Genomic DNA, 288,358 nt, shown 5'->3' with positions numbered 1-288,358 from the left:
TTGAAGACAAGACAATTGAAATGAATCATGTCGAAGAGCAGAAAGAAAAACCTATTATTAAAAGTGAAAATAGCCTGTGAGGCCTCTGGGACACCATCAGGCATATATATTCACGTTACATCTGTAGAAGAAGAAAGAGAGAAAGGTGTGCACCTTTAATATTGCCTCTGCAATGTTAAAAGAAATAATGACAGAAAACTTCCCAATTTTAGAAAAAGGCATGCATATACATTCAAGAAGCCCAGAAAACCACTACATAGGATAAACTTGGAGAAAAATACTGTCACATACTGACCAAGCTGTTGAATACAAGAACAAAGAAAGAGTTCTGAAAGCTGCAAGAGAAAAACAACGTGTTATGTACAAGGGAATCTCAATTACATTAAGTGACAATTTCTCATCAAAAACATGGAGATAAGAAGTATATCTGTACACTGTTGAAGTTGTTAACAAATCAAATATGAGTGTTATATATTTAGGATATTAAATTTTAACTGCACAGTAACCTTAAGGAAAATAAATGAAAAATAATATCCAGAAAGAAATAAGAAGAGACTAAATAGGGTACAATAAAAAATGAAATAAACATGAAAGTATGCATTAATAGAAGAATCGAGTGACAAAAGAGATATAAACTAACAAAGACTAAGTAGCAAAATGGCAAAAGAAAGTCTTGCATTACCAGTAGTGACTTTAAATGTAAGTGGATTCAACTCTCCAGTCAAAAGGCAGAGACTGGCAGAACAGGGGTGGGGTGCAGGTAGCATGACCCAACTATATGCTGTTTGCAAGGGACTCATATTACATTAAATGACATAAATAGGTTGAAAGTGAAAGGATGGGAAAAAATATACCATGCAAGCAGTAACCAAAGGAGAGCTAGAATATTATACTAATATCAGATAAAATAGATTTTAAGTTAAAATTTTTAAGAAGGACAAAGATAGACATTATAGACTGATAAAGGGTCAATTTTACCAAAAGACATAATTATAAATCTATATGCACATAACAGAAAAGCCCCCAGATATATGAAGCAAATACTAACAGATTTGATGGGAGAAATTGATGGTACCACATGAATAGTAGGAAGCTTTAATACACCACTTTCAATAATGGATAGAACATCTAGACAGAGATCAATAAAGAAATACAAGTCTTAAACAATATTCTGTATCAACTAGACCTAATAGAAATATATAGAACACTTCACCTAATAGCAAGTGAATACACATTTTTCTTGTGTGCGCTTGGAACATTCTCCAAGATAGACCATATCCTGGATTAGAAAACAAATCTCAATAAATTAAAAAATATTGAAATCAGACAACATACCTTCTCTGACCACAAAGGAGTGAAGCTAGAAACCAATAACAGGGAAAGAAATGGAAAATACACAAATATGTGGAAATTAGACAATGTAATCTTAAACAACAAATGGGTTAAAGAAATTACACGGGAAATTAGGAAATATCTTGAGGCAATTGGAAGTGACAATAGAACACACCAAAACTTATGGGATGCAGCAAAGACAGTGCTGAGAGGGAAATTTCTAATTCTCAATGTTTACATTAAAAAAGAAGAAAGATATTGTAACCATGTCAAGAATGTTTGTATGTTTGTTGTTTATAATAAAAAAAAAAAGTAAAAAAAGAAGAAAGATTTCAAATCAGAGAAAAACCTAAAAACTGGAAGAGGTAGGGAAAAAAAAGCAAATTAAACCCAAAGTGAGTGGAAGGAAGGAAATAACAAAGATTAAGCAGAGATAAATAAAATAGAGAATTAAAAAGTAATAGAGCTGAAAAAAAAGCAATAAAACTAAACTTACCTATAATTATGCCTAAGAGTTACTTCCAGAAGACCTCTTTTGTTGCTCAGATATGGCCTCTCTCTCTCTAAGACCAATTCTGCAAGAAAGATCATTACCCTTCCCCTTAGGTGGGACATGACATCCACGGGTGAGAGTGTCCCTGGCAACCTAGACATGACTCCCATGGATGAGCCTGGCCCTGTACCGTGGGATTGATAATGCCTTCCTGACCAAAAGGGGGAAAAGAATGTAACAAAAGAAGGTATCAGTGGCTGAGAGTTCAAATCAGAGTCAAGAGGCTATTCCAGAAGTTACTTTTATGCAAGTTTCAGCTAAATATTGCTATTTACCATGGTGTGTCAACCCCCAACCAAAACCATCCTATCAACCCTTAGGGTTTTCACTGAGATTCTACAAAAGTTTCATGTATGAGGTTACTTTCCAGAAACCTACCACCTCCAGATGGGTTCTTAGGCCAGATAAATCCTGAAACCCAGGAGGGACAGCCTCTCCAAGAACATCAACTAGTTCCATCCCCCTATCTCATATATTCAACACGCTGTCCAACATAAAAAGTTAGAATGGGCATAGCCCAAATACCCCTAAAGATTGGGAGAAGGATCAAAGGAGAAGGAGGAGTTATAACAGAGAAGATAGGATTTAACAAATGAGTATGACTCCTGAATCATTATATAGATATTTCTTTTAGTCTCCAGTGTCTTGGAACAATTAGAAGGGAAAACCTAGAACTGTGGAACAGTAACTCATACCAAACTCTGAAATCTGTTCTATAACTACTTGTTACAATATACTTTGAAAATCATTGCCTTTTTGTATATATGTTATATTTCACAATTAAAAAAAATGTTTTAAAAAAAGCAACAGAGAAAACAACCCAAAATTTGGTTCTTTAAAAAGAGCAATAAAATTGACAAACCTTTAGCTACACTGATGAAGAAAAAAACAAAGAGGAAAAGTTATTTCAGAAGTGAAAAGCAGGATATTACTACTGACCCCACTGAAACAAAAAGGACTATGAGAGGATACTATGAACAACTGTATGCCAGCACATTAGATAATCTAAATGAAATGGACAAATTCCTAGAAACACACAAACTACCTTCACTGACTCAAAAAGAAATATAAAATCTCAACAAATAGCAAGTAAAGATATTGAATCAGTAATCAAAAACCTCCAAAAGAAAATAAAGCCCAGGACCCAATGGCTTCATGGGGGACTTTTTATCAACCATCCCAAGAAGAATTAAAATAATCCTGCTCAAATGCTCCCAACATCACCCTCAAATCAAAGCCAGATAAAGATGCCACAAGAAAAGAAAATTACACGCCAATATCTCTAATGAATTTAGATGCAAAAATTGCAAACAAAATACCTACAAATCGAATCCAACAGCGCATCAAAAGGATCATACACCATGATTAAGTGGGATTTATCTGAGGTATATAAAGGTGATTCAACATAAGAAAATCAACTAATGTAGTGTATCACACACACAAAATAAAGGAAAACAACTACATCATCATCTCAATTGATGCAGAAAAGACATTTGACAAAATTCAGCATCTTTTCTTGATAAAAATACTAGAAAAGTAGGATAAGAAGGGAATGACCTCAGCATGATAAAAGGCATACATGAAAAATCCACAATTAAAATCATACTCAATGGTGAATGACTGAAAGCCTCCCCTCTAGGATCTGTAATAAAACAGGGGTGCCCGTTGTCACCACTGTCACTCAACTTGAAATTCTAGCCGAGCAATTAGGCAAGTAAAAGAAATTAAAAAAACAAATGAATTTAGCAAAGTGGTGAAAGTACAAGATCAACACACAAAAATCAGTTGTATTTCTATACACAAGTAACAAGCAAGCTGAAGAGAAAATTAAAAAAAAAATTCTATTTACAGTAGCAGCTAAAAGACCAAATATCTAGGAATAAATTTCACCAAGGATACAAAAGACTTATATACAGAAAACTACAAAACATTGCTAAAAGAAATCAAAGTCCTAAATAAATGGAATACATTCTGTGTTCATGGATTATAAGGCTAAATATCATGAATATGTCAATTCTAACCCCCAAAATTTACAGATTCAATGCAATCCCAATCAAAATTCCAACAGCCTACTTTGCAGAAATGGAAAAGTCAATTATTAAATTTATTTGGCTTATAAGGGTTTCAAATAGACAAAAGCATCTTGAAAAAGAAGAATGAAATTGGAGGACTCACATTTCCTGACTTTACGTGCCAATTTGACTTAAAAGCCAATGTAAAGCATAATACAAACCTACAGCGGTCAAAACAGCGCGATAGTGGTACAAGTATAGATATATCAACCTATGGAATCAAATTGAGAGCTCAGAAACAGACCCTCACACCTATGGCCAGTTGATTTTTGACAAGACTGTCAAGTCCACTCAACTGGGAAAAAATAGTCGCTTCAACAAATGGTGCTGGGAGAACTGGATATCCATATGCAAAAGAATGAAAGAGGACCCTTACCTTGCACCATATAGAAAACTTAACTCAAAACAGATCAAAGATGTAAATATAAGATCCAGAACTATAAATCTCCCAGTAGAAAATGTAAGGAAGCATCTTCAGGATCTTCTGTTAGGCATTGGTTTCTTGGACTTTACACCCAAAGCACAGGCAATGAAAGAAAAAAATAGATAAATGGGACTTCCTTAAAATTAAAAACTTCTGCACGTCAAAGGACTTTGTCACAAAAGGGAAAAGATAGCCTACTCAATAGGGGAAAATATTTGGAAAGCACATATCTGTAAAGAATTTAATAACCAGAATATATAAAGAAATCCTACAACTCAACACCAAAAACTGAACAACCCAATTTAAAAATGGGCAAAAGACCTGAATAAACGTTTCTCCAAAGAGGATATACAAATGGCTAAAGAAGCACATGAAAAGATGTTCAACAGCACTATTAGGGAAATGCAAATGAAAACCACAATGAGATATCATTTTACACTCACCAGAATAGCCACTATCAAAAAAAAAATTACAAGTGTTAGAAAGGATGTGGAGAAATAGGAACACTAACTCATTGCAGGTGGGAATGTAAAATGGTGCAGCTGCTGAGGAAGACAGTTTGGCAGTGCCTCAGGAAACTAAATCTAGAATTACCACATGACCCAGCAATCCTGCTACTAGGTATATACACAGAAGAATTGAAAGCAGGATTTGTATAGATATTTGGACACTAATGTTTATAGCAGCACTATTCTCAATTGCCAAAAGACAGAACCAACCAGTGTCCATACACCAATGAATGTATCAACAAAATGAGGTATACACTTACAATGGAATATTATTCAACCATATAAAGAAATGAAGTCCTGATGCATATGACAGCATGGATGAACCTTGAGAACATAATACTGAATGAAATAAGCCAGACGCAAAAGTGCAAATATTATATAATCTCACAGATATGAAATAATTAGAATAAGCAAATTCATAGAGTCAGAACCTAGAGTGTAGGTTACCAGGGTATGGGGTAGGGCTAAGGAGTAGGGAGTTAAGGCTTAAAATATACAGAGTTTCTATTTAGGATGATAGAAAAGTTCTGGTAGTGGATAGTGGCTATGGTAGCACATCATTATGAACATAAGGAACTGCACTGAATTATATATTTGGATTGGATAAAAAGGGAAATGTTCAGTTGTATATATGGTACTAGAATAACCTTTTTTAAAAAATGCATGGAACTGCACAACACAATGAGTCAAATGCTAAGTCAAACGACAGACTACATTTTATAGTAAAATTTTTAAAATATGCTTTCATTAATTGTAACAAATGTACCACACCAATGCAAAGTGTTAATAATAGAGCGGTATATGTGGGAACACTGTAATTTATGCATGATTTTTCAGTAAACCCACAAATTCCCTAAGAAAAAAGAAAAAACAAGTCATACAGGCCAGGTAAAAGCCTTGGTGTCCTATATGTCTAGAATGGGAGGTTGGACACGTTGCTGTGTTGGTTTGATCACAGGTACACGGTCATTTGAAAGGAATTTGCTATATCTAAGACCACTTGAAAGGAAATGAGCAGAATGGGAAGGGGTCTGGAAGCCACTCAATTCAGTTCAACAATACTTGTGGAGCACATATTCCTTTCAAGAGATGAGTGAGAATCCCAGCCCCTAGAGAGTTTAAAGTAAGAAAAACAATTGGGGGAAATCAGTGGGGGGCTTAGCTTGGACAGAAGATTTGGACAAGCTGTGCTAATGCTTTCCATGTACTTCTTATCTTGCCAAATAACTCTCCATGGTTTCTAAGTTGCCACCAATTAGAAAATTCAGAGCCATCTTTGATACTTTCCTTCAATCTTCATGTGCAATCAATCACCAGAACTATCTATTCTGCTTTCATAACGTCTCTTTAAGCCCTTCACTCTTACTCCTAACTGGCACTCTTACTTCAGACCATCATAGTATCTCTTGGACTTTTGCAATAGATTCCTGACCTGGCCTCCAGCCTCCAGTTTCTCCCTTCATCCACTAGAGCATGTTCCGAAGCAGTGCCAGAAAAATCTTGCCAACATGCAAATGTGACCATGTTGCTGCCTGACTTGCAACTCTTTGTTAGCTCCCTGTCACTTCCAGATCAAACACTAAACTATTTGGCACCTATGGTCTTTGATGATCTGGTCCTAGCCTGACTCGTGGCCTCACTGCAAGTCGTCCCCGTTCTCATCTTTAGACTTCCTCCATCTTGTACAACTTGTCCATTTCCATTTATGCCAAGTTGTCTTACATATCTGGGCCTTTGCCCTTGCACTTCTTCTAGGCCATGAGTAAGGTGAGTGTGCTTTTGCACAGTCCTGAGAATAAGTGCCTCTTTAAATTTTGTACCCCAGGTGCCTCACTTACCTCACTCCTGCCCTGTTCTCTTCTCTGCATGCTGTATTCACCTTTTCTTCATCCAGCAAGTCCTGACCATTTTTTAGGTTTCTGCTCAAGATATGCCTCCTCCAGGAATCCACCCAAACTTTCCTAGGCGCTCAGAGACATTTTCATTGGTCACATGGAAATTGTCACCATTTCCCTAATGAGGAAGAATTGCAAAATGAAGAGCAGGAGAACACAATGTATTGTTTGTAGGAATATAATCCTACCTAAATTCATTATTTACTGTACCTAGTTCTGTTTCCATCATGTGAGCTTAGTCATCTGCAGTTAATCCTTTTGTTTTTATGAAGCCCTAAGTTAAAGAACCCTTTCTTTAGACATTCTTGTGAAAGAGAGCCATTTGACTTGGGTGAACCCCAACCGAAAATTAAACACAAGATCCTAGAGCCCAGAGTGGACAGTCCAGGCTGCTCCCGCCTGGATATCCTGCATATTAATAGCAAATAGTTACAGAATGCTTTCTGCATGCCAGAAGCACTTCTAAGTACATCATAATATTAACTCATTATTCCTCTCCACAACCCTGTGTGGAGGAGTGCTGTTATTACCATCCCATTTTGCAGGTGAGAAAGCTGAGGCTCTCAGCTTATAAATGGCAGAGCTGAAATTCAAACCCAGGGTGTCTGGCTCTGAAGTCTGTGCTCTTGGCCAGCAGATTGTACTACCTCTCATGTTACATGTGCCGAGCAGCAAAATTGCCTAGAACCCAACCTGTCCATGAGGCGGAGGTGCTTTGCTCACTTCCATCAGCTGAGGACCTTAACATCCCTGTGAAAAAGCAAATGCCATTTTACAGAACTATTATCTCCTGGGATCAAATCAATTGATCAAATTAACCACTGAGTCAGCAAGGCTCCAGGACTTGAAACAATGACAGGTAAATTTAAATGGAAGACCTAGACTGTGTAAAGAGTGGAAGGGCCATTTCTCTGACCGATTGAGTTTGCATACCTCTGCCTAGCCAAGGTTAGTACATGAGGGTATTGGGTGCTTATAAGTAGGTACAAGGAATAATTCTAAGTTCTTTTGTATCTAGCATGTATCTAACATTCAAAACTGTCTGTCAATTGGATTTGTAGTTATGTCTTCATAAGCCCAGCCAATGGTTTCATTCTTCAATTGCACTGTGATCTGTCCAGTATGCAGGAAAAAAACCTGGGAAACCCAATTCTAGGCTCCCAGCTTGGAAGATAGCCAAAAGATCTTAGGCAACATCAACCAAAGTAATATAAGAATATTGTGAGTGTTTGAAAATAATTTATAATCGTATTGCATCTTGTTACTATAATCCCCAAGTCCTTATCTTGGCCTAAATTTTGACAAATTCATCCATTAGCCTTTGATCAATGTGGGTCCAACTGGAAACTGTATAAAACAAGGCCAAAAGGTGTTAGTTCCTATCTAAGATCACCACCTTTCTCAGTGACTTGCTCATCAATGTGGTCAGCTCTGCCTTGCCCCCACTTTGTGCTCTGGACAAGTGCTTAGACCCATAGAACCTGCCTGACCCTTTCCCATGGCTGACCCATTTGGGTTTGGCCTCTTGCTTGCCTCCTGCATCTTGTTATCACTTCCATTACAGTCCTTTGTTCCCAATCTTGGCTCATCCTGGCCATTCCTATCTCATCACCTGTGTTGGTTATCTATTGCTGCATAACAAATTTCTTAAATGCTTTAGTGGTTTGAAACAATAAAAACACTAATAATCTCATACTGGTTCTAAGGGGCAGGAATCTGGATGCAGATTAGCTGGATGGCTTCAGCTCTGGGTCTCTCATAAGGTTACAATCTAGCTATCAGCTGGGGCTGCAGTTATTTAGGGCTTGTCTGGGCTGGAAAGTCTGCTTTCATGCTCCTTCAGGTGGCTGTCGGCAGACTGTCATGGGGGCCTCTCCATAGGGTTGCTTAACATGGCAGCTGGCTTCCCCCAGAGCAAGTAATGTAAGAGAATGGAAGTCCACGGTGGAAGCCTTGGGCTTTTATAACCTAATCTTGGAAGTGAGATATCATCATTTCTGCTGTATTCTATTGATCACAAAGATCAAACTTGGTCCACGTGGGAAGGGATTGTGCAAGGTTGTAAATCCCAGGGAACAGAGGTCTTTATGGCCGTCTTGGAGACTGGACACCACATCATGCATACCAGAATGAGTGCATCTAAATTATACTTTTCTTCCAAAGTATCACCTTGGTTTTTTCAGGCTGGTCACCAAGCCTTGTAAAGTCTGTAAACTGTTTTCTCCTACTTTTAGGCGTTGGAACAAAAATGTTTTCCCATTCCTCATTCCGTGAAGATGCATCTAGTGCCCACTTTGTGCCAGGCCCTATGCCAAATGTCATCTTACCTCACTGAGAGACTAGAGAGGGTCTACTTTGCTTTTTTTGTTGTTACTTTTCTGTTTATTTCTTCTCTGCTTTTATTGAAAGAGTTAAAAAAAAAAAAAAAAGAAACTTCAAACTCAGGCGGATAAAATGAATTTAAGGTTTTCAGAAAGCTATGTGGCTAGTGCTCACTAACATTTATTAAGCACCAACAGTACGTCAGGAACTGTACCAAACACTTTGCAGATAATGCAGCATTTGCTCTCCACCCATATCCTTGTTAACTCCCTCATACAGATGGTGACACTGGGCCTTAGAACACTGAATGAAGAGCTTGAGCCCCTAGTCAGGCTCTGAGCAGTCTGTCCTGGCTCAGAAAGACCAACAAGGGGAAGAAACCATCGGACCGGCAGCAGCTTCTGGAAAAAGCCAGAAGGGAATGACTCACGTGTGGATGTTGGGGTAGAGGTGGGGTGTCCCTGACAACCCTGAGGACTCAGAAGAGAAAGAAACGAACTCTAATGAAAGAGGGCGTTAATTCAAAACCATTCTTTTTCCAAGTTTACTCTGAAAGTTGAGCTTTTTTTTCTGTTATTTGTTATTATTTCAATAACTAATCTACATTCTAGTTGTTTTAGTCAGCACATCCTATTTATAGGGAAAAAGGAAATGGGATTTTGCAGCTTATTTTAGATTACAGGAGAACTTCCCTGATCAGATTCACGAAAACTGCATGACAGGGGGGAGCATGAAAGTGAGATAAGTCTCTTTATATCTGGGACAAGTAAAGTTAAATTCACCATGTGTAACAGGTCTTGAGATACTGACATACACCCTTTTTCCTATAGCTACTATTCACCACCAAGGGGTGCTCTCTGGGTGGGCAAGTTCTTAGGTTAGAGACAACCCCAAAGCATATTTTCTCCCAAATAAGGCAGTAGGGCTCTAGCCCCCATGAGAATATTTAAAACAATTCTGGAACTATTTATGTTTTCAGCCATCACCACTTTCTGACATAATAGCATCCATAAATTTACTACACAGTATAGAATAATGAATTTGTCCTAAACACAATCTTCTAGGATGGCCCCTGGTTGGTGTGTTTCAGGATTGAACACATTGTGCTTACTACATTCAGGCTTCCTCTGGTCATCTTGGACTTCTGACATAGCTCTCAGTCCTGATTTTCCAGACTGGAGTTGAATGCTTATGGTTCTTTATGTGGCAGCTGCTCCCTTTCCCCATCTCATCCTCTCGAATCATTCATTTGCTCTCCTCAGAATATGGCCCAGCTCCATCGTCAGTCAGCCCCTGAGCTCCATCTATTTGCCTAGAAATTGATAAGTACACCCCAGGCCCAGCCCAGGTTCAATCTGAGCCTCCACACTGAGCTTTAGGTGCTGCATTTAGCAGTATTGGTGCTAGTTCATCACTCCATAGCCAAGACACCCCATGACCTGCCATGACAGTGTCTCTGTTGGCAAATTTCTCATCAAAGTCTGTGATTTTTTTCAGAGAATCATTGTTTTCATTTACACTAAAAACCCAAATGCCTGTTAGCTTTAAGGGTTTGTTTTTTGTTTTTTGTTTTTTGTTTTTTTTTTGCATCTGTGTGTGTTGCTTTTTCTTTGTTTTTATTTTTGTTTATTGTTGTCTTTTATCTTGTCATTAATAGCCTCTTTCTGCTTTGCCAGGGAACAGAATTCAGATGTGAGATCTTGGGGCATGTGAATCATTGCTCCCAATTCTTCTTGCCTTCCATGTGTTAGAATTATACATCAACAGCCTCTGCTGTATGACTTTGCAATACCTGCCACTAAAGTAGGTGGCACATTCTTCCTCACCCCATTAGCATTAGGATTGGTCCTTTGACTTGCTTTAGCCAATGGATCATAGGCAGAAGTAGCATTGAGTGACTCCTGGGCAGGAGCTTCAAGAAACATTATTTCCTCTTGAATTCTTGCACTCCTATGATCTGTCAGAAGCAGAGCTTCTCTTGGGTACCCAATTTAAAGCTGAGCTCCATTACAAGCATATATGGAGCAGCTCTAAACCCCACCCACAGACTGAAACAGAGCTACCTCATCCAATCCACAGACACACTGAATTATTTGCCAATGAGTTTTTTGAGGTGATTTGTTACACAGCATTATTTCAGCAATAGCTCACTAATACAAATCAGTTCACTTAACCTGCCTGGGTCTTTGTTTCCTCACCTGTAGAATGAGGCCATTGGATTATAATCAATGGTACTTAATCTTTTTTCTACCTCTACATAAAACTGAGGCTATGACATATAACTGTCAGTAACAGAAATGAAACATACAAAAGTCAAATATTGCAAAGCACTAAACAAAGAGAAGGATTGGAAAATGTTTATTAAATTTAGGAACTAGGGGATTATTGGTGGACTTGGAGAGAGTTGTTTCAGTGGAGAATAGGGCAGAAGGCCCAGCGCAGGGTTGAAGGGTAAATAGGAGGTGAGGAAGGAAACAAGTTTGACACCTCTTCAAACCACTTGGTTGGGAAAGGAATAGTGGACAGAATGACACCTGGAATGGAACATACAGTCAAAGATGTAGTTTGTTAGGTTAGTTGATTGGTTGATTGACTGGCTTACTTGTTTGTTTTAAGATGGAAGGGAACTGAACCTGCAAAAGAAAATGTTATAGTCGAGGGGTGGTGTAGTTGAGGGCTTAGACGAGGGTGAACAGAAAACAAAAAGTCTGGTCTATAGAAGAGACTAGACTTCGCAGGATTTATTTACTGATTTGATATGCATCATTTACTCTTCAAATTCTCAAGCCCAAGGACAAGGTAAGCGTCAACCAATGAAACAAGGACCAAATGAAAAATAGAATTGCACTGTTACTGTTTAAATCAGAGGGTGAATATAAATTTTGTTACGGGAAAATTTGAAAACTTTCTGGAGAGCAAACTGGGATTAAAACTTGATTTATAGGCCACTTTTCAAGGAATAGATTTTCTTTAATTTTTAAGCACCTACAACTAAGAGGTAAAAAGTTGCCACCATTAGATTAATAATAATATATGTGGATATGAGGTTTGCCATTCACAAAATGTTAAAACTCCCTTTCAAGGAGACAGAGAGAAGATAACTATCTCCACTTTACTATCTGGAAACTGAAAATCAAAGAGGTAGATGATATCTCTGACCTTCTTGGGGGGAAAAAAAACCCTACATTTCAATTGCCTGTCTTCCCTATCATTTCTAAACCTGCTGCATTCTGATTTTTGTCCCCACCACATTTCTGGTGGCCATCTCTAACATCACCAGAGACATTTTCAGTTGCTAGATTCAATACGCCTTTTTCTAACCTCATATGACTTGTTCAAGATCAAAAGTCGAATAATAGTATAAGTCCAGGATGACTCAAAATAAGGCCACTTGTCTGAAGTCCAGTTCTCTTTACTTTTCTCTTCAATACATTCCTGAAGATCATATGAAAAATAAGAATGGTGTTTTTTAAAAACTAAGCTAAAAACTAGATCTATCTGCCTAGATCTACACAATTATTATTAAGTATAATTGTCCAGTCCCCAGATAATAATAATGACTAACAGCTATTGAATGCTAACTGTTCCAGGTACTGCCACAAGTCCATTATGTGTTTTAGCTCACATAAATATGCTATTTATGTGTATGCTCTCGATATGCTATAGACAAATACTATTGCATCTCTTATTTTACAGGTGGGGAAAATGAGACCCAGAGTCCTTTCATAGTTTGCCTAAGGCCAGAAGGCTAACCAGGATTTGAACCCAGCTAATTTGGCTCCGAAGGCCAAGCTCTGAACCATTATACAGTGGGGAAAAGCAGCCAATAATGAAGTGTAGTGTATTTTTAGAAGCAGAGTTGATGAACTGACACCGCAAAAGTACTTGCTTATAGTTTATTTTCCTAAATGGGTTCAACAGTCACCTTTGCACTATTATTTTCTTTGGCAATCCTTTCCTTCATAAATAGTCCAGAGATGAACTTCAACCCACATCCTTGCCCTGGTCTGAATTAGAAAAACAAAATCTTTTTTTTTAAATCCAGAGTCCGATTCAATAAAAGTTTGGGTTATATAACAAGTGGAGGTGGGAGCTGGTCACAGTGGCATACAGCCAGAAATGGAAATTTTCTGTGATAATATTCATAGCAACAAACAGCAGCTAAATGTATCCAGTATCTATATATGTGAAGCAAACGCCATGCAAAATCCTCTACCTTATCTCTTTTACTTCAGTTTGGCTCAACAAATTGTTGAGGGCCAATTACCCAATATAAATTTATTAAGACCAGCAGGTACCATGATAGATACTAAAAGTCAAAGCCAATTAAGACCCAATCCTGTCTTCAGGGAGCTCACCTTTTACTGGGGGAAACAGGTAAGTGATAAAGAGAGAGATGGTTCCAGATGTGGGAGCAGGAGCACAGGGGATGCAGAAGAGGCTTCTCACCTAAATAAAGGAGGAAGGGCATCCCAGTAGAAGAAAAGAAAATGCCAAAGGGATGGTGATGGTAAGCAGCATGGTTTATGGAAGGAACTGTGAACATAAGATAGCAAAGTTCCAGGTAAAAAGCATTGAGAGATGCTACTGCAGAGGATATGGGACCAGGTCAGAGAGAGTGTTGGGTGCCAAGGAAGCCAGGAAGACCTAGCTCCCCACATGGGGAGAGGCTGTGGAAGGGCTTTATGCAGTGAGTGGTAAGCTTCTGGTGGGTTATTCTGACTACAGAGTTGAAGAACCAATTTGAGAGGTGAAAGACAGGAGGCAGGGAAACCAGTTGGGAGGATATTTCTAGGAAAGGGATGATTCCGAAGTCCTGAACGACAGCAGTGGGCGAGACGATAGAGATGAGGGCAAGGAGATTGACTCCCAGAGAGTTGGCCTGGGTGGCTGGTGGATAATGTGACATATCAAGAGAATCAAGTGCTGTCAGCTCTCTCTCACCAATGACACACTAGCAAGAATTCAATGACTTGTCTGAACTCACCCAGTGGAAAAGTGGTATCTGTCCCTAAACTGTAAAGGCCTGGCTCATTTCCACAATGCCACACTTCTCTTGAAAACCCCCCAATTACCTCCCTCTAAGTCCCTTATATTATGAAATGATGCACCTGATTTTAGCCATTCTCTGTGTACAATTAGAATTAAAAATCTTAAACGTGTAACTGGCCACATTTCCTTTTTAGTGCTTTACAGCCTGGGGTCCCCATATGCCTACCAATCTTTAAGGTAGGAAAGGGGTACAGGAGATATTTTCAACATTTCAAAGAGTCTAATGTAAATTGTGCATTTACTGGCAATAAGATTGTGCAGCTAAAATGTCAAGTTTCTTTGCTTTGGAGTGGAATTATAACTTCATATGGCAGCGCTGGTTATCATGTGGATCAGCTGTTCTCATTGACAGTGCTTCCAATGAGCTCATTTTTGAATAATTAAAATGAGAAAATAAACCAATCAATCATTACTTAAATATACTTTGTTATTTGGACAATAGAACTTGGGACCTATGAGGAAACTAATATAAACAAGGAATATTAATGAAGAGTTTAGAAACCCTTGCTTAAAACTGTGGGGATTAGTGCTCAATAGACCTGTGAAGGAGGAAGTGTTTGTACCTCCCACCTCATCCACCCCTACGCACACCATTGTCAGGATACTCCCTCAGACATGGAGTGCTTCTGCAACCCCAAAATCCATATCCTCAAAATAACCCTATCCTGCTTTCTATCCCATCCCTCTTTTTGCATCAGAGTCTGGCTTTTTAATATCTAATGTGATAATTACCTTATTTATATGAATTCATGGGGATTCTATTTACTGCACATTGATAAGGAAGAATGAGCACATAGCCTGAAAAACTTTCAGTATGCAATGAGTGTGTGAACTAAGAAGTTACATTTACTCTTTCGATAAGCCATGTGCGAGGCACTTTGTTAGGCCCTTGAGAGCATGATGCCACTAGTGATCTTACCTGCCACTACACACACACGTTATAACAGTAATCATTTGGAAGCAGTGCCCCTATCTCAGTTGCCTGAGGCATGATTATGATCATTAGTATTTATTGGACAGCTACTATGTACCAGGAAGGCAATCATTAGCTAAGAGTCAGCCGCTGCCCTCAGGAGCTTATAGTCAGGCTAGAAAGACAGGAGACATGGACAAAAAAATGGAGTAATATAGTAATTGTCCAGATGAAGTGATGGAGACAGAAAGTGCTACTAGGACTCACCGAGGGCTAACCTGGTCAAGGAGACCTTCATGGAAGAATGGTATTTAGATAAGGCTTTGAAAGATGGGTAAGATTTTGTTAAACAGAAAAGGGAAGCACAGTCTGTGCAAAGGGTAGAGAGACAAACATGCATGTTTTGTGCAGGTAGGAGGGAAATGACGTGGGAAGAATTTTAGGGCACCTGTCAGGTCAGAATGTGGCATCAGCCTCTGTCTTGGGTGCATAGGGCTGGCTATCTCCAGGGTGTCTATGTGTTATGTTCTGGAAACAGGGTTTTGGTTCAAACCACTATTGATAGAGGTTGGCTTTGTCTTCTGGCCGTCTCTGACTCCATTTTCCCAGATTTCTTAGAGGAAAAGAGGGCTATCCTCTTTTTTTGGACTGTCATTCAGGAATTGGCTGTGTGCTGAGGCAAAACCTAAAAAGCATCCCTTTACAGGGACACTTGAGGTTTAGGGTGGCTCCACAGTGTGGCTCAACAGCACATGCTGCATGGAAGCTGGGAGACAGCTGAGCAAGCCAAGGACTCCGGGGGATCTCTGAAACAGCCAACAACCCCCCCCCCCCCCTCCATTAGAATGTCGTGAAAATTTACTTATTTCTGATAAACTAGGAAGCACCAGCCAAACAACAACATAAGTATCTGCCCCTTCTCTCCGCATGTTCCCATGTCCATGTACACATTATCCCTGCAAGCTGGAACAAGTCGCTGGAACGCTGCTGAAGTTATGAAGATGGGGCGCTTACCCTCAATGACAAATGATAACCCACTAGATTTGTTATGATTATGGCATTTGGTAGGAAAGGGATGATTCATTAGCTTTGTTTCTGGAAGAGCCTCTGTCCATCCAGGAAATACAGTACACATACTCAAGTAACTCAATGAGTGAGGCACAAACATAAATCTGATGATTTTCTTTGTTTTAGACCCAACGAGATTCTTCTTTCCTCTCTGCCCAAAGAGTAGATGCTGCCAGAAGCCAAAATTCCTTACTAGATAAGAGAAAGTATGACCATCAGTATTAAGATTATTGCTGTGTTTTCTTTAAAAAACAAAACAAAACCAATGCATATTTCCAATGAGGGTAGCCCTTAAACAGAATTCTCAGGCTTTCAGAACTGATTCGTAAGCCTCCTGAGCACACAGTAACAAGCCTTACTGTTATAAGTACAATCACACTTAGTTTTCTATTGAAAATAATATTATCCAGTTTAATAATCTATTTGCCAACATTTGGGCTGTTAAAAAAAAATCAATTCATTCTCTATACAAATTAAGATTGATTGCTTTGAGAGGTTTCAGAAGACTGCATCTAGACACCAAAGACCATCCCAAAGAAAAGTTTTAAGAATGTGTTTTCCAATAATGGCATATCTGCAATAGCAGTTTAGCCTATCAGGAAAATGCCTTTGAAGGTCATAAAATTCATTTGGATGTATAAGTTCTGGCATGTGTGCTAAAATCCTTCACGTTCCTTTATAGTCACACTTCGTACTCTCATTCTGGAAAATCAATAAAGTGAGGGTAACAACAGAGATACTGTGTATAACTACTTAAAGAGAGAAAACAAAAAAAAGGTAATATTCTGTGAAAATGGTCCTCAAGAAAGTGCAGACTTAGTTTTTGTAAGCAAGCTCAATTTTATCTTTGAGCTCATCACTGAATTATTAAACCCAAGTATCCATCATATCCTAGACAAAGATAAAAAAAAATAAAAAAGGGAAATGGCATGCATTCTTCTCTAGATGCTCTGGAACATTGGAAATTATCCATGGTCTTTAAAGAATATTTCTAAAATGTGTATATTATTCATACTCTTAATATTTTTTCCCACCAAGTATTACAAAGCTCTTATGTTACCTTTGCCTGAGATTCTTTCCTGCCTAAAATTTTATCCCTCCTCTTTTCTTCCAAGTCATTTCTTCTCTGCATTTCAAGAACCTACCCTAGACCCATCTGTTTCCCAAAGCTATGGGAACTCCTGGAGAAGCAGGAGTCATGCACAAAGCTTCAATAAGGCTCCAAAGCTGCTTCCTGTGAATATTTCCAGACTCCCTGGGACACTCAGCTCAATAGAGACTGCCACTGAGGATGATTGGGACATCTAGGGAAAAGAAAGAGCATAGCTAATGCTTCACTTGTGTTTTATCACCAATGGCAGTTAGGTTCAACACCAACTTGCCCATGCTAAGAGTATGTCTTAGTTTGCAAAGGTAGTTATAACAAAATACTTCAAACTGGTTGGCTGAAACAACAGAAATTCATTGGTTCCCCATTTGGAAACAGGAAGCCCCAAATTAAGGTATTGGTAGGATTTGCCCTCTCAAAGGTCTATTGTGTTCTGATGGTAGCTTGCTGACAATCAATCTCTGCCTCCATCTGACTCCTTCTGCCTCTTCCTCTGATTTTTGCTTCTGTGTTAAAATTTCCTTTGCTTACAAAATGACTCCAGTTGTACTGGATTAAGGCCCACCTGATTCAATTTGGCCTCATTCAAATAAGGTCTTCAGAGATCCCATTTATATATGATTCCATATCTGCAGGACCAGGGGGTTAAAGCAGGAATATATCTATGTGGAGGATATAATACAATCTACCACAGAGCATTCATAAATGTAGAAGTCAATGAGCCCACATATTTAGAAGGCACTCTGGTGGCCATCTGCTCCAACTGCCCACACACCACACAAGGCGTGCCCTTGTAACATTCCGGACAAATGGCCATAGCCTTCACTTCAATGATCTTCTTGAGGGACACTTACAATCTCCTGAGGCTACCCTCTCTGCCATTGTGGATAGCTAGGGTCATTTGTTTACTTTGATGTAGAACTGCAGCAGGCTTCTCTGGGATCTCTACTCATCAGCCCTACTTTTCCCCTTTAGACTTCACTTAATGTCATGAAGTAAACAAGAGATCAACCCCTGGAGCCACAGAGCTTATGATGGCGTAATTTTAATGTTTTGTTCCACTGTTTAGTTGCATCCCCATTTTCACCAAGCCGGGCTGTTGCCTTACCACCAATGTACAAAAACATCTTTTATAGGGAACTGTCCCAGCCATTTTCAAGCCTGTCTTGATTGCCTTTCCCCACTGTGACCATTTGCAGCATTACTTAATCCAACAAGTTTGGGGAACACTGGGTTAAATAAAGAAAAACAGTGTCTTTACTTCAGAACCTTTCAGGGCCTTTGATATGCAATAAATCTCCAGGAAGGACCTAACTTATGCTTAATTTCCCAAACATTTTTAGTAACATATTTTGGGAAATGGTGGCCAAACTGACATCAAAATGCAAATATTCCTCTTTCTGAAGCTGGATACCCCTTCTCATTTACCTCTGATTGTACCAGGAAATATCCAGTTGGCTCTTTTGTTCTGACATGCTCAAGATTTCTCACCTTGGTTCCCCATATTCCATCCCAGTGGTTTACTTTAGTCTAGGACTAGATGGGGATCTAGATTCAGAATCAAGATCTCCCATATGTAAAGCAAGCTCTTTGAAAAATCAACTTCTGAGGACAGTGATGGACTTTTCTGTTATAATCTTAAATCTTAATAATCACTGATCTCATTTTAATTTAACCTGGTCTTATAATGAAACTTGATCAGAACACTAACTCACTGTGACTTCTATTTCAGTGTCCAACTAATTTGGACCTCTTCCACCTTCCCAAGACAACTCTTCTCAGTTCAACCATATCCATATAGCTACCCACTTAGACCGTTTAGAGCCATCAGAGGCTAGAATTAGCCTTTAGTTAACATTTATTTGAAACCAACTATGTTCCAGGCATTGTGAGAGAAAAAGGCTTGATGAAAGATACAGTAAAAGTAGCACAGAAAGGGGGCTAATGAGTGTACCAGGGAGATGGAAAGACTTCCCTGAAAAGATGCCCCTGAGCTTAGTGCTGAAAGAAAGACAGGAGGTAGGACATTTCTAGAAAAGACACTAGCAAGGGCAAAAATAGTGAAGAGTGTAAATGACCCAGTCACAGAATTGCAAATCGTTTAATAGACCATAGCCCAGGATGTGGGGGGTAGTGAGGGGAAATGGGTTGCCGAGGGAGTCAGGAGCCAAATCCAAGTCCTGTGTGCTAGGCTGAGCAATGTGCACTTCTTAACTTCTCCACATTAAATCAAATGCTCTTAGGGCATTTATGCCATGAACAGGTTTCTGGAATGTAATGACATATGAGAGTTACCCCTTAGCCCTTTAAGAAGTTACAAGCTGGTTAAAGAGTAAGAAATCATCTTGGTGTTCCTCATAATCTAACTTCTCAGAGTTAAGGCTCTCTGTTCCAGTCTTATCTGGCCCAATAAATGGCAGGCATAACTGTTAAGGGAAGGGCTAATCTCTGTAAACTTTAGGACACCTCACTCTCCACAATTTCTCTTTAGGTTCAAAGTGGCAGTGAGTGTTTCTACACTCTTCTGCTCTCCTTAGGTGTAAGTGCTTTCAGTGAACTTAAAGATCTCCTTTCTCTTCCAGTGGGAATGGAGCAGGAGAGAGCTCTTGCCTTATTCAGGATGCCTGTTCCTTATTGGTTCCCTAGAGTCTTGCTTCAAATAGAAAAGTTGAGAGCTCAAGGATGGTAATATTTTGAGCCTAGATCAGGGGATGGGCCCAAGAGCACCAGAACCATTAACTGTCAACACTCTATCCCATTGCCTTCTCCTCTTCAACATTATCCTTTCCAGATGTTGAGCTCAATCCTACAACCTCCATATCTCCAGCTGTCTTGGGTTCCTGATCCAGGTCTCCTGTTCCCTAACTATGTACCAGGACCTCACACCTGCCTGGCACACATTAAGAGATCACTAAATATTTTTTTGAGTAACAGATGGAAGTCAGCTCTCGCTTTCTATTTACCACCTCTGCTTCACGTTTCTATATTAATTCCTGTGTCTTTGAACCAAGTTATTAATATGGCCCTGAGAATAAATTACCAGTGCACAGCTGCTTTGTTTAATGGTATAGTGTTGCTATACATTGATTGTACACATTCAGTCACAGCAGCTTATCAGTCAGGACACACACCCCTTTCCATGACAAGATAGCAATATTAATATGTGCAACTCACTCATTCATTCACCAAATATTTATTGAGGCCATCCTGTATGCCAGGTACTGAGCTGGGAGTCAAGAATACAGATATGAAAAGAAACACAGACGTAGGAAAGTTGTTATGGGTTGAATTGTGTCCTCCAGAAAGATCTAACCTAATCAAGTCCTACCCTTCAGTCCTGGGAATGTGACCTTATTTGGAAATAGGGTCTTTGAAAATGTGATTAGTTAAAATGAGGCCAAACTGGATTAGGGTGACCCTTACTCCAATACAACTGGTATCCTTAGAAGAAGAGGGAAATTTGGACGCAAGGACACACGTACATGGGGAGAACACCATGTGAATACAGAAGCAGAGATTGGAGTGATGCTTCTACAAACCAAGGAAAACCAAGGTTTGCTGGAAAACACCAAAAGCTAGAAAAGTAGAAGGAAGATTCTCCCCTACAGGTTTCAAAAAAGCATATCCCTACTGACACCTTGATTTTGGATGTTTAGGCTCCAGAACTGTGAGACAATAAATTTCTGTTGTTTTAAGCCTCCTAAGTTTGTGGTACTTTGTTTGGGCAGGCCTAGGAAATTAATGCAAGTGTATACTATAAACACTGATGTTATGAGACCACCTGGAGAAACACACTTTGAGAACCACAGCCAGAGTAGAGCTATTAATGAGAAATTAAATATGAATAAGCATATTAATAAGAAATGTAAAATAAATACAAAGCACTGAAAACTCATCTTCCTTTCCCTTTGGGTCACATAGATGATAGCTAATCAACTACATGTTAGGTGCTATGCCCTGCATACCTCTGAGCATAGACAGAGGTTGAAATGGGATTACTTGGGGGAGAGGGGTGGCTACCACTTGACACTGGTTTTGCCTGTACGTGGTTTCAATGAGAGATCAGCTAAACTCAGATAGAAAAGTTCAAAAGATAATTAAACCAGCTAAAAAGCAAAACAGCACTGGGACTGAAGCTGGGTTTCAGAGCCAATTTCCAAGAAGTAATTTCATCATCACAGAACATCAAACATGAATTCCACTTTCAGCTACGCAAATTCCAAATGAATAACACCTTACATTTGCATAATGCTTGATGCTTTTCAAAGTGCTCTCCCAGTTATTAATCTAGAGGAGGTTTTATTACCACTGGAAACATAAATTGAAATTCTGTCCGAACTTGAGTTCTCCGTTATTTTTTTCCACTTTTCCCTCAAAAACCAGAGCCACCTAAATCCAGGTGCTTTTTATTGAGTGGGCAGCTCTTAATAAGCTTAACTGATAGGGAGAGTATGCACAAATGGCACATATTGTGGACCCTTCAATCTATAGAAACCACAGAGTCATGCTTTGGAAAACTTCCCATTGAATTAACAAAGCCACAGGGGAGTGTCTCTTAGTTCAATTTCTGAGACCCTTTCAGGGCCTCAGACTTTGTGGGAACTGCATGAGCTATGTATATACAAATCCATTCCCTTCTACCAAATGTTAGGAAATTAGTTGTACCACTTTGTCTTTAAACCTACAAAAATCCCTGTCAATGACTTCCCGCAAAACAGCCCATGATTTCCAGACAGCTCCTATGTCTTTTTTGCTTTTAATGTAATATGAACCAAGATGCTAAATTTGCTGTAAATCCAACATGGGGAGAGGATCTTAGAAAAATGAGGTGAGAAGATATGACAGGGTATGAGGAAATACTTCTACTAAAGCTTAAAGCCTTTCCAATTTGTTTCTTTTTCCATCTCTTTCAAACTTAATTATGTGCAGCATTCTCAGTCACTGAATCACAAGCCTTTCCTGACACCTCAATCTCATACATTTTAGCAAAAGATTAACCTGGCTGTTTGCTTTTAATTCTGAAGCTGTGTTAATACTCAACTCCCTCTAGATTAGAAAAGAAGAAAAACACACTCCCACATACACCACCATGGCACCAGCAAGGTTCCAGGGTTGCTGTTTCTGACATTGTCACAATCCCTACTTAATTGGAATTTGCTGGTTGCACTTACCATTTCAGGAGGGCCAAGAGAACCACTGACAGGGCCACAGTCACCATGGGGCAGTTCACTTCCAATTTTAGAAACCCCAAGGCTTCCATTATTCCTCCGAGGCCTTAGTAAGGTGTACTCCAGAAGGAAGAGTGAGGCTGATCCCCCTGCCTTTAAAGGAACCACAATTTACAGATGGTAGAAGAAATAGGCAACCAAGAGGACATCATACCAAGAGGGCTCCAAAAATGTGCTCTTTCTCAGAGTGTTTCCTTATAAAGAGGAAGGAAGAGGAGGGCAAAACAAAGGGTTTCGGTGTAAGGCAATGAATCAGCAACTTTATCATCTTGATGACTATACTGTCAATAAACATTTATATTAACTCTCTCAGGAAGCAACTGCAAAATTGGCCCCATATTTGCTGAGAAACAAAATAGTTACAAACACCAACTTCTACTCTGACAAGCATTCCTCAAAAAAAAAAAGACTGCCTCCATACACACACCAAAAAAATTTCTTTTCATTCATTCAGGAGACTCTGAATGTCCCCCTAAATTTGGTGCCAGACATTGGTGGATGCAGAGTGCTGGCTGCATGGAAGAGATCCTTCCCACAAAGTTCATTAGTCCCTGAGGTCTAATGACCCCCCCTTAGGTCAGCCGGGTCCTTCCTAACCGGTGGTTAGAATAGACCAAAGATCTTGCCTCAGGTCAATGCTCTGCTCATGAATTGCAGGACTTCTTAAATGTCTAAAAGCATATCCATAGGCTCCTGTATGGGTCCTTTTTTCTAGCTCTGAGCATATCTGACTAAAGTAGACTGAATCATTTATTCCTTGTTAGTCAGCTAATCACTTATTAGTAATGGGAGGGTGTCACTCCCTATAACATTCATCCATTAATTCAACATATCCTGGGGGCCAGGCTTTGAACTGAGCCCTGGGTATATAGTGCTGGGAAAACAGATATGATCCCTGACCCAGGAGAATTTACCTGGGGGAGAGATGGACAATAAACAGAAAATAAATAAGAAATTATGAGCTGAAAAGGGGCGTGAAAGTCAAGAGCACAGGACTGTGATTGAGAATAACTGGGATGGCCCATTAAGAGTGTGGTGAGGGAAGTCTGTGCTGAGGGAAGCTTTATGCTGAGACTTTAAGGTTGAGGAATAGTTCATTATGTAAAGAACCAGAGGCAAAGCCTTGGGGACTAGGGGTGGGGGGAGGGCGACAGATGAAATGTTTAAAGTGGGATTGAGCTCAACATGCTGTGGTAATTACTAAGAGACCAGGACAGCTGGAAGCCAGTGGGCCAGCTTGTGGAGAAAACTGGAAGAGAATGGAACATCAGCAGAGACCAAACAATGTCCAGCCACAGTGAGAAGTTTGGGTTTCATTTTATGTACCATTTAAGGGTTTCAATATGTCATATTCATCTTTGTTAGAAATTGCTCTGACTGCAAGTAAATAATTCATTGGAAGGGAGCAAGAGGAAAATCAGGAAGCCCACTTGAAGGACAACCGCAGTCATCCTAGCCAGAGGTGAAGATGCGTGAGCTAGAGTAGGAATGGAAGGCAGAAAGAAGTAGATGGATTTGAAATATCTCTAGAGGGGGAGGTAGAATCTTTAGAATGTACAGGTGGATTGGGTGTGAAGGATAGGGAAAAGGGGAAATGAGTCTAACCCCTAGGCCCCTGAGGGGCTACAGTCATGTGGTGGTACCATTTACTGAGATGGGGAAGGCTGAGGGAGAGAGTAGGGTACTGGTGGGAAAGTCTAGAGTTCCATTTTGGTCTCATAAAGATTGAGATGCCTATGAGGCATCTGAGTGAAGTTGAAGATATAAATAATCAACAATAATAATACCAATTATCAAGAACTTACTATGTGCTAGTTATTATTCTAAAAGCTTTCGAATATGTTTACTCCTAGAATCCACATAAACAACACTGTGAGGTAAAGTTTATTTTTAATACCATTTTACAGAAGAAACTGAAGCACTGGCAATCTGACCCCAAAGTCCATCCTCTTACTCAAAAGATTATATTCCATCATGGAAGTCACCAACACACAGGTAGGTGGTATTTAAACCTAGAAGAATGAATGAGCTACAGCCAGAAATAAGATAGTGAACCATGCAAAGCAGGTCTGAGTGCTTTCCTCTTTCCTTTGGCCATTTGCCCTGCCTCCCTGTTTTGCATTCTTATTCAAAGTGCTCTCCAACTGCAGAATCCCATCTGGATCCAAATGCCCCTGGTCTAGCCCAGCCCTTTCAGACTTCCCCTTTCCTCATTATATTTTACCTCTCCTTTGTCCTGTTCCATCAGTAACCTAGAGATGTTGAAGGACCATATATCCCCTCACAAAAGAGAGCTGTGTTTTAGCAGGTTCACCTGGAACACTATGACCTCCATCAAAGGAACCACTGCGTGGTGATGTTGGATGAGAGTATGGAGCTGAGTAGGGAACTCCGGCACAGATGTCCACACATCCAGAGAGTTGGAAGGGACCCCAGATATTATTTTAGTCTGGTGTGTGTATGAGAAAGATACTCAGAAAAAAAACTGGATTCTAAGGATTGTAAGGTGAAATAAACGTGAGAAATGCTAGTGTAAACATCCACAAGCATGCTTCTTTATTGCAAAACTGCTCAGATACTCTAACCCACTTAATGTGCATTGTGGATCTCCAACAGTGGAATGGAAAGAGTAGCATCTCCCAGTGTACTTGACCACAAAACCTTCCTTAAGAAATATTAAAAGATATAGCCCCTATATAGTGTCCTAAGGAATAGGCTTTGACAAATGTCAGCCGAGATCAACCCTTACTTACAGAAGAAGAAATTGATCCCTAGAAAGAGCAAATGTCTTGTACAAAGGCCCATAGCTGTTTAGTTGTAGCACCTAGATCTCTGATTTTCTTCCCAGGCTCCTCATCTAGAACTTTTATTCCACGGACTTGCCATCCATGCACCTGGCAGAGGTCCCTCCAAGTTCCTGAAGATGACTTAGAATGTTGGTGGCCAGATCAGAGATGCCTAACTTTCTTGAGGGGACATTGAATTTACTTAACTCATTTTTCCACCTAATATTTTTTAAGCCCCTCTCATACAATATATGATTTCTCAACACCATAAATGCAGTGAAGAGATTATCACACCCTTTCTATATCACACTCAGAACCAAGATAATACTTAGTGAATTGTGGATAGTAAATTAGTCAAGATGGAGTGGAGGGGTCAAATACTAGAGATATCCAGGACTTGCTTTGGGAGAGTAACATGATTAAGGGAGTATTACAATTTTAATGTTCATGACACAATTCAAGGACACTCTGGCCAAGATTTTTCCAGGATGAAGGACAGACTATTACCATATTAGGCTTTTAACTCTCCTTTGGATCTTTTTCTTTTAATAATACATCTATTAAAAAACACTCAACTAACAGAACTGTATTGGAAGTGAAAATATACTATAATCCCAGATCCCAGCAATAAATTCTGCTAACAAATTAGTATATATCCTCCCAATGTCTTTTTCTATGCATATACAAAGCGCAGATATATTTTTAGCTTTTATGAAACCAAGATTCTACAATCCATACCATTGTGCAACTAACCTTTTTAACTTACTCTGTCACAAACATCTTTCCACGTTCCTATCTGTGGTGGTACTCATCTTCTTATTTGCTACTTAAGATTCACTGTCTGGATTGTTGTAATTCATTTATCCACTCCTCTCTTGAATTGATATTTGAATTGTTTCCACATTTTCCTAACTATGAACAAGCCTGCAGTGAACAACCTTGTACAAATTATCACGCCGTTGTGTGAGAATGTCCAAAGCTACGTTCTTAGAAATGGAACTGCTGAGCCAAAAGGTGTGCATTTCAAAAACACTGATAGGTGGTAGCCTCCATACAGGGGATATTGATTTTCCCCCCCTCAAGCTGTATATGAAAGTGCCCATTAACCCTTCTTGGTAAACCACCTCTCAGAACTTCTCCCTGCAGTCTCAACCCACTCCGAGCCTATGTTGTGGTGTTTTTTGCTTTTTGTTTTTTTTCTCTCCTATATCCAGGCAGTCTCCGCTCCCAGAGTTGAGTCAACTGTTTTGACTTAAGTCTTATGTTTCTTTTTGAAGCTTTCACTCCATTAATTCTGTGGTATTTCCTTCATGTTCCCTATGTTTAAAAACCGTCTGTGCAGATGTCCTAGCAGTGCCTTCCTTTCCTGCCGAAGGGTCCCAGCTGGTCTACTCTAAGCTCAATGCCTCTGACAATGTTTGAGGCCGAGGCTGGAAGAGGTAGCATCAGGGTAGGTTCTCTTTGCCATAAAGGACCAGGAGTAAAGGGACAATGGTCGCCCCTCAGCACCATAGAAGTGTAAAGAACTTTTGCATGTATCTCGTTTCAACCTCAGAGCAACCCCAGAGAGTGAGTGACAGTTTTCATTCCTGGATTGAGAGATGCAGGAGGTGGGACTCAGGGAGATTACAAGACTGTCCAGAATCATAGAATTAATAAACTCTAGAGGCCAGGTTCAAGTCCAGATCTCCTGGCTTTCAGCCCAGTGTTTTCTTCCAATAAATCTAAAGTCACATCTTGGTTCAAAATATTTGTAATTCACCAAGCTATATCATGGTTGTGATATGGTTTATTCTTGTATTTGTATCTTGTATTTTGACCCTCTGGGGTGCTGCAAAGGTAAGGATGATGGAGGGGCAGTGTGTGCCTATGGGCTGCTTTACCTCCTTGCAGAGGACATCAGGCCCCTTTGGAAGGCTGCAAATCTCAGATATCTTTTGGAACTTCTGTCTGATTTCTGAAGTCAGGTTGAAAAGGCTCACCCATTCCTTCATTCCTTCAGTCAACAAACATTTATTGAATGATAAGCACCAGGAACAGAATCTCAACATCTAACACCCAGCTCTAACCACCAAGGCACTCACCTTCCAAGATAGGAAACTAGATGTGTAAACACACGGAATGCTATCAGTGTTATAGATGCTATGGCACCAATCTGTACAGGGCCCAGCAGGGAGGGAATTAGGATGACATGAGATTGGTAAAAGTTTTAAAACAAACAATGCCTGAACTAGACTGGACAGATGAATTCAGCAGGCCAACGAAAGGAAGACAGATGTACTTAGCAGAGGGAGCACAGCTAATGCTTTCTCAAAGGCATCAGAGCTGGGGAGACACACAGACGGGAGATGGAAGGGGAACTGGGGTTGGGAGACACACAGAGGACAGATTGGGCTAGGTCATCCGTGCCATGCCAAGGAGTTTACTCATTATTCTAGGGACAGTGAGGAGCCACAGGAGGACCTAAAATTTGACAGCAACATGATCAGATTTCTCAGGGAGCTTGCTGGCTGGTATTTTAGTTTTCTAGGGCTGCCAAAACAAACTACCACAATCTAGGTGGCTTAACAATAGAAATTTATTGTCTCACGGTTCTGGAGGCTACCAGTCCAAAAAATCAAAGAGTCAAACCTATAGAGAAGAACCCCTTCTTGCCTCATCCTGGCTTCCAGTGATTTGTCAGAAGTCCTTGGTGTTCTTGACTGGCAGCAGCACCATTTCAACCTCTGCCTACATCTTCACACGGCCCTTTCCCCTCCATCTGTGTGTCCACATTTCCCTTTTTTCTCAAAGGACACCAATTATATTGGGTTAGGGCCTACCTTAATCCAGTTAGGCCTCATCTTAACTAATTACCTCTTCAAAGACCCTATTTCCAAATAAGATTACTTTCTTGGGGCTGGATGTTAAGACTTGAACATATCTTTTTGGGGGTGGCACAATTCAACCCATAACAAATGGGTTATACCCAAGGTGGAGAGAGCACACAGGAGGCAGGCAGCTGTGGTGATCTAGGCAGAGGACGATGGTCTAAATAAGAGAGGAGACATGGAAATGGGGAGAAGAACACTGGTTTCTGAGATTACTGGGGAGGCAGACTCAATTTGGCCACTGATTGAGTGCGGAGGTGAAGGAGAGGGAATAATTGAGAATGACTCCCAAATGTCTGGCTATATTTTTGAGCTCGGTGTTGTTGTGCCCCTAGTAAGAGCTCAGAGGAAGGAACAGTTCTCGGGAGGTTCTTGTGGCTTCAATGTTGAGCATGCTGAGCATGAGGCCCCTGGTGGCCACACAAGTAAAGACGCTCAGGGGTAACTGGGTGTGTAGGGACCAAAGGTCAGGAGAGAAATTTGAAGTAAGGAAGCAGTTTTAGTTTAGAAAGTCATCTGCATATAATGGGGAGAAGCCATATGGATAAAGTTGGCCACAGGGAACAGGTAGAGTGTTGAAAAGTGAGCTGCGGAACGAATGCTAACAAGGGCAGTGCTGCAGGAGAGGAATGGTCAGAAAAATAGCAAGAAAACCAGCAGAGAGACCACACTTTTGTGGTTAAGGACATAGCTTTTTATTTTTAGATGACCTGGTGTTTTAGTTTGCCAGGCTGCTATAACAAATACCATGCAATGCGTTGGCTTAACAACAGTTTATTGACTTGTGGTTTAGAAGGCGAGAAGTAAGTGCAAAATGAAGGCTTCTGCAAGACCTTTCTCCCAGAAATTTGTAGCGCTCTTGAGCTGGCTTACTGAAGTCCTTGGGGCTCCTTGGCTTCCATCTCTGCCTCCCATCACATGGCAATCTGTCTCTCCTTATGTCTGCTCTTCCAGTTTCCACTGACTTCTGGCTTCTGGTTCCCCTAAATAAGGTCTCCAGTTATATAAAAAAAAGACTCATCCTGATTCAGTTGACCATACCTTAACTCATAATACCATCTTCAGAAAGTCCTATTTACAAATGGGTTCAACCCCACAGGAACATAGATTAACATTAAGATCATGCCTTTTATTGGAGGGGGAGGTGGTACGTAATTCCATCTACCACACCTGGGTATCAATCTTGTCGCTTCAGTTCTCTAGTTTGGATGATCTTGGAAAGTTACTTAACCTCTTCAAGCTTCAGTTTCTTATCTGTAAAGTGGGGGAAATAGTATTTAGAGGTTTGTTGTGATGAAAATGAGGCACCCCATGTAGTCAGCTTAGCAGAACTCAGGCACATAGTAAGCACTAGCTATACGTGGTCTGTTCCTGTTTTTACTGAAGCCACAGGAGAAAAGTTGTAAGAAGCAGAAAATGACCAAAGGTGTTCAATGGTACAGAAGGGTCAAGTGAAGTGGTCACCAAAGAGTCCTTGGATCTGGCAATGCAATAATTATGGACACCCCCAGAATGGCTTTGGTGGAGTGGTATGTGTAGAGAACAGAACTAGAGAAAAGGAGACTTGGAAAGGGCTGATTCAACTTCCCCCTGCCTCTCTTTGGCCTCTTGGCTGAGACGTGGGAGAAGACAGGTTTGCACTGGTAGCAGAGAATTCCCAGGTGCCATTATTTGTGGGACCCATGTGAAGGAAGAACACCTCCTGCATTAGGAGACTTGTGGGAGACGGCTGCCATCTGGGTGCATTTCCCCTGCCCGTGATAAGGGCAGAGCTCTCACTTCTCTCCAAGGTTGCCATGGAGATATGGATGGGTTCATAAACAGCTTTAAGGTCTATGTCAAATCTTGATTTTGTATTGGTTGTGAGGGCAGGAACCATATTTTATATATCACTGTACCACCACACTGCCTGTCACATTGGGATCGCATCCACTCAGCTTTAATTAACATCCACATGCTGATCACTCCCAAATCTATTCTCCCCAGCCCAGTTCTCACTCCTGAATTTCAGACCAATGTATTCAAATGCCTGCTGGTCCTCCCCTCACAGATATCCCGCAGCTGCCACAAATTCAAAATATCTAAAACCAGACTCATCGTCACAGTCTCCTTCCTCCATTAACCATTTCGTTCCCTTCCCATGTTTCCTATCTCAGTAAATCATACCTCTCTCCACTTGGCTCCCAAGTAAGAAACTTGGGCTCATCCTTGACTCTTCTTTCTCTGTCACCTCTCCACCCCAAAATCCAGTTAGTTTCCAAGCCCTGCCAGTTCCTCTTACTAAGTATCTCTCAGATTTGGTCACAACTCTCTTTCCTTCCTCCCTCCCTCCCTTCCTTCCTTCCCTCTTTCCTTCCTTCTTTCTCTCCTTCCTTTCCTTCTTTCTTCCCACTTCCTTTCATTGGCTCAACAGATTTACATACTGTTCTAGGCAATGGGAATGCACTGGTGCAAGCTCACAGAGCTTATATCTAGAGAGGGATCCACCCAGATCTCAGCTCCATGATCTGTCACTAGATTGCAAGAGACTCCTAATTTACCTCCCTACCTCCCATTAATTCATTCAACAATTATTTACTAAGTTTGTATTAGGGTGCCTGGTACTGTGCTAGATTTGCCTGAAGAATGAAAAGAAGACCCACAGGGCTTGAGGTCCAGAGCAAGAGGAAATGTAGGACTGAACAATGGAGGTGAGATAGTGGCGCCCAGAACATTCAGGACTTGGTGGACCATCTGCAAAATGTACTGTTTCCAGGCAGGCCACGGTGGCTCAGTGGAAGAGTTCTCACCTGCCATGCCAGAGACCCGGGTTCGATTCCCAGTGCCTGCCCATGCAAAAAAACAAACAAACAAAAAAACTCTTTCCTTCCAAAAAGAAAGGGAAACCTTTTGAAGAACTTTAAGCGTGATGCTATTTAGTCTGGCTGTATCCCATCTGGTTTTATTATTAAAATGAGTATGGGGCATCAGATGATGGTCTAACATCCATCCCATCAACAACATTCAGGCACCCAGACACACAGAGGGGAACTGAAGCAGTGCTACCATTCAGACCTAGGCTGTATGTTTCATCAGAAGGCAGGAGACAGAGTTGTCAAACACAGACTGCTCTTGATATTGTTAATCTTACATGGCCCATCCTTCCTAGAGCCTTCACATTTCAGCCTCTTTATCAATTTATGTCACCCATGATCTCAGCTTGTCAGATGTTAGCATTTTCTAAATTGTCATCAGATCTTTCTCTGCTGAATATGGCTACATTGATAATTAAGCTTAGTTCTGCTCGTGAACATGTAGAGTCAGCAGATGGTTTGACTGCCTTAAGGCAAGTCTTGGGGCTTTCAGGCAAGTTGGTGCCTGGAACAGTCATTTTTCACTTCCTGGTCACCCGGGCTGGGGTGGGCATTTTTTGAGACAGACTCCATGCCCAGAAAGCAGAATTGACTCCACAGTGTTTGACAGCAGCCTCCTGATGGTGTTCAAGCAAATTCTTGAACTTCTTAACACTAGGGAGTTCCAATACCGAAGAACTAGGGGCACTGCAACATATGTGCTGCACCCACTAATGGGAAACCTGAAACAGAAGATAAGCAAAATTCTTGGCAGCAGCTGCCTCCAAGGAAATATGTCAGCAGGTAGCAGGACCCCAATTGCCAGAATAGCAAAATAAAAATAAGAGTGGAGGCTTGGTGGGGAAGAATGGATAGAACAGGTGATGTAACAAGGCTAAAAAACTGTAGACATTCATTTCTCGCTTACATAAGTCCTGATGTGGGTTCAGTGGACAGCCTCTCATGCAGTGATATAGGGTCTCAGGCTCCTTCCATCTTGTGACACTGCCATCCCCTAGAACCTTGGATATCTCTGCCAGATTGTCTGTAACCGTTTGGCAAATAGAAAAAAAGAAAAGTGGACTAGGTGAAGAAGGTTTTTACAGGACAGCCCTAGAATGGCCAAGACTCAGACTCCTGCCCACTAATTGCAAAGGGAAATGGAGTCTTCTCAGGAGGAAAAGGAAAAATGTTTGACAAGTACATAGCATTCCTGACACAGCTAAGTTTCCATCCTGGTTATGTTTTTAATTCAAGGACTGCTGATAAGGAAATAAAGCTTGGTTCAGCCATTAGAACAGGTGACAACTTAGGCCCCCCAAAAAGCCAAAGTCCAGTAGTTAGTTCAGTGATCAGAGATAAAGAGGTACTAGCCTTTAGGATGATGAGATTCAGATAGCTGATCCAGTTTTTGCCAACCCTCTTCCCAGGAGGCTGGAGAACTCCTGCAGAACATAGCTGGGGTTCTGCTCCGGATTTACTGCCAGGAGCTTGACCTCAGCTCCCTGAAACCATCTGGACCCATTCTGATCTGATATTCATCTTCACCCACCCAAAAGGACCCTCTTCAGCTGGGGTACCTACTTGAATCAAGCTTCAATTCACCACAGTCCAAGAACAATATCAAAAGTATATACTCTATCTGGAGAAGTCAATCTTGTGCCTTGCACATTTTGTCTTTACTGGTCCTAGCTCCCTCCCCAGATGTACAGGTCTGAATACTACAGAGATCCTGTCATGTCCTGAACTCACCTGACATCCTATATCTTAACCCTCCTCTATTAGGTTAGGCACCTCCTCATGCATTTTCAGGATTTAGAGTAGATGACCCTTCCAGGAGATCTTAAGGATGATTAGTGGTTCCTCTGCATGCTACCACAACAGCCCTAGTCTACACTATTGAAGTTGCTGACCAAATTGTATGTCTTCAATCTAGATGTAAGCATTTTGAGAATGGGGACTGCATCTTGTTCAACACTGTATCCCCAGTGCATGCATGCTTGGCACTCAGTAGGTGTTCATTAAATGTTTGTTGAATGAATGAATGAATGCACTTCTGCCTGTATTTCAGGTAGGTGCCACCAGATGGCAATAGTGCGCTTTGTTAAGAAAGGTAGGTGGTAACGCTCTATGAACTCCTGAAATAAATGGTTTGTTTCCATGATCAGAACACTTGGTTAATTTTCTATAAAACATATCGGTTTATTGAAATAACCACAAAATCTCAAACCAGATTTTCTAAGAAAGATAAAATGAAATACCATAAGGAAAGAAAGAGATACAAAGAAAGCACCATTGAGGTAGTTCTTGGTACCATTTTCCCAACAATCTCAACATCCGGCTATTTAACTCTAAGTCTCCAGTGTGCTGGGATCCATTAAAACCCCAAGCATTTAAAGTTTCTGAAGCTGTCCTGGCCTGACACCCTGGTAGCTGCCTGTACCTGTTCCCAGTTTACTGGCTCCAATTTTACTTGCTTATCTTATCAGGGTTGTACCAGTTGGGCTGGAGAGGAGGACTCAAGAAGAAGGCGAGTGAGATAAGGTTGCAGCAGTAGGGAGGGGCCAGCTGGGGGAGGCCTCAGGATACCAAGCTGAGTGTGGACTTTAGCCTACAGACAAGAGGAGTTACTGAAAAACCTTCAGGTGGTGCGTGCACGTGGGCAGGCATATGCTTGTGTGTGTGCGCGTGCACGTGTGAGAAAGGGGGTTGGGATGGGGGAGGGGCCTATACCAAAGGATGTTGAGAAAGACAGATGAGGGAAGGCAGGAAGGTGCTGAAGTCTAGGAAGTAGGACTGAGGCATAAGAGGAGAGCAGAGAAAATGGGCAATGGACATGAGTGGACTCAGGAGGTATTCCTAAGGTAGAACAACTGGAGGATTTGGTGACTGATAGGGAAGCAGGTGATAAGGGGGGAGCCTAGGAAGGAGCCCCAACAGTGGAGTAAACCTTGACTTGGCACACATTAGAAAAAGCATGCCTTCCCAGGTACGCTTGACTTCTACCTGCCTGAAAATTGTCTTGCGTCCCATAAACATCTAACCACATCACCCCAAGGTATTTACCCTGGCTACAGTTGAGTAAAAAATATGGATAAAATATAAGTAAATAATAGGGAGAACAAAGGTTAAAATAAATTGAGTAGATTGAAATACTAGCGGTCAGAGAGACGGTGGGGTAAGAGTTTTTTCTTTTTTCTTTTTCATTTATTTTGCCAGAGAGATGCAAATGTTAAAAACAATGACATGGTCATGAATACAGAACTATATGATGATATTGTGAGCCATTGATTGTACACCATGTATAGAATGTTTGTATGTTGAGAATATTTGTATGTTTGTTTGTTAATGTTTACAATTAAAATATTTTTCAAAAATCTAAAAAAAAAAACAAAAAAATGGTGCCCTGGCTGATCTGATCTGCCCACAGCAGTCCTGCAAGGAAGACTCCAACGTCCCAAGCCTGGGTGAGTGAGTCAGAGAGGGTAGTAAGGAGGGTACTACTAGGAGAAATAGGGAAGGGAGAGGGAGAGGTCCTCTTAGGAGGAGCACTCAGAATCACCTGGAGAGTTTGTAAAACCAGAAATTGCTGGGCACCATGGTCAGAGTTTCTGATTCAGTAGGTCTGGGCTAGGGTCAGTAAACGTGCTTTGAGAACAGATTCCCAGGTGGTGATGATGCTGCCGGTCAGGTTTTCAAGGCAGAGCTTTTCAACCCCAGCTTGCAGTAGAAGCAATTGGGAGGTTTTGTAACAATTCTAAGATTGGAGCCCTACCCAGACCAGCAGAATCAGAATCCAGGTGAAAGAATCTCAACCTAGAGTATGGCTTCCCACCTACACATTAGATTCCAGACAGTGGCCCTGGGGGACCCCTCAGGTCTGAAGAAGCTGCTGTACTGGAGCTGCTCTGTAATAGCAAATTCTTTGGTTTCTCTTTGTTCCGTTTCCCCTGATTCTGTCCCTAACACCTCTCCTGTTTTCTCAGGAGAGGCCCCAGTTTCCCACCTTTTCAGGAGTGCAAACTGGCCAGAATTTTCCAATGCTCCTTTAGTATCAAAGTGAACTGTTCCAAACTTGGTTCCTTCACAGTGAGCACATACTGCTTTATTTACTCTAGCTGCTATTGCAGAAATACCTAATTTGGTAGAAGTGGCATGCCCACCTCTACAAGCCCTTCTCCTATGAGAAGTCCTCCCTCCCCAGCCCTGGACTCACCCCGTGTGCTCTATCACCATCCAACTATTTGTGGTTGGAATCTGTGTTATCTTCCAGCAGGATTACTGACGGTTCTGCAGGAGCTAAGAGAAGAGTGTGCCCCTTCTCTCAATATGTTGGTGGAAATATGAGGTAGCATAAGGTGTGTGTGGGATGGAAGTAAATATGGGTCTGAAATACCACATAATTACATAATAGAGAGGTATTGCCAAGGTAAATTAATAAGAAAACAGTTGGGTGATGTTTGCCAACAAAATCAGTTTAGGGTGTGTTATTAGCTGTTTTTGCTTTGTCAAATGTATCATAGATTAGAATTATACATTTCCGAAGAGGCAACTTCTTAATGAAATTGAGAAATTATTCTGTCTGCTTGGTCAGGTTATATAGACATTAGGAAAATTGCCAAGTTAAAGCCAGGGAGCTACGTGGGGAGTTTCTCTGCCCACTGTCTGCTTTGCTGAACACCTCCCATCTGTTTGTCTATCTCTCTCTCCCTCTCTCCTATCTGCCCTAGCCCTTCCAGCTGCCCTGTTCCCTATGCTTCTCTCATGGTGTTAGAACAGCAAGGCCAGTGTTCACATTTCAAACTCAGTGGTCTAAATTCACAATCTCTTAAAGCAAAATCCTTGCATGGAAAATTTAAATTCAAATCATATTCATAACCAGTATCATGTAGACACCTTTCCTTCTCCCAAGTTTTGTGTAGTTGCTTGAACCAATTTGGATTTTAGTAAGCACTTAGGATCATAGCTGAGGTCAGAGGGGCCAACATGTTTCACCCATTGAGCAAGCACCTGTAGAGCACCTACGTGCTCCAAAGAGGGAGCAGGGGATGAAACGAGTGCCCTGTGCTCAGGAAGCTTGTGGCCCAGTTGCCCAAGACACCATACTCAAGTCAGGATCACAAGATGCAAAGACTCCAGGTCAAGTGCAAGGACGCCAAGTCAGTACCAAGAATGACAAGCTTTGGAAAAATCTGCATATCAAGGAGAGACTTTAGACATCTAGTCCAGTCTCCTACCATCATAGCATCTTGAACACCTAGTCCCCTGGTCTCTGCTAGAATTGTTTCAATTCTGGGGAGCTCAGGTCCTCTTAAAGTACCACTTCTCTTGTTATCCAGCTCCAGTGAGGTTCTGCATTGAATTTTCCAAGGCTCTAATTCTGTAAGGCCCTAAAGTGCTCTCATCTGCACTTCAGTGGAGCCATATTCTCTTATCTTGTCCTAGGACTCCCACATCTGTTCTTTCATCTGGTAGTGACAACCCTCCCATGATTTAGGCAGGGCCATTGTGAGTGCCCACTTGACAAGGGCACTTACACTTAGGCTCAGACAGTTTCACTGAACTCAGGTTGCTCAACTCCTGACCCAATGCTATCCTCATTACACAGCACTGCCATTAGTTTAAGAGTAGTCCAGAATCCATCTTTTTAAATTGGAAATGTATCATCCCAGCTAATCGTCCCAATGAATCAGACTGAGAAAGTGTGAGAGCTGAAACTCTTTGCTACAGACTTCCAACTCCTGTGAAGAACAAACCAAATGCCTGAACCATGGGTTAGGTCCATCTGTAGTGAGCTATGGGTCAACAGGAAGATTACCCTTAGGCAGAGATATCAGGCTCAAAGGCTACTTGTTTCTACTTAGATTCTTCCTATAGTGAAGGGATGACACCCAGGAGAGGGAAAAGTAAAGGTGGTGCTGCAGGAAGCAGAATCATAAGCCACATAAGCAATCCAAAGGAAACACCAATCCAAAGGGGCCAAAGAGAGAGATGAAAAGGAGATCCACAACAACAGATTGACAGCAAAGACTTTTGCTCTTGGGGAGTAGAGAGGATACGGAACCTCAGAGGCCCCCATTTAACCTTCATCTCATGCATTGTGGCTGCTTTGGAGACAGGATCCCAAATGTCATAAGTATGATTTATACCTTCTTTTCTCAGAAGAAGGTATATGTTCTTTGTATGTCTGTCATCACTGAACCTAATATTTATTAACATTCAAAACAGTTATAAATGGGTAGATGGAAACACTAGTGGTCAATGAGAGTAAGGAGTAAGGAGTATGGTATTGTGAGCTTTATCTTTTTTTTTTTATTATTTCTTTTTCTGGAGTGATGCAAATGTTCTAAAAATGATCATGGTGATGAATATATTACTGTGTGATGACAGTGTGAGCTGTTGATTGTACACCATGTATGGAATGTTTGTATGTTAAGAATGTTCGTATTTGTAAATTCTTTTGATTTGTCAATTAAAAAAATTTTCAAAAATTACATTAAATTAAAAAAAACAGTTATAAAGAAGATCTGGACAATTCGTAGTGTTAGAGGTCTAGAGTCCCTGACACAGGTAAGGTGGCTCCAATTAAAATAGTTGTGTGAGATTCAGGGACCCAATGCGAAGTTTGGGGACAGTTTGGGTGACCAAAGTACATAAATCTATGGAAGCTGTTATTCAAAAGAAGCAGGATATAAAATGACCAGAAATTTGGACAAATCTGAGGAGCACTGAACTATTTTTACATCTCAAACACCTTTCAGGAAACTACAAGCAATCTACGGAACAATAATTTTTCCTCTGCCCCTTGACCAGAACCATATTTTCTTGGCCAGTGGACAGCTAGTCCCTCTGTGATAGTGTAGAACGACTTACACACAAAGGAAATTTATAAGCTGCCTCTGAGGTAAGCTGTGGTGAGCAAACATGTTCCAAAAGGATATCGTTGACTCAAAGCTGGAAGGTCACAGGATCACTGCAAAACTAAAGGACTGGAGATGAAAGGCCCTGCCATCCCCAAAATGTTCCTCTCCCACTAGTCCTCAAACAGGTGCGTCATCAGAGGTTTAGCCAAGTAACCCAGCAGGTCCTCTGCAGTCATTCAAAGCACTTGGAGTGAGGGAGAGTGAGTGTCCATTTCTCATGGAAAGCTGATTAAGTGCCAGGTTATCAATGCAGGAAAACTGGGGTTCTCCATCCTTTCCCAAAAATCAGGCCCCAGTCCTACATACTCATTTTGAAACCAGTCTCAAAGCAGAGTCCTGTCTTTATTTAGACCTCATCCACCAATTGCAACAAAGGCAAGAGGCATGTTTTGCATACAAGCCTGGAGAATGAGGGAAATGTTCTTCCTCATGTTTGTCTGAACTTCCCCAAATCTAGAATGAGCATGTTTTCCTTTTGTAATAGGAAAATGGTTCAGGAAAAAACTTTTGGTTTGGGCTGCAGGCATTCAATATGAGAATTATTGACCATTTAAGGTGTTTGCTTTCTTTATCTCAGTCTCACTGAGGAGCTCACCCCAACAGTTTGTATTTGTGCTGGTCCAGTTAATATCATTGCTCCATGTTTATGCATATTTAGTTAGTAGGAATTCAGCCTTGGCCACAAAGTGTAGAACATTTCAACCTAATCTTCTTTGCATTGGCAGGAACTTCCATCTAGTGTTTTATGACCCACTGGAAAAAGAGACCTCTTTTAATATTCCCATATGCTTCTGTTTTTCAAAGATTGCAAGTAGAAATAAACTTAAGACATTGAATTGCCACCTGTGGAAGACTATTCTCTTGCATGAATTACAGTTGTGCCAAGGCCAACAGTTGAGAGCTCTGAATTGGGAGGCTGGAAAATATCAATGCCAGGATTTACCACCATTACCATATCTCAACCACCTGCCCCAGGCACATTCATAAAGTTTATGAAATGTAATTGCTCAAAGGGTACAGGCCAGGAAGTACAGGGTTGAACTCTTCCACCTGGCCAGAGATACTGTCATGTGGCCCAAGTAAGGCTTTGCTAATTTTAACAGAGGTATTTCTCATTCACAAAGGAATTTTCCATGCCTTCTAAAGCATTAACTCCTGCTTTAAAATGTTCAGAAAATATCTCTCACCAAAAGTCAGTTGCTAATGCCATCTTTAGAGTGGTTCTTGTCTGAGTGAAAAAGTCCTTTTAGGTTTTTCTTGTTTTCCTTCTTTATTCAGAAGTTAGCTAAGTCTGTAGACAATGTCATTTGCTTTTCTTCCCGAAGTAAGTTCCCTTGCATCCTTTTCCAAGAGACCCAGTCATGCCGCAGAATAGTTCCTAGTCCCAAATCAAATGCAGACGCAATCAGTCCTCCTAAGCAATATATTTTCAGACAGGCAGAGAGCCTGCTCTTGCCGTTTCGTCCTTATCCAACAGGAATCATTTTACATTCAAACTAATTGTGAGGCACATCTTTCTTTTGAAACATCTAGTGAGAACAGCTTACCACTCTTACCCATACCACGCCATGAATCTTAGACTCTTGGGAAACATCTGTTCACCACAGATGTGACCCATTATCCTATGTGACAAAGACTGTATGAGAAGAGTATATATAAATGTGTACCCATCATAGGCAAGAAATAATGCTATCCTGTAGAAGGGGATTTTTAAGACTTCTTTCAAATTTGACTTACTTGAATTCAAATTAAATTCAAGTGATCTGTCTCTTGATTTGGCTTTTCAGGCTGATGTGTGTGTGTAGATGGAATCTTAAAGACATCAAACTTTTCTTTACGGATAGACTAAAATCTACTTAGGTTTCAGAAACACATTAATTCCTATGAGAAATGGACCCAAACTAAATGGTGTATGTATAACAGTGTTTGTTTTTTGCTATGTTATGATTTGCTTTTAAATATTTATTTGTGAAATATAAATCCTGCTAAGATTGAAGTCTGCTCTGAAGAAGTGACTGCTGCTTTGCTGTTGCTTAATGGAAATGTTGAATCTCTTTGAAAAACAAAAAGATTCAGTTATGTAAACAAGTCATCTAAGTAGAGTATAAAATAACAATTCTGGAGAGTTCACTGCTACCATTCTCAGTTGGCTGGAGATAAAGTTCTGTAGACATACAGTAAATTAGATGCTTTAAGATAATCTATACAGTTAATTAGCTACAAAAAAATATATATGAGTGATTCTGAAAATGCCTAGAAATTGGGGTCTATGTTGTTAATGGCAAGCATTCAGTTGAAAAAATGGGAAAAAAATCTTTAGTACATTTACAGATTCATTTCCATTGATCCATCCCCATGGCTAATATAGCACCTGTAACATAATAGATGCCCAATCACTGCTCTGTTCAGTCCAACAAATAACTCCTCCCAGTAGACTTTTCTGATTTTCTGTGAATCAGAATGATGGTTTAGCATGTGAATTTTCATTCAGTCAAAAAGACTAGGTTCGGGGATAGAGGACTGCAAGCCATCAAACGTACAACTGCCCTAAGTGATCACTTTCCGGCGAATGCATCCCATAAACACAGCCAGTGTGAGGCCTGGTGGCCATGAGGATGGTGACACCATGCCGGGGACTAGTTGGGGGAGCACACCTCTTCCTGCCTTGAATAAACATGGGTAAACTATTCACACTTACAAACTCTCTATTCCATTTGGTCAGCTAATTCAATCAGCAAGTATCTGTTTATTGAGGCCTGAAACACAGTTCCATCATACAGCCGAGAATCCTTCCCAAAGAGATTGGGAGTGGAGATGGTAGAGGGAAAAACGATGCCAATAGGGAAGGCATTGTCCATATTTAAGGAATAATTCACTGAGTGTCTAGTATGCACCAGGCACCATACTGGGGTTACAAAGATGAATGAGACACAGTTCCTGTCCTCAAGAATCTCATGGAATAGGAGGGGATACAGGAGCATAAATAGATCATTGCTATGCAGTAAGAACAATGATGCAGAAAGAAGAGGGGCACCTTCCCAGCATGAACAGAGCTGATTCAGAAGAAGAATAAGTGTTGACCAAGTGTCAGTGGAAAGGAGGGACTACTGGGTAGTGGGATTAGAGGTACACTGGAGCTGGACCAACTATTAAAGGCTCAGGAATCCTGCAAACTAGTCGTTAAACATAGCCATTATTAAAAATTAAATTTTATAATCTTACAATTAAATTATATTTTAAAAGAGAATAAATACTAAAAAAAGTATCACTCCCTAATTATTTTGCTCAGGAATAAATATGTTCTTGATGGTTTTTTAGGTTTCTTGTATCTCTATGGTGGAAATACTGTGTAATGGTGAGCATCTTTTCCCAACTTCACGTTCAATGATAGTTGAATTACTAGTTTGCAATTGGTCATTGTGGGAGCATTTACACAAGTCAGCAAATGCTACAGATCAGGGATTTCTCCCCATAGGAACTTTATTGGGGTGGAGAGGGGGAGAGGAGGGTGTAGGAGGTGGAAAAAGCCACATAAAAGAAATGCAGGGAAAGCCATTCAGAAAACTAGGAACAGAATGTAGTAGGAAGTAGGGATAGATGAGGCCAGTAAGGTCGGGAGAAACCTAGTCTTAAATGACTTTCAGGCCACATTGAGGAGCTGGAGCTGAAGGTTTTGAAGGACTCAGGTAGGGATGTGAGACTTCCTTGGAGGTGTAGAGGACTGTTGGACTGGAGAGCGGCAGAACTAGAAGCAGGAGGAGGAGTCAAGGAAGACTCCCAGGTGGTTTAGGCATAAGAAGGAGGCACATGCTGCGAGTAAAGTTGAGTAGTGTAGCTTTTCCCATGTTGAGTTTGAGGTGTTTGGTCTACAAGACCAGAAATATCCTCAGACATTGCCATTTAAGAGATGTTTCAGTGGCATCTGGGCTGGGGCCATGGACCGGGCACCAGTGGCAAATGGATAAGAGCGAACCCTTTAGAATGTGTGAGACTGGAAAGAACCCCAGGCTGACTTTGAAGCAAAGGAGAAAAGTAAGCTGCAGACAGATGTAAAGGAGTATATGAGGAGACATCAGGATAATCTCTTAGGAAAATGAGGTATAATGGAAGACAAAGGAGAAGATTGATTCAAGAAACAAGAGAGAGAAAGAATGAGGAAGGAAGGAACGGAAAGGAGTAAAGGAGTTTGCATAGAGACGGGGGCGGGGGGGGGGTGCAGAGAGAGAGAGGAGAGGAACCCAGACATTCAATCCTCAGCCCTCAGAAACCACTGAAAGGACCAAAAAATAAAATAAAATAGGGTCATTCCTGCTAGGCATGCATTCTACATATTAAGGCAAGGGGGAACCAGACTGAAGGAAAACCCAAAAATGATGTTTGATAGGAAGTAAGTGGAACAGATCTCGGCAGACCCTCCAGTTTCTGGACCTGAGAGATGGTGGCACAGAGAAGCCACACAGAAGCAGAGAGCACTCCTTCCACCCCCAGGGAAGAAAGAGGCATAAATGAAGAAAATATACAGAAGGGAGGCAATATAGAAATGAAGAACGTGTACTCTGGAGCCAGACTCTGCAGGTTGAATCCTGGGTCCTCTAATCGTTTGCTTGGAGAATTTACTTAACTGAGGCTCAGTTTCCTCATCTGTAAAAATGGAGATAATGATACTATGGACCTCATAGGGTTATTGTGGGGATCAAATAAGAAAATACATACAGAAGCTCAAAACAAGGCTTGATGCATAGTTAGAGCAATTGATGATGATGATGATGATGATTCTGTTAGCCTGAGCTCCCTCCTCTAACCTGTTAGGCTGTTGGATCACATAACTGGCCTCGGTCCATCCTCCAGACAAAGATTTTAAAAAGTGATTCTAATAGATTTGAAGTATACTGTGGGAAATCTGTTTGCATTACCTTTTGTGAATGCAGGGTCAGCACAGATCTTTTCTCATCCCAAGATAAATTAACAGAAAAAAGGATTTCATGTGACCTATGAAACAATTCTTTAATTAATAATAAGAGAACAAGATTTAGACATATTCTAGTGACACTGCTAATTGTTGAGGGGAATATGCAGCAATAACATAAAAGGATCAATGCAAAGGAAACAGCATTTTCTTTAAAAGAACATTCATGGGAAAATGTGTTTTGTCCCTGTTTGGGAAGAATTCATCTTGCAAAGGTATTGATTTTCCCAAATTGCCTGATAAATTTAATGTAATTCCAAATAAAACACCATTGGAATTATTTTTGAAACATTAGAAAATTGTTTCTGACCTTAATTTGGAGTCATAGAAACACTTGATGGAGAGAAGTTGAATGCAGGGAAAGAATAACATAGGAGCCAGGATATACAGTTAGGTAGAAACTATTCTTTGACAGGTTTGGATAAGGGAGGGAAGAGAGATTGGATTGAGTTAAGCGAGGGTTTTTAAGACTGAAGGAAACAAAAAAATTAAACCATCAATGAGAAAAGACTGAAAATTTAGGATAGTCAGGATCACAGTTGGAGAGAGTATCAGAGGAGGCAAAAGGGGCTGCTAGAAGGACATGGATATCCTGAGATAAAAGGGAGGGTGTCTCATCCTCGGAGCCTGTAGTCATCAAGAAGTAATAATAATAAAATTGTAATTACTGTATATTGGGTATTGTGCTAGGAGCTAGGTTAACAAGGTAGAGATAGTTCTGATCCTCTTGGAAGCCAGAGTCCAGTGGGGAGACAGACAAACAAAATTATTCAAACTGCGATAAAAGATATGAAGGAAATAAACATGAAATAAAAATAATGGTGGGAAATGGGAATAACACTATTTAGAAATGTCCAGAAGGGTATCTCTGAAGATATGATATCTAAGCCAAGACCCAAGAATTGAGAAGGAGCCTGTGGGTCAAAAAGCAGGGAGAACAGTGGTCAATAAATGCCTGGGTCAGAGAGCCTGCAGTGGGGAAAAGTGTGGTGAAACCAGTGTGGCCAGTAAATTACGGACTGGGGGCGGTAGGCAGGACACAGGCCATGCAGGACCTTGGAAGGGAGGCAAGGATTTTGGATTTTATATTAAGTGCAATAAGAAGCCTTAAGGGGATGGCAAGATCTAATCTGCATTTTAAAGAATTACTTCCTGGCAGTTGATGGTAGAATAGATTAGAGGGGCTAGGGGAAAACAGAGATAAGATTATTGTAGGAGTCCCTACAGGAGTGGGTGTCCATGACCTGAATTAGAGGGGTAGACAGCTAAATACTTGAGAGGTAAAATATGCAGGACTTGATGATCAGATCATTTGAGAGCAAGAGAGAAATACAAGGTAATCCGGTGGCTTGGAAGCCGGAGGTGGAAATTTCCCACTGGAAAAGGAGCTATGGTTGGGGAGTGATGGGAAATTAGCAGATAAAGCTTGATGAGGAGTTGGCCAGGGAATGTCACAGAAATCACAGGGCCGAGGGGGAGGCAAATGAAATCAACATACAAGGAAGTTAGTGGAGGATGAGGGTGCTGCTAAAATAGAGGATGTGACAAGGAGCCAATAAATGCAAACCTGTGAAAATGGTGAGGAAGAAACTAAGAGACGTTTTGAATAAAAATTTGGCAGTAAATGGAGATAAAGAAGAGAGATGGATCAGAGGTAAGCTTGGTGGAAGATAATGCCCGTGTCTGAGAAAAGAGCAGGTGAAGAGATAAGGCTAGTTCTGATAATGTTTTAAAATTAGGACACGGCTCCCAAAGAGAAATGTGCAGCAGACAACTGTTACAAAATCGGAACTGAGCTCTGAGGTCCAGCTTTGTTAGCAAACAGGCTGTATACTAGGTGATTGAGGGTGGTTCTTTATTTCACACATGGATTTGCAATCTTTGAAAAATGAGAATACAGCACCATACATTTAACACTGAAACTACAGTTAAGAGTCAGACCATACTCAGCAGAATTACTCTTTATTTGAAAATTTGTAAGTTTCCTTTAGGATCTTGTCATGCTTCAGGGTCATCATAAAGAACATGAATTATCATTGGTATGACACAGTTTTATTTAAAACAAAATTACTGTGGTTTTGGAACAAGAAGTTTATCTTCTTTCTCTGAAATATGAAATGTACAAAGCCACTGATTTCCAGTATAGAAGGTTTCTATTCTCACCCCTCTCAAAATTTACAGAGATTGTTTTTTTTTTCAGTGTTAGGACAACAGACTAACATTTTGTTTTCTGCCTTTGCTTGTCCCCACGTATCTCGGAAGCCATATGGTGGGCAGCTAATAATGCGGTTTGCAGAACAACATACCTGGCTCCCTCTGTTCACAGCTCCATTGAGACTTGACTCCACCCACTCAGAGTCTCCCTGTCCTCTCCCTGTTTACCTCCCTCTCTGACCATCTCCTCCCCACTCCAGGAGCCCCCTCTCCTCCCATTTGCTTCCATTTCTTGCCTCCCTTCCCTTCATTACTCTCTTCTCTTCTTGCTTCACCAACTTCTTTCTTTCTGTTCTTGCTTGCTTTTCTTCTTTCTCAGTTTGTCTGTTTCCTTTATCTTCTCCCCTACAGAGCTCATAGATTCAGAACGGCACTTGCTGGAATCTCATTGTCTGAGCATTGACTGCCCTCCCTGACTTCTGTCTGTTAAAAAAAAAATTCTTGTCATCTGAGCTTCGTGACTGCCTGGATTCTAGATAAACTAAGGTTTATTGTGTGTACACAATGGCAACCCCAGGCTATGCACTTTGAATGCATATCATGAGTGTTCAAATAAGAAGGATTTAGGCAAGTGTCTCTTTGTTTTATTTGGAAAAAATATATATATTTTTTATTATTATTAAAGAAGATAACAAATGGAATCAAATGAATGCTTTGTGTGACCAGATCAGTGCTTGGGGTGAAAGGGTGGTTATTGTGAGGGCAGAATGACCCTTTTTGGGGGGCTCAAATACTGTAACCTCATTTGCACATGGACACAGGGGAGTTTAGAGCCCCCCACTTAACACCTGTGAGCCATCATTCACCCTGACTCTTTACTTAACTGTGCCCTCCCTCTTCCCGTTCTTTTCCCACGCCTCCAAATCCAAAAGAGTAAACAGGAAGGGCTGATGAGAATTGGAAGACTTGTTTCAGATAAGAGATGTTGGTAGAGTAGGGAGGAAAAAAAAGAGTAAAAATGACTTTTTTTTTCACATCTCATAATGAAGCACTTTCTACACAACCAACATGGTTGTGTTAATATATCTGTTAAGATGGACAGAATGATAAGACAATGGAATCAATTCAGCCAATTTTATAACCAAACAAGATCAATGTGGGGCAAATGGCTTAACACTACGGCCCAAATCCCTGCAGGACCTCAGTATAATCAACTCAGGCCCAATGGCAGGGAGAGGTCACCTGGCTCAGTCACCCCTAACTATGCCCTTTCAGAGTGGAAAACAAGGCACTGAATTTGGCCCCATGATTAACTAAGCTGATTTTCTGAGGCTCCAAATACTCATTTTGTTCCAGGTAGTCATGGCTTTTTCCAAAGCTTCTGTTAAAAATACAAAAATGGGCCAAGAAGAAAGAACTATTTTAAATAAAAACAATGTGTATTGGGCTTTCTTTCTATTTATGTATAAGACTCATTAACTATATTTTGATGGATTTTTTTCACATTAAAATTTGTGGGTTAAAAGCTAAATCTCTCTTTTTTTTAAACATTCATTTGAAGTTTAGTGTTCTTATTTTATATATATATATATATTTTTGTATGCTGTATGGCAGGGTCACATTTCATTCTTTTTCATATGAGTATCCCATTATTGCAGCACCATTTGTTGAATTCTTGTTTGTTTGGTTTGTTTCTTTGTTTTTTGGGAAGTGCATGGACCGGGAATCAAACCCAGGTCTCCCGTGTGGCAGATGAGAATTCTACCTCTGAACTACCCTTGCATCCCCAAAGCTAAATCTTTTTTGACATCAGGATTATACTGAATTTATGCATAAGAACATATCTTACTAATTCAGTTAGCTCATTTAAAAATCCTGAATATTGTGTCTACATGATGTAAAGCAGCAAGCTTAACTAAGTTTAACATCAATGACACAACCTTTGCAAACCTAAAATATGTGCATCGCAATCAGGAGTTGCAAAGCCTTGATCTCAGTAGTCATTAGAGGCTACAGTCAAAATTTGAAACTCTTAGTATTTTTTATTAAATACCACTTATGTGCTCTACATTCTACCAAGTTCTATGAGGGGTAGCAAAAAATTCTAAAAGCTTTAAACTCAGATCAGTCTAATTATGAAGAGAAGACCTCTATGTTAGACCAAATAATATAAAAGTATATTGTAAAACATTGAAGTATGTGGTTTGAACGAAACCCATATGATCTAGAAAAGCAATATTTCAAGGGAACATGAATCTTCTGAAATTAGACACTTTTTGTGTGTGTATATATATATATGTATATATCTATATATCTCCAAGGTTCAGGGCATTCATCAAATTCTCAAATGAATATATTATATGCATGTCCAAAATGTTAAAAACACTGCTATAGAAATGCAAAGAATTATCAGTTGTGTTTACACCTGGAACAGAGCTCATGAAAGCTGTAAGGCTTGATCTGAAAATTGAAGTGTTGGTAGATCTAGTTAGGTAAACAGAAGCAGCAAACATCATGAGTAAAGGTATGAAAGCTAGAGATGCGGCTAAGAAATAAAGAGGAAGAAGAGATTTACTTGAGAAAGAGATGAGAAGTAAGGTCTTCTAGGAAGGGGAAGTCCTTCAAAGTCTAGCAGATATTTAATTTCCAATTATAACTTACAAGGACCCATGGGACAAGGTGTCCTGTTTACCCCAAAGAAAAGTGTCCCATGCCAACTGTGCAGTGGCATGGTTGTGTGAGCACACACACACACACATTAAGTAAGCTGCATCTTTTTTAGACATGCAACTTCCTGGTTCTCTTTGCCACTTCTTTCTGGGGAAATTCCTTCATAAACAGGTTTTGGTTTAGGAAGTCAATATAAAACTAAACTCTGATCAGGAAAGGCAGAAAAGGAGAGAGGGAGAAGATGGGGGAGTGATTACTTTTTGCTAGTCAGGTTCATCTAAGTGCTCTGAAAAGCTTGGCTCATTTAAACCTTTGTGCCGTGGGTGAGAAAATGCCCCGCCAACTGTAAAGCACCTTGTACATGTTCCTGTTATAATGCTGTTCTATCTCATGTGAAATATGCTTCCTGTTCTAGTTTGCCAGAGCTGCCAAAATGCTTATACCATGAAATGGGTTGACTTTTAACAGGGGGAATGCATTAGCTTACAAGCTTAGTTTCAAGGATGAGAAAAATGTCCAAATCAAGGCATAATCAAGTGATGCTTTCTCCCCAAAAAGTGGCTGCTGGCAATCCTGGATACTCTGTCTCATGGTAAGGCACGTGAAGTGTCTGCTGGTTTCTCCCATCTATTCGTGGTTTCATTGCTTCAGCTTCTTGCTTCCCTGGCTTTCTCTCTGTATGGATTTCATTCTCTCATAAAGGACTCCATAAAAGGACAAAGATCCACCCTGGGCCACACCTTAGCTGAAGTAACCTAATCAAAAGATCCTACTTACAATAGGTTTACACCCACAGGTATGGATTAGTTTTAAGAACATGATTTTCTGAGGTATATAGAGTTTCAAACCAACATACTTCCTTCCCCTCTCTGCTTTTCTAAATCAAATCCATCCTTACAGGTGTGTCTCAAAATTAAAGCTTTCCTTGACTATTTCAGCAGACTGATTTTTCCATCCATTAAAAGTCAATAGAGGGTGGGCCACAGTGGATCAGCAGGCAGAGTTCTTGCCTGCCATGCCAGAGACCAGGGTTCAATTCCTGGTGCCTGCCCATACAAAAAAAAAAAGGAAACAAAAAAATCAATAGAACTTATAAAAATCTTTCATTTGGCCCAGTGTCATATCCTGCCCTCATATTATTTGTACGTTTTTTTAATCTGTGTTTCTGCCCAGCTTTTTACAAGGTTGCAAGACAAAGGTATCCATTGGTGTATGCCAAGCACTTAAACATTATATTGCACATAGTAGATGCTCAATAAATATTTTTAAATGAATTTATGTCTAATGGGATTCCTGAAGGAACCCACTTTTTCCCACAAAGTTTCAGTGTATGGTATTCACATAGTAGATAGTCATTCAATTACATATCTAGAAATTAGTGATTTGATCTGAACATCATGTCTATTTATCCACAAATTAGGCAGGCTGCAGAAGAACAATTCTCATGATCTTTCTTTATATGAGCCAGGTAATGTCACATCAAGAATTTGTTTTCTTTTTTATTCCCTCTACCATTTTGCCCTATTGATGTTCTTTTATTGGAGGTGCAAATGATATCAAATGATGCTTATAACTAAAAAGAGTGCATTTTTCAAGATGTCCCTTTTGGAACAGAGAGTGAGAGGAACCTGTTTTCTGCTCCCTCATTCATCCATCACAGCAGAGTTGACTTAGGAGCCAAAGACCTGGCTAATAAGAGCAAGCTCAGTCTCCTTTGGTTGTATAAAAGACAAGGCATCTGATTTTCTCACTGCCCACTGCTAAGGAACACATCGCTGGTGGGTGAAGCTGACTGGGTAACCATCCACTTGTCTTTGCTTCACGTGATTACTGAAGAACCACTTATATAACTTCAGAGAGAATATAAGACTAGAGTGGGTGGTAATGCAAGCCAGAAAACAAGCTACCAAACAGAACATGAGTGACGCTGGCTAGCTCTCTTGGCCTTTTAGGGACTGTATTTTGGAAGCAACCCTGTGAAGCAAAGGATCTAGGGGGACAGCCTTTCCTTTGGATAACTCTAGCCATTTATGCAAGAGTTATCTGGATCTGGTGAGCTGATCCATTTTAACCAAGCCACAGACTAGCTTTGGTATTTTTTTCCAAATCATAATATTAATTTAATATTAACGCAATATGAGAGACATATCCCTCTAGGATATAAATAAATATTATAATTTGGAAAAAATCCCAATATTATGATTTGGAAAAACCCTTCCAGAATATATTTAATTTAAAAATCCAAATATTCAGGTCGAGGGCACTTATTTATCTTCTAGTATACACAAAACTGAGAAATTGAATTTCTAATGAGGAGATAGTTTTCCAAGCATGGGATCAGTGTCCTGAAGTGTATTTTCTATGGGGTATAGCAGAGCCTGATACACACAATAGCTCTACTCTACTTTGGAAAATACCATCTGAAGGGAAAAACTATTAATGCTTCTCTGATACAGAATCCTTCTCCTTTGGACAGTGTGGAGACACAAAGACACGTTCTTCCTCTTTATTTCTTTTTTCTACATTCCATGGGATTTTCCATTTACATATGTCATTATAAAATGCTCCTTTGTTTAAATATTTTTAAATTATACTTTGAATTTTATTACATCCAAAAGTTCATGTGTAATCATTATAAGAAATGAAAAAAATAAAAACCCTCCAAAAACACTTAAAAAAAAAGTCAGTAATTTGACATCTCTGCATGGTCTCCATTCCCAGCCCTTATGGGAAATGATGTGGAGACCTTGGGGGTTGTGTCCCTCTGCACCTTTTAACAGAACTGTACCAACATGCAAGCACAGATAGGCATGTTCTATTTCCTTTACAAATATGGATTTATACAATGCACCTTATTCTGAAATGTACTCTTCTCACTTAAAAATACACCATGGACACCCCTCACTAGGCAAGCAGATATAATTCAGACTTACTATTTTTAGTAGTTGCATCATATTCCATGGTATGGATGGAGATACACCATGCCCTACTTCACGTCAATTCTAGTCTTTGGCCATTATAAATAGTGAAGCATTAAACTCTCCTGTGCCTAAACTGTTAGATATTAATGGGTTAGGGTTTTTTTGTTTCTATAAGCTAGATTTCTCAAAGTGGATTTTCAAGGTACTTTCAAAAGAGATGGTTGTTCCGGATTTATAAGCTATTTATCAGAAATTAAAGTGAATTTTTTGACATCTGCTGATGATACAAAGATAGGTATCTTGCTTTTAACTGAAAAATGTATCTCCTTATCATATGATGGAGCTATTAAACAAATCCATGGTGTGTAGAAAAAATAACTACAGCCATGGTGGGAGAAAAACCCTGGTTTACGTGCTTCACTCTTTTGATACAATCTGAAAATGTTTGAGCTGGCCTAGTCCAGAGGGCATATAATAAATATTTGTTGGATGTTCACTAGATAAAGGTTATCTGGTTCAAGTTTCTCATTTCACAGATAGAGAAACTGAGGCCCAGAATGTTAAATGAGGCATACTTGGAAAGAGCCTGAGTGGGCTAGATTGTAAAGAGAGATTTGGGAGCTTGGAGTTGGGGAGAAGAGAACTTTGGGGCTAGCTGTCATATACATAGGACATAGGATATAGGTAAAATGGAAGATGGAGAAAAAGATTCATAGAGATTTTCTGCACATTAAGACTATAATTATTTGAACTTTCTTGAGAGACTGTAGCTAGGGTTTAAATGTCTTATTTTAATTATTTTTTGGATGAGACCCAGTGCCCACTGGCAGTTCAACAGTGACCGAGATTATGGCATGTGTCCACCAAAACCAGTTTCTTCTTCCTCTTGGATACGCAGCGACCCATTACCTAATCTTCCTTGTGGTTAAAGGCAGCCACGTGACTGAGTTTTGGCCAGTGGGATGTGGATGGAAGTCAGTAACACCACTTGTAGGCCTGACCCATAAAAATCTCTCCTGGGTGGTAATTCTGTCTTCCTTTCTGTTGGCTGGAAGCAAAGGACTCTGGGCTTCCCAACCCCAGCTGGGAGAAGCCTGAGTCCCTGAATCACCACATGGAAGGCCACCTGGACTGTTACAAGAGTGAGAAATAAACTTTAGTTGTCTAGACCACTGTTGGAGTTTATCTGCTATAACAGCTTGTGTTAAATTAACCAAGGGAATGGCTTCCATTATATTAGTGGTTTTTTTTGATGAATAACCAGATACAACATGTAGAAACTACACCAATGAATAGTGCAATTGGCTTGTTACACATTCTTCTAATAGCCATTAATTCATACATGTTTAATATGGAATCCTAACCCACCAAACTTATGTATCAGAATGAATACATAGGCGCAAGGAAAAAAAAAACTGTCTGATATTGAAATGTTTACTGACAACTATGTGACTTAACTTAGGTTGATCACAGTCACTTGACTTTTTTCCTCCAAGAGTTTAAGGAGTCATTTTTCTTTTTCAGTACTATCCTTTTGTCAAATGTCCTTGCCTGATCACTTAAACTATATAGGTTTGCCTTTCTATTAGGAGCAGAAATTTTCTGAATAATTATTTCAGTTTTTCTTGCCTTTAAGACAGGGAAAAGAAAGAGTGGATAGAGAACAGTTTTGGGAGCGGAATAAAGGAGAATAAAAGGGAATTAGCAGGACTTGGATTGTTCCAATTTTCAAAAATTGTAAAATAATATTAGTTGGAGGAAGAGGAGAAAAAGGAGAACAAGGAATGTTTCATTCAAATGCGAAAACCAAAGCATCTTCATTTCTAATTTCATTTTAAGCTGAAGCAATGCTGACTTTATAGCTAAAGCAAATTATTTAGTAAGTCTGAGAACTTCTTGCAACAATTTGGTGTAGAAAGCTTGCCACGTGGTCCCAGGTATGTGGGATAAACAGAAGACTTTGGTATTTCATCCATGGGCCTAATTATGCTGTTCAGATCACATAGCAGTTAGGGCTCAGTGTGGGTTGATGGGAGAATTGACCTAGAACTACATGTACAGACCTAAATATACTCTGGGAAAAAATAAACTTATAGGATACAGTAAGTTAAGGCCATAATAAAAAGACCATCAACTCCTAGCCATCAGGTCAGACATTTCCCTAATAAAGTGATCGAATATATTAAAAGTATATGTATTTTCTATAATTTCTCAAAGTATTACAAAAAAGGCAAAAATGTGAATATTTATGTCTGGTAAGGTGCTAACCAGAAGGAAATGACACACTGTCATGCCATGGATTCCATTGTAGCAAACAGGTGGGCGTCACAGACATGGCACTGGGGAAGGGGGTATTATCTTGTTTTTTTTGGGGGGGGGTGTTCTTTTTTATTTTTGTTTTTATTCTTTTTCTTTTTTTTTGGAGTAGTGAAAATGCTTAAAAACCAACTGTAATGATGAATGCACAGCTATATGCTACTGTGAACCACTGATCATACACTTTGAATGATTATATGGTTTGTGAACATATAATATTTATCAATAAGATTGCATTGAAAAATAGAACAGTGAACTAGGAGATAAAATCAAAGGTATAAGGAACAAAAATTATAAAAATTAACAATTAAGGATAGCAGTAGAAAAGTTAACAGTAGTATAAGAGCCCTAGAAAGAGAAAAATTGTTACTTAAAGAAATATTTGTTTATAGAACATGGGGGCCACAAACAAAAGATCATGGTTAGATTGGTATTGATTTCCTATCCTGTTCTCCAATAAAATTAAACAAGGATCCTTGAAGAAATGGCTGATTTGGGGTCTGGTGCAGGAAACAGACAAGGTAAGCCTGGGATATCTTGTAGTTTCATAAAGTGAGGAAATACTTAAGAAAAATAGATAAATAAACAACCACAATAATGGGATATGTCAGAAGGGCACAGGAGCTTCCTATAGCCAAAAGTGGAACAAAATGTAGTATAAATATCCATGAGTCCATACTCATAGAAACAATCTAACAAACAAAATAAATGAGGAAGAGTCAAATCGGTGTAGAAGAATTCCAAATAATTTATGTAGATACTCTGTCTTCAAGGAAGTGTATTGCACAACTTCCATACTCAAAAGTGTTAAATGTAGAAAGTGAGGTGGTAATTTTAGAGTGGAGAAATCTGGCAAACATGACCTCAGCAGGTTGCTCAAGATTAACATCCACATACCCTTGATGTGTGATCAGAATAGCACTGCTCACCTGTCGGTCTTCCAAAACACCCATAACCCCAGCTTAATGGACCACTCCTTCTCAAAACTGTCATAGCCAAGGGGAGCACAAAGAGACAGTACAACTAAATGTAATATGGTGTTTTCATTTACCTTGGTGTCACATAGGTCTATTGGACATCTGAGATTCTGATGAAGGCAGATTTCTCACTCAGGTCAGGGAACTTGAAAACTCCATGTGAAGACTGCCTGCCTGTCACTGTTTCCTCTCTTCAGGAGACCAAGGATGACCTCCTTTCAAATCATCCAGGGATTGCATCTGCCCCAAATTCATAGTGGTCCCTCACACACGTCTGGAGCTCTGTGGGGAGATCCAGCCCGGGCAGAGACTATAGCGGAAAGGGTACTACATCTTGCTTTTGGAAGCAGTTTATAAGCTGGCTACTCACCCTGGAAATATTCCACTTCTTTCTCTCTACCAACTTGGACTCTAAGTGTTCCTTCTTTCAAACCAAATGTCCAAATGGATTAATCACAAGGCTCCATGACTCCTAAAACTTTCCAGTCTAAGCCACCATGTCCACTGCCAGAGCTTCTTCCTAAATTATCATTTCCATAGCATTGCTCTTTTTTTTTCTGATTTATTTATTTAAATAATTTTATTGTAAACAATGAACAAACATACAAACATTCTTGACATGGTTACAATCAATGATTCACAATACCATCACATAGTTGTGTATTCATCATCATTATCATTTTTTTTAACATTTGCTTCTCTCCAGCAAAAGAAAGAAAAAAGAAAAAACTCATACATGCCATACCCCTTACCACTCCCTTTCACTGACCACTAGTCAGTAGAATTTCAATCTACTCAATTTATTTCAACCTTTGTTCCCCTATTATTTGTTTATTTCTTATCTATATTTTTTACTCATCTGTCCATACCACAGATAAAAAGAGCTTCAGACATAAGGTTTTCACAATCACAGTCACATTGCGAAAGCTGTATCATTATACAATAGCTTTCAAGACACATAGCTACTGGAACATAGCTCTACAGTTTCAGGTACTTCCCCCTAGCCACTATAATATACCATAAACTAAAAAGGGATATCTGTACAATGTGTAAGAATAACCTCTAGGATAACCTCTCAACTCTGTTTGAAATCTCTCAGCCACTGACACCTTATTTCGTCTATTTCTCTCTTCCCCCTTTTGGTGGGGAAGGTTTTCTCAGTCCGTTGATGCTGAGTCCCAGCTCATTTTAGGATTTCTGTCCCACATTGCTAGGGAGGTTTACATCTATGTAGAGAGGGGGAGGGCAGTGAGTTTGCTTGCCATGTGGACTAAGAGAGAGAGAGGCCACATCTGAGCAACACAAAAGGTTCTCTGGGGGTGATTCTTAGACCTAATTTTAAGTAGTCTTAGCCTATCCTTTGTACGGATAAGTTTCATAGTGACAAACTCCAAGATTGAGGGTTCGGCCTATTGATTTGGTTGTCCCCACTGCTTGCAAGAATATCAAGAATTCTTCCAATGGGGAAGTTGAATTTTTCCCCTTTTCTCCCCATTCCCCCAAGGGGACTTTGCTAATACTTCTTTATTCACCGTTCAAATCACTCTGGGGTTTATTGGTTCATCACCCTACCCTGGACAAACCTACAAAATCTCATGTCCTGTTAGCATTGCTCTTTTGACCCCAAATATTCAGTGTTTCTCCATTGCTTGTTGAAGTAAATTCTAACATCTCTGCTTAGCACCAAAGGCCTTCCCCAATCTAGGCTCCATCTAATTGTCTAAATGTATTTTGTACTCATTATTGTCTAGCATCTGCCCCTATTGTGAGAAGGACAATCTCTTTATGATCAACTGATGTTCCATGTTCATTTCTTCACTCCCAGTCCCAAACCTTTCCTCCAAGCCTTTCCTCTTCCCCTCAGCAAGTCCAGCCCTAACACTGCCTTGGGCAGAGTCTTCATTCCCAAGATGTCCTCCACATGGTGTCTGGTTTCCTTCCTTGAAGTCCAAGAGTATGAGTGTCACAGTGGCTTCATAAGCATGTGACCTGTGCAGTCACACAGGCCCCAGCACTTGGTTGAATGCTCAGATGTACGCCATCTTTAAATTCTTAATAATTTTAGAACAAGAGACCCTCATTTTCATTTTGCACAGGGCTCCACAAATTCTGTAGCTGGTCCTGTGGGTGGGTACGATTCATGTGGACCACTATAGCATATGGCCTTGTGATATTCAATTAAAATACAGACAAAACTTTAACATACATAGAGCACTTTAAGCATATAGAGCCATTTTACACGTCACCTCATTTAAACCACCCAAAAGAGCTGTGGAGTAAAGATTGTTTGTTCCCAGCAGCAGTTTATTGGTCTTTCATCTTTCTTAGCATTTGACCATAGCCAATAAGCCAAAAAGTGATTTCAATAATTTTTCCATCAATTTCAAATAGTTTCTGGTTTTAATTTCTTGTTCCTATTTTTCAGCTATTTTTGCTCAGCAATGCTTATAATAATGAGTTCAGAAGGGCAAAAATGTTCAACAAGGCTATTGGGGCTAGAACCCCCACTCTCCCCCCACCCCACGCTATTAGTCATTAAGTCCTCCAGATTCCAACTCCAGAAGGTCTCTTGAAACCAGTCATTTCTCTTAACCTCTGCCATCACCGTGGCCCAGACCTCCCTTGCCCTTTGCCTCTGAATCTTCACCCCTCTGATCTATTTCTGCTCTGCAACTAATAAGGGTTTTCAAAAACCTTTATCTGATCTGGTCACTTCCTGACTCCTTATTATCTCTGGCTAAATCTCAATTATTTGATGGGGTTTAGAAGGGCTTACATGGCATGGCCCCATTTACCTCCCTGATTTCTGTCCCACTTTCTCTTTACTCTTTTTCTTGTCAGCCTCTCACTCATCTCTAATGCTCCAGGCAGAGGAATTCCCCTCAGTTATGTGCCTCTTTCTCTATTCCTCCACTCAGACAAGAACACTCCCATTCCCTTCTCTTCCTTCAAGGTTTAGCTTCATATCACTTCCTTCAAGTTCCTCCCCATACTGTGTTAAAATTATCACTTAGGGAACATCCATTGTCCTCTCTTCTCTATGGTCCACCAAAGAAAACCCTGAAATCGCCAGCCCTGAAATTTACTGCCCTGCTCCCTTCCTCCAACTCCCCAAAATAAGGCAAGAGGTTAAGTTGATAGACATGATAAAATCCTGAGAAGCCCAGGAGAAGGAAATAAAGTCTATGGGTGGAATGAAAGGAGATGTAATAATTCTTGATACACTAGAATTTGGATCCTTTTAGTATTGTCCTAGAAATGCAAAAGACTAATGAAATTATTCTGAAATTACTTGTAGCTAAAGGACTGTACTTCTTGACTGTGATAATGAGCTAAGCCTGAACTTCATAGGTCTAAGGATTTCAAACACTACATTCTACAGCATCTGTCCTTTGCCCATTAGAGTACTTATCACACCATGTGGTTATTGAATGTTTACTTGTTTCTCCCTCCACCTGACCACGCTTATATAGCAAAGTGCTAGGCACAAAGTGGCCTCCCTAATAACTGACTTATGAACAAATGAATGACATAAAAAAAATAAGTCACAGAGACATTAAGGGACTTCCTGTGGTCAGGTAGCGAGTATGATGTAGAGGCAGAAACTGAGCCTCGGATCACCTCATTCCAATGGCCATGCCCTCGCCCACTGCCTAGTAGCTTATGAGCTCTTGGAGCATAGGGTCTGTCTTGGCACAATTGTATTCACAGTAAAAACTTGTTGAATGAATATCTTGAATGAAAGAGAAATGAAGAAAGGACAATAAAAGAGAAAGGAAAGGAGAGAGATTGTAAACTTGGAAGACAGAGGATAAAAAGTAGGGAATGAAGAGAGGAGGAAAGGAAATAAGAGAGAAGGAAATTCAACTCCTGACACCCTTCTGACACTCAGAAGCTGGTGCATTATGGCCTTATTCATGCAATCAATACTTATTAAGCCTCTGTTAGGTGCTGGGTACCATTCTAGACACATGGGATACATCACTGAGCAAAATAGATGAAGACCCCTGGACACTGTGGAACTTAATTCTAATAGGGAGAGTCAGACAACAAAAACAAACTTAAAAAATAATTAAACATATGGTGTTAGATGATTAAAACTATGCAAAAATAACAGAAGAGGAAAAGGGTAAGAATCCTTTTCCTGGAGTCCCAGACCCACAAGGGGTGGATGGATAGAATTCAGAGGGTCTGGATGAAGGTGGTGTGAGAAATGAATGACACGTTTCTTTTCATTAACCTTGAACTTTCATATACGATTGGAGGTAACCAATCACAGCATTAATAGTGTGTCTGTAACTTTGTTCCCAATTAAAATCACAGGTATTTTCATATCATGCAATGTTTGTTGCTGGTATGTTGAAATATTGCTTATACTTATCACTACTTTGTGGTTATTAGATCTTCTGTGAGTCTTGTTATTTAATGTCTCAAAGAATCATATATTTAGTAACTGTATCTTTATATATGAATTTCTTTTGTAACTTTATATATTTTACTTAATTCATTTTAAAACATTCTGAGAAGGGGTCCCAAAGCTCCACCAGACTCTCAAAGGAATCCAAAGAATTATAAGAGGTAAGAATCATGGGTAAGAGAAACAGCAATCCCAGTGGACAGTTTAGGTGGGGAAACAGATTGCAATTTTAAACAGGGTAAGCAGGGTAGGTCCTACGTACAATGCCCCATTGGACCCAAGTTTCTAGCATATGTTCTCTTCAACTGTCCCCAGTCAGCTGCCCGAAGCCCAGGCACCCAGCAGCTCCATTCGTTATTTACTGGCCTATTTCACTGACAAAGTACTCTGACCCCTTCTTTATGGTCACCATCTTCCCCTTCAGTGGCTATGTTACACAGGATTTAATATTCAGAGGTTTTGAATCAATGAAATACTGTCAAAAAGGACACATGGGAATTCCAGAATATAAAAAAAAAATCTTACTTTTTTGTTGTTGTTCTGCCTTTATTTAAACATCCTACTCAACCAGACAAACTAGCTTGAATCAGCCAGGAAGTGTATGTCTCCTAAAGAAAAGATAAACAAATCAGCAGCTTCTGAATGCTGATTAAGTATATCATGTAGGAGAAATAGAACGTGAGCTGATGATATTGTCATATTCTAAAAGAAATTCTTTTAAAAAATCAAATACATCTCATTCATACAGTGAAATGCTCAGAATTCCATAACAAAATAGGCTCTGTTTTTCAAAAAAGTTATACTCTGAGGCTGTTGAAATGCATAGAGAGATAGAATATACACACATATGGACTGATAAAACACTATCAGGAAGTCACAAAATTAAATTCTTCTTATATTAAGATGCTTTTAGCTGCAAGTTATGGAATTCCCAGCTAGTCATGGCCAATTACAAACATCTCTGCTCTCACTTAATAAGAAGGATGGAAGTCAATAGTTCCAAGCTTAGTTCATCTCAAAGATGTCAGGATTCTTCTTTGGTACCTGACTCTCTAAGCAATAACTCAAAGCATCTCATCCTTCCATGATGTACCTGAAGTAGCAGAAGAGGGCCTTCTCCTCCAGTGGAACTCTTTTTTATCAGAAAGGAAAAGCTTTCCAAGAATGTCCAAATTTTATCTTTAATCTCATTGGCTAGAACTGGGTCACATGCCCATCAATGATAACATAATTAGCTTGTCTCAGTTGATTTAGACCAATCAGGAGTCACACTCTGGGACCACTACATTGCTGCCCAAAAGAAATCAGAGTTCTGTAACTGATGAAGAAGGGGCAATGGCTGATGAGTAAGTGACCAAATCTGTCTACACATAGAATGAAACTCTTCAGAATTCCATGACAAAAGAACTCTGGTTTAAAAGTAAAATTAAACTTTAAAGCTATTTGAAGTAAAAGATCTATCTACAAACCTAGGCTAAAATAAATGCAGATAACTTCAAAACCAAATTCTTTCTTGTTTCCTATCACTTAAACTTTTAAATTACTACCACCCTTCAAAGACTGCTTGGAAATGTACCCTTTCTCCCTGATTCAATACACATTTATTAAGCACCTCCTCCACATCAGGCACAAGTTGCACCTGTGCATGCCATCTTTCCTATCTTTCACATGCACAATATCTACTGATGAGTTAGATACTCTTATCACACTCTACCCTTGAGAAAATCAAGATGCAAAAAGGCTAAATAACTTCTCCACTCACCCAGATAGAAATGACACAGGCAAGATTTGTACCTAAATGTCCTGCTGCTCAGCCTTTGTTCCACTATGCCTACATTGTGAAAGGTAAGGCATTAAAACAAAACAAAACTCTAATACTAGATAGAAAAAAAACTGTGTGCAGCAAAAATGAAGGAACATGTGCTTTGAGGGGACCAAAGGACAGGCCACTTCTGGGGATGAGGTTGGGGAGAATAAAGAAGGCTTCATAAAGGAAACAGCACTTGAACTGTGTCTTAAGAGATAGGGAAGGTATAGGTATAAAAAGCAGAATTAAGAGCATTCCTGGCAGAGGGGCTAGGACTTCAAAGACAAAGATGTGCAGCTTATTCTTAGGAGGTATGAGAAGCAAGAATGGGAAGTGAGAGTGGAAAGGTAACTTTGGGCAGATCACGAAGGGATTTGAATGCCAGGATAAGGTGATTAGGGTTTATTCTCCAGTACAGTTCTTCAGGTAGGCTATTTTGACAACAATGCATTACGTGAATTAAAGACGAAAGAGAGACTAGACATAGCAGTCCAAGTGAGAGGTAGGGAGAACCAGGGTATTGGCAATAGAGAAGACTGAGAGGTTGGTGAAACCTATCATGAACAAAAACAATAGGACATGGCCATTGACCAGTGATAACGAAGCTGAAGTATCATACCGAAAGAGGGGAGGATGGTAGTTCTTTAACGGAAGCTGTTTTGGGAGGAGATGAATTCCATTGGGTAGAGGCATCTAGAAGGCAAAAGGAAATGCAAGACCAGAGCTAAGGAGACCTGGTCAATACAAATATCATCTTCATCAAAATGGAGATAAGCATGCAAGAGAAAGAAGACAGGAGAAGTTAGACAAATTCATGCCATCAAGGACGAGGAGGAGAAAACCCACATTGCCCTCTGAATGACTGGGTCCCTCTAAATGATTGTCTCACTTCTGAGTTCTGTACTCAATTCTCTTAGCTTCTCATTCCATGCCAGTGATTGATGTACTTCACTGGATAAATGTATTTCCTACAGAGTAAATTTAAAATGCAGTTTCCTAGGCACCACACTCAGACATTCCTTAATCAGTAGGTTTGGGGTGGGACCCAAGGAATCTGCATCTTTAGCAAGCCCCTTTGGAGTTTCGATGGAGGTGACTCAAGGACTAGACTTTGAGAAACACCATCATGTAACCTATCCCTGTGTGATCACACCCCCTCCTACAGATTAACCTCTCCATTACATACTGATGACTCAAAACGACCCATATCTTCCATTAAAAACTCTTGGATGAGCTCCAGTCCTATACACCCACCTGGCAACTGAACATCTCTATCTGAATATCAGCATGTTCAAAATTGGACTCATTTTCGCACCACACCTGGTGCATATAGAATAAAATCCAAGTTTCTCAGCTTGGTATTCAAGACCCTGCCTGTATTTCCATTCTCGTCTCTGATCATTGTCTCAGTCTTGCTCTTCCTAGTTAGAAATATGTTGCCTTCCTGCAGATACTGAACATTCATGTCCTTTTACTTGCTGTCCCGCTACGGGAATTCACACTGCATAGATGTGCCATCTCCTTCCCACACATCCCCAACACACTCCTTGTCTTTTGCCCTTCTGTGCTACCTTTGACTAAGTGTATCTTCTATTGCTGTGTTCATTTAGTATGGTGCTGTTTATTTAGCTGTTCTCCTCTGAACATGAACCCCTGGAAAACAGTAACAGGGACTTATTTGTAAAGTCCAAGCTCCTGCTACAGAATCAAGCACAGAGTAAACGGTTATTGGACTTTTGATGAAGTGCATTACTTGGTGGGAAAAAAAAGAGAGAGAGAGAGAGAGAGAAAAAGACCAGAACCATTGAAGGAAAACTAAAAAAGTAGATTGTTATAAAAAGCCAAGAGAGATGAGTGATTCAAGAAGGAAGAGGTGATTAACAGTGTTTAATTGATATTTGCTTGGGGATCAAGTAGGGGAGGAACTTTAAAAAGGCCTGGATTTAGCATATAAGGTTACTGCAACCTTAGTGTATAGAGTCAGGTTTAACAGCCTTTTCCATGGACAGTCAACCCTCCATCCGGGGTTTGCCACATAGAGGCAAGCTCTTTCACGTTGGTGGGAGGAAACCTTATGATACACACTTTACAAACAGTGTGGAAATGTGTAGGCTCACTGATTAATCACTGCACCTAGCTTAACTTGGTTTATAACCATTAGTTTTTTAAAAGAACTCTCTTCTTCCCAATTTCTACTTCCAAACTAACAGTTTCTCACTTGGATTCCACAATTAATCTGCCTAGTTTGTCCAAATTCAGCCTGGACCACATACCAGGCAAAAAAGAAAAAAAGCTATTACCCATCTCCCAGTCTCCACTACAAAAATTTCTCTGCAGGGCTGGGTTGTTTCTCTAAAGTGTTTCTTCCATGCAAGTACTTCTTACTGTGACATTCCCTATCACCTCCAACCAAATTGATAAGCATTCAGTTCCCCTTTGGCCTCAACTTCCTTGCTTTCTCCCTCAGGCAGGCTCATTCTTTGGTTCCCTACTTTTGGGATGATTAGCTCATTCCTCTGCTCTCCTGTTTTATTTCCAACTCAGATGAACGTCACTGTGCCTTTTCTCTGGCATTACAGCTCCTTTTACATTTTTAGGTTGATTGCAGTTTTTGCCATAACTCCTCGCTGCCAAGGGCACTTATAGCATCTCTTTGCTTTTTCTGTACTGTCTGATCATTTTTCCTTCTAGGAGCAGAAGCAGGAGCAGAAGCAGAAAATGAATGATGTTTCCCTATTCCCTGAGTCTTCCCAGTGTAATTTCTCCAAACTTTCTATTTCCAAGCCTCACTCTTGTTCTTAAAGCCGTGGTGCCTATTTTTTCCTAATTTAAATGTAGTGTTTATTCTTTCAAATCCTCTGTGATGTCTTGTCACTGAACCTTTTGGTTAAACAACAGTCTATTATAAAATATATCATTTAAACCTATCAAAGTTTTAAAGCAGAAATACGAAATAATTTCTACTTTTAAAATTTTTATTTTAAATATATAACAAATTTTTTTCATTTTAAACATTTTTAAGTGTACAGCTCAGTGATATTAATTATATTCACAATGTTATATAACCATTACCAATCACTCCAGAAGGAAACTTTGTATCCATTAAGCAATAACCCCCACTTCCCTCTCTCCCTAGTCCCTGGTACCCTCAAATCTACATTTTTTTGGGGGGGGGGAGTATTTTAAAATATTTATTGTGGTAACTTATATACGACCTAAAATTTCCTATTTTAACCACCTTCATGGATACAATTCAGTGGTACTAATTACAGTCACAACGCTGTGCTACCATCAATGTCATCCAATACCAAAAACTTTTCCATCTCCCCAAACAGAAATTCTATACCAATTAGGTATTTTCTCTCTGTTTCCCAGCCCCACCCCAGACCCTGAAAACTTGTATATTCTGATTTTTTCATATCAGTGAGATTATACACCATTTTTCCTTTTGTGTCTGGCATATTTCATTCCATGTGCTATCTTTGAGGTTCATCCATGTTGTCACATGTGTCAGAACTTCATTCCTTTTTTGTAGCTGAATAATATTCCATGGTAAGTATATACCACATTTTGTTTATCCATTCATCTGCTGATGAACACTTGGGTTATTTAGAATAATGTTGCTATGAACATTGCAATACAAATAATGAAGAGATTTCTTAAAAATGACTGATACAAATATGTCTATATTTTGACTTAAGGAACAGAAAACAAAAAGAGAGTAATGGAGAGCAAGACAAAAATAAAGAATGAGTGGAAGAGAGAGAAAAATACAGAGAAAAAAGAAAATGAGACAGATTCGTTGTCAAAAATAGGAAGGGAAATAGAGACATAGAGCAAGAGACCAAAAGAGTGGTATGTTCTTGAACGAGAGATCCTGAGACAAAGCACCCTGCACTGTGCCCCCACCACTCCCCCCATCCCCAGTGCCTGTTACATCTGCCAGAGACAGAACCACAGGCTCAGATGCAGAAGTAAAGACCTGTCAGAAAATGAGAGCAATGCATACGAAGTCAGAATAAGATACGACCTGCACAGACATCACTCTATGAACCCCCAAGACATGCACACCTGCATATATACCCCCCAAAAGTTCATATTTCCATCTTGTGGTTTGAAGATACTGTGATAGTATGCACTTTCACAACTATAGGCAAAAATGAAGAAAAGACCTTTTGTTACTTGTCCTGTAAGCAACATGAATGTGAAACAAGGGCCAAAGCTCTTCCACACTTACTCTTAACCCATGAGAAAGATCTCACTGACAGCATTTTGTAGATGGGCAAAAATTTAAAAGAAGTGTCTGGTGTCAATGTGTACTAGATCCTTTCCACTTCTACTGCACATATTATAGCTTCTCCAAGCACTCTGAAATTATTTGGCTTCCCAGAGTTCCATGTACCAGAAAAAAATCTGATTTCTTAAATGAGTCAATATTTGTAAAGTATTTAGAACACTTAGTGCTAATGTGTTTATTAAATAAATAAAATGTTATCTCCCTCCAAAGGTGATAGCTCCTTGGACCAATCATTTTTCCCCACCTCCATGTCTGGTCATGCTCTCTGACCTCTCTGGAGCCTGCCCACCCCTCCTCACTCACCCCTATAAAAATGCTGTACATTCTTTAAAGCTGAATTTAAGAACCTCCATTTCTCCCCAAATTAGCCTTACCTAATGTAACCATGCTACTAAGTCCAATGGATTATTTCCTGTTTTTACCTTACATGACCTTTCAGTAGTCCATGGCACTCTTGACCACTTTTCTCCCTGTAAATGTTCTTTGCCTTGGGTTGTTCTCCTACTTCTCTGCCATCTCCTTCTCTGCATGAAGTTCTTTTTCCTTTTCCCAAACTTCACTGCTGGTGCTTCTCAAGGTTCTATCCCAGACCCTGTCCTCTTCCTACTCTTTCCCTTTCCTGCAGGGACGTGTCATTACTAGGTTTATATCTTGCTCACACTGGAGCTACTGGAAGGAAGAGAGACAAGCAGTATACTCAGTCAACAATTCATTAAATAAAAAGTTAAATTTTTTTAATTAACATTATTTTGTCTATAGGTGTTTTATTTTTTAAAAGCTGTCGGAATGCAATATACCTGAAACGGAATGGCTTTTTAATAAAGGGAATTTAATAAGTTGCAAGTTTACAATTCTAAGGCTGTGAAAATGTCCAAATTAAGGCAAGGATAAAAATGTCTAAACTAAAGCATTCAGGTAAAGATATCTTGGGTCAAGAAGGCCAATGACATTTGGGGTTTCTCTTCCAGCTGGAAAGGCACATGCTAGCTTTCTCTTCAGGCTTTTTCAATGACTTCCCTGGGGGCATTTTCCTTATGCATCTCCAAAGGTCTCTATCTGTGTGGGCTCTGTTGGTTCCGAAATGGTTCCCACTTAAAGGACCACCACCTTGAATGGGTAGAAACACATCTCCATGGAAACCATCTAACCAGAAGTTAGCACCCACAATTGGGTGGGTCACATCTCCATGCAAACAATTAAAAAGATCCCACCCAGCAATACTGAATGAGGATTAATACTGAATGGCTTTTCTGGGGGTACATAATAGCTTCAAAATGGCGCAATAAGATACTAAGTATGTTAGCTCAACTGAATGTTTTGTCACTGAATTTTTGCATCACCCAAATACAGCTTTAGTTACCATGGTCTGAAGTGGAGGTGGTCATCTATCTGGATGGCTCCATCTTTTTCCTCTTTTCCTTGGCCAAGGTGGCCCCCTTTCCATGGGACCAACTCAAACTGTTTGAGGCCACCTCCAAAGTGTTTTAGTTGATACAAGTGGTCTCTTTTCATTTTAATTCACCTTTTGTGGGAGGTAAATTCCAGAGAGTGAGACAGCCTAGAATAACTTATACCTAGACAGCCTCTGGGATTGAATTAGAGCTAATTACTAAACTCTTAGAGTGCAAGCCCTGAGCTAAAGGGCATTCAAATAATTTGCCATAGACCTTACCTCAAGGAGCTGCCCATCCAGTTGTGGTGACAGGGCATTTAAATAGAAGAGGAGAGTTAGTCTGTCTCTGAGGCCAAAGGAGTCTGTCTCAGGCATGAAATTTTTGTAAGTATAGGGGGAGAAGAGATAAAAATCAGCTGTGTTGGTCACAGGAAGAGTTTCATAATGATAATAACCACCTCCTATTGAATCCCCGATATGTGCCATTACTCTATACCCCTAGCTCCAATTTAATTCTACCTTATAGGCGGTGGTAAGGACTATAGGAAATAATATATACCAGGTTCTTAGTTTTGTACTTAGCACAAATGAGCCTTCAATAAATGTCAGCTATCACTCATTCAACAGATTCTTGTGCAGCATTTACCATGTGCCAGGACATGTGCTAATTGCTGAGGATATAATGCCAAGCAGAAACAACAATGTTTCTGCCCCTGCTGAGCCTACATTCTGGAGATGCACTGTCCAATATGGTTGCCACTAGCCACATGTGGCAGTTGAAATTAAAATTAAAAATTCAGATCCTCAAGTAACTTCACAGTGAAATTACTGTGTCACTACTGTATGTGCAGAAGAAGGGAAACGTGACATTTGTGAATTCAGTATTGATAGAGCTTATGAATGATATAAAAACAAATAGCCACCCCTCCCAAATTCAGATCCTTAGTTAATATAAGCTATATTTCAAGGGCTGAAAAACACAAGTGGCAACACTTCCATCATCATAGTAAGTTCTATTGGACAGTATTAGAAAAGGGCAGACAGGTAATAATCGATTACATACCTGTATGACCTTTAGCCATACCTATAGAGATTTATAGGTATGAAAGAAGAACATTATTACTATTATTATTCTCATTATAATTGAGATGCATAAACTGAGGCTCAAAGAGGTTAAGCAATCTGACCAAGTTCATACAAATACTTATTGGAAGAGCTGGGTTCTGAATTTGTCTCACAGCCATGCCACCTCAGGCTATTTTGTGGAGGAAATGAACCAGAAGTATGTAGAATCTGGTTAAAGAGAGAAGCTGGAGAAGGCATCCCTGGTGGGAAAGTGGCAGCTTGGGCAAAGGGGCAAAGGCCTAAAGGCACAGAAAGGCATGGCTGGTTAGAGGACCAAGGAAAACCAATCTGGTGAGGATGGAAGAGACTTGCTGAACTCACATGCTTGGAAAGGTAAGTCAGGGCCTGCCTACCCTGATTAGAAGGCCAATGAGCTAGAAAACTCAGCTCTACATGTAGTGGTTGAATCCTTGAAGGATGATAAGCAGGAGGATGACATAGTGAGAACAGTGTGACAGTGAAAGGTGACAGTACTTAGGACAAATTGGAATAAGGCTGAAGTTAGGGGACCAGTTAAGGACAGCAGAAGGGTGAGAAAGAAGGAATGAATGAAATGTGTGAGGCAGAGAAAACTGGAGTAGGAGCCAAGAGACCCAGATGCTCATTCTAAATCTGGGATCTAATATTATGTGACATTGGGCAATACACTTTATTTCTCTGGGTCTCATTTATTCAAATCTAAAGGGGTAGGGCTAGATTAGATGTACTTGGAATTACCCCCCTCTTTTTTTTTTTTTTTAAGTATTTTTACTGAGAAATCTTTACAATCAGTCCATTCACAGCATACAATCAATGGCTTACAATGTCATCATATAATTGTGTATTATATTGCACACAATCATTTTTAGAACATTTGCATCACTTCAGAAAAAGAAAGAAAAATCTCATACATCCCATATCCCTTACCCCTCCCTCTCACTGACCACTAGTATTGCAATCTACTCAGTTGTTTTTTACCCATTATCTCCCGCTGTTATTTATCTATTTATTTTTCCTTATTTTTTTTCACACATCTCTCCATACCCTGGATATAAGGAGCATCAGACACAAGGTTTCCACAATCACATGATCACATTGTAAAAGCTAAATAGTTATACAATGTTCTTCAACAATCAAGGCTACTAGAAAACAGTTCAACAGTTTCAGGTACTTCCCTCTAGCCACTCCAAAGAACTACAAACTAAAAAAGGATATTTATATAATGCATAAGAATAACCTCCAGAATAACCTCTCGACTCTGTTTGAAATCTCTCAGCCACTGAAACTTTATTTTGTTTCATTTCTCTCTTTCTTCTTTTGGTCAGAAAGGCTTTCTCAATCCCATGATGCCAGGTCCCGGCTTATCCGGGGAATTCTATCCCATGTTGCCAGGGATATTTACACCCCTGGGAGTCCTGCCCCACATGGGGTTGGGGAGTAGGGCAGTGAGTTCACCTGCCGAGTTGGCATAGAGAGAAAGAGAGGCCACATCTGAGCAACAAAAGAAGTTCTCTGGGGGTTAACTCAGACATAATTATAAGTAGGCTTAGCTTCTCCTTTGCAGGAATAAGTTTCATAGGGTCGAACCCCAAGATTGAGAGCTCAGCCTATTGAATTGGTTGTCCCTACTATTTGCAAGAATATCAGGAATTTCCCAGGTGGGGAAGTTGAATATATCCTCCTTTCTCTCCAGTCCACCAGGGGACTTTGCAAATACTTTTTTTATTCTCTGTCCAAATTTCTATGGGATATATCGGGGCATCACACTAACCTGTACAAACCAACAAGATTTCACGCACTTTCAAGATTTCATGTAATTATGATGTTCAGATACACTGACCATACAAGTTAATTAGATAGTGTGCTACCAAAAATATAAATTTTGCACCAAATAAACATCTCTTTCTTTGGTCTCTCACAGAAATTGAAGTTTTAAGATATTGTTCTAGTTTGCTAGCTGCTGGAATGCAATATACCAGAAACAGAATGGCTTTTAAAAAGGGGAATTTAATGAGTTGCTAGTTTACAGTTCTAAGGCCGAGAAAACGTTCCAATTAAAACAAGTCTAAAGAAATGTCCAATCAAAGGCATCTAGGGAAAGATACCTTGGTTCAAGAAGGCCGATGAAGTTCAGGGTTTCTCTCTCAAGTGAGAAGGCACATGGCGAACACAGTCAGGGCTTCTCTCTCAGCTGGAAGGGCACATGGTGAACACGGCGTCATCTACTAGCTTTCTCTCCTGGCTTCCTATTTCATGAAGCTCCCCGGGAGGTGTCTTCCTTCTTCATCTCCAAAAGTCGCTGGCTGGTGGACTCTCTGCTTTGTAGTGTTGCTCTCTCCTAATCTCGCTGAATCTCATTCTCCAAAATATTTCCTCTTTTATAGGACTCCAATAAACCAATCAGGATCCACCCAAATGGGTGGAGATATGTTGTCCCCTAATCCAGTTTAAAAACTATTCTTGACTAAATCACATCAACCAGGGAGATGATCTCATTAGTTTCAAACATACAGCACTGAGTAGAGATTATTCTACCTTTATGAAATGGGATTTATGTTAAAACATGGCTTTTCTTAGGGGGCATACTTCCTTTCAAACCAGCACAGATACAGACCCTGTATTCTGAATTACCTTAGTCCTATCCTGATCAGCCTCATTCATATCTCTAGTTGAAGTATGATCACTTTTTCAACTTTTTTTAACAGTTGCTGTATGGGGCAATGCTGACGTTCATAGCTTCAGAGCTCTGATTCTGAGTCTCAGGTATCACGCAAATACCTGAAGTTCCAGGGAAAGACCAGGTTATACACAAATAACTCAGCACCTCAGAATTTAGAATTAACAGTTACAACTCCAGAACAGATGTGACTGCTGTAAGAGCTTACAATCTAGGAACCTTTACAATAGGCCTTTACCTGATAACCTATGCTTTCGATATCACTTCTCCGAGTTTGTATATTACAGTTAGTCCATATGCGTGAGACATGATAATATTTGTCTCTTTGTTTCTGACATTTCATTCAACACACTGTCCTCAAGATTTATTCACCTAGTTGCATGCTCACAACTTCATTCCTTCTTGCAGCCACTCAGTAGTCTGTTATATGTATATACCACAGTTCCCCCTCCATTCCTCAGTCGATGTACCCTTAGGCCACCTCCATCCATTGCAAATCACCAACACAGCTGCTGCCTTAAACATCCAGATGCAAATGTCCATTCGTGTCCCCACTGTCAGTTTCTCCCAGTATACACCTAGCAACGGGGTTGCAGGATCGTATGGCAACCCCACCTTTCAGCCTCCTGTGGAGCCACCTGATTGCCCTACAGAGGGGCTGCACCATTTTGCTTCCCTATCAACAGTGAATAGGTACTTCTCTCTCTCTCCATTTTCTCCAGCACTCGTATCTTTCCATTCATTTTCGTTTTATTCATTTATTTTTCCTCTGTTCATTTTTAAACAACTTGATTCACACATCATATTATCCAACCTAAGTAAAAAAATCAACGGTTCCCAGTATAATCACATAGCCACACCTTCACCACCACAATCTACATGAGGACATTTTCTTCTCTTCTGCAAAGAATCCCATACTTTTCCCTTATATTCCCCTCTTATTGACATTTAGCTTTGGTATATTGCCTTTGTTACATTCAATGGAAGCATATTACAATGTTACTGCTAACTATAGACCCTAGTTGGCATTGACTGTATTTTTTCCTGTATACCATCCCATTTTCAACACCTTGCAAGGCTGACATTCATTTGTTCTCCTTCATGGAAAAACATTCTTGTATTTGTACACTTACTCACTACCATTGTCCACTCAAGCCACCCTAAGTTATAACGCCTCAGTCTTTATCCTCTATCTGTCCTTCCGGTGTCATATGCATCCCCAGCCCTCCTCCGTCCCCCATACTCACACTTAGCTTCATTCAGTGTACTTCTACTAATGTGCTACCATCAGATAGTATTGTGTTCTCCATTTCTGGATCTTTGCAATCAGTCCTATTGAACATTCTGTATTCCTTCAGCACCAAATGCTCTATCTCTACTCTCTTTGTATCTCCTGATAACCTGTGTTCCTAACTTTAGCTCTCAAAGTTCAGTCATTAATGTTAGTTCATATTGGAGAGACCGTACAGTATTTGTTGTTTTGTTTCTTTTTTTGGGGGGGGGGGAGCGAGGCTGCAGAGCCCGGGGCAGAGGGCCCGCCTCTCACCCCTGTGCCACGCAGAACCCTGTTGTTTTGTTTCTGGCTAATTTTCTTCAGCATAATGTCCTCAAGGTTCATCCACATTGCTGCATGCTTCATGACTTTATTCTGTCTTACAGCTGCGTAATATTCCATCATATGTATATACCACAGCTTGTTTAGCCATTCGTCCATTGATGGACATTTGGGCTGTTTCCATCTATTGGCAATCGTGAATAATGCTGCAATAAACATCCGTGTGCAAATGTCCATTTGTGCCCTTGCCTTCAGTTCCTCTGAATATATACCTAGTAATGGGATTGCCGGATCATATGGCAATTCTACACTTAGCTTCAGAGGTCTCTTTTAGCAATTGAAGGTTATGACATTCTGCATATGTTAATGACATTAGACCAGGAGAAGCAGTAGGAAGTGTAGCTATTAAATGTGGAGAGAGCTGAGTCAAATGTCATCCTGAGAGTAACATGAATGATGTATCACTATCAAAAGCACACAAGTGTGTGAAAGGGTGGGGCTTTTATGGGGAGAGGGCAGGGGGCAGCAACCAGTTATGGACGTTGGAAAGGATAAGAGGGAGAGGAAAAATAATAGGTTTGCTTTTAAGAAAGTTGTAAAATACTAGAGATTATTATTTTACACCTCCCCCAAAGTACTTTAGAACTTTTTTGGCCCATGTCCTACTATAGGACACACAATTTACTTTATGGTTCTGTATATGTAACTTAAAGAAAAGGTTTATGAAAAATAGTTATCCTTATCAAGGGCAATTATTTTTTAATATTTTCTATTCTATTTCATTTCTATTTTTTAAAGCTGGGTTGCCATCCTTTGAATTTACTTTACAATGTATAATTGTGTCACAGTCCACAGTTTTAAAAAACGCTGCCTGAAAGGAGACCCAACTCTTCTTAAGTCGGAGGTAATGGCGAGGCACCCTATCGAAACATTCGGAAGAGAGCTGGAGAAGTGAACCCGGAGAGGGCTTCGAGCTGGGGGAGAGTTTTGAGAATGTTTCGTTGAAGTCCTGATCGGAGTGTTGGGGAAAAAAAAAACCTTCAGGTGATGGAGGACACTGCAGACATTCGGTGCGGAAACCAGATTCCCGCAACCCGGAGTGTTGGAGTGTTGCATTTCTTCAACCAGCACGGAAACGCTTCTGTGTCTACAACCTCATTTAGATTTCAAAAGCTCGTCCACTCATTTTCTCTCAGAGGATGGTGTGCGCCTGTTTCTTCTTTCATTCATTCCACACGTATCTCAACCAGCGCTAACCAGGTGCGAGATGGGCGAGACACTTTGCCAGCCGGTGGTCTCTTTCTAGTCTATTCTCTCCTCCCCGCCCCACTACACACACACACACACACACACACACACACACACACACACCCAAAGTTCTGGTTGCTACATTTGCGGACCATTTCTGATTGAACTGTGTGCATGCCTTGCCCAGACAGGACCCCTCCTTCGCTGCCTTTCATCTCCGCTCAGCGCCCCCCCGCACCTCACCTCCGCCCGCGCGCGGGTCCTCGGACGCCCTCCCGCGGGCCGTCCCCTCGCGCCCCCGCCCGGCTGCTGCCCTTCGGCTCGGCCGTCCCCGCCTCCCATCCGTGCCATCGGCGCTCGATTGCGCGCGGACTCGCTTTGGCTTTTCCCGGCTCGCTCGCTCTCAGCCCGCGTCTCCCCCGCCTCCTCCTCCGGCTCCTCCCGCTCCTCCTCCCGTGCAACTTTTGCCGAAGCCCCCACACACAGCCATGCTGAGCTGAGCTCCGGCCGGGGACTGGCCGCGCGCTGCCCGCCCCGGCACCCGCCCCACCGCGGACCCGCACGGGGGCCGCGGCAGCTCGGCCCTCGGCCTCGGCCGCCCTCCCCGGCCGCCCGCCCGCCCGAGCCCCTCGGTGCAGGGCCCGGACCGCGGCGGCGGCGGCGGCGGCGGCGGCGGCGGCGGCGGCGCGCCTGCCCGGCCCCCTCCCCCGGCGCCGGCCAAGTGAGGCGGTGATGCGGGCGCTGGCGGCCTCGGCTGCGCGGAGAGCGGAGACACAGGCTCAAGATGGCAGATTCCGACTGAGTCTGGGGGGGCTGAGATCGCGCTTCGGTTTCCCTTCTCCGTTGCCATGAATCACGGACATCCCGGCCCCGATGGCCCCCGTGTACGAAGGTAAGGGGCGCCCCCACCCCGCCCGGCTCCCGCCCGCGGGCGGTCCTGGCCCCGCGGACCCCGCTCGCCGAGAGCCGCCCCGGCCGGCCGCGGCCCCCGCAGCTTTGTTCTGCCCGCGGCCCCGAGCCGGGCAGCCCCCGGCCCGCAGCCCCCGGCTGCGCCCAGCCTCCAACTCCCCCACCCCTCGGGTTTTAAAAGGCTCCCGACCCCTACCCGAGCCCCCTCCCTTGCCCAGAAAATGACCAGGATCCGAAATTTAACAAGATCCTATTTCCAGGGTGGGGAAAGAGAATGGGTGGGGGGGTAGGACTGGTGAGGAGTGGGAGGGTGGGCTACTGCCCAAAGAAAAGAGATGGGGAGGGGGCGCGTCTGGGAAAAGACAGATTCATGACTGTGCTGTTTATTTATTTGTAATAAATAAAGGTGATGCGGTTTAGCTTTAATCTCCCCTCAAAAGAAAATTACCTTTAGAATGATCTCCTTTCTACTTCTCTGACCTCACGGCTCCCCTTTCCTTTTCTGTCCGCTCCCACCCTACACTCCTTTATTCTTCGCGAGCCTCTCATTTTTTGGGGTGGGGGGAGTCTGTTGAATCGGAATTTATGGGGTTGGGTGGTGAAAGGGGGTAGAGATGAAGTCCATTTCAGACCTAGCCAGAACAATGAAATAGGCTACAATCTCCCTGCATTAGCGTGTGTGAGGGAAAATGTAGTTTAGATTTTCAAGTCGGGTAGGTGGTGAAGACGTTTTTCTTAATCAGACTGGATAAACCTGCATTGTGCACCTTCTCCTGGCGTTGGGTCATTTTTCTTATTTGACTGTCTTTAGTAAGAAAGGGAAGAACACAAGGCAAAAGCGCTACATTTCTCCTACTCTCTTTGGTTTCTCTTCAGTCAGTTCTGTCAGCTTCCAGCCAGAAATCCGACCAGAATCAACTAAGTTTTTACACTTCGATGTGTTTTTTGTATGTGCTTGTAGTAAGATGATTTTTAAACCAAAGTGTGCTTGATTTTTTCCATTTCCTCGGGAAAATGTTTTTCTTATGAAATCACTGAAATAGCAGCCTTTTCATACTTTTAGCGTTGGTCCACCTGGCTTTCTTTTGGTTTTGTTCGGATATTCTGTGGATGAAAGAGCAAATGAGAGAGGAAAAGGTTTGTATGAAACAGAGAGGAGGGGCAAGAAGAGGAGATTTTAATCCTTCTATAAATCCGGAGAACAGTTAGACAGGGAACGCATTAATAGTTTTTATCTCTGTTATGAGAGGCTGATTAAAAAAAAAACTTATCTTAAAAGAAAATCTGTTATTAGTTTCAGGACTCCAAATGAATTAGGTTTCTGGATGGAATAAAGTTACCAGTCAGGCCCCAGATAACAAGGCTGTAAATAACCTATGGACTGTAAATATTTTTTTTCAGTCTCTCGTAGAAACAAAGGGGCTGTTTAGAAGGCAACAGAGAGATGTTATTCCAGGGGCTTTCCTCTTTGATTCTGAAGAACACAAGGTCCATTTAAACCGTTGGACAAAACAAAACGAAATTTCTGATCACTCTACCACACAAAATAGAACATGCCGGTGGTTAAGTGAACATTCTAGGAGAACCCATGTCGGGCATTCATTGTTCATCTGTATCTGTGGGAAGGGGCTACAGTCAATGCTTCCACTGTCTGGAGTGTTAAAATGAAACAATTTTCTCTTTATTAAGTACCTCCTTGAGACTCCCTCTGCTGGACACTCCGGATGAGCATTAGAGAAGGAACTTGGCATTGAATTCAGAACTATAGTAAACGGCTGCTTTCCTTTTTACAAGGGGCTGAGTATGTGGGTTGGGATGTATTTTGTCAACTTCATAGAAAGCCATCTTGGGAACTGCTTGTTCTCCTCCTGTTCCTTTCGTTCTAAATCCATATGGGATGTTAGCCATACCCCCACGGCTAAGACTTGGCACTCCTGTTCTTACTGCATTGTTCTTTTAGTGCATCTTACCAGATAAAGCACTATTCATGTGCAGGGTGTTATGGTTTCAGAATAATAATGGACCTCAAAGGTCTCATAAGCTCACTGTTTTTATTTGCGAGGTTTCCTTCTCTGACTAGTAGTGTTTTTATAGGCCTGTGTGGTCATTTATTTTAACCCTGGGTTTTCCTGTATCTTGTCTCTCTGTACTCTTAATTACTCTTACATTCTGTACCTTTTTAGTCCCCAAGAGTTTCTCTGTGCATCTTTATAATTCTTTTGCTAGTTTCCTTCCTCACCCATCCTCAAGCAGCCCAGCATCACTCAGCCAGAAATGCATGCCTGGATCTTTCTGAAAGAGACTCTTGGTCACGCAGCAAGTCTCTAAAACAGACAAGTGACCTCTATAATCAAGGATTATATTGCTAGAACCTACATTCACTTACTCTGTTGAGTGCTTCCAAGACTCTAATCGTGGGAGTTGACCTCCTTTCTCCCTCCTTGGTGACATCCGCTGGATTCAGTGAACATGATTTTATCATATCCCAATCAGAACACATTTATTCCTTGTGTGTGTCCTACATGAGCAGGGCTTTTCTTGTGGAATACTCTGAGAAAGGGGATTTCGAATGGGTTTGGAGCCACAAAACAGCGAAGATGGGGTTCTCAGGGACAATATGACAGGTGAGACTTTTCATTTGGAAGTCAGAAGTATATTTCATTTAAACGGGACGCAGTTACACTAGGTTAGAATAATGGGTGAAGGCCTGAATTGGTGCATATCTCACAGAAGTGCTGTTTTTGCAACAAGGTGCATTTGAGAATACAAATGAATGGCTGGCAAAGTGTAATCAGTCTTCCAGGATTTGCTTTAAGAGTAGATTTTATATATAGCATATTAGTTCTCAGTGCTGGTACTGATTAAGTTAAACTTCTTTTAAAAAGATTTTTTTTTAGAAGGTTAAACATTCGCTTTGCATTTGTGTTTACTCCATCAACTTGCTTAGCCAGGCTTTTTCCAATATGTAGTGCAAAGGCCAACCACAAAGGTCTAAATTTCCATGGGTTCTGAGTTAGGGGAGCCCAAATCCAAGTCAATTATGTTTACTGTACCTGAGATGTAGTATGTCAATTAGTATTGGCTTACATCAACGAATACTTTCACAGTTAGACTTTCAAAGTCTGTAATGCTGAAATCATCCTCAGTGGGACCTGAAGACTCCTACCAAGAAATGATATCTGAATCATCTTCTGTTAGAAGAATTTGATGACACATGTTCAAAAATATCCTCTTCTGTTTATGTGTTATATTTTTAAAATGAGTAAGCATAAATATTTTTTCCCTTTTCATCACATTTGGGTAGTGAAGTAAGACTCATTAATTTTAACCTTGATTTCAGACAGTATGGTATGATGCTTGAATCAGAGAAACCTGAGTTTAAATCTAACTATAATGATATTACTTAACTTCTCTGAGCTTTATTTTTTTTAAAGCCCTATTAGAGAAAGTCAGAACTCCATTAGAAAGTATATGTAAAGTACCTGACCACAGTAGGCATTTTTCTCAATACATGTTAAATCTCTCTATCTTCTGAGCTGTTCACGGGCATGAGGACTCTAGGCGAAGAGTAAGCCACAAATAATAGCAACATTTCAATTATTCTCCTTTTCCAGTTTGGGCACCAGCAACAATAGCCCCCCTAAAGCTACAGAAGAAAGGATCTTCTTTTATGCCCTCTGTGACCTTTCCAGATTCTTTATTCCCATTGAGCTTACTATGCTGGTTTCGGGTAGAGAATTTGTCTTCTATAGTGGCACTTTATTCTGCCACTTTAAAAATACAGAAGTAAACTGTTAGAGAGGTCTCCGGGGCTTCAGCTGTGCACTTCCGGCAAAGTGTCCCAGCATAACCTTTGCCCTGAACCAGGACCTGTTTCCTAAACAAGGCGGCAGGCTGGGATATGGGGTGCCCAGAGATTGCTCAGGAAGGGTCTCTTCCAAGGGACGCCACCCACTCAGCCACACACTAGGGTCTAGCACATCATGCATTAAACATAATTTTTCCTGGAAATGCAAATTTAGTGCTTTATGTAAGTTTCAGCTGCTCATATTCTTCATTTCTCTCTTCCTTCTTCCCATAGAGACGAGTCTTGGGGAACCACCTTTGAGATTTGGTGGAACCTACAAAATAGCAATGATCAGAAGGGTATGATACCTGAACATTTTTTATTGTTCTCTGAACACATGATTTACTGGTGCTTTCTGGGAGTCTTATGCTGAAGAGCTAAGTCCTCAGGGTTGCTATAAATGGCAGGATTGAGAATAAGGCCAGCAGATCTTATTTAACAACTAATATGTGAACTTGAAAGGCAAGAACTCGTAACAGTTTCATTACATATGGCAGTATCCTCTTGGAGGGGGGCATGGTGGCGGACCTTAAAAACCTAAGTTGTAGGAAGATTTTTCTTTTTTCTCTGAGAGAAGCCGAAATATTTGAAGTTCATAGCAATAATTACAGCCACCACTTAGATAGCACCTGCTATTTGCTGTGCCCTGATCTATACCCTTCACCCACATTAACTCACCTGTCCTCCTCACAGACCCACAAGGCAGATACTGTTACCCCTGTTTTACAGACAGGATACACCTTTAATGTATTCTTTCAGCAAACATTTATGTAGGGTCTGCTGTGTGCCAGGCTGTTGTGGAAGGTTCTGGATTTGACGAAATGACGAAAACTTGGTTCCTATCCTTAAGGAGTTGAGCGTAGGGGGTAGCAGGTAAAAGAACCAAATATGGACTCAGTGGACCATGGATCTAACCCAAGATGGAATGCTTTTTTCCCCCACCAGTGGCAATTCTTTAATTTTTATATGCTTTTGCTTTCTTATGGTATAAAGGGAAGGCTTCATTTCTGTATTTTCTCTGAAGTATTTTCTTTATTTGGAATCAAAAAAGTATTTCTGAATGTAGTAAATAGGCATTACAAATTTTCTTAGAAGTTTTTTTTGATATTACCATCTTTAATTTCCTGAAGATTCTGTTGTCCTTTTTCATTACTTAAACCTAACATCCTTGTAAATGCAGCCATATTTCTAATTTTCACATGTTGCTCTGAGACTTTTTTGTTTTCCGGAGTCAGTTTAAAGGCTCTATTGCATATGAATTCTCGTCTCCCGGCATGAGTGTGGGAGAATGAGTTCCTGGCCTCGCTGCCTGGCTGAGACTTGTGTTGCAGGTGGTTTCCTGGTAGGATAAGGATCATGTAGTCATTCCGTAGCTTTCAGGGATCCTTACCCGGAACCATTAGGGAGTTATAGAAGAAAAAAAATCCCTGGCTCTTCCTTTCAGAAATGCAGAGCCTCAGAGGAGGAGAGAGAACCTTGGGAGAGATATAGCTCACGCTGTTCCTTCAGGAAGGTGAATGTCAGTGACTTGAAAATTGTCAGCTCAAAAAAAAAAAAAAAAAAAATTCCAGGAAGGGCAACACCAGAAACCCCCTCAGTGACCAATTCCAATTTTCTGTCATCCTGATTGTCAAGAAATTCCTGGGCCTGGCTGAGCTCTCTCCATGCTGCCATTCAAACCCATTTTCTTTTCTTGGTTCCTTTCTCTAAACCTTTCATATACTTGAAGGTAATAACTTTGCCTCTTTAGCTTTTTCCTCAGAGAGCCTGTTTTGCATCCTTAAAAGCATCTCCTCTCTCCTAGGAACTCTCTGTAGTTTCCTCACATTAAAAAAAAAACAAAAAGCGGTGGTGATGAGAACTGAATACACTTCTTTAATAATGGTCTCGTTAGTGCAGCGATACAAGAAGGACTCCGTGGCTCTTGCATCATTGTGAACCCCTAGAGGGCAAGAACCATATCTGATTCGTCTTTGTTTCCCCCACAGTATCCGTGCCATTCCTTAAACCATGTAGGTGCTTCATAAATATTTGTTGAATTGACTGTGCCTTTTAATATATCTAAGTAATAACTTACTTTACAGCAGTCCTGGGTTTGTGACTCATATTTAGCTTGTCTTCACCTCAGTTTCATGTCTTTATTTTTCTTGTACTCGAGTCTAGCCATTCCTTACCCCAACAATGTCATCTTGTGCTCTACTCTCTTGATCGCTTTCCATTTCACCCCTCGATGCCCAAATCTTTAGAAAAAAACTCAATTGTCTTCTCTGGATCTGACAGACAGAATGCAGAGGACTTAGAAGTTCAGCTACTTTGGAAGGAAGAGAGAGAGCCCAGAAGAATCTTGATGATTCAGTGTAATATCGATTTATACAGGTTTAGAAAGGATAGTCTGTCAAATTCTTTACAGATTCTGAGTCAGCTAAAGCCATACCTGTTTTTCCTGGTTCTCTATGGCAAGTAAGCTGGTTGTTTATGAGAGTGATTGCAAGTCATTTTCAGAGGGTATCCCTGTCTGGTTTAAAGCCAGTGGAAAAAAACAAAGACATGAACAACGTCATTTAAACTGGTGTATTTTTTGATGGATGACTGCCATTAGAAAGTAAGTTAGAGAAGTAGTTGCAAAAAAAAAAAAAAAAAAAAAAACAGCAAACTTTTAAAACTGCAAAGTAATTTTGTGGTTTTTCAGCCACTTATTTCTGAACAGATTTGTAACGTTTTAGCAACTCTTGCCTAATTTTTTTGCCATAGTAGGTTCTGATTAAATAAATGCCTACAAGTTTAAGAGAATCAAGATTGATGGACTCTTCTGCATGTGCTAATGCTATAGACTTTACAAAAACCTTTATTGTCACAAAAAGAATGCAGTCTAATACATGAGTAGACAAGGGCATTTCCCCCCAGTTTGTCCTGTCCATCCACAGTGAAACATCATTGTAGAACCTTCCATAACCTTGAATAGAAAAGCACTTTTTGATCTACACAATTACTGATTGTGTCCTGAAGAAATAGGGTTTGCTTTTATACTTTCACCATTTTTTTCCATACCAGTATTTCTGCATTGATTTAATCTATGAAACTGTTATTCACAGTATAACAAGGGCTCATCGTAAAAAAAAGTGATCCATCATGCCAGTTCTGTGTTTAAAGAAACAGAAAGTTAAGTGATATTTGTATCTGGAATCCTGTGAAAGGTCACATGGTAGGGAGATTTAGAAAACTCTGGTTTGTTGCTGGTTGTGGAAGTGTGTTCTTTTGTTATTTAATTTTCTTTTCTCTAATGAAGAATGTATAGGCTTTCCAGTGAGTGCTGATAAAACCTAAATGCAAGTTTTTGAAATTATGCAGATAGGCAGCCTGTTGAACTCTTGAGGACTGTGCAACTGAATTCACTCAGCAGAATCCAAACTGATAGCAGCGAGCTCTTCTTGTAGGACAGTAAATTTCACGGGAACCCTCAACAGGGAGATGTGTGTGTGTGTGCACGTATACTTAGTTTTATCCCCTGAACCATTTACATCTGCAGCTATAGCACAATATGATTATTGTTATTCATTAAGTATGACCTGCACCATCAGGAAAAGATTAATTGATGTTCATTATGTTCTGTTAACTGAGACTGGTAGGTTCTCTAATGTATTACAGAAATGTTTCCATTAGAAAATGGTTAAAATAAAGAAGCTCTTTCATTTGATTATGCCATGATTTACTCCAAAAAGTATGTAAGACAGCTTAAAGGGTTAAGTTTCTGGTAGAGGGGAAATTAATTTATGTAGATCAAGTCTGTGGATCATTTTATTTCCAAGGATGCCGGATAGATGAGCTATTCCTATATAAAAGAGACAAATAACAGAAACAGTCAAAACTCTTGTCCTGGCTTAACAAGGTGAATAAGCAAGAGTGCATAATGGAATTCATTTGCAAAGTAATTTTGCTTGGCTGGAGTGGTAAGCACAAAATAGACTAGCAGATGAGATCCATAAGTGTTTGGGATCAGTTGTTGAAAGGTTTAAAAGGGGTTCTATTTCAAGAGACATTTTATGGTGTGGAGAAAGGGACCAATATAATCAAAATGATACTTGAACAAGGTAATTTTTACTGGCCGGTGTATAATAGAAAGGAGTGAGACAGCCAGCGGGTGAGCCGTGCTGGTTCGCTGTGGAGAGCTGCAAAGGACTGAGCACTGTGGAGTTGCCATGGCCCTGTTGTTGGGGTCGTGGAGGAGAATGAGTGTAAAGCACGTACCAGTGTGCCCAACCCAGGGGTTTAGTAAATATTTGTTCCTTTTCACTTCCCTCCCTATGTCTTGGGACAGTGGTCTAGAATCAGGAAAACCTGCTGGTGTTTATTCTGTTGTTGTTTTTAAAGCATCTCTTCTTTTCCTAGGCCTGTTCAACATTTCCAAGGATCTCATTTAGGTCCCAGTACAACCCTGGTGAGCTCTGCAGGCATTAGTGGCGACATCTGACACATGAGGAAGCTGAGGCCTGGAGCAGTGAAGAGGCCCCCCCACAGCCTGATGGAGAGAGTTGGGGATAGAGCCAGGACTTCTGTGCCCCGAGCCAGGGTGCAGGAGTGTGCATGCATCAGTAAATCCCCAGATCGCAGAGGAGGGCTTCCCTGGGCTGCCTCAGCCAGACAGAGCTCTAGGCATAAATGGTTAAGGCGAGGCTGTGAGAACCACTTCAGTTTCCCCCCACACCTGCCAGGGAGCGACCCTGTTACAGTTCTCCAGGGCCCCTTGTGACCCACCCTGAGCCCATCCCAGATGGAGTATTTCTCCCTTTTCCAAGGAAAGCAAGGCCACAATGCCCTCAGTGTTTAGATTCTTCTGTTAAGAAGTTGTTCCTTAAGTTCCCTTGAGAAAATTTACAACTTGTCGCCATGAGCTGCTTACTAACAACAACAAAAAATCACAAGACAGAAACCAGTACAATTGTGATGAGTTTCACACAGAACCCCAAAGCACTTTTAAGTCATTAAGCGGGTTAAAAAAAAAAAAAAGCAAAACCAACTAATTTCCCAAGAAACAGTTTAGAGTCATTCTTTCTCACTGACATGACCAAAACTTGAGATCCACCTCTGTTTTCAGGCAGGACATTTTGACCCTAAATATTATCCTGCTACTGTACTTTCAGTCTTTTGGTGCTCTGGCCCTGCCTAGTATTCACTTCATTTGAGATGAGTAACCTTTAAAAGTATTTGAGCACACAGACGTTCACACTAATAAAAGCACAAATGAAGGGAATGGCCTGCCTTGACGTTTTTGGGTCCTGGGGCAAGAGGACAAAATGAAGGACCCCAGCCTATGACCTACCCCAGTTCTTTTCCCACCCTGGTTTGTGTGTTCAAGCTATGACCACTCCCCACTTCCCCTTGAACCTAGGGGTGCCTCTTGGCCCTCTCCTGGGGTCTGTGTATGTAAGCAAGACCCTGGGGACCATGCCTGGGAGGATATAGTTGGGAAGGGGCCCTAGAGGCCTTTTGGACAGGGACTCCTGGGGTCCCAGGGATTCAGAATATGGTCAGGTAGTGGGGGTGAAGGAGGAGGGTAAAGTTCAGCCTGTGGATAGGCACAGCCCCTTGGCCCTAAGACTCATCTCACCTTGGGGAGGAGTGTTGTAGAGGTACAGGGACCAGGGCTGGAGTCCCTGCTGCCCTGTTCTGAGGACAGTGTTAATAAGGGGACATGTTGCTTCAAAAACTTGGGCAACAAAACAACTTGAAATTGTTTCCTGCTTATACAAGTAATAGCCGGCGATTGCTTCACCGAGTACTCAGATCTCCTTTCTTTCCCTTCTCACCCTTGATCTTGTACATATGGTTGCTCCATAGAGCATATTTGATGAAACTGACCGATTTCCTGTTGTCAAGGTAGCTTATTGAGCAGTATATTCTTCTCACTGATGGGACTTCACAGAGAAACCTGCAAATCTGTTTTTCGGTTTTGCCTCTTGCAGCCTTTGACATATACAACCTGTCCCTCTGGTGTCCGTCCTTGATGGCATCTTTCCACCACCTCTTTGCTTCCACCCACTTATTATTGCCCATGAATCTACCTGCCAAGCCAGGCCCCTTTTCCTACCTGTTTATTCTTTTGACTTTATCTGTGTGTGTGTGCATGTCTTTGCTGTGTTAAACTGAAGATGTGAGAATCTGTGTGGCAGTATGTGAGGGACTCTCTTTTCAGTATATTTGTATAAGGGAATGTTTTGGGAAAGTAGTTCTCTAGCTTTTGCAAGCGCCCAAGTCATCTGGAGGGCTTGTTAAAACACAGATTGCTGCCCCACCCCCCTTCTCACCCTGTCCCTATCCCTAGTTTCTGATCAGTAAATCTGGGGGTGGGGCTTGAGAATTTGAACTTCTAATTGAGAGCCACTGATCTGGAAGAAATGCATTCAGAATGAAAATCAGTAAATGTTTTCAATCAGATGGTAGTTGTTTTGATTAAAGCTTTTCTTTGTCATGTGAGAGTCAAGAGACCTGGTATTAGCATTATTTGCAGCTCTACTGCTTTTTGTGTCCATGATTTTTGATGCCATAGGACATTATGCAGATCCAGCCTCCAGCCTTCTTGCCTCTGACTCTAGGCCCTGTCCTCTTTGGGTCTGGGGGGTAAGTGCTGAAGCAACTTCTCTAGTACTTCCAGAGTTGGCCAGTCTATAGTACTCTAGTTTGACACTGGGGTCTCAGAATAGATTGGGCAGATAGAATTTTCACAATAATAATATATTAGTTAACTAACATTTTAGAGTCGTATTGTTTTCTCCATTTACAGAAGAGGAAATTGAGGCTTAGAAATACTAAATAACTTATCCAAAACCTCATAACCAATAATTGGGAGAGCCGGGACTTAACCCTAGTATATGCTCTTGTCTTGACCAGTGAACTCCCCTGCTACTCATGGGTGCATACAACATACGATAAGGAGGTGCAGAGTTAACTCCAATTAGAAGGGTCTGGGACCCTTCTTGGAGAAGAAGCAGCTAAGCTGGAGACTCAAGGTACTAGCATTACTGTCTCAAACCACAGATTCCCCAAGGCGTTGCTGTCCCACTTGCTTCGTCTTTATCAAACAGGATTAAATAAGGTAGGGAATGTTAAACACTAAGTCCATTCACTGGCACAAAGGAGATGTATAGTAGCTAAGCCAAGGGCCCTTTGAGCAGCAAAATAGATAAAATATCTCAGAATGATCTTGCAGAGACATATCTATAACATCTAAGAAAACATTTTTTATGAAAAGATGATAACTTATTGAGTCCTTGCTGTTGCCTCTTCTGTTTTAAGGTTTTACATGTATTAGGGCATTGAATCCTTGTAGTAATACTACAAGGTGGGGTCTGCTACCATATCAGAGGCATCAGGAAGGTTAAGTGATTTGCTCATGATGAAGCAGCATCTAAGTGCAAAGCTGCTATTGAAATAGCCCAGGCAGTCTGAATCTAGAGCTTGTACCCCTCCGTGGTTACCAGGCTATATCAAGGTGATATAGTCTTCTCAGTCCTTCCTAAACAGGAGAATAAAATCTGTAAATATACCAGTTCTTACCCAAATGTGGATGCTCTTTGTTTCAATCAAACTGAAGAAGTATTTTAAAATTTGAGAAACTCATGTGTTGGTTTCCTTGAAAGATAAGTTGGTGGGCATAGAATAGTCAGTTCTAAAAGATGAGATTAATGAAGGAGCTAGCTCTACCATATGTTGAATCATAAGACTTCAAATTTGGCACAAAATTTGGCAGACCCATAAATGCGACAGAACACATGAAACAGATTTAGGTTGTGTTGTCTATGAACATTTAATAGATAGTGGAGGCACCATGAAGCAGTGGGGAAAGAAAGCATGATTAGACAAATGGGAGTGGACAATATGATAGTAATTTGAAAAATCTCATGGGTCTTATCACCTCACATCATTATACCAACATAAATTCTAGGTGATTAAGAAGTTACATTCAACAGAATCTAATGAGCACATTCAGAATGCCAGAGTCTGTTTTAGGTCCTGGGTGTTTAGCCATGAAGAAAAAAGAGAAGAACCTCTGCCTGAAGGAGCTTAGATTTTAGCAGATAAAGGGAAATAATCCACAGGAAAAAAATCTCGAAGAAAATAGAGTGCATATTTATTACACCTCTGTAGAGATTGAAATTTCTAAGCTTAGAATCTGGTAGAAGAAATCACAAAGGAAAATATCAGTAGTTTTGTCAGTGTAAACATTCCCCAAATGTTAAGGTTATTTCCAGTTTAACTCTAATGAATTATTCCTCAGTGTTCTTCAATATAGCTTTAACGTTTTTCTGAAATGTAGGATAGGTTTTCCAAAGCAGAATCAAGACAGGTCGAGTGAAATGAGCATTTATTGGGTTCCAGATATATACCAACTGTGCCAGTTTATAACTGTTTTATACCCGAGAAAAGCCATGCTCTTTAATCCTCATTCAATATTATTGGGTGAAATCCCTTGACTAAGTTGTTTCCATGGAAATATGATCCACCAATTGTGGGTGGGACCTTTTTTTTTTTTTAACTTTTTAAAATGTATAATATAACATATATACAAAGCAAAGAAAGAAAAAACGCAATAGTTTTCAAAGCCCTCTTCAGCAGGTAGTTACAGGACAGATCTCAGAGTTTGTCATGGGCTACCATTCCATCCTCTCAGATTTTTCCTCCTAGCTACTCTAGAATATAGGAGGTTAAAAGGAATACATTTTTTTTTTATCATCATAACTGACTTTTTTCTTTTTTTTGTGAAAAATAACATATATACAAAAAATCTATAAATTTCAAAGCACAGCACAACAATTAGTTGTAGAACAGATTTTAGAGTTCGGTATGAGTTACAATTCCACAATTTTAGGTTTTTACTTCCAGCTGCTCTAAGAATGTATACACACTCTTAGAGACTAAAAGAAATATCAATTTAATGATTCAGCAATCATATTCGTTTGTTAAACCCTACCTTCTCTGTGTAACTCTATCATCACCTTTCATCTTTCTGTCCCACTCTTTAAGGGTATTTGGGCTATGGCCATTCTAAATTTTTCATGTTGGAAGGGGCTGTCAGTAATATGGGGTAGGAATGTGGAACTAGTTGATATCCTGGAGAGGCTGGGCCCTCTAGGTTTCAGGACTTATCTGGACCAGGGACCATCTGGAGGTTGTAGGTTTCTGGAAAGTTACCCTAGTACATGGAATCTTTGTAGAATCTTATATGTTGCCCTAGGTGTTCTTTAGAAGTTATGATAGGCAGTAATCTCTAACTGAAGCTTACGTAAGAGTGACCTCCAGAGTAACCTCTTGACTCTATTTGCACTCTCTCAGCCACTGATACTTTATTGTAGTTAATGTCGTTCCCTCTTTTGGTCAGTATGGAATTGTTGATCCCATGGTGCCAGGGCCTGATTCATCCCTGAGAGTCATCTCCCACACCGCCAGGGAGTCTTTCACCCCTGGATATCAGGTCAGGTGGGGCCTTTTGATTAGGTGTTTTCCATGGAGATGTGTATCTGCTCATTCAAGCCGGGTCATTTACTAGAGTCCTTTAAGAGGGAACCATTTTGGAAAAAGTTTCAGAGCTGATACAGACCTTTTGGAGACCTTTGGAGATGCACAAGGAAAATGCCCTCAGGGAAGACTTCAAAAAGAGAAGTCAGGAGAGAAGCATGTGCCTTCCTAGCTGACTGAGGAACCATGTGCCTGTGTCTTCCCAGCTGACAAAGAAATCCCCCGAATATCATCTGTTCTTTCTTCACTCAAGGTATCTTTCCCTGGATTCCTTAGTTAGGACATTTTTACAGCCCTAGGACTGTAAACTTGCAATTTAATAAATTCCCATTTTAAAAGCCTTTCTGTTTCTTGTATATTGTGTTCTGGAAACATTAGCAAATTAATGTACAACCACATAAATTTCCTTCGCAAGGTATTTTTATGTTAAACAGATCAAACTGCCTAGGTAAAGATTTAAATTTATCCACCCGTTGGTTCAGGAAATAATGGGGATCCTTGGGATTCTCAGGCCTGGAGCCTTTTTCTTCTCATTCTACTCTCCTCTCCTTGGATGATGCATCATTCCCAAGCTTTCAACATCTTCTCTATAAGCCAGTGATTCTCAGGGTTATGTCTTTACTTCCTTTTTGAGCTTCACTGTCATATAGACAACAATCTACTTGACATCTCTGTGTGGATATTTCACAGGCATCTGAAATTTAATGTGTCCAAAGAGAAAATCTTGGTCAACGTCCTGAAATATACTCTTCTTCCAGAATTCTTTATTTCCACAAATGATGTCCTTCTCCTACCCAGTAGTTCATAACAGCAACCTGGGAATGAGCCCTGAGTTTGGTTTACTCTCACATTTGAACCCTCATCAGATTTTACTGATTTTGCTTCCCATCCGTATCTTGAACCTGTCCGTTTCTCTCTCCACTGCCATCTCCTAGTCCAGGGATTGGAAAACTTTTCTCCAGAGGGCCAGATGGTAAATATTTTAGGTTTTGTGGGCCATATGGTCTCTGTTGCTTCTATTCAACTCTGCTGTTATAGTATGAAAGGAGTCATAGACAATACTTAAATGAATGGACATAGCTGTGTTCCACTAAAACTTTATTTAAAAAATACAGGCTTTGGGCTGAATTTGGCCCTCAAGCTATAGCCTGCCAACTTGTGTAGCCAACTCTAACCCACCATTGCATCTCATCTGGATTGGTTTCCTAACTTGTCTCCCCACTTCCATTCTTGACCCTTTCCAGCCTGTTTCCTATAGTGATATTAAATGTAAATTAGATCTCATCACTGTCCTATTGCTTTTCATTATACATCAAATGAAGTCCAGCATCTTGATTAACATGACTTAACAACGTGGTCCTTGCTTATTTCTCCAGTTTCATTTTATACCAGTGTTCTGCTCTCTGACACATCCTGGCCCTTTCAGTTCTGTGACTGTTCATGGCTGTTTCCTGCTTCTGTCCCCTTATATGCAGACCTCCCCCTGCTTGGAGCGCTTGTTGGCCTGAGCAGCCTGGCTGACTCCACAGTCACAGCTGAAGGGTCACTTCCACCAAAGGACCTTTTCTGTCCCCCCGGTTTAAATTAGATGCTCCTCTTATGATTCTGCAGAGCATCCTGTTCTTTTCCTTCATAACAGTTATAGTTTTCAGGTACCTATCTGTTTGGGTGTATTTGTTTTCCGCCTGCCCTCCTCCCCCATTAGAGGGCCAGCTCCTTGAGGATATAGGAATGGATCTGTGTTGTTTTTGTGTTGTTATAGACACTCCCTAAAACTTGTTAAATCAGTGAATGTATACAACATAATTTTGTTCATACAGATTTTTTTTATGAAGCCACAATATGGAGACCTGAAGAAGTTGCCCCTTTGGAGTGTACAGTATATCTTCTGAAGTTGGGAGTCATGAATAAATAGAAAAGTCACCCTGATAAGTGACTTTGTAAATGGGACTTTGTAGACTGAAGGTGATTCTAAGATAATAAGCTCTGCCAACATTTATTTTGAGTGCAGTATTTTCTCCCCGGGACTTGAGCTCTATATTAAATCTTGTTAGTTTCCCTTTTCTCCTGAAGCTAGCATACAGGGAAGCGGGGTGAAGTATATACTTGAGAAGACTTTTCAGCACCCCTTAAAATGTTTTTCTTTGCTCTGATTTCTTCTCTTTAACCATTACCCATATCTTAACTGGTATTAGGTTTTTTCCTACTGCATTGACAGAGTCTGGGGGAAATAGTGAAATTCCAACTTGGAGATTGTTCCTAAGCCACACCAAGAATCATGCCATGTAATAGACAGGCCACTCAGCATGTCTTAGAAAGATAATATGTCATTGTTTGGGTGACCTTTTGTAGATAAGCTGTCGTGAAATTTAAATTTTTATTTAACTTCTTATTTTTTAAGAAGTGTTGTTGTAGAAACACCCCTTGTGTATTACAGAAGATTAGAAAATACAGACAAGCATAACATATACACACGCCTCCCCCTTATTCTCACTAGTCAAGAGATTACCACTGTTACACCTTTTATGTCTTTTTCTGTGCATATATATGTACAAATGCATTTTTTTACAATGATATTTGTCATCTGTTTGTATCTGTTTTTTTCTGTTGACAGTTTCCAACCTTGTGTTTCATTAATATCTTGTCCATATTTAAATTTCCGTAATTGGCCCACAAATGTTATTTAAAGATAGTTTGTTGAAATCAGTACTAATTGAGGGATGTGCATTGCATCTGGTTGCAACTTCCTTATAGTCTCAATCTAGCAGTCTTTTTATTGAAGAAATAGGCCAATTACCAGGAGGATCTCTTACCTTCTAGATTTATAATTTGCTTCCTTATTGTAGTGCTTAGCTTATTCCTCTATCCCCTGTATTTCTTATATATAAAGGCTTGATGGATTCACGTTCACTGGATTTGGCTAGAATACACTAGAGATCATTCTGTATTATTCACTCTGTATTACTAAAAAAAACACATTCATCTAGGGCGGTGCAACCGTGGCTCAGTGGCAAAACTCTCGCTTGCCATGCTGGAGACCCGGGTTTGATTACCAGAGCCTGCCCATGCCAAACAACAACAAAAAACATAGTGGCCACTATTACGGATGCTAAAATTGACCCCTGGATTAGGATTGCGACAGTTTGAGCCCTCCATCAACCGGTTACATTTTCCCCTGAGATCACAAAGTGATCTCTGCGATGTAACTTTGGCACCACATAGACCATTTACTTAATGGTTTTAGTGCCAAATGATAATTCTTGCCTGAATCCTTACCTTCATTAAATTTTGTGATATGATGTTTCCTAGTTCTTTCATTTCTTCTGTAAAGTAGAACATCATCTCGTCAGTTGGGGCTTGTCTGATTACCCTGAAATATAGTTCCTACTGGAAAAGCAAGATATTTGGTAATGCTTTCCCTTGAATTATTAATTTTCAAAGTAGGGAGTTATTTAATAGCCATTTCAAGTGGTGACAAATGAGTTTTTCCATCTTTTTCTTTTTTATCATTCTATACTCATAGATTTTTCTTGATTTAATCATTCATCTTTTTGATGCTTGCAGTGTTTCAGCTTTAGGCACAGCTAGCTCCTGTGCCCCTTTGAGAGGACCTCAATAATCTTGAAAAGCTTCCTTGCTTCATGGCACAAGATGCCCCTGGCTCATCTTGTATGTTTCTTACCTCAGTCTTGGAATTAATGGTATTGGGCAGTGGAATTAGAGATTGATATCTGGGCCTTTGGGGTGGCCATTGCTACAGGTATGACTTGTTTCTAGGGTATACCAATGGACTGAGCTATAAAATATATATATATATATTTTTTAATTAAGAGATCAGATTGACAATTTCAATTTAGATTTAACATTCCTGTGCTTTCCATTAGTTTCCTCAATTTTGTCGTTGTAACTCCTTTCTCTGAACCAGAAGTCTTTGTTTCTTCTTTGACCTAAATATAAAGAATATGGTTTCAAGATACCAGTATTTATCTTACAGCAAACATTGAAACCACAGAGGGCAGTTTGACACATCTTTGTAATTTTTGTTTTTGTCTTTAGAATACATTTCACTAAGGATGTATAGTCAAAATATATGTTCTGAAGTCCTCAGAAATAAATTCTTCCTTAACTTGACTGTGGCCAATTTGACATAAGGTTAGGTTCATATCTTTCTGTTTCTTTTCAGTTTTAAGAAATTTTTAATTTAGTCTTTTTAAATAGGTAAGGCATTTACATGATTGAAAGGTCAGAACTATATAGATAGTAAGTAGGAATATGGGAGTTCCTTAATTATTCTCTCTACATTTCTGTATGTTTGAAAATGTTGTATACACACATACATACATATATATATAGTCTACATTTTAGCTTTTATCTTAACAGTATACTGTGAAACTCTCTTCATATTAGTACATAGAGATTTTTTTTTATGGCTACAAAGTTTTCCATTTTGTTGGTGTATCACAGTTTATGAAACAGCATTGTGATTTTGAATTGCAGCCAAACCTCTGCTGTTACAGACCATCTGCAGTGGGTAACCATGTCATTTCATACTTGTGCAAGTTCATCTGGGGTATAGAACGCTAGAAGTAGGATTGTCTGGTCAAAGGACAGCTGTAATATATATATATATATATATTTTTTTTTTTTTTTAAATATTGACAAATTGCCCCCTGTAGGGTTTGTGCCATATTTCACTAACAAGTAAGATATAAAAGTGCTTATTTTCCTAGAGTCTTACCAACAGAATCAGTTGTCAAATTTTTGGATTTTTGCTGGTGAGAAACATTATTTCATTGTAGTTTTAATTACTGTTTCTCTTAATATAATTGAGGTTAATGTCTTCATTTGTTAAAATGTCATTTTATATTTCTTTTTATGTGAACTGTGTTTTGAACGTTAAACAGCTTCCTGCTATGTTGCTGACCTTTTTCTTCTTTATTTGTAAGAACTCTGTGTATATTGTGCGTGACATGAGTGGCAAGTATTTTTTCCCATTTGGCCATGTGTGTTTTGATTTGTTCTGGTAGTATCTTTTACCCCTTTGAAGTCCATTAATTTTATATAATCAAATTTATCTCTTTCTTTTGTGGCTTCTATAGTAAGAGTCAGGATTAGAAAGACTTTTCCTATTTCCGGTTTTTACAGTTCCTTCCTTGAAATTTCATTTTTCCCCTTGGTTCATTTGGTGTTTATACTAGGTGATATTCTGAGGTTTGGATCCCCTATTCAATTGTCCTAACACCATTTATGTAAAAAGCTAATCTTTTTTGCATAGTATGATGTCTGCTTTACTTTATACTAAACTCCTCTATGTTTTTAGGCCTATTTCTGGACTCGATATTGTTCCATTAGTCGGTCTATCCATGTGCCAGTATTACACTGTTTTAGTTGTTGAGGTTTACATGATCTTTTCATATCCAAAAGAACTAATTCTCCCTCATTGCTCTTCCTTTTCATAGTTTTCCTGGCTATTCTCTTTGTTTTTCCACATGAACTTAAGAAGCAACATGACTGATTCTAGAAAAAGACCTATTGGAATTTTCATTGAGATCACATTAAATTTATAAATTACTTGGGGGAATTAATAACTTTACAAAATTGAGTCTTTCTGTGTGTTCTTTGTGTGTATACTTTAATAATGTTTTAAGTTTTCCATATTTAGGTATTATACATCTCAAGCTTATTTTTATAAATATGGTCCTTCATTATTATCTTCTAATTGGTTGTCTTTATTCCTGAAGTCTGTTGATTTCTCAGTGTTTTTGAAACATTTGACAGTTTTGGCATTATCTTGAGACAGTTCATATAATTCACCCATTTTAAGTTACAGTTCAGTGACTGTTGGTATATTCTCAGGATTTTGCAAATTTCACCACTATCTAATTTTAGAACATTTTCATCATCCCAAAAAGAAACTCTGTACTCATTAACAGTCATTCTCCATTCCCACCCTTCCCCCATCCCCTGGAAACCACTAATCTGTTTTTTGTCTCTATGGATTTGCCTTTTGTGGACATTTCATATAAATGTAATCATACAAAATGTGGTCTTTTGCAGCTGGCTCCTTTCACTTAGCATGATGCTTTCAAGGCCATCCATGTTGTATCAGTACTTCATTTTGCCGGTCTTTTGACTTAAGTTATCCATGTGGGTGTGAAGTGGTTTTGATTTTGCTGATTTCTATATGTATTTAGTTCCCTTTGCCACTTACTTCAGCAAAATTTCATGAGGGCAGAGACTAGGTTTTCAATTCCCAATTCCCAGTGCCTACCATAGAACTTGGCAAGTATTTAGTACTCAATAAATGTTTTTTGAGTGATTGGATTTATCATATTTAGGCCATTTGTATTTCTTTTAATTGTGACTTGGCACATATTAATTTTTTTTCCTATGCAAAACATAATTAGAGGGTCAGTTATTTTAATTTTTTAGAGTCATGTGTTACATCCAAAAGCCCAGTAAAAACAATTCTGTATTATGTATATTTGTGATGACCAGCATTACTTTTTCTTACATTAGAATGAATGACTGAGAGATGTTGGAACATATATATTTATATGTTATTGTATTATATATATATTATATAATATATATATGTTATATATATTATATATTATATCATTGTTATGGACCTGGGAAAAGAAAAGGAATTTTTGCATGAGATAGACCAACTCATATATGTTAAGTAAGTCCCGAGTTTACAAAGGGACTTTGTTAGAAATTTCAGAAATTTCATTTGTAAGGTGGCTATTTGAACCCAGAACACTTGCTTTAATAATAGAAAAAAATAATGTCAATTAAGACTAGAGTCTCAAGCAAACCTTAAAAAAATTTTAGAAGACATAGCTGAAATGCATGTATTTTATAGGAAAGGGGAAATAATTAAAGGCGAGAAAAATAATGTTGAATAAGAAATTATTTCTCTTTAGTGTCAGTATCTGAAGGAAGATATTTGAATTATAGATACAGATGAGATTGTGTGTGTGTGTGTGTGTGTGTGTGTGTGTGTGTGTGTGTGTGTAGGAGACTTTTGGACACTGTCCAAGAATATACAGGTTGACAGTTCTGGATTTTTATTTTGCCCCCATTTCATTTCAAAATATATGATTTATAACATGAGCATTACCCTTATATTTCTGTTAGACATAGAGAAGAGAAAAAAAACATTAATTCATTCATTTTTTCATTAGTTGACCAACACAGATTGATTTCCCTGAAGTTTCTAAGCCTGAGAGATGAGGAAAGTAAACATGATTCAAAAGGACATCATTTGAAAAAATTGAATGAATGGAAAAATGAAAAAAATTAAAAAAAAAAAAAGACTTGCATTTGCTGTAAGAAAAGTTTGCCTGAAAGGAATTAATTGAGGAATGAGCTGTATGAGATAAAAGCAATGTCTGAAGGCAGATGGATTTTAAAAGGGTATACTGCTAGTAAAGTCCCTAAGGATTGAGTATCAGAACAGAAAAATCATCCAACAAATATTATTTTTCAGACTTTTTAGTGGAGATCTTTATGCCCTTATGGTTGTTAGCAACATGTGTATCATCCATTCTGTAATCAGAGAACCATAGACTTGCTGTGTGATCGTCAAAAAGTCGTAACACCTCTCTGTTTTCTCTTTTGTGAAATTAGAGTATTGGACACTTCTGGCTTTGTAAATCCATTGTCTTCTCTCCTTGCTGACTTTTTCAGTTTCCCTTCCCACTTCCCCAAGAGGCTGCTGGGTGCTAGAGGAAGTTTTTATGGGGTCCTCCATGGATGTGTAAAGATGATGAGAAAGAAGATACTCCAGGCCCTTAGTGCCTTGTTTTACTGGTTTCACAAACCTGTTATTTATTATGTGGAATTTAATTTCTAGAGATTTTCAGATTGACCTTTGTGAGAGGGGAGTAGCTATGGATTTGATTACCATACCCCTTACTACCCCCCTCACCCCACCCCCACACGTGGATCTGTATGTATGTGTGTGTATGTATATTCTGAGCCGACTTTTGGTGGAACCAACTTTCTTGCCCCATACACAGGCCCTTTCCTCCCAGTTGTTTCAGTCCTGATTTGATAGAATGTGTCTGAAGTTTGTAGTTCTAGCTGTTTTCCTCATCGCCTCCACAAAAAAGGTCCTGATATACCCATAGATGTTACACCCATGCAAAATAAAGCTTCATTTGGGTGTTTCCTTGACCCAAAACTAGATGACAGCCTTTACTGAGCTTTTACCATTTGTGCTCTTTCTCTTAGGGGAGACTGAGACAAAATAACTATTGTTCCCAGAATGGGACTGAAAATAAAGGGCAAGGGCCTGGGCACAGCATCCCTTATTTCTGGCCCTTCTAGTTTAGGCCTGTTTAGCAGCTTTCTCCCCAACTTTCTAAGGGTGTCTCTCAGGGAGAAGTGAATTTTGAGACAACCAAGGCTCTATCCTAAATTGGAACAAATAGGAGCCTGGGGCCTCCAGCTTTTTTCCCTTTTCTCGCCTGGCTCCGGTGTGGCGCCTGCTTTGAAGTCAGGTGGGAGCCCAGCAGGCAGGGCTCATGCCCTCATGCTCTTGGTGTTATTCAGTGCAACCTTTAGTCTAGGAAAACTGCCAGTCTTCATTTCCAAGAATCATATCTCCCTAAATGGGGCAATCTGCCTTAAATGCCTTCTCAACTGGCGCCTTCCCCATCTCACAATTGGCATGATTAAAGGGACAGGTTCACCTTTTTTAACTGCTTATACTGTACTAGATTGGGATGGGTGGCTGCGTGCCCTGCTGGAGTGTGTGTGTGTGTGTGTGTGTGTGTGTGTGCACGCACAGTACACAGAGACCTCATCCTTCAACCTCAAAGAGGTGGTTCCAGAAGATTTGAGAGTCATACCGTGTGCATAATCTTTACTTTTGCATTTTCCCTACTATACTCAACCTAAAAAAAAATTTTTTTTTTAATTTAAAAAGTGAGCTCACAACTATGATGTACAAGGCTTTTTGTATCTTGCTGGGGAAAAAAAATGTGCTGAGCTGAGAGATAATCTTTTCACTGTATGCTCTTAACTCATGATATTTGATATCCTTTTCTACCATTTCCCCCTTTCTCCTATTTTACTCCTACTCCCAGGTGTGTTCCGTGGTATTTGTCATTCATCCTTAGAGAGTTGGTGCTGATCTCAGTGAACAGTGTGTCATATGGGAAATCTTCGTGCTTTCTCATCCTCCCTTGATTTCCAGTTCAGCTGGCAAGGTAGCCCCTTTGATCGAGCTACTTGGGAACCTGGATTTTTATTGCCTGCCACTCAGCTTAAACTGGAGGCTTCTCTAAAGATGAGTCTGTTATTGTTGCTCCCCTGTGTTCATGAAGGCAGCCACCCTTTCCTATCACTTTACTCTCAGAAGTCAGTCTTTTAGGAGCATTTGTGGCCCACTATGTTTTGTAAAGCTTGAGCTAGGTGGGCCAGCACAAAACAGAGCAGACATGTGACCATGACCTTCCAAATCACCTCGAAGAGGGACAAATGAGCCTTGGGACAAAGGTACAGCTCTGCCTTTCCAAGCACAGGTAGAACCCGCTGTCTTGTGGGGCGAGCCCTGGGAGTGATTTCCAAATAGTGGGGCGAATCTGTGCTCATTCCTGCCTTATCACCTCACTCCCCTTTGTGATTCAGTGTGCACAAGTTCAGCCCCTTATGATGTTGGACCTGTGCTGGAAGTTCTGGAATTTTCAGCCTGGAAAGTCTGGTTAAAGAAAGCCCCTCATGTTTCATCAGGGCAGGTGCTGTCCGTGCTCCATGTGCTTCAGCATAGTTTATTGTCTTTGCTTTTTCCTGCTGAGAATACAGTGGTAGCTCTTTGATAAAATGTGGGTCAGTTAGAAATAAGATTTGCTTTACAGGATTTGACTTTGGAGAATACATGTCCTCAAAAGCACGGGTACTGGGGAAACTTTGGATGTGGTTGTCCTAACTCCAGAAAGTTAGCTTTGGACATTTTCATGAAGATTTTGATTTCTCAAACAGTTCAGAGTGGAGGTGGATGAGATTTGGTGTAGAGAGGGAAATGGTGCATGTGGAAGTGAGAAAATCACATGCAAACACTTTGAGTACCAAGAGGGCATGGGATAAACTTTGCACAGCCAGAGGAGGGCATGCAGAGTCTGGCAGTTGGGAACTGCTACTAGAATATATAAGAACATTATTTTTTTCTGCTGTACACAAGGTAGCTTAGAGAATTGCGAAGAACTGTGATACATTAAATTTTGGATGTCTCTGGGGTACCTGTGTCGGTGTCCTATAGACAGCAAAAAGGTTGAAAACTTAGGGCTGTTAATGTAGATGTGACTGACATCTAGAGGGCAGTGGAAGCCGGGAGACCCCACCAGCAGCTTGGACTTCAGTCACTGTTCAACCAAAAGAAGAGAAAGCGTAGAGGAATTGGGGGGAAGCAATGGAGAACAATTAAAATTGCTTCCAGGTGTGTGTGTGCATGTATGTCAGTGTATCTCTAAGAGAAAAGGTAGTTAGAAAAGGCAAGGCTGTTTGTGACCTGTATGCAATTGCAACTAAATATCAAAGACATTTAACTAGTCCAGATAGCATACAAAGTATGCTTTTGAAACTGCATAGTAAGCTTTTCTGCTTTCCTTCCTTCCTTCCTTCCTTCCTTCCTTCCTTCCTTCCTTCCTTCCTTCCTTCCTTCCTTCCTTCCTTCCTTCCTTCCTTCCTTCCTCCCTCCCTCCCTCCCTCCCTCCCTCCCTCCCTCCCTCCCTCCCTCCCTCCCTCCCTCCCTCCCTCCCTCCCTCCCTCCCTCCCTCCCTCCCTCCCTCCCTCCCTCCCTCCCTCCCTTCCTTCCTTCCTTCCTTCCTTCCTTCCTCCTTCCTTCCCTTCCCTTTCATTGTGTTCTTTGGTGGATGAGCAAGGGCTATCTGTATGTAGTGGGGTGGGGGTGGGGGTGGGGGTAAATCTTTAAATAGAAATTTCTCAAGTATTTATCAAGGATTAACCTTTAGCCCTCCTTTGGTTCAAGGGAGAATGTTGAGATCTGTATTTTTGAGGAGTGTTAAGAAGAGTGTTCCAGTTGTTATGGGATCCACCTTTCCCAGTCCCTTTGTCATTTCTCATTTATGATTACAGCATCTCCAAGTTTATGCTGGTAAAAGTATGTGTACTTGGCCCATCAGAAGTTCACGCTTGTCCATCCATCCACCCATCTAAACAATTCGTCAAACAAGGCAGTCTTCCTAGAGACCTGACATTTCTCTCTTCTCCTTACAGACCAGAACTGTGCATCTCATTAATTACCAATTCCCACCCAGACACTAGGAGTCATTAGCCTAGACTAGTCAGGATTGGCTTCTGAGTAACCGGGGGGGGGGGGGGGCAAACAAAAGCTGGTTGCATGTAGGAGGTGATAGCTGAACCAAATCAAGACTCTGTCAGAGAAAGAAGAGACACTGGCTGTTGGAACTGCCACTCGTACTGTCCGCTTCAACATGTTTATTTCTTTACTTCTTTCTCCGTGTAATATTTTTAAACTAGAGTATTCTGTAAATTTGGCTAAGTTTACTATGGTAATTATTTTAATTGAGTTTTATTTGATTAATTATTTATACCTCACCTTGTTCAACCAACTGATTTCTTTTACAGTGTAAACACATATACATTGTAATAAACAATAAGAGCAAAAAGAATTTAAGAGCTGGATTAGGAAAATACCAAGAAATACAGATGTTCAAAGCCAGCCGGGAAAAGAAGCACAGATACGAAGACAGTGAGGCCCTTACGTTGCTACCTAGCTAAGCCTCACATCGTCTCTGAGCTTCTAAGCATCAAAGAGAAGAGGGAAATGTGGTCACTTACATAATTCTTGCTGACAGAGAAGGAAGATGTACCAGGTCCTTAAGAAGTGAAGTTTTTTCGTTGCTCTTAACTTTAAACTAAATTTTGCATGTGAATTTTTATCTAGGAAACAGTGATATCATGAACAGGGTTCAACATCCACAGCAAATGAGAAGCTGGATCCATACAGCTTTCTCTTGCAGAGAACCTCATTGGAAGCTCAAGGAATAAAATCAGAATGCAACCAATGAATACAATTTTCTAGAAAGCCAAAGTAACACATCTAATTACTAAGCCTTCTAGTGGTGGAATTTGATGCGAGACTAGAACTCTAAACATCCCATGGAATTGCCAGTCTGTATGTCCATCAAAGTCTTCATAATTTACTTTTCTAACTGTTCACACACACAAGCACACACACATACACACACACACACACACACACACAAACACACAAGTACAGTGTAAGAGGTTGTTTGACACCCTAATTCCAGGGCCTACCATGCTGCTGGTCTCGTTCACTGATGAAGGCTTTAGAAATCGACCCAGTGAGATTGACATCTTTCATAGAAATCATGGCCTCTATTTGAAATGCTCACAGAGGAGATGTCTATTTTTGTAAATGGGATAATTGGGTGGAAAATCGGGCTAATATCTGTCTTTATTTAACACCTCCAAGGAATGAAACCTAACTGTTAAAACCATGGGGCCATAACCAAGAAACCACCGTCTACCCAGGGGCAGTGTAATCTGTATACAGTCCTGTGTACTTACAAAGAATGTGAAAGTCAGGATATTCCATTCCTGATCATTGTCTCAAGTATGAAATACAGGGTGAGAATAAGCAGATAAGCAGAGGCAGGTCAGTAGGGGAGAAGGGAGAGTTGTGAGTGACTGTAAGAGGTTTTGGAAGAGGGTTTTAGGAAATATCAAATGAGATGATAATTGTGTTTAAAAGAAGAGTTATTCTAAATGACTGTTGGTGATCTTCTTTCCTTGTGAACATTTTAGGAATGGTCAGTGCCAGCACAAGATGGATTGCTGGACAGTGCACACAGTACCAGAGAAGGGAAGAAAAAGGAATGAGCATTTATAGAGCTCTTGCTGTGTACCAGCCGCTTTGTCACCTATTTCCCTCATTTGTAAATGGTATTGTTAAGAGCATGTTTTTGCAGTTAGAGACACCAGGCTCAGAACTGGAAATCTTAGTTTCCTCTGTCAAAGAATGAACATAATGATGGTACTTGACTCCACAGACTTGGGGGTGGGGGGTGCCATGAATACATTGTCAGTATTCAGTAAATGTTAGTTATTACAATGAGGGTCACCAGGTCTTTCTTAACATAATGTGGGGTAGATCTCATCCTCCCCGTTTTACAGATGGCTGAATCCAGGGTTAAGGAGATTAATTCGCTTATCCAAGATCTTTCCTCTAGTGTCAAAGCCAGAATTCAAACCTAGTGTTTTTAAGCACTAAAGCCTGTTGGTTTTCTCTATCCCATTCTCCTTGAGTTTGTAGGTAACTCATATCTTATAACTTAAATGTGTGGGCAGTGACTCAAAGTGCCTTTCTAGGTGCCCTGTACAGGTCGGTGGATGGCTTTTTCTCTGTTCTTTGTGACCGCATTTGATAAGCTAGGGCACTGGTGATTTGTATGATGACAGTGATACTTGCTTGGGGAGTCAAATAGTAGTGGGTAGCATTAGGTTCAGGAGTCTGGGTCAGGAGAGACTGTTTTCATTTGGTTTTGTCCTACTTGCCTGCCTAGACATCATACCTATAAAGTATGCCCTTCAGTTAGGCTACATGAACTAGAAGGATCTTTTAGCAATATATAAATATATACGGTTTAACATTTATTATTGTAAAATATAACATATATACAAAACAATAAATTTCAAAGTACATTGTATCAAGTTGTTATAGAACATATGTCAGAGTTTGGTATGGGTTACAGATCCACAAATTCAGGTATTTCCTCCTAGCTGATCCAAGATACTGGAGACTGAAAGAAATATCAATATAATGATTCAGCAATCATACTCGTTTGTTAAATCCTGTCTTCTCTGTTATAACTCCTCCTTTTCCTTTGATCTTTCTCCCAATCTTTAGGGGTATTTGGGCTCTGCCCATTCTAACTTTTTCATTTTGGGAAGGGATGTCAACAGTATAGGATAAGGGGATGGAACTAGTGGATGTCCTTTTGAGAGGTTGTTGCCTCTGGGTTTCAGGACTTCTCTGACCTAGGAATCATCTGGAGTTTGTGGGTTTCTGGAAAGTAATTGTACTGAGTGAAACTTTTGTAAACTCTCAGATAGAGCCCTAGTGTTCTTTAGGGTTAGCAGGAATGGTGTTGGTTGGGGTTTGGCAAGTCGTCAGCAATATATAAATATATACCGTTTAACATTTTTTATTGTAAAATATAACATATTGTATTTTATTATTTTGTGACTTTGGCCTTATGCTCATCTGTCAAACTCCAGTTTTTGTTTTTGAACCTTGTTAAATATAGTAGAATGGGCTTGAAATGACTCAATGTATGATGAAAATAGCCTTATGTGGTATAAGCTTCTGCCTAGGTCACCACCTGCTTCCACAAAGCCGTGTAGCCAGTAATTTCTCACAGACTTTTCATATTAATAGAATAATGAAAGACAGATGCTGTGTCAGGAGAGGAACTTTTTCTTTGAGGCTTTGGGAGCCCATGGAAGAATAGTGATTCAAACTCCAAAAAAGAAACAAGAGTCATTCATAGACTTTGGTTAAAGCTTCCATTGGAGAGTGAGATCTTGGCTGCAGGGCTAAGGGTTCAGGAAGGAGAAAGAAGAGAAGCAGCACAGATGAGCAGACCAGCGTCTGAAGAATGCCAGTGTTTGTTGTATGAGGGACATTGCTCTGAGGTGACCTAAAAGCATTGCGCTTTTTAGGGAAACCAATTTGTCTATTAAGGTTGGACAAGACCATAGGATGACATTTTTTAAAATGTTAGGCACCTCCAAGTTTAAATTTCATCATCTAGAACAGCTCTGTCTAATAGACCTTTCTGAACTGAGAATAATGTTCAATATCTACATTCTCCAGTGTGGTAGCCCATGTGGCTGTTAAGCACTTGAAATGTGGCAGGTGTGATTGAAAAACTAAATTTCTCATTTCCCTTCATTAAATTAATTTAAATAGCCACTTATGGCCAACAGCTACTCTGTTGTACAGAACAGATCTAGAATGTAAGGACAGCAGTGGAGAAAACTCAGGCTGCCCGGATTTCTAGTGATGCTTGTGGAATATTGCAGTCAGCGGGTCACCCTGGTTTACAGGTAGCCTTGGTATGTATGGTCTTGCCCTCAGGTGTGGGGTCTGTGATAGCAGAAATGTGAAGGACAAGCAGAATTTCCTTGATGTGTTACTAATAAAGATGCTTAATAAAAGGCTTTGCAGTTCCTTCTCTGAGCCCAAATTATCTCAGAATTGTTAGTACTCTTAGAGATGGGACACATTAGCCAACATGAGCGGAGAGGTGGGGGAGCTGGGTCTGTGGGTATAATTGGACTGAGACGTTTATTTTCAGGCTATGATGCTTATTTTCAGGCACCCAGTGTATCTTGAGGGGCCTCTAGTCCCAGTGTTAGAATGGGGAGGCTGACCAAATTCAGATCATCTTCTCTGAAGGTTGGAGGGTCTCCCTCAAAGTCTTCTTGTACAAGATGTGTTGTATGTAGTTGCCCAATAAACTCAGGTAGACCTGAGTCTCCCCACTGCTTTTTATGATTGCCACCAACCTTCTGCGTTGATTATTCTACATAAAATGTGTGACCAGAGATGCTGCCTTGGAGAGAGTGGGGGGCATTTCCGAATCTAAAACAGAACCCCAACCGAGCATTATCAGATGCAGTTTCACATTGAAAAACAACGAGTCACCGTGAATGCTCTGGTCAATCCTAGACAAATGACTGTTGTCATTGTACCACCACAGCTTTGGCTTGGTGCCCAGTATAATTTAAAAATTGCTTCTTTTTCAGGCTCTACTTAGTTATCATTTTGATTTCACAGAGATATAAACGGTTCATCAATTCTCCTAATTTTCCTAAGCCCTGAGACAAATGAGGGGTGTTCATGCAGAGATGCTTTATGTCTGAATGCTGCCTGCCTCTCCTGTTGCCCACTTCACTTGGGCAGACAGACTCAGTAAACAGGGGAATGGTGCTGAAGGGAGGAAGGAGCAGAGTTGCCTGATAGAACAGTAAGATAGGAGCATGCTCAGCTAGGAGGCAGGTGGTTTAGTTTGAGCAGAAGTTATCAAGAAAAAAAGAGGTTGGGGGAAACCTTCCTGCCAGTCTTCAGCACTTCTGTAGCTTGTTCTTTTGTGAATGGCCTCCTGCTTGAAGACTTGAGGAATAGCAGTAAGTAGAAATACTAATAATAGCTAATGCTTATATAGATGGTACTTATAATGTACCAAGCACTGTTCTGAGCTTAATACTTTACATATATTAGCCCACTTAAGCACAAGCTTTCTGTTCTCCAAGAGCTTATAAACTGGTTGCAGACAAAATTTAAATAAAGCAACAAAGCGTAGCAGGAGATGCAAGAGAGCAAATGTGCACACCTTTGGATAGGCATTGTGGATTCCACAGGAGGTCAGAGGAAAGAGAAAATCCAAAATGAGCAGGGATGCTTCATGTGATCTGGTTTTTGAAGGATGGGGCTGATTTGGTCGAGTGGCGAGGCCAGCCAAGGTTGTTCCAGGCCGGTGTGCACAAGGCAACGGTTGGTGGACGGTGGGTATATGTACGAATTACAGGACTCTGTTTTTTTCATTTGAATGTAATTATTTCCCTGTAGTAGCCATCAGCAGATGGAGAGTTCAGAGGATGACACTGAAATAATGAATAATTTGCCGATGCAGTCAGCAGCCCCGGTGCCTCAGCATGCCTTTCTGTTCCAACTGAATACATGCAAAGAGTGGTTCACAACCCCATCTGCTCTACTCTTCCTGGCTCCATCTTTTATTTAATAACCTCTCTAAGACCTGCTCACAGGAGGTCATCTATCTCCCCTTTCTCTCTTTTTCTCTATTTGAATAGCCTTGGCTGCTACTTGCTATGAAGGACTTAGCTAGTAGTAGGTAGGATTGACCTCTCAATTCAGTGAACACTTATTGGGGCTCTAGGAAAATAGCAGTGAGCAGGCAAAGAAGGAGGTGGGTTCCAGACATCGTGTAGATAAGGAACAGGAGCCATTAGGACTCAGCAACTGCCTGGGAGTGAGGGGAGGGGGAAAAGATGTGAAAGGTCAGCCAGGGTATTTAGCTCTAGTCACCGGGAGGATAGTGATGATATTAACAGGAGACAGGGGCACCAAAGGAGGAGTAGGTTTTAAGTTTGAAAACCTGGCAGGACATCCCTGTGGCGACATTTAGCAGGCATTAAAAAAGACTAACATAGAGCAACCCCAACTTAGAGTACTCGAGGCTCCACAGGTATAATGCCAATTCATTTAGCTTCAACTCTCTTTCCTTTCCCTTCTCAAGTGGCTTCCATAGAGTCACTTTAGATTGGGGAAGAGGAGGGTGGGGAGGGAGAGGAAAGTTTCTTCTTCTGTCTCTCTAGCCTTTATCCTCACACATGAATGCTAAATCCAGAACTCCCTGTTCCTGCCAGAAGTTCAAAAGCTCCAAGGGAGCCTTGGAATAGTTGCACCCTGGTGGGACTTTTCAGAGTACTCCTGGGCTTGGAAGAGAAATTTCAGGGTAACTGCAGAATAAGGCGAGCTGTAACAGGTTTGAATTATATTCTAGATGTGAGCTGGGGGGTGTTTTAAAGTTGGTGGATACCTGTTGACCTGCATGCTCCGACTAGGTGAACTCCATCTACCTTTGGATTCTTAACTAATTGCAGTGCACAATACATCAGCTTATCTTTTGTAAAATGAGAGGATTCAGTGTCCCCACTGCCTTGCAGCATTAGCTTGGCTGGTCAGTTCACTGCCTTGGTATTTAGCCACATGTAAAATGATTTGGTGAGGTGCCTTTTAATGGGACGTCCCAACACTAGCATTTTATGTCAGTCAGTGATTCTTTGACCAGGGAATAGTATTTTTTCCATAGGAACAGTTCTTCAGTGACGGGTGAGAAGCAGCGTGGTAAGATAAGCAGTGTATAGCCTTTGTGGTCAGGGACCTGAATTTAAATGCTCACTCTATCCCGTGCTAGCTGTGAGATTCCTGGCAGTTAGCTGTACTTTGTCAAATCCTCAAGTTTCTTCATCTATAAAACATGCATTTCAGATACATTGGGTGATAATATGCATTAAGCTTCTACCACTGTGCCTGTTTTTTATTTTTTAAACAGCTTTGTTAAGGTATAATTCACATACCACAAAGTTCACCCCTTTAAGTATATGATTTCAGTAGTTTTTAGTATAATCTCTGTTGTGCATTGACCACCTCTATCTAATTCCAGTTTATTTTTCTCACCCCCAAAAGAAATTCTATGCCCATTAGCAGTCAGTTCCCATTTTCCCCTCCCCATAGTCCCTGGAAACTACTAATCTACTTTCTGTCTCTACGGATTTGCCTATTCTAGACATTTCGTATATCATAGAATATATGGCCTTTTGTGTTTGGCTTCTTTCACTTAGCATGTTTTCAAGGTTCAGCCACGTTGTAGCATGTATCAATAACTTCATTCCTTTTCATTGTCAAATAAATTCTGTCGTGTGGACGTATCAGATTTTGTTTATCCATTTATCACCTGATGGGCATTCAGGTTGTTTCCACTTTTTGACTGTTATGAATATTTCTGCTGACAACTTTCATGTACAAATTTCTGTGTGGACACATGTTTTCAGTTCTCTTGGTATCTCATTTTGATTTTTGTTTCCCTAATGACTAATGATAATGAACATCTTTTCATGGGCTTATTGGCCATTTGTATATCTTCTTTGGAATGATATCTATTCAGATCCTTTGCCCAGATTTTAATTGGGTTGTCTTTTTATTATTGAGTTGTAAGAGTTCTTTATATATTCTGGATACTGTGCCTGGTTTTTAAATGGCTTGTAATCCTTGTTCGTTCTTCTCACAGCAGTTTATAATCTTTTAGGTAACCTCTGAAACTAATTGTCCAAACACTGAGCCCTCAGTGTCCTGAGCTTTAAAGTGCTGCCTATGTCTTGTCCAGAACCCTGAGCCATTCTGATCCTGGAGCCCAAATTTGGAACCAGAACAGCAAGGGATAGCTAAGGTCTAGAAATGAATCTGGCTGAATCTGTGGGGGCAGTGGCTATTTCTAACTTCCAGCTGTTTTCAGATGACATGAAGAACATAGGGGGTAATTGTACAGCAGTTTTTTGTTTGTTTATTTGTTTGCTACTGCTGTACCCGGGTGTCCTTCCTCCTGGGGCTGAGGACATCTGGTTATTGGGGCTGGAGATCACAAGGAGATAATATCAGAATGTTGGCTTCTTTCCCCAGTGCCACTGCCAAGATGAGTAATGTATTTCTGAAGAAGGATCTGGCAATTTTAAGTCATATATAAAAATATCCTAGGGAAAATCATGGGTCTCTTTTAAAGAGAAGGACATTTTTTTTTTTTATGGGGAACCTCTGAAGCTACTTAGACTCTGGCCCCGGAAATTATTCTCTATTCTGTGTCCCAGAGACACGTTTTGTGCTTTGCTGCCCCTTTGCATCTTCTTTCTCCATCCTTCAACCTGACATGTACAACCTTCCCCTTTTTGCAGATTCAAATCCAAGCCATCCCTCAAGGCCCACAGCTAGGTCTTCCACCCCTCCAGGAAGCCTCTCGGGTTCTCTAGAGTTAGGGCCCTTTCCTACGTGCCAAAGGAAGAAGGTGCTTGCAAAGAAGTGAAATCTCTGGTAGTACAGCCTGGACCATCCCCCAGAGAGGAATCTCTGCCAATTCGTGAACCTACGGAGCCACAGATCTGACTTAAGATCTGGCCTTTCCTTAGACTTGGATTTGAAGGGTTGTGGCAGTTACTGGTTCCTCATCTTAAGTGAGTCAAGACAGTTAAAAATATCTTTAATGCCCTGGAAATTTGCTTTGGAGGACAGAGCCAACCTATTTGCATTTGGATAATGCTTGCTTATTTATTTATTTTTGTGTTTATTATTATTATTAAAGAAGTTGTAGGTTTGCAGAAAAGTCATGCATAATATACAGAGTTCCCATGTACCGCTCTATTATTAACTCCTTTAACCACATTCAGATGTATATACATATGAATATACCACATTTTGTTTATCCTTTCATCTGTTTATAGGCACTTGAATTCTGTCCATCTTTTGGCAATTGTGAATAATGCCATTATGAACATCAGTGTGCAATTATCTGTTTGACTCTCTGCTTTCAGCTCTTTTGTGTATATATTTAGTGGAGGGATTGCTGGGTCATAAGGTAGTTCTCTACTTAGCTTTCTGAGGAACTGCCACACTGTCTTCCATAGTGGCTGCACTATTTTATATTGCCACCAGCAATGAATGTGTATTCCTATTTCCCCACATCCTCTCCAACACTTCTAATTTTCTCTTTTTTTAATAGCAGCCATTTCAATGGATCTGAAATAGGATCTCATAATGTTGTGATTGTTGCTGTTTTCACAATCACACTGTCACATTGTAAAAGCTATATAGTTATACAAACATCTTCAAAAATCAAGGGTACTGGAATGCAGTTCAGCAGTTTCAGGTACTTTCCCCCAGCCATTCCAGTACACCATGAACTAAAAAGGATTAACTATATAATGCGTAAGAATAACCTCCAGACAACCAAAGAAACAGGCTGAGTCCCAAATCTTGGGGTTTGTTCATCTGAAACTTAACCCCACAAAGGATAGGTCATGCCTACTTAAAATTAGGCCTAAGAGTCACCCCCAAGAGAACCTCTTTTCTTGCTCAGATGTGGTCTCTCTCTCCAGCCAACACAACGAGCAAACTCACTGCCCTCCCCCTGTCTACGTGGGACATGACTCCCACATGTGTGGACCTTCCTGGGGATGTGGGACAGAAATCCTGGAATGAACTGGGACTCGGCATCAAGAGATTGAGAAAACCTTCTCGACCAAAAGGGAGAAGAGTGAAATGAGACAAAATAAAGTGTCAGTGGCTGAGAGATTCCAAACAGAGTCGAGAGGTTATCCTGGAGGTTATTCTTATGCATTAAATAGATAACACCTTGTTAGTCAAGATGTAATGGAGAGGCTGGAGGAAATTGCCTGAAAATGTAGAGCTGTGTTCCAGTAGCCATGTTTCCTGAAGGTGATTGTATAATGATACAGCTTTTACAATGTGACTGTGTGATTGTGAAAACCTTGTGTCTGATGCTCCTTTTATCTACCTTATCAACAGGTGAGTAAAATATATGGAATAAAAATAAATAATAGGGGGAACAAATGTTAAAATAAATTTAGATTGAGCTGCTAGTGATCAATGAAAGGGAGGAGTAAGGGGTATGGTATGTATGAATTTTTTTCTGTTGTCTCTTTATTTCTTTTTCTGAATTGATGCAAATGTTCTAAGAAATGATCATGATGATGAATATGCAACTATGATGATATTGTGAATTACTGATTATATATGTAGAATGGAATGATCATATGTTAAGAATGTTTGTGTTTGTTGTTATATATTTTTTTAAAATTTAAAAATTAAGAAAATAGAAGAGAAAAGAAATAACCTCCGTATACCTTCTTGACTCTGAAATCTCTCAGCCACTGAAACTTTATTTTGTCTCAATTCTCTCTTCCCCCTTTTGGTCAAGATGCCTTTCTCAATCCCATGATCCCAGGTCCCAGTTAATCCTGGGATTTCTGTCCCATGTTGCCAGGGAGATTTATACCCCTGGGGGCATGACCCACATAGCGGGGAGGACAGTGAGTTTACCTGTCAAGTTGGTTTAGAGAGAGAGGCTATATTTGAACAACAAAAGAAGTTCTCTTTTGACTCTTTGATAATCGTGACTCTTAGGCATAATTATCAGCAGGCCTAGCTTCTTCTTTGCAGGAATAAGTTTCATAGGGGTGAACCCCAAGATTGAGGGCTCAGCCTATTGAATTGTTTGTCCCCACTGCTTTGTGGGAATATCAGGAATTTCCCAGGTGGGGAAGCTTAATATTTCCTCTTTTCTCCCCAGTCCCCCAAGAGGACTTTGTAAATAATTTTTTGTTTTCTGCCCAGAAAACTCTGGAATGTATTGGGGCATCACACTAACCTGTACAAACCAACAAGATCTCACACCTTATTCAAGATTCCATGTAATTATGCCATTCAAATAAACTGACCAGACAAGTTACATTAGATAATGCACCACCCAAAATACAAATTTTGTATAAAATACAAAAAATTGAAAAAATTTCTCACACAGAAATTGAAGTTTTAAAATATGGACTGTATCATCCTTCACTCTGTATTCTGATTTGTCTTTATCCAAATTAGCTTCATTCATATCTCCAGTTGAAGTCTGATTACCTTTTCAACTTTTTAAACAGTTCCTGTATAAGGTAGTGACTTTCATAGATTCGGAACTCTAACTCAGAGTCTCAAATGTCGCAAATACCCGAAGTTTCAGGAAACTATTGTGTTATACACAAATAGCTCAGTATCACAGAATTTAGAAACATCGTTAACAACTCCTGAATAGATGTGACTGCTCTAAGAGCTTACAATCTAGAAACCTTTACAATAGGCCCCAATCTGATAACCCAGGCTCTCGACTTCAGTTCTCCGAGTTCATGTATTATAGTTAGTCCATATGAGAGTAAGCCGTGATAGTATTTGTCTTTTTGTTTCTGACATTTCATTCAGCATACGGTCCTCAAGATTCATTCACCTAGTTGCATGTATCACAACTTCATTCCTTCTTGGGGCTGCTGAATTCGTCCATTGTATGTATACACCAAGTTCCCCTTCCTTCCCTCAGTATAGTACCCTTGGGCCACCTCCATGCATTGTGAAATGCCAACACTGCCATGGATGATACTTATTTATTTTAAAAGGTAGGAGGGTACCTCTAGATCTGTGAGTCCTTTATAGGAAAGACTGTCTACACTGAAACTGTTTCTGACTCCTTTTGCTTCTTTACTTGGTTATCATTTTCTGATTTCATAGAAAACATATTCTATCAGAAAATGTGCTGTTTTATTGGAAGAATGAAGAAATCAGAAAATTATTCATTACTAGAGCTAAAAGAGTCCTTGGGTATTATCTAGTTCAATATTTTCCAAACTTTTATCCTCACAAAAAAGCACCAGTCCCATTGGATGCTTTGTGTGGGAAAAAAAAGTGTTTTCCTTTGATAAATAAATTTAGATCCCACCACATATTATGTAGCCCTCTTGGAGATTCACAGTGTGCATTGGTATATTAAAGGTTTGGAGAAGTCCTGCATTAAAAAAAAACAACTTAAGTTGATTTAGCCTAGTATTTTGTAAAACTATCTTGAGTTCGCTTTTTTTGTTTGTTGTTTTCTTTTTGCATAATAGCTATTAACAACTCTTAAGACACTGGGCACTATTTGGGAAACATTTCCTACTTTACGGGTGAGGAAACCTGTATTAGTTTGCTGAAGCTGCTGGAATGCAATATACCAGAAAAGGAATGGCTTTTATAAAGGGAATTTAATGAGTTACAAATTTACAGTTCTAAGGCCAGAAAAATGACTAAACTATAAGGCATCCAGGAAAAGATACCTTGGCTTAAGGATGTCTTCTCTGGGAAGGTATGTGGCTGTGTCTGCTAAAACTTGTTCCTGGTTCATTGCTTCCAGCTTCTGATGCCAGTGGTTTCCTCTCTAAGCATCTGTGGGCCTTCACTTAGTTCCTCCAGGACACAACTCTGCCATCTGGCTTACTTAGTATTCAATATGGAAGGCACATGGCAATGTCTGCTGGGCTCTACCCATGTCTAGGCATCTTTTCTCTCTGTTGGTACTCCAGGCATCTCCAAATGTCTGTGTCTCTGTCAGATCTGAAGCAACTGTTCTCCAAGCATCTGCCTCTGAGGTTTCTCCAATGTGTTTCCCCTTTTAAAGGGCTCTAGTAAACTAATCAAGACCCGCCTTGAATGGGTGGAGTCACATCTCCATCTAATCAAAAGATCACACCTGCAATTGGACATGTCACCTCTCAGTGGAGATAATCTAATCAAAAGTTTCTGCCCTACAGTATTGAATCAGGATTAAAAGAAATGACTGCCCCCACAAGATCAGTTCAGGATTAAAATCCAGTTTTTCTGCAAATGGTATCTAAGCTAGTGTTTAATACTTCGAATTTAAGAACTTAGCTATCTGCATATGTAGATCTTTTTCTTTGTTGCCTTAATTTTAAATTGGTTTATGAAACTTACTGTGCAAGCACAGGCTTTACAATGATTATATGAATACTTTATTTAAATATGCCTGTGTTTGAGCTAACTAAGGTATTCCTAGTTGGTGATTCTTCCGCGTGTATTGTTTGTCTTCTTAAATTAAAAAAAAGAATTTTTTTATTTGTGGCTTTTCTGGGGTACATACTAGTTTCAAGTTGGCACAAAATCTAAGCCCAGAAATATTAAATGATTTGCTTAAAGTCAGCACAAAGCCGTATTTGAAATCACATTATTAAACTCCTACTCTGTTGTTCTTTTTATAAATAGTAACCATATCATACTTAAATAAGGGTATATTATTTTAATAATGCTGTCATCTATATAATTAATGAAAAATGTTTCCTGGTTCTGTCGTTTTACTAGTTTATGACCTTAGGCAAGTAAGTCTGTTAGTCTCTATGAGTCTTTTTCTTTAATAAAATGAAGGTAACAATGACAACCTCAAAGAACTTTTGCGAGGGTTAGATGAGATAGTGTAGATACAGTTTAAAAATGTGTTCATACCTTTCTTTCCTCAGACTGTTTTCATCATACAGTGCTGGGCTCTGTTATCTGTGATTTTAAAATGCTAAACATATCACAGACACCAAGAAAATAATAATGATCATAGTAGATATTTATTGAATGGCGAATGAAAGAATGAAAACACGTGAGATACAGATAATTACAGAAATCAGAATTATACTAAATTGCTAAATATTCATAGAATTGGAGAAAACCTGAAGGAGGGAGAGGCTAGAAGGTGTACTGGGGCAAGGTGGACAGCCCTGCAAATGACAGGATCTCAAGCCACCTGCCTTCCCTCTCTACATCTCAACAACCTAAACATTTTTTTATTAAATAGGTACCCTTTTGCCTATAGATTATGGCTTATTGAAAAAGCAGAATAATGCCAGTTCTGGCAACAAAACTTGTCTCAAGGTAAGAAAGGTGAAGGAGAAGTGAAACATTACAAGAATGTGGGGTAATGCACTAAAGGCATGGGGTTCCGAATGATAGAAGGGACCCAAGCAGCTCAACGGAATGACTAATGAAGCTGTGTGTTTCCCCAGGATAGACAGGTGAAAGAAAAGTGCTAAGCTACTTTGAAGAGATCTGAATACAGAGGAGCAAACCGTTGCAAGACTTTTCCTTTTCTTTTATTTGCAGAAATCTTTCTTACTTCACCATCCCATCACCCCAACCTCAAGACTTGCTTGCATAGCTTTGGAATTTGTACTTATGCCTAGGAATTTAGTCCAGTGCCCTAACGTGAAACAAGGGCATTTGTTTATTGCCAACTTGGAGGGGACACATGCCTAAAACTGTGTCACCGTTTGCATCAGTGATGGCCTGGCTTCTTCCCTTGGCTTCAGCCCATGTGTGCACGGCCGTATTCCTCACTCTGGAATATATCAGGTCTAACAGGCATACAGGTCCCAAAGGACCAGTCTCTTTGATCTTCCCTGTTTAATTGCTCTCTGGATTTCTCATGGCCCTCATCCTCTCCAGGTTTTATCTCTGCCAGTTTCTCGGCAGGCATTTTTAGGAGTACAATCTGTGGTTGATAGTAAATAACTCTATCTGAGGCTTTGACCAATAACACAGACAGCTTTGCCATAATGAGGGGACAGTTAGAGAGAGTGCCAGTTTGCATCCCGCTGCAGCTGCGCTTTGCACAGAGAACCACTTCATCTGGAAACCAAGCCCGCGTTGTGCCAGCCCTTGTCTGCCATGCCAGGTGCCAGGCTTATTTCTCTGGGATGAAACAAGGCTAAGCATGCTTGCTGGCACCAGGCGAGTCACAGCTTCTCTAATTTATTTACCTCAAATCAAACAAACCCTGACTCCTGCTTTGAATTTAGACTATGGTATTTCACAAAATGACAGAAGGGCAGCCATTTTTATAGAATTGCCTTCTGGGGGCTTTGACTGGAACCACTGCAAGGCGTGACTTTTGGGGACCTCAGGAGGCCACTTTAGAGAACAGTCTGATAGTTCCTCAAAAGGTTAAGCATAGAGTTACTGCATGACCCAGCAGTTCCACTCCAAGGTATATATACATGAGAAATGAAAACATATGTCCACACAGAAACTTGTATCCACGTTCATAGAAGCATTGCATATAATAGACAAGAATTGGGAACAGTTGGAATGTACATCAGCTGATGAATGGATAAACAAAAGTGGCATATCCATACAGTGGAATATCATTTGGCAATAAAAAGAAATGAAGTATTAATATATGCTACAACATGGATGAACCTTGAAAACATTATGCTTAGTGAAAGAAGCCAGACACGAAAGGACAAATATTGTGATTCCGTTTATATGAAATGTTGAGAACAGACAAATTCATAGAAATGATAAGTAGATTAATGGTTGACAGGGGTTGGGGAGGGAACAGGAGGAATGATTGCTGGTGGCTATGGGATTTATTTTTGGAGTGATAAGAATGTTTTAGCATTAGATAGCCGTGATGGTTAACAACTCTGAATGTACTAAAAGCCACTGAATTGTCCACTTTAAAAAAGATGACTTTTATGGCATGTGAATTCCATCTCAACAAAGCTGATATATATGTATATATATTTAAAGCTTCCCTGAACTTGCTGTTGCAGTCAAGTCCTTTTTGGACATATGTAGGCTAGGGGGCAACTGAAAAGAGGTGGAAAGGTACATATTAGGACAGGCTAAGGGTTGATCCTGCACGAAGAGGTGGGTTTGAAAGAGCTGGGCTTTCGGAGGCATGTGTGTGCTCTGTGGGATGTTTTTTCCATATTTTAGAATGTCTTTAAATCTTAGTTCTAACTTCTTACTTACAAATTCAAGGTACATCCTGTAGGTTTCAATGATTAATGAATAAAGGTTCATCCTCGTCCGTTTTTTGAAACATTTTATTTGGAAATAATTTCAAACTTCCTGAAAAGTTGCAAAAATAAAAATAAGACAAAGAGTATCTCCAAATCCCTGTACCCAGATTCACGTCTTATCTTTTTACTTCATTTGGTTTATTTCATTTGCCTGCATGTTTTTTTGTGAATGAACCGAGGGTAAATTATAAGCACTATGCTTTTTTATTCTTGTGCTGCCCATTTTGATGACCACTGGAAGTAGCTATTTAAATTAATATTAAGTTCAGTTCCTCAGTTATACTAGTGTCATTTTCAAGTGTTCAATAGCCACTGTTTTGGATGGCATGGATCACAGAGGTCTATTGGAAAGTGACGCTGTACCCTAAATACCTGTGTATTTCCTGAGACTAAGGTGTTCTCTTATGTAAACACAGTGTAATAGTCAAATTAGAGAATTTAACACTGATACAGTACTTTTATCTAACTCACAGTTTGTATTCCAGTGTTGTCAGTTGACCCAATGATGTTGTCATTCCTTTTTTTAAAAAATATTTTTATTGAGAAATCTGCACACACATACATTCCAGGCATGTTGTACAATCAGTAGCTCACAATATCATCACATAGTTGTGTATTCACCAGCATGATCATTTTTAGAACATTTGCATGACCCCAGAAAAAGAAATAAAAAGGAAAAAAAAAAAAACTCATACACCCCATACCACCTGTCCCTCCTTCTCATTGACCTGTGTTCAGTCTACCCAATTACAATCTAGATAGTATTTCAATCTACCCAATTTATTTTACCACTTATCCCCCCTATTATTTATTTATTTTTAATCCATATTTTTTCCTCATCTGTCCATACCCTGGATAAAAGGAGCGTCAGACACAAGATTTTCACAATTACATGATCATATTGTAAAAGTCATACTGTTATACAGTTGTCTTCAAAAATCAAGGCTACTGGAACACAGCTCAACAGTTTCAGGTACTTCCATCCAGCCACTCTAATACACCCTAAATTAAAAGAGGATATCTATATAATACATAAGGTAACCTCTTGACTCTGAAATCTCTCAGCCACTGAAACTTTATTTTGTCTCATTCTCTCTTCCCCATTTTGGTCAAGAAGGCTTTCTCAGTCCCATGATGCCAGGCCCCAGCTCATCCCAGGAATTCTGTGCCATGTTGCCAGGGAGATTTATACCTCTAGGAGTCATGTCCCATGTAGGGGGAGGATCTCATTCCTTTTTGAATGTAGGTCTCCTCTCTTCTTTGTGAGCTTACCTCTGCTTGGTTTATGTTAGGAAGAGTATATGGAATTAAGGCTTTGTTTATTTCTTGAGTTGAAGGTGTTGCTTTATTATATGACCCTTCTGCCTACATACTTGAATCTTTTTTCTAACTCATGTGCACATGGATTAGGTCTGGGGCCTGGTGCCCAGATTGCATTTCCATGGCTCAGAGTTGTTTTAGTGTCTTTGTCACTGGTTTGATAACTCAAGGTATAGCTTCCTCTGTCTCCTTCGGTACTGACCGTTGGTCTCTGAACAGGTCTGGCCCTGCTCTTAAATCAGCAAGAAGGATTTCCTTTGTGTAAAAGGAAATTGGCCTCCCCACCAACAGCACTTTTTTTCTTTTTTCTGATAACTTTTCCCAAATTGTAGCTTGGAACTAAAGCTTATGCTGCTCCTCATTTGTTGTCTGTTTTATGGCTGAATCGTGATCCTGTAGCTCTTAGTGGCTTCTTGTGACCCAGTACCAGTGGTGCACAGAGAAGCACCCTGCCCTAACTGGAGGCCAGGTGTGCAGGGCCCTGGTGATTTTCAACCATGGTTTCTGTGAAGCAGTGGAAGGGGTGGGGGCACAGGTGTGAGTACGTTGACAGTGGCTTCTACTTTTGAACTAACTGGTGTTAGAGTTTATCTTCCAGGGAATTCCTGGTGATTTAATGGGACTTTATCATCAGAGAACTGTACCCTTATAGCATGTGTTCAGGAAAACAGACCTCTGGGTTGCTGACTTCACTTGCATAGGGGTTTTCTTCCCCTCTAGTCATTCTCAGCATTTGTGGGAGTAAAAGGTAGGAAACAAAAAAAATCAACAGGCTTATTCTTTCATCCTTTCTTATATTTCCATCTGCCCCTTAGAATTTATTCTCATACCTTCTCCCACCTTTTGTTTTGATTCAGCAGTTCTTGGAATTGAAGAATATTTAGCAAGGGAAGAGTTACAGAAGGACTCAGTAGGAATCCTATATGAGCCATATAGTTTGCGCCAAGAAAGAAAAGAAAAATGGACTCATGCAGAGACAGTGGAAATGGAGCTGATAGCTTCATTTTATGCTTAACTAAAAACGAATGGAATGGGCTTGGCTGGCAGGGTCAGAATCATAAAGGCGAGCAGCTGAGAGCTGTGTGGGTCAAGACAGGATGGAGTTTCTGCCCTTCACCACCGTTTGAGAACTGATATAGAGAGGACTTTCTGTGCTGCGTCTGCTAGGCTCATTTGGAGGAAGTAAACTGAGTGTATTAGATGCTGGTGAAAGAAGCGCAGAGCTTGCTTGAGCTGCATCCAGCCATCAGAAGGAAAACGAAAATTATCACATTCTCCATTCATATCCCAAGTGTTACCGGAGGGATCCTAATTGACTAAATTGTTTTGATTGACCCACGTCTTTCTACAGAGGATAGGTCCTCCTTTACTCTACCACCCCCAGCCCAGGGATTCCTCTACTGAGTTAAGTTTTTATAATATCTGATCTTGTAATCCCAGCTTCGACTAGAGGGTATCATCACAAGACAGGAGCTCACAGAGCCAGTCTATGAGCTGACTTAGTTTTAGATCAGCTCAATCCTTGGAAAGATGTTCACTGAGAATTGGGGCTGGAGGGGATCTTTGGCAGGAGTGTGTGCTGTCCACTGTCTGCAGAAGAGCGGCTGCCACGCAAGCTCCCTGTTCAGGTCAGTGGGGCCACTGCCCACCATGCCTGGCCTGTTTCCTTTCTGTGTGGAGCACAGCACCAGCTTTCTCCTCCTAGTCACCCATGCCCACTGCTTCCACTCAGTCTTGGATTCTTTTCTTTGCCCTCTCTTTCACCCCTGTCAGTTGCCCAATTCTATCAAGTGTCTGCTGTACATGGCCTTTATGTATTTTCCCAAGGACACCAGTTTTCTTCATTCAGGTTCTTACCACTTTACAGATGTACGTCTGAGTCAGCTGGTCCGTGGTAGAGTCACAGCCTCCAGTCTTTTGTCACTTTAGCCCATTTTCCATTCTGCAAATAGACTAATCCCCTCCTCCCCTCTCAAACATACCCTGCTGTTCCACAGTACCTACAGGATAAAACTGAGATCTGGCACTAAAGAGCCTTTTACACCCCAACTCCAGCACACCTTTTCAAACTCATGTGTCACTCTTTCCTCTCCAGGAGACTTGGCTGTAGTTAGACATTTTCATTCTTCCTTGGGTTCCCTTTGGTTGAGTTCTGTTCTTTTTTAACTTTTTTATTGTATAGTATAACATATATAAAAAGCAAAGAAATAAAAAAGCAATTGTTTTCAAAGCACTCTTCAACAGGTAGTCACAGGATAGATCCCAGAGTTCGTCATACACTACCATATGATCCTCTCAGATTTTTCCTTCTAGCTACTCCAGAATGTAGGAGCCTAGTTTAGTATAAATATTTTTTCCTTTTTTTTTTTTTTTTTTTTTTTTTTGCATGGAGCACTGGACCTGGGAATCGAGCCCGGGTCTCCAGCATGGCAGGTGAGAATTCTGCCTGCTGAGCCTCCATGGCCGGCACCTTTTTAAATATTTTTTTTTTTTATCATTGCAATCAACTTATTTTTTTCTTTTTTGTGAAAAATAACATATATACAAAAAAGCAATATATTTCAAAGCACAGCACCACAATTTGTTGTAGAAAATATTTCAGAGTTTGACATGGGTTACAATTCCATAATTTTAAGTTTTTACTTCTAGCTGCTCTAAGATACTGGAGACTAAAAGATATCAATTTAATGATTCAACAATCATATTCACTTGTTAAATCCTATCTTTTCTGATAACTCCACTATCACCTTTGATCTTTCCATCCTTTTCTTTATGGGTGTATGGGCTATGGCCATTCTAAATTTTTCATGTTGGAAGGGACTGTCACTAATATGGGGTAGGGAGATGGAACTATCTGATGGTCTAGAGAGGCTGGGTCCTCTAGATTTCAGGTCTTGGCTGGTTCCAGAAACCCATCTTGAGGTTATAGGTTTTGCTCTCTTATTTCTGTATTGTGCTTTGTATTGTATGAGTATACTACCCCAGGACCTCTGGGAATCTTAAATAAAAATTGATCTTATCTGTTCCCTAGCCTGAATTGTTTAGAGAGAGAGAGAGAATTGTAGATCTCAGAGAGTCTAGGTATCCACATACAAGGGCATTTCCCCTAAGTCAGAATGTTCTTTCTGGGGTCCTAGTAGGAGATCAGAAGCACAGATTTTGAGCAAAAAACTTGAACAAAATGCACTATGTACTTTTAAGGGTATCTGTAAATTAAGAAAGCATTGTCTGCTCTAAGAGATATTTTTCTCTAAAGAACATAAATCAGGCACCTAGAATCGAATACCCTCCTTCGCTCTTAACAGTGAAAAATTTCAGCCTCTTATTTATAGGCTTCACTAAGACCAACACCACTTTTCATTATAATACCATCCCTCTTTATTTTGCTATGTTTAATATAGTTCCCAAGTTTATCAATATTCTTGTTTATTACCTCTTAAGTCAAGCATTTTGGAGTCACAAATAAGATGGCATTTGAAATGCTGGATTCTGTAATTTTTGAGGATTTCTTCTTTTAGGACTACAAATCTATATTCATAAATTAGCCTCGGTACCACGTAACACCCCTACTAGAGAAGTAGGGGTGTTATGCACTTGACAGATGCTTGTGCTTCAATTCTAGGAACCTCAATCTAAAATCCCATGTAAATAAGGGACCCAGAATAGTGTTTGCTTGCCCATTAATGAATCAGTGGTTCCCTGAGTGTATATGCAATGCTATTTTTAAACCCATTGGTGACTTCAGTGATAAACAGGGTACAAAATGTGCCTTGCCAAGCTTGTGAACGTCCCATGAGTGATATGCATGGTTATTATGATGTCAAAACCTGAATATTCTTTATCAAGAACATAACCATTGCATCATGGAACACAGGAATGCAACTGGAGGGGTGGAGTATGCTTTGAAAAGTCACTTTTTTCTCCCAGTAGGGCACTTAAGTGAGTATTTAGAGGTGCCAAACACCCGTGGTCAATTTAAAGAGTATCTTCGCATCTTTTATTCACCAGAAAGTCATCTTCTCAAAGTTTCCAAACCAAATGAAACATTTGTGATTGATAGTCCTATGCCTTCTACTTATTCAGAAAAGTTAATATATCGTGATTTGTTTGTACACATTTGAAATCACTGATAATTGTGAGGTCCAGGGCCTTCATTTTACACATCAACTCCAGGAAACATTTTCACAAAGCATGGCAATGATGTTAAAGTGTGAAAGATAGGGATTGAACTATGTTAGAATTTTTTAAGTTGTCTTTAGAAATGTGTGCTCTGGTTTCTTCTTTCTTTTTCCTTTTTTTTTGGTGCTGTGTTTTGAAGCATGCCAAGCATCAAAATATTACACTTATTAATTTTTATTTACAAATGCTTTATACCCATTAAGCAAAAACTCCACCTGTTCCCTCCCCCCATTCCTTGGCCACTTCAAATCTACTTTCTCTGCAAATTTGCTGTTTCTAAATATCTCACATAAGTGACATCATTAAATACTTGTCTTTTATATGCCTTGCTTATTTTACTCAGTTTATTGTTTTCAGGGTTCATCCATATATAGCATGTCAGAACATCATTCATTTTTTGGCCAAATAATACTCCATTTTGTGTATGTACCAAATTTTGTTTACCCATTCACTTGGATTGGATTTTTTCCAAATTTTGGATAAGCTTGGTGTTTATCCAAACACTTGAATTGTTTCTACCTGTTGGCATTGCAGATAATGCTGTTATGAACATCGGTCTACAAGTATCTGTTTGAGACCCTGTTTTCATATACATTGGGTAGAGATCTAGGAGTGGAATTGCCAGGTCACATGGTAATTCTGTACTTCACTTTTTGAGAAAGCGCTAATTGCTTTCCACAGTGACTTTCCATTTTTACATTCCCACCAGTAAAGCACTAGCATTCCACTTTCATGCCATCCTTTCCAACACTTATTTTCCATTTTTAAACATAACCATCCTTATAGGTGTGCAGTGGTATCTTATTATGGTTTTGGTTTGCATTTCCCTAATGGCTAATGATGTTGAGCATCTTTCATGTACCATTAACCGTTTATATATCCTTTGGAAAAATGTCTGTTCAAGTCATTTGCCTGTTTTTAAATTGTATTGTTTGTCTTTTTTGTTGTAAAAATTCTTTAAGTACTTTATATTCTGGATATTTAACCCTTATCTGATATATAGTTTGCAATCTTTATAACTACCTTGAACCTCAATACAGATTCATTGGGGATGACTGCTGTTTCAGTTCACTAGAGCTGCTGCAATATAGCAGAAATGGATTGGCTTTTTCAATGGGGATTTATTAGGTACAAGTTATAATTCTAAGGCCATGGAAATGTCCAAATTAAGGCATCAGCAAGATACTTTCACTGAAGAAAGAGTGATGGCATCTGGGATCCCTCTGACACATGGGAAGGTAGCTGCTATTCCTTTGCTCCCTGGTTCCGTTGCTTTTAGATTCCATGTGTCCTTGCTTGCTTTACCAGGGACACCTCTCTGAGGTCTCTGTGTTCTTCAGGTCTACTGTTAGCATCTTCACAGTGTTTCTCTTTGCGTCCTTCACTTGGTTTCATCTCTCTGCTCTCTGTGAGCTCTCTTGAAGGACTCCAGCAAGGAGATTAAGACCACTTTGATGGGTGGTTCAGTGGTAGAATGCTCGCCTGCCATGCAGGAGACCAGGGTTCGATTCCCAGCCCATGCACCCCCCCAAAACAGACCCACTCTCCATGGAAACAGTCTAATCAAACAGTCCTACCACAACACGTCAGTCCTCACAAGAATGGATTAAAAGAACATAGTCTATTTTGGGGTACATAACAGATTTAAACCAACATAATCGCATTAAGATTTAAACCAACACAAATTAACTATATTAAGGGATATTACAGCACTAGTTAGGATGGGCTAAGTTATATTGCTACAATAAACAACCCCCATGTCTCAGGGACTTAAAACAGCAAAGGTATGCTTCATACTAATGCCTCATGTCCATCTTGGGACAGCTTGGACTCTCTATCTGTTATCCTCACCTAGTTCCCAGGCTAAGGAGCTTCTGCTTCCTGGATCATCTCTGGTTATTGTAGCAAGGGAAAGAGAATATGCAGATTATACACTGGGTCTGAAAAGCTTCTGCCCAGAAATGACACTTCCCACTCACTTTTTATTGGCCAAGACTAATGGTATGGCTAAGACTAACTCTAAGTTACTTGGCTTGGGTTACCTGAGTTATAGTAGTGGTTTTCAAATTGAAAGTCTCTCAAGATAATCTATTGAGATAGTGGTTTTCAAATTGAAAGTCTCTCAAGATAATCTCTTGGGATATAGATGAAAATATCAAAATCTCCATAGTTTATCTAGTCCTTTTTCACTTTCTATTTTTTTGTGTTTTAGTAAACATATTAGTAAAATAGAATATGTATAACTTATTTTTAAGTACTACAAATATTAGAAGTGTTCATTTTTTACTAAATGCTCAATCAAAAAATGTAGATTTTTATTTATACAATAAACATAAATCTGCAATAAGCATATTACATAGAAAATGGGTCCTGATTATGACCAAGGATAGTACTTTTGATTAAAGTGTTACGTGGAAAAGAAATGCACATGTTCTTAAGGCAAATTTGATAAAAATGCAGATAGTGCATCCAAATTTTCCAAAACCCTTGAAATTTCCCTGACAGTCTCATCAGAATCTTTGGAGGTTGCTTTCTTCCTATCTAAATCAGTCTTTCCTCAAGGAACAGCATTTGAAATAAATGTGAAGTGAACTCTTGTCCCATTTCATTGTTTTTCTGTTCCCTTTGTCCGTTCATTCCAAAATAGCTTACTGAATACCTTTTATTTGCCGGGCATTGCACTAAGTACAGCAAGCATTCCTTGTCATTGCAAATAGACAGTGTGCTGCTGACAGCATGTGTTGGGTGGGCCTTGGTAAATTAGCAGGCAGGCCTCCCTCGTTTTTTTTCACTAAATAGTTATTTAGGACTTATTATGTTCCTGACACTAGTTTCAGTCCTTTATATCTATGAACTCATTTAATCCTCACAAGGACCCTCTGTGATCTATTGCTGTTCCCATTTTATAGATGAGAAAGTTGAGGCACAAAGAAATTAAGTAACTTGCCAAAATCACCCATTTAGCAAGTGGTAGAGCTGGGATTTGACTCGGTGATTGGGGACTCAGAAACAATCTTAAAATGATCCTTTGGAATACAGAACATTATTGAATTGGAGAGAGCCTATGTCACTAAATGCCATCCTATCTGTTCTCAAGCAGGACATATGAGAGTGTCTGACGTCTCAGCTGTGCTCTAGCAGGAAAGAGCCCCACTGCAAGTAGCAGTGTAACCAGAGAGTGGGCACCTCCCCCAGTACTGTGACCCAGCTCTGTGGCATATGATTGGGTAATAGCAACACCAAGGCTGGTTTGATGACAGTGACTCATAGTATAAAAATGTCCTTGCAACAAACCAAAGAACAGACTTTAATTTGCACAGCTCAGAGTGGGCTATACTGGTGGCACATTAGTTTTTTCAGGGATGCCGGTACAAACTGATTTTAGTATTCACTAAATATACAAACTCCTACCTTAATATTGTAAATAATACCACATTGTGTTTTTACCACGCCTTTTAGTTTACAAAGCACTTTACATCATTACTTCATTATTCTGAGTATGCTCTCAATACAGTTTCACTTGCTTTCTATTTTTTCACTTTTCTCTTATCTTTTATTTCATTTTTCTTTTTCTCCTCCCCTGCCTTATTCTTTCCCAGCATTTCTGCTTATTTTTTTCCCCCACGTCTCTAGCTTTTCTTCCTTTTATCTTTTTCCGTCACTTCCTCTTTCCTTTACCTAGTGGAGCTTGAGCTTCCTCTGCCTTTCCCAAAGTAACCTCTAATTGAGTTTAGTCAGATGTCATTTAAAGGCAACTGAGAGTAACGAAGATATTCTCCAGAGATCAAAGGCGTTGTAATGGAGAGCTATTGTTGTAAACAGCAGTTGCCGTTGAAATCAAGCAAGAACATATTAGTGTATTTTAAGAAGAGGATGAAATGAAATCCTAAACGGAACACAGGGGAAAGGGTTGTATGCATTTCACGTCATAGGCACCATTGTGTCTGTATAAAGTTTTCTTTGCTGTTAGCCTAGGAGAGAGATGCTCAAAGAAATACATAAACATGAGTACAAAAGGCAGCAAACAGGTGTTATGCTGAGAGCAAAACACAGATGGCTGTCCTTTGTCCTGGTTTTTTTTGTGTAATGCACCAAGGAGTTGAGGTTTAGAAAGGGCAGGTTTGAGGAGATGCTGTCCTGTGACACCTTAACTATTGATGTAGCTAGTGAGGGCAGATTAGGCTTTCACATGCTTCCCTTAGATATTTTGTTTTGAAGTCAAACACTGATCAAGATGAACAAATATATTTGCATAAAGAGAAGAGATGTTTAGCTCCTGGCAGGAACTAAAATGTGGGAGTGAAGCCGAGGATGCTTCTACTGCTTTTCAACCGAGATGCCACCAGTATGTGGTGTAAGGCTGGGAGGGCAATCTGCCATTTGGCCGCTCTGACTTTGCGATTGTATAAATACTTTATCATAGCTTGAGTAGGAGACAAGTTTTGTTTTGTTTTGTTTTTCCAATGACATACGTCCTGAATTATATTGAAGAGTAACAGAATTTACATAATTTTTGATATTAAAGAGAATTGGCAGTGGCCTGGTAATAAGAGCACCAAAATGGTTAAGAATAAATAGGTTTCCGTTTTGATTCTGAGCCTGTCATATATTTCAGAATTCAAAAAGACAAGCTAGTTGTGGATTAGGCCTGGAATGGGTAAGAGTAAGGTAAGCAAAAGACATAATTTTGCTTTACTGATAGAGTAACAGAAATTTAGTGATAAATTCTTTTTTGCATTATATAGGGGGGAAAAAGCCTACCAGATTTTCAATCTTGATTTTGACTTTATAGAACATTTCTTTAGGATGTAAAGATTCAACCTGAGGCTTACTCGTCCTGAAGAGTCAGTGGTGTTTTAAAAACCAGAATGTGTATGTGTGTGGTGGGGGTGGGGTGTATATCGGTGTCAGGGAGTGGCCTGGAGACTCAGGGACGGTGCTTTTGTAAAGACTTGTGGCTCAAACACCTGAAAATTAGAACTGTCGAGACTTTTACCATCCTTGCTTTGAACATTTCAGGGACATAGGGAGCAGCCTTCTAGGTTTTTGAAAAATGTATGTTTAAATGGAATTAATCTGGGTTAAAGTTAGAAGCATAGCTGGTTTTGTTTTTATAGTTTGTAGATGTTTGCCTTTTTCTTCCCACCAAGTGTGCTTAAGGGTTCTCTTTCTGAGATCCTCAGTTGAAAAGAAAACACAGAATTGAAAAATGTAACAATTTGTCCAGGATTTGAATTAAAAAGACAGTCAGCGTAGACAGCAGGTGAGCGTTAGGGTGCATATGAGGAGAGACTGATCTGAGGTTCTTCATTAACCTCATAACTTCATAACCCTTAACTGCTCCATGTCTAGCTCACAACTGATTTGTATTTTTGAGCTTTCTCAGACGTTTCTGAAATAGAAATGCTTGGCATGCTCAGAATCAGAACTGGAAACATAGTTTATTCTTTACCATTATGTTGTTCTTATTACCATGCCACTGCCAACTCTCTTTCAAAGTGACTACAGTTATTCCTTGATTCTGATGCACAGAGATATATTCCGGCCTTTGCCAGAAGCACTGTAACTTAATGCAGAATTGAATTTAAAATGATCACCTTGCTTTTGCTTATTTCCACTTATAATAATATTTGATTAATTGAAATGCACTGTAGGTCCTTTAAGGCACGATATAGGAACAGCATATAATGCAATGTCTTACCTCCAAGAAGGGAAAAATGAAGAAAGTTCTTTTGGAAGGTCAAAACGATTTTCCCTGCAAAAATTATTCATTAGTAAATTGCCATTGGTTTTCTTAAACTAAGTCTAGAATTATTTTTAAAATTAAGGTTCTTAATGAAACTGTTGTTCTGAAAAGGATTCTTTGAGTCGCTTTTATAATATATTTGGTTTTCTCATACTGATCCCACCAATTTCCTGGAGAAAGAAACTGAAAAGCACGTGAATCTAATCAGTATAAATATGCGTGTATTTCAGTATCATCCTTTATACTTCACCAGCATTGGAATGGTTTGCTAATTTTCAGGTTGCTTATGACCATTTGGTAACATGGCTTGCAGATAATCAGTTTATCGACTTCATGGACTCCCTCAGTGGTAAAGAAGGCCTGGGTCACTGTGGTAGTTAGATTCAGTTGTCAGCTTGGCCAGGTGAAGGTGCCTAGTTCTGTTGCTGTGGATATGAGCCAGTGGTATGTGAACCTCATCTGTTGTTGCTCATTGCATCTGCAGTCGGCTAGGAGGCGTGCTTGCTGTAATGAATGGTGTTTGATTTAATTGTCTGGTGCTTAAATGAGAGAGCTCAACATAGCACAGCCCAAGCAGCACAGCATACCTCATCTCAGCACCTGCAGCTCAGCCCAGGTCTTTGGAGATGCAGAAAGGAATCACCCGGGGAAAGTTGTTGGAACCCAGAGGCCTGGAGAGAACGCCAGCAGAGATCATCCTGTGCCTTCCCACATAAGAAAGAACCTCAGTTGAAAGTTAGCTGCCTTTCCTCTGAAGAACTAACGAAATAAATCCCCCTTTATTAAAAGCCAGTCCATCTCTGATGTGTTGCATTCCAGCAACTAGCAAACTAGAACAGTCACCCATAATGATTTATGGCTTAGTCCGAGGCAACATGTTAAAGTTACAGAAAGGTGAACTTGAGAGTAGCTTTAAGTTATTTAAGGCAAGATTAGCAACTCTCAGAGAGAAGTGAGGTTAAACATGGAGAGGGGCTGATTTTAACAAACCATGGAGCCAGTAGGTAGATAGATTTGTGGAGAATTTGCAAGTGGTAGGAAAAGGATAGTTTTTTTTTCTTCAGTTAAAGAAAAACACAGCTTATGGTAGAGTTTGCAGATTCAAGGAAAATGACGTAAAAGATTTTGAAGGTTCTGAAGAAAATTACGTTTCTTGGAAAAGCAAGGAGCATAACATGATGTGTTTGGTCCTCTTCTCAGGAGAGCACCCCTCCTTTCTCTTCTCCTGACCCTGTGGAAAAAGAGAGCTATTGGCCTATTCCTAGCCAGCCCCAATAGCTCTTTCTGTTTTCATTCCACTGGATCAATTCCTTAATTGTGCTTATCGTAGTCTATCCTTGACTTTTCTCTGACTCATACTTTCCTCCTCTTACTATTTGACAACTGCTGTGCCCCCAAGGATTACTTTATTTGCCATCTGCTCCACTTTCAACACCATTTCTCCTGGGAAACAGCTTTACTCACATGGGTTCCATTTTCATCTAGGTGGTGATGACAGCCTGGAGGTCAGAATCTCCAGCTCTGACCTCTTAACCCATTCTGCTATCCTGTTTTTTTTCTTAATACTTATAGAACATTTCCTCTTTGTTGTTACTAATGCCTAAAATGAAATCTATCCAAAGGACAGCCCTTCTAGCTAGACTCTGCTCTTAAAATAGTCAGCACCATACCTCTCTTAGTCTTTTTGGGAAGTTAACCTTTGATTTCAGTCTTTTTTCCTTTTTTGATATCTCATTCTCTCCTGCTAACCTTCATTAGCAGTATTTTTGGCTATGTCTGTCTGTCTGTCTTTGGCCTTATGCATGAACTGGGTTCATTTTCCGTTTTCTTTTCAAGATGGTACATGTTCGTTCAAAATTCAGCCCAGCAGATGGGTACTAGATGTGCTGATTGTCAATGACCAGCAGCAGCTCCTGGTACTTTAACTTTAGCAATTTAAGCAATGCCTTTCCTCACAGTTTCAGTATGAATAACTGAACACGATTTAGCTATCCTGTCAACTTGTAATCCAACTTGTTGAGAATTGATTCCGTTATTCCCCCCCACCCCTACCTCAAGTTAAATGCTTTAACGCACATTCCTGTTTTCCTTGTCACCAACCATGGAACCATGGTGGCCCAGAAATATTTGATTCCTCTCTCCTTTGCCTTTACATCTCATCTGTCAGTGTGTCTTGTCTTTTCTTTTCTGCAAAGCCTTATGTTTCTGCTACTTCCTTTCTATTTTCTCAGGCAGTTCCTTAGTCCAGATCCTCATTGCCTCACCCCTGGACTGCTGTGACCTGCCCAAAGCCCCTTAGTCCAGATCTTCTTACTCAAGACCAGTGCTCTGTCCACTGAGCCACTATGCAGCAGATAAGTGAAGTTTACCTCTTTAAAGAGGTACATTTATTTTATTCTAATGCTCTTGAATGGCTCTAATTCTCAAGTGTATAATATCCCTCCTTGTTAGAGGACAAAGAAATCACAGATGTCTTAGGACCATTGCTAGGGGTGTGCATTACTTTACCAGGGGGTGTATAGGTGGGTGTGCCCCATAGTTTAGAGCTGTCTCCTCTCACATATCTGCTTCCATTTTTCCTTTGGCTGTTATTGTACCTCTCTCCTTGTTTGATTCTTCTAATCTGAAAACCTAAGGAGTAAAGAAGCCCAGCTCATAGCATGAATGTGGAAATTAGGCAGACCTTAATTCACATCCCAACCTTGCTACCTACTTGCATAGTGACCTTGCAGAATTACTTCATCTCCCTAAACTCCATTTGTTCATCTGTAAAACAGGGAAAATGTACCTTACCTTACAATTGTGGGTTATCCACACATTGAGAGCAACCTCAACAATGATAATCCTCCTACAGTTTATTTTTCATTATGTATGAGGTAAGAATCAATAAGACAGAGAGAGGACTAAAGGAGTAGAATGAGTGGCTTTAGTGGTAGGGTTTCCCCCATAGCTTTTTTGACTATTTAGAAATTAGTTGTGAAAGATAGAAGTTATTAGTAGATGCCATTCTGGATAAGTATGGTGGTGGACAGTGTATAATGCTGGTTATTTATTGGTTTAACGTTTGTTGATACCAGTACTCCTATGCCAATGCTTTGTGTCCAAGCAAAGCCAAAGCTTCCTGAAGGCAGACCCCATAGTATGTGATGATTCCCTAATCTGCTCTACTGGCAGATTGATTTATTTACATCCTGTAGCAAAATCTGGAACACTGCCCTTCTGTCTTTCAGAAGACCCTCATATTTCTAATCCCAGCCCAAATTTTAGCTCCTCTGTAAATCCTTGCTTAACTACAACCCCTAGTGATTCCTGTCTCTGAATATCTATGGCATTTACTTTGGCAGCTTCCTTATTTTGCTTAAAATTGCCAGTTGTCCTTTTTGTTTGCAATGAACTTGGAAACCCCATGAGGTCTTAAGCTCCTTTAGGGCATTGACTGTGTCTTACTGTATTTGTGTGTTCTGTTATGCCCATAGGGTCTTGTTTTATATAACTGACATTTAATGCAGATTTGATGATTGATTTTATTTGAAAAATTTTTTTCAAATTTTTTTTCAATTGCTTAGTGCTGCAATCAGTAGTATTGTAATTGTCATTATTGACAAAAAAAAATTCTTTAGCGCTTTGTGGATGATCCTAAACTGCTCTGGTGAAATATACTATACATTTACCATTACACAACTAGTGGACAGACATTGATTAAAATGAATATTAAAACTCCATAGACATTTTACATGCACCATTTGGAGATTTTATCATTTAGCAATGGGCTCACCTAAAACTATCTTCATACTGCTTGTGAAATGTAAATTTGGTAAGCCTGATAGTTATTAAAATTTTTTTTAGTATTTCAGTGAAGAAATTTTTCTGATGTTTTCAACCCGTGGAGGCGTCATATTATCATGTTACACAAGGTTATGAAGGATTATACAAATAACTCTTTTCTAGATGCTTAAAAGTTTCGCTGTTAACATAATTAATACTACTGAATACTATTCTTAAAAATGGTCCAAAATGGGAAATTTTGAGTAGTATATATGTTACTATAGTAAAATTTTTAAACTGTTCATTCAGATGTATGTTTCTAACGTTTTTGACATTTGAAACAAAACTATTCCTTTAATATTCTATAATTTATTGTATCTTATGTGCATAATGTGATATATGACAGGTATGGCATTCTGTTAAGTTTGGGGAATTTTTAATCATTCCTTTGAGTTCTCAGTTACAAAAAAATCTGCAGCTTCTATCGACTATTCATTATTCAGTAGAAGTATATTCTTATGGACTTGAAGGAAGTGGAAAAGTTGGTAACTTGTAAAATAAGATGTTCCTGACTCTGTTCTCTTTAATTACGTAACTGGATTCTGAGTGGTAATCTATTTCACATCTTCCAAAACAAAATCAAACCTTATATACTGATAAAAATGGTGTTGCTGTTTGTTGTGCCTTCTCACGAGCTTTGATAAAACTCAGTAAGGTTCTGAGCTAAATAATTCTTGGATAAAACTGAGTTTTTTTGTTTTGTTTTGTTTTAATCATAATTGAACCCTCACTCATCCCTGTAGTTTCACCAGAGTCTGATCTTCCAGTAGATAATTTTGGGGTGGTGAAATGGAACGGAAATGTTCTCAGATGTGAAGCAACTTTTCAGTTCATCTACTTGTGAAATATGAAGTTATTAAGAAACTAAGCATATAAGTGGGAAAAATGCACTAAATGAGCCAATTTTCTAACATGTCATTAAAAGAAAAATCTTAATGAGTTTAGACCTCAACAAGACCATGAAGATTTTTATTTACTCTTTTTCAAGGTAGAAAAATTATTCTTAACCCTTGAAAGGTGAATTTCTCATTAAATCTTTAAGACACATTCGAACATCTGGAGTCAGGGTCTGATTTTTCCACTTATCAAATAAACCTGAACCTATAACTTGGCTTCCTGGTTTTCAGACTAGAACCCTTGTGAGAATGAAAGGGAGAATGGGTGCTCTTATTAATTGAATTGGCACAACAGGGATAATTTAGGACTATCTCAGAAAAGTTGGAATGTATGCTTAACTTGTACATAAAACATCTGGCTCAGAGTCTGGTAAGTACTAGTTGCTCAAGATTTTAAGACCTGGAGAATATGAAGGTGTTTTGAGAATCCTAAGGAATAGGGGTTGGAATCAAGTATGATGGAATTTTATGGACATAAATGGTCTCTATGATAAAGGAAAGAAGCCAAATGATTTTAAAATAAAGTATTTTGAAATGCAGACTTACATGCATTTTTTTTAATGCAAAATGAGCATTTGAATAAAGTAGCTGAAGAAGGGGCCATTGCCTTCAGTGCCTTTAGCATACAGGCTAATCAAAATGTACCTTAAATAACCAGATAACCTGGATTTGTTTGAGTATGAAAGAGACAGTCTATAGTATTTGTGGTAATAAGGAATGACTTCTTACAAATTATGAACTTTAATTCTGCTAACTATAGGATATATATTAATGTCAGTTTCACAGGAGGCATTTTTCATTAGTCATAGGCAATCAAGGATATTTTGCGGACAATTGTGTGATAAAAGTTGTCTTAAATTTTAATAAATTTCTTTTAAATGTTTTTCTTGATCACTTCTGTAACATCCACAAAAACTTGCATCTGTCACCTTAAAAAGCCCCAGTGCATATTTGATATTAAATGTTTATGATTTTGACGTGTTTATGAGATAGAGTATATATTTTAATAGAGATATTGCCTTTTACAGTCTTCAGTTCTGGAATTAGCAACTTTCTGTGCTTTCAAAGTGAATAAAAAATGTGACCATTATCTTGGTAAACTACTTAGATTTTTGTGGAAAGTTTTGAGTCAGGTCACCCTTCTAGAGAGCAGGTGTGATTATTGTAGATTTATCCTACAGTGATTTCCTAGGCCCTTTAAAGTTCTCCCCATGGGCTTAAAATCTACCATGAGAGTTGTTTCATAATAGCCTCCCCAGTCTCCCAACTAAGAAGGGGCAAAATCCACTTTCTCTTATTAGAGACAAATAGGAAGGACAGACAAGGCTTAAAAAACAATTGAGATTTTGCACAGGGTTGAGCTGAAATATCCATTTCAATCCCTGCATTTTCTGTAAAGAACATTCACAAAGAGGGGAGAATCCTTGAAGAAGACAACAGTCAGTACCCTCAGCCCCCTCCCCAGCCTCCCAGCTTTAGGGATCTAAATATATATAGTGAAACAATTGAACAAAATGATGGCATTAGACATTCATTGTGCTATTACCCCACAGAATCCTTCAACAACTAGTAAAAACTGGCAAGGCCATCTTCCTCAAAAATCCGGAAAACAGTGAAAGGATTACACTTATTAGGCAAGTGCTGAATCAAGAAAACACAACTTTGAAAACAGTAGGCAAAGTACATGGTGCCCTTGCTACCTCCTCCCTCCACCCCCTTCCCAGTGTGGTGTGGAGCCAGCCCGTGTTCCATTGTAGGTCCCCTTGGACCAGTTCTGGAGGGAGCATAGTGACCCCTATCACATGCTCGGATGCCTGTATGTCCTGCCTGGCTGTTGAGTGGCAACCTGAAACACTGAACCAAGAAACACATCTTGAGTTTGCCCTCAAAACTTGCTCTGCAGGCAGAAACAGCTTGCCATAGCTAAAGCAGTATAAGAAACAATTATAACAGAGCAGCCTGGGGTTAAGGATTACATGCTTTAAGTCATATGATAGAGTACCTATAAGTGAAAGAAAGTCTCTTTCATAGAGAGTAGAGGGGACATTTGAATTCCTGTACATGGGAGAATTCTCAAGTCCATAAGCAAGCACAAGCTCAGGACAAGGCCACAGGCTCAGGAAAGACAGAAGAGGATGCTGTATTTCACATTCACTGCAGGCTGGTCTTGGTAGGAGAATGAAACTGAATGAGAACACCAGTTATGCAGAGTCAGTTTTCAAAGACTGTGGAAAGTATTTTTTGCATTTGTTTGTTTGTGTTAGCTCTTGGCACACAAGGATATCTCTGTCATATCACTACTGGATATATACGTAAGTAACAGGAAGCAAAGGGACTAAATCCCAGAATTAGCAGTTGAAACTATTAAAATGTACTGTTAAAGTGTGCAATACTGCAAGACAAAACAAAGAAACAGGAAATGATGGCCCAAAGAAACAAGATAAAAATCCAGAAACTATCAAGAAAGAAGACCAGAATTTGGACATATTGGACAAAGATTTTTAAAAAAATGATCCTCAGTATGCTCAAGGCAAAAAAGGAAAACAAAGAAAGAACTAAAAGATACAGGAAAACTAGGAATGAGTAATGGGAATCTCAATAAATAAATAGAAAATTTTAAAAGGAACCAAACAGAAACACTGTAGTTGAAGACCACAGAAGCCAACATGAAAAATTTTGTAGAATTGCATATTGGAACCGGCAGAAGAAGGAACCAGTCAAAGCAAAAGAAAAGACAATTGAAATTATTCAGGCTGTGAAGCAGAAAAAAAAAGAATTTTACAAAATGAACAGAACCTAAGAAACCTATGGGACACCATTAAACATACTAACATATATATTAATGGAAGTCTTAGAGGGAAATGAAAAATGGAAAGGGCAGAAGGAATATTCAAAGAAATCATGTCAGAAAAATTCCCCAATTTAATGAAAGACATGAATATGCACATTCAAGATACCCATTGACTGCCGAACGGGGATAAGCTCAAAGAAAATAATACCCAGACACATAGTAGTCAAACTGTCAAATGCCAAACAAAGGAGAAGTTTCTTAAAGCTATAAGAGAAAAGCAATGTGCTATGTACAAGAGAGCCCCTATAAGATTAAGTTCTGATTTCTCAGCAGAAACTATGGCATTAAGAAAGGAGTGGGAAGAAATATTTAAAGTGCTAAAAAAAAGACAAAACAATTGCAAAGCAAGAATTTTACATCCAGCAAGTTTGTCTTTCAAAAATGAGAAAACAAGGTTAAGGCATTCCTAGGTAAACTAAAGCTGAGGGAGTTTGTCACTACTAGATCTGTCCAACATGCAATTCTAAATGGAATTCGTCAGACTGAAAAGAAGGACACCAGGCAGTGGGTCAAAAAAATAAAGACTGGGGTGGGCCACGGTGGCTCAACAGGTAAGAATGCTTGCCTGCCATGCCCAAGGACCCGGGTTCGATTCCCGGTGCCTGCCCATGTAAAAAAATAAAAATAAAAATAAATAAAGACTGGGCGGGCCATGGTGGCTCAGTGGCAGAGTTCTTGCCTGCCATACCAGGGACCCAGGTTTGATTCCTGGTGCCTGCCCATGAAAAAAATAGTAATAATAATAATAAATAAAGACCAAAAATAAATGAATAAATAAATACCTCCAGTAAAGGTAACCGTATAGATAATTATAAATGCCAGTAATACTGTATTGTATTTTTTGATATGTAATGTCACTTTTTACTTGTTACAAGTATAAAATGCAAATACATAAAATAGTAATGATGAATCTATGGCTTTGGATATATAATGTATAAAGTTGTAATTTGTAGCAAGTACAACAAAAAAGGTGGGGGATGGAAGGATATAGGAACAGTGTATCTGTATACTTTTAAAGTTAAATTGGTATCAAAACAAACATGATTGCTATAGATTTAGGGTGTTAAGTTTTAGCCCCATGGTGACCATAAAGAAAATACATGAAAAATATATCCAGAAAGAATGAGAAGGGACTCAAATTGGTACAGTATAAAAAGTCAGGTAAATATCAAAGTAGGCATTACTGGAAGAATTGAGGGGTAAAAAATATATAAGGCTTACAAAGACCAAATAACAAAATGCAGAAGAAAGTCCTGCGTTATCAGTAGTTTCTTTAACATAAATGGGTTAAATTCTCCAATCAAAAGGCAGAGTTTTGCAGAATGGAAAAAAAATACAACTCAACTATATCTTATATAGAAGACATTCACCTTAAATTCAAAGACACAGGTAGGTTGAAAGCAAAAGGATGGAAAAAATATATCATGCAAACAGTAACCCAAAGAGAGCTGAGGTTGTTATACTAATACAGATAAAATAGACCTTAATCCACCAACTCTTGTGAGAAACAAAGGTCACTATATACTGATAAAGGGGTCAATTCAACAAGAAAATATAACTATTATCAGTATGGTACACCTATTGGTCGAGCCACAAAACACATGAAGCAATACTGGCAGAGTTGAAGGGGGAAATAGTCAGTTCTACATTAATAGTAGGAGACTTCAGTATATTGCTTTAAAAAATGTAAAGAACATTTTGGCAGAAGATCAATAAGGAAGTAGAAGGCTTGGAACAATAGTATAAACTAACTAAACTTTAACAGACATATATAGAATATATAACCCAACAACAGCAGAATATACTTTCTTCTCTAGTGCATATAGGTCATTCTCCAGGATAGACCATATGTTAGGTCACAAAGCAGATCTCATTAAATTAAAAAATGCTGCAGGCGTACAGTGCATCTTCTCCAATCACAATGTAGTAAAGCTAGATATCAGTAACCAAGGAAGAAGGGAAAAATTCACAAATATGTGGAAATTAACCAACCAGTGGGTCAAAGAAGAAATTATGAGGGAAATTAGGGAATATCTTTAGGTGAATGGAATTGAACACATAACATACCAGAATGTATGGGATGCAGCAAAAGCAGTGCTAAGAGGAAAATTTATATCGCCAAATGTTTGCACTAGAAAAGAAAAAAGATATCAAATCAGAAACATAACTTCACAACTGAGGATCTAGAAAAAGAAGAGAAAACTAAATTCAGAGCAAGCAGAAGGAAGGAAATGAAGATTAGAACAGAGATAAATTAAATAGAGAATAAAAAAACAAAATAGAATCAAAGTTGGTTCTTTGAAAAGAGCAATAAAATTGACAAAACTTTAGTTACACTGACAGAAAAAAAGAGAGATGACACAAACACCTAAAATCAAAATCGAAAGAGGGGCCATTACTGAAATTAAAAAGGATTATAAAAAGATACTATGAACAACTGTATGCCAACAAACTAGATTACCTAAATGAAATAAACAAATTCCTAGAACCCATAAACTACAGGGATTCAAGAAGAAATTGGGAAAATCTTTATACTCCAGTAACTCCCAACAAAGTCATCAAAAACCTCCCAGCAAAGAAAAGCCCACAACTAGATGGCTTCACTGGTGAATTTTACCAACACTTCAAGAAGAGTTAATACCATCCTGGCTTCAACTCTTCCAAAAAATTGAAGAGTAAGGGACACACCCTAACTTGTTCTATGAACTGCAAACAACATACCAAAGACCTAATACCAAAGCCGGATAAAGATACCACAATAAAAGAAAGTTATGGACCAGTATCCCATATGAATATAGTTATAAAACCCTCAAGAACACAGCAAACCAAATCCAACAGCACATTAAAACAGTTAGATGAAAAAATGGCAGAGGCACCTGCGCTGGCCCTAGCCTCAGAGCAGCCATGATGGAAGGCCTGGACGACGGCCCCGACTTCCTCTCCAAGGAGGACTGCGGATTCCTCCTCCAGAACAACTACTAAATAACCAGAAACAGTGCAGAACAGCTCCCGGGGCCACGGCAGGGATCAGACACACAGTGTACCCCAGTCTGGATTGGCTGGTCCGGCTGCGAGAATCCGCTGCGGTGAGCTCCCCAAGCGGCGCACGCTTCCGCGGGCCGCGGCGGCTGGTGGCTGGCGCCCCTCTCTCCCTCCTTCCCGGACGGGCTGGCAGTCTCGGAGAGGCGAGTTTCCGAAGCCACGGCGGCTGGCGGCCGACACCCCTCCCTTGCAGGTGGCTTCCCTGACTGGCTACGAGTCTCGGAGAGGCGAGTTTCCCAGGCCACGGTGGCTGGCGACCGGTGCCCCTCCCCCACATGCAGCTTCCCGGTCCAGCGGCTGGTCTCGGATCGTGAGTTTCCCAAGCTGCGGCTGGCGACCTGTGCCCCTCCCCCACAGGCGGCTACCCGGAGGGAAAGGAAAGAGTCTCCAAACAGTAGCGGGAACTGAGCCCAACCAAACACCAATAGTGGCGTTAATGGACAAATTCTGACTACTAGAAGTAGGCCCCCAGCTCAGGTGAAACTGATTAAGGCAGAAGTCACCTATTGGGCTAACTGAAAAAGAGGAAAGGGGGCAAAACAGAGCCTTCTGCGGCTGTTTCTACAGAGGCTCGGTTGCCTCTGGGCTCAGCTGCCTCTGGGCTCAGCGCCGGGATTACACAAGGTGCAACTGCCCCAAACACAGAAACAGGCTGCTTTCAGGGCTCTCTACCACATGAACCTTCCCCACGGGAGGGGTGAAACGCAACTCAGGTGGAGTCCCTCTCTCAGGGAACTCATATCCCAGGACTTCACAATTTGAAGCCATTAAAACCAGCCTACAACCTTTCCTCTGCCTCCACCACACACCCAGCAGGGAGAGCCCTTCAAAGTTAAAGGAGCCACAACATCTTTTGCTGGTGGGACCCACAGACAGACAAGCGCCACATACTGGGCAGGATAAGAAAAACAGAGCCCAGAGGACTTCACAGGAAAGTCTTTCAACCTGCTGGGTCTCATACTCAGGGAAATCTGATTAAATGTCCAGACGCCAGCAAAAAATAACAAATCACACCAGGAAAATTGAAGATATGGCCCAGTCAGAGGAACAAACCGATAGTTCAAATGAGATACAGGAGCTGAGACAACTAATTCTGAATATACGAACAGAAATGGAAAACCTCTTCAAAAACCAAATCAATAAATTGAGGGAGGACATGAAGAAGGCATGGGATGAACAAAAAGAAGAAATGGAAAGTCTGAAAAAACAAATCACAGAACTTATGGGAATGAAAGATACAGTAGAAGAGATGAAAAAAAAAATGGAAACCTACAATGGTAGATTTCAAGAGACAGAGGTTAGAATTAGTGAACTGGAGGATGGAACATCTGAAATCCAAAAAGAAACAGAAACTATAGGGAAAAGAATGGAAAAATTTGAGCAGGGGCTCAGGGAATTGAATGATAATATAAAGTGCACAAATATACGTGTTGTGGGTGTCCCAGAAGGAGAAGAGAAGGGAAAAGGAGGAGAAAAACTAATGGAAGAAATTATCACTGAAAATTTCCCAACTCTTATGAAAGACCTAAAATTACAGATCCAAGAAGTTCAGCGCACCCCAAAGAGAATAGATCCAAATAGGCGTTCTCCAAGACACTTACTAGTTAGAATGTCAGAGGTCAAAGAGAAAGAGAGGATCTTGAAAGCAGCAAGAGAAAAGCAATCCATCACATACAAGGGAAACCCAATAAGACTATGTGTAGATTTCTCAGCAGAAACCATGGAAGCTAGAAGACAGTGGGATGATATATTTAAATTACTAAAAGAGAAAAACTGCCAACCAAGACTTCTATATCCAGCAAAATTGTCCTTCAAAAATGAGGGAGAAATTAAAACATTTTCAGACAAAAAGTCACTGAAAGAATTTGTGACCAAGAGACCAGCTCTGCAAGAAATACTAAAGGGAGCACTAGAGACAGATACAAAAAGACAGAAGAGAGAGGTGTGGAGAAGAGTGTAGAAAGAAGGAAAATTAGATATGATATATATAATACAAAAGGCAAAATGATAGAGGAAAGTATTACCCAAACAGTAATAACACTAAATGTTAATGGACTGAATTCCCCAATCAAAAGGCATAGACTGGCAGAATGGATTAAAAAACAGGATCCTTCTATATGCTGTCTACAGGAAACACATCTTAGATCCAAAGATAAACATAGGTTGAAAGTGAAAGGTTGGGAAAAGATACTTCATGCAAATAACAACCAGAAAAGAGCAGGAGTAGCTATACTAATATCCCACAAATTAGACTTCAAATGTAAAACAGTTAAAAGAGACAAAGAAGGATACTATCTACTAATAGAAGGAACAATTAAACAAGAAGACATAAAAATCATAAATATTTACGCACCGAACCAGAATGCCCCAAAATATGTGAGGAATACACTGCAAATACTGAAAAGGGAAATAGACACATGTACCATAATAGTTGGAGACTTCAATTCCCCACTCTCATCAATGGACAGAACATCTAGACAGAAGATCAATAAAGAAATAGAGAATTAGAATATTACAATAAATGAGCTAGATTTAACAGACATTTATAGGACATTACATCCCACAACAGCAGGATACACCTTTTTCTCAAGTGCTCATGGATCATTCTCAAAGATAGACCATATGCTGGGTCACAAAGCAAGTTTCAACAAATTTAAAAAGATTGAAATCATACACAACACTTTCTCAGATCATAAAGGAATGAAGTTGGAAATCAATAATAGACAGAGTGCCAGAAAATTCACAAATACGTGGAGGCTCAACAACACACTCTTAAACAACCAGTGGGTCAAGGAAGAAATTACAAGAGAAATTAGTAAATATTTCGAGGCGAATGAAAATGAAAACACAACATATCAAAACCTATGGGACGCAGCAAAGGCAGTGCTAAGAGGGAAATTTATTGCCCTAAATGCCTATATCAAAAAAGAAGAAAGGGCAAAAATTCGGGAATTAACTGTCCACGTGGAAGAACTGGAGAAAGAACAGCAAACTAACCCCAAAGCAAGCAAAAGGAAAGAAATAACAAAGATTAGAGCAGAAATAAATGAAATTGAGAACATGAAAATAATAGAGAAAATCAATAAGACCAGAAGTTGGTTCTCTGAGAAAATCAATAAGATTGATGGGCCCTTAGCAAGATTGACAAAAAGAAGAAGAGAGAGGACGCAAATAAAACAGTTATACATCATGATCAAGGGATTTATCCCAGTTATTTAAGGGTGGTTCAACATAAGAAAATCAATTAATATAACACACCACATTAATAGAATGAAGAGGAGAAAAAAACTACATGATCATCTTAATTGATGCAGAAAAGGCATATGACAAAATCTAGCCTCGAAACACTTAGAAAACTAGGGAAAGAAGGAAATTTCCTCAGTGTGATAAAGTGCGTATGAAAAAACTCACAGCTAACATTGTATTCTATGGTGAAAGACTGCAAGCTTTCCCAGGAACCAGACAAGGATGCCTACTGTCAATCACTGCTATTCAAAATTGCATGGGAAGTTCTAGCCAGAGCATTTGGATAAGAGAAAGGAATAAATGGCATCCAAATTGGAAAAGAAAAAGTAAATGCTCCCCTATTTACAGTTGATATGATCGTATATATAGCAAATTCTGAAAAATACACAACAAAGCTACCAGAGCTAATAAAGGAATTCAGTGAAATGGCAGGGTACAAAATCAGCATAGAAAAATCAGTAAATATAATGGGGAAAGGTTGTAGGCTCGATTCATTGAGAGGTAAATTAATTAGGAAGATTTATTCTAGAAAAATGCCCCCAAGGAGAAATGTTTGGAAATAAGTTTAGTTGTTGTTGTATGATTATTGTAAGATTAAGCTATATAAACATCAGCTGTGTTTTATTCTTTATAAAGACATCTTAGGAATTTTAAAAATTAATTTTAAAAACCTTCGAAGATTTTATTTCCCAGAGCAAAATGGCTCTGCCACAAAATATAGGTAATAAAGCTGTAGTAGGAATTGTGTCCATTTCTTGGAATCATGGCTGTTGACCTTGTAAAGGAACAGCAGTGGCCACTTGAGGCCAGGCCAGAGTCTGAAGCAGCCGGTAGTGGAAAGGGCATTTCTAACCATGTAAATCTCCTTTCTGATTCTGGATGTGCGTTACCAGAGGCAGCCAGTGAAGATCTCCACACTTTTATGACCCTTGGCTGCCATCCCAAAACCAACTTATAAGCCACCCTTTCCCCCTCTGTAAAATTCCACTCTGTACCCTTGCCATTTCACCATGATCTTGGAACAGTGAAAATCAAGAACTTTTCCTCTATGTACAGTCAGCATATTTTCTTCTAATACTTCCCACAAGTACTTGAAGATCTAGGGGTAAGAGGCAAGATGGATCCTGAAGGATGAAGAAAATGCATATTTTGCTTTGCCTCTACAGTAGATAATTTTTTTTTTTTACATTTTGTATTGTGAAATATAACATACATACAAAACAATGAATTTCAAAGTACATTTTAATGAGTAATTATTGGATAGATTTCAAAGTTTGGTGTGGGTTATAGTTCCACAATTTAAGGTTTTTCCTTCTAGCTGTCCCAAGACACTGAAGACCTAAAAGAAATATTAATATAATGATTGAGTAGTCATACTCATTTGTTAAATCCTGACTTCTCTGTTATAACTCCTCCTTCTCCTTTGATCCTTCTCCCAGTCTTTAGGGATATTTGGGTTACACCAATTCTAATATTTTGCATATTAAAAAGGGATGTCAACAATATGGGATGGCGCATGGAACTGGTTGATGTTCTTGGAGAGCTGGCCGCTCTGGATTTCAGGACTTACCTGGCCTAGGAACCATCTGAAGGTTCTAGGTTTCTGAAGAGTAAACTTAGTGCATGCAACTTTTGTAGGCTCTCAGATAGTGCCCTAGATATTCTTTAGGGTCAACAGGAGTGATATTGGTTGGGGGTTGGCAAATGAAGGAAATTTACGATATCTAGCTGAAGCTTGCATAAGAATAGTCTCCAAAATAGTCTCTTGACTCTATTTGAACTCTCTTAGCCACTGATACCTTATTTTGTTACATTTCTTTTCCCTCTTTTGGTGCCAGGGCCAAACTCATCCCTGGGAGCTATGTCCTACATTGCCAGGGAGACTCACTCCCCTGGACATCATGTCCCATGTAGGGGGTTGAGTAATGATTTTACTTGCAGAGTTGGGTTTAAGAGAGTGAGACGCACATCTGAGCAGCAAAAGAGGTTCTCTGGAAGTAACTCTTAAGCATCATTATAGGTAGGCCTAGCTTCTCTGCTACAGAAGTGAGTTTCATAAGAGCAAGCCTCAGGATCAAGGGTGTGACCTATTAACTTGGGAATCCCTAGTATTTGAGAGCGTTGCAGGTTTTTAAGGTAGGAAAGTTTTAAAGTTCCATATTTTTAGTCAGTGGATAAGTTTTTGAAAGGTAAGAAATTGGTAATTTATATAAGATGATACAGATATTTAATACTGATGAATATAGAGTAACAGTTTTCTTTGTGTTGTTATAGAATTATGGGGAGGTTGATTTTTATGCAGAGAGCAGTGGGAAGGAACAGATAAAGTATACATTCTGAATAAGTCAGCCAAAATAGTCTTATGAGGCAGAAGAATGCATGCAGAAGTGAACTCATACTATACAGGTTGGAGTTGAGGATCCAGAAAAGAAGGGATTCCCCTGGTGCCATGGGATTAGGGCACAGGTGGGTTTTAAGCAGGTTTTGGGTGGTAGACAAGCTGGGAGTACTTTTGGGAAGTCAGAGTACATCCAGGCTGAAATGCAGCTAGCACACAACTGTTGACTGCAAGACAAGAACTGCCTAGTTTCCGCCTTGGTTTAAGATATTAGTCTTGGTTGGAGTGGATAAGTCTTGGTAGTATATATGAATTCTATAGAGTGAGGCCAGTTTCCATCAGTGCATGTGACTGGTGATTGCTCCATTCTTTCCTGGAGGCCTAGCCAACTAGAATACTTTATTCTATCAACTGAATACCTACTACATATAATAACCATGGTTTAATACTGGGGAAAACACAGAGAAGTATGAAGTATAAACAGTAGCTCTCACCCTTAGAATACAGCCTAATTATAAAAACATGACCTAAACATTTAAAAAGTTAAACAGCCCAATGATAAATAATTCAGTTCAGCAATACAAGAAATTTTACAAGGCAGAAGCACAATTTGCAGCCAAATGGATTGTACATGTGATATGTGCCATAGGAATGGAGAACTGGGTTGGAAAAGTCTAGTAAGAGGGATCTGAATTGCTAGGCTTTGGACAAGTTGAGAGAAGTGTTGAAGGCATATCAGATGGCGAATGATTTAAGACTGTAGAGGTGGGAAGTTTAAAAGACATTCTAGAAACAGTGATAGACCAACTTAGAGTTGAGGGTTCATGCAGATGATAGATGGAAATGAAGATAAGGTAAGTTGGGATCAAAATGTGAAGGCGTTAATGTAGTTAATTTAGTCTCTAGGGAGACAGAATGGACAGGAGATATCTATTAAAAAGTATTTGACCACTCTGGGTGTTCTAGTTTGCTAGCTGCCGGAATGCAACACACCAGAAATGGATTGGCTTTTAATAAAAGGGGATTTATTTTGTTAGTTCTTCAGAGGAAAGGCAGCTGACTTTCCACTGAGGTTCTTTCTTATGCGGGAAGGCACAGGGTGGTCTCTGCATCTCCAAAGGCCTAGGCTGAGCTGCGAGTGCTGAGATGAGGTATGCTGAGCTGCTTAGACTGTGCTACATTGTGGTCTCTTATTTAAGCACCAGCCAATTAAGTCAAACGTAATTCATTGCAGCAGGTCTGCCTCCTAGCTGACTGCAGATGTAATTAGCAACAGATGAGGTTCACGTACCATTGGCTCAAGGCCACAGCAACAGAAATAGGTGCCTTCACCTGGCCAAGTTGACAACTGAATCTAACTACCACATGTCTACTCCTTGTCAATTTGGCAACTACACACATCACCTTAAAGAATATTAAGGTGCAAAAAAAAATCCTCTTCCGGCTACGGACCTGTGAATCTCAAAACAAGTTGTGTGGTGCCACTATGCAAAGGAGGATATTCACAGAATACAGGTTTTCATTTCCATAGGGAGAAATTGGAAGAACACAGATGTAAAACCTGCAGGGCAAACACTGTCAGATTTCGAAGTCTGAGAGTCATTCATCCTCCAGCTTTAGAAAGTGGCAGACCCACCCTTTCTGAGGGCCTATGCAGTGGCCCGCCTCTTTCCAAATCAACCTTGGGGGACATTGAGGAGACTACCTCTGGGCTCCACTCTCTCCAGGCATCAGGGCCACCCCTGGGCTCTCTGCCATTTCCGGGGCACACTCTCAACCCCTCCATGTGGTGGCAGCCAGGCTCTCCCCGTCCCCCAAGGAGCGTGCTACACCTTTTCCAAGGCCTAAGGCTGCACAACTCTTCCACTGCAATGAGAGGGAGACTCATTCTCGCCCTTCAGGGTAAACTCACCCTCTCCATGTATATGGGTGGGTCCACTCTCCTGGCCAAGGTTTCTTGGCTTTAGACCCAAGCTTCCATGGTTCTTACTCTGCAAACTCCAATCTCTCCCTTTTGTGTCCTCCTTTGTCAAGATTGGCAGTGGTTCCATTTACACCAACAGTCTCTTCAAGCACTCCAGGACTTCTCCATCATTCTCTTTCACTTCCTCCAAAATCTTCGCCTTAGCCATCCAAAACACTGTTCCAACATATCTGGTATTTGCAAACCGCAGCAGCACCCCACTCTCCAGTACATCTGTTCTAGTTTGCTAGCTGCTGGAATGTAACACACCAAAGACAGATTGGCTTTTAATAAAAGGGGATTTATTTTATTAGTTCTTCAGAGGAAAGCCAGCTAACTTTCCACTGAGGTTCTTTCTAATGTGGGACGGGACAGGATGGTCTCTGCTGGCCTTCTCTCCAGGCCTCTGGGTTCCAACAACTTTCCCTGGGGTGATTCCTTTCTGTACTCCAAAGGCCTGGTCTGAGCTGCGAGTGCTGAGATGAAGTATGCTGAGCTGCTTCAGCTGTACTACGTTGTGCTCTCTCATTTAAGCACCAGCCAATTAAGTCAAACGTCATTCACTGCAGCAGGCACACCTCCTAGCTGACTTCAGATGTAAATCAGCAACAGATGAGGTTCACATGCCATTGGCTCATGTCCACAGCAGCAGAACTAGGTGCCTTCACCTGGCCAAGTTGACAAGTGAATCTAACTACCACAGTGGGAATGCACAAAACCAATTTCTATAGGCAGGCCATATGTGAGCTGGTGAGTTGGCAACAACGATGATGCTCTTCAGTGAATTCCCCAGGAGAGGCTGGCTGGCCGAAGTAGAGATGAAAGTTCTCTCTTCTGGCTGCTGAAGTCATGACCTCTCCTTTAAACTATTCAACTAATTGGAGTAAATCAACTATTTGGAGTATTCAACTAATTGGAGTAAATTCAGCCAATTGAATTTTCTCATTGCGGAGGACACTCCCCTTAATTGATCATAGATGTGATCAGCCATGGATGCAATCAACTGACTGATGGTTTAAGTCCACAGAATGTCCTTGCAGTAATGGTTAGACTGGTGCTTGCTTGATCAGACGACCAGGCACCATCACCTGGCCAAGTTGACACATGAACCTAACCATCACAGGAATCTTCAACCTTATGTTTTAGAGACTGGGGAGACGTTGAAAGTTTCTGGATGGAAGAGTAATATGCTTACAGATGTTTTAGGAAGATTAATTTGGTGACAAAACATAGGGAAATTAGAAAGATAAGAATGTATCGGTAGAACAGATATCTATATTTGCATTAATCCTACTAGAAAGTGGTAAATGCATCACCTATGAAAGTGGCAGCAAGAATAGAATGAAGAGATGGATGCAAGAGATATTTTGGAAGAAGGAGAAATTAACAAGATTTATCACCTTGTCCATGGAGACAAAGAAGAATCAAAGGTAGAGGGTGCAAGGGTAGTTCAGTGGTAGCATTCTCACCTGCCACGCGGGAGACCCAGGTTCAATCCTCAGTCCATACTCTTCCCCAATACAAACAAGCAAAACAAACAAAGAGGGCAGGCCACAGTGGCTGAGTTGGCAGTGTTCTCCGCCTGCCATGCTGGAGACCTGGGTTCAATTCTCAGTGCCTGCCCATGTAAAAAGTAAGCAAACAAACAAAATGATGCTGCAATAACAGGACACTCACATGGAAAAATAATGAAATGTTACCCTGCTATACAGCATACAAAAAAAGAAGAAGAAGAATCAAGGGTAAATTCAGTGTTTTAGAATCAGGAGACCAGAAGAATATTTTAGGACAGAAATGGGGATATTAGGATGGAGGTTGAGATGACTAGATTTTGGGGTAAGGTAAGGAGTCCAGCTTTGGAAGATTTTGTTTGATATTGTAGGAGGAGGCAGAAATGTACATATAAGAGAGAGAACTGGCCTGTGATAAACATGTGAGAGTCACCTGCATAGAGGTGACAGTTGAAACTGTCTGATTGGATGGTATCTTCCAGAGGGTACAGAGAGTCAGAACGTTGAAAGTGCCAGCATTTTAATAGAGGAAGAGGAAAAGGAACCACCCACAGCACACAGTGTACAATCAGATAAGGAGGAGGAGGTTACAGAGTCATATAAGCCTAGATGAGGGATGAAGAAGGAAGTCGTGGTCAGCAGTATCAGATGTTGCTGAGAGGCCAAGGAGAACAGGGACTTAAAAAAGGCCATTGAATTAGGCAATTAGGAAGTCATCTATCTTTAAGAATGGGGTGAGGGTGGGGCTGATTAAGGAATCAGCATCAAAGAAAAGAGCATAAACCATTGACCAGAAGTAAGAAGAAGGAAAGAATTAAGAGGGTAGAAAGTATGGTTGTTAACTCCTCTCACATTAGTAGGTCCTAAATATGAGATTTTATGAAAGTGTCTCACACAGCTGTGGGGATGCACAAGTCCCAATTCTGTAGGGCAGGCCATGAGCTGACAACAACAGTAAAGATGTTCAGTGATTTCCATAGGAGAGCCTGGCTGGCGCATGGACCTACTAAGGACTTAGATCCATTTAGCAGGGAGAAATTGAAACTTCTAAGAGAAAGAGAAGACAGTGGAGGAAGGAGGATTGGAGAAGAAATGGGGGAAGATGGAGCAAGAGAATAGGTGGACCTTCTGGTGTTGTAAAGGAGAGAATTTCCTCTGAGACTAGAGAGATGGAAGAGAAGTTGAGGCATGGATGTAGATTAAGGAATGTTTCAAAATGAAGAGAATACGGGTGGAAAGCATGGCTCCTGACCTCGGGCTTCTGGACAAAGTGGAAGGAGAGCCACCTGCTGAAAGAATGGGCTAGAGTATTGGGTGACAGGTTGAAAAGAAAAGTGTTAAATAACCACTATAGGCTATGCTAGGGGGATCAGAGAGAAGTGAATATCAAGATGGATAAGCACCAGCAGTAGCATCTCTAATTGATAGAAACCCCACTATCCTTGGCCTTCTATAAGAATGTTGTTGACAGCAGCTTAGAATATAGACAGTATTTGCTTCTTCTTTTACCTTTAAGAACTCTGTCTTCACCTGTCACTTTATTGTTTTTCCTTAGTACATTTTCTATGAATTTTTCTTTGTTTCCAGCATCACCATAATTATAAATTGTATAACTATTCAAGAGTTACAGTCTTAACAGATTTCTGTGGTTATTTGAATTGTGGATGAGATATTAGTGTGAAATAATAGTACTTTCTAGAGAAATGTATTGATATGAATTTAGGGAAAAAAAGGTGCATGAACATAGCCCGTAAAGTGTGCTACCCACTCCCTCTAAAAAAAGGGCTGAAATAATATTTTAGGCTATTGCCTTGGTTTCCTATCTGCTAAAACAAAAAAACATGCGATCAATTGGTTTAGCAATAGGACTTTATTGGCTCACAGTTTCAGAGCTAGAAGCCTTGCTTCTTCCTGGGGTCCGTATCTTCTGGCTGGCTGGTGGTCTTTGGGATTCCTTACTCTTCTGTCACATGGCACTGCACATGGCCATGCCCTCTCCTTTCTCTTCTGGGTTCCATTGACTTCCAGCTTCTTTCTACTCCCATGGCTTCTCCTTCTGTGTTCGATTCCCTTTGTATGTAAGGACTTCAGCCATATTAGATGAAGGCCCAGTCTCATTCAGGTTGGGCATACCTTGGTTAATAACATCTGCAGACATCCTGTTTACAAATGAGTTCACACCCACAGGACCAGGGATTGGGAACTGAATGTGCCTTTTATGGGGGGCATAATTCCATCCCTAACAGCTATCTAATTCAAAAAGTCATACAAACTGCTGATCCACACAATCCTACAGAATTCATTTAAGATGACAGGGGATAAGTATGATATGTCTAGAAGCCACTGAATCATGAGGAAACATATTTTCTCAAAAGAGTAAAACTGCCAGTGGTGGTCTGTAACAAGGCTGGGCTGAGGGATGCCTAAGTACATCCTAGTTAACAGGGCCAGCTGGCATAGGCTTCAGTCTTAGTAGGATGCAACCTAGTGAGAATGGAGGAAGAATCAGTTTCTATTATAAACTAATATTTATCAGGAATAAATGATCAACTGAGTCATGATATTCTAATTCTGCCTCTGAATCTTGGTTTTATTATGAAATTCTCCCATCTTAATGGTGATCAGGGAGGGATTCCTGGCACCACTTGGTCCCACATACTGAGTGACCAGAATATGCTTCTGGATAGAAGCATATAGGTTCACTTTTCCAATCTTGTTTTTAAGTGGGAGGAAAATGTACTTTATGGCCCACTCAGGCCACTCACTAATCAGAACTGAAATGGAGCTGCTGAATTTAATTATGCCACAGAGACGTGAAAAATGTTTATTTTTCCTCTTTCCTTTCAGGTATGGCCTCACATGTGCAAGTTTTCTCCCCTCATACCCTTCAATCAAGTGCCTTCTGTAGTGTGAAGAAACTGAAAGTAGAGCCGAGTTCCAACTGGGACATGACTGGGTACGGCTCCCACAGCAAAGTCTATAGCCAGAGCAAGAACATACCACCTTCTCAGCCAGCCACCACAACCGTCAGCACCTCCTTGCCGATCCCAAACCCAAGCCTACCTTACGAGCAGACCATCATCTTCCCAGGAAGCACCGGGCACATAGTCGTAACATCAGCAAGTAGCACTTCTGTCACTGGGCAAGTCCTTGGTGGACCACATAACCTAATGCGTCGAAGCACTGTGAGCCTTCTTGATACCTACCAAAAATGTGGACTCAAGCGTAAGAGTGAGGAGATTGAGAACACAAGCAGCGTGCAGATCATCGAAGAGCATCCACCCATGATTCAGAATAATGCAAGCGGGGCCACTGTAGCCACTGCCACCACATCGACTGCCACCTCCAAAAACAGTGGCTCCAACAGTGAAGGTGATTATCAGCTAGTCCAGCATGAGGTGCTGTGCTCCATGACCAACACTTATGAAGTTTTAGAGTTTCTGGGCCGAGGGACATTTGGGCAAGTGGTCAAGTGCTGGAAACGGGGCACCAATGAAATTGTGGCCATCAAGATCCTGAAGAACCACCCGTCATATGCCCGACAAGGTCAGATTGAAGTGAGCATCCTGGCCCGGCTGAGCACAGAGAGTGCTGATGATTACAACTTTGTCAGGGCCTATGAGTGCTTCCAGCACAAGAATCATACGTGCTTGGTCTTTGAGATGTTGGAGCAGAACCTCTATGACTTTTTGAAGCAGAACAAGTTTAGCCCCTTGCCCCTCAAATATATTCGTCCAGTCCTCCAGCAGGTAGCTACAGCCCTGATGAAACTAAAAAGCCTCGGTCTTATCCACGCTGACCTCAAACCAGAAAACATCATGCTGGTAGATCCATCTAGACAACCATACAGAGTAAAGGTCATCGACTTTGGTTCAGCCAGTCATGTGTCAAAGGCTGTGTGTTCCACCTACTTGCAGTCCAGATATTACAGGTAAGGCCTTTTGCACCAAAACAGTTAGGAGATGCTGAAGGCCTGTTGGCATTCTCAGTGAATGTGCAGTAGCATTCACTATAGAGGAGATAAATGTAAGCCTACAGTTACTGCCCTGAAATTATTTTGATTTAGTTGGGAAATTAGGACATGTGCACATTCAAATGACAATTAGAAGCCATATAAATATGGAGCCAAGTAAGATTCTTAGAATAAATGTTCAGAGTTGGAGATCATGAGAATTGGGGTGAAAATTAGAGGCATACCGAGGAAGTCATGTTTTCATGGAGGAATAGGATCCAGTGGGTAGAGGAGAGGAAATACACGTGACTGAGGTAACATTACTGGGAATGTGTGAGACTTGTGCAGGAGACAGGCAGGACTGCAGCCTGACCACAACAGAGAATTGGGGAGTAGTGAGAGATGTTGATTGAATGGATAGGTTGGAACCATGCTATTGAATGTCTTCCACACCAGGCTGAAGAGTTGGAACCACATTCTTAAACACTGAACAAATACTGGGGAATTTTGAACAGTAAAGGATGATAGGAAGAAAGTGCATATTTAAAGAGATGAGTTTTATATCCATGCAAAAGATGGATGGAAGAAGTGAGTAACTGTAGTCTAGGAGGCCAATTAGCTTGCTCCTTTAATGAGATAAAGGTCAAGTTTTGAGTGAGTATGATGGAAGAATTATTTGATAGAAAAATGTGTTCACTCATTGAAAAAACATGTATTATGCTTCCAACCCATGCCAGGCCCGGTGTTAAGTACAGGAATCTAGCCAGGGTAGGATAAACAAGGCTCTTGCCTTTGTGAAGTCTTGGCATCCTGGTTCTCAGTCCTGGCTACACATTACAATGACCTGGGGAACTTTACAAAATAATCTTATTTGGGACCCAGTCAACACAAACTGAATCACAATCTCCAGGGGTGGGCTCCAGTGAGAACTTACAGAAATTTTTTATGATGAAATATATATGATAAAATTTGCCACTTTAATCATTTAAAGTATACAGACCAGTGGCATCCATTACATTCACGGTATTATACGACCATCCCCCAGCAAGAGTGTTTTTTCACAGTGTGCAGCCAGGATTGAGAACTGATGCTCTGGTGGAACAGGGGATAAGAGAAAACCTGAGGTTGATGTTTGATTTCTTCGCTCACCAGCTGTGTTGACTTGGGCAAAGTGCTTCATTTCTCCAAGCCCATTTCCTCAATTGGGGAAATGCTTTCTCGGCTTGGTGGGGTTATTGGAATGATGGAATGCTCAAATCCAGTCATACTGGAATGATGGAATGTTCAAATTCAGGGATATAGCTTAAGGGCTTTGCACAGTGTCCAGCATATGGTAGACACACAGTTAACTGGTGGTTAGAGATGGAAAGCAAGAGAGGGAGATTTTGTGGAAATAGAGATGGGTTGTGTTTGGGGTACTGTTAAACAGTCCAGTGAAAATGGAAGTTGCAAGAAACTGAAAAAACACCTGTCAAGAGCGCTGAGACACAGTTAAGATGTTAACAGGTAGACAGTAGAACCAGAGTCCTGGGATCTTCTGCCATGACACTCCTGATCTTGGGTGTGTTTTCTCCACACTTCCTTCATTGTCACCAGGCGTCCCTGACTGCTTACGGTTCCTGAGACCAGCCTTGCTGGCTTTCCCTCTGGACCTCCTGCTGCCTCCCCATGCCACCGTTGCTAACCTCAGTCCCTTCAAGTCTCTCATAGCAGTGCTCCTCCATCCCCTCCCGCAGGCAGGCAGCCCTTCTCAGCAAATTAACTCACATCCTCCTTCCTTGGGGCTCTCTGGTCACACAGCACCAGTCCCCAAGTCCCCTCTCCACCTTCCTCCTTATCTCCTTTCATCTTTTGTCTCCCGACTCAGACAAGGAGGGTTCAAGCTCCCCGATCCCAGTCTGTGCTGTTTCTCACACCCTTTCCTCTCCCCCACTTTACTGGAATTTCTTGAACTTGACCAACTCTTTCATAGCCTCTTAAATTTGACCTTCTCCAGCAATTCCTTTCTCACTAAATTCAGATACACACACATTTTCCCCCATCTCAGCAAGGGCCTTCACTTGCCTTTTCTTTTGTTGCCAGTCTTATTGAGAGACTGATCTACTCCTGTTGCCTTAGTTTTAGCTCTCCACATACTTTCTTCTTAAGCCTTTGCAATCTGGTATCTGTCCCTGCTGTGCTAAAGGAGCTGCACACCTGGCTGTGGAGTCAAGTGTTTCCCATCAGAGCTAAGTGGAGGAGGGGAGATGAGTCCATTGTCGAAGGTGACCTCTGTCCAGGAGGGTGTGCTTGGATGGGAAGGGAGGAAAGGGAGTGATCTGAGGAGCTCTGTGTCCCAGAAGCAGGAGGTCAAAGCAAAAGGAGTGGGGGCTGGGTTGGGCACTCAGTTCATTGAGGCCAAGCTGGTGCAGGGAGGGCACATACTCTCTTTAGAAAGCATCTGGCACACCTTTGAAAGTGAGCTCTGCCTGTGTCAGGTCATCATGGATTAACTGCCCATCCAAGAAATATTTGGTGCTCTCCGGTCACAAGAAGTGGGAAGCTGCTGTTGTGTGATATTTAGGTTTGCAAATTCAGCACACAAAAGGCTATTTCTTCCTAGGTCTTGGTCTGAAATTAGGGTGAACTGCAGAAAAGTCAGGGGCTCCTTGGCCTTTATTTTTATTATTCTTTTATTCTGAGTCACTGAATAGTTAACGGTTGTATTAATGTTTACTAAAAATTGAGCATGATGACTTGTAAAAAGACTTTCAAAAGTGATATTTAAAAGTTAGTGAATACTTAGAGCAGGTTTAATTTGGAATTCTTAAACTCTTCTGGATTCTCACCTGTGTTCAGGTAACACTCACCACCCTCCCCCTGCAGACCAACTCTGCAGTCTTACTTTGCTTTCCTGTCTGCCCCTGCTGCCAAGAGGTTGCGGTCACATACCGTGCATCCTAGCTCAGCTGGAAAGTCTGTGTGTGGCAGTAGAAGTTTGCCTGTGGAAGCTGGGAGGAAGATCTGACCCCTTTAACTGTACTTCTAATAATCCTTTCCTTATCAACCTCTCCTGATAAAATTGAGCCTTTTAAAAAACACTTTGAAGGTTTGTTTTCTGACAGTCCCAAGGCCTTCCTTAGCTCCATTCTCTCAGTCTTTGACTTCATGAAAGGGGCAGTCACACTTGGCCCCAGCACCCCAATTTCCCTCCAAAGGCCCCTTCCTTAGGTATGATATTACCCCCTTTTCTTTAGCTCTAAGTGACCATTGCCTAAATTCTGAGCAAGATAACCTCTTCCCCTCTTTGTGGTAGCTTTGCCCAAAAAGCTAAGTGTCCCTCAGGTACTCCTGGTGGCCTCCCTGCCACTGAGCAGGGCTCCCTATTTTCAAGGGCACAGTTAACATGAAGTCCAGTCCAGCATTTCAAGAATCAATTCTAAATTGATGCTTCATTTCTGAATTAGTCAGTGGTCTGTTTCTGCCCTAGGCCTCATCTGAACCCTGGAGTGGTTTGCCACCATTTAGGTGGATCCAAGTTTTTGAGTAGAGTCTTCAGCTTTTTGTATCCTTTAGTCCTAGCTGTGTAGAACAGCCCACTCCAGGCCACATTTAGCAAGTTGGTTTTCTTGGTTGCTTCACCACTTATCAGGGAAGGGAAGAAAGCTCTTTAACAATTGTACATTAATAAGGCCCACGTGAGAGAAGGAAGAAGTTTTCAGCTACATCTTGGGAGAAGGTCGCTCACTGTGTTTGAGTAAAGAGGGATAGGAAAGTCATCATATGTTATGAATTCCACCTCTGGCAGGGCCTGGCAGTTTGGCCTTTGTCCTGCATTGTCCACTTCCCAATGGAGTTCCTATATCTGAGCTGGGCATGATCTGTGGATGACACCTCATTCTCACAGAGGAGGGCACTTCCGTGTCCTCCTTTGTTTTAATGGGAGTGTGCAATGTGTCTCAGCCCATGCCTTCCCGGCCTGGTGATGTGCAGACAGTATTGTATAAGGAGATGTTCCTGTGTGTGAGGACCTGGAAAAGTAGGTGATGTCATGGGAAAAGAAACATATTCCCCAACTGTTAGGCATTTACTTGGCCAGGGTTTGGGGGCATATCATAGTTAGTATTCTGTGAGCAAGTCTTTGTGTGTTTTTCAGGAAACAAAGCCTGCTCTTTTCAGTTTTTTTAAGTCTGATGTTTGGATAGCCCCTTCCAACTGGAAGGTCAGCTGCACAGTTACACTGTCAATTACAGTGGTTTTCTTACATTATTGTGCATAAGAATCATCTGGAGAGCTTGTTAAGAACACAGATTTCTGCCAGGGTCCTGCCCCAGACCGACTGCGCCCAAATCCCCTGGAGAGTGGCCCTGGAGAAAGTCTCCACCCTCTGCCCCAGAGTCCACCTCAGGGAATTCAAAGTGAGCATACATCAGTGGTCTTAGGGCTACTCAGTGGAAACGCTGTTCCTGGGGAGAAGGGATTTCCTTAATGGTATCACCTTTCAGTTATTCACACCCAAAGGAATGGAATTGCGGGTAATCCCGTTTACTCGTTTACTCGTATTACTTCACCTTTGAAGCCCCTGCTGTGTCCTTATGTAATGATGGCAGTTATTTTTTAAAAAAACATGCTTTTGGAGAAAGCAGTAAATTGGTCTGGGGTATTTCCACTAGTAGCATGACTAGCAAACCAAAAAACAAAGCCAAACGTTAAATCTGCTGTCAGAAAGAAAGGACATTCCAGTCAGGCAAAGGATAGTCAATGACTAAAGTGACTAGATTTTGTTGTTCCTGTTTGTGCTCAAGGCTATCCAAAAATATCTGATCTACCCTGAATTTGAGACACTTAGGACCATTATTAGAATCAGTTTTCATAAAAAATTGCCAGCAATGTGTATTTTTTCAGAATGATCTGACCTTTTTGGTCTGTTTCCTTTGGTTACAGAGCCTATCTTTTGAAGTCGTTATGTCATAGTTGTTCTGGATGTGGGTGGAAATTAATTTTAATTTAGTTCAATTCATCAAACATTGGATACACCTACTGTGTGTCCGATCCTGTGATAAACTGAAGGGTGCAGAAGGTAAGGCATGATCTCTGCTCTTAGGAATTGGTAGTCCCTTTGAGGAAATAAGACAGAAAAGACACAAACTGCTTACAGTGTAATTCTGATGCTTTGATATTGCAAATATTTGATTTTTCACTAGATATTTATTGAGACAATGGACCAGACTCTAGGAAAACAATGAGTGAAGCCAGTTCAAGAAATTCACAATTAATGAAAGATGTCACAAGAGGATTAATTAGGGATGGTTTATAGAGTCAGAGCTAAATTGAAGGAGCATTGAGGTAGATTTTCAAGGAAAGAGAGAGAGATGAGGGGCAGTCTGGGGGCCATGAGGGTTGGCATCTCAGTGATCGATAAGGGAGATTGGAATGGAGAGATGAGGGAATGGCAGTGTGATTGGAGGGAGTTGAAGGCACAACATGTTGGAAAGTAGTGGTTAGGTGAGTGCAGTGTGACAATGAGGAGCTTTGAGTGCAGGCTGGAGGGGCTTGGATAGGATCCAAATGCCGCTTTGGGAGTCTTTGTAAATTCTTGAACAAAGAAGCAATGTAATGAAGTTAATGATGGTCTAAATCAATTGGATTGGCAAAAATAATAATAATAAAGGTTGGGGCCGGGAGGGAGGTTTTCCAGACGCTAAAAGACAGTTGTAGTTATTCAGGAATAAAGTCAAGAGGCCCTAGATTGTGAAAGGGGATTTTTTCCTCCAGTGTGAATATGGGCATTTTTAATGCTTTTAACTTTTCTGATACTTTGATGGCAGAATTGACCTAGAGGAAATAGTGTCTTTGTTTGCTTGCTTTTGTTTAGTGATTTTGTTCTTAGGCACAAATCTGAATCTCTGGTCTCTTCAGAATATTGTTTTAAATCCCACCACTGCTATAAAATAACAAGCTCTGTTTAGAGAATTAAGCGACGTTAGCTCCAGTCCTGGCCCTGTCACCAGCTAACTGTATTTCACTGACTCATTAGTAGAATGTCAACTGTGAGCCATCCACACTCCTTCATCCCATTATGTCCAGGGCCTGTGTTTATGAGACAGTTGGCCAGGGTTGATAGCTCTGTCTGTGACCAGGGGACAGTTTTCTCTCATGTAGGTTGACCTTGACCTAATTAGTCCAAACCGGGGATTCTGTAATCTCTTTACCATCAGCAGAGAACAGGGCATATTCCAAATGCCATACTCCAGGCTGAAAATACAATCCAAAAGCATAAATAGCTCCAAAAATTGCATAGCTTGTCCAGATTATGAAATGTAGAAAGCGATTAGAAGTTAGGTTTGATTGAAAAGGAGCTCTGGAAACAATTGCATTACAATGGTTACCTCTTTAATCTGTCTTTTACTACTAACAGAAACAACAGAAAAAGGGGCTAGTGCACACTAGAGGATATTAAATGAAAATTCAACCCACTGACAATCTCAGTTATAAACATGTGAAAGCTTTTAGGGTTGCAGCCACTTTTTGGTGGAGAAGGAATCAATAAGTTATCTGGGCTGTTAGATTATCCTCAATTTTCCCTATTTGTCTGTAGGACTTTGAGCTGTAAAGTGAAGTAATTTGGAATTAAAATTTTCCTTAGTGTAAAATAATTGAAATGGGATGCTCTATATGTATTCGAGTGTATCTCTGCCCAGTCAGAGAGAATTTGGTTACAGAACCTATCTTTTTGTTTCATAGTTGTTCTAAATGGGAGTGGGGATTAATTTTAATTTAGTTCAATTCATCAAGCATTGGATACATACTATGTGTCCAATCCTGTGAGAAACTGAAGGGTACTGAAGGTAAGGCATGATTTCTACCCTTAGGAGTCAGTAGTCCCTTTGAGGAAATAAGACAGAGAAGACACATGCTGCTTACAGTGTAAATGTGATGCTTTGATACTGCAAATATTTGATCTTTCACTAGATATTTGTTGAGACCCTACTATGGACCCAACTCTAGGTTCCCTTCCCATTCCCTGAAGACTCAGATGACATCATGTAAGTAAAAGCATGAACATACGCAGGCATCGGTGTGCTGGTGAGCACTTCGGTAACAGAGAAACTGGTGCTCAGCTTTCCATATAGAGGTGCTGATGTGCATAAATAACTACCACGTGGACGGAGATGGGCACATGAAACAAATATATATATACATGCAAGAACACATGCATATTCAAAGTCACTGAGACACTGTGTACCTCTACTGATCACGTGAGAGGGGCCCAAGAGTCCCTGGACATAGAGGCCCAGGGGCAAAAGCAGCATTAATGCCCCAGAAACTTGGCCCAGTTTTCTGTCTTGCAGAGCTGCCTATTACATGTCCCCAGACCTGAGGACACTAAGGCTGGAATTACTCGTAGGCGCGAGATATAGACTGGCAGTTCTCAAAGTGTGGTTCAAGGACACTCTGTTCCAGGGTTGCTTATTAAAAATGGAAATTCCTGGGTTGCAAAACAAACCTAACGAACAGGCTCTTTGGAAGTAGAGCCAGGCAGTCTGCATTTTAACAGGCACTCTAGCTCATTCTTATACTTTGAGAACTGTTTTTCTAGATGGTGTGGACTCGAGTCCATCATCCCACAGAGAGTGTATTAGGTACTAGGTCAGGATTAGAGAAATGGGGCCGACACTCCCAACCCGGCATAGAGCTGTTGATCTTCTGTCTGAGTGGTTGATAGCCCTGTATGGTGGCCTGATTCTTAGATTACTGGTGGTCAGATCCCTTATAGCATAATGGTGGTGGCAGTCGAGGCCCAAAAATAGTTGGTGAGAATTATGTGGGTTGGTGAACTGGCAAGTGAGTTGGTGATTAGGAGGAGAACATTTCAGGTGGGAATGAGAAAGCAGATGAGCAGCAGGGGAGACATATTTATATACTTTTCTTTGCATAATTTGTAGTAAATGTAGCACTAACTGCTAAGTAGCTACTCAACTTTCCCTGTAGCCATGGCTTGAGCTATAATCCTCATTTATTCATCCAACAAGTAATTTTTGAATACCTAACATGTACCAGGCACTGTGCTTTGTGCTGAGATTTCAAAGGCATCCTCACCCTCAGCTATGCAATGTCTGCCCCCAATCTGTTATGGAACAGATTGGGCAACCAGGGGTTGGGTGTGTCAGGCTTCCACTCTTTTCGTCCATCCCCCCTTAACTATCTCTCATCACACTGAGAAGGCAGAGTATGTCACCCTAGAATTACTTTGCCCTGTTCTCTCAGCTCCTTGGGCCACTTGCATGTTCAAAGCCCTAGGCACTCTCCCCAGTGAATGAACACTTCTCCCTGCTGTACTTGTTCCTGTTGATGCTACCTACACTCCACGCCCCCCCCCCCCCCCACTTCCTGTGACAGCAGGTCTCTGCATCATAGCCTGTGCACGCTGGGGCGCCCTTTCCCCTTCACTCGTCAGGCTCTCCAAAGAAGGAGGAGTGAATTTCCAGCTGAGCCAGTGCTAGACTGGCTAGAGTCTGGAGTTTCCTATCTCCCGCAATCTCCCTATGGCTGCTGGTTCATGCAGGGTCTTAAAGAAAGATGGCCAAGGGACGCAAACTCACAGTCAGTTCCAGATTGAGGGTCAGAGCTCTTGGGATTGCTGTACTTTTGTTCCTGGGCATAAACTGAGAGGACAAGTCGTGGGAATAGTTTTCTTCCCGAAAGTAGAGCCTGAGACAAGGGCTTGGGTGCAGGTGGTCTAACTGGGAGATGATCTCAGAAAGCAGGAGTAAGGGAATAGAGAGACTGATGCTTGGAAGCAGTAAGCACCATTAATGGGCAGCTGCTGTAGGTAACAAGAGCTCCAATCTCCCAGGGCCTTGGAGGAGCATGCAGAAGCCTTGTACATGGGAAAGGCAGGAGGCCGTTAGCTCTCTTGTACCTCTGGCTGAGCTTGTGCGAGAGCTAAGTGGCCTAGAGCAAGATTCAAGAGGATGCTGAAGTAGAAATTGCCCACCACAGCTGCAGTTAAAATCAGAGGAAGTGCAGCGTGTCCCAGAAGACCCCAAAGTGTGAGCTGTAGCATCATGCCCAGGCATTAATCCTTGCCCTTCCCATCAGTTACATGTGCAGCATCTCAAAGAGAAAATAATTAAGCTAAGAATTCAGAGTTGAACTTTACAATTTGTTTGTTTGGTTTTTTGTGGGGGTTGAGGGGAGGGTATTGAAAGTTTGAACTTGAAAATTAAAAAGAATGACTCTTACCTCCCCTCCACTCCTTTATTTATTTATTTATTTACTATTTAGCAAACTAGACTGCTACTGGAGATGAGAGATAGAATACCGAGTAGGGGGAGTTGCATGAGTGCCTGGAAGTGTGAATCAGTCAGCAAAACAGTGGAGGAAAGTGGAAATCTATTACTCTTCTTCCAGGTTTTCTACATTCTTGCTTAGTAGATATTGTGATACCTTTCACCAGGTCGCATTTGTTGAATGGGTAAATGCCTGGCTGACTGATTGAATGAATGAATGTGAATGAATGAATAGGTGGTATCAGTGACCTCATATGTTTCATAGCTCAATCACACTGTCGTATACCATTTTCTTGTGGTCTCCCATACAAAAACATTCACCATTTCCCTAAGTCTTTTACCCATGGCATCCAGCATCTCTGAACCCTGAATCATAGGGAGCCCTGGCATCAGACTTTTGGGGAACATACACACTCACTAACAATGTTTATTCCCATCTTGTCTTTCCACCTGTGAGATTTAAATTTAAAACCTGAAGACAGCTGACTCAGCTTCTAATAGATCAGTTCCCTGAAATCAGCCAGCACCTGTCATGTCCCATTACCTTTACAGAAAATTAGAACTGACTTCCCCAGGATGAAGAAGGGGCAGAACACAGCAAGACATGACTGTAACCTCAAGGAGATAAAGACAGTGGGCCTCAAAACCTCTTATCTATTTTTCTGTTTTTGAGTCTGTGGACATGCTAGTTGTGTTCCCCCTAACTTTGTGTTCATACTTAAGAGCCGAATGTACAAAGATTTCCTGAAGGAAGATGAGGCTAATCATAAAATGCTCAGCATGAGCCTCTCAATGGGAAGCAATAAATATTAGCTGCCTTTTCTCTTTTTTTTTTTTTTAACTACAATTACTTTTTTCATCATTGTCATTATTTTTGTCGTGATATATGGCAGACAGACCTTGGTTTGAATTCCAGATCTGCTAGTTTATAAGCTATGTGACTTTAGGCAAGTTCCTAAACTTTCTGAGACTCATTCTTCTTTTCACAATAACCCATAAAGTTGTCATAAGGACCAAATAAGACAGCCACGTATGTCTAACTCACCTAGCACCATACCTGGCACATATATATTATGAATTGCAATCATGCATTCCCCTGGGCTCCCTGACAGTTTACTGGCCTCTATGATAGCATTTATTTTATTTGGCCTGATACCATCATTAGCCCAACATCTTGACTATTCACAGCTTCTTGGGGTCAAGGACCATTTCTTTTCCATCTCTGTAGACACATGGTGGCCCCGCACTGTACCTTACACTCAGTGGGTGTTAAGTGAACGAGTGCTTGAATGCTGGGAGGGTGGATAATGTGTTTCCTCTGGTGTCAGGAGGGGTGGTGTCCACTACACCAACAAAGAGGTTAGCACTTGAGGAGAGCACCTTCTCTGAGTTGGGAGGGAGGGGCAGCAGAACCACAGTGATGAGAGGAGGGGCGGGTGCACCACTCTTGACTGGAGGGCAGGGAGCTGTTGGTGTGCCTGAAGTAAAGCTGTTAAATCCTGCGGTCTTTGGAACGCACAGAAGCCTCAGTAAATTATATGGCGTTTGACATCTGCTGCTTCTTCCTGCATCCACTCTGAGTTACCATTGATATCAGAAGAGCCTAGAAACCTAGACTGGAGTGTTGAAAGGACCCCAAAGACAATGCATATGTCCAGTGTATGGTTTGTGTGTATTTAGTGGCCACAGGTGGTTCATTGACCCGTAGTATTTTCTGTATTTGGACCCTCTTCCTTGTCCTGATTCTTGAATAGAGAAGTACTCTCTGAAGCCCCAGCCTTGTTTCAATGTTGACCATAAAGCAAAGGTTCTTTGGCCAGGACATGAGGGATGAACTGTCAGTGCCACTTCTTTACCATCCATTGACCTCCAGTGAAGGAGTTCCAGTCCTCTTCTTTCTGTAAATTAGAACTTACATTGACAAATAAAAATGCACTAAGTGTGAACCCCCAGAATATAAATAGACCTGGCACGAAGAGAGTCAGATGATGTTCTTACTTGTGAGAGTCAAACATTCACCCCCCAGCAGCAGGAGGGAGATTTTCAAGGTAATGGAACAGTTCTGATTGTGGTGACACAAATCTATACATGAGTTACAACTCATAGAACGGAACATTAAAACAATAAAATAAAATTTAAATATATTTTTAAAATAAAATCTGTATCTACCCCTAGAAACCCCTAAAGAAATTGTTGATAATATTAAACCCTCATCCCTTACCTTGCTTGATTTTTCTTCCTGTTTTTGATTTGTTGTGTTGTGTTTGGGTGAAAGGGATATCTTTGTTTATCCTGTAATAGGAGGCCCACTAGGGTGACAGTCATTTCTGGAAATGACTGGACAGAGGAACTTATGAAAACAACTCCAAGGAATAAACAAAAGCTGATGACGGAAACACTGTTATCATGCTGTTCCTTTATTTTATGTGTCTGTTCTGTGTATAGATCATGGACCTGTCCTCTAAAGGTTAAAGATAATGACTGCTAGAAACAGAGGTGCTGAACTGTGACCTCTGAAGTGGCAAGACTTCTGACATGCAGAAAGAGGATGAAGTATGAGTGGAATTTGTTCATCTAGCCTCACTGTGCCTAGGGTATCCTTCTCTCAATTTTGCATTTTGAGGGCCATGGCATACACACCCCAGGGACAGCTTACTTTTCCTAAAATAAGTTTTCCCAAGACCTGTTTTTCCCTATGGCAAGCCTTCCACAAGAGGGGATTTTAGAAATTATTACAGAGAGGTGCCTGGTTTTGCAGGAAAGGTCCTTCAGCCCCTTTTGGTGTGAGGGAACTTGTTTGCCATCATGGATGTAATGGATTGTCTTGTCTGTGCTCAAAGCGATGGGCCCTTGAGAGGGCTCCCTGCCCCCTGGAATGGTCCCAGGCATGACTGGGCCGGGTTTCCTACAGCATGAGCTGGGCCATGCACCCCCAGTAACAAGGCTGAGGCCCAAGGCCACGTGCTGGGCACACCGCCAGATCCTTTCCACTCCCTCCCTAGTGACAAGAGCTTTCCACTTGTCTCCTTGTAAGAAACAGGAGGAGTCAGTAGCATGTAAATGTTGTTTCATGGTGACCTCTCTGCAGCTCAGAGCAGCCTGTTTGAGACACAAGCTTTCTTTGACACTCCCAGCAGCAAGCAGTCCATTTGTTTGCAGATCTGTGCTCACTGCCATGCTGCCCTGGTATTGGGTCACACCACTCCACGCCACCCCGTCACGCCATACAAGCTGCTGTGCATTCGTTCTGAGCAGCATTGGGATTATCTTTCCTTGCTATTAAACTTCCCCTTTTCTTTCATTCCCTAAAGTTCATTCCTTGAGTCTCTGCTGTTTTCTCAGTTCCCTGGTCTAGCTCCCATATCGTTTCCTAACCTGGAATTCAGAGTCCTGCACTCTGTTCCAGCCCACCCCTCCTGCCACATTCTTCAGTGTAGGCTCAGCACCCTAACCTGACTTGCACCCCAGCTGCCTTCTGACCTGACGTGTGGTCCACAGTTTGTTCTGTTGACCCTCCTCCTCCTCTGGATGACTTCCCTGTCCTCTGCTCCACCCAGACCCCCAAGTCCAGCTCACCCCAGTCTCCTGGTGAACTCAAGTGTCACATTTGCCACATCTAGAAGAGATTCCTCCCTTTTCTAAATATTTGGCATTTAGTGTAATCTGTCTTGTTAGTTACCCATGCATTCATTTATCTCCCAGTTATACACTTCCTGTGGCCAGGGTCTGATTCTTAAACCCCATGAAAGAACCAGGGTTCATTTTTATCAGACAATTTTGCAGTGAGGTTAAAACAGCTTGCCATGTACAGCTTAGTCTAGGTAAGCAATGGGGAGACAGAGACCTGGGTATGAGCCTTCCACCAGCTGTGTGACTTGGTATCCCAAACGTCTTAACTTCTCTGATGCACCATTTCTTCAGCTGACCAGACCAAAGAGGGCCTTGTGAGTGTTCACGGAAGTATGAAGCATTGTTTACGGCTCCACACAGCCCCTCCCAGTCTTGCACCTGGTACAGATCATAAATATATGACTATTTCTAACCACGTCCTGCCGGTTCCCTCTTTCTTCTCTAACTCCTGACTTTTCTTTTTGCTTTTCCTACTTCTGCCTGTTTGCATTCCCAAAGTTCTCACAAGCTAATCCAGGTGGGCCCATCAGCAGTAGATGGGACGTCTCCAGTCCCGGCTAGACTGAGACACTAGGGAACACAGTTAGGGGGAATCTCAGCTTAGAGAATGCGGCCCATCAGTTGTTTTAATCTCATGTGTCAGGGCTGTCCCTGCATGAAATGTATTCATGTATGGCTCTCAGTTCAGTGCTGTGCAGGTCTAAATTGGGTTTCTGCTGGCGCTGACAGAAACAATAAGATTGAAGATAGATTTTTCTCTCAGAAGTGTGCTTTTTAAAATGTTTTTCAACTTCTTACGTTTACGTTCTGTGTCCTGGTTTGTATAGAAAGACCTTTGTTTTCATAGTGTTCGTGATGCTGCCCCACAAGCTTTATTCAGCCCTGATATTGAGCACCTACTATGTGCGGTTCTGCAGAGACTTTGGGGAATATGCTGCGGCTTCTTTGGAAGAATAACACCTCCGAGGGGCACCCCACCCCTGCATTTGGATGAAACACTCAGAAGCGTGAATGCACCAAAGAAATGAGCAGACGTGCTGAGCAGGCTGCACTGTTGCGTGTAGAACAGAGAGGGGAATTCTATAGAGAAAGTCTCCTGTGAGAAACGAGAAGAAAGATCACTTCTGATATGGGCAGAAGGCTCATTCAGGGGAAAAATGCATATTTATACACAGGAAATAGCCATTTGAAACATCAGGTGCACAGCTCCTTATTGAAGTTAGACAACTGTTTGGATTTGCCCAGGCCTCTGGTCATGGTGATGACTCACGTTTTCTGAGCATCTCCAGGTACCCACCGCACAGAAGTGAGCGAGGGTCCCCTGTGGTCATTACCCTGCCCCACGTCACACCGTGTTGGTGACCAAGCTCTGACTCGTGCCTCCGGCTCCCACTCCTTCCGGACTGATTCCTAGGCCCCAGCCCCCGGCAGTGGCATAGAGGCCAGGCAGCACAGGTACTGGCTCCTCCTGAAAGCCCTGGCCTCGCTGTCTCAGGAATGCCCTCCCCTCCCCCTGCTCTTAACAGCCCGGCGGCGTTCTGTCTTCCAGAGAATGTCGCTGAGTGATTATTTGTTTTCCTGTCACGTTGGGGATCGCATGCTGGGTTTTGCACGGACATTGTGCGGATCTGCATTATTACCCAGTCGCGTTTGTTGTCCCCATCCCTGTCCTGATGGTCATGAGACGGTGATGTGTCTGGCACCATCAAACAGAGCAGCATCTGCACATGCCATGAAATTAACGTATCTGTGTCAGAGACAAAGCTGTTTGGGTGTGCGTCCACCCTAGACATGTGGGTTCCAGGAGACACTGGGCCAGGGGCCCTGTGCATTCCCTCCTCCGAGTGAGAACCCCTCAGTGTACACAGACTGATGCCTTAAGGCTCTGATGGACCCAGAGATGGAGCAGTGTCAGCCCCAAGAACAAACCCCCTAAAACTGTAAATAAGACCCCGGCAGGTGGCTCCGATGCCAGGGAGGACACTGTCGTCTCACAGGATCACCAAAGTTCCAGTGCTGTGGGGCCCCTGGCAATAAGGATCGCTGTCCCCAGCATTGAGGGCTCCATTCTGGGCCCATCTTCTCCCCCATTGCCGCCCTGCCCACCTTGCCTTCTTGTGGCAGGGATGTGTGGACCCGACGTGCTGGGTGGCAAGACTGCCTTTAGACAAGACTGAGCTTCCTGCAGTGTTGGCGGCTGTGGAAAGAAAGCAAGCACACCTCGCCTGAGCGTGGGAGTGTTCTCCAGGTAATAAGGATGAGGCTGGAAGGTAGCTTGTATGTATGCGTGGTATCCCGCTTCCATCTAGCAAGCGAGACTTGCCACATCTAAATACTTCCAATTCTGCCCGCACAGCATGAGGACTGCTGGATTTGTTTTGCCACAGAAATTGAACATTTCTAACGAAGCACAATAACACCGCCTTTCATAGCAGATAGGAAGGGAGTTCCTCTGCAGGAGATACATTCCCTACAGCTCTTGGAAAGGGGAGATTGCCCTGTGCTGGCCCGGCAGGTGGAGGAGCCCAGCTCCCTAGTGTCTCCCTCTCAGGGTTCTTGCTGCCCCAGCTACTGTGCCTTTGAGAGCTGAGTGGGCCACCCCCACCGATGAGGCAGGCCTTTCTGACTGGGTGGCAGCCAGTGGGGCTTAGCGCATTGTGTGGGTTATTGTTTTTCTTATCTATTATACCAGCCCTTCAAAGTCCTTCTCAGCTTTCATTTCTCTATTCATCTTTCTTTGGCCAGTCTGTTCTCTATATAGCTCTCCCTTTTCACTATAAATTCTCGTTGCATTTAAACTCTGTATGATATACCTCCTTGCATTTGATGGAATTTGTTGACTTATATTTGTTTTATAATTGTGTCCTGGGCATCCAGCTAGGTTGTAAATGTTCTGGGTGTCTGTTTTGGTGATGAACATATTCTCTGTACCTGATAGGGGGTTTGAAGGATTAGAGATTTCACAATGCCTGTTAAAGGGAAACTGTTATTTAAGCCCCCTAAGCCTTTTGTGAGCTACAAAGGTCAGCATTAATGAAAATCATTTCAGGATTTTTTTTCATAAATTAGATAATGTTTAAAAGAACTTTTTCAGATTGAGAAATTGAAATGGGATGAGATTTTACTGGGAAATAAGTTTGGAGCCCTTTCTGGTTTATTTGTCTTAGAATTGTAAGAAATGCCAGCTAACATCAGTAGTTGTGATACAGCTATGGGAGTTGATTAAAAATCTCTATAAAAGCAAATTTTTGAAGATGATTTATACTTTTCTGGCCCTAGGCTGAAAAATTCAGGTAAGTGCTTTGTTTTTTTCTTGCCTTGTGGAGAAAAAGAATAGCTTTATCTTAGCTTTCTTGGAAGTACCTGGGCACACCAGGTTTTAAAAGTGAAGGTTAGTGTTGCTCTGAAGAAGATGGTATTTATTTGAAGAACAGGCAGAGTGTGGACAGTGAGCCAGGAATTTCCCAGAGCTGGGACAGCTGCTTCTGCGGCGTGGATCTCTGTTCTCTCTCTTATGAGGAGGACTCATGTTTGTTTGTGGGGAAAGAAGGATTTATTTGTGTTATTCAATAAAATGTTCCTAAAGTACATAGTGTCATTGATTTTGAAGTTGGCAAGCCTGAAATAAAATTCCTTCTCTGCAACTTACTTACTGTTCATGTGTCCTTGGGCAAGCTCCTTAACCTTGCTGCAGGTCAGCTTTACTGTCTCCACAACCGGGATAACAACACTATCTTGGGAATCTGTTGGTATTACAGAAAATCAAGGTATACCATGCCTGTTCCATGGAATATGCAGGCATTCAAATCTCAGGAAAGGAAAATGCTATGGAATTGTGTCCCCTGTAAAAGATGGAGAATACTGTACTGCAGATATTCCTTTCATTTCCTAACATTTTTGCCCCTTTCTATGTCCCGTCTCTTTCTTTGTGCTTCCACTTAGAAGAAGTCCAAAGTAACAAGCCCTTTGTTTTGTTTTATTTCTTCATCAACTATCTTCCTTCATCAGAAAAGATTCTGCGTTCTCCCCCATCCTCACTCTGGATTGCTGCAATGATTATTAAATTTTTCTCCCAGAGGCCACTGTAAGAAAGAAGTTGATGCATTACCATGTATGTTTACATGTTTGCATTTTTTTCTTACTATCAACAAAACCAACCAGAGTTCAACAAGCAGACATTATCCCCTGGCTTTCCAGGGGCCTGCCTTGGTGTTTCTTTAGTCCACAGTTTGCTTGGCACTTCTGGTCTGGTCCTAACCATTCAGAATAACCTGCTGATAATCCCAAAGCTCCGATTTCTTATTACTTTTCTTTCCCCCTTCATTCAGGAAACGTTTACCAAGCACCGAGTATAAACGAGACGCTATGAATCAGAAGTAGGCCCTTCCCTCAAGGAGAATCCAGTAGGGAAAAGTAGGTGGAAATCACTGGGATCAAAGTTAAGCTGTGTGAAGTGGGATGAGCTTCTATTAAACTCTGTTTTTGTAGCCATTTTATTTCCCAGGCATGCTCCACCCCCGCCACCCTGCCGTGATTTTGGGTATCTTGTCCAAAACATCTTTTGCAGAGTATCTTTTGTGATTGTTTGTCAATTTAAGGAACTGCGTGTCGTGTTGATCATTCCGTATAACATCTCTGATTGATTCCCATTGCTTTGACCTCTTGAAAACCTTTTTTATGTCCCGGAGCTCAAATAAGCCCATTTCCACATCATGAGTAGAGACTTTTTCCTTTGTAACATTGATGTCAGGTCACTGGAGTGGCAGTATCAGCTCCATTTCATAGTTGTGGGGCCCAGGAGATGATGTGCTAAAGTTCCCCAGGCTACCCCTTGGGTCGGTGAGGGAAGGTGGCTCCGGGCCCCTCAATAGGGCATGGTTATATTGAGGCCTTAGCGTCCATTCTGAAACTGCCCGCTGTGATGGTCACGTTGATGACAAGGACTGCTGTTCCCAGAGAACTGGGCTGCAAGCAGCCTCCTCCTCTAATGACAGAACACATGCAGCTGCTGGCAGTGGGAGACGGTATGAATATTAATAAACTGTATTTCACTTTTATTACTTTTTCATTAGGTTCTCGTGGAGATGGTGTTTGTGAGTGAAGTCCATGCATTGAGCTGTAGTCAGGCGTTTTGTTTTCTTGACAAAATGGCGGCCCTCACAGCCAGAGGCAAGGGTGTGTTCAGAAGCAGCTAGCTAGGAGAAATACTGGTAAGCATTATTAGCAGGCCATGTAAAATGGGTGAACCTGTAAATTTTTCTATTTTAACTGTCACCTGAGGCAGATAATTACTGTTGTTTCAGCACTTTGGCGGGATATTTCTCATGTGATAGTTCCTTTTTTATTTTAATGTCCGTTGTGACTATTAGGAATGGCAGTTACCTACCTTCCCTGCCTCCTAAGTGATTCCTGGCCATCCTGTCCTGAGGGGTTAATATGCCATGCTTTCTCTCCCACCACATCCTCAGACTGTGCTTCCCAGCCCTTATCCTCCACTTTCCCCTGCTTGTCTAACATCTTCCCACTAAACCAATGCAGGCACTCCATCACCCATCTATCATGTTTAGGTTTCTTTTTCTATTTTTATGTGACCATGGACTCTGCCAGGCATACTGGAATGGACTGGCCACCAGGCAATGGTCGATTTGTCCAGATCTCCTGTGGCGAGGAATCTTTGAGACCCAGGTAGACCAGAGTGGAGTTCACATGTGATCCCAAAGACTGCAGGTGGTTCTGGGTTGGAGCAGGAATGAGCCCTCAGCATGGGAGGGCCTTTGACCTTCAGTCCTGCCGGGGCGAGGACACCATAGTGAGCTCTGAGTCGTGTGTTATAGTGCTAAGTCATGATCAGTCCAGGTCATCCTTGGGTGGTGAGGGTTGTTCAGCAGTGAGCTTGGTGATATAATCTCACTCTTGCCTGGTGTCTTATGGATGTGTGAACACGTGTGTCTCTGGGAGAGTGGAACATGACTGGCTGTGTGAGAATTGTAGGGGATGGATTTACCATCTATTTCTGTTTCAAATTCATCAGATGAATTTTTGCTAAATCAAGATTAGTCTTAAAAAATAAATAAAATTTTAAAAATTAAGAAATTAAATAGTCTGTTACAGCCAGGTCAAATGAGAAATCCAAGAAACTTAAAATACTGAGTAGTACTGACTATTCAGACTTAACCGTTAAATTGAGTGTTTATTGAATAAGGGGAAGAAATGTATGCTCCTGCTTTTACAATTCTGGATTTTTTTTCTCCTTTTAGCATTAATTAATTTAAGGAAAGTCTGCTCTCCTTATGCACGTAAAAGCTGCTTGGCTTTAGAGTTGAATTAGCACTCAATTCATTTACTCAATTTGCAGCAAATATTTATCGAGTGCCTATTGCATGCTGGATATTGTACTTCAGTGCTCTGATGAGTGCAAGTATTTTTAGAAAGGTTTCCAAGTTACACAATATTGTTGAGTAAAGATATCCCACATGTATAAATTTTCCAAATGACTAAGAGTTTTACCTGTTTAAAAACCGTATTTAAAATGTTTTAATTATTCTGATAGAAATCTTGCAAGTAAGATACCATAGCACCTCCTCATTTCTGATAGGGTAGAGGACAAAAGGGCAGTGACATTAAAATAAGCACCTGCTGAAGGCCAGGGGCCTAGATTTAATCTTCATGACAAACATTAGTGTTCCCATTTAGCAGATGAGGAAAGTGAGTCTGAAAACACAAACTGTCAGATGAAATAAGGCTAGTAAGCAGTGCTGCTGGTATTTGAACCATCTACAACTGACTCAAAAACATACATTCTTTTCACCAAACTGTGCTCTCCCTGCAATTTAATCTTTTCTTAATCCCTCAGGGTTATCATTATCAATGTTATGAAATGTGCTTGAATACAGAGATGTATTTATGTATTCTATTTAGATGTTTAATGTTCTTCCCTCCAAAGTTAAAAAGCTCCTGATATCTTTGTTCATTGAGTTCTTAAAGTAATAACTAGTGCTGCCATTTATTAAATGCCCATTATGTGCCAGGAACTGTACATACATTCTCTCTAATCTTCACAACCCTTGCAGGTAAATATTATCCCTGTTTTGTAGATGAGGAAACAAACTCAAAGAGGCTACATAAATTACTCATGATCTTATAACCACTAAGTGATAGACTCAATCTTTCTGACTCCAGAGCTTTTTTACCTTTCTCATAGTGGTTGGTCTCAGCTCCTCTCAGGGCTCGACCCTCTCTCCTCACTGCTGTCACCATGCCAGCCCCTTCTTCCACTGGCCCTCCCCCATCTAATTTAGTGTTCTAATCTGTCCCTGACAGCAGAATCAAGTAACCGAACTTGTTAGAGGTAATGGAAAAAAGTATTGGAGTAGGAGCCAAAAGACCTGGATTCCAGCCCCACCTGGTCTTGTGACCTTAAGCAAGTCATTAACTCCTAGAATTTTAGAACTGTAAGCCCCTAGCCCCAGCTTCCGTGCCTTGGGGTGGGCACATAGTACAATTATATGAGAATCTATACATGGCTCCAGCCACTTAATTAAACTAAAATATGTTTGATGCTTATGTACACTTTTTTTTTGCCTCATGCATATAGGTACTGTTATGATTAATTTATTGAAAAACGTTGTTGAGCTACAATAGCTTTTTGGCATTTGGCATTTTCTCGATGAGAAGTTAGTAAGAAAATAGAAGTACATTTACTCTTATGTGGCTCTAATCTCCTTTCTGAGGGCACCAGTTCTGCCAGGGAGCACAGTCCCCTCAGTCTACACCGCAGGGCAAACACTTGTCCTGCCCACTTAATAGGATTAGTGTGCACGTTGAGGCTGGGGACACACTGCATATGTAAAGCTCTCCCCCCATGGCTGTCCCCAGGTATAGGTGTTTGCTATTCATAAGGAGGCTCTTGGAGAAGTCCTAATGGGTTCTCTGTGACCAACATGCGTGAGTTTGGTACGTGGAGTTTGTGACATCTATTTTTAGTGTTCATAGGCCTTTTTGAGTTTACCTCAAAAATGGTGCCAAATAGATGTGCTCCAAATGTTATTGCATTTATATATTTCTTCTAAAAGAAAATACTGTCCCAGATACTTCATAATTAGAAATTGCACCAGATCGGTCATTTCTATGAGCAACTGGCCTATTTAACATTTTTAAAACTGTCTGCATTTAGGTGTGCATGTCGTTATATTAAAAAACCTTTCACTTTTTTTTTAATATGAGAATTTTTAAATCCTCTCTTATACAACCTGGTCATGGTAGATTTAACACTTTCCTTGAAAGGTGAAATAAATGTATCAAATATATTTCTCTTCCAAACAAATAGCTATTTGATTTGTTTTATGGGATGTGATTCTTAATTTATTATTTCTTTTTAATGCATAAATATCATTTTGTACTTTACAAAGCAGCGTCACCTATACCATTTCATCACAACAGCTCCATTTCACCCCCACCTACAGATGTGGAAACTGAGAACCCACTTGCTCAAGGATGCAGTACCAAGAAGGAGTCAAGCCAGACAGTCCCCAGCCCCAGCCACCTTTCCCGATGCCAGGGCTTCTGTCTTCTGCCCTTGTACTGCTTGGTTCTGCCACTCTGAAGCAGCCCACCACGCCATGCCATACTGTGCTCATCCTGCATGCGTTGTGAGGATTCGTGGAATTAAGGGCGGAGCTTTCATTTTGGTCCACATAGTTTCTCATACATAAATTGTTCCCTGTACAGTGGTGCCAGGTCAGAGTTTAAATGATTCCAAGCAACCTGTTACTCCCAGGTAGGGGGAAACTCACAAGAGCAAGCCTTAATTACACTGGATTTCTAGTATTGTTTCCTTGTTATGTAAAAAGAGAGCATTGGTTCATCATCACTCTCTCCACTGACATGAACTTTGAACTTTATTAATAATGGGAGAGGCTCATCAGAGTGCTGAACTACCAGCACTGCCACGTTATTTGATGCTCAGTTTTATCAGCCAAGTGCCTGATGTTTGCACAATGGAAACTATGGAACTACAGGGATACGTAAACTGAGCTCTGCAGCTAACCACATATATAGCCAATGCCAGACTATGATAACAAGGGCAGAAGTCTTCTTTTTGTCTAAATAGAGAGATTTCCCACGTAATTTCAGCATTCCAATGCCAAAAGCAATCTTGCCATTTATCTAATGCTGCCTCCTTCATTACAGACTGCATTAAGCAAATTTATGTCAAGCACATATTAGGCTTTAGGCCTTTGGCTTGGTTCTCAAGATGGACAGTTTGAAGACCTGTGAGATTGACTGGGCTCTGACACCCAGGAGGTTAGAAGGAACCAACATTTGCTGAGGGCCTCCTGTGTGCCTGTACTCTCTTCTTTGCCCACCTCTGTCCAGTGAGCACTGACTGTGTCCAATGTTGAGGCACCTAAACATAGGAAGACATTCTCTAGCAAGTGGGCATTATGCTAATATCATCAGTAGGACCTTCTACTCATTGGGAAAACTGGGTGGGAAAGAGGGTGTTGTCACTCTTCTTTTAAACTGACTTAAGCCTGTAATAACTGTTCTGTAGGCTCTCTGGGCACAGCTCATTTCACCAACATTTTCCTGCCTTCACTTTAAATCTGCTGTGGCTGCTGCTCCCTGTAATTGGAACTTGGCCTGGGCCACAGCTCACCCAACCTGAGTGTGCCCTGGTGCCCTGTGCCATCAGTTCTTACTCTAGCCTGCACATGAGAGCGTCTCTCAGCTGCTGCCTTGAAGACTGCCTCAAGGTCTGCGACACAGGTCCCCTTTGTATCTTCAGTGACTATTTACTTATTTTTCCTGACTCTTTCCTCTTCCTTCTCTTTTTCTGATTTCGGAATTAGAAATCTCTAGACCCCAATTATTCCCAACTTTTTCTCTAGCAACATTTAAGCTTTAACTTTGTAGAGTTCTGAGCCAAATAATTGAATGTAAGGTAAAAAATTACCCTCAGAACAGTGGGAAGCATGTGTCACATGGGATGGGTAGATTCGTATGGTGGAGAGAACTCCCATCTGGACTCATTAGGTGAGAAACATTTCTGAATACCTCCCCTGTTGCAGACCAGCCTGTAGGCACTATCCATAAACACGAGACAATGAAGACAAAAAGATTCTACCTTCAAGGAACTTGCAGTTTAGCTAATATGTACAAATGTTATTATATGAAAATAATTCTATGCAATTTCACAAGAAATATTTCTTTTCATTCCAAATTAGACAGCAAGTCGATTCTTTCTCATATGGGAGTATATGTATGGCACAGGAGACTTCAAAATGACACACTTGCACTGGCTAAACCATAATCCTGAAAGCCTTATGGCTCTAATTTTGTGCATGAACTTCATTGTGTTGAATAAAATAGGCAGACCCATCAACACCAACAAAATGTGACCCCTTTTCTCTAATTGCACTTGCCTACCTTATAAGATTCCCCCTTAGCAGAGCAGGTCCCTATAACAGAAGTCCATTCCCCTAGTTCTCGAGGAGGAATCTGCAGGACCCATCTCTGGCATTGAAGACCCAACCAAGTGAGGCACTCCTATGAGCTGTTAACAAGACTCAGCTTTAACTATTGCTGTAGGTTGCCAGTTGGCAATTGGGAATGGCTTCATTTTGAAAGTTTCTCTTCATTTATCTTGTTAATATTGGAGTTTGACTTTCAGTAGTATCGTGAGATATGAACTCTTAATAAAACCAAAACAAAATTGTGGTCTGTTTCAACATATGTAAGCTCTTGAAAGTACCCAAAAGTCTTAAGAGTTGATTTTCCTTTGACTAACCTTTTTTTTTTCAGATTCTATAATGGGAACATTAAATATACACATAGGCAGAATTTTCCTTGTGATGAACATTAGTATTTTTAAGTTTTCTGTCTGGATGTTGGTTGGGTGGGAGATAGGAAGAGGAAAAGTGATTTTATATGTGAACTCATCTCTGCTATTAAAAACAGTAGTCAATAAAGAAATATGATTGATATACAAATAATAACCTTTGCATATTATTCAGGGAAGCATTGAATGCTAAAATTGTAGGCTGTAGTTGAAAATTAATAGGAGATTAGCCCTCTTTGGCATTTACCTATAGCTAGCATTATAACCCCTCCAACATAATCCTTGGAAGAAAGCCAGACAGCAGCTATCAGCTCCTAGCTTCTGACCCTTGACATCTGACCCACACTCTAGAGACTAAGAACCAATTCTTCCAGACCTTCCTCTGTCTTCCTTCTAGTCTCATGCTGCATTGGTTGCTTCTGGTATTTAAAAGTTGAGCTGTCATTTATTTACTGGCCATCACTCCCAACTAGGAGTGATGTTTAAAGAGAGGAGCTGGAACAAGTAAAAGTAAAAAACTACAAAGAGGCTGCAGAACCAAAGAAATCAGAGAAGGGAGCATCTCATGAATGAGTTTGTCATCCGTCAGTTGCATGCTCACCCTGTTAGGAAGGAGCAGGGAGCAATAAGGGGGGACTGGTTGGGAGGAACAAGGAGGGATGCGATGCTGAGGGTGTGGAGTCAGCACCTTGACTGAGGAGTTTTTCAGTTTTGAAAAGAAGATGAGAAGTAGAGCTGTAGGTGGAAAGGGTGGTTAGATCAAATGAAGAATTTAGTTAGTTTTTTTTTTACGAAATTGAAATTTGACCAGGTTTGAAAGAAAAAGGAAAGTATCCTATGAAGAGAGAGACATTTTAATGGGTGAAGGACTGTTGTGGGGGAGGAAGATTACTAATCAGGGTGTCATTCAAGCATTTTGAAATAGATACTTCTATATCCTTCTTCTCACTCAAGATCAGTGATATACTCAGGCTTGCACTTACATTCAACTTCCATGCTCATTAGATGATAAAATCATATAATATGGGAAAATACTTGGAAAAGTTAAAAATTCTAAAGATCTAAACATAATTACTCCCACTTTGCTGTAAACAGTCCTTTCTGTGTAGGCATTTAGTCACAGTGTTCTGAGAAACAAACATTGAGAGAGTGTTTTTTTTTCCTTTCCTCCTGTTTATTGGCCTCCTGTAAGGCACAGAATAGACCCAAAAAAAATAGAAATCCATTTGCTAATTATAAACCCATCCAAGAAGTTTTCATTGGGGCAATATGCAGGAGAAGTAGCCTTTCCCTCTCTTTTGAATAGTGACCTTGGCAAGGTCAAGGACAATGCAGTGTGGCAGAGTCAGGGCTGGCTGGTGGCTTTGTGGACTCTCCCCCTAGCCCAGTGGGCTGTCTGTGTTTGCTAACCTTGGCAGCATCCTACAGTGAATCTGGGGTAAATAGGTATCAGTGTTGCTTGAGAACAAGGGTGGGCTTATCCCTGGGTGTGCTCAACTCACAGCTTTTCCAGAGCTCAACTAAGAAAGACCCCAGAATCTGATTCTTCCCAGGAATTTTTGCCCTCTGCTGGAAAATTTCATTTCCCCTCATATCTGAATTTCCCCCTACCCAACCCATCTATCAACTAGCCCCAGCACTGCCTCAGAACATTATTAAGCACATATTTGAGCTACTTTAGCTGGAATTTTTGTTTAGCTTGGACCTGACCCTATACTGCTTAAGGTTCACAAGTTCAGGAATCCAGGGGAATAGAGTTTCTTCCCAGTTGCTTGGGATATTGGTCCTGGTGAAGAGGGCCTAGTAGTGGGCTTCTGATACAGATGGGATGGACTGAGACAAAAACTGGAAGAAACTTACCACCTATATTCTGATTAAAATTAAATCAGAATTCTTTATCATTTTAAATATGCTATGTTCCGATTTTTTCTCTGATGTATCCCAAATCTAACAATGCCCAGCATATATGAATACTCAAATATTTTTGTTGTATGTTGTCATACTAATTTAAAAAGTGATGGGCCTTTAGAATTTTGAAAAGTACATAAAATTGTATACCCTTATCACTTTAATCATTATCATTCCCAGCTTGAGTAAACCCTAGATGAGTAGAATAATTCTTTATAAGCTCCCTCCATCTTCTGTGGAATGGCCTTATTGCTTTGGATAATTTGGCTTCAAAAGTTCATTTTGTCAGTTTACCCTTAGCTTCTTCACCCCAGTGGTGAATAACTATAGCCTACTAAAAGAATAGATTCATAGGCAAGATGGCCTTTTATTGCCCTCCTAGTGGAAAGAAGGGAAGAACTTGTATTTCACTTTATATACTCAATTTGATTTTTTTCTTAATTTTAAGCTTCCACCTCCAACTGATTAGCTTTATAGCTGAGTTTTATAAGAGCCAAAGTTTGGGTATGATTATATCCTTTGCAGTGGCTCCCACTCAGGATCCATCATAAACTTGTTTCAATGGGGGCTGTTTGGATTTTAAGAGAACATGTATATTTTACCATAGAATATTATCTTTAAAAGAGTTATACCAAAAACTTAACATTCCCAGGTAGAATTAAGCATAGGTTTCTTTACAGCCATTGTTGGCACTCACCAATTTGCCAAGTCCCCACCTGAGCCAGGTAGAAGGCATCCCAGCACAATGCCCTCCATTTCTTAAGCTTTCCCAACTTTGGCATCAATACACATGCAAGAATATTGCCAGCTAAGGTCTTGAAATGATGCTTTGTCAGTGACATGACTTGTGGGAAATTTAACATGTTTAAAAATATATAATGCCCTCCCCAAATTCTGAGCTTGTTAAGTATTTTGTAACTTCACTGAAGCCTCTACAGACCTTCACAACCACAAGAGAAAAAATATATCTGTTAGTTTTTGCAGTACAGGATGATGGCTCATGCATTTATTTATCTGCTTTACTCTGGAAAGGCAATAACCAATCCCAGTGAAAAGGGTATGGATGTCATTGTCGGGACAGGACTGTGGTGGCCAGCTTCCAGATGGCCCCCAGTGATCCTTACCACCTGTCTCTTACCAAGATTGGTTTGTGTGACCGAGAGAATAGTGCAGAAATAATGGCATGTTACATCCGAGATCAGATTATTATGGCTTCTGTCTTGGTCTCTCTCACTCCCCTTGGATCCCTTGTTCGGGGCGGGGAAGCCAGTTGCTATGTTGTGAACTAAGCCCTGGGGAGAGGGCCACACACAGAAGAACTGAGGCCTCCAGCCAACAGCCGTGCGAGTGAGCATGGAAGCAGGTCCATCAGCCCCAGTCAGGCCTTCAGATGGCTACAAGCCTGACCTCATGAGACACCCTGAACCAGAACCACCCAGCTAAGCCACTCCTGAATCTCTGACCCACAGAAACTCTGAGATAATGACTTTGTTGTTTTAAGCCACCCAGCAACAGATAGCTAATGCAGGACTTGGAGCATTTTTATCTTTATGTAGATAGCATATATTTGTATATGAAACAGATGGGCATGATGTGATCAAAGTCCAGACTCTGAGTTTGAAATCTAGGCCCTTCTGAGTAAGGCAAAATATTGCACAAACAGCAAGGTTTTGTTCATTAGTTAGTGAGTGATCTTTTAAAATGAATTGTGCATTAGTGGTGAAAATGCATCATCAATAAGAGGAATGCAGATTCTCCTTCTTCTACCACCAGAAATTCTGGCTCCTGCTACTGCAGGAACTGAACTGAAAGGACTGAACCTCTCCTCCCCGACCCCATTCCCAATCTGTAGCCATTATGCTGTCACAGTTTTCAGAACAGGGACCCTCCATTGTACTACAGATGAGGGGACTAGGGAACAGATGGGTGAGGAGAATCTTTGGAAAGCACACAGCTCATGAGTCGCAGGTCCAGGTCAAAGAGTCAGGTGTCCTGGCTAGAGTCTTCCAACACACTTCTGTCTCCTCCATCTGAAGAAATTGGACCATGTTTATCTTAGTTCAGTTCTTTTGGAAGATTGCTGTTGACTCCAATTCTGTGGTTCACCATTAGGCACATTTGGATTATCAATAACAAGCATAGAGCTCTTACTGTGTATAAGACACAATGCCAATTGCACCAGGAATAACATGGATGAGTAAGATGATTGTTTCTGGTCTCTCGAAATAGTAAATCTTGTGGAAGCCAGAGTCGAGCAGTTTAATGACGAGCCTTCCCACCAAAGGAACACAAAGGAGGGGGCAGGTGCACAGCTAGGAGCAATTAAGGGAAAGCTTCCCATGTGAGGTGGCATCCAGGCTACATCCTGAAGAAGATAGAATCAGCATCTCCTTCCTTGATGCCCCCATAGAGCCATTAATTCTAATACTTTATTGCTCTTATGTATCTACAAGCCTGGCTACCTCTACTCAGGTATGAGTTTCTAAAAGCTGGGGAATGTTTTTATCTAGTGTCCCTAGTGCTAAATACAATGCTTAACTCATTGTAGATCCTTAGTAAATATTTTAAGAATGAATGTATGAATGTATAAGTGAATGAGTAAGCATGGGCGCGTGGTAGATGATGAGACTGGACAGACAGATTGAGATTGAATTATGAGGGCCTTGAATGTTGTACATATTGAGCTAATGGGTAGTGAAGGGGAGTTTTCATCTAGGAGTAGAAGCAATGTGACCTACGGTCTGCACCAGGTAAAGGACACAAACTGAGGCAACAGCCACCTTAGTACCTTACTGTGAGCCCAGCATTGCTCAGTCTGTGCCAAATGTGGCATAAACTGTGCACCAGTCACAGAAGTGGTGAAGTACAGGAAGGAAGCAGAACTTAAGGACTAACTGCAGTACTTGGGCTAGAGAGGATAGCACCCACTCAAGCCAGGCCATGGTGGTCTGGGACAACCCCAACTGGAGGAGGCTGACCTGGAAGGAAGACTCCTGTGTCACTGGACACATGCCAGAGTGTCGCTTACTTCTCTGTAAGATTCCCTAACTGAGCCTGAAGAAAGAAATATGGGAAGAGGCTGGCTCAGAGAGTGTCAGGTCTTCTACTCCCAGGACCAGCGGTTCCTGCAGTAGACCCTGGGCATGGTGAATGGAGAGTCCAGGCTGCATTCCTCAACTTTGCTGAGAGAGAGAACCTGCTCTCCTTGGAGTATGAGAGCCTTCAATGTGAGGATCTTTAAACCTGCTCACTGGTGGAAGCCACAGCATCCTTAATTATCATGTAAAGCAAGAAACTTTAATTTGGATTCACAGAAAAATAAAAATAGTTTCTTAGGAGATGTTTAGCAAGAAAGGCAGATGATTTTTTAGTCACCTCCTGGTTATCCACACAAAGCTGAGGTGGTGGTGGTGGGGCTTTGGGGCTGATTATGTATAGTGATAGGTAATCCAGAAATCTTTTGGATTTGGAAGTGGATTTTATGTTTGTATTTAAATGTGGGGGTTCTAGAATTCACCACCAAGTTTCTAATAAAAACAACTTTAAAGCTAATAAAGACAGCTCAGATGGACCTGAAAAGCAGGGCCAGTGCCTCCTTCCTCCCCAACTCACTTGCATCCTCTTCCTGGTCCTCGTTTGGGACAGCAGCATTCTCTCCATCATCAAAACAAGTAAAGGAAGAAAGGGATTAAAAGCAGAAGTCAGAGAAAACTTTGAAAAAAGTTTTCAAGTGGTATGTGATGTGGCTGTTAAAAAATTGACCCAATTAAAACTTCTAAGCTGTGTCAGAGAGCTGCATCTAATGGGCTCACTTTTACATTTATATTAGGAGAAGTGTGTCTTCCCCAAAGTGAAAAATCTACTAGAAATAGAGATTGAAGAAAGGCTTTGTCATGTAGTGACTCAGGGAGGCTGTTCCATATAGTGAGTCAGTTTCAGCTAATGAAAGTAGGAATATAGTCGTATGATAGTCTCTGCAGGAAATTCAGAGCCAAGAAAACCAAGGATTGGAGGGTTCTACGGAATGTAAGGGAGTGGTGGTCTCCTAACCAGGAGCTTTGGCAGCCTGACAGCAACCTATGGAAACTTAAAACAGAAGATAAGGCCACGGTTGGGTTGTCCTTTGGAGCCTTGTTTACCAGGTTACCACTTTCCACAAGATCAAATAAACTGTTCCTTTTCATGTCCCTGTTGGAAAATTCAGGAAGTCCATTTAAACTTATACAGGCCCACAAACTTGAAAAAGATGATGACTTCTAAAGGCTCTTGGCTAATCTTAACATGAATTTGAATAATATAATTTGCCACATTTGAGCTATTTCCTCACGCTGATTTTGAATACACTTCCTGATTATTCAGTTCCAGGGGACATTCAAAACCCTTGTCTATAGTCATCAAAATGTCTCTTGCTCCACAAAAGCCCAAATAAAACCATCTCCTCAACAACCATGGCACCTTGCAAAGAAGGAATTCGAGTCAACAACATAAGTTTAATATTAGGTACCAAAACCCGAGGTGGGAAGACTTCCTTCTGGCTTGCTGCTCTCAAAAAGTGCTCTCAGCATAGAGAAGGGTGCCTCTTTAGAAGGCCCCGGGCCCCACTGGAGCCTTTTGGGCACCGGCTCAGTTCAGGGATCTAGCTCAGGATTCAGTGTGGGAAGTAGCCCTGCAGCTGGGAGGAGGCCTTTGGGAGAGGAGGGGGAGAGGCTGGAATCCAGCACACAAAGTATCAGGACTGTGAGAGCACGGGAAAGGAGACTTTCCTCCCTGGAGGATTTGAAATGCTAAATTTATGCTAAATTCTGTATAATGATTCTTCTTGGCAGGAGGGAGGGAAGAGTCTCCCTCAAGAGTGTATTGCACCTATAAATTCTGTATACACCCTTGCTTTCCAGTCTTCTCATATCCTGCACCTACTATTCTTTTGCATAAATTTGCAGAAAGCTTTGTTCCCCAATGTTCTGGCTTTGGAGATAGAGAAAGACTATGTCTGCATCATATTTATCCTTAAGTCCTCTTAGGTGTTCGATATTTATTTATTTTAAATATATTTTTTGACAAGTATTCATACACATACAGTCCATACGTGGTGTATGATCAGTGCCTCACAATAGATATTTATTTTAAAGCCAAATGTTCTAGTTCTACTGGGTTAAAAACCAAATATATTTTCACATAGAATCATTTACCAGTTGACGTTTCTCTAGGCTTTTTCTCTGGCTCTGCTGCAGCCAGCTGAAGAACTGCATTCCTAAGATGAGCTGACAAGTATGTAGGAACGAAGAAATAAACAAAAAGCCATGTTAATTTCAAGCTTCAGTAGGAATACAAAAAGAAATATTAACATTTGCTGAATGACAAATAATGAAACGGCTAAGAATTTTTAATGCTTCTAGTAAGGTTTTATAAGCTCTCATGGAATTTCTCCCCCATCAGGTATAGCACATTAACAAGCAGTGCAGCATGAAGGTAGTTTGATAGGTTGTTTAATTTAAAGATTACTACCTCCCAACATATGGTGTTCCTAATACAATTCCATAGCCTCGTTTACACTCCCCTAATCTACTCTGAATGGCCACATCTCCTTAGTGTAATCTTCATAATCGCTTGTCCACTAAAAAAAAGTCACTTCACTCAGAAGGATGGTCGCAGAATTGTTTTCTTTTTAGTTATTGTTTTAAGTTTGTATATATATATTTCAGCCCCTAGCTCCTGCTTCCTATTTCTTTTACAATCCTAGTCTTTAGAAGTCTGTCTCACACCTTAAATGGTATTTTACACATTGAAAAATAGTAAGGTTCTAGCATTTTATCTGTGCACCAGTTAAGGTGCAGTGTTAAGGAACTATAAATTATATTTAATTCAATTAAGGAAATGTTTTTTGAGTACCCATTGTGTTCGAGGTACTGTGTAAGGTCTTCTGGGCACCTCCTGGGCCTCGGGATGTAACCCCGGCTCTCCACGGTCCTCCACTCCAGGGGTGAATATGGAAGCAGGTGGTATTTCATTGGAGAGAAAAGGTGCTATGGCAAGTAAGAGAATGGGAAGCTTTTATCTGCTTCCTCCTTTTATAGAAATGATCTTCTACCTACCTATTGCCCTTGATCCTAATGCTCACAAGCAAGGGGCTCATCATCCACTTCGTTACATAGGACAGCCAACAAATGCCTGTTGAACGGAGCTGATGGCGAAAGCAGGAAAGGTAATATAATGGAGGTGTGGACTGCAGGTGGGCTAGGTAAGAGAGTGTAAGACTTTGACGGTCAATAATATGTGGGAGGATGCTCCACGGAAGGAGACTAGCATGACGTCTAGAGGTTGGAAAGCTGGAGGGACAACTGTTCAGAATGGTTGAGTCTCGGGATTCCTATGCAGGGGTCTGCATGCTTTGGCCCGCAGGCCATTGTGGCCACAGCCGGTCTATGTCTGCTTTCCTGCTACAGGGGTAGAGTTGAATAGTTAATGACAGAGACCATGGGGCCCACAAAGCCTAAAAATATTTACCATCTGTCCCTTTATAGAAAGTGTTTGCTGAACTATACTATGGAAGAATAGAGCAAAGATGAGTACCAAATTACCTTTGGAGCAAATTGTAAAGTGACAATTTGTACTTAATTCTCTTTTATTCGGGAGACTGACCTGATGGGAAGTGTGTTTGAGGAAAGTTCATATGGGAGTTTTTCAATGAGATGGAGCTTTAGGGAAGACACTGGGTGTAGAAAAACCGGTAAGGAGGATACAACAGCCCCCTGTTTAGGCATCATTGGAGAAAGTGCATAGTTTTGGTTTTATCTAAGAATTGGCACCTGTTGTCTCTGAACTAGAAAAGCTTGCCCCTTTCCCAGTTCGTGTCACTAGCTTGGGTGTCCACCTCAAAGCTCCTTTCCATAAACCTCAGGTCATCCCTCCCCCCAGCTGGTCACACCCTTATTCCCCGTGGCCTCTGCATAAACATACTTAATTCACAGGTTATCATTTGTTCTTGGTAACATCAATTTTGTAACTGTTTTCAGATTATTTCTTCTTCTCTCCCCAATAAATTTCAGGCTCCTTAAGGCCAGAGATTGCATCCGTGTTTTTGTCTCTCTCCCACTTTTCCACCTTCCTGCCCCTAGTACTTTGTAGAGTCTCTGCATGTATGAAGGTGCACTGCTAACCCTTTAAATAAGAAGAGTCACCAGCAGCTGAGTGAGTCATGGCACGTAAATATGGTGAGCAAATCTGAACCTCTAGACCCATAGCACCCACCACCTGTGCTCTCGTTTCACCACTTTTCATACACCCTCTCACAGTGTTGTTGTGTTTGTATGTAGATGGCTGTCCTGTCTCACAGCCTGTCCCATTCTGGAGGGCAGGGACTATGTCTGTATCTCTGGGTTCTACTGGTTAGTGAAATATTTTGAAGATAACTGGTATTTTCTAAATGTTTGGTTATAATACAGCCACTGAGCAGGATGTGTTGTAGGAAAAAACATAGCATATCTTGTTCCATAAATTAGTCAGAATAAACAGGCTAGTAATGGTAAGAGCAAGCATCTGTCGGTCTGATGCACCAACATCCATCAGATAAAGCATTAAGCTCACGTCAGTCATTTTGGAACAATAAAACTTAAATTAGACACAGCATAAATACAGTCAAGATGAGAACATTTATCCCAATGTTAGTTTTCCGATGGTGGCAGATGCTAAATCATCCAGACTTTAAGGCAGCTTAGTTAGATGGCAAGCACAGAGGAGAGCATCCGGTAAGGAGGGAAGTTGGGGGCTGGGAGCTGCAGCCTCACGTCCACATCTAGCAGTGCTTCCTCATCTTGACCCTGAGCCCACTAGCAAAGGTTTGAAATGCAAAAGTTTAGACATAAAAATCAGGTTTTATTAAGTAATATTCATGAATGACCTAAATTAAGAGAGAATCACCGTCTTAACGAAGTAATTAATTATCTCTGGGAATTGGAATTGAAAACAGAAGACTAATTGATTAATATGTTAACTGTGTACATTCTCCTTCCTCCAGTGGAAAGTTAGCCAGCATTTGTTCCATGCCAGGTTTGATACTCCAGCTAGGCTGGAACCATTTTACCTGGAATCAGTGTTTAGTCTTCCCTACCGAGCTTGTCTGATTCCTGTCTCTGTGCTTTTGTTCCTACTCTGTCCGCAACTGGAAGACCTTTAGCACTTCCCTCTGAAATCTGCTTTCAGACTGAGCTCACATCTTACTCCCTAGATAGATTTTTGGCTGTTCCTCCTCTTTTCGTTGTCACAGTTTTACACTGTCAGTACCATAGCTTAGCACTTAAGTTTTCATTTTGCTTTATGCGTGGGATAATGGAAAGGATTTAAAGTTTAAAAGAAACCAAAATCGACCCACACTTTACATTGGTTGTGTGAAATCTGACTCGCTGAGCTGGTAAGAGGGACTTCTTCATCATAGCTCTGGGGATCAGATGAGATCATGTGGGGGAGATTCCTTAATCTATACATGGCTATACACGTGTTAGTTATCAACATCATTATTAAAACTGGCATTATAATAGATAATGTTAGTCTTAGCTTCTCTACCACATTTTATAGTTAAGATCTTCGAACCAATAGTCAACAAGTTTTTGAGCATCCTTTATGAGTAAACTTTATCCTGTGCCAGACAACTTGCTGGGAATAAAAAAAGTCAGACTTCCTCAAGTTACCTACTTATTTAATTTGCAGGTAGAAGAACGTAGGAAAGACCCACATGAAACAATTAGAGAACTTAAAGTGGTGACGGGTAAAGACCTGGGGCAGCCCCGCCTGTCTCACCTACCCCTGAGGCTCATGAGAGCCTCCACAGGCCCGGGAAGCCCTCACACCCAGGGGCTTCCCCAACCCTCATCTTCCTCCCTTTGGTCTTCAAAAAAGAAGCGGAAGATGTCAGAGCTACAGCTCAGACAGGAGGTTGGGGGAGTTTGGCACCGTGCTCAGAGGCACTGGTAGCTCACTTCTTTTTTCCCAGTTAGCCTAGTTTCCTCTATGAGAGAGAAAGGAGAGAAAGCAAGCTGACAGAATATGAATGAAAATGATACTACCTAACTCTGTGTGTCAGAAGCATGCCACAACTGTTTCCTTTTGTTGCTAGCTAACATGCTTCTTTAGTTTGTTTCAAATTGATAATTTTTCTGTGTTCTACATCCTCGATTTATAGTTTGCTCTTTCATCACCTCTTTCCACCGGCCCCAGAGCAGATGGGATACCTCTGTAGGTTTCAAATATAATTTAGTGACTACCCTCCCCCAACCCTTGCCTCCCTCCCTTCCCCCACTCCCCTCCCCCATAAAAAATGTTCTAACCACTGCTTTTCTAATCACTGCTGTTCCAACCACTGGAACTTTCTGTTCTACTGAAATTTATTGATATTAAAATATTTGTTTTAATTGTTAACAGGTGGTAAATTTTGCTTTATGAGCTTTATTCCAACTTGAACTTTTTTTTTTTTGCAAGGAGGCTATTGAGTTACTTACAAAGGATTAAATCATACCATGACTGATAATAGTAAAAGTGTAAATTCTTTATAATAGTTATGTAGAGGACAACCCACAATGATTAAATAAATTGTGATTCTGGTTCATTGAACTTAATAACCAGAATTAATAAAATGTTCCTTTTAATAATTTTTGAAGTCTTCATGTTTCCAAGACTTTTTTACAGCAGTTAATGGTTAGTTGATACATTTAGAATCTTCCCAGTTCTTATTTTATAACTTCATGGCAGTGTAAATAAATGTAACATTTGATTTTCAAAGCATTATTAATTTTCAAGTTATGAGGTAACTTATATAAATTATAAATTATAAAGTAAGCTCCATAGGGACAAAAATATTTGGAGACAGCGGTAGGTATCTGTTATGTTCACTATATTATCTCCAGCGTCTAAACAGTGCTCAACATGTATTTGTAGTTAAATATTGAATGAATGAATTGTAGATATAAACTATGAGAAATTAATACAAATCTTCTGATAAAATCCAGACCAGTATATTATAATGTTAAAATTCAAATGTGTCTTTTTAAACCAGAGCTATAAATAGCATTTAAATGGGAATAATTAAACTTTTTTTGTTACATTAGTATCTCATTCCACACCTAGATTTTGGTAATGCTTATTTCTTAACAATTGCTTTGAGGTTATTTCATTACAACTTTACCTCAGTCAAAACCACTATAAGAAAGTCTAATCCATTTTGGCACACAGATCATATAATTAGTTCTTAATCAGCTTCAGTTTTCTGTGCTATATTCGTCAGAGTTTATAGACTGGCACGAAGATAGGTGCACAGCAATCACCATGTTAAAGTGTCATGTTGGCAGTTCTTTTTAAATCAGTCTATAAATATGAAGCTCACCAGTGTTGTTTTCTATAAACCTGTCTTTGGTATAATTACTATTCCTTTTAATTATTCTAATTTTTACCTTTATAATCTTTTCTTACTGTTTGACATGCCATTTTCAGTTCAGTGAATTGTGGTTGTAATACTTTGTTTTCAAGTATTATAAAAATACCTTCATGTTCTTTCTGTAGCAAATTACTCTTTCAGTTCATTGTTCAAACTGTGAGTTTTAAAAGTGTTATTTAATTATAATCAGAATTAGAAAATATTTAAACTTGGCTAAAATAATGTCTTTGAATATTGGGAATATAGAGGTGACAAAGCCTCTTTTTTTTATCCCCCTGCAGTCAATAGCAGGCATTGTCAATAATTATATAATGTTTCTTTTACCACATAAAGAATGGTGCAGGAGCATCCAGAATCTCAGTTTGAAGCACAAATCTAGGTGAGCCCTTTGAACTCTCGGCTCCTCTACTGGCTTCGTGGTGAAAGGTGTTTCAGGCTGGCCTCTCAGACCAGCATCGAGAGTTTGTTTTAGCTTCTCTTGTCCCAGTTCTCACTTGCCAAATATCTGAAAGCAATTGGAAAGTAATTTAAACCAAATCTTTTAGTAGACCTGTTGAAAAAGAAATTTAACCTATAATTGTGTCATATTTTGCTCCGTCTTGGTATCTTAACAAATGAAAGGCTAAAATAATGGGCAACACAATAAGTAAATAAAGTTTAATTATTGCAGCTTAAAATTCAGCCCTGGGTACTCTTGTGCCTGGCTTTGGTGTTGACCTCATTGCCTTATGACTGCTCTCAATAGCTCTTTATATTGAACCCATCCTCCTCTAAAAGTGATAGTGGTACACTTATGGTATTTGTAGTGTGTTTTTATCCATTATAATTGATGTAGCTTAGCATTAATGAAGTTTTTAGGGGTGTAAACTATTTGATTAGCCTTTTTTCACTTTGTCAGTTAATTTTTTTGCAACTGTGAGTGTGTTAATTGTTAACGAAACAATTTAGTGACATCTACGAATTTCCCATTGCAAATTATGCAGTCTCATGTTCAACTCTCTATTTGCCAAATTTCATCTGTGTAGGATAATTTTTGGATAACCTGCTAACCATCCTTTTTTCTCATTCCCAGACGAGTCCTGAAAGACTGAATTTAAAAGGGCAACTTTTAAGATCATCTTTTTCTGCCCAATCTACAAAAGAAAAATGGGCTTATTAATGTTACCTAGATCTTAAATTATGTGAAATTACAGTATAGCTATCTCTAGTCTTAGTTTTTATCTCTCCTATCAGATCACCAACTCCTCAAAGTGAGAGATCATGACTTTTCCTTTTCAGTGACTTAAAAACAGACTGAATACATGGCGAGGGCCAAAGCTGACCCACTGGCCTCCAAGATTGATAGTGGTCTCCTGTCAGTGGGGAGAGCTCTTTGATTCTTCAGGAAAGGTCACTCCCTACCCAGAATGATAAGCCCTCAATTTTTGGAATGTAGCTGTTAGCTAAAGAGTTTAACTGAAAGGAAGGGATTTTAAAGCCATGCCATTGGTTTTGTTGTTTTTGATAAGAAGATTGGATTGGCTCTTCTGTAAATTCTGTATATTATTTCAGAAGGCATAGGTTAAAGTGATTCTGCCATTTGAATTCTTCCATGGTTATTTGATTTTCAAAATATCTTGACATTTAAAAGGCCGATAGACCAAAGCCAATCAGCTTAATAATTAAATTTTTAAAAAAATTGAATTTAGAGGAATAAAGAGCAGTCATCAGCCCTTTTTTACTGCACCATTTTTAACCATTTGGATTCAATGCTGGATCTTGTCTTACAGCTATATAGAACAGCTCATAACCAATTTAATGTGAAATTTTAAAATTAACCAAAGAATTCCAGAAAATTTGAAAAATATTTGTGTTAAATTAATATTTAATGGCATTACACTCTTAACAGAAATGATTTCATTTGTTAATTTCTTTTCCTCCATCATCAGACATTTATCATTGCTTGAGGTGAGAGATGTCTCACCAAATACCTAGTTTAGTAAAAAGTAAATCAATTCTCACATTGTGAGAATAATTGACAGAACTGAGTTATGTATGTGAAGCTGATTAAAAGGGGAAATTTTGGGTTGTATCTATGTTGCCAGAATAAAAATTAAAAAACAAAACAGAGGACTGTATAATACATTGAACCCTATTGTAAACAGTGGACTATAATTAATATGGCAGTTATAAAAATGTTCATGAATTAAAACAAATGTGCCACACTAATGCAAGGTGTTAATGATAGGGTGTCATATGGGGAGAAAATACATCCTGATGTCAACTATAGATTATAGTTGATAGTACAATTGTAGTATTCTTTCATCATTTTTAACAATGTATTTTAGTTTCTTAATATTGTTACAAAGTTATTAAACTATACTTTCTAGCATGTTTTTGTTATATAGCACTTTAAAGAGGAATAGAAGGAATGAGTAATTGTATGTCGAGTCACCAAAAAAAGTCTTATGATATTGTGGTGCCATTTAACAAGTAACTACATCCAAGTATGGCATCCTAAAAGAATGACTGTATCTTCTAAGAGTCCCTTACTTACTCCCAGAAAGTCATTTATTCACTGGGACCATCTGTTCTGTAGTGTCTCATCTGTTAGTTGAAACCTTAAGGAAGAAGATGGTATTTGCTGGTTCATAGCTATTTGCTACATGACCTTTGACTTTTAAGAATAGTGCCAGATAAGAGAGTTCAGCTAGAGTGGAGAGGCTATTCTGGAGGCTACTCTTACATAAGTTTCAGTAAGATATTGCCAATTGCCATGGTTTGACAAACTCCAACCAACATCATGCCTTTTAACCCTAAAGAACACCTAGGGCTCTAATAAAAGTTTCATGCACTAAGTTTACTTTCCTGAACCTCCAGAGGGTTCCTAGGCTAGATAAGCCCTGAAACCCAGAGGAGCCAGCCTCTCCAAGAATATCGACTAATTCCATCCCCCTAACCTATGTTATTGACACCCCTTTTCAACATGAAAAAGTTAGAAAAAAACTTTATACAGTGGGAGAAGAATCAAAGGAGAAGGAGGAGTTAGTAACCAAGAAGATAGGATTTAACAAATGAATATGAGTGCTGAATCACTATATTGATTTTTCTTTCAGCCTCCAGTGTTTTGCACTATCTAGAGGGAAAAACCTGAGACCGGAGAATGGTAACCCATGTCAAACTATAGAAATCTGTTCTGTAGCTGCTTGTTGGAATGTACTTTGAAAATTATGGATTTTTTTGATATATATCTTATATTTCACAACAAAAAATGTAAAATAAATTTTTTTAAAAAAGAATAGTGCCAGAGGATTCTTAATGGATCCAATGAGTTTTGGGGTTTTCTGTGTTTTCTTAGTGGTGGTCTGTCTTGTGGAGGATACTTGTGGTTGGCTCCTTTTCCTGAAGGCTCAAAAGGGTTGAACCCATAGTGGCTGGATTGCAGGTTCATGAGTAGCTTGGTGTCCCAGACATTTAAGCTCTGTTCTTCTGTTGTGTGTGTGTGTTTGTTGTTGTTGTTGTTGTTGTTTTTCTATTGTTTGTTTGCAAGCACTCTTCTTTGGCTTTTTATTAAAAGTGGGAATGCCCAAACAGGTATAATAATTGCTCTTCATCCATGCTAATAAATTCTTTTTGAAAGTGGCAGTCTCCAGAATGTGCTTAGCAGGCCCTTTTCTCTGATGTGTATTTGACGGTGTGCTATTGCAAAGGCTTACAGAACATTGGCTTCTGGTTACTAAGTCACTGACCATCACCAGGGCCTGCTGAATAATCGCTTTATTGAAAGCATCATCCTGGGCAGTCTCTGTTAAAAAAAAAAATAGTAGCCCTGCCCCCTGATTTTTAAAGACTTTACAGTCGAGTTGAAAGCAGGACCTAACACATAGAACAACTGACGAATGTTCTCAGAGCTCAAAAGCATTTGTACTGAACTGGTTGCTGGTCTGGGGTGATCTTGAACAGATGAGTAACAGGGTCACATTAGCTAAGCAGATGGCACGGGGCATCCCATGTGCAGTGAGTATGTGTGAAAATAAAGTCTTGTACCAGGTACCAACTTACAGGTGATGAGTTTGGTAATGTGATAAGAAGAAAGAACAGTTGTAGATTTTTGGTAAGGAGTTAATGGAATGAAACTTGTAACTAAGCTGCAGATTGAAGTAGCCAGGAGGCTAAAGGCAGGAGTCCAGCCAGAATTGGGTCAGTACATGCATAGCTAGGGCATCTGCTGAGAAAATGGGGAAAACACAGCAAATTGAGGTCATCTTACAAGAGAAAGAATTTGCTGGGTTTTGTATAGGTTTTGGATGTGAGATAAGAGGAGAAGGGATAAGGGATGTGAGATAAGTAACTAAGAGAAAGACCTGTAAAGAATTGTAAGCCTTTGGAAACTGTTGCTATCATGGTGTTAATGACAAGCTGGGAATGGGGTACATCTAGGCCTTCTGAGCTGCTTGTTTAGGTATATTGAAAATAACAAGTATCTATAGGGTAACCATACAAACCATTAAGGTATAGAATTAAGGAACATAAGGACCAGACAGAGGTCAGATTTCTTTTAAAAATATTTTTTTAATATTATGATCCAATCAGTGACACAATATTATCACATAGTTGTATATTCATCGCCACGATCATTTTTTAGAACATGTGCATCACTCCAGAAAAAGAAACAGAAAGAAAAAAGAACAGACTCATACATACCATACTCCTTACCCCTCCCTCTCATAGACCACCAGTACTTCCATCCATCTAATTTATTTACCCCTTATCTGCCCTATTATTTATTTTCTATCCATATTTTTTTACTCATCTGTCCATACTGTCAATAAAAGGAGCATCAGACACAAGGTTTTCACAATCACACAGTCACATTGTAAAAGTTATATCTTTATACAGTCATCTTCAAGAATCAAATCTACTGGAACACAGCTCAACATTTTCAGGTACTTCCCTCCAGCCACTCCAATACACCATAAACCAAAAAGGGATATCTATATAATGCTTAAGAATAGCCTCCAGAATAACCTTCCGACTCTGTTGAAATTTCTCAGCCACTGAAACTTAATTTTGTCTTATTCTTTCTTCCCCCTTTTGGGCAAGAAGGCTTTCTCAATCAATCCCTTCATGCTGGATAACGGCCAATCCTGGGAGTTCTGTCCCACGTTGCCAGGGAGATTTATACCTTTGGGAGTCATGTCCCATGAATGGGGGGTAAGGCAGTGAGTTCACCTGTCAAGTTGGCTTAAAGAGAGAGGCAGCATCAAAACAAAACAAAAAAGCCCAAATTGCTCTGGGATATATATTGGGGCATCACACTCACCTGGACAAACCCACAAAATCTCATGTCCTATTCAAAAAGAGGCTCTTGAGCAACAAAAGAAGTTCTCTGGGGCTGACACTCAGGCCTAATTTTAGGTAGGCTTAACCTGTCCTGTGCAGGAATAACTTTCATAGGGGCAAACCCCAAGGTCAAGGGTTCAGCCTACTGATTTTGTTATCCCCACTGCTTGCAAGAATATCAGGAATTCTCCAAATGAGGAACATGAATTTTTCCTTCTTTCTCCCTAGTTCCCCAAGAGGACTTTGCAAATACTTCTTTATTCACTGCCCAAATTGCTCTGGGATATATATTGGGGCATCACACTCACCTGGACAAACCCACAAAATCTCATGTCCTATTTGAAATTCTGTGTACAAAATTATTTAAGTATTCAATTAAACTGACCATATGAGTCAAACTACCCAAAATATAAATCTTGCACCAAATAAACATCTCTCCCTTTGGTCTCACTTCAGAAGTTGAAGTTTTAAAATATGGATGATATCATCCTTTTTCTGCTCTACCTTAGTCCTATCCAGATCACATTCCTTCATATCCCTGCTCGAAGTCTGATCCCTTTTTCAATTTTTTAAACAGTTCCTGTATGGGGTACTGCTGACTGACATAGTTTCAGAGCTCTAGCTCTGAGTCACAGGTGTCACATAAAGAGATTAGATTTGTAAATCACTTGTGCTTTCAATGAGGAAAAGGTCAAGGGGACACCTAAATTAAAAGTGGAGAGAATAGAAAAGGAGACAGCAGAGAAATTAAGGGCTGCGGTGGGAGCTCAGACTCACTTCATTACCAGGAGCAGAGACCAGTGGAGATGGCCTCTTGGTAGCCTCTTAAAGGGGCTGATGGACTAGAACGCAGCAAGAAGGGCACGCTTTTTCAGGAAAGTCGTTGAGAAAGAAGGACACGAATTACAAGGAAATAATGGGAGGTGAGATTAGGGTTAGGATCTTTTCAGTGTAGGAGAAATCTGGATGTGTTAAATCATGAAGGAGAGGCCAGTGCTGAGGGCAGGGGATACCGAGTGAGAGGAAAGAAGGTCCTCATGGGACAAGGCTTCCCAGGAATGCCAGGCAGCTGCTGTTTCATGGGCACGATAGGCTGCATGTGGACGTCTGCTTGATAGAGTACCATGAAATGAAAATGTTTTTTGAGTACTCGTGAACAAAGATCCTTGGACAAGGAATATGAGTGGGCCTGAGAGAAACCAGGAGATAGAATTTAGAAAGTCAACTCTAGGCTTATTCCTTATCATTTACTTAGTCTCTAGGCTTCAAAGGTTGGCAGTGTGGAAAGTGCTAATCTCTCAAGGTTAAATTTTACCCCAGGGTCTAACTGAGCTAGTTTTTGCATGTGTTTTTGTTCTAATGTCTCATGAAACCAGTTTTACCTCAAAGCTATTCTTAAAAGGGTATTTTGTTGTTGTTGTTTGGGTCCCTGATGCATATAAATAGCACTGCTTAAGAGCAGTGCTGCATAACGGGCCCTCTCACCCAACAGTTAACTTTATGGTTATCCCCTTAAGTTTAGGAGTGACAGTAATAAGACCAGTAGCCAGCAGCTGTGCGGCTCTTTTCTGTTTCTGAGGTTCTTTGGATCTAGTTCATTTCGGAATCTTGCAGCAGTCATGTGAGGAGGTTACAGTTGAGACAGCCCACAGTCACCCAGCTAATACATGGCAGAGCTGTCATTCAGACCCACATCTTCTGGCTCTCAAGCTATACTGTGCTGCCTCTTTAAGTATAGTTCTCATCATATCTAAAAAGAGAGTTGAACTTGACCATCTCCAGTCTCAATAATCTCCCAAGTTGTAAAGCCATTCTTCTATGAATACAAGACTATAAACATTTACATGAGTACTGTATAAAGGCAAAGGTCAAAAGGGGCCGGAATTGAGACGAGAAAGTTTGTGGAGGAGGGGGACTTGAGGTAGACTTGAAGGTTAGGTAGGAATTAGAACAGCAAAAAGCAGGAAGAGGGTTTATGGACCAAGAGAAGTGTAACCGGGAATTAATGTAGCTTGTAGTGGACAGAAAAGAGGCTGCCTGAAATAGAGCTGAGGGTGTGCTGGTCAGGTGGGAAGGTGGGGTCCAGTGATGGAGAACCTTTATAGTGGGTGAGAGGAGTTAAGACAGGATGCCAGGACCGGGGCAATGTGAAGGAAGTGGTGTTTTAGAAAAGTTAATGGGGTGGCAGTATACAGGACATCTCGAGGAAGACTTGTGCCAGGAACCCAGGATGGGTAAACATGTCATTGATTCCCAGGAAAATTCTAATAGGGATTATTTGGCAAGTGATTTATAAGCAACTAGGGAAAGATTACAAGGTACCCACATAACTTAGAAAAGGTCATGTCAAGTGAATCCCTATTATTTTCTTCATAGCATTACTTGAGCGACAGATATGAGGGAAAATGGTAGACAAATCTTTACCTTTATATCGTGCTTTCTGCTTAAAGTGCATTCTAAATTTCAGCTAAGAATTTGAGAAGTGTTTAAAATTCTTATGAACAACATAGAGAAAAACAGGCTGGACAGTGGTACAGTTGGATGGATTTTTGCTGGTAGAAGGACTAGCCTCAAAAAGTATGGATTAAAGAACTGTTAGACCTCTAGAGAGAGGTCTCTCACAGCATGCTACAAGAAGCTGTCTGCATGGATTAGTTGAATGAAGACTAAAGGGCTTAGTTATCAAGTATGTGGATGACATTAACTTTGGAAGAATTACCAAGATCCTGGGTAATAAAGGATCACAATAGCACAGAAGGATGAGCTGAGCTAACCATATAACATTTAGTAGAAATAATATAGTCTTAGCCTGGTTTTGTTTTTTAAAAAATCAATGAAAAAAATCAGAATTAATTATAGAGCATGTTGCAATACCTAGGAGTTGGGAGAGGCTTCGAAAGAGGAGACAACTGTTTAAATAAACAGAGCATCAGTTGGCTATGCAAAGAATTGATGTAATCTTAGTACAGGTTAGAAAAACACAGTATTTAGAACAAGGAGATAATGGTCCCACTATATCATTTGTTGGACAAATTACATTTGGAGCATTTGTGTCCATTTTATTTTGGGGGGCAGCTTTATGTTTGATCTGAGGGGTGATTGAAGAACCTGAGGATGGTTAGCTTGGAAAGGAAAAGACCTTATATTTCATAATGATTATCTTCAAATATTGAGAGTGTTGCCATGTGGAAGGCCCTATAGACTGGTGGATTTCTTCTGTATTCCTCCACTGGACACATTTAGAAAATTCTGAGGAAGGCAGATTTTGAATGAGTGGCTCATCAATGGCAGAATTAAGCAGAATTTTGATGAATAGTCATCGGAGATTCTTGTAGAACAGACTCTTATATTGGGCCTGGGTTCATACTCCTTGGTTTCTAGTGCCCCCTTCCTACACTTCTGTTTTGGTTTGCTAAAGCTGCCAGAAAGCAGTATACCAGAAATGGGTTGGCTTTTACAGTGGGGATTTATTAGCTTACTATTTACAATTCTAAGACCATGAAACTGCATCAACAGGATGATACTTGGACTATGAAGAAAGGCCTCTGGCATCTGGGACATCTTTGTCTCATGGGAAAACACATAACCAGTATCTCCTGGTCCTTCGCTCCCAGGTTTCTCTGCTTTCAGCTTCTGGTTCCAGCAGCTTCCTCGGTGGGTCCTCTCTTAGCTTCTCTGGGGTTTTTCTCTCTAAGCTCTCCCCTGCTTTTTCTGTCCTTTATCCCCTCATAAAAGACTTTAGTAAAAGAATCAAGACCTACCTTGAATGGGGCGGGTCACATCTCGATTGAAATAAAGGTCCCACCCACAACAGATCTGCACCCAAAATAATGGATTAAAAGAACATGGCCTTTTATTGGTTACATAACAGCTTAAAACCAGCACAACTGTAAAGGGAACCAGAATAAGTTTTACATATATTTTATTGTTGCCAGTTTCTGAGCTTTCTCATTAAAATAAACAGGAAAAATATAGGAAGAGGGAACATACACACACACACACACACACACCTATGGCTTAAAAATTCTTGGAAATTTAACTTGAAAGTGGAAAAACAAGGTCATTGTGTATATTATCCAGTGGTGTACAGGAGATAGCTGGTACCAGTGTGCAGAAGCTGATTGTTAAATAATCAGGAATTTTGCCAGTTAGGGGCTAAGATGTTGGTTCCTTGAAATCAGCCATGGTGTCCCCAGAGTCCTTCTATTTATAGCATGGGAAGTCAGCAGACACTACAAATTGGCCATCTCCACCCCTCCAAGTGCTGGTATACCAGCTCACCACTGGTATTGTCCCTAATAAAGAGTATCTTATTAGAAGACTTGATCCTCTGGAATGTAAAACAGTAGACACAAGAGCAAGGGAACCTCGATGTTTATGTTCTTTGGACTTTTCAGATTCTGCTTCCCTTCTCAGTTGTACATAGCTCTCCTTGTTGGTGCTCAAACCATTTCCTATCACCTGCCAAGATCTGGGGTCTGTGAGTTTTTCTGTCACTCAATCTGCCAGGGAAACTCAGATAACTTCTGTTTCCTGGGAGGATAATTCTTTCCTTGTGTGTTTCTAGACCAGCTAGCCCTCTGCAAGAGGTGCCCCCCACCCCCTTAACACTAGCCAAATGAACTGTGAATAACAAATGAATTCAACCATTGAAATAGGATTTGGAAACACCTGGACTGTTGAGAACAAGCACTTACAGGTGCAAGGTCCAACTCCTGAGCATAAAGCCCTGCAGGCCATATGGCAGTAATAGCTCAAAGGCTGTGCACCTTGGCCTCAGATCAGCCTCTGTCTCTAGGCCGTGTGAGCAGAAAGCAATGATTTTAATTCCATCGTGTATCTCCTCCTTTTCTTTTTTAAAGAGAAGATTTGAATAAAGTCTGAATCATGATATATAAGGGGAAAATATGTAAGGGGAATGCAAATGTCTGGAGGTAGACATGATAGGTACATTCAGTTGTCATGCAAATTCAATTTGAATGTGCTATGAAGCTGTAAGTCAGAAAATTAACTGTTGTTACTTTTCTGAGGTGTCTACTATATTCCATTTTAAACCCCAAAGGCTTTTCCATTTTCTTCATTGTTGCCTTCTCTCCAGTGCGTCCCCCTCATTGGTTTCCCAGGACACAGACAGCAGCACCCATCAATGGTTCAGCTACTGCCAGATATAAGTTTCTATAACTGTGGGAGGTCCTTCCAGTACAGTGGATCTTGCCAGCTGAGAACTATTTGTATTTGGTAAAAAAGTTTTCTTGACAAAATAACCCACCCAAAGGTGATTTTCAAACTAGATAGCTCGGAACTCTGAATCTCAGTATTCGAATTATAAATAAGGGAGCTAAAGTCTAGATGTTGCTTTTAATGTGCAATAATGTATTGTGAAGCTGTGAATAATTCTATTTTTAAAGACTGTTTACTAAGCCAACTAAGGTGAGCTCTATCCCTGTATGGTGATGGAATAGGCAGGGGGATGAGGAGGAACTAAATAGAGGAAACAAGGCACGACAGGAAGAAAGGGGCAGAAAAGAAACAGAATGCTGGTCTAGGCAACCAAAAGTCCAGAAGCTAGAGACACCCTTTGAAGGAATAGTCTATAGCATAGGCCAAGACCGGACATAAAGAGAAAACAGGATTCCAACTCCAGAAGCCAGAGAATGACAGCAGCTGAGGGAAGAGTGATGAACATTTTTATCAGAGGCCAGGCCTGGGACACCAGGAGCCTAGGGAAAAATTCAAGCAGACTTACAAAAGCTGAAGTTGCATCTGCAGTCAGGTTTAGAAACTGGATTTACTGGCCAGAGCTCTGACCCCTAAGCACAGGGTCTGGAGAATCTAGGAAAAGGATGGGCTGTAAAAGGATCGCTTATGACTTGAAATGAGTGCAGAAAGAATCAGACACTATTAAATTGAGCCTGTTAAGTCTCCAGCTGCATAAAAGGCAGACCCTGTGCATGCTTATAGAGTAGAAAGTTTACTTTGAATGGCCTGATTGTGATGCACAGCAGGAAAAAGGTTTGGAAATGGGGTACTCCCAGAAAAGAAGTAGGGCGTGCAGAAAATGTGGACACAAAAGTAATAGAAAAATGATCCAGTTCATTAAGGTATTGCTCCTCAGTAAAGAAATCCCCTCCTGGCCCCCTTACCCTTGGTGGCAGCCTAGAGACAAGGGCCCTATTGTTTTCGTCAGCCAATGCCACATTGGCTGCAGTGAGAAATATGTCCATCAGTCAGCATCTAGCCCTTCCCAACCCTGGGTTCCAGGAGAGAATTAAGCCTTACTGCCCTAAATCGTCCATTGTATGCAATGAATCAACTCTTCTGGGTGCCTAGGTGCAGAGGATGGTTACTCAGATCATTTTATGTGTCCTGTGATTGAGATGATGAGCCCTGGTTGAGAAAGGCTGGTAGAGCAATGAGCCGAAAGTGGAGTTCCACTGTATCAGCAAGCATTTCAACAACCTGCGGATTGTGGAAAGCAGCTGTAATAATAGACACTCTGGATAAGGAATGTACAAAATAAGATCTTATCCCCACCTTGAGGCTCTACCCATCAGAACTCTGTCTTCTATCTCTACCCAGGACTAAATCTTTTATTAGTAAGTCAAATTTATGGTTCCAAAGGCCTTTCCCTGTCAAAACTTCTAGCACTTGGTTTATAAAATGAATATGTTCCTGTAGTGCTGGCATTACATTAGTTTCTATAAGGAAAATTTTGTTTTTGCTTTCCCATTTCTAATAGAAATTATTCCATGAGAATTTTCATGAAAATAATTCAGTGCAATTAAAAACTCTTGGCTTATTGTCATTAGAATAGCCTATTCATTTATTCAGCATACGTTGAATGAATGAACGAATAAGTGAGTGAGTGAATCAAGTTTATAATTAAATCTTTCACTACATTGACACTCAGTTTATCTTTACGCCAATATGTAAGATGAACAGGTAGGAATTATTCTTACCATTTTACAGCTGAGGAAACTTAGGCTTACTATATTTAAGTGACTTATCCAGGAGCACAGAGTAGGAAAGTGGCGAAACCTGATGTAGAACCCAAGTCTCTTGATCTCTAATCCAGAACTCTCAAGGGAGCATCAAAAACAATGGTGGCTAGTTTTTTGGCTTGAAACAAAATCAATCAGTTGTGTTTCGCTGAGCGCCTTTTTTATGTCTAACACTGTGTCCAGTGATGTGCATGTCCAAAAAGAGAAGAGCCATTTTTTATCAGGAAACTTACATCTTAATTGGAGAGATCAAACAGCAAAACATAAAAACAAGTAAGTGCCTGATCTGACTGTTAAATTTAATGGGTGGGTGAAGGGACAGAGGAGAATTCTAAAATCCACCACAAAGCTTCCTAGGGAAGGAATTGACACTGAATCTTGAGCAGACATAGAACTGGGGAAGTCCAGAAGCCTATAAGAGTGAGGGTCTATAGGACAGTGCAAGAGTAGCTCAGGTGTAGAATTCTCACCTGTAATGCGGGAGACCCGGCTTCAATTCCTCGACCTTGCACCTCCCCCCCCCCCAAAAAAAAACCCTCACTTGTCTCCCAGGAATGAGTCCAGCCCTGGCACCATGGGATCAACAATTCCATCCTGACCAAAAGGGAGAAAAGAAGTGTAATAAACTGAGAGAGTTCCAATAGATTAGAGAGGCTACTCTGGAGGTCACTCTTATGCAAGCTTCAGTTAGACATTCTACCTGTCATAACTTGCCAAACTCCAGCCGAAACCATTCCAGCCAATCCTAAAGAACACCCAGGGCAATATATAAGATTCTACAAAGATTTCATGCACTAGGGTAATTTTCCAAAAGCCTACAGCCTCCAGATTGGTCTCTGGACCAGATAAGTCCTGAAACGTAGAGGGCCCAGCCTTTCCAGAACATCAGCTAGTTCTCCTTATCCATGTTATTAACTTGAACAAAATTAGAATGGCCATAGCCAAAATAGCCCTAAAAAGTGAGATAGAAAGATCAAAGGTGATGGTGGAGTTATACAGAGAAAGTAGGGTTTAATAAACAGATATGATTGCTGAATCATTAAATTGATATTTCTTTTAGTCTCCAGTATCTTAGAGCAGCTAGAAGTAAAAACCTAAAATTGTGACCTATACCAAACTCAGGAATCTGAGCACTAATTGTTGTGCTTTGAAATTTATTGCTTTTTTGTGTATATGTTATTTTTCACACGAAAAAGAAAGTTGATTGTGATGATAAAAAAATATTTATTCCTTCTCACCTCCTATGTTGTGGAGCAGCTAGAAGGAAAAATCTGAGAGCATTGTATGGTAGCCCATGACAGCCTCTGGGATCTGTCCTATATCTACTTGTTGAAGAGTGCTTTGAAAACTATTGCTTTTTTTCTTTCTTTGCTTTGTACATATGTTATATTATACAAATAAAAATTTTTTAAAAAAAGTATGGGTCCATACAAGCAGGGGATATTGACAAGAGATCATTTGGTTGAAGTTAGAGTATGCAGGTCATCTCTACATCTAGAGGCAAGTAAGCTACAGGTGAAGTCTGTAGGCTCAGCATAGGTAAGCCTTGGGGATTTGGGACCAATAAAATGAAAAATCAAATAGACGAGGTCTGTAGGGCCATTTAGGTCAACATGAGCCGCCCTCACAGCATGATTATAATACTTCTGATGCTAAGACAAATGTTGTTTAACAGAAGACACTGGCCTGGTGTCATGCTTCCTGTGGAGCATGGGTAGATGAAGTGGGCAAAGGATTTCTGGCTTTTGGTTAGTGCAGAAGCCTAGGTCTAGGCTGTGTGGGGACTGATGGCAAAGGTGGGTGTAGAACTGAATTCTGAAGGATGTTTCGGATTCAGATAGAACGGGAAGGCCTTTCCAGATGGAGAAAACAACATGAGCAAAAGTATGAGGAAGAAGTGTATTGCCATGGTATGCACAAATGACCGTGAAGATTCTGTCCTGAAAAAGGACATTATGAACTGAAGCTAAAGGGAAACACAGTGAAATAAAGGGACTGGAATGACTGCTATGGGGCCTTCAAAGCAATTAGAATTTGGATTTCATGTGACAAGCAAGTTGGTTCTTGAGAAAGGAAGTGGTGTGATGAAAGCAGTTTTAGGAAAACAAGTCTTCCAGCAGTAGATTGGATTGGGAAGGGAGAAAGATCAGAGACTAGAGAAATCAGCCAGAAGACTATTTCAGTAATCAGTCATCAGCCAGTTGAGCAGAGGCCTTGAGAATAAAGAGAAAAAAGTGACTGTAAGGTACATTCAGAAAAACAAGCAGACACACAAGAGGTAAGGGAAGATGTGGTTGGCAACCATGACTCAAGGGTGCTAATTTAGGAAATGAAATAATAATTGTTCTACAGGGATAGATGGGCTGGTTTGGGAAGGAACCCCATTTTGGAGGAGAGAAGATGATAAATTAATTTGAAGCATCCAAATGGAAACATTTTGGTCTTTGGAATGTGGACCTAGAACCCAAACAGAGAGACTGGTGCACACTGTTGACTGCCCTAGGGATGAGTTCACCACAGGAGGTGAGGAAAGGGACTGACAGGAAGCAAGTGAGAGAACAACAGTGGCTAGCAAAATAGAGAGAGAGGAGGCTAAGGATGAGAACGGGAGAGGGGAGGGCGCAGTGTATCCTAAAAGGAGATGGGGGTGATACGTGAGAGTCATTTCTCTAGAGTCAACTTAGCATGAGCCTCGTAGTGCCTCATTAAACCATCCTCCCAGCCTCTTGGCCAATCTCCCCACCTCTGAGCCTGCTTAGCCCGTCAGTTCTCCAGGTGCCTGTCAGGAGAGTGTTCTTTCTATAAAAATCATGATCGTGATAAATTAACAGTTATGTTTCTAAAATACAGATCTAATCATGCATTTTAAATTGAATTTTTGAATTACTTCGGAAATGAAGGAAGGTTGTGTAGACTTAGACTCCACATCTGTGTAGTCTGCCAGCGTAGAGGATGGAGAACATCAATAAAAAGGGCTAGCAGGGGCACGGAGTGTTATTATAAAGAGAGGAGGGAAAAAGGAACTGAGCCTGTATGGAGCAAAAGAATAAAAGATCCTGTAGTATGGGATAAACTGAAACTACTAAAGGAGAAGACAGAATTGATCTGCAGACTCCCACGCTCCTTTCTGTCTTCACAACCTGTAGAACAGCAGAGAGCCTCTTAGACTGGATCTCCCCATTAACTCTCTTCTAACCTCCTGTGCACTGCCACTTATGTCTTAACTTGGGTCCAAAGGGATGACTGATATTTGCTTACTTCTGAATTGCTTTGTTTGCTCTTGATTTATTCATTTCCCTTCTCAGTACTTCCCTCCGCTGTTTCCCTGGTTTACATTTCTCATGACTGTGGTCCCTCTCTTAAGCAAATGTGGTTATTGCCATGAACCCCAAACCCTGTAGGTGCTTGGAATCTGGTGTGACTTGCACATGTGTACCTTGGCTTCACACTTTAGACCCTAATTCATGGAGACACTTTCTTATCCAAGTGAATTCCTCCCCAGTCATAACAGCTCTTCATGTGAATTATTTTCCAGTGCTCTTTGTTGCCTGTGAATATGTAACTGCATGTGATCAGAAGGAAAGCATTAATAGAATCATGGAATCATAGTGTTGGCAAGGACTTTAGAAATCACCCTATTCAACCTCCCACTCACAGTGGAATCCCTTCAACAGCTTTTATTTAACTTATTAATAGTTTCTTCCTTGATTCAAACTGTTCCCCAAAATAAATATTGGGTCGGTGAACCAAGGAGTAATTTGAGAGTTGATTTTACTGGGAATATCAAGATGAGCAAGCTTTTTAGGCTTAAAGGAAAATCAGAATTTTGCTGGACTTACAAGAATTAATATGGTAGTTTGTCCTTCCTGTCCTCAGTTTTCCTCTCTTGCTGATCACTGCCCGCCTTCCCTTGGAGAGAGAGACAGTGCTTTCATGGGTGAGGCCAGTAGGACCGGATGACAGGCTCAGTGAAGCCTCAAGGCCATAACAGAGCCAGAATTAGGACTCCACTCCTTCCTGAGTCCATTAAACAGTTCTGAAGTTGTGTTTTTTAATGACCAACTTTAAGAGCCTCATTTGTATGGCAGCAACTTTTATGTGTTCCCGTGCCATTAAATCTGTATAAACGCAGGCCATCAGTCTTTGTGCCGTTGGGACCCTGTTTTGTTTCTTCATCATTCAACATCATTCATCAAGCCAGGCTACCTGTACACATTACAGGTTCTGCATTAAAGAAACAGTCTTGTGGACATGCTCCCCCCACCACCCCTCCCCACCTTTGGAAAGGGAAAGAGGTGGGAAAGCTTTGCAACATAAAACTTAGGAGATTTTCACACACCAGATCAGGTAATCAATCCCCCAGGCCGTGCTTCTTGAAGCAGTGGTAGCTTATTTCCTTTTCTCACCAATGACCTATACCTCTGAATGGCCTGTCTCCAACAGGAGGCATAGACTTCCTTCTGTGGACCCTGTTATGTCAGCCTTAGTACCATCTGTGGTAGGTGTGATTTGACCCATAGAATCTCGAAATCCACCATCTATTTTATCGTATTTAAGAATTCTCAGCTCCATTTTTCCAGTTACTCATGTTTAGAGACATGCCCTTCCAGAGTGAAGAAATTAAAGAATAGCTTGTTTTCTTACCTCTGGACTATGAGGTAAGAAGTATGGAGGGGGCATCAATGACAGAGATGTTGTTTTCTGCCCTCGGGTCACTTGCTCCTTTCCCATAGCACCCCCTACACTCGTGTCCCTTTGTTATTCTCTTGAACACTCCTTGATTTTCCTGCCTCTGCATTTTTACTTACACTGTTTTCCCACCTGCAATGCCCTCTCCCTTTTCTTAGATCCTCTAAAGTCTGTCTGTCCCTAAGGGTCTTAATTAAATTCTCCCTCCTGGAATTCTCCCCTCCTCTTTCCTACCTGGAGTGGAGTCCGCTGAAGTCCACTAGAGTTTAAGCCCCATAGGGGCAGAAACTGCCTGTTTTGTTCATTGCTGCATACTCAGTGCTCAGCACATAGTAGATGCTCAATAAGTATTTCTTGAATGAAAGTCATTGCTCCCTCTAAACTTAGCTGTTATCAGACATTTATTACCTTCAGTCTGTATCCATCTTTCTCTACATATAGATCAGGTGATAAGCTTCTTGAGAACAGAAACCATGTCTTCTCCTCAACCTCTAGCAGTCTTGGAGTTCAATAAATATAGGGGATTGAGCGGCAGGCAGAAAGTCTTTTCCTCACTTTTGCATAAAACCACCCTTGAACAGCATTAACAAACACTAAACCTCCCCACCCTCAACCCCACCCCAGAGCCCTTACTTGCCCTTAAAAAATGCTGTTAATATTATATCCTCTTCCAAAAATTTGCGAAGGACTTTGTGGAGTTGATCAAGGATCAGTTATCCCATGGTCAGTTAGTTAATTCCTTAGTGTGCCACTCTGAAAGCTGATTATAAATCCTGTTTCAAATGGAGAATTGGTAGAAGTCCAAAAAAGGGTATATTATTATATCTTGTAGGAGGGAAGAATCTGGCAGATATTCACTGAGTTATGGCGCCAGAGCCTTCCTTTCTTCTGTTGCTGTGAATTATTGTTATAGTAAAAAGCCAAATCAGCAAAATGAGATTCTAGAATTGCACTTCCTCTCAGCAGAGGTCTTATATTATGAAGACCTTCATAAACAAACATTGCATAAACTTAACATGGGCTCTGTCCTAGTAAAGATCATGCTGTTTAATGTAAAGTAGAATAATTGTTTTACATTCCTTTAATGTTCTAAGGTGTCCCTTGCTTCTGGGGTAGCTATTGACTGAGGCTTTTTTGTTTAATCAAAGAACATTAGTTTTGTACCCCTTAAGTGCCCAGATATACAGTTAAAACAGCACTTTCCTGTAGATTCTCCAGTCATCTCTCTCCGTGGGGTCTCAAATCCAAACGCCAAAGGGCCCAGCGAGCACAGTAAGTGAGCTGGGTGAGGAGTGTAGCAGGTGGAACACACATGGGCTATGTAAGGAGGCAGCACTTCTCAGGCCCAATTAATTATTGCCATACAGGAAAGTGGAGTCCACTGTTGCCAGAGCTTCTGATTTTCTGTGGAAGCTTGAAATCCACATTTTTTAGGACAAGTCGTCTGACTTGTAAATGTTAACAACCAATCAAAAAAATAAAAATAAAACATTATGCTGCCCAAAGTGTTTATTCATCCTCTGGGATAGCAGTTTGCAATCTTTATCCCATCCCTTCAGTTCGTCCTACCCTTGGCCATTGAAAAGTCCTCCTTGGGAGTCATTTTCATTGTGCTGCTACCTTTTTAAGGAGTGTGTAATGCCTTCCCATCCAGGGCGTCTGGTCCTGCAGCCTGGCTGTTCCTGTAATATCTAGTACAGCATTGGGTATATGGCAGATGCTCAACTAAGGCTTGTCGAAAGAACAACTCTTATACTTCTCTCCTTTCTTAAAGTTTGGCCCATGCATAGGTCTTAGTTGTCTATTGCTGCATAGCAAATTACCTCAAAACGTAATGTCATAAAACAATGGTCCCCTTGTGATCTCACAGTGTCATTGATCCAGGAATTCGAGGGCAACTTGCTTGGACAGTTTGGGCCAGAGTCTCATGAGATTGCAGGCAGGATTGCAGCTGGGGTTGCAGTCACCTGAGGACTTCACTGGGGCTACAGGATCTTCATCCAAGGAGGCTCCCTCTCATGGCTGGCAAGTTGGTGCTGGCTGTTGGCAGGGGGGCTTTGTTCCTTGTCCTGTGGACCTCTCCAGAGTGAGTGATCAAGGAGAGAGCAAGGCAGAAGCTACAGTGTCTTTTAAGACCTAATCTCAGAAGTCATGCATTGCTTATTTCTACAATATCCTCTTGGTTACAGAGCCAGCCCTGTTCATTGTGGGACAGATACCAAATGGTGTTGAGGACTAAGAGATGAGGGTCACTGGGACCATCTTGGAGACGAGCTGCCATCCATATCCTCACAGTAGACCCTCAGTAAATCCTTTTGAAACAAGTGCTCAGGCACTGAGACTATAGTCCTTAACCACCTTTTTTTTAAAAAAAAAAAAATACAAAAAAACCTAAGAGAATAATATTTATGTCATAGTAATTCATGCCTAATATTCATCCCATTTGCTGCTATGTTGTTGAGATCAACCTCAGAAATTAAATATCCTGTTTTTATAACCTATCTTAGAACTGTCTTCCCCAAATACATATAAAAAAAATTTTTTTGCTACATTTAAAAATTCTACCTCTGTCACCTCTTACAGTGGTAGGTTCAAGTTTGCCATCTGCCTTTTGAGGAAACTTCCAATTACTGCTTATCTCTGCCTCCTTCATGGAATATTCCTTGTTCTCATATTCTCTCACTTGCCTGAGCTGAATCTTTCTACTAAACCTAATGATTTTTAAAGGTTTCAAAGGAAAATCCTTAAGAAGTAGCATCCCAAACAAGGAGTATTACCCCACTCTGCCCCCCTCCCCTCTGAATACTAATGACATTTGTGAAGACAGCCCCTTGAGCTTCCCTGGGTCCTCTGAATTGATAGGAGAGGGGTGCAGGTGACTGTTTATCAGAGTGGGCAGATGGGGGGAGTAGGGTCACTCCTATTCCTGCACAGCACCCACTTCTCATACCCCCTCCTAAGCACCCCCCAACTCAGCCAGCAGGACGAGTAGACGCACACACACCCTTCAGGCTGCACATTGCCTTTGCCTCCTTCAAGACCTCCCTTAACATCCATTTTAACCAGATTTCACCTGCATGGGAATGTTGTGGGGAGGGGAAGGTACCACAATGTGCCTTCCTCTAGGAAAATCCCTGCTAGCGCATATTTGTTCAATATACAAAACCTTAGGCTGGGAATTGAAGGTCAACACAACCAGAATCCTTGAGTGTGTTCAGGTCCTCTGGATGTGGGTAACATTTGCATATGTACCTGAGGGGGAGGGGACATTTACCTGGGGATGTAAGGGACCGCCATGCATCCCCTCCCCCGCCCCGCAGCCCACGGAGCTTCTTGTTTCAGCACTGCCACAGCAGTGGTCACAAAGTCAGGGTGTTGGTAAATGGAAATGAAATGTATAATTCATAAGGCCATGGTGGCGTGTGTTCTGGGGAAGGAGGGTGGTAATTACAGAATTGAGAAATGAGGCTGCAGTGTGTAAGTAACCTTTCTAGGTTAGAGGCTGCTATGATAGATGGCCTGCATTGTTCTCTTTCTGACCTTTTTCTGAACTTCCCCTTAGAAGAACAGAGGAAATACAGTTCTGCCATTTCCCATATTGTTTTTGAATAATACTTTTAGATGCCAGCTTTTGGTGTTTCTATTCTTCCTTTTTTTGGTTTTACCTCCCCCTCCCACCCCATGTTTTGCTACTTTGCATAGAGAAATCTAATTACTAATTACTTTATCCCAGTATTAATGGTAAATACAGAGGCTGCACAGATTTTTGTCCATATTGAACACCATACTTAATAGAGGAAGGGAAAATCCTACAGTGTTTCTTCCCTCTCTTCTGCTCCTCCCTCCAGCAGTGTATTCTGCAAACCACAGCTTGGCCGGACAGTCCTGAGAAGGTCCTCTGCTGTGATGTGAACATGAGTGACAACAAGTGCTTGGGACCTTGTCGCTCGGTAGGAAGGACTGTGGGACAGATGATGTGGAATCTAAGCTCTGCTTTGCAGAATGGAATTGTTTTAACCAAATGTTAAGTGCAAGCAGGAGAGATGCTCATATTTAAGACACTGAAGCAATCCCGGGAGGGGGGGGAATAATAACAAAGCCAGGAAATTTGCACTTCATTTCTTTCATTAGCCTTTCTACTCCAAAACCTGAAAAATTCCACGACGTTTCCCTCCCCACCAGTATGGATTTACCGGTTTGAACTGTGACCCCCAGTTATTGCTGGTAACTCTGGGCTCTGTGATCATCTGAAGCCGAACAGCCTCTGTAAAGAAAAGGGAAGAAGGAAGACTTCTGTTTGATTTTCACGCAAGTGAGAATCACTAAAGAGTAAGGCAGAATTGTTTCACTTGGCCTCAACATTGAATCTAGAACTTAATCTCTGGGGGTGTTGGGGTTGTATCATTAAAAAAAAAAAACCCAAGCTCTTTAAGGCCAAATGAGAAGGAACTAGACAGTTCTAGTGTGCCTTTCAAATGGGTTAGCTCTGTTTAGTCAGTGAACGCTGATTGCACACCTGCTGTGTGCAGGGCACCCACTGGCTTGCACTCAGGCAGCTAAGCACTTCCTTAGGAAGCAAATTTAGGTTCTTTCTCCTCAAGGAACTTTTGATCTCATGGGGGAATCCAGGGCATGCTTAAATACATACAAAGACCTACTTAGATAACTGACACTCTATAGGAGCAAGCATGACAAGCAGCCGCAAAATAATTGGGTTATTTTAAATGATACTATAAAACTTTTATTCTTTGGCAGAAAAGACACTGAGCTCTTCAAACCAATGAGCACTGCCATTCTTTCAAGCATCCATTTAATTGCTTGTGTTTTTTGGTGAATTTTTTTAATCTGCCTAGTTGCCTCCTCTCTTCTCATTTCCACCTGTTTTTTTTTTTTTTTCTTCATCTCCAGGTTGGTAGTTTCTCCTTTCTCATCCACCATTCCTCAGCTTATATGTTCTTTAAAGATACAAACTCCCTATGCCATGCTTCTCCGATTGAAAATGAATAGAGCGTCCTAGGTTTCTACTCAGATTTCTCCATTGAAATCCCCCCTATGAAAGAGAAACTTAAAAGAGCTTGCTTGCTCCAAACGCCTTCTCTTTCCTTAAAAAATAAATACACAGATAATAAGAAATCGTTTTTACTCTTCCTCAGATCCTCAGTCATTTGCTTCAGTTTAGTAAGTGTCTGCGCGTGAAGGATTCTAGTGCTTGGTGGGGGTGGGGAAAATGAAAGCACAGTCTTTTTCAGAACAGCTCATAAGTGTGAGGTAACAACAAATATCTGTGGGCACACCCCCATCCCCAGTGTACAAGGCTCTGTGTTGGATGCTGGGCGCTGTAAGGGATGAATAATGCACATCTATGATTTCCACATGCTTCCCAGTCCTGGGAGAAGCCGATGTATAGATTATTCTCACTGAAAAAAAAAAAAAAAACTGTTAATGCAAAGGTAAATGGAAGAGCTGACTCAGCTGTAGACACATTTAGAGTGGCATGAATGTAGAACAAGAGAGAAGATTTCTGGAGGAGGTAAGATATGAATTGAAAGTCTTGAAGGCTTCAGACAATAGCTTAGGCAGGAGAAAGCCTCCCCAAAGAGGCAGCTGTGACACGGCATGGCGGGGAGGCCTGGGAAAGTCCTGGCCTGTCTGGTTGGTCAGGAGGCTCTGCCTTACGCTGCTTCCCCTTCTGTGCCCCCCGAGGGTACCTTCCCTTCCTGCCTGCCTTTAAAAAAAATTTTTTTTGTTTTGTTTTTATTTTTTTATTAGGTATGTTGCAGGTTTGCAGAAGAATCACCTGGAAAATACAGAGCTCCCATATATGGCCCCTCTACACCCCACACAGAGTTTTCCCAGTTATTAATACTTTGTATTAGTGTGTAATCTTTGTTACAATTGATGAAACAAATCGTTGTAGTTATACTGTAAGCTGTACCCCACAGTTCACTGATTGTGGTGGACACAGTCCTATTTTTTTTTTAATTCTTATTCTAGTAACGTGTACACAATCTAAAATTTCCTCTTTTAACCACATTCAAATATAATATTCAGTATTGTTAATTAGGTTCACAGTGTTGTGCTGCCATCACCACCATGCGTAACCAAAACTTTCCCGTCACCCCAAATGGAAACTCTATGCCAGTGAAGCATTAACTCCCCATTCCCTCCCTCTGCCCTGGTAACCTGTATTCTCGTTTCTGGCTCTGTGAATTTGCTTATTCTGATTACTTCATATCAGTGAGCTCATGCAGTATTTGTCCTTTTGTGTCTTTATTTCGATCAACATGGTGCCTTTCAAATCCTTTTTATTTCCGTCAGCTTGACTTCTTGTTCTTTCTTTTAAATCGACCCTATGAATTCCAGCTGATGTGCAGCAACTACCTAATTCCACAAGGAGGTTAGCTCACTTAGCTAGTGTAGTGTGCAGTGCTAACGAGAACAAAATGACCATTTTGACCTCTTTTGCCGAACATTGATTGCTCCATTCCAAAGGTGTATATAAGAATCCCAGCTCTGGGCGGGCCACGGTGGCAGCAGGCAAGAATGCTTGCCTGCCATGGCAGAGGACCTGAGTTCGATTCCTGGTGCCTGCCCATGTAAAAATATATAAAGAAAGAATCCCAGCTCTTAGATTACAAAGAGGTCCCATTGTTAAGGATGAGAAAAACAGTTGATGGAAAGGTGGAGCACTGTAGCCTCATGTGAGGGAACAGCGTATTCCTGCTTCCACAGATGAAAACGTGTGTGATAATCACTCCCATGGATTTCTCACAGTGAGGTTCAGCTGCCGGCCCCAGTGGACTCCATCCCTAGATCCCCGCAGGAGTCGAAGGTTCAGATGGCTTTCAGATCGTGTGTTGTCTACTACGCTTCAGCACCACCTAGTGTGAGTCATAAGGAGCCAGCTTACTTTTTCCTCCAAGACCCAAACAAAACACAAGAACTTGGGTTTTTATTTCAGCACCTTCAGGAAAAGCTGAAGGTAGAAGTTGTTCCCTTGTTAAGCTGCCCTTGGCCGGAGACCTGAAGTTTATGTGCCACCCCCCCCCCCCTTTTCTTTTCTGCTCCCTACGCTGCTGGAATAAACAGCAAGCCACCACCAGAGCTCTCTCTGTGTCCTGACCATGGGCAAGTTTTATGGAGCTGTGCTGTGAGAAGAGAGGCAGTGGTTAAAACCCGATGTGGACATTTCCTGCTACAGAGCTGGAAGCAGAATGTGCCCTAGGCCCCTCCTTTCGCTGGTTTGGTCTCCTGGCAAGGCCAGGGTGGTATGCAGGTCCCCAGAGAGCAGGGCCATCCCCACGCACCTGGGTGCCTACAGCCTTCAGCAACACCTGCCCGTTTGGTCATCAGATGCATCCTGTACTTACCAAGTCAGAACCTGTCCCATTAGCCAGAATGGCTTATGATTTTATTTGAAAACGTGCGTAGGCAGCGTGTTTAGCAGGTCTCTGCCCATATTTCTTGGCAATCTCAATCAAAAGCACAGTTCAAGGAGGGAGGACTCATTTGATGATTTTTGTCGTATGGGAATATCCCTGTTGCTACACTGGAAATTCGTCCTATAACCTATGTTTGGCATCTTTACTCGGTGGATACTTTTTCATATCTCAGTTTCTGGCTTCTTCCTACTCAATTGTTGTATCTCCTATTGGTGACAGCGCATGCATCTCCTTTTCAAAGAAGGAGCAGGTTTCTATCTTCAGATCTCTTTTATCCCAGGTACCAGCCTTAAAGAATGCCACGTGATTACTTAGTCCTGTAAGCTCAATGACCAAGTAGTGCCATAAGGAAAAGAGACACACCAAAGATGAACCCATCTTATGTTACAATTCACTTGCATTGGAGTTAGGTATTTAGGGGGCCCTTTACTGCATGCACAGGGAACACTGGAAGGAAAGCATGATTCTTTAGGCTCCTGCTGATTCGTTCATCCGTCTAGAAAGCATTTATTCAGTACTCCCTATGAACCATTTTAAGCTAAAATGTTAAACCAATGAGAAGTTTTGCATTTAAATCAATGAAGTTGCTCTAAATAATATTACTTTCTTAGCATGCTTTTATCCAGGGTGGAGGATGAGTCTTGAATTAATAAGCCCAGCCTTGTTCTCCAGCCGTACATCTCATTTTCACTGTATTGGGGTAGGGGTGGGGGGCATGTCACCACTCTGAATAAAATGAAGGTGCTTCATTTGCAATCAATCCACAGGAATTGAAATTCCAAATCTTCTTCCAGTGCAGAGAAAAGAGGAGTGGCCCAAGAATGCTGAAAGGTGACAGCAGGTGACATTGTGAATTGGGTTAGGCCTTCCCAATATCAGCAGGTTTCCCGGGGAAGCTTTAAATGCACAATTTCAATCCTCAGTTTCAGTCAACAGAGTAACAACAAAGCAGGTGAAAAGCAATCAACAAAAGGAAGTAAAAAGGATGTCTGGGGGCTTTTGTCTCTTTTCTCTGTCAGTCAGCTGTGTTACTTTCCCCAGCCTTTGTGCTCTGAGCCCTCCCAAGTCAAGCTGGAACCGCACTTTGGCTCACCTGTTCAGGAACCTGCATCAGGGCAGAATGGCAGGAGACCGCTGAGGTCTAGGGTCCACCCAGAGGAGAGGCCCACACACCCACGCTTGTGTCTGCAGGTTGCATTTCACCATCAGAATGCAGTGATCTGAAAGCCCCTTTGAGGAGAGGGGGTGGTGTTTGCGGGAAGTAAGAAAAGGACTTAGAAAAGAAAAGCAACTATGATGTTGCTGTTTCTTCACCTGCTTTCTGAAAAGTCATTCAGCTGTATGTTTTTGTTTGATGCACTTCTTTGTATAAGCGTTATCTTTCACAATGAAAAAAATAACAATTAAAGAAAAAGAACCTGGATCAATATATTTGTAAAAAGAATCACCAGCTGTAGATAGATGTAGCCACATGCGAGTCAGTCCGCCTGGCTGACAGGTGCACCTCGTTTAGGAAGGTCCACATCTCTGACTGTTTTCTTTTCTCTGTTTTATACAACTGTGCACAAGAATATAACAGTGACTTTAAAGACTAGCATCAGAGTATATTTCTGGACATCTGAGAACTGGTTTCCAATTTAGACCAACACCATTAGAAGTCTTTGGAGATTATATTCAGTGCAGGTTCCAGATACAACCTTTTCTTCTGGTGTATAAGCACAAAAAAGTTAGATTTGTTGATGCACTTAGCAGAGTTGGCAGTACTGGGAACCTAGAATCAGCCTGGAGGGAGGGGGAATACATACACACACACACACACACACACACACATACATACACACAGACACACACACACATATATATACCTTACTTAGTGCACACCAGAAAATCTCTACCATGTGAAGATGTCCATTGCCAATATGAATTTTAAAACTGCCACTCTCCTGCTGCTGTGGTGTACAGTACCTAACATCATACTGGAAATGGCCAGTGGACTCAAGGAAGCCAGCTAGCTTTGGGAGGCTGTCCAAGTCTGGCATGAGAATGGTGTCAAAATCTAGACCAAACTGTGATTATGTCAACCTTCCATATGGATATGATGATTCATTCTGATGTCTTGTGCATTTCTATTGGTGATATACCTGAAGGCATTAAATTAGGACAAAATTGATGTAAAGTTATTGAAATTGATCCTCTTCAGCACACAGTTTTATAGACAGCAGCAGCAGCCCCTAGATAGAATGTTTAGAACATCTGTAGAATGGTTTTGCTCCTTGTGTAACATTGATCTATAATCACTGAAAGGAATGAGTGGGATCTCTTTCTTAGCTATCCTTCTGGAACCAAAGCCTTGCTCCTCTGTGGCAGCTCCCCATCACACAATGTTTCCTTCAGCTTTTGACAGTGTGTGTATAGAGATCGTAGGATACACAAGGACAGTCTCCTTGTCACTTTGGCTCAGTGCAAGCTAACACGGAGAGTGGGCTCCTGGACCTCTTTCACCTTGTGTTTTGCTCCTAGAGCTCTATCCTGGGTCCCTTTGTCCATCCTTGCTCATCTACCTAGCACCCAGAGATACCCATAACTCCTGTTCACTGAGGAAGCGGTCTTTTTTTGAAAATTAAATCCCAAATTGACCTGGGATTAACTAGACCCTTATTGCTCTTTGAATCTCCAATTGTACATTCCTGGCTTCCTCCAGGGAGTCTTTTGGGGATGCAGCTCACTGTTTTCCACACAGGCTTAGCCGTGGTCAGAGGATTTACTCCGTCTCCAGTTGGCTATTGGAGGTGCTCTCTGGTCCTCACTCTTCAGTTTCCTGTGCAGGTCTCTCACAATTTTCGGTCCAGTTTCTCTAAAATAGCTTCCTCCTAATTTGTTAGATTTCTGTGGCCATTTCCACATCCTGTGTTGCTTTGGTGCCATCCCTTGCTTCCCACTCTGGGTCACCAGCTCAAACAGTGGCTCAGAGCTCATGTCAGCGCTTCCAAGTCTCCTTATTTTTGCAGTGGAAACATAAGATTTAACAGCCCATCTGAAATACAGTTTTACATTTTGATTGCTTCTGCCCCAACCATGCTGGGGTTACTTTCAATCTACATATATTTGTGGGAATGGTTTTTTTCACTGCAGTTTGATATGAGTACACCTTATAATATCAGTGATTATAAAATACCATGGACTTGCTTCCAAGAAGTTCAACCTGCTTTAGGATTCTACCAACCGTAATTTATCTTCATAAGCTGTCATAGAGACAAGGAAAAAAAAGAGATTAATAATCACATTTTATAGATGGTGAAATAAAAGCTCAGAGAAATTGAGTAACATTTTTTCTAGAAATGCACAGTTCTTCCTGTGCTCTTCTAATAGTGTTGCAGATTTATTGCCCCAATTGGGAGTGATTATTGAACCTGGCACTTGTTGTAGTAGGGTAGTGTGTAGATGAGTAGGACACTGACTTTGGTCTTATACTTGGTCAGGTGGGTTGCATGGGAGCAAGGGATTGCACCACGAATTCTGCATTCCAGATGGTTCTGTTACCTCTGATGCTGCATACAGCTGCACGAGCACTGGTCAACGCCACCCTCCTGAGTCACATGTCCGGAAGGCTTTTCTCAGATCTCTGCCCACACCTTCCAGATCTAGGCCATGCAACAGTGACCTGAAGGGTGAGTGCTGTTAGAAGGATTCTGGGCAGCCTAAGGGCAGGGACAGTCTTCTTACTTATCACTGCAGAGCACTGCTTGTAGCCAGCAGGAATGTGGAGAATACCAAAGATAGAGGAGTGTTCTCTATAGAAGGAAGAGGTGAGGGGGTTGTGATTTAGGGAGTTTTATTTCTAGAGTTAAGTAGTAGTATTTGGTAGTAGATTATATCACTCCTTATACTTTTTTTTTGTAAATAAATGTTATAAAATGTTTAATGTGCATGCTTTAACATATTGAAGCAGTTTTCCTAATGCCTCAACTTAGAATGTTGGGTTTATAAAGTGGGCTTTACAAAAGTAGAGGCAAAAGGATGCTCTGTTTTATTGTTATTACATGGATTTAGCCATATTATCGATATGTAATTCAGTATTTGTTGATTGCCTACTCTATGCTAGGCCTGGTGTTAGGTGTTCTCTGTGATGCTGTATTTAATTTAATCCTCTCATCAGCCCCAAGAAGTAAATATAATTACCACTGTTGTATTGGTAAGGAAAGTAACAGCCCTCGCTTTAATGAGCCCCTGTTTGATGAGGTCACAGAGCTAGTACCTGACGACACTGGGATGCCACCCTGTGAGCAGTGGACTCCTGCATGGAGGTCAGTGCCATGTGGTCTGCACACCTCCCGCAGCGGGCATTCCTCCACAGGTCCTCGCCATCTGGGTGGCATCTAGGAATAGCCTGTCGTTATTACTCTGTCAAGAGAGCTAGCAGAGCTAAATATCAAAGCACATGGGTTGAAAAATGAAATGACAGTTTATTCCCTTTCTATCGGAAAATATAATTTTCAGTGCCATATTATGGGAATGTTGGAAAGGAATGATCCCTCTCTTTCCTAGGTGCAAATTTTGTCTGACACTTCATGTATGTTTAAAGTATTTTTGATATCCCAAAATAGTTATGTAGAGATTATGTAAGGTGCTTCCCTGGGGAGATGCTGTAGCAGGGAAGGTGAGGAATGCATCATTAACAGAACCTTGGAGATTCTGAGCCCAATGGGAAAAGTCTTGGTCATTTGCTGCCTTCAGATACCAGTAGTCCTGCCTGCTCTGGAACTTAACTGAGAACAGAAATGGAAGAAAACAAAATGTGATGACTTTTAACTGCCCCCAAAGCATGTAAACTTTGAAACAGAAAGGCCAACGAGTTTATCTGTTCTCCTCCAGGAGGGAGCCCAGGTGATGTTGCCAGCCTCAGGGGAAATTGGTGCTTGCTGGAAAGGTGGGATTGGTGCCGATTCATTCCTTTTACCAATGTGTATTGAGTACCTACCTAACCCTGGGCACTGGAGATACAGCAGTGACATCCAGGGGCAGCTACCTACTGCACCCACCCTGCCCTGTGTCTGGAGGCCACCCCCTGCCTGTCCTCTTAGCAAGACTCCCTGCTTTGCCTCTCCTCCCTACAATCAGTTATTCCCTCCTTTGTGTGCTATGTACACACACCACAGACTCTATGTTAGCTATGGCCATGTTGGTGCCTCCAGTGAAACAGTGGACTGTTGGAGGACAGGAAGAGAGCTGGTTTATTTTTTGATACTGAGCACTCAGCATAGTGCTGGCACATTCTGTACGGGTAGTAAATGGTGGTTGGATGAATACTGAAATAAGTGAGTGACGGAGTAGAGCTTGAACAAATCTTGGCTTCAAACAACCATTGGTGAGAGTGAGCTTCACTGAACAGTAAACTTAGCAACTACCACTGAGCATGCTTCAGGCAACTTGAACAAAAAGGAAAAAGATTTGAGCATTATCTGTTGAACTTTTCAGGAGCTCTGAGGCTTACAGGTAACAGAACAGGGGAACAAGGCATCTGCCAGGTCACAGCAGAATGGTCCTAAGTCCCCCAAAGATTACTAGGGAGCCAGAGAGAAAAGGACCTTCCTTACCTCTGAGGGCTCATGGTCTGTGTGTTCAGCAGATATTTTTTGGAGCATCTACTTTGTGCCAGTCTTAAGATCAAAGACAAGCAAGACACCGACTGTGCCCTTTAGAAGGTTTATTAGGGGGGCAAACATGTGAATATATATTTGGAAGAGTAAGTGCTCAGTATTTATTGGATGAATCTATTTAAGTTTATCCATCTTTGTAACTTTACCATCTCGTATAACCCTGCACAGAGAAAGTGGTCAGTATATGTTTGGGTAGGAAAAATGGAAGGATGGAAGGAGGGAAGGAAAGGAGGCTATTTCAGAAATATGATAAATATATCATACACATAGAGAAGAGATCACATCCTTAGAGGGGGGAGAGATTCAGGTTGGATTGGAAAGGTTTGAAACCAAAGGTAAGAGACCAGTAGACACTTATAGGAGAAATCTGGATAGAGGAGGGCTTGGTTAAGTTAGTAGTGGTGGGAGCTGAACAGGGTAATAGCTTCTAGATAATAAGAGAGAGATTACAGCAGTATATTGACCTTCAGCATAAAAGAAGAAGTTTGAACTACATTTCTCAGGTCTTTTCAGCCCTAAAATTGTGATCCTGCATCATCCCTCTGCCACCGCCAACCCACTGCTACTCCCCTCTGGCTCTTTGGCTGTAATAATTTGGGCACCACCTGCAAGTGGGTGTCCTGCAACTCTCCACAAACGGTCTGTCCCACACAGGTGAGCGTGGGTCAGCACAGACTCAAATTGCAGTTCTTGCTTATTGAGACCTGCTCTTCCTCCTCTGCTTCCTTGTGCCCAAACCTCAACTTTTTTTCATGAAGTCTTCCCCATAAACTCTCCTTTGGGCTGTTTTAGAACTTTCATCTGAATCACTTATTTTAGTACTTTATTATGTTTAATAAAGGCTTATTCAGTGAACAAATACTTATTGATTGGGTGACTATTAAATGCCAGATACTCTGCTGCCTGCATGGGCTTAGTTGGGGGAGAAAGAGCAGGTTATTGGAAAAGTGCTGTAAAGTGACATTTATGGCACTGTAGATGGAGACTAACTGGTATCAGGGAAGGCCTGTTGGAGACAGTGACAATTAACCTGTGATGTGAAGGGTAGGAAGGAGGCAGCCATTTCAGCGCCAGTGGGGAGCACATTCCAGGTGGAAGCAATAACATTGCTTAAGACTCTAGCTTAGAGGGTTCTAGAAGTTGAAGGGAAACCGATGGGACTGGAAGTTAGTGAGCTAGAAAAATGATATAGGAGGAGGTGGGCAGGGTCCCCATGGTAGAGGTTGCTGTTAGGTCATGGGAGGGACTTAGATTTTATTCTGAGGTCAGTGGAAGACTGAGAAGGGTTTAAAGCAAGAGGAAATATGCTCTCTTCACTTTGGCTGCTGTGTAGAATATGGATTGAAGTAAGGAAAGATGATGCAGAAAGACCATACAGAAAACTCTAGTTAAGAGATGGGGTGGCCAGGGCCAGTGCAGTGGAGAGGGAGAATCAGGAATTGATTTAAGATATACTTTGGAGCTGGGCATATTGATAGATTGGATGGTGGGGGGTGAAGGGAGAGACAGAGAATTCAAAGATTATTCCCAGATTTCTGGCTTGAGCATCTGCCATTAGTGAAATAAGGAGAGCAAAGGGAGGAGCATGTTTAGAGAGAGGGGACAGAGGATATGAATTTCCTTTTAGAGGATATGAATTTCAGAAATCTGGGAATATTAAGTTTGAGATGATTGTGAGACATTCAAATGGAGATATCAGGCCATCAGAATAGAAATCTGGAGCTGAAAGTCCAAGACAGAGATAGAAATCTAGAATTTGTTGCATGGGCATGGATGAAAAGAGAGGAGAGAAGGAGGTACAGGACTTTGCCAACATTTAGCAGTTGGATAGAGGAGGATAAGCCAGCAAAGGAAATGGACAAGCAGCAAGCAGAGAGGCAAGACAAACAGCAGGAGGGTATGGTGTCATATAAACCAAGAATAAATGTTTCAGGGCAGGAAGGAATGGTCAGCTGTGCAAAAGAAGTGCTACTCTTGGGTCACAAAGCTGCAAAGTTGGCCAATGGATGTTATAGCAGGGAGATCACTGCTCTTGACAAGTTCAGTGCTTCAGTGGAGCAGAGGGTATGGAAATCCAGTTAGAGGAGGCTGGGAAGAAAGTGTGAGGTGGAGAAATAGAAACTGGAGGAGGTTACTAGTCAGAGAGATTTGGCTTTGAAGGTGGAGCAGAAAAAAATAGGGCATCAGCTGCAGATAAGTGAAGGTACTAAGTAAAGATTTGTTTTTCGTTTTGTATTTTTTTCTTTTGGGTTGTTTTGATATTTTGTTTTGCCATGTTCTGTTTTTTTTTTAATGCGATTTTATTGAGATATATTCACATACCATATAATCATCCAAAGTATACAGTCAGTGGCTCACAACATCATCATATAGTCAGACGTCCATTACCACAATAAATTTTAGAACATTTTCATTACTCAAAAAATAAAAAAGAACACTAAAATATCCCATCCGCTTATGACCTGTTATTATTTATTTTTCTTTTTGTCTTTATTTTCTTACTCATCTGCTCATACACTGGATAAAGGGAGTGTCACTCACAAGGTTTTCGCAATCACATGGTCACACTGTAAAAGTCATATAGTTATGCACTCATCATCAAGAAACAAGGCTACTGGATTGCAGTTCAACAGTTTCAGGTATTTCCTTCTAGCTATTATAATATACTAGAAATTAAAAAGGAATATCTATATAATGCATAAGAATAACCTCCTGACTGTATTTGAAATCTCTTAGCCACTGAAAGTTTCTTTTGTTTCATTTCTCTTCCCCCTTTTGGCCAAGAAGTCTTTCTCAATCCCACAGTGCCAAGGCCAGGCTCATCCCCAGGAGTCATGTCTCACATTGTCAGTGAGAATTATACTCCTCGGAGTCATGTCACATGTAGAAGAAAAGGTATTGAGTTTATTTGCAGAGCTGGCTTAGAGAGAGAGGCCACATCTGAGCAACAAAAGAGGTTCTCTGGGGGTGAATCTTGGGCATAGTTATAAGTAGCCTTTGCCAGGATAAATTTCATAAGGGCAAGCCCCTGGATCAAGGGCTTAACTTACTGTATTAGTTAGGGTTCTCTAGAGAAATAGAATCAAGAGGAAACACTCACAGATATAAAATTTATAAAAGTGTCTCACATAATTGTGGAAATGCAGAGTCCAAAATCTCCGAGGCAGGCTGTGAAGCCGATGATTCCAATGAAGGGTCTGGACGAACTCCACGGGAGAGGCTCGCCACCCAAAGTGGGAAGAGAGCCTGTCTCCTCTGAATCCTCCTTAAGAGGTTTCCAAAGATTAGATTAAGGATCACTCATTGCAGAAGACACTCCCCTTGGCTGACCACAAATGGAATCAGCTGTGGATGCAGCTGATGCGATCATGATTTAATTCTATGAAGTGTCCTCATCGCAACAGACAGGCCAGCACTTGCCCAACCAGATAAACAGGTACCACCACTTGGCCAAGTTGACACATGAACCTGACCATGACACTTATTAACTTGGTAGTCCCTAATGTTTGTGAGAATATCAGGAATTCCCCAGTTAGGGAAATATAATATTTCCACACTTTTCCCCAATCCCTCAAGGCGATTTTGCAAATACTTTTTATTTTATGTCCAAATTATTCTGGGATATATCGGGGCATTACATTAACCTGTCAAAATAACATCTCATTTCCTATTCAAGATTCCATGTAATTATGTTGTTTGAATAAACTGGCCATATAGGTTAAATTAGATCATGTGCTACAGAAAATATAAATTTTGTACCAAATAAACATCTCTTCCTTTGATCTCACACAAAACTTGAAGTTTTAAAATACAGTCAATATCATTTTTACCCTGTATTCTAATTTACCTTAGTTCTAACCAGATCAGCTCCATATCTCTAATTGATGTCTGATCTCTTTTTCAACTTCTTTAACAGTTGCTGTATGGGGTAATGCTGACTTTCAGAGCTGCAGAACTCTAACTCTGAGTCTCAGGTATCACATAGATACCCAGATTTCCAGGAAAAGACCAGGTTACACACAAAGAGCTCAGCTTCTCTGAATTTAGAAATAACAGTTAAAACTGAGGAGTAGATGTGCTGCTATAAGAGCTTATGATCTAGGAACCTTTATATAACCGTTATTGAACTCCTCAATTGTTGATTGCCCAATCTCTGCCCATATCCTGTTGGCTAATAACGTATCCTCTCAGATTCAGAATCTGCAGATTATAGTTAGTCTATGTTAGTGAGGCCTGACAATATTTGTCTTTTTTGCTTCAGGCTTATTTCACTGAACATAATGTCCTCAAGATTCATGTTTTTTAAAATAGGAGATGCTAGAGCAGGTTTTTTAAGTTTGTATTAGCTACATGTTTCATGTCTCTGTCTTACACACGTACCATAGTCAACATCATGTGTCATATGTGCTATGGTGCCACATTCCCAACTTTGGAGTCCCCTCTGGGATAGGACTGTGCCTTCTATGTCTTTTGTTCCCTAACTATATCTAGCCTTATATGTACACATTTGTTCATTATGGTCACAGGAAGAAAAATATTCTACCATACCTATCATGGTGCCATGATATGGCTGCCATTGCATTTTCTCAGTGAGCTAAGAGCAGTTTTCCCAGTGCCCATCCATGTAACATCAGTCATCAAAGACTGGTGTTCCTCGCCAAAGATTGCTGAAGTGCCCTTTGTGTAATGGTCTCCATTGTTGTATTCTGTCTTGCACATCACCAGGCAAAAGAAACTGAGAAACAGAGTTTCCATAGGTTATAAACAGCTTAAGCACTGTGAAAACCAGTTGATTAACTTGACAAGGAAGGCCATCCCAAGGTTCCTGAGCAACCAGAAGAATGGGCAGGTTCTGTAGAATCAGACCAGCCTATTTCTAAGTCTAGGCTACAGGCAAGAGTCAGCAAGTGAAGAATCAGGGCTGCAAGAGGGCAGGGTCTGGTCAAGGATCCAAGTCATGGAATAGGGTGACTGAAGTGATCCTGAACCAGCAGCCTTCTGAAGGAGGGGACCCCAGGACGCAACTCTTTCCCCAGGGAATCCACATGTGAAAGGAGGCCCATGGAAGAGGGCAGAAAAAAAGGCCGGTTCTGATATCATATGCAATAAAAATCATTCTGTTTTCTCTGTAATATTCTTTTCAGATGTTCTTTTCTAAGGGAAAAAGTCTTTAAATCAACTGAAACCATATCTAAAGTCATTGCTAGAGATAACCTGGCAATCATCTCCTCAATTCCATGCTATTATCAACTTCATCTGGCAAGCCTGGTGGTTGTGGGCAGCATTGGACACAGGTGACCCAAGCAGATGTGGGATCTAAGGGCTCCATGAAACTGGAAGGTCCAGCAGTGATACATCATGAAACAACCACAGGCATCACATGTGCAGAGATGCCATAGCTGAAAAATCAAAAGGCTTTGTAACAGGACTTTTAAATATATATAATCACATAGAAAAAAAGATTAGCAGTGAGAGCAAATCTAAAGGGGGAGAGTGGGGAGGTGCTTTTTTGCTTTTTTTTTTTAATTGTGGTAACATATACAACATAACATTTCACATTTCAACCACTTTCAAATATACAGTTGGTGGTGTTAATTATATTCAGTGTTGTGCTACCCTAACTGCCATCCATTACCAAAATGTTTTCATCACCCTGTACAGAAGGGAGATACTTTTTAAGTGGAGAAAAATTCCACAAAAGATGGGAGCCAGTTGGAAGTGTTTTAATCATACCCTTCCCCATCGCAGCAGTAGATGGGTGAAAGATAACCTCGATAGAGAAAAGTCTGCCCATCTCCCTCTGCTCCCACTTTCAACTGCCGAAAGGGTAGGAGAGTAGCAAGAAGACAAAAGTCAGTCGCATACAGTCCATTATCTGCAGAAGGCCTTGCACCACCTTAAAAAACAAAGAAACAAAAACATAAGCTGCGCTCATGATCTCAAACTTTGAAAAAGTTGGACGCGGTTTTCTCCAAAACCTGCCCTGACCTAATCATGACATATTCTTAGAAAAGACGGTGTACTACTTTGTGGTCTCTTTGGTTTTGATTATCAACGACATGTGAAATTTTCTCTTTTGAACTTAGGTGATTTCCTTTACAACCTCTAGCGTGTAACCCATGTAAAGGGGCCTAAGTCAGAAATGGGTTTTTTGTGGTGTTTATAAGGGAATTCTGACTGGCACCCAGACTATGTATTCATGAACATGGTTCTGTACTTGTAATATTAGAGAACTTTTAAGGAGATTAAAATTTTAGAAGCTTATGAGAAAAATAATAGTGTATCCTTGGAAAATGTAATGCAAATTCCTAAGGAAGGGTGGAACTGTGTAACCTATATCATGCTTTGAAATTTGTTCTAAAACTACTTGCTAAAGTATACTTTGAAATTTAACACTGTTTTGTATATATGTTATATTTCACAATAAAAAATGTTCCTAAGAAAGGAATTACTGGCGTGAATGAACATTGGCTATACCCCATTATTTTGGATGGAGGCAGCTTGTGATATATTCCTGAGAATAGAATACCTATGTTTCAGAATTCTTTTGTAAGAACTGACATTCTTCTAGAGTCAGTTTTCCAGGTTTTCAGCTGAAAAAGACAACTTCTGGATAAATTCATTTGGATTTGGTTGGGATGTAGTGTTAATGAAGTCATTAGGTATGGTTCCCTATAGGGACCACCTAACTTGGTTTTATTTTTATTTACTTTTTTGCTTGGGCAGGCACCAGGAATCAAACCTGGGTCTCCGGCATGACAGGTGAGAATTCTGCCTGCTGAACCACTGTGGCCCACCCTTAACTTGGTTTTGTTCTAAAGCTACAGACCTGCTCTTCATTTCAGCCAACCATCTGACCTGGTCCTCTGCTCTATGGAAGGACCAGGCAAAAGACTGGATGGGCATTGCAACTCCTGCACCTAGAACCCCAGACCATTCATAGTGATAGTCAGTCTAGGTGTCCCTAGATTTGAGAGATGGGATTTTATATAGAATTCATATAGCAGTTAGCTGCCTACATTTTCAGATTGCTAATGGCTTCTTCCATTCTTCTTTTTCAGGGCTCCTGAGATCATCCTTGGCTTACCATTTTGTGAGGCAATTGATATGTGGTCCCTGGGCTGTGTTATTGCAGAACTGTTCCTGGGTTGGCCATTATATCCAGGAGCTTCGGAGTACGATCAGGTGGGTTCAGATAGCACAGGTACTCACAACAAGGCCTTATCCTTCTCCTGGGAAATATCCTGGCTTAGCATTTCATTCAAACATGACATGTGGCTGGGGTTATGGGCTTTGTTGTCTCCCAAACTTTGCTTCATTTAATCTTCCTATTCTTTCTTTATCCCTCTTTCTTTGCCCTTTTTCTTTTCTTTTTTGGTTTCATTCTTCCCCTGTAAAATTGTCATTTTCATTTTTCTCAAAGCCACCAGAGCCATTACTTTACCATAAATGCAGTGACAGGAAAAACCCTGACCCCATTCTTATCTTTTCTTGCAGATTCGATATATTTCACAAACACAGGGTTTGCCAGCTGAATATTTATTAAGTGCAGGGACAAAGACAACTAGGTTTTTCAACCGTGACACAGACTCTCCGTATCCTTTGTGGAGGCTGAAGGTAGGAAGAATGTCCCTCCCTTCCTCACCAGCTGCTGGAACATGCAGGGAAGAAGGGCACAGTCTGATTAGTGGGGAGCTTTTGACATTGGCAGGCTGATCCCAGGTCTCAATTTCATGCAGTTGGCAAAAGTGGTGTGTGGGGGGGGACTGTTTTTAATGTAAGGTGTGAATGAATTCAGATGTTCAAAAACAGCTCTCTCCTTTGCCTGGTTTGCCCCCTGAGAAGCTTGAGTCCTAAACTCTCATTGCTAAATTCCAAGAATTCAGTCCACTAAACCTCGACATCATGTCTGGGTTCATGCCAGAGAAATAGTGCCCCCACCCTGCCCTCAAGGAGATCGTGGTCCAAAGGAAACATGAAGGCCCATGGCAGGATCTAGTCCACTGTGATAAGTGCCCAAAAGAGTGTGGGAGCCAAGAAGAGGAAGCATTTAATACTGCCTTATGGCAGAGGACCAGTGAGGGTACATTTGAACTGGGACTTAATGGCTGAAGAGGTTTTTGCCAAGTAGAGATCTGAGTAGAAGGGTTTTCTGGACAAAGGAAATTAATCCATTTTTTGGGAAAAGGAAAAATAATGAAAGTCTTGGTGATTTTTTGTGCATTTTACATGTTTCCCTTTTTTGGAGGGTGGGTAGTTGAAATCTAATATGGTTTAAAGACGCCGTATGGCCAATATTTACAAAAGATTTAGGAAGGAGATTTGGGAGCTAAGCAAGCATTCTTAGGCTATGGACAGGAGGGCTGGTGCATGGCGTCTAGAGTCTGGAGAGTGAGTGTCTCAAGGTCAGGTCCAGTGAAAAGCATCCTCAGGGGTGGAGGAGGGTGAGGCCAGGCAGAATGCAGGTCTGTGTTTTATTTAGGCGCCTTAGTCCTACATGTCTACAGTCCAGCCGTTCCCAGAATCTAAGCCTGGATCTTAGCAGTTCCAGGTGTGCTGTCCCTGAGTGAGATTTTGAGGATTAATTACCTCTGATCCATGGATGAGTCCAAAAATCCACAACAATTGGAAACAGCAGCTTCCAAGACTGAGGCCAGTGTGGAAACATATGTTTACGTCCCAGCCCAGGCACAGAGGCAGCATGGAACACAGATTCTGGAGCCAGACTGCCCCCGTTTGAGTCTTGGCTCTGCCGCATATAGGCCGTGTGACCTTAGCCAAGTTCCTTAAGCTTTCGATAATCCTGTTACCCCATCTGTAAAATGGAGATAGCAATTGTTCCTACCTAATGTGGTTGTTGAGAGTTTTAGATGAGTTGATCATGCTTTAGAACAGTGTAAGAGCTTATATGTACAAGAAGAACTTATTAAGTAGAATAAAATAAAATTTTAAAAGCAAGTCGAAAAGGGATTCTGCTTTACCATATATGGAATCTTACCTTGGTCCTTAAATTTAGGGAAGAATGTAGTGTTACCAGTTATGCATCTTAGAATCTGCAATACCTGACTCAGAGCAGGCACCTAACAGATGTTTGTGGGAAGAAAGGAAGAGGATGAGCTAGTGTGGATGAATAAAGAAAGTAATTCTATATTACTTTAGGAAGATTCAAAGTTTTGTTTTCTGAAAAGTATAAAAGAGTCCCTCTGCTAGAAGCTCTAGGGTTTGCGTCATGGTGAGTAGGAGATCTTTTACATTACAATAAGCTTTTGCCTCTCTTGACCAGACACCAGATGATCATGAAGCAGAGACAGGAATTAAGTCAAAAGAAGCAAGGAAGTACATTTTCAACTGTTTGGATGATATGGCTCAGGTAAGCTATGTGGGTAAGTATGCAACGTAAACCCTTTAAAAACGAAGCACAGCAAGACTTCTGCAAGAGTTATAAAGGATGAATGGTAGAAGTCCTCTTAATCAACTGCTGTATTTGATCTTGACCTTGAATAAAAATGCACCAGTCTTAGTAAGATTGCCATTGTGTTTGTGAAACTTTTTTTAAAACCTTACACCAGCTCCTTAAAAATAGCTTCTGTTTTTTGATTCCCATTTGTAAAATACTACTGACCAATATTGCTTGATGTTTTCATGAAAATAATTTAAACCCATTAGTACATTTGAGTTTACTGTCTGTGACTCAGTTTCTCTCAGATCACCGGCAAAGGTGACCACAGGTTTTCACCTTTGTGCCCAGAGAAAATTCTAGATCTTCAGTTATTTTTGGCCTGAAAACTTGTCTAAAATCAGGGCAACCCACAATGAGTTTTTCTTTAAAGCAGTGAGAAATAAAGCTATAGACCAATAAACACTTAGCACGCCTCTTATTGTAGATGAGTGAAACCAAAAATCATGGTTCCAAGTAAAGTATACTTGTCACTTGATTAGAGGCTTAGATTGTCTGAGGAAACTGAAATTGGTTTCCAGAGTGTGTCTTGGAAAATGTAGAAAGCATCACAAAACAAGCTTTTTAAAGGCTATTCCAGTATAGAATTGCTCTTGGAAGAAAACCATATGTTCAGAGGCCTGCCTGTCTTGGTCAAAGGTGACCCCAGTCATCAGGGACTAAAATAATTCTGGCTCTAAGTCAGGGAGCCATAAGAGGGTGATGTATGTAGGTGTAGGAAGAGGGCACTTAGACCTTTACATTTCCCTGTAAAGGTTAAATAAATAAACTTTTTTGCATCTTTTTTCTAATGCTTGGTTGTGGTTATTTTTAATGAGGTGTGAGAAGGGCTACATTTCAACTTAACTGTAAAGCAGGAGCAGTTTACATCCTGTCGTTTATATATATTTTCAGATACTGGCAGCGCCCTTCTCTTAACTTCCCCTCTACTTTTCCTGCAAAGAGAAAAACCACATCCTGTGGGTAGTACCTTAAGTAGTGGCAGAACACAGCTTTCTGGGAATTGGGAAAGGGATGATTTCAAGATTAGGATGAGGTTTCAGGACAGAGAATAAGGGAAATAGGGGAGAGGGGAGTCACAATGGGCTCCTTGGTAACCTGCCCCTCCTTGCTTCCAGGTAAACATGACAACAGATTTGGAAGGGAGCGACATGTTGGTGGAAAAGGCAGACCGGCGGGAGTTCATTGACCTGTTAAAGAAGATGCTGACCATAGATGCTGATAAAAGAATCACTCCAATTGAAACCCTGAACCACCCCTTTGTCACCATGACACACTTACTTGATTTCCCCCATAGCACACAGTAGGTACCCTGCTTGGCACTTTATACCAGGGGTCAGCAAACTTTTTCTTTCAAGGTCTATGTAGTAAATATTTTAGGCATTGGGGTCATGTAGTCTCCATCACAACTACTCAACTCTGCCATTATAGCTGAAAGCGACCATGGACAATACATAAACAAATAAGGTTGCTTTCCAGTAAAACTTCATTTATTGAAGGAAGATGGCAGACTAGATTTGGACCCTGGGCTGCAGTTTACTGACCTCTGCTTTGTACTGAAAAGTAGGGAACAGCAGAGCAGAGAGAAGTACAAGACTGATGAATCAAACTCTGGGAGTCTGCGTAGGACGAAGATGCCTAGAATGGCTGTGCGCATGGTCCAGAGCCACTTTCAGTGTCACATGTCATTCCCAAAACTATTTGGGAGTGGAACTTAGTCTGATTTAGATTTGGGTTTGCTCATTCATTGTTCAGCATGTTATGTGCTGTACCAGCTGCTAGGGTACTGTGGTGAACAAAGCAGGTGGGGCCCTGCCCTTTAGATCTCACGGTATATAGGAGAGTGAAAGTATCAACCAAGTGATGCTCAAATAACCAGGAAAGGTAGAGGGTACTGTAAGAGGATATAACAAGGACCCTAACTTGGGGCAGGCCAGGAAAGACCCTGAGGAAGTGATATCTGAAGGATACAAAAGAGTTAACAGATAAAGAAGACAGACACGTGCAGGCAGAAGATGACTGAGTGGAGACTCCAGCAGGGGTAAGATCAGCCCAAAAGCTAGTGGGACAGTGGGTGAGATGGGGCTGAAGGAGTAAGCCAGGGGCAAGCTTTACAAGTTAAGGATTTTGATCTTTGTGCTAAAAGCTGGAAAGTCATTAAAGGATTTTTAAGCAGTAAAAATCTTGAGACTTGTAAAAAAAAAAAAATCCAACAATTTTAGCAACTCAGAGGTTACTGGTGACTTCAAGAGGGCTGTCCCAATGGAGCAGTAGAAGCAGAAAGCAGGTGAGGAGTCTGAAAGACCAAGTGAGAGGTGAAGAAATAAACAGCAATTTTTCAAGAAGTGAGGCTGTAAAAAGGGTAGGTAAGAAAAGGGGGCAGCTTGGGAGAGATCAGGAGAAGGATTTTTTAATGTGGAGATGACTGGAATATTTTTTAAATGCTGGTGGAAAGAATCTGATAGGAAGTGAGAAGTTGAATATCAGTTTCCTGAGGTAATAGGATAATGGGAGGGGCTGGGATTCAGAGCCCAGGTGGAAGGAGGGGCCATTGTCGCCTGAAGCATGGGGGAAAGAGGAGCCTTATGTGAAGATGGGTAAGTATGTGCTGGTTTAGTGGATGAAAGTTAAGAGAGTTCTAGTCTGACAGCTCTGTCTTCTCAGAAGTAGGAGAGGAGGTTATCTGTTGAGCACAAGGTGATTGTTTGAGAAGGGTAGAAAAGTTTGAGTTAGTTGGAGCAGAAGTTGGCAGAGCAAGTTGAACAGAGAGATGTGGTAGAATTGGTAAGTATTGTTAAATTAGACATGAGCAGTTTATAGTATAACTGATCTCCCCAGGTGAAAGCATGGAGAAAGCAGATAGTTGGGTTCATCCTGGTTGGAGTTTTGCCAGGCTGCTAAGAGAAAAAGACAGATTGATAAGAAAGCTTATGAAGTTGGTATTAGAGTAATTGTCATCTAGAGTGATGAAAGGGAAAGGACGTAAAGATAGGAGGGGGGCAGATGATCTAGGCATTCTGATAAACTCAGAGAGTGGCTATCAAAATAATAGTTAAATGAGCCAGATGGGTGAAGATTCTGTCAGGGAATGAGATGCTAGAATGTGTAATATTTGGAGGTGGAGTAGTTATAAGGTTTGACAGTTCAGAGAATGGGTGACTGGAATTAAGGACGAGGTCGCTGAAGATGAAGACAAGTAACTAAGAAGCCTACATGTTTGATGAGAGATCACTGTGACTTCTGAAGTCTCCTTAAATGGACAAAAGTTGGGTTAGAGAAGAAGACAGAGCCAGTGAATGAGGGAGAGAGAAAAGGAAGTCATTGGGTGGCAAGAGTGGGACTGGTAATGGGAGATATCAGTCTTTTCAGCCTCTCAACCCTGAGATACTTAGGATGTGAGAGAATAGTCACATCTCTAGATGTTTGCAGGGGGGAGCAGTGTGCTTAAGAGAATACCAAATTCTAGTTAAGATCAGGAAGAATAAAGGAATACCATGAGAAGAGTCTCGGAGATAGGGAAGTTGGCTGATCATGGCTGGCCCTGCCATGCCCAGAATCAGATCGGGCCTGAATCTCAACCTTAATCAGTCTACAAGAAATGCATAGGCAGGCCCAGGACAAATAGTGCTTCTTCTATTTCAGTTTTGTTCCTTATTGGTCAATTATGCAAGTCAAATTGCATTTCAACAACTAGACAGTGCCTGATTTATAACCATGATTGAAACAACCAAATTCTAGCACAGAGAAGGAATGTGGACCTCTCCCTCCCAAACTCTTATTAAGGAATTTGTCCTGTTCCTATGGGGGTGGGGGTATGGAGAGTAAGTCAAAGAAGTGTCAGTCTGTACCACAAGAAGAAACGACAAACGCAGTAATTTACTAGATAGTACTTTCCATTAGATCAGTCTTTTTATATTCAGGGGTGAAGTAGGATGAGAAATGGCTTTGGATGGGAGGCTGGGTAGGGATGCTCTCTGCACTGTGTATGTGAGGCAGGCACTGGCATAAAGTTGGGGGCTTGGTTGCAGGAGTTCCAGGCTCTGGCCGTCTCTGGGATCTGTTGGTGTCAGTAGAATGTTTCACTGTGCTTAAGCACGTAGAGACCATGAGCGTCAGCACTGAACTCAGAACTTCATGGAGACCCAATTAAGAGTGGTGACAGTTTAGAACTCAGAAAATGGGCTTAAGAAGGAAAGATGGGTCTTTGAGCACACCTAGACTTACCTGAGTGTAGTACTCATACCCAATGGTCCCTGGAACTTGCTGGAAAAACCATGAGGAACCCAGAGATGTGAAGAAACCTCCAAGTCCACCCTATTTTAGACTCACACTCTTGGGGCTGGGCCAGAGCTGTCCTAACACCTGGACCAATAGGTGAAGAGCCCCACACATTTCTCCATACCAGGATTCTAGTGCACAAAGTCTTTAAAAACCCTTCTAATCTGAAGCAAAGTGGTTGTCTTCCTGAAATTCAAAACTCAAGCCATTTCAGTTAGAAAATTCTGAATGAAATTTAAGTCCTTGTATTGAATTGCCTCAAAACCACTGAATGCTTTAAATATCTTCCAAAAAGAATACAAAATTACATGTTTAAATTCCTTCAGCTTCCACATGAGAGCACTTAGCACTGTGTTTAGAGCACAGTAAAAGCTCACATGTTGGCATTGCCAGTTTAATTGGTAATATTTTTTGCTATTGTTTATGGAAGAATCGTTTTCCCTTCTCTCTATATCATCAGTCAGTAAATGTTTATTTAGTGTCCATTATGTAGCCAACATAAGCAATCATAAGCTTACATTATTTATACTTTAAATGGAAATTTTAAATTGAAAATTAAGTGGGGTGTATTATCTTAAATATTAGCATTTGAGGAAAAGTAAGTTCAAAATAAAAAGATGACACAGAAGTGAGTGAGAAGCAATGTATAAGCTCTGGAGGACAGTTTATGGTAGATATTAAAGTACTTGAATGGTTGAGACCATGGTGTCTTACCTTTTCCTTGATGCTGGTGTCACATCACTTTTGTGCTTTACTTTTCATATTTAGGAATTTGTTTTGATTCACAAATGCAGAGTAGGAAGGAAAAAAGAGGGAGAGAGCTTTTATTTCAGGTAGCTGGGCAAGAATTAGAAAAGAAAAAAGGAAGCATGGAGGAAGTCAAAGAGGATGATTATGTATACATGAAGATTGCCAACAATTAGCTCTTTACCCTGCAAATTACCTGCTTGCTTTTTCCTTATCGTAAAATAAGGACAATAGTGGTATCTCCCTCTTGTGGTGGTTGTAGGACCAAGTGAGATAATTATTGCAAACAGCTCCCCCAAAATATTAGCCACACATTATTAATATTACCGTTATTGTTGTCATTACATGCACAATTCCAATGGGGAAGAAAAAGTGGCACTGTGGTCACGATACTAGGTTAGCTAGGTCCCTGGCCATCCCCTAGATGGTGCCAGTGACTCAAGGCAGACAGGAAGGATAAGAACAAAGAGTTGTCTCTGGAGACTGTAGAAGTAGATTGTGAATTGCTATTTTATGTATAAGTCCAAGGTCCAGTCAGAGAGCTTATACTTTTGTTTATGGACCAGAAGCCACATTAAAAGTTGAGAATAAGCAGTGAAGATGTGATGTGAGGAAAATGCAGTGAGAACCTTCAGGTTTGTCAAGATATATAGAACCTCTACCCATTCAGAATGGGGTGAAGGGGCAGTGGGACAAGAGGGGGAATTTGTCTCATAATGTGGACTCTAGCAAATGCAGACTTTGCATGAGAAATCCGGGAAATTTAGACTTTAAGGTCCCCAGGTTGTCTTGTTTACTAGATTAATAGTTCCCTCCTTTTTTTCTCTCTATTTTCTCTTCTTTATTCCATGTTCCCCTCTTTTCTTTTCCTTATCCCTCTATCTACCTCTGTTTTTTTGCATGAAAGTGTCAAATCATGTTTCCAGAACATGGAGATTTGCAAACGTCGGGTGAATATGTATGACACGGTGAACCAGAGCAAAACCCCTTTCATCACACATGTGGCCCCCAGCACATCGACCAACCTGACCATGACCTTTAACAACCAGCTGAACACTGTCCACAACCAGGTGAGTGGGGAGCAGAGGGGGAAAGGAGCACATACCCAAATGACAGGGAGAGATGGGTGGGCTGGGGTACATGGTGTGAGCATCAGGAATTTTATTTTCCCACCAAACCTAGACAGGAAACAAAATTCTTCCACCATCATACCTTTCAAGGACACAGGTTTTCTTTGCGTCGACTGTTCGCCCCATTGAAAGGTCCCAGAAAAGGACTCACAAAGGCAGTGATTTCTGAGCTGGCACCTCCTTACTGGCTTCCTCTGATATGGGAATAAAATAAAGGAGATGCTAAGATCCTTTTATGCCTGATATCTTCCCAGTAAAGAATTCTAGAACTGGCAGAGACCCTGGAGATAATCCAGTTCAGAGCCCTTGATGAGGCTCCTCCCCTCACCCCCCACCCTGTAGGTTCTACCTGGTCAGCTTTGCAAACACTGTCTTTTCTCCAAGTCCTGGGTAAAATCAATTCATCAGCCTGTCACCAGATTCCCAGCAGCTGGAACTAAAAAGGGATAGGGGACTAGGATCTTTTCCTACAGAATTGCAAGCTTTTGCTGTAAATTAGCAGAATCCAGCAGCTTGGAATAAGTGACATCTAGGAAAATTTACTGAATGATCTCCCAGACTTAGCACAGGCTGCCTCCAATATGTAAGAATGTTAAACTTTTATTTCCATCTTCTTGTCTTAGTGCTATCCCCAAACAAGTGTTTATGTACTTTTTTCAGTCTTCCTATCAATTTATAATGACAACTCTTATTTGTTTAAGAACACTTCTGTGCACATATACGCCTTCAGAGAAGTATATTTGCTCTAAGCCTAAAGGCCTTTGCCTGACCATCCACTCTTTTTTGGCAGTTTCCCTACTGTCACTGAAGAATCACTCCTCTGCTTTTCAGCCCTTCTCCCTGCCCACCCTATTTTTTTAGGCTTTTCATGCAGCTCATTGGGCTGCTAAGGCCTCGCTTGACTTCCCAGTCTAGCTCTCTATCTCCCTAATCTCTGTATCTGCTGCCCCCTGGGGGCTACAGTGTTATTAAAGTTCTCCTTCAGGTGGAGAAGTGATGCTCCCTAACGTTTAGTGTCCAATGAAACAAGCATTCCCACTCAACCTCTCAGTCAGCCCTAAGGCACCCACAGCCAGACATCAGAATTTCTTGACCAAAATATCAGCATTGTTTTGTCCCTTAAATCACCTTGAAGAAGTTTGGTTTTTTTCCATCAGGCCTTTAAAGACACCTGGTCTTAACTCAAAACTGTCTATCACCCTCTGCCATCCAATATTGAAAAGCATTTAGAGATGTTCAGAGGGGAGGCTATTCCTCAGATGTTTATGTTATGTCAGATTGAGGCTTCCCTTCAGGCCGTCTTTCCTGTGGACGTTTCCTTGCTACGGTGGAGAACTGTTGTCCAGGACTTACTGATTTACCAGGAGAGGCACCTCCATCCTGTCATACCCTTGATTTAATAGTCATCACAACCCTTCCAAAGAATATCACAAAGACTCTGCAAAACTAAAAGGGCCTCCCATCAAGGAGGCCAATGACAGTCATCAAATAAGAACCCTTCCCCCTTTCTGCAGTATTGAGACCATCAAAATGGGGCTCAAGTCTGGGGTAAAGCAGAAGTGGTTGGTAACTTAGCACAATTCTTGGGCCAGAAAGGTGTCATGAATTATCCCTATTATAGAGAAGGAAACTGAGGCACAGAGAGATTAATAATCTTGCCCAAAGCTATTTGTTAGTTCATAAGGGATGTGCTTGGCTTTCAACCCAGCAATCTGGCTTCATATGTGTGTATATGCCTGTACAATACACACAGGTAACGCCAGTTAAGTATTATGGAGGTCCTTAAATGCCTTACCTAAGTGGTACCTGCTCCTGAAGTCCAACAAGACTTCCTGTGTTCATTAGTCCTGATAGAATTCTTGCCTTCCACTTGAGCTACTTGGTATTTTTGCTCATTGAGATATTTAAAAACAATAATTGATATCCATATTTTTATCATTAGATATAGAAGAACATTAAATTATAAAAACAACTCCTTGCTGCCCTTAACATATATCTAGGAGACCACCAGAAGACCTTTCTCAAATGGTCAGTAATCCATAATCCTTTATGTCTGAAAGAAGCTGATTTCCTCTACTTTCTAAAAAGTTTAGGCTACTCCATTAATAAAATACTGAACAAAGGGTCCTTTCTTGAACATTCCTTGTTTAATTCTATGGGCCAGCCACCTCTCTAATGTGTTCATAGTATTCTATTATTTGGACCTAGTCTCTTGCCCAGAGTTTTAATTTGGGTTTATAGCCCAAGTTCAGACCCTTACCCTCTGGATGTCAAATCATTAAACATCTCTTCCCATTTTGGAAAACCCATTCTACCAGTGCCCTTGCTTTTCCTTATTTCTGTTTGTCAGCTGCAGCAGCTCTTACAGATTCTTGCTATGTTCCTCTCCAGCAGGCTATAGGCTAGTTACCTTTCTTTCCTACAACTCTGGAGGATATGAGAAAAGTAGGAAACTTAGTCTTTACTCTCACTTGCTTTTTCAGCTGATCTTTAAGCAGGGTTAGAAACTGGGGGAAGTCCATCTGTATGTCTCATGTCCACACTGGAAACTGGGAGCTGGGGCCCACATCACGGCCACAAGTTCCATTTGTCCTTAATGGCACAAAGTGGTAGAAGACTGAACATCTCAAGAAACTCATGATGTCCATGGTGAGATAGGAGATAAATGAAAAAGAGAGATCAAAAGACAGAATAGCACACACTAAGAACCAGGTAAAAGAAACAGATTATGTTGCAGGAATTGAGAGGAAGGAGAAGTAATTGCAGGCTAGAGTGCTTGCAAAATACCAGTAAGATACAGTCCCTCCTTCTCAAGGCAGTTTTGCCCTAGAGAGACCAACTATACTGTAAGGCAGACAGTGGTAAGAACTGGTCTAGAAAGGAGTAGTGTGTGAGAGGCAAAGAAAGGAGTAGCTAATTTTCAATTAATGGTGCCAAGAGGGCTTCACTGTGGAATACAGGGGACCCAGACTAGGTCTTGAAGCACAGAGGCATGTGGGTAAAGGGTAGAATGCTGTGTGCCAAAGGATTTTAGTGAGGCAGAAAGTCCTATGCTCACAGCATGCTTGGAAAACAGTGAGTGGAGAGAGCTAAATTTGGAGAAGATTGGCCAAATCATGGAACAGAAGGAGTGCCAGACCAAGGTACATATTCAGTGTTCATTAGGCTATAATTGAAAAAAGATTTTTGAGCCAGGGCATGGTGATATGCACAAAATAGTCTTTTGGAAAGAATGATATAAGCTCTGTGCCCAAGAAAAATTAGAATAGGGATAGAGGCCATAACATGGCCAGGAGTGGAGGCTCAGGGAGGAGAGGGCCTCAGCTAAGAAAGTGCAGTTGAATAGAGTTGGCAGTTTCCAGAGCCATTAAGGAGGGAAGAAGCAACAGGACCAACGAGTGACCAGAAGGTAGGCTAGTTGAGTACAAGCTTGGGAACAAAGAGGATATTGGTACTAGTGCCCAAAATAAGGAAATCCACAGGGGTTAAAACCTGAGGGAGAGGACTTCAGCGTGTAGATTCTGAGATGGTACTAGGAAATAATGTATAAGGGATACCTCCAGAAGAGATGGGGTTGTGGCAAAAATAGAGATGAAATGCCAGTTGTGTCATCAGTTACAAGACACATGCAAAACACAGGCATTGTCTCACATGAGACATGCGTGTATGGAGGAAAACTGTGCTGCTGCAAAAACACAGATAGATTTGCAAAGAAGTATCTTAAAATCCAAACATCTACAACACATAATTTAGTGATTTTTTTTTCAGATTCATTTGCTTTGCACTGAAATTTGGCACAAAATCCTTCAATATAAAAACATTTAAAATAAGAATTTGCCTTTTCTATCAGATTGAACACGTGTACATACCCTTCTTGAAAATCTGTGTGTATGTTTTTATGTGCAGGATATTCTTGTGGCTCTTTACCTCTTTATTTCCTAGTCCTTGTAATCTCTGGAAGCAAAATCTCTTGTAGACAATGTTGAATATGAAATCATTGGTAAACTCCACCTATCTTGCTAAAGAATCAGTGTGAAGAAGGTGAAGATGTGGTGAAATGAGGAACTCTTGATTCAGAATATATTTTCCTTCTGCAGCCTTGCTTCTCATGGAAATTGTCTCATTTCTTTTCCTGAAAGAAAAAGGAGGACATAATTTCAATGGCCTGTATTTGTCAAACACATCTCCATTAAGATTATCTTGACTCATTATCATCTTTCCTCTCTGCCTTCTAGTCTTAGTAGCTGAACACCAGCATAAAAATGCACAGTAGTCAAACAAGAAACTGAATTCTCAGTGTGTACCTCTCCCTTCCTGAATATTTCTGTAGCATGTCTCTTTTCAGTAAGTGTGCTCTGCAGCCATTTAAGGGTACCTATAAGCTATGCTACCCTTAGACCAGAGCAAGAGGCATCCCTTCAAGGGACCCTGCTTTGGCTTCCACAACAAGCTCTGTGTACCTGGGACGCCAGGCCTTTATGGCCTGCACATAACTCTTCTCTAGATTCATCCTCCCATGTGTGGGCTATTCTACCTTAGGCCCAAGAATTGGCTGTTTGAGATGAGTGTTAACAGAGCTTGGACATGTGGCCTAGCAATCTGTATGTGTACACTCAAAGCCTCTCAAGTTGTAGGTTGGAGCTGAGGCAGAGAAGAAAAGAAAGGCAGGGGAACATCACCATGTTCCAGAATTCCAGGAAATCCAGGAATCCTAAATTCAAATTTGCCTTCCAGTTTGTTATAAAGATATTTGTCAAATTGTGAGGGTAGAACCTTTTTATTTATTTATTTATTTATTTATTTATTTATTAACGGAAAAAAGAAAAAAAAGAAATTAACCCAACATTTAGAAATCATACCATTCTACATATGCAATCAGTAATTCTTAACATCATCACATAGATGCATGATCATCGTTTCTTAGTACATTTGCATCAGTTTAGAAGAACTAGCAACACAACAGAAAAAGATATAGAATGTTAATATAGAGAAAGAAAATAAAAGTAATAATAATAGTAAAAAAAAAAACAAAACCAGACAGACAAAAACAAACAAAAAACAACAACAACAACAAAAAAAACCTATAGCTCAGATGCAGCTTCATTCAGTGTTTTAACATGATTACTTTACAATTAGGTATTATTGTGTTGTCCATTTTAGAGTTTTTGTATCTAGTCCTGCTGCACAGTCTGTATCCCTTCAGTTCTAATTACCCATTATCTTACCCTGTTTCTAACTCCTGCTGGACTCTGTTACCAATGACATATTCCAAGTTTATTCTCGAATGTCAGTTCACATCAGTGGGACCATACAGTATTTGTCTTTTAGTTTTGGGCTAGACTCACTCAGCATAATGTTCTCTAGGTCGAGGGTAGAACCTTTTATTGAACAGTTTTCCAATTTAATTTTTAACTTTTCAGTATTTAGGCATAGGATGTATGGGCATCCCTTTGTACCGCAAATTGTTGGAGCAAGCCTACATGAAAGCACCAAAAGTGATTCTATGTCTCATGTGGCTGCAGATACCTTTTTAAACCTGGGACTTTTCAGTTATATTTCCATTTCCCTCTGTTTTTGCTTTTTGTTGTTGTTCTTCTTGGTTTCTGTTTATTTGTTCTTCTTTGAGTTCAATTTATTTGATTTAGATTCGTGTCTCACAACATACCACCTCCCTCATTTTTTTTGTTGTTTATTTTTGTTTAATTCCATCATTCCTTTAGGCTCCCACCTCCACCAGTGCCACTATTTCCTTAGCCAATCCCGAAGTCTCCATACTAAACTACCAATCTACACTCTACCAGCCCTCAGCGGCATCCATGGCTGCAGTGGCCCAGCGGAGCATGCCCCTGCAGACAGGAACAGCCCAGATTTGTGCCCGGCCTGACCCCTTCCAGCAAGCCCTCATCGTGTGTCCCCCCGGCTTCCAAGGTAAGGATGAACAGCCTTTTTCTATAGGAGAGCCTCTATGGCTCTGGCACCTACAGCTCTGGGCCGTGTTGATGTCTCTGTAGTAAAGTCCCTACCCCTTTCTTTCAGTGAGAGCTCCCAGCTCCCTTCACTCTGCCACCCACCTGGAAACTGTAGGACCTAGGCTTCAGCACCAAGTTGATTTGTTGTTATTCTCATCACTTGCCAATGATTTTGTTCCCAGAGGCAGGCCATTGGTAAATAAGCTCATTGTTGTTGTGCCCTTTAGTATGCTGATGTTCTCACATGAAGTAGCCTCTCTGTGGGTTATGTGTAGAAAATTGTCAATCTCTGACAGCCAACAGTTCACATGAAGAATATAAATCTGTCTGAAAAGAACTTCCCAGAGCCCTTTCCCAAAATGAGTCTTTGGCCATGCACCCCTTTTCTCCTTTCCTATGGATTCCAAGAAGCCAGAGTTAATAGTATACTTTTTTACAGTTTACCAAGAAAAATGCAAGAATATAATTTTATTTATTTATAGAAACTATGGCATAATCATATATGTAGTTGTTCAGTTTCAGAGTCAGTGCAATTCTAACTAGATTCTCCACCCCTCTCTGCCCCCCTGCTACCCAGCCCACGCCCCACCAATATACGTGGTTATTTCTTAATGGTCGGACACCCTTATTTTCCTGTTGTAGTTAGCATAAATTTTACTTTTGTTCCATGTTTTGGCTTTGCAGACTCCTTAGTTTGATATACTAGTCTTTGAAAACATTTAAGTAAAGTTTTAATTTTTTTTTTACATATAATTTAAATTAGAAATTAAGGGAAACTTCCAAATATTCTTAGTTGTCAGGTGAGACTGGCACAAAGAAGAGTTGGGAGGTGACACCACTAGCTAGGAAGGTTTTCTTTGCCCATCTGTTTACAGTCACTTATCTAAACCCTCTCTTTCTTGACTATTGTCTGGAATAGGATTGCAGGCCTCTCCCTCTAAGCATGCCGGCTATTCAGTGCGAATGGAAAATGCAGTTCCCATCGTCACTCAAGCCCCAGGAGCTCAGCCTCTTCAGATCCAACCCGGTCTGCTTGCCCAGGTAATTCTTTCTTCTTTATTATTACTGCTATTACCATTATACATGTTAATACTGTTCACAAAAGAGATATTTTTCTGCTAGCTCCCTCCCTGGTAATAAACTAGATGGAATTCAAGTTATTGGAATGTATCAATAATATTCTAAATAGTTCCCAGATGAATTACCCTCCTAAGTACCTAATTTACTCCAAGAAGAAATTTAAACACAGGAAAATCTGGAGAAATTATTATAATATTATTATTATTATTATATTTTTATAATACAAATTAATCTGGGAGACCTAGGTTTTAAATCCAACTCTATGATTTAGACAAGTTAGTTAACATTTCTTTGCTTCAAATTTCTTTCTTATAAAACGGAAATGATTTTTCACAGCCAAAAGTAATTGTCTCCTCATTTTATAGTTGAAAGCCAGGTGCACAGAAGCTGTGAGCTGAAAGTTTATCTCTCCAGATAGGTATTCTGATGATAGAATAAGATCACAGAAATGAAGGTGGGTTGAAAATTTGTGAAGTGTTATGTAATTGTAAGGTAACAGCAGTGATGCAATGAGAGTAATAATAAATCCTTAATGAGACTTGAACCCTAATACAAAAATACATCATCATTATGTCAGGCACTTGACAGTTGTTAATTGATTCAGTTCCCACAACACAGTAAGACGGTTGTCCCATTTGACAAGTAAGAAATTGGAGGCATGATAACTTGCTCAAAATTACATAGCTATTATTTGAGAGAATCAAGACAGAAACCCAAGACATCCGATGCCAGCCTCTGCACTTTAACTACAAAGCTATGCTACCTCTGTTTAATTGTTTCTGTGGTTGGGTGCCAAAGATAGCACGATCCAAGTGTTGTTTAAAAGCACCTTTAGTTTTAAATAAGTAGGTTCCCAAAGACTTTTCCCAGAATGCTCTGAAAGACACTTCATTTATGGTGTCTTTTGTTGAATAGAAGTTTTGGATTTTTGTTTGTTTGTTTTTTAAATTTTAATGTACTATCTAGGTCTCTTCTAGGCTCTCTATTCCATTGGCCTCTCTAATATTCTATTGTCTTAATTAGTATAATTTTATTGTATGTCTTGGTACCTAGAAGGGAAAGCCCTGCTCCATGTTGCTCTTCAAATTTCCTTGTCTGTTCTTTATGGATTTTAGTAACACGGTTTCATAAGAATTTTTTTTTTTTTTTTTTTAAAACAGCAACAATAAACCTGGTATGTATTTTTATTGGACTTGTATTGAATTTATATTTGCTTTATATCTTCATTTCATCCACGAACATACTATATGCTATCTTTGTCACTTTCAATAAAGTTTTCTTTTGTTGGAATAATTCCTATTGCTATTAATAATTTCATTAAATTACTTTTTATAATTATTTGTTGCTGGGATGAAACTGATTTATATATATTAAGTTTATTTTTAGCAATTATTCTAAATTCTCAAAATCTGAGTTCCCTTGGATTTTCTATGTAGAAAATCTTTTTGTTTGCAAATAATACCAGATTGTTTCCTCCTTTTCAATCCTTATACCTTTTATTTATCGTTCTTAATATCACTATGCCAAATGAGAAATGGCATTCCCTTTCTTATTTGGTTTTCAGGTTTACATCAGTCTTGTAAAATATTTTGGGTAGTCTTACCTCTTCTTTTTCTGGGACAACGTCAAGTTGATATTAGCCAGTCTCAGTCTCTTTGTTCTTATATCCGCTTTGACACCAGCACGTGTACACTATCTTTTGGTGGAATGCAAAGTTTTGTGTGTTAACGTTTATAAGCAGAGAATCTTCTATATTTAAAGAGAATAAATTTTTTTAACTTTTTTTATTGTATAATATAACATATAGATGCAGCAGAGAAAGAATAAATCAGTAATTTTCAGAGCACTCTTCAACAAGTAGTTATAGAACAGATCCCAGAGTTTGTCATGGGCTACCAAACCATCATCTCAGATTTTTCCTTCTAGCTGCTCCAACATATAGGAGCCTAGAAGGAATAAATACTTTTTTTATCATCACAATCGACTTTTTTGTAAAAAAAAAAAATCATGTATACAAAAAAGCAGTAAATTTTAAAGCATTCAAGAGACTCCATCTCTTTCACACCAAAATTCTTTTGAATTAGTTGTAGAACAGATTTCAGTTTTGGTATGGGTTACAATTCCACAATTTTAGGTTTTTACTTCTAGCTTCTTTAAGATACTGGGGACTAAAAGAAATATCAATTTAATGATTCAGCAATCATATTTGTTTGTATAAACCTTACCTTCTCTGTATAACGCCACCATCTCCTTTGATCTTTCTCTCACTCTTTAAGGGTATTTGGGCTATGTCCACTCTAACTATTTCATATTGGAAGGGGCTGGGCTGTCAGTAATATGGGATAAGGGGATGGAACTAGTTGATGTTCTGGAAAGGCTGGCCCCTCTGCATTTCAGGACTTATCTTGTCCAGGGACCCATCTGGAGGTAGTAGGCTTCTGAAAAGCTACCCTAGTGCGTGGAACCTTTGTAGAATCTTATATATTGCCCTAGGTGTTCGTTAGTATTGACTGGAATGTTTTTGGTTGGGATTTGGCAAGTTACGATAGAAAGCAACATCTAACTACAGTAAAGCAAGCCTTTCACTCCTTCCATTATCTCTGGTCCTTTTTTTTTTTTATCCCTTTGCACAGTCTTATAGAGGGGAGTTCAGAAAAAGCCCAGATAGAGCACGACAAAGAACTGCAGCTCACTCCAGAGGCAAAGAAGCTTATTAATTCATATTTTAAGTGAGAGGCAAAAATGCAAACCAGCCTTCCAGTATTCTTCCTCTATGAACCCAAATCTATAGAATTCACATGTATTTTAAAGGGTAGTGACAGATTCTTCTTTTATGTTTGCACACTTAACCCTAATAAGCCAGGAACTATCTCTGAAAGAAGTAATAAATTAGCATTTTGTATTACCTAAAATAGACATCTTTCATCCTTCAGTTTGGTGGAAACCACAAGGCTTAGCATTTTCTGAATTTGTTTCTCTCAGTCATTTAATCATAGCAGGGGAGAACTTTACCTTTTGCAGTATTAAATATCTTCCCATGGATTTAACCTAAAGCTGTAATTGGGAAAGTGAACAAAAAATATATATAGATAAGGATTTTTATCAGTAGAGGATTTGTTAAATAAATTGTTATGTAAAATAGACTATCATGTAGCCATTAAAAAGGATAAGGTAGACCTATGTCTTAACATGCAATGATTCCCAAGATCTAGTAAAATAGATCCAATATCATGTTGTGTCTTTTTTTGTTGTTAGTTGCTTTTCCTTTTTCTCTCTGCTTGTCATTTAGTCCATGCCAGTGTGTTAGCCTGTTAAAATGGGGCTCTCATATTTTTAAATAATTTTTTCACAGAACAAAAATAGCTTAACTTATAAAATTAGAATGGTGATTATAAACAAGAATTAATTAAACATTTAAACTGATGGCTACCTTTTTTTCTACACAAATTGCCATGTATCAGGCCAAGATATTCCAAAAACTGTTATCTGCTTTAAAGATATAAAAAAAGTTGGCATCATCCTTTTTATCTAAATTAAAAACCTCTTCAAGAATTTTGTTGTGAAAGAGATGGAGTCTCTTGAATCCACCCCTTGGGTTAATTTTGTTTTCTTCACCCTTTTCCTCTCCACCTCCCACCAGTATCACATGTCTCTTAAAGGGAAATTGTCTCTCTGGGCAATCTGAGGATGTGTGCATAGGAGTGATATTTATGGATTGGTGTACAAATACGAGTCATAAAGCTTTTTTGGTACCTCTATCCTCCTAAGCTTCAAGCCAGAGCAACATCTAGGCCACCAACAGAAATTATGAATTAGTAGGTAAAGATTGAGGGTTGGGAAGTATAGTTTTGAAAGTTATCCCACTTTTCAAATGGCAGAGTCCAAAGCCCCCTTGACTAACAAGTCTGGACCAGATATTTAGAGCTCCCCAAGAGAGAGAAATTTCTGTATACCGGACCCTTTGTAGACTCCACCCTTCTAGGAGGAAGTTTTTGAATTCTTCTAACCAGCTAAGTCAATTGGAGAGCTGATGTGTGGTGGTGATGGGAGCTGTAGTCCTTTTTTTGAGCTAGATGGTTTTTCCAGAGACAGCCAGCCTCCTGCTTTGGGAGGTGTAAACCTGCATGCCAGTGGTGAAGAGGTTATATGGTTTAATATATAGACTTGAACTAAGATTCCTTCAGTCATCGTCTCAGTAAATAGCTGTCTATCCATTTCTTATCTTCTAAATTTTGGTAACTGTTACTGTCTCTCCCCTGTTCTCTTTGTCCTTGTGACTCTGTATCTTTCTTTTTTTATTTCTTTTCTGTCATTTTAGTTAGGGTTCAGAAGAGAGAGCAATAAATATAAATGTTTAATTTACATTATTCTGGGCAGGTTATTCGGTCTTTCTGTGTCTTGGATTATTCATCTGAGAAATGGGAAAAACATAGTAGTCCCTACCTCACAGGACTGTTGTTAGGATGAAGTAAAAAAATCCACTTATGGACTTAATTCTGTGCCCATCACACACTATGCATCAATAAATATTAATTCTCTTTTTAATAGTAGTAAGAAATGATAGAAATCTATGATGAAATGTAGTCTCAAATGAGCTGAGCATATCAATCAAAGCAAGAGGTCAAAACTAGTCTTTTACCCAACTCTTTGAGCTCAGATCTAAACATCTAGGTAAGAAAACTAGAAAAGAATGATGACCTTTTGATATCAAGATTTTTTTTTAATGAAATTGTAAAAACATTTTTCATGAGGTCTGAAATGAGTCCTAGATGACTAAAGTTAGATGTCTTACACTGCTAGTGAAATTGTTAATCATTTAATATTTTGAGCTCACAACTGTTTTTTTTTTAACTTTTTAAATTGTATAACATATGAACAAAGCAAAGGAAGAAAAAAGCAGTAGTTTTCAAAGCACTCTTCAACAAGTAGTTGTAGAACAGATCCCAGAGTTTGTCATGGGCTACCATACCATCATCTCAGATTTTTCCTTCTAGCTGCTCCAGAATATTGGAGGCTAGAAGGAATAAATATTTTTTTATCATCCAATCGATTTTGTTTTCTTTTTTGTGAAAAATAAATAACATATATACAAAACAATAAATTTCAAAGCACATCGCAAAAATTAGTTGTAGAACAGATTTCAGAGTTTGGTATGGGTTACAATTCCACAATTTTAGGTTTTTACTTCTAGCTGCTCAAACATGCTAGAGACTTAGAAGAAATATCAATATAATGATTCAGCAATCATACTCATTTGTTAAACCCTACCTTCTCTGTATAACCCCACCATCATTTTTGATCTTTCTCCCATTCTTTAGGGGTATTTGGGCTATGTCCGTTCTAACTTTTCCATGTTGGAAAGGGCTGTCGATAATATGGGGTAGGGAGATGGATCTAGCTGATGTGCTAGAGAGGCTGGCCCTTCTAAGTTTCAGGACTTATCTTGTCCAAGACCCATTTGGAGGTTGTTGGTTTCTGGAAAGTTACCCTAGTACATGGAACCTTTGAAGAATCTTACATATTGTCCTCAGTGTTCTTTAGGATTGGCTGGAATGGTTTTTGTTGGGGTTTGCAAGATCTCATGGGTAGCAGTGTCTAACTGAAGCCTGCATAAGAGTGAACTCCAGTGACCTCTCGACTCTATTTGAACTCTCAGCGCCTGATGCTTTATTTGCTACACTTCTTTTCCCCTTTTGGTCAGGATGGCATTGTTGATCCCGCTCTGCCAGGGAGATATTCACCCCTGAATGTCATATCCCATTTAGGGGGGAGGGAGGTCAATAATTTCACTTGCAGAGTTGGGCTTAGAGAGAGTGAGGCCACATCTGAACAACAAAAGAGGTCCTCTGGAAGTAACTCTTAGGCATACGTATAGGTAGGCTAAACTTCTCTATATACATAAGCTTCACAAAAGCAAGCCTTGTGAACATTTATGAATTATTTTTCTGCTCATTGTGTTTGAATTCAATTAAACCTGAAATACTATTAATTTAGTAAACTTGAAGTACAATTCTGTAGCCTTAATAGAATCACTTCTTTCACTTTATCAACAGATATTTATTAAGCACTCAGTGTATGCTGGGCACCTGTGGTCCCTGCACTTACCAAAATAAATCAGTAGGCAAACAAGCAATATCAAAAAAGTATAAGAGGGTGGTGCAATGGTGGCTCAGTGGCAAAATTCTTGTCTGTCATGCCGGAGACTGCCCATGCCAAAAAAAAAGTGTAAGAGCTCTCACTGGGTCTCATTTCAAACACGAGAAGATTGAACCAGGTGAACTTTAAGATCCTACTCAGATTGAAAGTATGGTTGTCTCATTTTTGAAAACCTCATTTTTTTAAGCATTGACACACATTTGCAATTGGTTTGGAGAAGTGCTTGTTTGTCATGTGAGCCAAAACATACATATTAAACACAATGCCAGTTGGTGGAGCCCTGCCTAATATAAATTGTCCATTGCTAGTCATGTCCAATGTCCAGCCCAATGTAAAGAGAGAGAGATGGTTGGCTAAGATCCTAAATCCTTAAATCCTTGAACTGCCAAAGATGTGTTTACCTCAGTGGGAGTCATCTAAATCTCCAACTTTGGGCAGTTGTATTTGATCTATCTCATTTAATGACCAAAGGCAAGCAGAAAAACAGCTGAAGATACAGAGACGTTAAAACACAGCATACACACACACACACACACACACACACACACACACACACACACACACACACACACACACACACACACACACACACACACACAGCAGTAAGCCTGTTCAGGAGAAATCAGGAAAGTTAATTTTAGAATTCTTAGAAAAGTCAGTATTATTGAAGATTCAAGGTGTGACCCCCTGTCTCTTATTTTTGCTTTGAGGGGTCAAGGTAACTCTCTGTTATACATAAGATCCTACTTAAGAATTTTACTTCCTATTGGCTTACTTTTGTATGCTTACAAAAGTTATTTGGTGATTTATTTGGTATAACAAAAGTTATTTGGTGATTTTAGAATTGTGTAAAGTTAGATACAGAAGATATCACAAATTGGACTTCTAGATTCTAATTGATAAACAAAAGGTAAAATATTAAATTAAAAAATACTAGATGGAAAACTTCTTGAAGGTAAGAAGTCAACTTTGCGTGGCCCAACTCAACCACGACAATCTCTTGCACATAAATGCATGACAGTATAAATGAATAAATGAACTTTTGAAAACTTAAGTGATTGCTCATTAGAGAATCATTTGAGTTGAGAATCATTTCTTAACATGAATGAATCCCTGCCATAATTTTTGCCCCTACACTTGATTATTTTCTCTTTAGTCATGTATATTCATTTTATTTCACCTTAACTTACTTTCTGAAAACAGAGACCAAGTCTGCACTTAAACATCTGTCACAAGGTCTAGAACCCTGGGCTTGATTCATACTAATTGATTGTCTGGTTAATAAACATGGTGATTGCAAATGTCCTGTGTTCTACAGCAGGCCTGGCCCAGTGGGACCCAGCAGATCCTGCTTCCCCCCGCATGGCAGCAGCTCACTGGAGTGGCCACCCACACGTCAGTGCAGCATGCCACAGTGATTCCTGAGACAATGGCAGGCACCCAGCAGTTGGCTGACTGGAGGTAAGCCAGATACCTTCTAGAGGAGAGTGGGTATATCTGATCCGGAGAGCTGACAGGCTGACCTATACCTGAATTATCTGCTTTGTGAGGAGCTTTTAAGTTAAAAAGAATATTACATGAAATATGACTACAGTATAATAAGAGGTTATTTTTAAATAAATGCACCAGGACACAAGAAAATTAGCCTCATCACTTTATGGTCAAATGTCATTTTTGACCTAAAATTCAATTACATCATTTGATCACCAATGTAATATACTAGACTTGACTCCAGATGATTTTTAATTGTTTCTCAGAATTAAATTCCACTCTCAGAAAGCAAAGATTGGTTACCAGTGAAGAATACAAAAGAGAGACCCATAGGTTCCTGAGCAATTCTAAAAAATGTTCTCAAGGTGTTTTAAGACATGGGCATACTAGAGTGGTATATAATCTCTAGGGGAAGACTTTACAGAATGAGATTTATTTGGAATAGTGAGTTCCAGCATGTTTGTTGAGTACACTACTTCAATAACAATCATATCATATGAATTAGAGTTAACTTCCCACAAACCCCAGAGACTTCCAGCTGGCTGCCTACCAGCATGCCATACCACCTGCATCTGTTTCCAGAGCTCCACTCCATCCCACTCACGAGTATCCTCACACACAAGTTATGGCCACTCTTTACTTTTCCTTGAACTTCCCACCCATCTCACCCCACCACCATCAAGATACCCCCTTTTGTCAGTACAGGGTCAAATGGCAACTCTCTGGGTTGTTCCCAGCTCCCCAGGGCCCTTCTGGGCAGCCTCTCTCATTCAGCCCAGACATCAGGGCAGGTCACTCCCCTTCAACTTCTGACAGTCTCCATATCACACTACTTCTTGTCTGACCTAAAAGGCTATTGTGAATAAAGAGCTCACCGTCACAGGGTAGAGCTATAAGCCCTTATTAAGCCTCTAATGCAGCTTCCTCTATTCCCTGTGTTTTATTTAACACACAAAAAAGAAGAAAGTGCATAAGCTTTTTCTCTCCAGCCACACTCACTTCCCACTGACAGCACTCCTACACCTGTCCCCCATTTATGAGAAGCACTTTCAAACCAGGTAGAACTAAGTTCAATTCTGGCTCTGTGACCTAGGCAAGTTACTTAACCTTTACTAGCCTCTGTTTCTTCTCCAGTAAAGAAACAGTAATAATAATAATGTCTATCCTAGAATTGTTGGGAGGGTTAATTTAAGATAAAATACAAACCATTTGACCTGTATTTAACATGTACCATACCAGTGTAATAAACAAACCTGTCCTCTATTCATATCAGTTCATACTCAGTGAGACTGACTTCCTTCCCTCTCCCAGCTCAGTAGGATCAGCAACCAAATGGAAAGCTGCTTGACCAACTGTTTTTTTCCCACCCCTTTTTCTGCTAAAAGACCACACAGCATGGCATACTCCTTGTTCCTTTGTCTGTCAGTATTTATGTAAATCATGTAATTTCAGAACACTCACATGTTCATTCATGCTTATTTTCTTATGCCTCCCCCCCTTCTCTCTTTACACCTCTCACACAGCTACCACATCAAGCATCAAAAACCATACACTATCTTTCCTGGTCTCTTTCCATTTCATGTGCAAGCCAAATAATATTGTAATATGGCTAATAAACAAAAAGCAAGTACCAGTGCTAGATGTAGATCAGAGCAAAAAGATTGCCCTGAGTCTGTAGAAAAAAATAACGGTAACAAAATAAAGCCATAGCATCAGTTTCTAAAGTTCATGTAGATATCTAAAAGACTGACAGAAGTTCCACAGAAGTGTCCATATTTTTCTCTACTTCATCCTTTTTCCAAAGTTGCAAACATAGAATCTTCTGATTTTCTAATTTTAAAAAATTGAATGAATCCTCCTTCAGCTTTTAATTTCCTTATCTATTAAATGGGCCTTTATGGGCAGTTTATGGATCACTCACTACACTGCTTTTAATAATACTTCTGTGAAAAAACAAATCTGTGAGCTCTGTACAACTCCAGTTATAAGAATTTTTTAAATGTAACCCATTTTCAAGATGAGGGCTACCAGTATTTAAATCAATATGTGTCTGGCTGTTATTAATTTTTGTTTCATATGAAACTCTGTACATGTCTATTCAACCTTCAGTTAAGCTAATTGTTCATTCATTCAACAAGCTTGTTATTAATTGATCAGCTGCTACATACCTAAGCATTGTGCTAGCTACTAAGGGAATTCAAAAGAATGTTAATCCTTCTAATGCCAGAAAAATATGGCTCCCAGACTTCAAAGTTTGTTTGTTACATAAACTATAATGTCTTCATTTATAGAATGCTATCACTAAGATACCCTCCTTCTCACAGAGTAGAATGAAATAACCCATTGAAGGCACTTTGTAAATTCTAAAATAACACATGTATTATTGTTCAGCATGAACACCTACTTGTGACTTTAAAAACTGGAGGAGATACTTACTATCTCCCATGGAACTTAAGAATTCTGAGCCTGAACACTTGGCATTCTCCCCCACTTGAAATGTCCTCTTCCTCACTCCCAACAAATTGTGTCTTTCCCTTTCCTTCATAACAAGGAAACTTCACTGCCCATTGGAAACATAGCTCCTCACCTGGTAGGCTCATCCCTTAGGATTTAACAACCCCACAGGGCAATGAGATAACCAGCTGCTGTAACGGTATGTTCTCTAGTCAGCTTTTAAGTGAGGTGGAAGCTTTACCTTATAAAGGAGCTATGCTTTTATAAAACCAATAAAAGCCTTGTTTTCCCATCTCTCTTTTAGGAACACACATGCTCACGGCAGCCATTACAATCCCATCATGCAGCAGCCTGCTCTGTTGACCGGTCATGTGACACTTCCAGCTGCACAGCCCTTAAATGTGGGTGTGGCCCACGTGATGCGGCAGCAGCCTACCAGCACCACCTCCTCCCGGAAGAGTAAGCAGCACCAGTCATCCATGAGGTAGGTTGGGAGAGTGACCTTGGAACAGAGAAATATCTGCAGCTTGGAGTGTTTTAAAAACACTGTTTAGGATTAGGGAATATCCACATATGCTCTGGCACTGTCAAGACAGGGAACAACTCCTCTTCCTGTCATAGCTAGCAGAAAATCCTATATTGACTGTTCCTTCTGTGGTAGCTAGAAGGGCATCCTGTAACATATAATATCCTTAGGCTCTTGAATTCTTCAAATGGGTTGGAGCTTCCTTAGGGAAGCTGCCAGATTGGACCAGGCAGGTGAGAATCTGACACCCAGAACTGGGACGAGGGTGAGGCAAGCGAGGTGTCTCAGCGCCAGGGTTAAGGAAGCACTCACTGTCAGGTCACAGCTGGCCCTGCCTCTTGCCTCACCTTAGCCCCAGCCCTGCTGGCAGCCTAGGAGTGGGGGTCAGGAATCACAGTGTCTTCAGTGGCTGGACCTTGACAGCTTCCATATCCTTCCCCTTGTCTAGAAAATACTCAGATCCACTTCTGAAGTTTCACTTTAGAACTCATTTATAATAATGACTTTATTAAAAAAAAAAAAAAAAAAAAAGAATAGCTATGTGCTTTCTTTGAAATCTAAGGTTCAAAACAACTTACTTGGCTGCTTGCCTTTAAGTATGTATCACTTTGGCTAATCCCAGAACCCTAACCAGCAAGCAGAACAGTACTTTTTCCCATTCCCTCTAAATTCAGTTTCATCTCAGTAAACTCTTAGAATATCATCGTCAACAAAAGCCTACATATTACGTCATTCCACTTATATGGCACCCTAGAAAAGGCAAAACTATAAGGACAGAAATCAGAACAGTTTTTGCCAGAGGCTAGAGGAGGAGGGAGGAGATTAACTGGCAAAGGGCTTGAGGGGACATTCTGGAGTGATGAAAGTGCTATATATCTGGAATTGTGGTGGGAGTTACATGATTATACATTCATCAAAGCTCATGTCAAACATGAACATGTCAAAAGGGTGAATTTTACTATATGTAAGTTTTACCTCCGTAAGCCTGGCTTTAAACAAAAACAAAACAAAAAATTCCAAATAATAAAATCAGTATCTAAATTCTGTGACATTAGAATTCCTCCTACATTTTCCCTCCACTGGCACTGACTTAGAGGTACTTAACTGCTTATTTGGGATAGGTTAATACAGAGAAGTCCAGTATGTGAAATAACTAGTGAATTTTTGTCTTCTACTTCTTCATATCACAAGATGCCAGAAATTAGGCCTGCTTGCTTTTCATTCTCATTCAAAAATTAAACCGAGAACTGAATTCCATCAAGTTGCAGTCCTTCTCTAAGATTCCCTATTTGGGTTTCATTTCTGACAACTCAAGGAAATTCATTGCCGACTAGTAATGCTTTTGTTTGCAGCCTTTGACAACACACACACCTCATCATTAGCAATGATGGAGGCCATCGCCTGGACCCTTATGTGCTGTCATGACACAGGACATAGTCAAAGGACACTAATGTGACCCAGGACTGGACTTATCATCCTCACAGCCCACCTAGGTCCAGAAGGAGGCAGTAAGAGCCGTGAGCCTCCCGGCCTGCTTACCTGGTCAGTCCCTGTGGTCCACTCGCTGCCCAGCTAGTTTTATGAAGGCTCATTGCCAGTGCATCTTCACATCAGTATAATTATAGTGAAAGTGCTGTATTTGCCTGGTTTTAAGATCAATGCCTTAGGCAATAAAGTCTGAAAGAGCAGAAAGCTCTCCTTGTCAGGTGGTATAGCCAGGCACTCTTTCCTTTAACAGTGCCAAGAGGAGATATTATAACTGCTGTAGCAGTGGAAACATAATCTCAAAATAGGAGTATATATTATAATAACAAATATATAGGGTTTTGTTCAGTACAAACAATGGAGCAGTTCTATCGGTAAGATTTATTACCAGCCTCCCCAAAAGGAATAAGCAATATATCTGACACAAGCTAGCTAAACGATTAAATAAATCCTCATTATTGAATTATTTTTGTTTTACTGCCATCCCTTGGGTCTAGAAGGTATTAGGCCCTCCAAGGACATAGCAGAGTCTGAGTTTCACTGTACATTGGCTTTAGTTTCTCACTATACAGCAAGGTGGGGAAGGAAGAAGATATAGTTCCCTAGAGTTACCAGAAACTACATTGGCTAATTTAATAAGAAATTTCCAGTCAATCAAAACTAAGATTAAAAGGCCCCTTTTTCAGCATGTGTTTTCCTCATATACTTTTTCCCTAGAATTCAGACTGATGAGACTCCCATAAGACTCAGGTGTCCAAGTCCACAAAAAAACAAAAAGATTTTTTTTTAATTATATACTCACATACACTTTACCAATTGGGACCCTTTCCCTGAGGAGAAATCCTGGAAAGCTGAATTTTAAAGTCACTCAGGTTAGATTCTTTAGCTCCAGCAACTCTAAGAAATGAATTTTAGTTGAGTAAATGGTAGAGAAACCAAACTTTACACGGCAAACACATCATAAAGCACCCCACAAACAAGATGTGAGTACGTGTGGAAAGGTGCCTGTGGGGGTCTGTGCTCTAAGCTATGACCAGGCAGAGCTCAGCAAGTGGGGCCAGGGCCCTGGGGACGGGGCTGCACTGGAGTAGACAGCTGAAATGCAAGTTATTGCATCTGCCCCCACAAGTCCAGCCCCATCCTCGGGCACAACCACTCTGCCTTCCTTCTCCTTAAAGCCAAACCAGAGCCTGGAGGAGGCCAGGCTACTGTCCCTGTCCAGGGATAGCGACTGACCAGTAGCTATCTAGAGGTGGCCATTCACCCATCCACAGATCACCACCAGTCACCCTTGCCCTCGAGGACAAGAGATTTGACAGAGTTGGTGCTGCTCATCAGTCGGGCTCCTTGGCAGGAGTCTCCGGGCCTGACCTTCCCTGTGTGAGTGTTTGTGGTTTTGTGGTTCCAGAAACGTCTCCACCTGTGAGGTGTCCTCCTCTCAGGCCATCAGCTCCCCGCAGCGATCCAAGCGTGTCAAGGAGAACACGCCCCCGCGCTGTGCCATGGTGCACAGCAGCCCGGCCTGCAGCACCTCCGTCACGTGCGGGTGGGGTGACGTGGCCTCCAGCACCACCAGGGAGCGGCAGCGGCAGACAATTGTCATCCCAGACACCCCCAGCCCCACCGTCAGCGTCATCACCATCAGCAGTGACACAGATGAGGAGGAGGAACAGAAACACGCCACCACCAGGTGAGGCGGCGCCACGGCCTGACTTTGGGGGCAGGAACAGAAGCATGCAGGTGGTGCCCGGGCTCACACCAGGCATCAGGACCATTTTCAGGCATCAGACATCATGTCCCGATTATTATCATCATCAAACATAATGATCTCTCTCCTGACCCCTAAATTCTGGTTTTGCCACATCCTAGAGTTCAAAAGTTGATTTTAAGGCAGTGCCAAACAGATTTTTCCAAAATGGTTCAAAACCAAAATAATTTTGGATCACTTTGGTTTTAAAAAATTGTTATAGGTTCAGTAGACCTATGGGGAACTTGAGGCTATTAAAATCCGGCACGCAGTGGCAGTGCATTTCCACCCCTATAAGCTTAGAAATCTCTGCCTCGGGCTATTGAATTTATTCCCAGCTGGACAGGATATTTCTCTACTATTGCCGTGGCGCTCTCAGAATTTGAAGTAATTGTCCAATTAATCAGAAATTTCCCTGTGTCTGATTAACCCAATCTTTCAAACTGCCAGTTGGCTCTTCACCCAGAGAGTATTACTGTTTATTCCAAAGTAGTAATAATTCATTTTACTCTCTGTGTGCTTCCTGAGGAGAAGGAAGAAATATTTATTATACTTGTAAGACTATTAACCCTGGCGCCAGAGCCTCTTTCCTTATGTTTTCCAGCCAGACAACAACAAAACGTAGTTTATACTTGGGCTGCTCAACTCAGTGGCACTGCCTACTGAACCCCTGTAACTTGCTCCTCCAAAGCAGTTGGTCCCTAACCTTCTGCACCCTTGGGGACCTTGGGGGCCTCGTAGCTGCCGAAGTCTCACGACTCCTCTTTGCAGTGGAACTGAGTGCTGGGGAAGGGAGGCAGGCTACCCCAGCCCCCAGTGCAGCGCTGCTCGTCAGTACTTCGTAGGACTGGATATGATGCGCAACATTTGAAATTATGCCCTGATTATTAATTCCTGATTGGATACAATATAATTAGTAATCACAAATCCTTCTGATTAGATAATAAATTCCCACACTTGAAAGCATTACAAAATATATAGATAGACTGATTAACAGCCTCATTATTGGTATTCCTCTATGGGGTAAGCTCGGTGGTTTTTTCAAAGATAAGCTCTGAGTCTGTCTCATTCAACTGTCCTCTTTTCCTATCCAATGGTTCCGCCTGGTCTTCAGTGTATTTCAGAGAAGGATGAAATACAGCTCTTCTGTTCCAAGCATTGTGCCAAGTGCTAGAGGTGACCCCCACATTGGTGAGATGGGGCCTGGTGCTTCACACAGTGCAGGCATTGTTGGCTTTACTCCCCTCTGCCTATTCCAGGATTTGGCCTCAGTTTCCTTTTTGATAACAGCTAAAAGTTTAGTCAGTAATTTTTTTCCCCAATGCCTCATCCTCCCAGTCCTCAACCCATAAATCTTTGGGGTCTGGTCTCCAGGTACTGGTTTCTTCATCAAGAGAAAGGCCCTTCCTTAGCCCCAAACTGAACCCCTGATCCTAAGTAGCCTGCCCACGTACAGTGTTGGTCAGAATATGGGCCAGATGGCTTCTCATAACCCTTTGCCACAACTGCAACAAAAAAGCAAAAGCAATTTAAAAATCTGCTGGTCAACTAGACTGAAATATCATTTTTGAAGGATGAAATTTGAATTGCATTGATTCTTGGCATATGTGCTCAGGAGAGAATTTGATTGTGTGTCTGAGAAAAATGAGGGTGAGAAAGTAATCTCACCACCCAATAGCTGAGAGGGGTGATAGTGGAAAGCAAAGCCCAGGCGCATACCTGTATCCACAGCAGTTCCTTCTTCAGGAAGAAGCATAGCTGAGATGCTTGGTAGCATGTGAGGACTTTGATCTGAATGACTCTAAGAGGCAATGGAAAAACTAACAAACTAAGCAGTGGAGGGCAGGGAAAGAGTGGCAGGTGCAGCTCAGGAAGCAGCCACAAAGGGTGACAGTGAGCTACCAAATACCTGGAGGTGGAGCCCACTGCTTCATAATATGAACAATGCCTGCCTGACCAGGGAAATGAAAATGTACCAGAGACCTTAGACCAAAAGGGGAAAGCTACAGGTTCAGACCAGTGTCATCATGGAAGGGTCCCACTGTTCACAGTTAAGCTGAGGAGATCACAGAAGGAGATACCATAATAATGTTTTCTGGAATGCTCAAATGACTGTTCCCTCTAAAAAAATATTTTAGGGCCCAAGAAGATAGGAAAGTATATTTCCAGAGTCTGAGTAGGATAAATCAGAAACCGGTACATGTTTCATTTATAGAGAAACCACTGTGCAATTATGACCACATTATTGTGACTGCATTTTGAAATGAGAAAAAAGGCAGGGGGAAATATGATTGCTCATTTTTGGTAATCAGAATGATCATAAATTTAATACAGCAAATATTTGTTGGCCCTGCCAGTATAAGTTAGTATGCTAAGAACCACAGGTGTTACATAAATAAGGTAGACCATCTTTGTCCTCATGAGGTTTGCAGGGTAATAAGTAATGTAAAACACCAACTCAGTTGTGACACAAAACAAACAGTATCAGGCCCGTAAAAACTAGCAAAGCACTGTGGAGATTCAAGGGGAAAACAGTTTGAGGACATGGCAGGGTAGAGGTGGCTTTTTAAGGCCAAAGGTCTGGGCCAGTGTGGACAAAGAGAAGAGAAAGTGAGATTGCAGATTCAAGCAAGGTAATTAATAAGACAGAGCGTCAAAGGTAGACAAGTAGGTCAAGATCACAAAGGGGAGGGCGGGCCATGGTGGCTCAGCAGGCAAGAATGCTTGCCTGCCATGCCCGAGGACCCGATTCGTTTCCCGGTGACTGCCCATGTAAAAAAAAAAAAAAAGATCACAAAGGGGAAACCTATGAAAGACAAAGCAGGAGTCAAGGAAGAAGGGGATTTCAGAGTGCAAAGGCATGCAGATGTTGAGGGGGCTCCCCTTTAGATGGGGGTGGTCAGCTTTGTCAGAAATACTGAGGAGCTCAGGGGAAGGCAAGGCAACTGCATCAGTCCCAGGACAACAAGGGTGTGCCCCCCAGTGCAGCTAAAGAGAGGAGCCAGTCAGTCACTCTCTACCTAGAGAATCTTCTCTAGCCCTTCCATGTAGCGAAACTTCTTGATTTGACCCTGACCATTCTTGTTCCCAAACCTGATTTCTCCTGTGCTGGGAGCATCTCAGTTCTGTTCTTCTGTAGTCCTGATCTCATTTCCAATGTGCTACTGTCCCCCAATTCTAGTGTTTTTTAGTGCCTAATGCTACACTGTAACTCTACCTGAAATGTGATTGATTTCCCCATCATGGTTCACCCTCTTCACAGTAGCACGAGAGCATCAGGTTGATGTTGTGCCCAGGGATAGCAATACTTCCAAAGTGTCATTTAGAACAACATGAGACAAATAATGGTGAACCCACATTTTGAGACCTAATTGTGGGCATCACTAAGTCTCCAGGAACAGATGACATTGCCTAGAATTTTTAAAAGAAAACCAAGGCAAAATTATTATTCCTGTGCCAAGTATAGCCCTGTTGGTATGCTGGAGCAGATGAACGGTCAGCAACTCTTGCTTTGTAGGAACTCCAGAGCATGTGAGAGGCAGGCAAAGAGGGTTAAGGGGAGGAGAATCATAACAAGCATTTACCCAGTGCTTCCACCTGCACTATCTCAGCCATCACTGGATGGGGTATTACTATTCCTGTTGGATAGATAAGGAAACTGAGGCCCAAGAAAGTTAACTGACTCACTCACATTGATAAAGCTTCTAAGTAGCAGAATTGGGATTTGGGTCCCATCCATTGAAGAAATGGCAGATTCATCTACTGTGAAAATAACTGAGTTCTATTCAGTCATTAATTCAGGAAATATAAATTGTGCCCGCCTGTTCCTCTAACCACTACTACTCTCTGATAGCACCTATGTGTTCAGGGCACCAGGCAGGAGCTGTAGGGAGTCAGAGTGTTGTTCACTGAGCCCACCTTGGGTCAGGCACTCCTCAGAGAGCTGGGGCTCTAATAGCAAAAACGGCAGAAGTCACCTCTCTTCATTCTTTGAGAAGATTTTAAAAAGCAGGAAGGCCAAGGAAGAACTAGTGTGCTCCTTTTTTTAAGTCACTGTTGGACTAGGGCATCCTTTGATCATGGCCTAAAGACCCAAACTAGTAAACGATGCTTTTCTGGGTCCCCCAGAACAGGTAGTAGAACTGATCTATTTTAAATACTGATACATGATTTCTGTTAGAGAAGCATTTAACTACATCATCTTTTCTCACTTGAAATCTTCCTACACAAAGTTTACAGGCACATGTCTTATTACTCAGACCCTTCTGCTGACCTTGCCTAGGTTTGAAACAATCTTTTAGAGGTGGCTGAGGCTTTTTGGTACAACTTTCAGTCTCAAGGGTAATTTTTTTTTAAGGTGTAAAGTGGCTCATTTCTGCTGATCAGCTAGGAATTATTTTCTTCTGTCTCAATTACTCATTCATTTATTTATTCATTCAATTATCTGGGTATTTCTGGTAACCAGGTTTTGTTTTTTATTTAGGTCATCAGGCTACTGCTACCTTCTGAGTTTCATTTTGCACATGTAGGCAGCTGCCAAAGAGAGTATTGCAGCCAAATATAAACTTTGAGGAAATGGATTCATGATTATCACTCCGTATTTTAGATATAAAAAGTTCCTTAGGTCACTTAAAATATTTAGGCAAAAATATTTAACTCAAATATTTCCTTCATACTAAATTAGAAATCTAGATAAATCATTGTAGATAAGGCATAGTTAGGAAACTGACAAAGAAAAAAAATTTTTGGCCTGAAAAATTAACTCAGTAGAGAGAAAATACACACATACACACTCATTTATTTTTGCATGTGTAACAGTGGAATTAGTTTCCATTGCCACCTAGAACCAGGCATTTGCAGTCAACATAATGTTGTAGTCATGGGGTGTTTGATAAAAGCTTGAATACAATTGAAATAGATGTTTGGCAATTTTTTGATTTGAATATTTGATTCAAATAAATAAAAGGCTACCCAGACACCAAGTATTATTTGAAGGGACATTGTTGGTTCTTGTTTTTTAAGTTACAGCACATACTCATGGTTGAATGAAATTTCAGTCGTATGATCATGTCAAGAGTTAGAAGGATGTTTTGTCAAACCCATTTCACTGTATCCTCTTTACCAGACCTTCATTCAAAATAGTCTGGTGAGTTGAGGAGACTTGTCAGGGATTGCATTTTACTAAATGTCTGCATTTTGAAGAAGAGACACTGCTCTACTGTTCCCCAGCAGCAGGTCCCAATACTTCAGCACATTACAAAGCCATCACTGATGTGTTGGTGAACTGCAACTTGTTCCCTGGTTCCCTTGTTGCCTTCTGCTGGTGTTCCCCAGGGAAAAGGAAAGCTAGGTTTAGACATCATAGGGCATAGGGGTGCTCAGTGGATGTGACTGCTGTATTAGGAGAGATGAGTCAAACTCACAGGCTGATTTAGATAGAGAGAGGTCTGGATTGCAAAAGAAAGTAGAAACTGTCTTCTTTGTTTCCTGATGAGTCGAGGACTGGATGACTGATGACTCATGGTTCCTTCCAGGCACCTGTTTCTGATTTCTCTGGAAATCAATTGTGTAAAAAATTACCCAGTAGTGATATGTATGTATGCGTGCATATATACACATATATACACATAGAATACACATAGATATAAATACGTGGATAATACAATTTAAATAGGTGTTTGGCAAATTTTAAATGTCAAGTTTTCCCCCTCACTAATCAGTTTAAATTGGAAGCTACATAACACTTCAGAAAGAGCAGATTAGCCGGAGGCATTGACTTCTGTCCCTCTCCTCACATGAAAAGCTGATTAAAAGTAGTCAGGCATACATTTCTAGTGGAGGGGATGGAGTTAGGGCGGAGGGGAATGGAAGCATCACAGTGGGCAGTACGCTGCCCTGTGAAGGTGGCTGGGCTATCAGATCTATTTCTGTTAGCCAGGACAGCTCTCAGGGTGAAAATCCCAGGCCCTGTATTTAGGGAAGACTACTGTTACCGAGTATGTCCCCAAAGAAGCCAAAATGAGGAGTTTGGATTAGTTTACACTGTGAGTGCTGGCTGGGTACGTCTCAGAGGAAGTAAAAGAGATAGTGAAGTATGGTGATTAAGAGTGCTGGCTCTGGGTTCAAATTCTGACTCTCTGCCCCTTACTAGGTATGTGGCCTTAAGCAAGTGGGTTACCTAAGCTCTCTCTGTCTCAAATTTCTTGTCTTTAAAATGAGAGTAGTAATATTCTTTACTCCATAGTCTTGCTGAGAGGATTAAAAGAGGTAACACTTATCAAAGCACTTTAAACAGTAGTTGCATGCGATAAATAGTAATGATCATCATGATAATAGAAGAGTAGTATTTTTCACATATAGCACTGACAGTGGAATCAGAGTAGAGAAATGAGCCGTGGACAGTTTATTGGAGAAGGTAAGTTTTTTGACCCTGGTCTTGAAGGATGGAGTTGACTCATTCATAAATGGGAATCAAAAACACATTCTCAACAGGACCTACAGGGAAGAGGCCACAAGTTGATATCTGATCTTTCTGCAGTAGTTTCTTCCATTGGGGTTGGTTTCTTTATTTTGTAGCTCCTTACTTCTTTTCATCATTTTAAAATGATGAAAATTCCCTATTGCCGTGACAACTCAGTGCATTTGTGAACTCTGGCAGCTGTGTTCTTTATTCAGAAGCAGTGTTCTTTCAAGGCCATTTAAGCAAATATTTCTCATTTTACTCCTATTACTGTCTCTCTTTCATTAACCAACTAATAATAGGATTAATAAGTTATCAACAATAATTAGATACAATGAACCTAAAGAATCCTCAGTAGTAATCTCAAATGTGTGCTCATTTTTAAAGTAACATTTAGCAGCCTCCCATTTGTTCTCTAAGCTGCATAGCATATTCACATAGAGCAGAGATTTCTAACAGTAAAAGAGGTTAAAACCAGAGCTGTCAAATTAATGTCACCTTTTCCAAACATGTCACATGTAAATCCAAAAAGGTAGATCATTGTTAGTGAAAACAGATTAAACTATGTTGTACATATTTGCTTATCAGGCATAGGGACTTTTCAGCTATAAACAAAGGGTAGAACCTCGAACCCATTAAGAGTTTATAGATGTTTTATCCTGTATTTCTGGGTAGATAGCAAGGCATGGGCACACAGGGATTCCTCAGACCTTTTTGGTAGAAAGGTTTTACTAACTGTTGGTTTTCCATCCAGACGATAGCCTAAGTTCTCATAGACCAACTAGGCCAACCAATTAACTGTTGTAAGACTCTTGTCAAAAAGCCATCCTTCAGTGACAAGAAGTTCACTAATTCATGAAGTAGTCCATTATATCTTCACATCCCTCCAGTTGTTCAAAAATTCTTACTCATGTTGAGCTGAAACTTCTCCATAATTTCTACATAACAAGTGAAAAATTCCAAATATGTTCAATTTATAGTTGGATCAAAATTAGTGTCATATGTGTGTGTGTAATTTGCTCATTTTACTAAAATACTCAGAACTTAAGGAAGTCATGGTCAGCAGAAACCCACCGAGTCTGGGTCCACATGTAAGGCACACTTACTAAAGAAATTTATTTCTTCTCCAGGTCATGAATAAACCAGATCCTATTTTGAATGTCTTTAATAACGAATGTTTAAGGTACCCTCACAGTAGAGCCTTTAATGCTGAGAGCAAGCTCTCCCACTCCCCTAATGGATTTCATAGCAGGCTGGGGCTGGATGGAGCTCACAGGCTTTCCAGGGTCACACCAGGAAACCACCAGCAGAGCCAGGACGAGAGCCGCAGCTCCCATGACTCTTCAGGGAGTCAGACTCTGCTCTTCACGTGGGGTCCACCATCAAGAGGGTGTGCGTCAGCAAAAGCACATGCTCATGTTCTGTTCGATTATCAGATGAAGCCATGTGTTTGTGTTATTTAATCATGCAAAAGTGGCCATGACTGAAGCGAGAGAATAAAGGGCAGAGGAGCGTGAAGGGCAGAAAAGAGGAATCACGTGGCGTCACGGCACCAGCCCTTCTCCTTGCCCTGGGAGTGCTTTGTAACGGTGCAGGGTGTTTTCCAGGAATGGCATGCTGTTACACCACAAACTACCCACTCACCGATCTTTTCCCTTTACAGCTACTCACCACCACCCACCACAGACACAGCTGCAGGTTTTGTTTGTCATTTGTCTTATTAAGGTAGCTCTCCTTCCTGTGTTCCCTTCTCCTTATTCTACAGCTTTCCACAACAGCTTCTTGCTTTTCTTCCAGAAAGCCCTTCTCCCTGCTTTCTAGGCCCAGGCACCTTTCCCAGACACCCCACTTTCTACATCCTGTGCCCCAGATCTCAGTGCCTCCACCCCAACCCTGGATGAATATTCTGACACCTACTGAAGCTCTGCAGTCCTGGATAGCTCACGTTTGTTTTCTGTTTTTGAAAGCATGTATGGACTTTCTTTGCATCTAAATTAAGTGGGAAATACAAAAGTTGTCCATTTTATCTAGGTCAATGTGTAAATATATGCCACCAATTCATTCCTCACTTTCTTCTGAGTTCTTGACAATTAGCAGCTCTGTAAGTCATTTGACAGTTTATCATGAAAGGCTTTGTGACATCCATTATTCTCTTCTCCTGGTTATTTTAAAGCTTTTACTATTTAACTTGTCATGTTTTTATGCAGTCCCCCACTGAGATTGTTTTTTTTTTTTTTTGCTTTTTCTTTTTTTTTTTTTACATGTACAATCAGTAATTCTTAATAACATCACATAGTTGCATATTCATCATTTCTTAGTACATTTGCATTGATTTAGAAAAAGAAATAAAAAGACAACAGAATAAGAATTAAAACAATAATAGAAAGAAAAAAAAACAAAAACAAAAAACCTATACCTCACATGCCGCTTCATTCAGTGTTTTAACATAATTGCATTACAATTGGGTAGTATTGTGCTGTCCATTTCTGAGTTTTTATATCCAGTCCCGTTGTACAGTCTGTATCCCTTCAGCTCCAATTATCCCTTCTCTTTTTTTTTTTTTTTTAATTAACGGAAAAAAAGAAATTAACCCAACATTTACAGATCATACCATTCTACATATGCAATCATTAATTCTTAACATCATCACATAGATGCATGATCATCATTTCTTAGTACATTTGCATTGGTTTAGAAGAACTAGCAACATAACCGAAAAAGATATAGAATGTTAATATAGAGAGAAAAATAAAAGTAATAATAGTAAAATCAAAACAAAACAAAACAAAGCAAAACAAAAACCTATAGCTCAGATGCAGCTTCATTCAGTGTTTTAACATGATTACTTTACAATTAGGTATTATTGTGCTGTCCATTTTTGAGTTTTTGTATCTAGTCCTGTTGCACAGTGTATCCCTTCAGCTTCAATTACCCGTTGTCTTACCCTGTTTCTAACTCCTGCTGAACTCTGTTACCAATGACATATTTCAAGTTTATTCTCGAATGTCCGTTCACATCAGTGGGACCATACAGTATTTGTCCTTTAGTTTTTGGCTGGATTCACTCAGCATAATATTCTCTAGGTCCATCCATGTTATTACATGGTCCATAAGTTTATCTTGTCTTAAAGCTGCATAATATTCCATCGTATGTATATACCACAGTTTGTTTAGCCACTCTTCTGTTGATGGAGATTTTGGCTGTTTCCATCTCTTTGCAATTGTAAATAATGCTGCTATAAACATTGGTGTGCAAATGTCCGTTTGTGTCTTTGCCCTTAAGTCCTTTGAGTAGATACCTAACAATGGTATTGCTGGGTCGTATGGCAATTCTATATTCAGCTTTTTGAGGAACCGCCAAACTGCCTTCCACAGTGGTTGCACCCTTTGACATTCCCACCAACAGCCCCACTGAGATTTTAATCTCCTTGAGGGCAGAGATATGTGTTATATTTCTTTGAACAGGTAGGTATTCCCCATGGCCTCTGGTGTAGCTCTTCAAGCTATCTAACTGATGAGTTTCAATTTTCTTTTCCATCAGTCTTCTGGTTTATTCATAACTTGAAAAGAAGAAACTTTTCCAGCAAGTTCTTCCCCTCATAGAATTCCCTTTACCTGGGTTAGTTTTTTGTGAGCCTGTTTCCACCTACTAAATGAGGCAATACAACTTAATAATTATAGCACCTGCTTTTCATGGAATACTTACCACATCATGCACTGTTCTGAGGATCTCACCCCTTCTTACTTAAACTTCAAAGCAAGTCTATGACTTAGATAGTGTTATTTTCCACATTTTGCTGAGGAGGAGACTGAATCACTGGGAGGTTAAATAACTCGCCCAAGGCCACACCAACAGTAAATATTGAAGTTTGGCATCTGGTGGTGGAGCCTGTGTTGATAGTCATAGACACAGTTAGGGACCCTTCTGCCCTGAGCCAGAGATAATAGATTTGCTAAAATGATTGTGCAGCCCAAATGCTAGTTGTGCTAACTTTGAGAACCCCTGACCTAGAGAATAAAACTCAGACCAGGTGTGAGGGCTGGTGCAGAGGCCCTTCCTGGGGCTTCCCTTCCCCTGTCACAGCCAGCCTGCTATGGGCTAGTGACTCTGCTCCACCCTTATGTTTACCTTCTACCTGGCCCCTTTGGGGTCTTTGAGTTTGCCTGCTCCTGGTGTCCCTTCCCTGGGGAGGCAGAGAGCCATCTTGTAAAGAATCTGGCCTGTGATTGGCTATATGACGTTGGGCAAGAAACCTCATAGATTGTTGTAACTCTGTTGGGTGCTCTATAAATGCCAATCTCCTCTCTTCCAAACTTGTTGGAAACTGACCATCTGGCTCAGGTAATCAATCTTCCTTTAAAAAAAATGATCAGTATACAAAAATCTATGAAAATCCATTTTTTAAATCTTATACAGTAAACAATAAATTCCAAACCCATCATCCCACCAGGCTCTTGCTGAGCTTTGAGACAGACAGAATTGGCTACCAAAGTAACCACACTAACTTTAATGTCTCAGAAAAAAAACATGTTGGCCAAGAGCCATCCAAAGCCAATTCCTCCCTATCATCACATTAAGTTTCAGTAGGTTGAATACCACCTGGCCCACACAAAGTGCCATCTCCTTCCATCTCCTTCCATCTCCTTGGCCCAGAACGGGTCCATGTAATGGGAAAGATTCAAGAAGGCCTGGCTTACAGCTGCATAATATTCCATTGTATGTATATTATGCAGCTGTAAGACAGAATAAAGTTATGAAATATGTAACAACATGGATGGACCTTGAGGACATTATGCTGAGTGAGATTAACCAAAAACAAAAGGACAAATACTGTATGGTCTCACTGATATGAACTGACATTAGTGAATAAACTTGGAGAATTTCAGTGGTAACAGAGACCATCAGGAGATAGAAGTAGGGTAAGCTATATAAGGTAATTGGAGCTGAAGAGATGCAGGTTGTGCAACAGGACTGATTGTAAAAACTCAGAAATGGATAGCACAAAACTACCTAACTGTAATACAATTATGTTAGAACACTGAATGAAGCTGAATGTGAGAATGATAGAGGGAGGAGGGCTGAGGGCACAAATGAAATCAGAAAGAAAGATGGATGATAAAGACTGAGATGGTATAATCTAGGAATGCCTAGAGTGTATAATGATAGTGACCAAATGTACAAATTTAAAAATGTTTTTCCATGAGGAAGAAAGTAATGTCATTATTGCAGAGTGTTGAAAACAGATGGTAATTAATATTTTAAGATTTTCACTTATGTGTGAGACTAAAGCAAAATATGTTTATTTGGTACAAAATTTATATTTTGACTAGTGCAGTTCCTAATATAACTTATGTATACAGCTTAACTGAACACCATAAGTACATGGAACCTCGAGTAGGGCATAAGATTTTGTAGGTTTGTCCAGAGTGATGCCCCAATAAATCCCAGAGTGATTTGAACAGCGAGTAAGAAAATATTTCCCAAATTTCTCTGGGGGAATGGTGAGTAAGGGGGAAAATCCAACTTCCCCAAGTGGAGAATTCTTGGTATTCTCACAAGCAGTGGGGACAACCAAAGCAATAGGCTGAGTCTTGGGGTTTGTTCATATGAAACTTAACCCCACAAAGGATAGGTCAAGTCTACTTAAAATTAGGCCTAAGAGTCACCCCCAAGAGAATCTCTTTTGTTGCTCAGATGTGGCCTCTCTCTCCAGCCAACACAACGAGCAAACTCACCGCCATCCCCCTGTCTACGTGGGACATGACTTCCAGGGAAGTGGACCTTCCTGGCAACATGGGACAGAAATCCTAGAATGATCTGGGACTCAGCATCAAGGGATTGAGAAAACCTCGACCAAAAGGGGCAAAAGTGAAATGAGACAAAATAAAGTTTCAGTGGCTGAGAGATTCCAAACAGAGTCTAGAGGTTATCCTGGAGGTTATTCTTATGCATTAAATAGATATCACCTTGTTAGTCAAGATGTAACGGAGAGGCTGGAGGGAACTGCCTGAAAATGTAGAGCTGTGTTCCAATAGCCGTGTTTCTTGAAGATGATTGTATAATGATATAGCTTTCACAATGTGACTGTGTGATTGTGAAAACCTTGTGTCAGATGCTCCTTTTATCTACCTTATCAACAGATGAGTAAAACATATGGCATAAAAATAAATAATGGGGGAACAAATGTTAAAATAAATTTAGTAGATTGAAATGCTAGTGATCAATGAAAGGGAGGGGTAAGGGGTAAGGTATGTACGAATTGTTTTTTCTTTTTATGAATTGATGCAAATGTTCTAAGAAATTATGATGATGAATATGCAACTATGTGATGATATTGTGAATTACTGATTATATGTGTAGAAAGGAATGATCATATGTTAAGAATGTTTATGTCTGTTTGTTGTTATATTTTTTTAAAAAATTAATTTTAAAAAAAGGCCTGGGTTCCCCTAAGAGGGGGCCTCCCAGAGGTCTAGATGGCCTGCACACACAGTCACCCATGTACACCCTCAGAGCAAAGAGATGGCAGACAATGTCAAATCCAGCTCTGATTTCTCTTTTGCAGCATGTCTGAACTATCTTGTATGGGATCAGCCTCCTCAGAAACTCACCTTTCTTTCCTCCCTCCGGCAGCATGCATCCTGGTTCCTCTTGGATGTTCCATTTCTCTTCCTAAGTTTTGCTTGATCTCACAGGTCCTAAAACTAAGCATATGCTGTTTCCTTTCCAGCAGTATCCTCCCAGACCATGTGCCCTAGTTGCCTGGTTCTTGCTGAGCTCTCTCTGTTTGCTCAGATGTCCCATTCTGGTAGCACAGTGGGAAAGCCAGCTCACCAGTTTCCAGGAGCACCTGTGGACCCAGCCCCTTTCTCACATTTTCCCATGTCCTCCTGCTACTGGTTAGATAGGTGATATTTACATGCTCAACCTCCCCATCAGGCGCATGGACAGCAGAAGTCATATTCCTAAGCTCTCCCCATCTGCTTCCCTCCCTGTCTCAGTCATAAGGAGCTTTTCACATACTGCATTCTCATGAAATGCTGATTTGGCATCTCACATTACAGCCTCCTCACAGTTCTTCTCTGTTCCCCCTTTGCATTTCAGCACCGTCTCTAAACAAAGAAAAAATGTCATCAGCTGTGTCACGGTCCATGACTCTCCCTACTCCGACTCCTCCAGCAACAACAGCCCCTACTCTGTGCAGCACCGCGCCGGGCACAACAATGCCAACACCTTTGACACAAAGGGGGGCCTGGAGAACCACTGCACTGGGAACCCCCGAACCATCATCGTGCCACCCCTGAAAACCCAGGCCAGCGAAGTATTGGTGGAATGTGATAGTCTAGTACCAGGTAATTTGGGGCCAGAGCAGACTAAAAAAATCTCTCTGGGTCTGGTTTTCTTGTTTTCTGCTGCTAAAAATGTTATACAAGAGCCTGGGGTCGCACAGCTAGTAAGACTGTAAGTACTTGATTTTTGCTAGGGGTAGGTGATTCCTACCCATTTTTTACTCAAGTTGCCTAGGTAGGATTCTGCTTAACACATTCCATAATTGCACTTTCATTTTTAATTCTATAAATAATACCTTGCTGGGGGAAACATTGTAGCCAGCCTTGTTTCTGTCCTCAGCCGCTGCTTTATTTGAAGGACTTCTACCATCACTGGAGTCAGGGGGGGCCCGTGTTGTCCTGGAAATTGGGCCCAAGAGGAAAGACTGAGAACTTAACTTTCTAAATAGACTTAACAGCTTACCCCAGACTTAGTAGTATCTACTTATTGTCTCCCTTGCTTATGCTCCTTGGTGGAAGAGTATTGGTAATCAACCAGATGAAATCAGAATGTTCTGCTTTTCTGCCACATGGCGTCCCCAGCCACATCCAGGCTGGCCTAAACACTCTTTATGAGAGAAGGAATGCAAACTGCAGACAATTTGTGTTTAAATGTGAAAAGCTGTTAGTTGTCAGGAAGGACCTCCTGTCTATGTTGGCCAAGTGTGTTACAGGAGATCTAGGAATCTTCTCAGTGTGATCACAAGCGTTAAGACCCACTGGATGTTAACAATTTAGATACTGCCATTTATGGTGATACAGGATTAAGGAATAGGATTCAACATAGGGTCTTGCCTGACTTTTCTAGCCTAGTGGCATAGGCCAGCTGGCATGGTGAGATTCAGTGTCCAGTGACACTCACCTTAAAGCTGCTGGAAGGTAAAATGGAAACAGCATGGGCCTTGTGCTTGGTGCCCTCCCCTCCTAACCCTGGATGGTCTGGTAGCCCAGGTCGTTTCAGACAGTATGTATCACAAGTTCTTTTTACCTGATTTGGCAGTTACCCCAGCTACCTTTCCTTGGAAAAAATACACATGAAAAGCATCCATCCCTAAACCCTACTAAAGCGTCTACATTTTCTCACCCTGGTTGCTACCCAGCAATACCATCAAGAGAGGGTCGTACTTCAGAGTCATTCACCTGTGTCTAGGAGATAAAGCGGGGTAAGGGGTGTGGTGTTCCAACAGCTTCCTGGTAAAGAAATGATGGAGGCTGCTGAACTGTTCAGTAAAAGAGAGGTGCAAGCAGCATCAAGTCCACATTGCACAGTGTCCCTCTGTAGCCAGTGGTCCTCGAATAAGAAGCTTTACCTAGAGTCACAGTCAACCCAAGGCAACCCCAGATGCCAGGGCATACCCTCTGATTTACATGGGCCAGGCTGTATTTGCTGCCAGTTTTCTGGTGACTTAGAGGTAAGGAGCCCCCACATTAGGCACCACTGTGAAGTAAAGAAAATGAAACTGGCCCTTCCCTCAGGGTCATCTCTCCCTAAAAATCCTCTTTACCTGACAAATATTTTAGTAGAAAACCAGAGAATAAGCAACATTCTGTAGTAGTTACAAAAGGAACCTACAGGGCAAACAAAACAGTTCATTCCAGAGTATAGAGTAGTGATCCTCATACTTATTTGATCACATATCCCCTAAAATAATTGCTTAAACTATATCATGCACACATTTTTAAAATAGTAAACTTTATTTTTAGAGTAGTTTTTAGGTTTACAGGAAAATTGCACCTAAAATACAGAGTTCCCATATCACACACACACACAAACACAGATACACACACAGTCTCCCTATAATTAACATCTTACATTAGTGTAGTATACACTTGTTAGAAACGATAAACCAATATTCATACTTTCTTAGTAACTAAAGTCTATATCCACTCATTGTTTAAGGATTTGCAAATGTCATAATACACATTGTATATTATTTCATTGTTTAAATACTTTAAATATATTCTTATCAAAACCTTGGAACTGTAAATTCAACTCATTCAGTATATGGAAAATGCTACCATATAACCTAATGTACCGTCACTCCTCATCATCAAACCCATCAGTCAAAGCTAGTCTCACTCTGTCAGAGAAGGTCTTTCCCATAACAACCATGTCACATCTGGATTTTATTTCATGAATGAATGGATAGGGTTTGGAGCTTGCCAAGAATTTGTAACCTGAATAAAATAAGACTCCACAGTCTTCAGTATTTCTTACTGAAGATTGCTTTGCTCTGTTTTGCTTTGATCTGCTCTGCTCCCCTCTCAAGGGGCTTATCCCTCAGGAGCCATCCATTCTAGAATTATCCCATTTAGGTGCCCCTTAGGTTTTTCACTATGTTAAGATTCAGGGGAGTGAGAAAGAAGGAAGCGTTTCTTTTGTAAAATGGAAACAGTGTGACTGTGAAAGAAGAGATTGGAAAGGAAAACCATTGGATCCCAGTTCTGGTAAATCAGTTATCGAAAAGAATACATTTGGAAATGAAGGACAACACAATATTTGATGGGTGACTGGATTCCTTCTGCCAAGGCATTTTTCACAATTGTCTGTGGGCTATTTCATCTTGATTTTCATTCATCTGTGCTAGACAAAGTTTCTGTAGAGAAATGGTTGATTTTTAGACAGATCCTGAGAGGCAGGCAAAAAATAGCATTCTTAATTCTGCCACATCTTGCCCAACAGAGCTTTAACTGTTCCCTGCCCCATGGAGACACAAACTCCACTCTGCCGGGAGTTAGTATTCACAGTTCAGTCAACACTGAAATTGACAGAAACGACTTATTTAGTATAAAGCTTCTTACCCTATTAATTTTATTCCAGTTTTTCCCCTCTAGGACATATTGTGGTTCTGCCTTTTGAGATTCATTTCTCAAATCCTCATGTATCTGTTACTAGCAACCATGATTGAGACGCTGGAGCATCTCACCTGTCCTCTCTTATACTCTCCTTCTATCTTTTAGTGTCACCGATTATAATTCTAAAGTTAGCAGGGTTTGCAGAAATTGTACGTCACAGAAACACAGATACATACCTGTTTCACCTTGACTTCCTATGGAGGACATTCCAAAAATTTATGAAGAAAAACAAATCACTGACTAGAAGGAATAATGCATACAGTGCTAAAATAAACAGAATACAATGAAAGCAGGAAATACATTACCTTACTTTCTTAAAACTTGAATTTATTCCCTGGGGCAGCGCTTTCTCAGTCTTATTCTCAGACTTAGAAAATCAGCATCACCTTTGCACACATCTGGCCCCATCCAGGAGCTGTTTTCCAGCCTAGAAGCCGGACCGCCCTATGCTGCTCTGCCTCAAATGAAACCATCTGCCAGACTTTCCACCTCTCAGATGTTTCCTTCTCAGTGAGGCAATGCAGCTTCACCATTTCCTGTCCTTTAGCTTTTAAGAAATAGCAGCAGTACTGTTGTAACTATAATTTCTAAGCTAGGCAGCAAAAATCATGCCATCTATAGGCTGTTCTGTGATAACCTTCTCTTACTAACCCTACGTTTTCTGCTCCCACTGGCATTCAGGTAAGGAGTACAGAGAAGGTGTCTGGAACCTTCAGCCTCCCACAATTGACGAGCTTAATGTGCAGCTCAAGCCTAAAGAAACTGAAGATTTCCTCATTAGTCTGGGTCTTTTATTTTGTTGTTTGTTTTGTTTTGTTTTGAGTGAAGGGGTTGTGGCTAACGCTTCTGGGTACATTCATGTGAAATTTCAGTCAAGAATTTATTGATACTCCTGATGGGTTAAGCTGGCTTCTTCCTTCAGAGAAGCTGTAGACTTGGGACATTGGGAAGCCTGGCAAACCGTCTCTTACCCTGCTTCGTTGGTGAGGGGTGACTGCCCTGCACAGCTTTAGCTGGGCTTCTGCCAGGAAGCCCTGCACCTGCACCGGCCAGCGGACAGGGGCAGCCCACTTCCGCCTAGAGGTGGAACCCCAGGCTTGACCGTCTGAGCTAACAAACTCACTTGATCCTGCTCTGCAATCCCAGGCCTTTTACCTCTGTCCTCGCCCCTCCCTCTGCCTGTCTGTGATGCTCCTCCTCATCACACTTTCAGCCCTGGCCCTACCTAACCACCATCAGCCTTCCCAGTGCCACCCCTCCCAGGTGGCATGTCATCACAGTGCCCAGCATGCAGCAGGCTCAGAAGAAGCATAATGAATGAATTAGAACTCATGGCCTCTGTTGAGCCCATGTGTTTCCCCCTGGTCCTCATCGTGGGAGACAGCCCTGCCTGGTCTATAACACGCTCCATCATTCAGCCCCTCCACCAGCAGCATCCCCTGGGAGCTTGTGAGAAGTGCAGAATCTCGGTTCCACCCCAGACCCATGAACCAGAACCATTCTTTAAAAAAAATGATCCATGCAGAGATTAAAGTTTGGGAAGCACTGATGGATTCAACTGCTACCCTGTGTTGGCACCTCCAGAGAATCACCCCCTGTTTTCCACTCTTGACTTTCCATGTCAGTGACATGGAAACAGACCTTGTGTTTGACCCGTGTTCGTCTCATAGGGCCTTTCCCTAAACAAATTAGACTCAGCCCTGCCTAGAGTCAGAGCGTAGACCAGGTGACTCCCAGGAGGTATTATTTTAAGTTTCTGTGTTGCTCATTATGCCTTACCACAGTTATAATCCTTTGATTCTCACAACTACCCACTGAGATTCCTCCTGCCTATTTCCCAGAGGCCAGAAGTAACACCTCCTTAAAGGATCAGTCTTCTGCCTGGCCTTTGGCCTTCAGCTTGTATTGCCTCTCTTATCCCTTTTCCATTTCCATTTGTTTCATCCCCATCATTTGGGGTCCCAACCACTGGAACAAGCCAGCACCCAGTTGCCAGAATCAAGGAAGACAAAATCTGAGCTGGGCTGTTGAGGAGATATGGCTGATTTGTAATCGGCCTGTCTCTGGAATGCTAGAAGACCCTTGTTCTCCAGAAGGGTGGCATCTTCTGGGCAGCTAAGGACCTGCCACTAACCTATGACCTATCCTCCTCCCACCGCAGTCACCACCAGTCACCACTCTTCCTCCTACAAGTCCAAGTCCTCCAGCAATGTGACCTCCACCAGCGGTCACTCTTCAGGGAGCTCGTCTGGAGCCATCGCCTACCGGCAGCAGCGGCCAGGGCCACATTTCCAGCAGCAGCCTCTTAATCTCAGCCAGGTAAGCACCCCTGAGGGAACTCCTGCATAGCTGGGTGCTTCACCTCCAGATTTACTCGGGTAAATCACGTCATCCCTTCATTCTTCAGTTTCGGAGAGCTGAAGCCCTGCCAGGAGGCAGGGAGTGGACTGAGGGGTCTCTGGCGGTTTCTTTTCCACCGTGGGACATCCTTGGGGAAGTTGGTATCACCGGTTCACTGAGAGCCAGACCAAAGCAAAGTGACTTGTCTAATGTTACAGAGCACTTAGCAACATGGAGCCAGGGCTTAAAAATAGGATACTCCTAATCTTGCTGTTTCACCCCATCAAAGGATAAAACATTTTGTCCTAGCCCAGTCAGCCCAAGACAGGGGGGCAGACCTGTAGTCCAGCCAAACCAGGTTGAGTGACTCATTGTAATGAGGGAGCCCACATACCAGCAGCCACAAACAAAGGAAGGGAGTTGTTATAGGATTTGGAAGCAGGGTGGGTGGAGTATAGGTAAAAATTTAAATGAAGCAGTATTTCCATAGATTGAGAGCAAAGCAGGGCTGTGTGTAAAGAGGTCAATACCAGGTCTGACTTGCAAAGAAGACTCCTCAGAAATTAGAGATATGTGGAATAAATCATCCGAAGTGCTATACCTGGGTGGTAAACTGAGGCTGCGTCTCCCTGTCATGGTGACTTAGATTCTCCAGGTAATGTTGGGGTGTTTCATCTGTACTGATAAAATTTCAAACAGCAAAGTTGCTCAATCTGTAACTTTAAAGAACAAGTTTTCTCTGTGAGTAAGAAAGCAGCAGTCACTCAAAGAGGGGATTCTTTTGATACCCTACAGCTGCAGTGTGTCCTTCAGAGAACTATTGTCTCCTGTTAACTTTACAGCTGGCTTTATCTGTCTGTCGACCCAGCTTGATGAATGTCAGGGCAGATTTTTACTTTTTCAGTCCAAGCTAATGTTTATTTTCTCAACAAACAAAGGGAAGCATCTTCCATTCTGCTTCTGGCCTCCCTTTCTCCCCCTAACCCCCCTTCCCTCCTCCTCTCCCTACTTTCTCTCCCATTCCCCTCCTCCTCTTCTCCCTCTATGTCCTCTCCATGTCCAGTCCTGACAGGGCCCTCTCTGGCTGCTTCTTCTCCAGGCTCAGCAGCACATCACCACGGACCGCGCCGCCGGGAGCCACCGCCGGCAGCAGGCCTACATCACTCCCACGATGGCTCAGGCGCCATACTCCTTCCCGCACAACAGTCCCAGCCATGGCACTGTCCACCCTCACCTGGCTGCCGCTGCCGCAGCCCACCTCCCCACCCAGCCCCACCTCTACACCTACACAGCGCCCGCCGCCCTGGGCTCCACTGGCACGGTGGCCCACCTGGTGGCCTCCCAAGGCTCGGCACGCCACACCGTGCAGCACACTGCCTACCCGGCCAGCATCGTCCACCAGGTCCCTGTGAGCATGGGCCCCCGGGTCCTGCCCTCGCCCACCATCCACCCGAGTCAGTATCCAGCCCAGTTTGCTCATCAGACCTACATCAGCGCCTCTCCAGCCTCCACCGTCTACACTGGATACCCACTGAGCCCTGCCAAGGTCAACCAGTACCCTTACATATAAACACTGGAGGGGGAGGGGGGAGGGGAGAGGGAGGAGGCCAGAGGGAAGGAGCAGGAGGAGGAGGGGAAGGAGCTCCAGGCTCCAGGTGGGAGCTGGGCTTTTTATACTGAAGATGCCGCACACAAACAATGCAAATGGGGCAAGGGAGGGGATGGGGCGGGGCAGGGGACTGGGATACGGGATGAATGAAACTTGAACTAGGAAGTGGGAGGACTTAGAGCAGAGAAGAGAACATTTTAAAACGGAAGGGATTAAGGACGGGGGAAAATCTATGCTTTTTATTTTAAAAAAGAAAAAGAAAAAAAAAGAAAACATCAGTAACAAAAAACGCAGCTCACGAACCCATTCTGTACCAAACTGGAAAGGAGAAGGCAGCAACAGGAAGATTCCAGAAGTGGGGGCCCCAGTTTTTGAAGAACTTTATCTATGAACTTTTCAAAGTTTATTTTCATATGGCAGCAAGTGACACTGAAGAATTTGCTGTCAGGGACACCTGATACGGAAATCCAATGATTTTTAATTAATTGAACGTAAGAATTAGGGATTTTTCCAGAACTCCGAAGGGTCAGCAACTCTCCAAAATGTCAGGCTGTGTCCTGAGAAGGCTGGGCTTTGGGGGTTGGACTAAAGTTGGCACAGTCAAGAAAACATGAGGGTGGCAAAGCCCATTTGTTGGGGCTCATTTGTTGGGGTGATACAGGATGGCCAGGCTGCTGGAGGACCTCTGGAGAGGGGCAGATTTTCTCTTTCTGAGCACTCTGGATAAATCCCTAAGCAATGTTATTCCTCAAATGTCATTAATAATGTGTGTTGCAAACTTCAGTTTTGTTTTTTTTTTTCCTTTCCTGAAGATTTATTTTTCTCTATGAATCGGTCCCCAGTCACATAGTGTAGGACTCATAGCCAACCCCTAGTAGAATGTAGCAACTGTACACCCTTGTTTCCTACTTTGTGTTCAACTCCAATGATACCAATAGACTATTCCTCAATGTGATTGCACAAAAAAAAAAAAAAAAGTGATATAACATAGGCATGTAACCAATGTGATGGTCCAGGTGTGTGAGTGAGCGTGAGCGTGCATGTGTGTGAGTGTGAGTGCGGCTGCTGCCTTCCCTGTGGTGTGGCCCCCGGCACCGCCATCACAGCTCACAGTCTTGTTTTACATCATTCCCTCCTAGTGCCTTACCGAATGACAGAGGCGGTTTAAGGGTTTACTTCCACTGGTACTCCAAGAAACTTACTGAGGCTAGTCAGATAAAAATCTCAGCTCTTTTGTATTACTCTGGTCTTCCCCCCCCCCCCCCTCAAGTTTTAACACCTGCTGTCTTTCTGGGGCTGTTTGATTACAGAATGGTGTCTGGGATGTTGGCAGAGGCTGGAAGGAGAGAGTACATTTCCTTGAGAGAAATGGATGAGGTGGAGAATGGGTGGATTTGATGATGGTGATGGGTTTTAGTTGAATTTTATTTTGCGGTAAGAAAACAAGAGACTCCCTACCCTTCATCCTCTTCCCACTCTGCCCCTGGCTCTGCCTGTTGTGCCATCTCTGCCATTTATGGACCCACAGGTCATGTCTCTTAGGAACACTGGCCTTGGTGGGTGTCTACCTCCTTCCCCATTTAGAAGGAGGAAGGACAAAAGACTACAGCCAGCCTCCAGGCCCATCACAGCCTTCACCTCTGCCATGGCCTGGCGCATGTCACAGGCTGCATCCCCCTGTCTCTCCCAGGAAAAGCCTATTTTCTCACTCTACCCCTCTTCAGCTCTCAAATCCCTCATCCTGCCTTCCTTGTGTTCCCAGGGCAGTGTTTTACTCTAGCAATGTTGCCAGATCCCTCCCTCAATAGACCACCGTCAGCCTCCAATTGCTGCTGAATTCTTTCCTCATGTTACCCAGGTCTGTTCAAGACTCAACTTTTGTTTTTTTTTAGGGGTCTGGTGAGTAAAAGGTTGGAGGGGCACTTATGAGGGTACCCAGGGGGTCTTAAACTGCACTTTGGAAAACACACCCCATGGACAGTTACCTTTCCAAAGAAATCTACCCTTTGTCCTCTTTGCACCTTTGATACATTCTGGAAGTTTTCTCAGGCTTTGAACACTGCTGGGGGGATGGGGTGATTTTCTTTATTCTTAAATATATGAATGTAGGGAGACGCTTTCTGTCCACAGATGGGGCTTAAAAGGGTGGTTCTAATTGATTCTTGATGCTAAATCCTTAATTGACCCTGAAGCCAAGTTTCCAAGATGCAGAGAGGTGGCTTCCAATTTCAGTGGTCCTGTCTCATCCTCCTCTTGACTTCCTCACAGCGGTCTCCCTTCGTGATCTACTGTGAAAGGTGTTTTTAAAGGAATTCAGCAACGAAGCCGTTACCTTAGCTCTTAGCTGTGAAATAACTCTGGAAACTCCCTCACCGCCATGAATTCTTAGTTACCTTACAAAGAAGTAGGTCCCCAAACTGGAAACCTCTTAGTCCAGTCCTTGAGCTGGAAGGACACGCCGGCCTGCTTGAGGCTAGGCACACTTGGGCAGCCCTGCCAAATGTCCCAGCCAGTTCCCTGCTAGAGATGCAGTCGGTGAGAGGTTTACAGCAGGGCAAGATCGATACCATCTTTATCTGGATGTGGGGAAGTGCTGTGGTTCTGAAAAATGGTCAGTCCAGAGGGGTGTGGGAATGCAAAACTTCCTGAGGACACAGGAGCCAGGGCTCTCCACCCTCAACCCTGAGCCCTGGGAAATCTGCCTGTTACTGACTCTCTGGCAGCCAGATGGCAGCAATAGCCTATCAGATCTCATGCTGAGTTCCAAAAGGCTTTCAGTCTTGGCAGCAGATGAGCCTCAGTTTGCCCTGTTGGGTAGCACCCTGGACCCCCCTGCACAGTTCCAGCCCTTTCTAAATCTAATCTTCTAGGGGAAAGACAACTTAGCCTTCCATTTTAAAGAAAATTCTTTAGTTAGAACTTCTTATACTCTTTTATCTGACATTTTCTTTCCATTTTTTCTTCCAGATCAGGAATGAAAGTTCCATGCTGCTTATAAAGATAATATTATTATACTAATTATTTTTGTTGTTACCATTATAATTATTATCATCATGTTGATATTTTAGTTGGGGTTTTAAGTATTCCAAGTATCTTTGTATTTCCTCTTTAGTATTTAAGCTTATTTTATTATATCTGTGAGTATATGAGTAGACTTGAGGGACATACGGATGTCTATACTTTTGTCAGACAGGAAAAAACAAGAAAAGGAAAGAACCAGGAATTAGGAAAATTGTTCCTGTCATCTCTGTCCCACAAAGGGCGATCAGGAAAGGTCTGCCACAGAGCAAAGGTCTGACCAAGAATCAAGGCCTTTTTCTCTCTACAGGCCAAATTGGGCTCTTAAAGACACGGTTACCATCAGTATTGGCTTTTTTCTCTATTTCCAGTGGCCTGGGAAGAGATCTGAGGAGGTAAATCAGGAGCTTGGAGAATGCTAAATCATTGACTGTCGAACCTTAGATGTGGTTCTCTCCTGTGTTCTCCATGCTCTCTTGCCAACTAGGTCCTTATCGTGCTGCATATATGATATTTACCCATCAAGCAGAAAAAGCTCCCTCTCCCACCTCCCCGTTTCCCATCAGTGCACCAGGAATATCCTTCAATACAGAGGCAATTGCCCCCTCCTACAGCCACTGGATGTAATGGGCAGGTGGTCATTTGAGCCTCCCTTTCCCTCCTTTCACTGTGTTACTACACTCCCCACTCCTTCAGTCTCCCAATCGCAGCCCCTACATCCTCTCAGCACACAATTCTAGGGACAAACCAGTGAACCAAAAAAGGATGGATGGATGGATAAGAGGCCAGAAAAGTCACTGAACAAAGTCTAGAAGCTTTTTTGGACATTGTGGGTATGTGCTCTTTGAAATGAGTACATTTCTAAGTTAGCTGAAATGAGTACATTTCTAAGTTAGCTGATGGAGTAGCACCTCAGGGTCTCCACAGCCATCCCTCTTGGGCTTCGATTGTGCTTGAGGTGCCATAAACTGCCCACCAAACCCAGAAAATACTAGACCAAGGACAAAGAAAGGGTTGAATGGTCATTCACCAAAGGGAAAGTGAACAGCTCACACAGTGAGATGCCAGGCACAGTGCCCAACCAATAGGTGCTTAGTTAATATCAGTGTGCACGTTCCTGGCCCTCCCCTGACCCTTGTCCACTCCTGAGTACAGAGCCATGGCATCAGAAGCCCCAAGAAGAGATCCTAACTTCAGAGGCCAGCCTATTGGAATAATGAATAGACCTCCCCTCCACTCCCATCCAGCCCTCTCACACTAACTCACCTTGGCAAATACGGTGAATAAAAGGCTGCCTCTCCCTAGGACTAATTTCTCAGGTGGAGGAATGCCAATTTAGTCCTTATTTAAACTACAGATACCTAGAGAATCATTGATTTAATCAGCACCATACTTTATTGAAGAAATACTATAATAACGGGAAGATTTAAAAGGACAGGTCAGGGAGCAATGTCTAGTTTGAGTCTTACAGAACCACAGGTCAATTTGCTTCTGATTGGTGGGTTCTTGATGACCCATCTGGGTGTCTGCACCCATGTCTCTGTGCTTAGTGCCTCTTTCACGATGTGTTGGCTGTTTCCAAGGAAAGGGGGTGAGCAGGCCAATGGGTGGGAGAGTCTGAGGCTTAATGCCAATTAATATTGTGACGTGGAGCATGTGGTTGATCTAATTCAGAGGGAAAAGAGTTGGGCCAAAATGACCTTTGTATTATGGACTTTATTTGCATTTCTAGCCTTACTGTGGCTGAGTTTTTTTGCAGGCTGTGGAAGCCAGCTGGGCTTTCCCCTCTTCACCCTGGAAGACTCAACCTGACCAAACACCAGATTGCTGGATGTAAGGAAGGGAAGGTGATATTAGCAGACGTGCTAATGAATGGTTTCCCTTGAATAGATCTTTGGAATTGCAAACACTCATTTCTGAACAAGCTTGTGGTGGAGGACTTTGGTTGTGTGAGTGTGTGTGAGTGAGTGGAGCAAACTTTCTTGGAAACTAGCAGAAGGAAATGAGGAGGCTTAAGGAAGTATTACTGAGGGTTCACGGTTGATAAAGCATCCCTAGACTTCAGCTTTCATCCCAGATTCCCTTTGTCTGGTGCTGAAGGCAGGGTGGGACGTGTAACAGTTGCTCTTGCTGGCCTGTCAAGTAGCTGCTAGGATAGAAAACAGAAAGAAGATAACTAGGTACCCTCGACTAGCAGAGAGAATTCAACAGATAGGCAAGGATTCACTCCACAGATCCCACCTGGGACTTCACAACTCCAGCATGAGTGATTTTGCCACAAAACATTCCAACCCAGAGACTTTGTGTGCTTCTTTCCCTGTACATGTCTTTTCTTTTCGATGTGTTCTACAGATTTCAAGTGGGGAAGCCTCAAAATTGAGCAGGCCAGAAATGTCTTTACCAAATCAAAAGGAAGGTGAAATTATTACTTTCTTTAGCCAAAGAAGCCTTCTCAAAGACACTCCCATATGCCAACAAAATGGCATTCCTCTCTTGCCTTTCTGGGCAATAATGACATAATTAATGATGAAATTCCATTTCTTTTTCTTTTTCCTCTCTGTCCTGACTTGTGTACTTGCTTTTTTAATTGCATTTATTTCAAAACTACACTCATCTTTTCAAAGGAGTGGAGGTTAGTAACCCTAAATGCTGCTGCTATTGGGAAACTGGAGGCACTGCACAGATACATGGGCTTAACTAATCTCATATTACCAGGGGCATCGACTGAAGCAGACCTTCTGCCAGGCAGTTCAGCTGCGACAGGGGCTTAAATGCACGGTAGAGCAGGGATGGGGATATCAGTACTTTTCCTCTTTGATGCTTTCAGACTCTCACATGTAATCTCCACGAGTAGATTCAATAAAATCTCAGGCTACTGGAGAAGTGAGGATGCAAAGGAAGCCTTTTAAAAAGGCTTTTGGCACAAGTTGTTCAGTATAGTCATCAACCTCGTAGAGGTTTCTCACGTTTTTATTGCAGCTTCCAAAAGTATGAGAGAACAAGTTCTTCCCTTCAGACTCACTGAGAGTTTACAGAGGAGTTACCCCACAGGGCACAATTTTACAGACTAGCAGTACCAGAGGGGATCTTCCTAATTCCCCCAGCATGACTTCCATAGTCTCTGAGGGCCCCTAATTTCAGACCTCTACATTAAAACATGACATTGCCTCCTATGTTTTAGAACTTGAAATATCTCTCAAGTAAATGATAGTCAGCATTTATTGAATGCTTTTGATAGGCCAGGGCTATGCCAAACCCTTGATGTGTGATATCACATGTAACCCTTAGAGCCATGTCACAGGGTGACACTTTCCCCTTTTACAGATGAGGAAGCTGACCCTCTAAGACAGTGGCATGTGAGAAAGCAAGGATAATACAATGGTCATCCAGAATCCCCAAGTTTCTAGTAAAATTTTCTTAGGCCGTTACTAAGACCTGGTTTTGCTTTGCTTTTTTAATAAGCAGCAATGACTGGCCTGATATTTCTGATGAATCTGTTAATGATTGATAGTTCCATTTACTGTGTGCCAAACACTAACAACTAGCAACAAGCACTGTGCTAAAAACCACTTTTTGATATCCTTCTTAATTTAATCTTCATAGTAGCTCCATGCAACCAGCAATATTCATCCTTTAACTGATGAGGCAACTAACTGACCTGTAGAGCTCAAGTTACCCATCCAGGGGAACATAGCTAGGAAGTGGTAGTGCCCAGGCTCAAACCCAGGTCTGTCCAGCTCCAGAACGTGCTCACAACCACCAGTTCCTCCTGTGGACTTGTGCAGAAAACATCCTTTAAGGAATGTCAGTCAGCCCGTGCTGTCCGTGCACTGGAGAACTCAGTAGAAGGTCAAGGCAAAGAGGAAGTCCTGAATTTGATGCAGATAGAAGGGGCAGAATTAGTGTGACTTTTAGAGAAAGTCTTAGGGGAGTTTCTTTTGATTCATAGTAGAATTCATTTAGATTTCTTTCCAGTATACCAGCTAGCTTTAGTAGTGCTGCTACAACAAACTCTTAGAAGAATGAAGGAAAAAAAAAGTGTTCTTTTCTTTTTAAAAAAATAATTTTTTCTTGCTTATAGTTAATTCTTGAAAGGCAATACTAAAGGTATATATTTTTTTCAAAATGCTATTTTTTACTGCACTGATAAATATCATGACAACTCTGATCTCTATAATAGATCTATCTACTCTTCAGCTCTGGGTAGGGCCAGATGCAGGATTCACATCAAACTTGTAAATACCGTGTGTGGGTCTGATGTCTAGGCACTTGTTTTTTCTGTTAAAAAAAAAAAGAAAGAAAGAAAAGATGACTTTTAAAAACAGGAACAAAATTAAGTTTCCTTTTGAGACAGCCTTCTAAAAGAAATAGAAAGCAACAATTGTAGGATCTAAGAAAAACTAGCCAATTTTCAGGACATAAGAAAAAAATCTCCCTTGCCCTGGTATGAGGTTAATAATAATTCAGATGCATTTTTATTTTGGGTTGAAAGGTGGCAAGAATTTAGCAATGTTTTGGGAATAGATTTTTCATTTAAAAAAAAAAAAACTATCATTTGTTATGAAACATCTCCTCAGTTGTTTGGGTGTTTCTTTTAAACACTTCTTTGACTGGCTCCGGGCTTGTCTGCCTAAATTCTTAGGTAGTTTACACAAGTTCTAGAATCTTCTGGAACTTTAACTCCATTGGAAGGAAACCCAACTAATCCGAATTTGAGATCCCAGTTGGTTTCAATAGGTATTCTGGAATTCTGACAGAACACCTAAAGATTTTTTTTAGAAGGTTTTAGATACATTATCTTACATAAACTGTGACCTAATGGCAATAATTACCTCAAATGTGGGCATTCATCCTGGTTTTAGCCTTTTTTGAAATCATGTAGCCAGCTTGATCTTGGGATTCAAAACACTATGGACCCTGTGTGGGCTGAAAATAATGATTAATGCACACCCTGGTTGTTGTTGCTGAAGCAAATTCTGAAAATACTCATCTTTACAATAAAACTTAAACCAAGGAATAGATAATTTTTTGTGTGTCATAATCAAATGTTATGTTCAAATGCACATGTTACGTATATATGTTTTTAGCTACTGTAAAATGCTGTTAGCCTTCTAAGATAGCAAAAGAGTCACATTTTAAATGAGTGAACAATTGACTGTGGATAACTTAAGCATATTTCTGGCTACATTTTATAGTTAAGGTATTTTATAGTTTACATTTAAACTGGTACTTTTTAAAGAAAATTTCTGTTTATAACTGACAGCTTCAAACCCCAGTGATTGCCTCTTTAGTTGGAGGCTGTGTCTCAACAAAGCAAGTGTGTTTTTAATCATACTGTCGTGTAGCCCAACATGTGAATTTCCTCTCTATATTATTGGTTTCCATGTGAACTGGAGAGGATGTGGAAGGAACTCCAGATTGAGTGGGAAGGGGTGAGTCCAGAGCCTGGTCCATGTGTGAACATCTTGTACCATGTTTTATGAACATTTGTCTTTAAGCCCTTCTCTTTGACATCTTGGAAGGGACAGAGAATATACAGATACCTGGTTCATTGTTTTTGTCTTGATTTGATATTTAGTTTACTAATAGATCCACAGACTTCCAGTCACCAGGCAGTAGAAATACACTGGGATTCAGGTGGCCCTGAAGGTGTAGCTGCTATTTCTGGGCCCCCGGCAATATTTTTGATAAATGTTTGGCAGAGAATTGTGCACCCCTACACCCATACTCATTGGCTGGGCTTTCCATGTATCTGCTGTCATTTATTCATTTTCTCCTTTAAAGCAAAATATATGTAAAAGGATATGTTTACTTTTTGTGCATTGTCAAACTTAGATCTGAAATTTAGTTCAGTGGGGGGGGGATGGGGGGGGAGCCTTAAATTCCTTTCCAGAGGTTGTAAGTGCTACTGAGCCAGAAGAGGGGCTGGGAAAATGGGAGCAGCTCATTTCTTCCCTTTAGAGACCGGACCTAAATGGAGATCACATTCGTAAAGACAATAGAGACTCTTCAGAGACTGGAATGGGCCCCCCAGTCATGCAGAACAGACTGGAAAATGCCTATTCCCGTAAGAGTTTGATTTGGTTTGGTTTCCCATTGTGCTGCAACCTCAGTTCAGAGGACGTGCTGAGCTAAAGGGCATTCCTTTAGCAGAGAAGATCTAAACTGCAAACACCTGGGACCAGGGAACTTTTTTTTTTTTTAATGCATTTGCTTTTTCCCTGTGAACTGCATTGACAGTTTGTTCTTATTACAGTTTTTTGTTAGAAATGTTATTATAAAATGTCTCATTCCTTCTAATTCTACTCCTGCTATCTTCTGTATGTTTTTTCCTTTGCATTAATTAACCAGATGAATTTTATGTCATTGTGTTTGGAGCTCAATCATATATATTTTTTAAGACTAGAGGTATAGAGATTGGTTTTTTTTTTAATTTAAAAAGCGAATATGCTGTAGTTGAAAAAGGGCTCTGTCATTGCTCTCTCTAGTTTCCTTTCAGCCAGTCTCCAAATGAATCTCTCCTGGCACTGCCTCCCCCTCCAAGGGATCCCCGCTGCTGACTGTGGCCACCCTCCTTGTGGTGGCCTCTGCCCTGCCCTGCTGTCACAGCAGCCCCAAACCCAGGCATCCAGGACCCTTCTCTCAGAAGCCAGGAGAAAGGATACATGTGGCTTTGAGAGTGGTGTACTTGCATCCCTGTTAAACATCACTTGCTTGGTTTGAAGGGACAGTCGATTTATTATTATTGTTATTATTGGCTCAGGTTATAAGGAAGAACTTGGGAAGTGGAAAGTGACTGACCATGCCCATCCTTTTTGTTGCTTTCCATGATTTCTGAATGATAACATAAAGCATCACACTCCCCTGCCTTCAAAGGCAAATATTACCTTTTGCTTCACCTCCACTTTAAGTGGTTTCTACCGCCCCACACACACCCCTGCCCCAGCCTTCACTTTCTTCACTCTTGTGTTACTGCTCGTTGAAAGCTTTCTTCAGTGAATTTTCCAGGGCACAATCATTTCTGGCCCCCAAAGCATCTCCTCATCCTCTTTGTGTGCATTTTTTAACCAAATGAAGTAGACAAGGAAATCACCCTTTGGGGCAGCAGCATTTCTAGTTTAGCAGAATCACTGTATAGATATAAATGTTGATATATATGTTTGTGTATATATATATCAAACCAAATTTCTTATAGGAAAAGTATAGCTTTATGGATGAGGAGGAAAAGGAGCTTTTTTAAAAAGTCGGCATCAGCAATGGAATATTAAAGGAGCATGGGACGCATTCCAGGCTGCACCTTCATACATGAAGCTAAGGCATGGTGCCAGACGCTTGTCATTCCAACTCACCACAGTGGAGGCAGGTGTTCCTGAAGGGTGCCACTGCTCTCTCTGGGTCCCCAGTGCTTAAGGGCATGGATTGGTGAGGTGGGCAGCAAACCAAGAACGGCTGGATTTTTCCATCCTGTTTGCTTAGACCACATGTATTGAGCTGCAGCCTCTGCTACTATATCATGTTTCCAGAAATGGTATCCATTAGGATGGAAAGAAAATGCATATGTGGAAATGTTTACCTTCCAACTGCCCATGGATTCAGAAAGAGTCACTCCCTAGAATGAGGACAGGGAAGAGGGACCTAATGCCACTCAGTCACCAGTCCAAGGAGCACGGCTCCCTCCCCAAGGTCATCTCACTAGATCTTTCTCTACCGGGTCATCTCAGCTCAATAACCCTATGAAAGCTCTGGTCTGTTGTGTTCCCACCACTGTACGGTTTCTGTAATAAAAAGTGTTAATCCATGTTAATCTTTGTGAAAATTATTGCGTGCAACAGTATTTTCTCGTGTACCTCTTTTTCCTATGTGAATTGTCCCTCTTTTCTTTTTTATTTATAAATGTCTACTTTTTTTAAAAAAAAAAAAGACAAACCAATGTGTTGTAGACCTATATGTAACCTATTCCTTAGTCTCATATTATAGGTATGTTATAAGAATGGATATTTTACTTGGCTTTAGAATGTTTTACAAGGAAACTAATTCTTAACTGATCAAGTTCTTGCTACTAAAATGCTTGTGTTTTTCATCATGACGTCGTGTGCTTCTAAATTAATAATCATTTTCGTTGTAGAAAAATGGAGTGAATTTATATTAGTCTTGGAAACTAATAATAGCATTGTAAATTTATGAGATGATTTTAACAGAAAAAATATAGAAGAATATAGTTATTTTAATTGTAATATTACTAACTGTAGGGTGAGAAAAGGGGGGTCCCGTTGTGGTGAACTATGTTATAGCTTGTTACTCACAGTTTCTTTTTGATCATTTTTTCGGTCTCTGAGGTGAAACGAGTTATTAAAAATTTGTAAACTCACATATGCATATTGTATATGTGTAGAAATGTAATCACACTTTGTCTTGGAATTACATTAAACTGTTTGAAATCACTGCACACTCAGCCTGGTGTGTTTGTTTTTCCTAGAAACAAACCAGGTTTAAGACCAAAGAGGTTATTGCTACACGTAGCATCTTTTGGGAATGATTTAACTCTTCAGAAATTATTTAATACCTCTAAAAAATGTGCATAACCCACCACTGCCTTTTACCTTTACAAAGACTACTGTGTCTGGCAAATGGAGAAGGCCTTGAGATCATTTTACTAGCAATTCCTGAGCACCTGGGCAGAGATCAGTCTCCTAGCTCCCCACTGCCTTTTCGGAGTTGTTCAACCCCATCTGCTTGCAAACTCCCTTCCCTGAGGCCTAAGACATGGTTGTCATCTATCATCTAAGAGCTCTCTGACCTTCATCACAGATCTTGTGGGGCGTGATCTCTGCACCCAGACCCTGCCTTCTCATCGAACAACTTCAGCACCCCGTAGCCTCGGTGCTCATTGCCCTCATCCATCATCAGGGCCTTTGCTGCTCCCCTCTTGAGCCCTGAGCACCATAGCCCCACCCTGGCCCTTATCACCACCGACTCAGGAAGTTTCAGCAAGCCCACATCCTCCTCTGTATGCCTTCCCTTCCAGCAGGGCTTTCCTCTTTGTTTCCTCTGCCAGGATCCTCTGACCTCAGGATCTCGGGGCCCCTGACCCTCCATTTTCTGTGCCTCAGGTTTCTAGCACTTTCCAACGAGCCTGAACTCCAGAACCTATCACTTGACCCACCATCTCACCCAAACCCTCAACTTCCTGCTGCCTTTTACTTCTAGCACACCCACTCACTGGGAATTGATCCAGCCATCTCCCTTCTCTTCTCCTTCACCCAAGCTCCTGAGAACAGAAGACCACAAAACCCTCCCAATCCTGTGGCCTCCCACCTTGGCCGATGTTTATCGGCTCCCTCAACGATGACACTTTCCCCAAACCCCTACCTCCTCACACTCATCAGACCTGCGGCTTCACAGAAGAAATCCAGGCCGCTGGGCACGGCTCTCTCAATCCCACCTGCTGCCACAAGCCACTGCAGCACCACTCTCCTAACCTTAAGCCTCAGTGCAAGAGAGGTACTGTACTCCACCCTTGCCCCCTCAGGTTCTTTCTCCTTCAAGCATCCCCTTCCTCTTGGATCTCCACAATGTATTGCTAGCTCACTCCTAGGTGTCCTTGAAGAACCAGTCTGAATTCATGTCTTTGAGGAAGTTTGCCTTAAAGCTCCACACTGAGGTAACTGCCCCTTGTCCAGGTTCTCAAGCCCCCTGTGTCTAGTTCTCAGTACACCCTATTGTCAAAATTTCTTTCCTTATTTTTCTTCCTCACTGAACCATAAAATCCTTGCAGGGAAGGACTTGGTCTTTCATCTCTGTTTCTAGAGCATCCATTACAAATCCTAGCACAGAATAGGTGGTTAATAAACATTTGAATGAATGCGCAAACTACTCAGCCCACCTTCATTCTAAACAACCTATCATTCCAGTCTGCAAATGCAGTGTCTCCTAGAACTTAAGTAGTACTAAAACCCTAAATGTAGCCAATATTTGGGCAGGGAAGTCAAACTCATCTCAGTCAAAATTCAAATTACACAAAAACCCATGTAAGAGATTTTGGCAGAATTTTGTAACTCTTTTCTGATAAATATATTTAAAATGTTCTGCCAGGGATCACGGCCTGATGGAAATGAAAGTAGAAGTAACTGTCAACAAAGAATGCAGTATATCTATATGCATATAGTCTCATCACCAGTGCCTCTGGAAAGTTATTTAATGCAAAAGAGAAAGACAAGTTCTCTGTTGTCAATATTCTCCCTAAAGGATATTCAATATTAAGGTAATAAAATTTTTTAATCGGTAGCTTTAACTGATGATGATTAGGAAGCACAATTCTAAACTTCCAAATTAAGTACTATTTCCAACTGAGCCAAGAAAGTCCCTAGAGGAAGACCAAACAATTTAATAATGCTCTGTTAGACTTTCCCTGTTTGGGCTTTTGGCAAAGCCCCCCTTGCCACTAGGACATGTTTCAGGTTACGCCATAAGTCTGTTCCAAAAAGGTAGGTGTGACTCTACCATGCCTTACTTACATGTGCATATTGTTTAACTCTTTAATAGAATAGCTAATTTTTAAGCAAATATAAAATAAGTACAAAAGCAAAGAATGCATTAATAGCAAAGTGTAAATGAAACTCTAATATAGTTGGGTGTCTTCATGATCTCTTAACTTGAATTTTCAGGCCCTCCTTTTTGCCTGTATTCTACTTTAACAAAAAAGCCTTAGACTCTCCCCTCAATTATTCCAATCAAAATGTCCTCATATTTAAAATTCAACTTTGACTACCCAAACTTCCTCTTAGGAAATTTTTTGTTCTCTATGGCTTCACTTATGTCTTATACAGCTTGCAGATGAAGAAATCCACTGTTGAGCAACAACTCTAATCCTTACTCTATGAGGAAGAAATAGGAGCTATACATTCTTCCTGAATCCTGAGGCCATCTAATTCCATTTTTTAAATGCTTTCTTTACCTATATTGTTCTATATAAGGTATATAGTCCCTTTTACTGAGACACTTGGCATTTGATGGCACATGTAAAACAACTTTAGATTAGAGGTATCCTTATAAAGAGACCTGTGGATGTCTACTTTTATGTATTTTATGTTCTGTTTAACAATCTTAACTTATATTGCAGTGGCTCTTTCAGAGTCTTGTATTTGTTGCAGACAAAGCCCAAGGAACAATAGTAAAACACTGAATAAGCACGCAATAACTAGAAAGTAGACCATACTTCTACTCCATCCATAGCTTTAAGGGAGGTGGTGGGAAAAAATTAGAATGCTAGCATGGTTGTCTGGTATTGTCAAGGTTTTACAACAAAGAGATGAACTCTAGTAAGAATGGGCCAGTTTACAAACGAAAAGAAAATAGAAAGTCCAATTTATGCAAAAGGCTAAAGAGATGAGACAGCTCAATCAGCAAGAAATAAGACTGGTGTGATTGCTTGGGCAGCACATACACTAAAATTGGAAAAATACAGCGATTAGCATGGCCCCTGTGCAAGGGTGACATACTAATTTGTGGAGTATTCCATTGGAAAAAAAAAAAAAGAATATGCTCATTGTAAAAACTGAAACATTGCAAAAACATTAAAGGTAGAAAATATAATTCCCCCAATCCTACCATCTCCCCTTCTCTGGTAACCAGCAATGATAGTTTGATGTATTCCTTTAGATAATATTTTCTATACATATAATTTAGGTAAGTTTTCACAAGAAAGATGGTTTTAGGGGAAGTAGGGAGGGGGAGCAGAAATGAGGAAAATTATTTCATAAAATATGCTTGCTAATGCTAAAAATATGCTTTATAAGCAAAAAAGAATACAAAACTGCATATACTGAAGAATCCATATTTTGTTAAATACAGTATAAAAATAAATATACAAAAAAAATAACATTAGCCATCAGGAAAATGCCAGTCAAAACCACAATGAGATATTATTTCACATCCACACTAGGAGAGCTTTAATAAGAAAGACATAAAGACATAAAACAAATGTTGGTGAGGATATGGAGAAACTGGAACCCTCATACTCTACGGGTGGGAATGTAAAATGGTGTAGCTGCTTTGGAAATAGTTTGGCACTTCCTCAAAACGTTAAACATAGGGTTTCCATGTGACCCAACAATTCCAATCCTATGTACATGCCCAAGAGAAATGAAAACACACATCCACACAAAAACTTGTATATGAATATTCATAGCTTTATTCATAGCAGCCAAAAGGCAGAAAACAACCCAAATGTCCATAAACTGATGAATAAAAACCAAAATGTGGTATATCCATACATTGGAATATCATTCAGCAACACTGTGGATGAAGCTTGAAAACAATATTCTAAATGAAAGTCATAAAGGACCACATATTCTATGATTCCATTTATATGAAATATTCAGAAAAGGCAAACTTACAGAGAGAGAAAGTGAATTAATAGTTGCTTCGGGCTGGAAGTGTGAGGAAAAATGGGGAGTGGCTGTTAATAGTTTTCTTAATAGGGTGATAAAAATGTTCTAAAATTGATTATGTACAACTAAATACACTGAAAACCACTGAATTGAACAGTTTAAGTTGGTGAATTGTATGATGTATAAATTATATTTCAATAAAGCTGTTAGGAATTTTAAAAAATAAAAAGAAATAAGAATGGCAAATGGTTTGACCCAGAGCACCAGTAAAACTCAGTTGAACTAAGTAACATGGCTTGCAGATTGGGGGTGTAGCTTTCCTCCTTATCATTTAAAAATCCTTCAAAATACTTACCATTAGGTTGAAAGGAAAGATATGGGGTCAATAAGAAATGAGGCAGACTTGAAAATTTGGTTAAAACCTTTGAGTGTGGTTAAGCATGGCCTTGACAGAATGCAAACAGATCAGAAGCCTCAGAAGTCTAGGGTATTTTTTTTAGGAAACTATTGCCAAATAAATCTCAAAAACAAAAAAATCTCTTTATTCACAAACAACATGATTGTATACACAGAAAATACTAAACCAACTACAAAAAATTTAAAATCTATTAGCGCTAATAAGTAAATCTAGCAAAGTCACATAATAAAAGGTACAGAAATCAATTGCAGCCAACAGCTGGAGTTTGAAATTTTAAAAACAATATCATTTATAATACTATCAAAAACTAAAAATACTTAGGAATAAATGTAACAAAATATATAGGAAAACTCTACCCTTAAAACTTAGAATAATGCTGAGAAAATTTTTTTAATTAAAAATTTAAATGTTTAAAAACTTAAATGGGGATATTTCATTGATTATGATACTCAAATATTAAAATCACATATTTTATCCAAATTGATTTATTGATTCAATGCAATCCCAATTAAACCCCGGCAGGTTTTCTTGGTAGAATTGACTAGAGTAATCTAAACTTTACATGGAAAGGCAAAGAAACTAGAAGAATCAAAATAGTTTTGAAAAAGGAGGAAGTATAATATTAGTGTAAAGATAGACAAGTGGAACAATGAAACAAATTAGCATAA

At 40.8% G+C, this 288,358-nt stretch overlaps 2 protein-coding genes, 3 long non-coding RNA genes and 1 other non-coding gene across 17 annotated transcripts in view; 2 read left to right on the top strand and 4 right to left on the bottom strand.

The window, feature by feature from the left end:
* TBXAS1 (thromboxane A synthase 1) overlaps positions 1-22,683 on the bottom strand; it is a 189,946-nt gene extending 167,263 nt beyond the window's left edge. Inside the window, exon 1 of one of the 2 annotated variants that reach the window (XM_077147249.1) lies at positions 22,420-22,683. In XM_077147249.1, the coding sequence (XP_077003364.1) occupies positions 22,420-22,508 (89 nt within the window). In that variant the 5' untranslated portion in view covers positions 22,509-22,683. Of the gene's footprint in view, positions 1-6,728; positions 6,942-22,419 lie in introns of those variants that run through there. The other variant, XM_077147279.1, reaches the window with a different exon arrangement.
* A 50,418-nt stretch (positions 22,684-73,101) lies between these two features.
* HIPK2 (homeodomain interacting protein kinase 2) lies at positions 73,102-283,329 on the top strand. Of its 9 annotated transcripts, none has more exons than XM_077146911.1 (16): positions 73,102-73,280; positions 147,464-148,547; positions 221,814-221,937; positions 222,250-222,369; positions 224,036-224,122; positions 225,328-225,512; positions 230,142-230,304; positions 236,085-236,292; positions 237,253-237,374; positions 244,888-245,030; positions 247,819-247,998; positions 250,934-251,215; positions 264,837-265,084; positions 270,078-270,235; positions 271,356-271,802; positions 272,119-283,329. In XM_077146911.1, exons 1-16 carry the CDS (start codon positions 73,262-73,264, stop codon positions 272,254-272,256), a joined length of 3,708 nt encoding a protein of 1,235 aa, XP_077003026.1. In that variant the 5' UTR covers positions 73,102-73,261; the 3' UTR covers positions 272,257-283,329. The 9 variants fall into 9 exon arrangements, with proteins under 9 accessions (XP_077003026.1, XP_077003123.1, XP_077003139.1 ...); XM_077146961.1 differs by lacking the exon at positions 73,102-73,280 and adding an exon at positions 117,476-118,958 and having other exon boundaries at positions 236,166-236,292; positions 244,891-245,030; XM_077146861.1 differs by lacking the exon at positions 73,102-73,280 and adding an exon at positions 117,476-118,958 and having other exon boundaries at positions 244,891-245,030.
* Positions 220,399-225,299, bottom strand: LOC143672149 (uncharacterized). 3 transcript variants are annotated; one of them, XR_013169657.1, is made up of 3 exons: positions 225,180-225,299; positions 223,342-223,567; positions 220,399-220,648 (listed from the first exon to the last, which is right to left on the bottom strand). It is a non-coding gene; the product is annotated as an uncharacterized LOC143672149 (long non-coding RNA). The 3 variants fall into 3 exon arrangements; XR_013169669.1 differs by lacking the exon at positions 220,399-220,648 and adding an exon at positions 222,261-222,403; XR_013169717.1 differs by lacking the exon at positions 220,399-220,648 and adding an exon at positions 222,261-222,400.
* LOC143672400 (uncharacterized) lies at positions 234,207-239,111 on the bottom strand. The gene is made up of 3 exons (XR_013169871.1): positions 239,017-239,111; positions 236,436-236,591; positions 234,207-234,496 (listed from the first exon to the last, which is right to left on the bottom strand). It is a non-coding gene; the product is annotated as an uncharacterized LOC143672400 (long non-coding RNA).
* LOC143672299 (uncharacterized) lies at positions 257,654-264,479 on the bottom strand. Its single transcript, XR_013169803.1, has 3 exons — positions 264,344-264,479; positions 261,438-261,620; positions 257,654-257,767 (listed from the first exon to the last, which is right to left on the bottom strand). It is a non-coding gene; the product is annotated as an uncharacterized LOC143672299 (long non-coding RNA).
* A 2,974-nt stretch (positions 283,330-286,303) lies between the features above and the next one.
* LOC143653570 (U6 spliceosomal RNA) lies at positions 286,304-286,407 on the top strand. Its single transcript, XR_013161374.1, has one exon. It is a non-coding gene; the product is annotated as a U6 spliceosomal RNA (small nuclear RNA).
* The last annotated feature ends 1,951 nt before the right edge of the window (positions 286,408-288,358 follow it).

This window comes from Tamandua tetradactyla, chromosome 1 (assembly GCF_023851605.1).
Source record: "Tamandua tetradactyla isolate mTamTet1 chromosome 1, mTamTet1.pri, whole genome shotgun sequence".
Lineage (NCBI taxonomy): Eukaryota > Metazoa > Chordata > Mammalia > Pilosa > Myrmecophagidae > Tamandua > Tamandua tetradactyla.
Note: the sequence above shows the minus strand (reverse complement) of the source record. Positions and strands in the feature narration are given on the sequence as shown.

What these genes read in the sequence shown, in the direction of transcription:
- HIPK2 (XM_077146788.1), top strand. Translation starts at nt 118,883, where the DNA reads ATGGAACACAGGAATGCAACTGGAGGGGTGGAGTATGCTTTGAAAAGT. An exon ending in CAGCACCAGTCATCCATGAG is followed by an intron (nt 247,999 to 250,933) that starts GTAGGTTGGGAG and finishes TTGTGGTTCCAG; the next exon opens with AAACGTCTCCACCTGTGAGG. An exon ending in CAGAAACACGCCACCACCAG is followed by an intron (nt 251,216 to 264,836) that starts GTGAGGCGGCGC and finishes TTTGCATTTCAG; the next exon opens with CACCGTCTCTAAACAAAGAA.